This window comes from Aptenodytes patagonicus, chromosome 2, assembly GCF_965638725.1.
Source record: "Aptenodytes patagonicus chromosome 2, bAptPat1.pri.cur, whole genome shotgun sequence".
Classification (NCBI taxonomy): Eukaryota; Metazoa; Chordata; class Aves; order Sphenisciformes; family Spheniscidae; genus Aptenodytes; species Aptenodytes patagonicus.
Window position 1 is genome coordinate 165,355,574 of NC_134950.1, and position 288,358 is coordinate 165,643,931.

Below are 288,358 nucleotides of genomic sequence, written 5' to 3' on the forward strand. Positions count from 1 at the left end.
TCAAAGTCTGTTGTTATCTGATTTCTTGTAGGGTTTTTCATAGGTGGGTGGGAAAGGCATATCTCTCCATCATGTTAGCTCCATCGTGTTCACTTAACAGGTTTGACAAAGTCCTGTTAAAATCCAGCAGTGTTGTGGGGAAGAGCCTAGATTATATCATCTAACTCCAGATTTTATCGTGGCTTTTCAGCCCTCATCAATTACTGCAATTCAGACGAATGTCTTTTTTGCTAATTCAAACCAAATTATCCTAGAAGACACTCAGCTGGCATCCTAAATAACACATGTCGTCTGTCCATTACTCAGGCACAATGTGGCTGTAGTTCCCCAAAATCGATGTGCCTCTGCCCCAGTGGTACTACTAAAAGGCTCAATTCTACCTCCACGCATTTCCGAGTCTCCTTACTAAAATCACTGTGATAGAACTCTGGAGACAACAGTGAAGGTTATATTAATGAAGATAAAAAGGTTTAAGCGGGGTTGCCCAACGCTTTTGGGATCCAACCCTATCTCCCTTCGACACATTACTGTCTGTTTTGCAAGTAGGAGTTCAGAAAGCAGTTAAACAAATTAAACAAAGCAACAGGTTAAACAAAGCAGCAGGTTCCCAGCTTGAGTAAAGAGTGTGCTGTGACCTGCAAAGTCCTTTTATGCAACTGGAACTGGAAACTTCTGCGAAAAATGGAGGTCCTTAATGAAGAAAATGAGGACTGCCAGCAATCTAGTGAATAGTTGGGCCACTATTTTCTTTCAGAACAGATTATAGATAAGAACCAACAGACACCAAGCAAAATTGATTTCTGTAACAATTAAACCTACTCACCTTTGAGGAGTTTGTTACAAACTCAGAAAAGAGGAGATAAATGCTTAGAAGAGCTGCAGAAGATGTAACAGAGTATTGTGCACCACAGCCAAGCAATTTTGTCGGCTTCTTTGAGTTTCATAGTAGGATGAGGAGATGATGTAGCTGAATATGTGACAGAGCTGGAGGGGCTAATTGAATGTTGTTTGATTAGCAACCTCCTGAGGGATCTGCTGTGAGACAGATGGAATTTCATCATTACGAGTGCCATAAACCATCACTGATTGCTGGTGGAGGAGAACTTCACCTGGCCCAGAACAGCGCTGTCAGCAGCAGCAAAGGAGGAAACTGTGAAAGGCTGAAAAGACGGGTATTTAAAAATACCTGAAACAACTGAGCTGACCAACCATAAAATGGAAAACCTTGATGAGATTTTTTTCTACTGTGAAAGAACAGCTTGTTTTGTAGCAAAATACACATATGAAGTAGCCCAGGGTCATGTATGCCTCAGGATGGGATGTGCAGACAAAAAAAGCAATGGCAGCTCTCAGAAACAACCTCTCAAATCCACTATTTCATCCAGAGGTAAAGGAAGGTTGCAGGGGGCTTTTGATTTTGATGAGGCAGAAGATGTAAGCAATATATGCTTTCTAAAAGGCAATGACAGACTTTATGGCATAAACGTAGAGTTAAACTGCCTGTCAGCTTGCACAGAAGCACATACAACGCCCATCAATGAATATATATCCTGAAGGGCAAAAGAGGACTGAATCCACTGCTGAGTGCCACATTGATATGTGGGCTTGCTTTGGAGGACTCCTTCTGGTGACAGTCTCTTGGTTTGCTTCTCTAAAACACAAATGCAGAGATAAAATATGTATTAGTCTCAGATACCTGGGCCAAAACCAAAACTTGTCAAGTAGAGATTGTTTGCAAGTATTAGAAGGGAAATGTCAAACTAGACCCCATAGATATACTACTTCTCTGTGAAAATACATGCAGGCATTTATAAAGGTTTAGGGCATTTAGAAGGGAGAATAACAGGGATTTATGCAGAGGATGGGCTTGCACCGAAATAGCTGCAAGCAGGGTTAGCTCCCCACTCCCTCGGAGGAAGGACTGAGGAGGGGTGGGGAAGGAGGGTATCTTGTCTGCCTGGATTGCACTTCAAGTCCCTGTATTTGAATGAGAAAAAACCAGTTTCCTCTGCAGCAATTGTTCACAAAGCTGCAGTGAATCAAGTCACCAGAGCAGGCAAGCATCCCATCCCTTGGACACAGACCGCCGGGGCAGGGCGAGGTGGGGGGTGAAAGCTTAGTGGAGTGAGTGCATAGCAGCGATCTCAGCAGGCAGGGCTGGGTGAGCACAGTGAGGAATCTGATTACCAGGAGAGTAAAACAGGCAATGAGAAGACTTGGAGATCCTCAAAGAGCGAATGAAACATCACTGAAAGAGACCCTGTGTTTTACAGTGAGAATAGGTGATGCCCTCAAGTGCAAGAGAAGATATTTCAGTCACTGGGGGCAGCAGGACTTCATAACCAAATATCTGCTCTCTTGTAAAACCAGAAGTGTTGTAAAATCAGAAGTGTAGAACCTGGGGTACCCAGTAGGCAGGGAAAGGTTTTACCCTATGGCTGTTCACTTGTGGCCTTTAAATAGGCCAGTCACCTGGGAGGCAACTAATTTATGAAACATACTTAAGTTGGTTAAAAATTATCAGAGTGGCTATCAAATATTTAAATTCCTTTAGAGTCGTTACGTGAAAACCTGAGGTGACTTGGTACCAGCGGAAAAAGGCAAAAAGAGGATTATGAGAAATCTCAAAAGCTATGAGGTCATGGGAAGTGCTTTCCATTTTGACCTTCGCAAAGATCATCAGTGTCACGTCCCGTGACATTTTGGCTATTAGAGGGTGGACAGATGGCTTCATCTTCAGGTCAGTGACTAAGGTAGAAAAGACTAAATTAGCTGATGAAAGAGGCACGTTGTTGTTCTGGGAATAAAACATCTCCATCACTGCCTAGATGGGAAGTACTTTATTCTTCTGTCAGATCATAGCCTACTTACAAGATTCTTCCATGGAAACAAAGGCGGGCTGACCAATGCCCCCAGCCAGCTGCTCTGCCGGGTGTTATCCTTTCCCATGTAGGAAATAGTCTGTAAAGTGAAGGCTAATGTAGACGTCCTCCCTCTGGCAATAGCTGGTACTGCAGAGATTGAGTCACTCAAAAAAGAGAGGACATATCCTTCCCCAGCAAAGGGAAGGGGTAGCTTGGACGCGACACAAGCTGTATGCACAATACACACTATTGTACACTCAGAGGCCAAGAATTACATCAAATGCACAGGGCATTTTTTGCCTAAAATCTTTGTGGAGGTGACGGGGACCTGAGAACTCCATCAGCACGGTTTCTTGCAAGGAGCTGTCTCCTCCTGCCCCTCCCCAGGATCACTGGGATGCTCAGCATGTAGGATTGACCTCTCCTGATTTAAAAATTCATACTATGGTACATATACTTCCAAAACAGCAGGGATGTCCATGGTGACCTCAGCGACCTCCATGGCTATCCCCAGAAAGAGTAAACCAGCTGTGGCTACAGAAACAACCCCTAGGGATTGGGGAGGTTGAAAAATAATGACTGTGGACATACTGAAGGCTTTCTGAGCAAGAATGGACTTAAATGTTCTCAAGCATTTTAATACAATCCAGCTTCAAATGGCGTATCGGAGAGCTGCTAGAAAGGGGGTGTGAAGGAGGTGATTAATGTGAGCTTGGAAAAAGATCCAGATAGATTTCTTTTGAACTATGCCTCAAATTACAATGGATGTGAGCCTAGCCTAGCTGTTGATGAGCAGGAAGATAACACTCATTTGGCCTTAATCTATCCCGTCCTGGGAGAAGAAATAAAGCTAGCCTCTTAAATACAAACCTCTCGCTTTCATGCAAAGAATGAGCACTGTGTAAAGACCATCCACATAAAAATGCCAGTAGTTGACAGTCTGTATTATCTCTGGGTATTGCCTCAAAGTAATTGGACTCTTTCTATTTAACTAGTGGCTGAGGCTTAAGATTGTATCAGGACAGTGTGTCTACCGGGTGATGTTTAAATATTAGAGCTTGAGCCCGCCTTGTGTGAAGGGGCTGAGGCCAGAAGATGTGTGTGTGTGCGCTGCTTGGGCCCAAGATAGAGGCACATCCTCAATTCCTTGGCTCGACAAGGAGGGTACCTCTGCCATGCAAAGGAGAGGACGTGAGTGCTATGGACAACAGGTACGAAATAGGTGACATGAAAGAGCCGCCGGTTTTTAACGTAATGCACGTGAGCTCTAGTTAACAATCTTGGTTGTTAATGGCAAGGGAAGGATAGAATAAAGGTGTCACAGAAGTGTTAATATCTTATCCGGGGCATTACGGGATGCAACACCCTCATCTTCTGTTTTTTGCAGCTCTGTGATAAACAAGGCAGCAGGCTCCCACCTGCAGTGCTGTGAGCAGAGTGCTTGGTTTTCTTTAACCAAACAGTTTCTTTACTCAAGGACTTGTTTTTTCCCCCACGTTGATCGAAGCCCTGAGGAGTCTGATCCTTCTTGGGTAAACTCATTCCTTGGATGTATGAAGTTATTTCCTTTTACTCCCTTTTCTTTGTTTCAAGGACAGCAAATGAGAAAGGCTGGCCCAAAAGCTGGGCTAGTCTGGAAGACTTTTATCTGCTCCCTGGAGGCGCATCAGTTGGTGCAGTAGCCCTGGGGAAATGTTTGTGATTGTGTGGGTGCCAGATACATGCCATAACGCGATCAGCCCTGGTTTTGAGCCTGCAAGTGGTGTTCAGGGAAGATATAAGGACCTGTGCAGGGAAGCTCAGCTGATCTGCTGATGGAGACGGGGAGCTAAGTGGAGTGGCCTCTTACCTCCAACCCCACGTCCACACCAGCTCCTACCACTGGGCAGGAAGAAGACCATGCAACAGAAAAGCTTGAGAGCAAACTCACATTGAGCTTGTTCATGTTTTCAGCAGCAATAAAGAAACCCCCAGCCCAGTTAGTTGTTCAGCTGTGAGCGTGCAGCAAGGTGTGTGCTTGTGCGTGGACAGGGGCAGCACAGGACCGCAACCTCCCTGCTAGCACCTTTTAAACGTGAGCGCGAAAGAGCATGGTTTGTCTTCGCAGCTGCTTTTTGGAGTTGTCTCTGGCTGTCATTTTTGGGGAGGGATGGGGGCAGGGAAATTGGGTTGGGTGGCAGATGGTGTTAAACAGGAAGGGAGGCAGTGTTTGTTTGCAAACACGGCGAGGTGTCGTTCCATTATTGCCCGGCACTCTTGACAAAAATCAGTGTGGGAGCTTTCTGCCAGCTACCGCAGCCCCGCAACACTGCGTGGCAGATGAATCAACGCCAACCAGGGAGCAGGTCCCTGCCCCAAAAGTCGTCCCTGGGAGTGCGACAAGCAGGAGCAAACGTGGCAGAGATTCACTGCCAGGCACGAACGAGGACGGTGGTGCCCCGTATTTCAAGGCTAGTGCGGGATGCCGGCTGCGTGCCTTCAGCCAGTCTGCGTCTCTAACTGCTTGTTTCTCCCCCTCGCCTTCCTCGGAGATGGAGTGATATCTGCAGGGAGAGAGAAATGCCGCCCGCCGACGTGCTGGGAGGTGGCGAGCTTGTGTCTCGCTGCGCCCACACGGCAGGTTTCAGGCGTTTGGGACCAGCACTCAGCTCCTGCATTTTGCCCCGTCCCCATCACAGGCAGCAGGACTGCGGTGGCTCACCCCAGGGGATGTCACAGCCCTTCAGTGGTGGCACGAAAGGGACAGCGCTCATGTCCACAGCTGTGGCAGGTCCCTGCCAGGAGGGAGCCCTGCTGTGGATGCCGATAGAGACCCCGCCTGCATGGGGAGCAGCCTGCACCCTTAGCACCCGTCTGGGCTGAAACCTCTACACCCTTTACACATAAGGTATAGCTATTGACAGCTCCTACAGACCAAGGCTGGAGTCTCAGGAGTTTAGCATGTTTAGGAAAGTCAGCTTTGCCATGATCACAAGTTTACTGACGGTGGGGTTGGGAAGGATGCCAGGGGTTTCAGCCTCCCCTATAAGCCCCTGGGTCGCACTCACCCGGGCGCAGTGTCGATGGGTTTCGAGCCACCATCTCCAGTGCCAGATGTGGGCAATGCGAGGGACCCAGCAGTGCTGTGCTGAGCCCGGGGCAGTTGGCATCTCCCTGCCTGCAGCCCCACAACATGGTGGGTGCTGGGGAGTTAACACCCCACTAAACCTGGGGCTGCAGCCAAGGCTGCCTCCACGGGGACTGAGTGGGTTAAGGATGAAAGAAGAGATGGCAGCCTTTATGACCATCCTCCTAAGACATCCCAGACCCTCCTCTTTTTTTTTTTTTTCTTCCCTGAAAACATGGTGTTTTGGGACATTGCTGCTTCTGCTTCTTTCTTCTCCTGCCGGGAGAGCCAGGATTGATGACTCAGAAATTGCTAAAAACATCATGCTCAGCACTGCCACAATCAGGAGACTGGCTTAAAAATCATGAGATTTCTACCAAACAGAGATCAATTCTTTTCCCTTGTCCTCTGGTGTTTTTGACTCGGAGGTAATTCTTCAGTCGTCAGCTCTGAGGAATGCGTTATTTTATTTTATTTTTAATGGAAAACGGGGTTCTCATCTTGTCTCCAGAAAGGAGGGCTTGAGCACAGTACCAAGTCTTGTGCCTCTCCCATGGAAAATGTGAGCGCTGCCCACATCCAAGTGTAGGAAATACCAAGAAGGACGAATGCAAACACCCAACTCTGCACCATTAGCTCTTATATGAATATTAATGACCAAGGTACCACTGCAGTGAGTCAAGATCCGGGGAGCCAGGTTGTCTCCAGATCCTGTGACCACTTCCCAACAGGAAAAATGAGTGAACTTTCACTGGCTGTTTTTCAGGGCTGGATATTGTACTTTAATGAACAATCAGAAGGCAACTAGCTGGAAAATAACTGGACCTTTAACAGCCTTGGTGCTTAATTTACCATGTACTTTTTCTTACGTTCTCTCTCTCATTGCTGACATTATATCAGCATGGCCGCCTCTCTGACACCAGTTGTATTCAAATATTGCTGTTTCATCTCACCTCTGCTCCTCACCCTGCTTCCCTGGGCTATTTCGCCGGGTCTGCCTCACCTGTCAGAGCGGCCCATCACTGCCTCCTCAATCACAGCCCATTAGGAAAGGCTGCACGCCGGACACCTCCATCTCTGTGCTCACGCCACGGTCCAAACACCAGCTCCTCCGTCGGATTCGGGGCTGGTTACAATGCTGCCGAGCCCACCCTGCCTCGGCGGAGGGGGCTGTGCATGGTGGCTGTTTGGATGGAGTCATTTAAATCCATGATTTATGTGTTCTTCACACTTTAATTGCATCGAGGAATCTCTCACTCTGGCAGTGTCTAATCTCTCGACATTTCACATGCTCTGCCTGCGCAGTGTCAGAAGATGAATAGCCCATTCATATGGGGAGTGCTTCACATCCAGATATGCTGACTTACAATGCTGATAGACTGGAGCAAGAGATGAAGGATAGCAGCAGGGACTAGGTAACTTGTTGTGCCTACCAAACCTCATTGGTTCGAAAATAAAATGCGCTCTGTGTTTATCTGTAAATGATGGCATTTTTACTCGCATGGCTTTTTCCCTGCATCTTCCAGCAGATTTCTTCCCTATTTGCTAGTCTCTAAATGAACTGCAAAGCATATCTTTGCCTTTAGGGTTTGCAGGGTGGTTATCCCAGAGCCAGCTTTGGCAAAACAGGCTATTGAGGAAACCTGAAAGCTCTCTTTAGAATATGTATGTGAGTATTGTTACTACTTGGCACTGAATCTGTCACCTGAAATGCCTGAGATTTTCTTAATGGTGCATTCACATTTTGCTGGCTCCTTTTCCTTGCTCTCCTTAAAATAGGTTTGTTCTTGAATACTGTACGGCTGAGGTCCTAGATTTATTTTTTTTGGCATTGTAATGAATAGGACGAGACCACACCATACCATCAGACAGAGTGGGAGGAGAGAGGTGACTATCCTCACCTGAGGAATTAACAGATTAAATAATTTGCCCAAGGTCATACAGGAAGTCTGTATCATCACACCAGGGAACTGAAACCAGGTCTTTTTTCAGAGTTTTGGTCATAGACAAGTTTTACCATCCTGATTTGTTATATTTTCACACTGAAATATATTACTTACCTCTAGAACAGGTAAAACTTCCTTACAAAGAATATTTGTAAGGAACGTGTCCCCATCCAGTCAGCAGATCCACTGTGGCTGACTCCCGATTTTCTTCTGTATTTTGTGTATTTGCACTGAAGAGTTTGGAATAAATGAAGGAGTTCATCTGTATTGAGATGTGATACAGCGCTGGCAAGAATGGTCATATCAGACAAGTTTAACTTAATAGATAGATAAATAGAAGCACAAATGAGAAGTTGGCTGATCTGAAGTCCCGATGCTTGTAAATCAACAAATGTGAACATTCAGCTGAGGAAGGAGTAGAAGGGAATGTGTCTCTTTCACTGAAATTGTAATGTCCTGTTTATTCTGACCACCCAAATGATAGCTAGTAAATCTTATTTGATTGCCTAATAAATGCTAAGTTACTCGTACAAAAGAGGAGCAGCTCTGGCAGAGTTTGAGGCTTAGCCTAGAGCAGTCCCCGGTCTGGCTGGGACTGGTTAAATGAGTCTCCTGCATGACTACTCCTTGCTGATTGTCTCCATAATTTTCAGTCCAGAGTCTTTCTGTCATGCTCATATGAAAATCTGAGGAATTTTGGAAACATTCCTGAGAGAGGAAAATCAGTTTTGGCTCACATCGATTCTTGAAGTCTGAGGTCAGGAAACAGAGCACAGCGATGGGATCAGAAAGCAGGAGGGGTTCTTCCATTTCAGTTGCAGTCTCATGAAGCACTTAGAGCATGAAAAAGTGATATAATTACATATGTTTGAGCAGTCATATAAGTGAAAGGCAGGAAAAGAGGCCTGTCTGCCATAACCCAGGCATGGACCAGGGGAAGATGCGTGTATTCAGCTGTTAGAGATGTAAAGGACTCTTCACTCTAACCCCCCAGCTGCAATTATGTTCCCGATATTCATTTTCTGGGTTGAAGTTTCCTGGCAGTATCTCTGCTACTACATGAACTGTCTTGGAAATGTTGACCAAATGTAGCTTAAATGATATGTTTTTCTTCTTCTGAGAACATGTGAAGATATGGAAAACTGGATTTATGTTTTTTAACATAGAAATCACAGTTGGCTTGTGTTTGAATAGACCAGCAAATAACTGCCATTAAAAGGGGGGATGGGGCTTGGAAATGGATCTAACACTAAGATTGCTTGTTTATCATTGCAACTAGTAACATGATGAGATGCTGTCTACTTTAATTTCCTCTAATTTGACAAGTTACTGGAGTAACTCTAGGTGCAGATTTTCAGAAGATCTTGGAGGCTTTTGAGCGTGTCTGAAAATCTGGCTCTTATTTTAGGTGTCTAAATGGGAATCAAACACTTGTAAAATAATCTAGCCCAGTTGTGGGTGCTGAGCACTTAGAAATCTGGCCTTCAGTTCTTGACAAAATCTGGCTGCTAACATGTTTTAAGACTGAGAAAAGCATGGCTAGAACATCAAGCCAAAGGAAACAATTTGTCTTGTAATGACAGGGTTGAGAGGTAGATGATACTCTTTTAAATAAGTACAGTACCTAGGTCTGGATGAGCTCTGCTTCCAACTAGATGAGGATATAAAGACACTGGTAATGAGATTCATTACAGCAGCTTTCTAATCTCTTTTGCTACAAAATACATTACATTTGGAATTTAACTGTGTGTGCAGCACACCAGGTGGCCAAGCTGCTTTTACTGGGAGAAAATAAAGCAGCTGAAATGCACTGCTATATAGTGCTCTTAATGCCTAATAATGTCATAGAAGAAGAAGTATGTTCTTGCTCTCTGTTGCTGATGACTGCCGAGCGAAGCACATGTTATACAAAGTCACATATGCTGGAGAATAACGTTGCTGCGGGAGCCCTTAGCTCACTGGTATGTGACACTGCAATGTGATTAGGAAAGAAATTACATACTGGCAAAGAGCTTTCCCCCATTTTGGGAGTGAGAGAGAAGAATTACCCCCTTGGAAATGTTGTATCTGAGTGAATTTACTTTTCCATGGGCTGATATTCTTCTAAGGAAGAAGGATGTTCTAGCTGTTGCTCAGCAGAAAGGGCATTTTTTTACTTTATTGGCCCGAGGTGGTCACGGGGTCGTGGGCCAAATTCCGCCTTGGGTCAAGCGGGGAGGGTTTCACCAGTTTTAGGGGAATTGGAGTCTGAGGTTTGTGTTGCACTGAATTTGAATATGGAGACTTAAAAATAGGGCTTCTAGTTCACATCCCAGTCTCTGAGGTGTTCTTGCTAACGGTGGAGGTGTGTTGACATGGCAACTCCCTAAATCTAGCCCTGAATGCTGTAAGCTTAGCTCCTGGCCTACCAGGACTCGAAACTCTTCTGAATCAGAGACTAAGTCAAGGCTTTCTGTCCACTGAGAGTGACACTATCATACAGGTGAAGTTGGTCTATGTCGGTTTTTCTCCTAATCTCATAAAAACCCTTAGAAATTTTGCATTTTAATTTAATAAGAACAGAGCTGGGCTGCTCACCTGTAGTATTTGGTCATAATAAAACTGTGGCAAACACCATTTCTCCCCTTCTAGTACCTAAGCTTGCTGTGATACAGAATTACTTTACCTTTTTCTTTCCCTCCTCCTCCTTTTTGGTGCTGAGCAGAAGTTCTGGTTGGTTTTGGTAGGAAACTGCAGACGGGCTGTGAAGCACAGTGTGAGTATTGAATGCTCTTCCCAGCTGTTTGTCGTGGATCAGATTTGCTCTTTGTCATGGGCTGGGATCCAGTTGCAGGACAGATGCTTTACAGTTTTGTTTATTGGATTTGCTACACAAAGGGTTGTGCTCTGCATTGACAGGGAGCAGGTGGCTTGTAGAAAGAAAAAAACCCCATGTTTTTGTATTTTTTTTTACTGTTTACAGATTCTTGTGACATACTGATTGCAGCTGGATGTGCAAAAAGGCAGGGCTGGAGGTTTCCATGCAGCCTGCCATCCCATATCACTCAGACACAAACACTGATGCACCAGGACTTGTGCTTTCTCCAGAGCTTGGGGATGCTCAAACCATGGCCCGTGGGCAAGCTTGGCTGGCTTATAACCTCCGTTCCCTTACCCTTCTCCCATGACTTCTTACTCCTCTTAAAGCTGTGGACCATGTGGGTGTCTCTGGCAGTCTACCATGTTAGGTCCCAGCAACCCTGGAGAGCCCCCCTAGGAATGACCAAAATGCACCCAACCCTCACCATGTACCTATGTACACACGAGTGTCAGGTCGTGTAACAGGTCTGCTTTCGCCTCTTGTCATGGACAGGATGCCTGCCTGTCATTGCATGGAGGAAACTGTCATTTTGGTGACATTTATGTTGGATGCCTCCTTAGTCTGTCTTCACTGATGTCATGGATGTTGCTTAGAACAGAACAAGAAATGAAGTTATCGAAATATGTAGGTAAATGGAGCATTGGTTCCTTTGAAAAGACAGCAGGAAACTGAATAGATGACTAAAGCCTGACTTTTGGTTTTGGCCCCAAATAGAGCTGAGCAGTGGCCATGTTCCCTTCATGACCTTCTGTTTTCTCCATCATGTGACCAGACATGAGCCCTTGTGTGGCCAAAATTTAGGTGTCTCCCAATCCTTGCTGGATCTTTGATGTGAGGTCCATGTGAAACCCCACATCCCTGGGGACTCCAAAGGAAAGAGAAACAGCAGCAAAAAATAGACAAGTTTGGAAAACAATCCATGGAATGCCTTCATCATACAATTTTAAGGCAAAATCCAGGGGGAATATGGAAGGCTATCAAAAAATAACCATATAAAAGACTGAGGAGTCATTGCTGTCAGGACATTTCCATGTCTGTGTGATTCCTCCACACTACATTGGTTGTGCAGAGCACAACTGGTGATCTCTCAATGCTTGGACAGTGGGACAGGCATTCAGACCCTTGCTCCTATAAACGTAAACTGAAAAACCACACTACCATGTATTATGACTGCCATTCTGGTGCGCTTAACCATGCAATTATTTCTGCATATCAAAGCATGGATAAGAGCACTTTCACTCATGTATTTATGCAAGAAGCACTGGTGAAGCTGTGTGAATGTCTCCATGCCCTGTTCTCGGCTGATGCAGTTGAAGGGTAGGATGAGACACGTGGTCCCGGCAGTGTGAAGAGCAGATGAGGAGCCAAGATCCTTTTATTCATAGCTGTGATGATCAGTGTGTGAGCAACCCTGATGTCAGCATAGGTTTGTATAAACTAGTCGAGCTAATTAAGTGTGAATAGGTGCGGATTTGGGAAAGATCAGCCTCTATTAGTGGCAAAATCACAAACAGGAAAAGGAGCTGACTTTGTGAGCCTGCTCACAGACAGCAGGTTGCCTGGCTCTGGGAATGAATGAAGAGCTTCTGTGGAGATTTAGGAACTAAGAAGAGGAATTGCTTTACTTTAATATACAGGGAGGTTAACAGGCGCCCACTGGAACCCTTTTAATTGGCAAGTAGCCCTGCGGAGGCTTGGACATGTTAAAAAATCATCCTGGTAATCCAAAGCACAGCTAGGCTGAAAGTGTTCACATCTATCTTGTGAATTCCTTAAATAATAAACACTGGACAAAGTTCAATAAACAACCAGATCAAATCTCGCTGAGGAGGCACTAGGAAAGCAGCTAGACAGAAATGTCTATGGGGCAATGCTCTGCAAACAGGGGAAAATCACACAGAGATGCAGACTGGAACTGATGTCTGCTCTGGAAGGATTTACTGGCAATGTGAGGTGAAGTGTTTTGGGCAGGGCAGGTGCTTTTTATACATGTTTTGAAGCAAGAGTCAGAAAACTTTTCCAAGGGCTGAATCAGCCTTTCAGACTCATTTGGTGGCCCAGAAATGAACATCAGTCTGTAATAATGCCAAAAAAAAATGTGTCCATGAGCTGTATGAAATGGAATTGCGGTTTGTGGAAGGGCCACAACTTCTCCATTCCCACCTCTAAAGTATGTAGGATTCGGTGCAAAAAATCTCTTTTCCACAGCCTTCCTCGCTCTCTATTACTTCTCTTTATTGGGGAAAAGTTTAGTGTCCCTAAATCACCATCAACTCAAAGCATGCCATCCCTGAAGCATCATTATAGTTCCTTGCTAATGAAAGTACTTTTCTGAACTCCTGGATGCCTTCAGGAAACCCCGTAGCTGGGATGACTGGACGAGTCAGCTTGGTCCCTGCTGAGTGGTAGGGATTAGATGCTGTGGCAGGATGAGCCCAAGCAGAGGCAGCTTGGGGGTACCCATGGGAAGCAGCTGTAACCCATCCCATCCCTCTCTCCTGGTGAATCCCAGTCCAGGCCTGGTGGATAGGGTTTATGGGGTGGCATGTAGGGCTGGGAGGAGGTAGGCTGTGGCGTTGTGCAGGAGGGTGTATGGGTGGGTGGGCGTTTTTGGGGATGTGAGGGACGTAGACCATGGTGGGATCTGTGGGGTCATACACAGGAGGGCAGTGGTGCCATGCATGGGGTTGAGGGAGGTGGGTAACGTGTAGGGGAGGGCTGTGGAGTTGTGTGGAGGGGTCAGGGTTCACTTACAGACATTGTATTGAGGTTGCTGATGTATCCTGGATAAATATTGCTATGACATTACTGTCCTTGAAAAGGAAAAGGTTTCAGTATCTCTTTTTTAGCCAAAATGGAGATTTCTGAGCCTTGTGGATATAACACCCTTGTCATGTTTAACGCGATATGTGTGAACTGCTGGCTTTCCTACAGCCTACCTGTGCTTTCGCCTAAGCCATTATGCCAGGCCCCTTATCATGCAACATTTTGCTGTTTGCACCTTGCTGATGGGTTGTCAAGACAGTGCATGGGAATGTCACTGTGCAGTTTGTCACCATGCCATCAGAGTGGAAGCAGGCTGTGGTGACATGCAGGTCTCCTTCCCTGCCCACCTCTTCCCTGCTCTGCTGCTCCTCGCAGCTCACGGCAACATCCCCACGACTCCTTCCAGCCCTTTCTCACCCCTCGCAGCAGGCAGATGTGACTGGGGGGTCTCCGAGTGCTCCGAGTCTCTCCTGTGGGTCAGAGGATGGAGTTCAGCCTTTCCCTGCCATGGCACCACGATTCCCAACCACAGGGCAGCGGCATGTGGAGGAGCGCCTGGTCCCTGCCGTGAGCACTGGAGGGGCAACAGCCCACCCAAACCCATTGCGGGTATGGGTATTGATTTCTGCAGTGAAAAACAAAGAAGAAAAGTATCCTCTCACAATCTCATTCTCTGCCATTGTGTCCAAGTGCAAAACCAGTTAAAAAAAGAAATAATACTGCTGCCCTTGTGACCAAGTGGCAGGTCAATATTTGGGCCTTGCAAGGTTGTTTCTGTTAGGATGACCAAGCAGTGACGTGAGCCAGGTACCGCACTGATATTATTTTGTTTATTCACCAAAAAATGCCAACAAAATCCTGTTTCCCTAAATGAAGTGGAGGCAATGAACAGGCAGCCTCCTTGACCTAATAAGCTCTGAGTGCAAGCAGCTTGCCTTTTGTCCCTTCTTAAGACCCTGCTGTCATAAGACACTGTGTCACCAGCATAAATCCTTAGCTAAGCATGGCCAAGAGCGGGGAATTACTCCTTTAGGAGGTTTCAGACCCAGCCAGGGGTAGCTGATGTGGGGTGAGCCTATGGAGTGAGCCTGCGGGCAGCACTGCACAGTGCTCATGGATCAGCACGGCTCGACAGAAGCTGACCCCTGGCAGAGTCCTTGGCTGTGATGGGATCAAGCTTGATATTTCATCTAAATCCCCCATATCTTGGCGAGTTGCTCCCCAGTGCCTGCTAATGTTGTTAGGGCAAATGGCAAGCAGGGAATGGACCCTGTGTGTCCTGCTACCGTTCATCCCCTCACCCAAAGCATTTGAGTATGAGCAAGGAGGACCTTGACTCTGCGGGTGAGCTCTGGAAGGTGAAACAGCAGTGAGCTGTAGGTATTTGCAGGTGGAGCCTTAATGGAGGAGCAGCACTCATCAAATCAGTCAGGTTGCTGGCGGGGCTGGTTGTAAACAAGCTAATGCTGAATTGCCATCAAGTCTCAAAAGGACAATAGCCTCAGTAAAACACCAGTTTATGGTTGTGGTGGGCTTTGAATGAAATGACCTCTACGCTGGGCCTCCAGGAAATGAGACAGGGGAAGCTAGATGGGGGCTGGAACAGGCAGGTTTCAGTTATGCCTTTTGAACATAGAGAGCACACCAAAATATTACACTTAGAAAGGTGAAAGGGAATACCTGACGTGGTTTGAAACACTCTCTTGCCTGCCTCTTAAGTATTTTTAAAAGTGAAGGAGAATGTCAGACCTTTGTCTTGCATTAAGAATGAGTTAATTTCCTATAGACATATGAACAATTTGCATGACCAGAAGAGACAGCCTGGAAAGCACAGAGCTATCTGTGCAACAGTGGATGACAGGTACACTCTGCTGTATGCAGTTTGTCCTCCAGAAATGTCGGCTCAGTCTTTAGCTGCTTCCCAAATCTTGGTCATACGAAAGTCACTGGGATCTCTCCTCCGGCATTCAAGTGGGTGAAGATTCAAGCTGAGGGGCTCTTCTGCCTGCGTCTAGCTCTGCTGAGCATGTTTGCTTATCCCATGGAGGTGGAAGAAGAGTGGTAACTTGTGAGAAAACATCCCGCTGCTGCCCCTCTGGGGCTGATGTTCCCAGAGAGGGGAGCAAGTTCTTACGTGAAACAGGGTGAAGGATTTACGTCTATACAGCTTCAGATGGGATTCATCTGGCCTAGTTTATGCATCTAAAAGACAGTTTTAGATGCAAACTTAGGCAGAGTCTGAGTTTGAAGCAGCCAGTTTAGGCATCTCTTATAGCCAAGGGAGGGAAAAGGGAATTCAGCTCCTCCGAGAGGTGCCTGCAGAGCCCCTGTACCATTTGAGCTCATGTCTGACCACCATAAAGAGAAAGCTCTGGTCCAGATGTCTAATTTACAGAAGCCTAAGCTATTTGTTATCAGACCCAAATCAGCCAAATTAGGTCTGTTCTCCTTTTGTCTTAATGGTACAAATCTGAGGAGGAAGCAATGTGTTGCTGCAAGAATAATGCCAGCAGGATTTCTTCATTTCCTGTGTTCCCTAGCTCCAGGGGGGACAACGAACTGCATGGGTGATGAGTCAAGGTTTCCAATGCTACCTTCCTCCCTGTGTCAGCACGGATCCAGTCAAGTGCAGATTTGGATCAACTTGCTGGGAGGGTGAGAGGGACCTGAAGCAGTCCTTGCTTAAACAAAACAGAATGACCCTGGGGGGAATCGGCACCTAGAAGCTTCTTCACTTTTTTTTAACCTAAATCTGACCATTTGGAAACATTGACTCATTGCATTACTGCAGGTAGAGCCTGTTTTTTTGTACAGTGTAGCTGGTCCTTCTCAGAGCTTGCAACACGTCTTGTAGGCACTGGTTGCTGGACCAGTGTATTCATGTAAAAGTTTTGCCCTCTGTGGGATTGTGTAAATATGTCTTTCTCAAGTTGGCCTTGAAAATTGGCCAGATCCCTGGATTCAATTTGCCTGGACCTAGCAGACAATGGGATGACAACGTGAAGGATATATGGGATGTGCCTTGCAACGTCTCTGAAGTCAGCATCCTCACAATACAGGGACAAAATTTGGTCCTGGTTGCAGTAACCTCAGACTTGTCACCGTATCTTGTAGCACCATCAGAGCCACACAATGTAAATGTTTATTGCCTTCTTTTCATGGGCCTGTGGTTTGTGTTTTGAGTTTCATGCAACGCAGTGAGGAGGGCCTCTGGAGAGCAGTGTTATAAAAGAGCCAGAAGCCAGATGTGTATGAGACTCCAGCCCAGAGAAAAGTTCCTGCAGTTTGACTCCGTCGGGGCAGCAGGGTATTGAGAACAAGGGAAAACTGAGTCGACTGTAGGATGCCATCCGGTCTTTAGGGCGGACAAATGCATGTAATCTTGGTCAGGGCTGTAAAAGCAGCATTGCTAGGCTGGAGGAGAGGAATGCGTGGCCGGGGAGCTGCGATAATGGAAGGAGGAGCTCGGAAGAAAGAGGCGAGGAGCGGCATTCGCTTTCCCTATCTGTGAACTTGATGCAGAGAGACATTCGTAGTTTCCAATAAGCAGTTCATTTATCTTAACTTAATACCTTTTTACTCCATCGCTAGAAGAGTGATCCCAATTAAGGCAGCACAGCAGGGCTTCCTGTATAAACCTCCTAACACCACCAGTTACGTTATTTGCTACAACCAGCCAGAGTTATGATCACCAGTGAAAAATAAGCTTCCTACCTGGCAGCTGGCCAGATTCATCCTAGCAAAGCGGCAGAGTAGAAGGACTGGGAGAGGGAATGCATTGAAATGTAAAACAGTTAACATTTCCACAATATATGTCAGCATCCACCAAGCAGTGTGGGCAATTAAGTAATGTTACATTGTACACTTCACCTTGGAAGAAAAGCTCATTTTGATGGAATAAAACACCCAAATGCCACAGACTCTACTGCCGATTTCACATCTAAAGCAGTGTTTTCCCTTCTATGCACAACGCTTAGCACAGAATTAAGAGAAAAAAAAAAGCAGCATGATTTTAGACTTAGAAGATAAGTAAAAGTGTGGGCCCTCTGCCAAGTTTCTCACCATTTAGCAGCACTGAGATGGGATAAAGAGCAGATTTCTGACTGCTTCCCACAGCCACTTTTCTAGTTTTGCAGAGCTGTTTTATATTAGAAAATTGTTGAAGATCTTTCATTGCGTCTTTTCTTTCCTCTGATTTAAGGGATCTTCGTGTCTCCTCCTCCCCCTGCTTTTCGGTGGAAGCAGCCTCTGTAGGGGCCCTGACCTCGCACTGCATGGGAGCAGTTTGCTTGCAGGAATGATAAAGCTCTTCAGCAGAGTGACCAGGGAAATTGGTTGTGGCTGCGTATGTCAGTCCTGCTGCACTACTTTTGTTTTTTTAAGGTAGGGGTGTCCCAAAATTAAGTGTGATAGCACTGCTGGAAATCTTCCACATCACCCTATGGACAGCCTCGAAACTGGGTGGTGACTCTGCTGAAAAATAAAACAGTGTATGTGCATCTGGGCTACTAGTCTGAATAGCTGAACTTGAGAGATGAATGGAAATTGCCTGTTGCTTGAGTTCACCAGAAGGCAAAACCTGTCTTTCAAAAAAAAAAAAAAAAAAAAAGACAGAGGAAAAAAAGGATATAAGCAAAACAATGTAGTCTCTAAATTCCTGTGGGTTCTATTAAAATTCTTCCTCTGCTGGCATGTTATTGGAGACCCTTTAGCTTTGAGAACTGATTGTCCAGTACTGCTGCTTGTCTTTTTTAAAACCTGGATGCTGACTGGAACCAGATGAAAAATTTTAACTGAAATGTCTATTAGGGAACTAATTCTGGGAGGAATTCAATAGACTTTCAGGCTCATTTCTGATACACCCAGATGCTGAATTGGTAAAGAGATACTACACATGCTGCAGAGTGATAGAAGGAGAGGAATGGGGAAGGAGAGAACAAAAATAAAGTGGCAAAAGTGTTTCGGGGGCTGAGAGGTGGAGCGGGAATGCTTTAACCAGGTCTTCTTTTGCCTTTGGTCCATGAATCTCACGAATGTTACTGTTAGATTAGTCATTAAACATCATAGGATCATGAGATTCAAGGAGGAAAGGTCCTATTTGCAGCTATGCCAAAGTTTCTAAGAGGTGTTTTGTGTACATAAACTGTTGTTATGCAAATGTAAAATGGCTTTTTCTTTCTTTTCTAAACCTCTCTGTTTGGGGCATTGGAGCCTGGTGCTGCGTCTTCCTTTGGTGTGGTATTTTGGAAATTTGTTGGGCTCAAATTCTGAATGCAGGCTCTGCTCTTAACACTTTGAGGGTGTAGGAGGCTAGCTTTGATATTTTGCATAGGTTCTGCTGAACCTATTTCAGGCTGCAGTTTGATGGTTTACACAAGAAAACAGCCTGAAGAAAGTGACATTTAAAACCTGATTGTTCATGAACTACCAAAGCCAGGAGAAATTGTGTGTAATGGGAGAGCTGGGAATCCCAGTTTTGTACAGATTCCCTTCTGGTCATCAATTTTATGCTTCCAAATAGTCACTGGTCATTCATACTAGGCAGGGAATCGGTTTTTCAGACCTCCCAGAATACCCAGAAAAGCGAAACTGGGTTTCTCAGGCAGCCAGGACCAAATTACTCCTAACAATGCCATGTCTAACAGTGGGACGCTTATTCAAATGGCAACAAAGTCCCCCTAGAAAGCGTCCGTGTGACATTAGGAACATCTGAGCCACAGGGACTCCACTGGATTCAATTGCCAAACACAAAACATCCTTCTGCCACCGCTTCACCATGAAGTATGTTGCCTCAACCTGCTGAACACTTTGCTGTTATGGACATGTGTGCAAATTGCTTTCTGGGCTTTGTCTTACCATTTATCTAGAGCTTTTGTGATAGCACAAAACCTGTTCTTTGTTTGAGGTACGGCTCTGACACAGACAAAATGTCCAGAAGATCTAAGGCACCGATCCTGCAAAGACTTAGCCTCCTGAACATAATTGACTTAATTGGGACTACCTGAGCTTATTGTTAAGCATACACCCAAGCCTTTCCTGGGCTGAAGCCTGGATTAGTAACCAGGACAATACACTGCTGGTGGTGGCTTAGAATGACAAGTAGAAGGTTTAAAATATTTAGAAGTCCAGGACCTGAATCCAAAGAAAACAGATTCTATATTTCCATATTCTGAACTGACTTGTATGACATGGGGTCTTTTTTAACGTTCCCACAGCACTCTGTTAATCCTTATTCCTTGTATTAACTGGAAAACGAATGTACTGCCTGGGGTAGCAGCTTGGTTCACTTTCATAGAACGGCTCTGGTTGTATGCCAGCTCGAGCAATAAGCCAGCAGGATCTATGTTTTTCCTGGGTTATTTTCTGTTGTGATCACTGTTACCTTACTTGTCTCTTTGGCCTTTTAATGATTGCAGTGGTCATGTTAGTTTGCAGCAACATTCAAAGACCATTATGTGTTTCCAAAAATCTTTGCATATAAATCACTGTTAATTGAATGCTGCAGTTGTCAGTGTGTCCTGTTACACCCAAATCATGAACATTATGACCCTTATATCCTTCTTCCAAACTTCTCTTTGTTCAGCTAATGCCCTTTTAATGCCTTTTTAACCATCAGAGACTATTAACGGTGGCAACTCCAAGCAACTTCTGCTGTTGTTTCTCATGTGGCTTCTGAAATAGGACCCAGGAGTCAATGGGAGTTGTTCTGTGGAGGAGAGTGGGTGATGGATCAGGCCAAATGAACTAGTCACTCATATTTATAAACACGGATGCGGCAGGTTGGGAGACACATGGTCAACTCCTGCAACTGTGCTTGTGAGGATTTAGTCCGCTCCCTTAAAAAACAACTCCCATGCTGTTCCTCAGTAAGATTCTTGGTCTATTTAATAGGACAAATTCATCCTCTGCCTGACCTCGGTGAGTTTTATAGCAGCACTGCATGTAGCTCCCTGTGCTCAGCCAAGATAGTTCTGGGTAAAGCCAGCAGTGGGAAGAGCCACCCTGTCATTTGCTTAAGGATCACTGCTACAGGCACAAAACACCATCAGCGGAATGTCTCTAAATATGAAACCCTGGTACATGTTTGGGAGAAGGAATACAGAAAGCACCCCTGCGTAAGCTGAGATATCAAATACCCCAGTACCAGTATCCTGATTTCCAGTTCCTTGTGTGGTGTCTTGGAGCTATTTTAGTCTGAAATAATCCACGATGACTTCTGTGAGCAAGGGGCTCTTCTGTGTACAAAAAGCCTGTCCTAATCTGTGATATGGAGAGCAAATTCAGCCCATGCCTCAAATGCACTGTGCAGTCTCTGGGTTTCCTGAGCCCCTGTGAAATTAGGTAAAGCAAAGCTCTGACAGCCCCAGCACACAGTGGTCACCCACCAACAAACTCAGATTGCCCTTGATAGGGCAGGGTTTTACCCAAGGTATGGAAAGTTCCCATTCCGTCTCGTCCCAGTTTCAGCAAGAGGGGAAATGAGGCTTAAAGCCTGTTGTTGTTCTTGCTAATTCTAGTTCTCGTGGCTAGATGGGTAAAATTCATCTCCACTATAAACATCTTCAAATATTTACATACAATAACAATTATGGACATTTTGATTTAAATGATTAAAACACCAGGCTTGACTAGACACTAATTGCTATTGATTGTTTAATGATATTGTGGAATGGTAATGCAGGCTTCATATTGACAGTCAAAAGCAATTGACCGAAAAGTCATTACCCATTTTTAGCCTTACAAGTAAACTGCCTGAATTTTGATTGAAAAATATTGTACTAAATGTAGAAAACCTCCTAAAGAAAAAGGATGAAAACTCTAACCTGCGTATTATTGAAAGCATTTAAATTACTCTTCTGACCACACAGCGGGAATACAAGAAGAAATTTAACCTTCATTTCCAGAAGGAAGCTTTGACTACAGTCAGTGGTTAGAGCACTAATCTTTTGGTTCTGGGACTGGGATTTAAGTTCCTTCTCTGATTTTTATGTGCAGTATGTTTACGGCCTCATCTCACTCCTATAATTGGCATTGCATTTCATCACAAAACCATTATACATAATTTAGCTGTGTTCTTCATAGGTCAGACCTGAGTAGAAGGTCACATTGGAGCTACCTAAACCATATGCATTCTGAAGATAAACACTGAATCTTGATTTTCATTTTGCTGCCAATTTTTTTTTTTTTTTAATGGGGAAGGGGGAAGGGAGGATGCAAGGAAAATCCTGAAAAATGCTATATTTTATCAGTAGCAGTATACTTTTAGTGTTCTCTGTGTATATTATTATGCATGCAGCTTGCAGCATAATACAGAAACCTACTGGGTAAGATCGAGTGTCCACAAACTCACTATCTTCTCTCTGATCATGACCAGTATGGGAATTGTGATGATATTACTGGAGCTAATGGTCCTCAAAGGGGTATGTGAATTAAGGCAGAATCGAAGCAGAATCATGGACCTACAGGACTCTGAGCCATTGGGAGGCTCAGAGCTGGACCAGGGCTTGCACAGAGCTAACCAGTTCCAAAATAATCACCCTGAAGTTGGCCAAGCCCAATGTCTGCATCTCATCTCTCCCACTCATGTTAGTGGTTGTCCAGGTTTCAATCCAGACCCAAATTCAGGAACCAGATTATTTGTTTCCAGAGAAGTGGCCTCAGTGGATTTCAGTTCAAAAGTTGAATTCTGCTCCTCCTAGAAGTAGGAAGACATAGTTAACATGTGAAACAGGAATGAACCTTGAATTAAAGGAAGGATTTGAGGAAGCGAGGATTTCATTTGACCTGGTAATTGTAGGGTGGGCATCAGCTAAGCGATCTGAACGTCCAGAAACCTCCAGCACTTTCCCACATAGACGATTTCCAGGACTTCTTTACGAAGGGGTTGAAACATGGCTGGGCGAATTGCAGTGGTAAGACCAGCGGACAGAGCCATGAGAAAATCCAGCCATGCATACAACGTGGAGCCTGGCACCCAGAGGGGTATGTCCTGAGTATGTCTTGGTCTTTTAGCTGTTTGCACCGGGGTGAGGCTGTCTCCCATGCCTAGGCTGACTTGATCCCCGTCAATGGGGAAAACAGAACAGCTCCACCAATAAACTCAGGAGAGAGTAGCACAATTTATGCGCTTAAATCAATTAAGAAAAACATACCTTTTCTGTATCATTTATTGTGAAACTCAGGAATCTTTTCTAAGAAACCAAAACCAGTCAGTATTCTAATTAGTACACTGAAATCTCATCTTCTCTCCTCGTTCGAAGTACGAAGCTATTTCGTTACAACTCCAAGAGGACAGACTGCTAAATAGGATGCCTCAATCAATAGTAAATCACAACTGCTTTTCAGGGCTTTAAGAATATAAAAATATACACTTTGATAATTGCACTGTGACCCCATTATATGACAGGTATAAACCATTGCTGCTAATGAGTTGTCATAAAATAATATGAAAGCAACCAAATCAATTTATAAATAGTAGTTTTGTTTTGAAATAATTCTGAATGTATTTTCCTAAATGGAATATCCAAAAATTACTTTTAAATACTTTTCTGCAGGAAATGTGGAAAATATTTGCATATGCTACAATTAAGAAGGAAAATTAATATTAAAAGGTTTTACCAGCCCACCAAGCATAAATCGTGACCTTCCAGCCTAGGAATGCTACGAGGTTTGCTTCAAGGTAAAACCAACGTTTTCAAATATCTGTTTTCACTGGCAGACCCCTAAAATCTAAACATAATCAACTAAAAGTAGCCTGATTTTTATATGACTATTGAACCTTCAGAGGCTATAGAAGCTGAGAACAATTTTTATTCATTTTTAAGGCCAGAAAACCTTCAGAACAGCTCAGGGAAAAAAAAAAAAAATCACATAGTTACCATACCAGTGCTAGTGGTATATCCAGCTAAAAATTCCTTCCAGAAAGAAATCTAGTTTTGGCTGGGATAACTCAATCTATGGAGAATCTTTCTTTATCCTTGGTATTCTGCTAAATTTCTGCATTAGTTGGCTTTTAGGAAAGGAAAGGAGCAGGGGCATTTTTCTATTTAAATGAATTGAACTTCCAGGTACCGACTCTAGCTGATAAAGTTTCTCTGATAAAAAGCCCTTTAAGACCTGGTGTTCTCTCACTATGGAGATGCTTGATGATGCATAATTATCATCAAGATTGCTCAGTTTTAGGCTCAGTTCTGAGAACTTTGATCCTTTCTTGCAACCTTGCAGAGACTATCGCCCTGTTTGGGAAATGAGGGGAAAAACAATTTCCTCTAGTGCTCAGTGGCACTGAGAAGCTGGGAGTCAGGGACTCTGCTCCCTGTTTTTGAACGATGAAAGAGATGAGCCTAATATGGGATGACAGTTTCTCTGATGTGTGCAGTTCTTCTATAACACCGTGTTCATTCCCTGTGCTGCTGTTCTTACGTGAAGAACACACATGAAGCAGACGGGCTTCTCGTCTCTGTGAGCATTTCACAGTAGGGTGGAAAGTCACTGGCCAAGCGTGGCTGCTTGATTTGTATGCTATTTCACTGGAATTTTAGGCGCCTTACCCTGAGGAAGAAGGGAGGTGATATAGTCCAGGTTGCCTAATGCACCTAAGTACCTTTTCTTATAATAGAGTCTGACCCTTCTGAACAACTGCAGACTAGAGTCCAGCCTGCCTAATTGTGATGCTTTCTTCTTCCACACTTAGAACTTTTCTGGACCACACATAGGTCCAGAGGACAATTCAACCTGCTTTTGCCTCTTTGCCTGACAACACTGGGAGGCAGTGGGAAGCCCTGGATGCCACCACTCAGCAGGGAATCTGGTCTGCCAGGCTAAAAAAAAGGGTGTGTGCTGGTGACAGTAGCAATGCTGCTATTTTGTACAGTAGCGTATCCAGCCAGGAAGAGGACCCTGGTCTCTAAGCTGTGCTCAGCAGGAGGGGGACGGCACCCCTTTTGTCCACCCCAGTCTGTGCCAATGGTGTTGGGACTGTCTCTGTCTCCATCACTCTCCTAGGGCTGCAGAGCAGACAGGACTGGCAGAGTCACAGGGCTGGCCAGAGAGGAAAAGAGGAGAAATCTAACTTTAGCCTAACTGTAAGGGCTTTTAGCCGGACGAAATAAAATCTGGGATCCAGGCCCAGCTTCCTGGCAATCCTGTGCAATTTTCTTTAATTCATCAGTGGGGTAACAGTGAAGAAGTCTGTAGCAGGGACCTGAAGCCTAGGTCTTTTCCCTGGACTACCAGCCACTCCTTTCCCCAGTTTTTACCTAATCCTTGGGAAACATCTTTCACCCTCTTTTCTCTCCTGGAAATTTTCGCATTCCTGCCTACAGAAATAGCCCAGCTGCAAAAGAAGAGTGCAAGAGCAGAGCACTTCTAGACTATCTTATATCCTAGTGGTTAAGAACCTCTCAGGAGATAAGAAACAGGGAGATTAGTTTCCCCTAGACTGAGCAGACATAAACTACAGCATCCTGCTGTGGGTGAGCATTTAATTGCCAGAGAAATGGGCGAGAGGCTGGTGACACCTCCACCACCATGTACTGCTGTTTTCACTGCAGTCCTAATGACATATAAGGTCTCAAGTACCACCTACCTGCACCTCTATCAAAATATGAGACAGCATCCATCTTCCAGGTTAAGGACGTCTGGTGATGGATAGGTGACCACAGCTATGCAGCCAGTGGTCTGTCAGGCTCAGTGTATTTAGACATCTCCAGGGCAAGGCAGACTTGGTGTATACACAGGCTGTTTGGGACTTTTGATGAATTTCAAGTGTTTAGGTCTCATTTGAAGCAGGATTTGAGCTAGCTAGATCCTTTCATAAATGACTAAAATTAGTTTATAGGTTTGTGCCTTAATATGTGATATTTTGATAGGGTTCACAAGTATTGGGCTGGGAAATGAAATACTTTTGAAATGTCTGGCTAGGAAAATGCAATGGCTTTAATTCAAGTCACAAAGACTTTCTCTGTTTATTTTAGGACACTCAGTCACCATTTCTGGTATAATCCTATGCACACTGGAATTAGAGATGGAGATAAGAGCATTATGTGTTTCTTTCCAAGATCTCTTTTCTTAAGTGATTGGTCCTCTCCCCTTAAATGGAAAAGTTTCTATTCGAAGTGTGAAACTTCAATTATGGGTAGTGGTGTCTTCTGTATACACATTCCATCTACCTTTATATCTGACCTTTCTGGTGTTAACAAGAGACTTACTAAGCATCTAATAGGTAAAGCGCTCTGAAAAAAAGCATGTAGGCACTTTTACTACAGCTTTGTTTTTACTGTAGATTGAATAAGCTGGAATGCAATGCAGATATTAATTACAATCCCTTTTGCTGTGTAATCAGAATAATATAGAAAATACTTTCCACTTTCCTGGCAGTGGCCCTGATCCAGCAAAGCACTTAGATGTAGGAATAGTCCCATTCAAAGAGGCAGGAATTTTATAGGATCAGAGTCGAAGCATATATGAAAGGGAATTTTTTGTATGTGTGTGAAAGCACATATATACACACATATATTATCCAGATGAATTTTTTTTGTTGTTAAATTCTTAAAAGGCAATTCTCTAATTTCTGGATATTAGGGACAGATTTAACAGGAGGCAAATATTATTGTTCACTTCACAGCAGTTACTCTGAGGCCTCTGTCTGTTCGATAGTACTCCTACTAACCCACATGCAACACCATGCCAAGGTGGCCATATGACCCCTGGAAAAAAAATGGCTGGTGGGATGAGTAGGAAGAAGTTGTTTATCCATCCATGTAGACATGCCCTTAGTCATGCTCAGTGAATCACATTTTAAAGAAAAAAATGAATTCCTGGATGAGAGTGTCCAGTTCTTTTGGATTTATGATAGCACAGTCTGAAGTTAAATCCAGAATTCATGGCTGACTCTTCCTTCCAATGATCCAAGCCAAATTTCTGGACAGGAATAAATATCCTGGAACTCTTGGAGAGTTTGAGATCCAGACCAAACTGCTGCAACTCACATTCCTCTCCAAGGGTTTGCAAGGTATTTTTTAATTGAATGGTTGTTTTCTTCAAATAACGTAAGGCTTCATAATTTGTCCTTTAGCCTCCAACTCCGTTTTGTCACTCGTGAGCAATATATACTAACACTTCCAGGCCAGGCATCCAAGGTTTACAAATCCAGCTTTGCATACCTCTCTCTCCTTCCTTGTCTCATCCTGAAATAGGAATAAAAGCTCTGCTTGCTAGTAAAGTGCAGGGAGCTGGTGCTTGCAGTGGAGCTCATAGCACATGGGATTTGTTGTTTTTTTGTTTTTTTTTCAACTAAGAATGAAAAAGAAGAAGGTCCTAGGACTTGTATCTGTTAAGGTCTGATTGGACACCACCACCAAGACAGGGAGCAAGCACGGGTGATTAGGGGGCCAGCACTTTGGCTTCCTCCCTAGACCTCTTCTGATTAACTATGTAGACATCCCCTTGCAGTCTTAAGGCCTCGATCCTCCAAAAATATACAGCTTTGCTTAATTTTGCACATGGAAACTTGATATATGAAGAAATCTGTGCAGGGTCAGGGCCTCAGTGAACAAGGCATAGACTGAGAGAAGTGCAACGATGGAGCAGCTTGCTCATGGTTAAAATCAATTGGGAATAACAGCAGGAATAAAATTCTGTTCTCTTTAGCATCAGTACACCAAACCCTCCCAAGTGACTCCTTCAATAAAGAAGTGTTGTCGTCCTCTCTGATGGACACTGTGTAGTACTGCTACAGGTGGTTCTTTACACCTGGAAATGTGCAAAGACAAGCTCTGGAGTGGGACAGGCAGATAACTCAAAGAACATCTCGAGATCAAGAGAGACTGCAGCTGATTAGACCAGAAAGCAGGAAAGTTGCCTTCTTGCTTCTCCAGAAGAAAATCCTACAGGACCCGCTGGAGTCCCCTAATTCTGTAACACCTGGCAAAGGGTTAAGCACTACAGAGGTTCCAGCCTAACAGCCACACTCCCTGTGAGTAGTTAGGAGCTCTTTGGCCCATTCTTCACACTTTAGGAGGCCCCTCTCAAAGCAAACATACGTCAATAGTTTAGAGGCAGAAACTATCAAGTCATGCTGTGTTACTCAGAAACAGAGAGAAGAAACTGGTATAATGGAAAAAAGAAATGATCTCACCTGCCTGGTGGTACAGAGACATTTCTCACAACATTTAATCTAAGAACTAGTCTTAGCTGCTGGCCATATCTATCATTCATCATGACTTAATGAGGGAGGAATTGTCTCGCATTGGGTGCAGAGCTGTGCAACGGCAACAACAATAAACATTTTTGCACTTATAGTGGAATTCTCTTATCTTTCTTTTTTCTTTCTTTTGACATATTCAGCACCACGCAGCAGGCAATAGTTTGGCTTTATGTAGAGCTGTACACTCACTGTGTGCTTTGCAAAGTAATGGATTGGTATAGTAGCAACGATACAGTTGTGCTGCTTGGACTGCCAGCTCAGCCAGGGCTCACTGGTGGATGTGGAACCTATGGAGATGAGGAGTGCTGGTCAGGGCATCAGAGATATCCTTCTCCTTCAAGCTTTTCAGTGGTAATTTACCAGCAGGATAAAAATATGAGTTGCAAAAATCCCACTGAACCTTTGTGGTGCAATGAACAGACGACTGGTTTTCAAACAAGCTAGTTCAGATACTGGATTCATTTTAGCTAGCGTAGCATCAAGGTCCATGCAACCCATAACTATCTGCGTCTCCATCATAGTCCTATGGCACTGTATGTGTCTGTGAAGGGTCCCAGGTTTTCTGCTGCCCTACTTGGGAAATGAGGTGAAATGTCATCCTTTGGTCACTTCTTGTTTTCCCTATGCCTCCTGCTCATATCAGGTGAACATGGAGGTGTCACCTAGTGTCTGAGTGTGCTTGCAGCAAGCAATATGCCTTCCAAAATTCTCTCTCTGTCCAGCTACCATATGGTATAGGACAACATGCGGTCATGGCTAAACCTACCAATGTGAAGATCTGATACAGGAAAGGCAATGTTAGCCGAGTTACCATGAAAGTATACGGAAAAAAGTACCCTGTTGATGTCCAGACCACAACCAAAGAGGTAGCAAAATATGTTGTTAGTTTTTCAGTGATGTCAAACCTAAGCTCTCTAGAGATTTTGCTTTCTGGCAGACAAGTGGAGTCAGAGGAGTGACAGCCTCGGGTTTTGGTAGAAAAACACACGGCAAAATAACAGAAAGGTGAGTGCTTCTTAAAACATACAGCCCACCCCGGGAAGGGAAGGGGATTCAGAGCACTCACAGGCCCTTTAGGAAGATGGCCTTATCTGCCACGTAGCCTGTGCTGTCCCTCCAGGGCACGAGGATCACAGTGTTCGCCAGATTTGGGATCCACCTAGACCAAAATACAAAATGGCAGTTAAATGAACAAAGTGTGAAGTAAAAAAGGATTCTTTCTCTTCCAAAATCTGCACTTCTCCAGACAGAGATTGGAACAGGGGATCAAGAAACATGAGCACATCTAAAAATCACAAGCAATTATGGAGTGGAAAAGATGCTATCAAAAACGCCACCCTTCCTCCCAAATGTGAAGTCTCTCAAACTAAGGAAAGGGGTGATGGGGAGTCTTGGAAGAAAAGGTTACCAATATTTAATATTAGCAAACTGGAATTTCCCCCCCCTCTTTTTCCCCAGGAGCATTCTCAGAAAAGTCTGGACTGCTTTTGATTATATTGAAAAGAATCAACTTGAGGCAAACACTCAGTGTGGAAAACCTTTTCTTATACCACCAAAAGTTTGCAGAGTTATAAGAAATGGAAAGCAGAGCATTTTAATGAAAAGCATTGGCTTAGACTAGTAGTAGGCAGTGTTAGCTTTCCTGACAATGATATTGTTTATCCATGGATAAGATTACAAATAACCACATTTCTAAGTACAAATTATGGCATGTGCATAGGAGCTGCTCCAAACCCCCTTGAAGTCCATGAAAGTCTTTTCACTGATTTCACTGGATTTTCACTTGGATCAAGCCCAAGGGGCTGAATTTGTTAAAACAGCTTAAGACAGGAGAGTGTTACTTTGAGCTAAAATTTGCAAGGTAATTATAAAAATAGTTGGCCGTTGAAGTAATGTACAGGGAAACCACTGTTTGTTAATGAGAATAGCAATGGGCTTAATATGTCTAACTGGAGGTAATAAATAAATCAGTCTCAGATTGAGAGTCTGGGTAGTTACCTGAAGGCAGGGTAAAAGAAGCTCTAATGTTCTTACATATTTTGTATAATAGGGACTGAATTTGATGAGGATTTTTGAGATTTGTCTAGAGACAATGGAGCTTTAATAGTCAAATGTTTTTTTATAAACCTTCTCAAACTCATGTTACTTGAATATATGACTGGATTACATGCACCAGCTATAGATACATTTGTGAACAAAATATTGGATTTAAAAAAAGAAATTCTGTCAAGACTCCAGTCTCACATTGTTTGGCACAGAGCATCAAAACTCAGATCTTTGTATGTCCTGTTCCTATACATCTTGTATGCACAACCCTTTTGAACTTTCAGGTGATTTTGATCCAATTCAAATAGCTTGCTTCCTTCATCCTATAAATTTCAATCTGTTTTGATCATACTAGTGTAATAGTACAGGTTTCTTCCAGCAGATAAAACAACTCCTTTAAATTCTTGTGGGTGTTAAATGTCTACTACCCCAGTGTTAGTTGTTATAAAAACTAGTTCTAAGCTATGTTCCACCTCGAAATGCTTTCATCTGAAATTTCTTCAAGTCTTTTTACAGTGAGCAGGTTATTTGGAAGTTTTTCCTTTTCATTGCCTGTATAAATTCATAGACTGTGCGTCTAATTCCTGTCTGAAGGCAGGTACAGGTCTCACCCTGATGGTGTCTGGAACTGATTCTTTAGAGCATCAGCTAAGGCTTGGTTTGCTTGTACTGGGGTTACCAGAGGGAGTTCTTCACCATAACCAATGCAGTGTCTGATTCCTCCTGTACATTTTTCTATAGCTTGGCAAAAATAGAGTTAAGTAGTGGCCAAAATATTGAGCAGGTCTGGGTAACAGTTCAGTGCACTCTGTGGTCACAGACACTGGTGAGGACCCGCTCTGCAGGTGTGGGTTAAGCTTGATGAATATTGGGGTGTAGAACTCAGGTCCATACTACGTGCACGTGCACATGTATCTGGTGTGGTCAGTCAGCTGGCTGGATGCAGCACCCATGGCATCCCCTATCTACCTCTTTACTTGCCAGACATAGATGAAGAGAGTCTTTCTGGAACATCCCAACATTGCAAGCTTGGGTGGGATTTATAGACCACTGGTGCTTGTTCTGTCCTTTGTGAGGACAAGCAAGACTATGGAAGCTTGGAGCTAAGGCAGGGGACAGCAGGGACTGGGGACAATCTGTCTTTCTGGAGAGCCAGGAGAAGCTCTGTATATCCAACAGATGCTGCAGCCCTTGTCATGAACAGGAGATAAATTCAGCCCTGCCTGCCCCCAGCTGAACCTGAAACCAACCCTCCTTCCTTCTCCTCTGGCAGTCTTGGCCCAAAAACAGAGGAGAGGATGTATGAGTACTCGTGTCCTGGAGTTGTCCTTTCCATTTGTAAGCCCTACACACACTCCCACAGGCAGAAACACAGAGATTACTAAATCAGAAATGTTCTCTCTTTGTAGGTGGGAGAAAGAAATAGGAAGGAAGAAGATGTACCTGGAGACAGGGTGGGGAAAAGCTACAGAGCTAATTTGGGAAAGATGACTTACTTAGCACAGCATACAAACACTCAAAGGGACAGCATGCGGAAACACTTACCGTCTTGGGGTGGAAGAGAGAGCTCATTCAAAAGAGCATTTCCAGAACAGGGCTGCGAGTGAGGACATAGAGATGTCCTTCTTCCTCTGTACCTAGAGTAGTTCCCTCTAAGCCATCTCCCACCTTCTTCCCCAACTGGGGTTTTTTAAGGGTAATAATTAATGTGGGTGAGGGAGAAAAAAACCTAGTAGTTAGGATGGGTCAGGGAGGTAAAAGATACGCTTCTCCCATTCTTCTCTTCAGAGCAATGAGTTGATGTTGAGAGGGGTTGAGGTTGGTGGTGGAAAGGGATGACCTTTCTGCATCTGCCCCAAGCCAGGGAGGTGGGATGTGAGGCTCCTTGGGAGGAAGGGATCTTGAGGTAGTTTGGGGCGTAACTGATGGGAGATGAAATAGGATATACTAGTGGGAGGTGAGGACTCAGGGTTAAGGTGAGGGATGGCAGCAGATCTAGCTGCTGGGCAAGGAGACAGGCAGAACTGTGGGTGAGCAGAGCCATGGAAATAGTGGGCTTTTCAGGGCTTTCCAGATGACTCTAAAGGCACATGTAATAAAAAGAGTTGCTTATTAGAGGTGGCAGACTGACCTTTGCGACTTGGCCAGTCTTTTTCATGCACACTGGCCCATCCTACTGCATATATAGGATGTTTGAAAGGAAATAGGTAACATCCACAGCTGTTGAGGGGCACTTGGCACAGCATGGTGAGCAGCACAGCCACAGCAAGGGCAGCCTTGAAGCTTGCTGTGATCCTCCTTCCAAAAGAGCACGCTGCTACCAAAAGATCTGCAGCCTCTCAGATGGGCAGGGTTGTTGGGAAAACAGCAAGGAAGTGGTTGAGCCAAAGATTTGAAGCGATAGGAGTCAGAAGGACATCCTATGAAGATGGGTCTGGTTTGAATATCACTGAGCAGCTGAAGTGCAGAGGCACCAGCATAAACAGAGCATCTCTGAACACCCAGCTTTCTCCTTTCTCCTCCAAGCTACATGAGCACGGTTCACATGTAGACCGGAGAGAAAGCCCTTCCAGCTGTCTGCCTGGCATGTTCACAGCAACACAGAAATCGTTTTGGCTTTCAGTTTCCAGAAAACCCTCATACTTCTTAAAAAAATAAAAAAAGACCCTTTTGTAGCTGAGCAATGTGGGAACAAACTCCAAGTCTTTCTGTTGTTTCAGTTATCTTTATTAATAAGTAAAAATACTAATGGCCTAAATGCATGCATCATGGCGATCACTAGTGTCATTCTGCTCCATCATCCTGCTGATGCTAAAAGGACGCAGTAAGGGACAGTGTTGCAATACTGCATCAGCATACTCTGGTATTATTAATATTGCATTGTGAAAGGCCTTTATCAGCTAGATTAAAGCAGCAGTGGCGGTAACACTAGGAAATGCCTGTGCATTATCAGTACAATAATAATTATATAATTGTGCCCCAGAACTACGCTGTCATTAAAGAGGGCTCTGAGATATAGAAAAATCCAGCAGCTGAAATCTAAAGAAACTCATTTGGACAAGTCCCTCTCATCAGTAACCTATTTTTTTGACTATTGAGGAAAGAGGCTGATGATTTTTCTGCTCTGCTCATTTAAGGATCACCTCCAAAATAATGCCCTTTATGAAAAATTTCAATCAGGTTTCAGACCTTACCATAATGCGGAGGCAGCTCTTCTCAGGGTCAGCAATGATTTACATATGTATAGTGTGCTGATCGCAACTTACTGTCAGCTGTTTTATTTTTGGATTTCTCATCTACTTTTCACAGGACAGACCACACAGTCTTGAGCTCAGCTTGGGGAAAAGCGACTGTACGATTTCCAACATGGTTTTCGGTGAGTTCAGCCCTTACATTACCACCTCCACCAACTGATTTAGCAAACAAGATGGGATTTTTTTTTTTTTTATTCCTCCCACAGCTTTGCCTACCAATTTCCTGAAAATCAAAGCTTTGGGTTCATGCTTTAGTAGAGATAATATCTTTTGTATTGGCAATTAAGCAGCAGTAGGACTGAGCTGTGTGTGAAGTTCAGCTGTGTGTCTCAGACCGTTGACAGCAAGGCTAATGTATCGTTGAAATCCTCTCCTACCAACCCAAAGCAACATACTCCTTGAATCTTCCACATAAATGGCATAGAAACGGGACTGAATTTTCCTTTTGCTTCATCACTTTTATATTGCTTCTCTCCTTTTCCTCCTTTTGCACGATTCAGCTGGAAAAATAGGATCATACCACTGAAGCTTGGGTTCCTGTTCATAAAATCATTGTGTGTATTTATGAAATACCATTTAATATCAAGTGCATAACCAGGACTGAAAGCAGGATAGGACCCCAAAACAACTCACCTCTGCCTGAGTATCCTAACCAACAGACTGCAGAACAAGCATCTCTTTTTGACTCCTGAAACTTGCATTCCTGAAAAGTGGCCAATTTCAAGCCATTTACCTGGGGCGAGTGGACTCATATCCCAGCACCTGAAGTAAGGAGGGAATGTGGCTCCCATTTAGGGCGTTAACCCCACTGCTGTCACTGTCTCTGAGAGAAAATAGTTATAAACTGCCTTATTTTTGAGGGTCTGGGTCCTGTTAATGTGAATTAGGAATACTCAGACCTATGAACCAGGGCCAGGTAGGTATCCAGCGGTATGCATAGAACAGTGCTTGTTGGCATGAGTGGGGTTGGGACAGGCATCAGCTATTAAGATGTCTTTTCTGGGTCTGGGTCTCTGCTTTTCTTTGCCTCATTTACACTTCTGTAAAAGGGAGGTGATGACTGTGAAAGGCACTTCAGGGTCTGAGCAAGTCAAAGGCAATTGCTTTTGCTCTTTGCTGCAACAAAAAGAAACCTGATGGAGAATGGAAATGTTTTTCCTCAGAAAGCCTCATCTTTGCGACACTTTACAGTGATATCAAGCAAGACATGACTTGCATTTCCCAGTGTACACAACCTCTGATTAATCCCATTAATTTCAGGATCCTGCTCACAGGCTTAAATCTAAACACGTGTCTAAGTATTGTGCTAAACTGGGATCGTGGTGCTCTGCTTCTCTACTCATAAAGCCAGATTGGTTTTATGGTAAGTTCACTTGATCCTCTTGAATCCATTTGGAAAACAGCAGCCTAACCTGGAGTGTCTTTTTTTTTTTGTTTCCTATACCTATTTGAGCTGGGTAAAGATACAGGCAGCAGAGAGTTTGTGACCACGCAGCATCCAAACGCAACATGTCAGAGGCTTTAACATTGTAATTCAACAAAAATACCACAAAACCAGTTTGTCTGATTTTTACTTTCCCTTGTTAAACCTCACTCCTCCTCCATCTTTTTATTCTGTCTCATGATAGCACCTCAGGGCTTCGGTCATGACAGAGGTCTGTCCTGCTTATACAAATACTAAGAAAGGATTCCTGCTTTGAAGAGATTATGTTCTAATGGAAGATGATGTAGCAAAGATGCTGCAATGAAAGAAGGAAAGGGAAAGAAGCAACACTGCGAGGATGAGGAGAACACACGGTGGCTTAGCTGGACAGTTAGATATTTTAAAAAAGCTATAACAAAAAAGTATAAATAATGTAAGAGCTGATGGATCTGTTATGGGTTTTTCTTTTCTTTCAATATTTGTCCCCTTACTTTAAAAGGTGTTGAAGCTAGGTTTGGAGGATGTAATAGGCTGAGTTTTGTCCTTTTTTGAAGAGCAGAATGTTGTTGTTCTTTTTTTTTTTTTACCCTTTCATCTTTTTAACACCTCTCCAGGTGTCTAGAATTTCTAAAAAAATAAGTCAGTAGGACAGTAAATTCATCAGTAAAGTTCCCTTTGATCTCCTCAGAATGGATGTCTGCAGCTATTCCCTCAAGTCCCCTGTCCACTTCTTACTGACAGATTTGACTGCAACTAAACCGTAGGAGGCCAGAAATAATCTGTCAAAACTCCTTCTTTTTTTCATGTTTCAGTAAACACAGCTCTTTAGGGATAACATCTGCTTCCTGAAGAAGACTTCCACTTCGGAAGAAAAGCACGGGCATTTACAGGCAAATTCCCTTTCCCTTCCCTTTTCCTCCCTTGCCCTGCTTTGCCTTGTCCTCCCTTTATGAATTTTTCTTTGATATCCTCATGAAGTTGATGTTGTTGCCCATTACCCATAACTCCATCCTTACACAAGATTTGGTTGCCAAGTGAAGCAATTCAGAGGAGGGTACAGCTCCAGCTGCTCTGACCTTACAGTGGAATAAAAGGCAGCAGGAGGATGAAATTGACTGTGATACAGTCTCCCAAATGGATAAATAAGCAAAGTTTGGGGTCTATGACTCTTCCCTTCTTTTAAAATTGGTAACACTTACTTTCTGTGCATTTATTCTAAAAAGTATGTTTTTAAGGTAGGCTATTATACCTTGTGTTCATCTGACTAACCGTTTGAATCTCAGCTAGTCACCCTCAGCTCCCTCTGCAGTCAGTGGAGATCTAGTCCAGGGAGCCAATGATTCATTTCATCCTAAATTAGATACTTAAAATGGATGAGAGAATCGTGCCTTAGGTGCCTGTTTGTGTCCATTGACTATGAGGGAATGACTGGCTGAGTGACTAACTCACCTGCAGCCATCTACTTATAGGCACCCGAAGGTTGATAAGGCAGACCCTGCCTTGTCTAACTGATTTCTGAGATTTAATTTCATTATATCTGGTTTTGTGCCACTTTGCTCATTCTTTGTTAGCTAATGAACCTAAATTCTGTGTTTGGATGCTGCGAGATGGGCCTTGGAGGATTGGATTTAATTATTGCAAAAGTTGCAAATATTTACATTTCTACTAGTGTATACTGGCAGGTGTGCCTTTTCTTGTGGAAATACATCATTGCGTTTGTGATATAGACATCAAAAAATCTGTTTCATATCCAAGTGGTTTTATTTATACCAGCTATTGAGAAAATAATCATTTACCAGAGAAATGGTTTCTATTAATATTCATTATCATATGCCTTGAAAACCCATACACAAAATGTAATCACAGCCTGTATTAGTTCTGTAATTTGTGCACCTGACATGCAGTTATTTGAGAACCACACTGGTAGCAGTTATTGACAGAAACTCTCCGCTTGCAATGTTTCACAGTATCTGGATGGGAAAGGAAAAAATGGTGGAAAGATGTGGGATATTTCCATCGCAGTCTGAGAGAGACAGCCAGGTCGAGCTGTCTGCAATAACGAAGAGTTTAAAAAGCTTTATACGGAAATTGGAGGAGGAAGAATGTCCTAATGCACTGCTGAGGTACATATATACCGAAGGGCTTGACTGAAACTGAGGAAGGGTTGGAAGATTTTGAGTTTGACTCATTTGGAAATGGAATTTGGAAAACAAACATCAAAATGTATTAGTTAATGATGGTTCAGTTGGAGGTGGAGGAAAAGTGAAGTAATAGCTAACTCAAGCAACTGATTTAGTGTTATAGCACACTGGAAACTTAGCAGCAGATACCAAAAGGAGGAAAAAGACTTAGGGGTGAGATTCATCTCTCCTAACTTCAGGGATAGGATCCATCTCACTGAAATGTGGGCGTATAGAGAGTGATTCACTGACCAAACGTAGGAGTCTGCTTTACAGTGAGACAAATCTCTTCCTAGGCTCCGCCGACCACGTTGACTAGATCCCCAGTGCCGGCAGTGGGAGTGCAGACTTCCAGCTCACATGTAGACTCTTGCATTGCACCATCCTACACTACATCCCACCCAGGCTGGCTTTAGGGATGGGATTCACTTCGTCTAATTTCAGACATCTCCACAGCACACATCTACATCAAGCTGGTCACCCTGGGCTCCCTGTACAGTCAATGGAGAGACACAGGTATTTTTGGGGAATGAGTCATGACGATGCAGATCTGTCCCTCCCAACTGTTGGGCTACAAAGCCAAAGCACCTCTTGCTTGGTCCTGTGATTCCTGTACACTTGTCTGTATTTAAAGGAAGGAAAAGGAGAGGCCATCACCCTTGTCTTGCTGTAGGGAGCTGCAGGCTCAATTTTGCAAGGCTCGGAAGCCGGGTTTTCTCCCAGCTCCCTTTCCCAAGCTGCAGGTCCTCCTCAGCTCAGTCTCTGTGTCTACAGCCAGCTCCAGATATACAGTCCAGAGGGTGGCATTGTTGTCGCCTTGTCCTCAGCCCTGATTCAGGCACCAACATCTGCAGCCCAGTGGAATTCCAGACCTCCTTTCATGGTGCCCCACTCCATCTGTTCAGAGCTTCAAGTACCTCCGTGCTCGACCTGAGCAATGCTGGAGCCCAGCTCTGTGCTGTGGCTTCCACACCACGCCAGGTACCCTTTAGTGTGTCTCCATGCACCTCAGCTGGGCATGCACGTCCTTTCTGGGACTCAGCTCATCTGGGTCCCAGTCTTGCTGAAACTATTATTTCAGCAAAGTATTTGCCAGGGGGAATGGGTTATGGGAAAGTTCATTGTGATTTTGGCTTTATTTTCATAGAGTTACTAGTTTGAGGAAACGTTGCTTTACCTGTTCTCGGCTTCTAAGATCTTGTGCCAACAGTGCTCCCAGTTGCAAGACCAATAAAAAAGCAAACAAAACCCATCACTTTCATATTGCTTCTCTCCTTTCCCCAATTCATATGGTCCCACGGTGCCTTGCAAACTGCATATACATATGCATGGTGGAGACATTTAACCATCGTTCAAAGGACGGTGACTATTCAGCAGCCAGCTGGACCGTTAAACTGCTGTTTTGGACAGGAAGGGAAGAAAATTGCTAAATGCCGGGGAAAACTGAGGAAGAAATTTACATAGGTGGGACATAACTACCTGAGCTGGGACTGAGCCAGGACACTGGAGCAAAATATCTTCATTGTTTGGGCTCATCAGTGCCATCAAATCTCCCTGGATCAGGACTTTGGTCTTTTACTATGCACAAAAGGGGTCGGTTCTCCCTGAGCAATGGCACTGTTGGTGGGCTACAGTCTGAGCCAAGAGCCCCAAAGTGTTTCCTTGTAGGACTTTATCCCAGCCCAAATTTGCTTAGCTCGAATAGATGTTTGGAATCACTTCTTTTGAACAAGCAACTGTTGATTTAGTACCAAGCCACAGTTTTTCCCAGTGCAAACTACAAAATATAACAAGCTACACATCTGTCTGCATGGAGAGATGCAGTCCAAATTCACTGGAGACAGGAAGAGCTAATTCAGCACTCTTGCTGAGCTCCATTAATCCACATATTTAATACAAACACAACATTAGAACTAATTCTGGCTCTGATGTAGAAAGCAGATGTAAAGGGTGTATGTGTGTCAGAAAATCCAGCTTTTCAGATTACCCATCATTTGTGGTTTGGATGTTAATGTGGTAGTCAAACCTCTTAGGATTATCTACCTGTCAAGAAGAGAAAAGTAGTAGTATTTTCTGTCAGGCAAATGTTAAACCACATAAATGAAGTTAGTCCATTGCCAGCTGCCTTAGAGGATTGTCTAAAGATCCACTGTGGTTATCCTGTTTCAGAAGTAAAACTTGTTTATCTAGCTAAGTGAATTTAATCATTTGGATTATGTATGGAGGACAAGATCATCAAAGATGACTTCATTTTCTGTGCTTCAATGTCTGGGTGCTCAGTGAGGTTATACCGGAGGAGGCCAAACTTTGGAGGCTGGCAGCATACCCAGGAGCTCTACCCTGCCGAGTGCTCTACAGGCTCAAATTCTCATGCAGATATCTGAAAAAAATCTTCAGTTCCTGAGTCAAAGGCATGCAGAAATGTGTAGGGCAGAGAACGAGCAGTGAACACCTATAAATTTCTTCCCCATCCTTTAGGACCTGACCTCTTGAATTCCCTTTGTGTCTCAGCTGGCAGGTCCTCACTGCAACAGAGTTCAGTTTGCCCTTGAAGCACCGTATGTGACAGCGAGAGGGGAAGGAGTTGTCTGCTGGGGGCAAAGCTGGGACTGGTACAAGTAGCAGATGAGAGGACATGGGATGAAAAATACAGCTGGAGTATTCAAAGGTGGCCAGTGCACAGTTTCCTGAAAAGTCAGTGGAAAATGTTTTCCTTTCCCCTAGCCAAAATCTATGAACCCCTCCTTGTGCAAAGGCAACCGCCACCGTGCAGACTAGCTGGGGCAATAGATTAGTCCCTGTGCTCTGCAACGCGCGCCTCTGCTCCTGGGAAAGACAGGGAAAACAAAGAGCAACATTACCATAAGGTAAAAACTCTTCGGTGGGGGAGGGATATTTAGTGCTGGTTCTTGCGATCTTTACCATCTGTAGAACAGATGGAGCTTCATTATGAGGAAGGGAACACCTTGAGAAGCATTATAATCTCACACCAGCCCGGAGAGAAGCAAAACCTGACTGTAGTCAAGATCTCTCTCAGGGAGGATTTCGGCTTGCGTTTATGAAGGTTTAGGGAGCAGGGAAAAGAGGTTAATGAATGCTTGGCCAAAAAAAAAATGCTGCCATTAATTTCGTTAGCATCTGAGATGAGAAGAGCAGGAGTGGCTTTATTTAGTTCTCTGTCTGAAATAGCAGAGTGTATATTTTTTAATCCTGGGAAGCAAGCCTCATGCTCGCACCTCAGAGCTCAACTTAGCTGGGTGGTTTTTGTTTGCAGGGTTTGGTGCAAACGCTTTTATTTTTGTTTGTTTAACCTTTGTGCCTTCACCCTCTGTCTGCCCTTCGGAGCGTCTCTGAATCTGGTATTCTTGCAAATCCCAAACTTGCAGCAAATCTCATCTCTACCCTCTGTGTTTTTCCTGCATTGGCATGCAAATACCAGGAAACTGCGAGATTCATCCAGCTCATGAGTGGTGGATGCAGCACAAATCTGCAAGGAGGCTGTGCAGGCATTCCTGCCTCACGTGGCTGGGACAGAGCCGGCTGCAGCAAGCCCTATAATGGGGGGCAGGCAGACCCTTAACCCCCTGGCAAGTCTGCACCTGGCTTCTGCACTGCAAAGCCATAAATCAGCCACAGGACGCACCAGCGGCCCTTGGGTTCCACCACCCTCCTGACAAAACACAGCTGAGCTTCAAGTGTGAAATGAAATCCAGGTGAACTGGAGGGCTGCAGAAACAGCACCATGAAGCTCCAAATCCTTAAGGGTGAAGAAATGCAGCTTTGGGAGAGCAGCCGTTGCTCTTGATGATTTCCTAAAAATTCCCCTCTGCTAGTTCCCATGGTCAGATATTCCCGAACCTGAAAACTGTAGCCGCTCAGATAACTTGGCATATTCTTTTCACCTTTGCAATGACTGCTGTGTTTGCCTACTAGAGGTCCGAGAACCTCTTTTATCAAACAGCCTGGTCCACTGTATACAGAGCACGGGACTGGGCAGCGGGAGCCCAGCTACAGCCTTTCTCCAGCTTCTCCATACAGCTGTTTGCCTTATCACTCTTCAGCTGTCTTGTCTCTTCCTCCGTGTTTATGCAACGCCTAGCTCTACAGGGCTGGGGTCTCAGCCGAGCCTCTAGCAAGCAGCACCATAATACAATAAAGACATGCTCCTTTAGAAACTCTACCACCTCCGTGAATAGCTGCAAGTTTGGTTCTGATCCAAGGAACCTTATCCACAAAGTACAGAGAGAACCTGTCATGGTGTGAAATACTGAACTCTGCCTCTATTTGGAGGAAAGCCACAATTTATCAAGCTGAACACCACTAGGAGCGGATCTGTCTGCCTACCTAAATCTTCCTTGCTAGTTAATAGCTAGGCAGGGAGTTTTGTCTTATGTATTTTTTTATTTTTTAAAACTCAGAAGATCATTTATTCAAACTGTAATGACTGCAGTAGACGGGACTCGTAACAGATTCAAAATTAACATAATGATATTTGATAATAATCATAACATTTCATAATATTGATTGCCGGAGAGAACTGACAGCAAAAGAATGTACCAGCTGTCTGTACGTGTAACATCTCCCAGCTTTTTAACTTTTTGTCTCCTGACGAAAAGTATCAGATGCAAGCTTTATTTATTTATTTATTGAGGTTTGTTCATTCATAGGGAGGGAAAAGAGGGATGGCAGAAATGTGAACATTAAAGTACCGTCCCAGGAAAGTAAAGACCTTAAAACCATGATCTTGGCCCAAATGTATTTTCTGACCTCTCCACCTCTTGCCTGGTCACACATGAGCTCTCTGAAGAGAAAAACCTGATCCAGCCCCTCTTAGATGTCCGTTGGGACCCCATGGGCTCCAGGAAACTGTGCCAAAGCCTCATGGATGGCAGCTGCGGCTGAAGTGGGTTTCAAGAAGGGACTGCTCCCTCACCCTGAAGACAAGAGGGGTGGCCTACATTATACCTGTATTGATAAACTCTTTTTTCCCTCTTTTCTCCCACCAGCCTCAGGGTGGTTGTGTCCAAACTGCCTCCTACCCATAGCCGCGTGCACAAACCCCTGAGCCACGCCAGGGACAGAGCCAGAGAGCACGAGCCAAAAACCACTCCAGGGACACTGCAGCTGCATGGGTCACTGCAGGCCAGCCCAGTGCATGAAGCCATGATTTTATTTATGGGTACACGTGGAGCCTGGATGCTTCACAGGTCCTAATTCAACAGCACATTTAATCCTTTGCTGGACAGAGCTGCTGTGGTGGTGGTGTGGCTTTTCCAGTAGGTAGATGTTTTGAACTTCTTAATTTTTACCGTAGTAGATCCCTGCAGATGCCAGGCAGGGATTTAACTTTCCAGGTGCTTAGCAGTTTCTGAAAACCTACGTATGTCAAGAGGAACATTCAAAATCACTAGTCATATCAGCTAGCATTGTCTGGAAAAAGTGAAGTGTTTCCCGAGACTATGCAAGTTTGAAGAAGAGAAATCAGCCTACCTCTCTCAAATCTTATTCCAGCTCTTTAATTATAAAATCTTACAGTTGGTGAGCTTCTTTTGACCACTCGAAAGAGAATGAATTGCTAAATTTGTACTGCAGGGAATTTGTATTGTGGGAAATTATTGCCACTCCTACCACAACTTAGAGGTACGAGTGCTTCTCCATGCTAGGAAACAATTCAGAGGGTCTGTGCACAGGGGTGTATGTGTATCGGAGAGCTTGCTTGAGCTGGCAGCCCCCTGCTTTAACTCTTTACCTACGCTCTGTGATAAGTTACATTGCAACCCTGGAAATTTTTGGTGAGGAATTTCTTATGCTCATGCAATGTAATGACGTTGTGGCAACATCTGCGGCTGGCATTTTCTGTCATGCGACGGAGTTTAACAGCAATGTGAAATCAGGACTGAGAGGCATTATCTGAGAGAGAGGGGGAAAGAAGGAGGGAGAGAGAGTCTGTTGACTTAAGAATCCCTCCAAAGAGCATGGGATAAGAAAATAAGAAGACTGGTGGAATAGTCAGTCCTTGTTTGGCTGGCTGGCAGCAGATTGAAAAGATCAAATATTTACCGGTGCTCCCAGCACAGAATAATCTCTGCAGCTGGATCTCTGGCTGGTTGGAAGCAAAGTGATACTGAGCACTGTTAAACTAACATAATGCTTAATGCATAATGCAGTTTTTTAGCCAGTACTCGCGTTCAGCTATACCTGTGCTTGGGAAAACTGTTCATCACTGTAATAATTTTCTCCTTGGAGAAAGGTGAGTTGGGGAAGATGAGTGATTTTGTAAGGAAAAAAAAAAGCCACTGATGTGAAGGGAAAGGAACCCTCCCAGGGAAGAGTTCTTCTGTTGCTGGCAATGCAATCCTCCTCTGTAGCAGCTGGCTATACAATGGTCAGGAGACGATGGACAGACTCACTCAGCATCCGTCCTCTGCCTGGTCCCAGCTGCAATGCCTGCAGCTCCGGTGCTGCTGTCTTCCTCCTGCGCTGAGACCCAGGCAGCAGGCACAGGCGACTAGCCTGCATGAAAACCTGCTTTTTGTGGAGGATATTGGAGAGCTTTGACTGGCATTCATTGCTGAACTATCCAAACCCATGAAAATGAAAGGTTCATGAATGAGTATGTGCCCCAAGCAATTGCACTTGTTTTAGGGACACCTGGGTTAGGAGATGGCAGCAGTGCCAAGGTACCAGCCTGCGAGTTGTGAGCGGTGCATAATGCAGGAGATGTATCTGAAGATCCCCTTTCTACTAAGCAGGGAAGCAAAAGGAAGTAATAAAAAGCACACCCTGAATTTCAGAATTGCTAAGATCCTCTGCTCTAATGACTTCAGCTGGATTCGCAAACACTTGGCGCCTCTACAGATTCAAGCTTTGCTTCTTGGGATGGTAGATATAAAACCAGGAGGACTGCATTAAGCATGGTAGGTGAAAGGAGAATGAGGCTCAAACGACACGTGCTTTAGCTTGGTACTCTCCAGCCTTTTAAAGCCTCGGCAAAATCCTGAAGCTTTTACCTAACACTGATTCATCCTTGCTCAAGGAAAACATTCTCTTGTTGCAGTGGATAAGTTGCCAGAGGAAATTCTTAAGGATTTGTCTGATAATGAAAAGATGATCGGAATGGCTGTGTAAAAAGCCTAAAATGGTGAGAAAGTAGCAGCAGAGTGGTTTGAGAATAATACATTCACTTCTGTGTGTGTATAGCTCCACTGCATCTTTTGTATAAATTCTCAGCATTCCTGGAAAAGAAGAATATCAACCAAAGGTGGCATTTTCCAGGAAACTCTTTGAAAAGAATCATCCTCATATTCATTCACTGGAGACCGCCAATATACTTGTGTGTGAAATTGTAAAGCCTTTTGAGAGAGCAGTTGAATTAAAGTTTGCAGTTGTTGGTCTGCGAGACAGAGAATTTTCCCAAATACATTGTGCTATAATCCCCTCCTCCCCTTTTTCCTGTTGGTCCAAAAGTTGGTCATTTTAAGTAATTGATAAAATTGATGATTTTAAGTAATTAGTCTGCCCAACACAGTTTCTTCTAGGAACTAGAGTTCAACAGATTTCTAAACATAAAAAATGGAAAATATTGGAGCAGAAGTGCTTAAAATGTTGTTCAGAGATCATATACCACTGTTAAATGCAGTGATTCTTTCAGGTGCTGAAAAGTGAAAATTAGTATATTAAACATTTCCTATGGTTATTTCTCTGTGGATCAAATAAACCAATAATTGGCTTGGGGGTGGCAGAACGTGAAAATGAAGGATTCATGAATGAGAATGAGGAGAGTGGTCCGCTCTGCAATAAACTGCTCTATGCTTAAGTTCCTATAGCAGCTCATCAGGTCATAGTCCCTGCTAGTGCACTACAGCCTACAGTTTTTCATCCAACAGGCTTTTAATTCCCCGGTGTTTCATCTCTCTTGAGGGACTATGGAAGAGCCAGGTGAGAAGATCTGCTGCCATTCAACTTGCATGCAGCTGCAGACTTCAGTCTGAATCAGCCCATCCAGGAGACACTGATTTATTGAAGAAGATTGAACACATTAGAGATGGTCTGCTGAAGAGGAAAGGATATATTAAAACACTGAGAGAAAATCCAGGGTCAAACAGATTCAAAATGGAAATCACAGCTGATCTTAGTTAATAAACTATTGAGAGAATGGCAGGAGAAAAGGTGGTTTTTGACCTTGCCAAGCATGTAGACTTGTTGGTAGGATGGCCAAAGTGCCTTAGATGCTCTCAATAAATGTCAGAGAGAAAAATGCACCTGCTGGGGAAAACTTTGGTGTACGTGAGATCTGACTGCCTTGCTGGACAGTCCTGTCTCCCTCAGTTACAGAAGCAGCCTGAGGTGATTAAGTTTCCAACTTAAATGCCCTAATGAGATACCCAGTGAGGCATCCTGAAATTGCCACGTCCAGAGCTGGTTCCTGGGAAGGGTGAGTTTAGATCATTGCTTTTCCATGCAGCGAAGGTTGGCTCCCCGGGAGAGGGAGGAGGAAGGCTAAAGCAATGTAAAGGAAAGGGAGGTGTAGAGAGCTGCTGAATGCACCCTGGTCTCTGCTTCTCATGCTAAGAAGCAATTGAAATATTAAAGGTAATAAAACATGATTTAGTTCATGGTGCGAACTTCAGTTATTTACTTCAGTTCACACTTTGCATTTTATCTGCTGGGCCTCAGACTGTCTATGTTGATAAATCACATGTTCCAAGTACAGAAGGGGGGGAAGAACACTTTATTTCATAACTATTCAATTATGAAAGCAGGGGAGGGGAGGGAAAAATGCATGAATCGATATCACTTTTTCCAGAGTTATCAATATCTCTAGTGTCATCCTTATTTTACCCTTTCTCAGGCAGGGATCCTCATCCCCATTCTAAGGACAGGAATAGTGACTTGTCCAAGAAGCCAGGGATAAAAATGAGGTTTCCAACTATGGTTAACTCTTTCCACTCTACAAAACTGTGCAGTAACACTGTGCTATGATTAAAAAACATCCCCTCCACCCCTCCCTGCTTAAAACCCCAAGCTGCACTCACAACTTGTAGCATGAGGAGGTTGTCAACAGCAGCACAGCGATGCTCAGAGAGGAACTGTTGTTGCAGCTTTAGGGGCCTACCCTTAAAATGACAAATTGTGACACTAATTGACAGAGTCCCCGATAATAAAATGGAAGATTGAAAGTGATTTCCTTTTTTTCTTGCATTTCTATCCTTTTGCCACCCCCAACAAAGGACAAAATGTCAGTCATAACTTCAACTCAGCAAAGCTTTGTCACTTTATCTCTGTTTTAAATGTTATTTGAATGTTAGCTCTTTATTTTTGCTTTTTTTTTTAAATAAAAAAGGCAAACCTATCATAATAGGCATAAAACCATCATGAGAAGGTCATAAAATGCATATTGCTTACTGAAATGAAGGGGTCATCTCCCACCCTGTCTGGTAAATAAATATGAAGAAAGTTTCTCTATCTTGCTGTTGTTTATACAGTTTTAAGTGTACTCCAAACTGGTATAAAGTGCCAGATTGACAACTCTGCTTGTTGCCAGAATAGTGACAGCATAGACTGCAGGCAGGGTGAGACACTGTCATGCTAATATGTTTCAAGCCTTTTTTGGACCAGACTGGGATGAAAGAAAATATGTGGAGTGAAAGATCCAGTGTGTGGCCCATGTAATCTTTTGTCTCTATAGTCTAATGTAAATGGTGGTTGTACGTGCCAGATTACAGAAGAAGGAAAAAAAAAAAAAAAGCCTGTATTAAAATAATTAATAAGCAAAGACTTGGCCAAGATTTACAAATACAATGATTTCAGTGTGGTTGGATGCCATAATTTCTGGGTGTCCAAATTAAAACACCTTAGAGAGCTGATTTTTGCAAAGTATGGAGCATTCCTCCTCTGTGAAAACTCTGCTTCTTAAACAGCATGCCTCTCCCTCAAAACATAAATAATACTTCTGAGTATCCAGCTTACACACAAACAGGACATGAAAATGCCAATAACTTGTGGCAAGTAGGGAGTTTCTCTCTGTAAATTGCCTTTGGATTCTACCCAACCAACCATTCATTAAAAAGAAAAGAAATCCCTAGACCCACAGGTTGCTAGGAAGTCCTTTTGAAACCTGAACAATTACTTGGGACCTGATAATATTCCCATCCCATGAGTCAAATAGGTAGCTTGGGTGCTTTTCCTGCTGCTCCTGGTTTTGTCACAGTGGGGGCAGATTTAAAACCATCCAGAACCTCATCAGTTCTCACTGATCCAGTGTGTAACACTGAGCCAAAAGTCAGGTCAAGTCCATTCTGCCGCTGCTGAAGGTTGCACAGCAAAGTGTATGTATGCCTTTATCATATATATGTACCTATACATTATAGCTACCTGTGGGAACAGGGGAAAGGGAAAATTGCCTTCACCTCCACCCTCAATTTGGGAAGAAAAAGGACGAAAAATACTTTTTTAAACAGAGATGTTACATGACTTGTGGGAAAATTGTTATTTAGAGGTTTGATGAGGATATCCTCTTTAAATACAAGATGTGGTAAGCTAAACCAATACTTTCACTTCTTAAACCTGCAGGTGGCACATCTGATAGACAAAGCGGTAACATGGGTGTTTTTCACCTTGCCTGGGCAGCAGTTCACAGGCCAGGAGATGTCAGGTCAGCTTTTGGGAGCCCAGTTTCATAATAAACTACAATCTGTGGCTAGAAAACCTGTAAGGCCTCCGTTTATCGCCTCCACAAGAGTTGCTGTCAGGGCAGAAACATCTCAGCAGAGGTGGGTGTATGCAGAGGCTGGTGCTGGTGTGTTCCTGCGAGGTCTGTACCGACAGACACAGCTGCAGGAAGGGAAACCCAACTGTGTTGTTTCATCAGGTCTTGCAATTAGTTGCATCTAATCACAGGACCAAACAATAGCAATTGATGAATTAATGAGTTGGCAAGAGATGATCAAGAGAACATAATGTGGCTTTCAGAGCCTTATGACTGACATTGCAATGTGAAAGAGAAGGAAAGAAAAGAAGGAAAGAACAAATGTTCCCACCCACCCCGCTTACCTTCCTGTCCTCAGGAACTGGAAAGGTTAGTGGGCAAAGAGGAGAGCTCCTACAAGAGCTAAGACACACCACAGGAAACAAACCTTACACTGAAGAACCTGCAGTAGATAAAGGAGCAGAGAGGGATGGGATGGGAGAAGCGCAGTATCGTTTTCCCCGTAGCTCACTGAAGCCCCAGCTGGATGCATTAACTTGCGTTAATGCATAACAATTCTTTGTGCAGGAGACGCATGGCAGAGCCTTGAACTGAACCCGCAGCTCCACATTTAGGACAACTTGTAGACAAGTGTTTAACTTTAACGCATGTGCTGAAGTTCCCTTCAAATGCTTAAGAGCTACCCTAAGAACTCAGAAACAGCAAATGCAGTTCCCTGCCTTTTTAAGTGACCACACCTCTTTCAGAAACTGGTTTCAAGCCATCTTCGTCCCACTGGATATTTTGCTTAATCCCATTCTTGGCCACCACCGACCGGCTGTTTTTATATCAGGAATGCTCTCCAGCTTACCCTGGACAATGATACTGCCCTGACTTGGGACTATGTGATCTTTATCATAAAATCTTCTCTCTGATTCATTTTTGTCCTTTTCTTTTACATATTATTCTTATTCCCGTTATTGCTAATCTTACACTGCCGGGAAGCACTCTGGGCTAGGACACCAAACACATTCATATGGTGTTATACACCTCCTTCCTTCTTTGTGATGGAAGGACTCAGGGAAACTTGTGTCCATGAGTGAGCCTGAAATGAAAGGCAATCCATTGCCACTTCAGTTTGAAAGAGGAGCTGTAGACAAAATGCTACCCTTTGAAAAGCCGTGAGCTTTAGAGACCCCACAAGGCTTCCCATCTTACAAACCGCATGGTCTTTGGGGAAGGCAAAGTTTTGGTGCCTTTCCTGGCACATATCTGAGTGATTCCAGTTCAGATGTTGCATTCGTACCCGCTGGACACTTAGCCAGGTTCCAGCGAGCCAAGGAAGTGCTTGGCTGAGCAAAAGAGTTATTTGGGGCTTGAGTCACGGTGAAAATGAACCTCCCTGAACCCCAGGGATTGTGAAATCCCCCCAGCCAGGATTGTGAAATCGCTCTGTGTCTGGAGATCTCTCCTCTTCCATGAATAACAGCTTTGCTCAGTTGACTTTTGGAATCCATCTTTTTTGTCCTAATAATTCTACAACAACATCTTGGGGGAATTTATCTTAATCCACAACATGCTCATGTTTCTGTTCATCGTAATCTAAATTTAGGCAAAGAGAAAACTACAGTCCACTTATTCTCCCTACTGAAAGAGAGGCTAAGAGGGAGCTTTTACCATTTGCGCAAGCTAAGGCAGATATATCTCCTAATTCCCTCTTTGCCTCACAGACTTGAAGCTGCTTCTTGCTTGCTGTTAAAGTTAGCAACTGATAATAAAGGTAGCAATTATTTTCACATTGCAGGATGCCCAGTACAGAGGCTATGCAGGAGCCTCATTGCTAAACAGTATTCAATATTTATTCATGTATGTAAATTCCACTGGTCAAAATCTTGACACATTCACAGCATCACATATTTCATCCAGTTTATCCTCTGTAATTGTTCCCAACTGCTCAACAGCTCTGAACGATGAGTCCCACTGAGAGCAGGAGGTGCAATGAGTGTAGTGGCTGTTGCTTCATAAATAATCTCAGAAGCTTGAGGACTGCAAACAACCTTGTTGCATTTGAGCTTGGAGCAAGGACCGCACTGCTGAAAAGCTGTTACGAGGTTTTGACTCTTACACTCTGTGTTTACGTATGTGTTTCGTTACTTTGCCTTCTTGAGGAGAAGATGGATGGCACAAAGGGGTATAGAGAACACGAGGTGCAAGAGGTGTGTAAGAGTCATCACTGTAAATAACAAATTTGATATTTTGACTCTGGTTTGGATTTGTTTTGAGTATTTATTATACAGAATCACATTGTGCAGTTGGCAGGAGCTGATCTAGTACCTTACATGCATATATATTTTAGGAACAAAAACTTTAAAGGGGATGCACACAAGAAAGGGTGGAGATTGAAGAGCAACAGGTTAATATATTTTATGGCTTTTATTTCAAATTTATCTCCTGATTCTTCATCTCTGTCTGGAAACCATTTTGGCATGACTCTGACTACATTCAGAAGGACTAGTTCAGTGCAACTTCAAGATCTTGTTAATTCAGAGCCTGAAATGGTGGGCATAGCAACACCCAGATTTTTTCTTAAAACTGTGCTCGCATTGATGGCCCTGGCATCATTGGAAATGCTTGGTAACTATTCCCGAAATGCCTGGCATTTGTGCTGCAGAGCTAGTAGTGCTTTGCAGTGGTGCAGTCAAAGATAAGCCCAAGAAAATGGAGTTCTCACATGTTATTTGGGCAACATGTTGTTTACTTACTTCTTAGATACATCAATGCTGAAATTTCACTCTGTCCTCACTGCTATGGCCCAGAGTGCTGCCTGCCTCTTAAAGCATCAGCTAGTTCAGCTGAGGGAGAGAGACCCCTCTGAGAGATCTGAGCATTAATAAGACACAGATTATGCCTTCCACCTTCACACAGGGCAGTTTGGAAGACACTACCAAACATGTCAAAAGACAAAATCAAGAGACGAATATTTTCACAAGGCAAATCAACACCAGCACAAGGAAAGGAGGAGAACAAAACACCCAAGGTTTTTTAACATATCTGCAACTTGTTTGTTGCTTTAAGCAAGACTTGAGCATTGAAATGAAGCCCAGAGAGGAGGTGGAAGAATACAAACATTATTATTACTACGTGTAAATGTGGATGTTTTGGAAGGAAGACTTGCCACAAGTAATCACAGACTAGAAACTTGCACTGGGGAAGCAAAAAGTGAATGGCTGGAGTCCCAAGCCCAGACAAGTGAAGGGTAATCAGCAGGCTTGATCTTGCAGAAGAAAAATAGTGAGGAGACTTGCACTCCCATTTAAAAACAAGCAAAACTGATCTTGGCACAAAACTGATCTTGGCCTTATTATTACTGCCTAAAGTTTACGAACTGCATGGTAGTGATTATCATTTCATCATGGAAGGAGAGAGAGACTGCTCCAGGCTCTGGCTGAAATTACAGCATCTTGTCTTCCACGTACCACTCCTCTGCATCTCCAAGATCACCGCCTATGTGGCAAGCGGCTGTCATTGAAACCTTGGCACGGCCAATGCCTGCTACAGACAAGACACACTTGCTGAGCTGATGTTCATGGTCCTTTGACATTTGTCCTTTTTTTATTTTTTTCTTTGAACTAGGTGATGTTAGACTGAAAGCATATGTTGGCTGTTTGTATAAAGAAAATCATGACCAACCAGCGCATATAAATTACAGATGGTCTTGTTATTTCTTATTAGCAAGAACAAATTTGAGAGGATGTGGTTTGCGCTCACCCTGACAAGGTTCTTACATCGTGTCTGTCTCCAGAGCAGGCTTCAGAGCTGAAGAGTTTTGTATTTCTGCTCTTCCATGATGTAACCTGGCCCATCTGCTGAGTTCAGGCTGCGTCACAAGCTTAGCAGGAATTACTGTGAAGAGAGGAGAATATCAATGATTAAAAGGAGCCTTGACCAGCTAAGCTGCGAAGGCATTTGACAAAAAAAGTCTGTGTCGCTGTCACAGTAATTAATGCTGAAGAGCATTTTGGTGCCATGAATATTGTACTTAAAGAATTATATCAGCGTGTTAAAAATGCATCATGAGAGGGCACATTTCATCTGACTTCGTTTCAAAAAGGAACAACTAATAATACAAAGACATAAAACCATGCCGGCAGGGAAAATCATCCTTTCTTCTCTTAGGTTGCTGTAACCAGACTCTTTCAATTACAGAGATCCCAAGAATGTGCCCAGTTGTTAAATTTAAGCTTATCAAGATTCCAGCAATACTGTCCGGTGTTGCCAACAACTCAGATTGTCTCAGACAACTCAGAGTGTCTCAGAGGGGCGCTTTCGACAGAAAAATGAAAGCTTTCCAAAAATTGCCTGCTGAAACAAAGGTGTTTGACTACATCTTTTACACAGTGTGCAGCTCTGGTCCTCCAACCCCTCCATCTTGAGAAGAATCCATTAGAACTACAAATAAACAGTGCTAAAAAGGTGAGAAGGTTGGTCCCAAATATGAAAAGACTTTATTACAAGGAGGCTACATCTGTGCTAGTAAATGAAATGGTCTGGGGCCCTGAGGACAGATAGCCCAGCACAGCTTTCATGTGTATAGCTAAACTCTTCTTCTGCAACAAAACAGGTGGGTCTGCTCCCTGCTGCCTCTTGGCAATCCCTGTCTTGATCTGTCCTGGGGAAGGTGTAGCATCTTATTACTGGAGAGTTTAGAGAACAGGTTAAAAACCATCAGGAATAGTTAAGCTCTACCTGAACCTGCCTTGGGACTCGGACTCGGTATCTTCCTTCCAGCCCCAGTGCTTTCAGTTCTGTTAGTTTATAAATATAGCACTTCTTGCCCTAAGACGTGCTACAATTTTTATAGGCATTTTTCAAGTCTTACCTTTAACTCACTTCTGAAGTGGCTGCAGGAGGTGGTGAAGTAATCCTTGTTCATAACAATCTTTGTATTGTATGTCAGCACACAATGTCCCTTGGGATCCAGCCCCGGTACTGGATGTGTACTAGACATGACTATTTTAGCCATCACTTTTCTATTCAAGCTGTAGGATGCTGCTCTGCTCTTCCTTTCATTTGATGGCGTCACCTGTCCTATTCTTCTTCCAGTTTTTTGCTTGTTTTGTGTTTGAGGAATGTTCCTTGATTCTGAACTGAATAGAGAGGTCACTAATAGAAACCCTGCATCCGAAACACTGGGAAGTGAGAGAAAGACTCTGCCCAGCTTTGAGGGACAACTTCTGGATGTTAGAATATGTTACGAAATTGGCCTTCATTTTTGTGCCTGTGGCAAGGAAGACCACCTTGGAAGCACAGGGACAGAGACTAGTCTACTCTGTGTACATCAGCTTTCTGGCTTAATTTCCCAATGACCTGTACCTTGAGCAGTTATTTGCACCAGGGTGTACCAGCATTTTACATCCACTCCGTGTGGCTATCGATCTTCATAGGGCAAAGAGCAGCAGCCCTCTGCTCTTATATTATAAAGGGAGAGAGGCGGAGAGTGACACCAGGGGACAAAGCTGCCATCTGAGGACTGAGGTCCCGAGAGAATGAATGTTCCAGCTGAGCTTTGTGCTCTTCCCCATTAAGTGTTAGATGCTAAGCCTGATTAATACAGCCTTCTCTCGCTTTGTCATCGAAACCTTTGGTGTTGTCTAAATTCATGAAAAACATGTTTCTTTTACCAACAAATTGATTTGATTTTCTTTGATAAATTATGAGTTATCATAAAAGAAGAAGCACTTTGTGTGCCTGGTGACAACTTCCTTTGAGGCAGAGCATATTAATCTACATACCGCATTTGCTTTGAAGTCAGAACAAAATCCTGAATCGTGATGTGTGTGCATGAAAAAGAGACAGACGGCAAGCTCGGTTCTGCTCTGTTACATCCGTGTAAATCCGGATCAATGCCAAGGCTGCAACAGAGATAAGGATTGGGCCCAGTATGTTATCTCCATGCATATCCCATGCTTGGTAGGAAGCAAGAGACAGGAAAGAGAGAAGTGAAAATTCTCCATTTTAGCTGTATGTCATCTCCCCGGTGAAAGACACGCTGACCAGAGGATGATCTTGCACATTAAAGGTAATATTGTGTATCTGTATAGAACAGCTTAAAGTGAACTAGAAATAAAAAAAAGTCAAAGGAAGCAGTTATGGTGGTAAATATCAGTGTGACACAGACGAAATAACTCAAAATTCTTTTTACTGACACAGCGTCAGCAAGATGTAGAGCCTGTTTCTCCACTCGTACCAGTTTTACAGCCATGTAACTCACCAGATGGCAACAGAATAATCCTTGATTTGTGCTGGTTCAAGAGGGTCAAGCAGTACCCAGATTTTTTAGTCCAGCCCTCTCGTTTCCTTTTGCCATAATCTAACCTCTTCCCTCCCAAAGCTGCCATTGCTGAAGCCTGTGGGCCTCCTGCTCTGACAGCTCCAGTGCTGCGGGACTGGCTGTCTGCGGAAAGGTCCTCCTGCACTATGTTAGCATGCCTGAGAAAGGAGTCAGACCCCACGTGTGGTTGTCAGCATCCCATTTGCAAAAATCTTGTTCAAAGACAATGTGTATAATGCTGCGGTCCATGGAAACCTAAGTGAAGGAAGCGTTACAGTGGAAGGGAGATGTCTTACCTGTTGTTCACCATTTATCACTTTTCTTGCTCTGATCTCCTCTCACTCTTATTCCTGTGGCCAAAGTATGGACCTAAATATCACCCTTGAATTTGAATATATTGTAATTTGGCTTATGATTTTAACTTCCCGGGTGTCTCCAAGCACACCTTGGTAAAGGAAAGCTGCTGGGTGGGAGGAGGTTAACACAGAGAGGATAATGGAGCAGGAAAAGCAATCACAGGCATCTGTGCTTGGATAACATGGGAAAACCACAGAATAAAATAAAGAGGTGGTGAAATCATTGGAAAGGACTGGTTTTATTATCATCATTGTTGGAGTCTGTACCACAGCCTGTAACGCCCAAAACCACAAAAGCAGCTGGTCCTCTTCTAGTGAGAGAGCTCCCTGCGTTCAGTGTGGTGGAGTTGTGCTCTGCAATGGATGGAGGCATTGTACCCCCACGCAGCACAGAATCACTGAGGCGCTGAGGCTGGAAGGTGCCTCTGGAGACCACCTAGTCCAACCTCCCTGCTCAGAGCAGGATCAGCAAGAGCAGGCTGCCCAGGACCTATTCTAGCTGGGTTTTTAATAATTCTGAAGGAGATGCCACAAACTCTCTGGGCAACCTGTTTCAGTGTTTGACTACCTTCACTGTAAAAAAGATTTTTTTGAGTTTAAATGGACTTACCTGTATTTCAGTTTCTGCCTATTGCCTCTTGTCCTGTCACTGGATAGCTCTGAGAAGAATGTGGCTCCATCTTCTTTACACCCACCATCAGGTATTTATGCACATTGATAAGATCCCCCCAAGTCTTCTCTTCTTCAATCTGAACAGTCCAAGCTCTCACAGCCTCTCCTTTTTTGTCGTATGCTCCAATCCCTTAATTATCTTTGTGTCCCTTCAGTGGTCTCAGTCCAGTATGTCCACGTCCTTTTGTACTGGAGAGCCCAGAACTGGAGTCAGCACTCCAGATGTGTCTCAGTGGTGCTAAGCAGAGAGGAAGGATCAGCTCCCTTGATGTGTTGGTGATGCTCCTCCTAACGCAGCTCAGGAGGCTGTTGGCTTTCTTTGCTGTAATGGCACGTTGCTGGCTCATGTTTGACTTGGACACCCAGGCCTTTTCTGCAAAGACGCTTTCCAGACGGTTGGCCCCCAGTATGTACTGGTGCATGGGGTTGTCCCTCCCTAGGCACAGGAACTGGCATTTCCCCCTGTTGAACTTCATGAGATTCCTGTTGGGCTACTGCTTCAGCCTGTTGAGGTCCCTCTAAATGGCAGCACGACTGTCAGCTAACCCCTCCCAGTTTTCCATCATCTGCAAACTTGCTGAGAATGTCACTCTGCCTAGGCGATTAATATAGATGTTGAAGACTATCAGCCCCAGTATTGACCCCTGGGGTACACTGCTAGTGACTGTCCTCCAGCTGCATTTTGTGCTGCTGCTCACCCTTTGAGTTCAGCAGCTCAGCCAGTTTTCAGTCCACCTCACTGTCCACTTATCTAGCCTGTACTTCATCACTTTGTCAATGAGGATGTTATGACAGACACTGTCATAAGCCTTGTTAAAATGAAGATAAACAACATCCACTGCTCTCCCCTCATCCACCAAACTGGTCACCTCATCGCAAAAGGCTATCAGGTTGGTCAGGCATGATTTCCGCTTCAGAATTCCATGCTGACTACTCCCAATCACCTTCTTGTCCTTCATATGTTTGGAAAAGGCTTCCAGGAGGATTTGCTCTATCATCATCCCAGGGATCAAGGTAAGGCTGACTGGCCTGTAGTTCCCAGATCCTCCTTCTTGCCCTTCTTGAAGACCGTAGAGACATTTGCTTTCTTCCAGTTCTTAGGAACCACTCCCAGTTGCCATGACCTTTCAAAAATAATTGAGAGTGGCTTCACAGTGCCATCGGCCAGGTTCTTCAGCACTCATGGGTGCATCCCATGAGGTGCCATGGACTCCTGTATAGTCAGCTTTTTTAAATGTTCCCTAACCTGATCCTACTGTACTGATGGCAAGTCTCCTTGCTCCATACTTTGATACAGGTCTCAGGGTCCTGGGATTCCTGAAGGCAAGACTTTTCAGTAAAGACAAGTAAAAACGAGCACAACATCCAGCAACAAATAACAAGGCAGCCTCCCATCTTTTTTTCCTGGTCCATAATTACAAGAAATGGTGTATAAACTGAGATGAAACTAGGTAGCATGTAGAGGCTAATCTGAAGAAGACACTAATGCAGCTCAGTCCTTCCTAGTGTTCATGTGATTGCCAAATAAATTTTTTTTTACTAGAATAGCAGCCTCTTTGACCTATCAAGAATGTTACAACCACAGTTTGGTCTTGTGCATTTTCCTTACAAGCCTATAAATACTGTAGAGTCTTACACAGAAGGCAATTGGGGTCTTCAAATGGCTTACCTTTAAACATACCTCACTGTAGTATTTGGGGTGCTTCTCAGCGTGTGATAGTAAGTGAAACAACCAGAAAGGAAAAGATGCAATCTGGATGGTGTTGGATCTATTTCAACTTTTTGTGTGTGTGTGTGTTATATGTAAGAGATCATTTGCATCTGCTCCATCTTTGGCTTTTCTTTAAAAAAAAGGTGCTTTTTTTTGTGGAGGGAGGGTGAGAGGGGAAGGAATTGTTTCTGAATCTTATCAAGAAATAAAATAACACAAAGTACATCTTACGAAAGAAGAGGCATACTGTGCCTTTTTTTCCACTGGCCTACTGCCTAAGGGAAACATTCACTGGCAAATCTAAAACTTGTTCAAAACCCTTTGGAGAAGCAGACTATTATTAAATTATTTATTTTATCTTTGAAGTGTTTCCATTTTTATACTGTTAAGGATTTCTCTGTAAAAGCCAGGGTGCCTGAGAATATTTGGCCTGTAGTGATCTTTGAAACATAAGCCTCTTTTTTTCCTCTCTGTATTTTCTTCTCCCCCACTCTCTCCCTCCTAGTTTCTTCCCAAAATGAATGAGGATCTGTCTGATGCGCAGAGGCTGTACTCATTGGGGAAATTTAAGGAGATCTTTAGTAGCTGGAAACAACTAGAGCCTGGTTTGCACTGTTTGCTTAATTATTTTTTTTTTAAGAGAAACAAATCTGGCAGAATCAGAAAGGGTGGGAGACATTCAAATGCTCTCAAGCGCTTATTAAAATGTTATGTAATTAAATGTTAAGATCACGCCTGTAGCAGTGTCTTTTGAAATAACTCTACTAGCTGGGCCTTCTGAAACCAGCACAGGAAAGTAATTCATTTGCAAGGTTATCAGCCATTGAGGCATATGCATTGGGGACTTAATTTAATGGGAGAACTCCCGTTGACTTGCGTGGGCTTGGACAGGGCTTGAGGAGAGCCCTGCTGTTGTTTCCCAACATGGTCCTTGCAGACTCGGAGGATAAAAAATTGCGTAGCCATATGATGAGCTCAGTGCTTCGCATTGGGGTGAGTTGTTGGTGTGATCCTGAGGGGGGTAGCAGCGGAGCTAGCGGGGCTGAGCCCTCCACGGGTGGTGGGTACAGGGCTCAGGAAGGATGCTCTGCTGGATGCTGGATGCAGTAGTGCTGCCAGCGGGAGCTGCACTACTTGAAGACACAGGGACGTTCACTCTCTGCATGATTTCTTACTGGATAGCAGAAAGAGGGGACACAATATACAAGCTAGCGTGTGAGCCTGGTAGAAATGTGCCTTTTAAAACAGCCTTATGGTGCTTCCCTTTTCAGTGCTGGCTCCCCAGTTGCCATGAGGAGGGTACCTCTATTAATGTGGCTTCAGGCTCAGGGAGCAGAAAGGGTCTGAGTGTCGGGTGAAATGGATGTGAAGGTGCAGCCTGAAAGCTGCGAGCATCCATGTGTCAGCAGATCCATCCTTCGGTGTGGGAGGTCCCAGGCTAAGAGCGTGAGCTGTGCGGAGTTGCATGTGTGAAGGAGTTAGATAGCAAAAAGGATGGGTCCTCCCATCACTGGGATTAGGACCATGTGTGTAAGGCAGCATTTCTGTGCAGCTGGGCTAAAGCTGAGCTCAGCAGTGAGGAGTTAGCACAGTGGCAACGGGAGGGATAGGGCGGGTTCCAGTGCAAAGGGGCTGATGAGGCTGTTGGTGCTGCTTCCTGCAGTGGCTAACGTGCCAGCTAGTACTAACCCATAATGCTCGATGATCATCGTGGGGAATTCCTAGCTCCCAAGATTACTGGTAGTGAGATGTTTTCCCTTTTAGCTAGCTCGCTGATTGAAGGGCATAGCTAAAATGCACTGAAAGCCTGTCCACAATGCTCCATTTACATTGCTGGACTTTATTCCACAAGGGAGAGCTTCTGTGTTGGTCTGTTTTGTCTTGTGCAGCCTCCTTCTTGCTGTCTTAACTGCATATGATGATTAGGTAAATGAGTCTGTTCTTTCCGGTAAATAATGGGCATCTTCACTCTTTAGAGCAGTCTGGGCCGCAGTGGATCACCTCACACTTTTTCACTCAGCACATTGCCTGTCATTAGAAATCTGCTCATCTTTCCTTCATTTCAAAGGCCAGTTAAGTGCACATGGCTGCAAATGCCTTCAGGTGCTGCCTCTGCTCCCACACCTCTCCTTTTACAAAATATTTGAAACTTAACATGCTGAAAGTGCCTCTTGTGAAGGGGGACTCTGCTGCCACAAATTTAAAACCACACTTCCTTGATCGCCAGCGTCAGGTCTCTGCAATGCCAGATCAGCCACCTCTACAGACCTGAGTCTGAGCAGCCGCATAGCTGCACTTTCATGAACTGGCACAAATGGGACAGGATAGAAATTATGTTCCCAGTTGTGGGAAAACTAAACATTTGATCTGTATGCCAGGTGGTCTTTTAGATGCAGCACTTTGACCCCAAAGCCAGAAATGGTGTGTCATCAAACCACGGCTTAAGCTTGCTGCAGGATCCATATTACGATGGGAAAGCGTAAGTCTGTAATGCCAGGCTGTCCACTTTATATTTTTTGCAAAATAACTTAAGTGAGTGCAAATCATGATTGTGGGACCCAAAAGCAACATCAAAATGTTAATAATTGAGAGGTTTGTGTTATTCTGGGTAGCCAGGACAACAGGCCAGCTTGTGGTTCTACAGAAATCAGTGGAAGCCAGTGAAGCCACATTTCAGCCCTCAAAAAGGCCAAGTTTGGAAGGGCCACACTAAAATCAAAGGAATTGTGTGTGCCTGGGAGTGTCCCTTGGGCAACTGCTTCTGCTAGACTGAAGGATTTGCAGAACAGGTACAAGGAGAGAAGGAGAGCCATTTTCCTTGGGTACAACATAAAAATCAGATCCAATAAACAACATTATTTTTATGTCCCCTGAATAACATTGGGGTTTTTTTCAGGCTTTTAACATTTTCATCTACTACTTGCAAAGCCCTACACTCTAGCTCCCTCTTAGCAGATGGAAATTGGAGGAAAAAAAAAAAAAGACTGTATGTGCTGGCATATCCATATGGCATTCAAGTGAGAAATCACTTGGAACATGGGGCCTCGTGTGGGGTCACAGCCTCCATACGTTCTTTGATGGGTGCAAAGGGTCCGGAAACTTGTTGCTGCTGTAACAGTGGGGGAATGGGGTTGGTATAGCACAGGCTGCAAATCCGTGACAGAGAAGGAGGGGAAGACAAGAGATGTGAACAACCCCCAAGGTGTTTAGTTACCTATCTGCCCCTGAAATCTCAGGCACCGTTGAGAAGCCAGGCCTGAGTGCTTTTGAATGATTTGCAGCCTCTTGCTGTAAAACGATAATTACATCAGAGCAAATATATGCTGGCTTTATCATGCATAATAAACTCCATCTGAGTGAAACCCTCTCCAGCACGGAGGATCTGCAGAGGATGCTGCACACCGTGTGAGGAGGGTTTAAGTGATGCAGGAGCCTCGTGTGGGCTTTCTGCCTTACTAGAAGGACATGTGAGGATTGCACGTGCTGAGGCAGGAGCACGAGCAGATAAAAGAGACATTCGTGCATTGTTCTGAGTGGCTCAGTAGTCCGCTTGAGTTGTCCGAGCAGTTACTTGAACGCCAAAAACTGACTTTGAGCAGGGTCTTTTCTCTTATCCCCTTGCATTATCTAAACCTGTTCTGGAGTCATCTGGTACATCCATCTTTGGCTTTTCACTGACTTCAGCAGGTTTGGCATCAGCCCTGTGTATGCGTATATCTGTCTCTGTAATTCTCCTAGCTGTTTACATATCTGTCTTATGTATTTATTTTCCCTAGTACCCACCACTGCAATATATAAGGCAGAAATCATCCTCCACAATGCCAATTTCTTTTGGCTTCTTTCCTGTGTGTGTTTGGCTTTGCACTTTTCCTCTAAAGTTACGGCTGGGATTCTCAGTTATTCTGCAATGTTGTTCTAACTCTCTTCAGATGAAGGGTCTACCGCCAGCTTGAATGGGAGTAGACTCAGAGCAGGGCTGAGTTTTTCTGGGTATCCTGCCCTACGTGTACAGCAGAAATAGCCTGGAGTTGCAGTGTATCCTCCGACAAACAAAAGGTAGGGGACCATGAAAATCAGAAGGGCGTCAGAGACGCTGCAGATCCTTTCCCACTTGGGCAGGCTGAAATGTCAGTTGTTGCATCTCTAGTTAGGAGTTAAAATAGCTGTGAAGGATATATTTTTTGAGAACAGAATATCATGTACAAAGGAAACTAGCTGTATTCAAAACTTTATTCAGAATTGTACCCACAGCCCCAAACTCCCATGTATATAAGTCAAGGAAACAATCCATTTGTTCATATTCAGAGTACCAAGAGGAGGCTGCGGAGAAGTCACAGGACTGAGACATTGGTGAAACACTGGAAGAGGTTGCCCAGAGAGGTGGTGGATGCCCCATACCTGGAAAAATTCAAGGTTAGGCTGGAGGAGGCTCTGAGCAACCTGATCCAGTTGAGGATGTCCTTGCTCACTGCAGGGGGGTTGGACTAGATGACCTTTAGAGGTCCCTTCCAACCAAAACTATTCTATGATTCTATGATTCTATGACTGCAGCACTTGCAGACCTCAGGACCCTGTGAGGCCAGCTCTGGTTTAGCCTGTGTTCAGCTTCTTGCCAGCCGGTTGCTGTGATCCTTCTCAAGCTCCTTCACAGGGAAAACCACACAGCCGATGCTCTGAAATCCACTGAAGCGATGGGGAGTCTTGGGCTAAAGTCCAACTCTGTGCAAGACTTTCATCTAACCAGTGCTAGCTATTCAGCTCCAGGATGACAGATAGACGTTAGCTTTGTGCCCCTCAGAGCTTTTTCCTGAAAAGCTGCTAGTTTACGTGCCCTTATATTAAAGACTAATCTTAGTTACAAGCTCTGACACGGACTTCTCATTAGTAACCACCCATGAACTTGAGCTGCTTCAGGTCAAGTCAGTTCGTACTTCTAATTTTTCCAAAGGAAAAATTAGAAGTGGAATATCACCCTTCTCTTCATTTCTTTGCTTGTGCCCAACCAGCCCTCGGAGAGCCTTATAAGAGGTGCGCACCTGTAAGGATGTATTCTTGTAGCAATGAAACAAAAGACAACAAAATCCAAATGCAGCTAACACTTGTTAATCTATTGGAAGTCCGAAGAGCCAGTCATTATGTATGGACAGCTTTATACCAGACATAAGTATTGCTTGGCATGGGTCCTTCTTTAATTGCATTATACAAACATAACAGAAAATTGACCCAAAGGGGGAAAACAATTTTATCCTTAGAACACTCTTCTGACTAAGTACAGAGCTTTTAATTAAATTCCCTATACAAAGTGACTGCCTGTCTCTCATGTTGAGCCTAATTGATATCAAAGCCATCCTTAAAATCAATATTTTTTTTCTGGAAAAAAGAGCAAATACCCTCTCCACCCCACCAGAATTCAATAAATAATTTGATAGTACTTGACTCCTAACTGTAATCTTTGTCTCATTTGAGCAGAATATAAAGTGAAAATTTGTCCCCACTGCCCCCCAACATTCCCATTGCATCACAAATCAGGCACCACAAAATGTCAGTATTCCTCCTCAGCAGGTCTGCTGTTTCCATTTATTTCAGTGAACCACACTGAGCAAGGGAGGAATTAGAAATCTTCAAGTGGCAACACATTTATGGTGCTTTTGTTACCTATTTTATATTTTTCACTTACTTATGATTACAGTTGCAATTGGATCCCATTAGAAGTCTCAGTAAGATCAAAGACTTGTTAGAGCAGGCAGTAGACAAACCCATACTCTTTCAAGCCTGCTCGGGAGGGTTTGCAGTGTACCGGACCCCTGCTGCAAACCCGTAAGCAGACGCTTAACTCTACTCCTAGGAAAAAAGGCATGCAGGTCCCTGCAAGACAGGGCCTCGCTTTGATAAGACAAACACACAAATCAAAGGAGCACGCCTTGTTCGTTACCTTTGCTTTCTAAACAGTCTCCTTCATCTGTCCTTCTTGCTTTGTGCAGGAACCCTGTCAATCTATGCCGTCAGAGCTGGCAAGGGAGTTGGTCCTCTTTGCCAGGAGCAGCTTAGAAAACCGAAGGAAAAGAGTAAGAACAAAAATGAAGCTAAACGTTAGTGTGGTTGGGTTTGGGTTTTTTTTTCAATTATTCAGCCAGATTTAGTGAAGTGGGGAGCTGAAAATCTGGCATTGGTTACTGCCCCACCAAAAAGACGGTCTAACCGTAAGTCAAAGCAGAGTTAGCATGTGCAGTCCTTTTGCATCGCCTGTTCCTGATAAAAGCAGGAATAATCCCTGCAGAGACCACTGCCTAGTGAGAGAGCACGGACTTGAAAGCTCAGCCCTGATCTTCAGTTTCTGCTCTGTAATGTCTCTCTGTTGATATTGGCCCTTGGGGACTCTTGCTACAAGCACAATTTTCTTTCAAGAGCGTATGCTAATTGTGGCATTAGGGGTGTATTTATGATCTCTAGCTGATTGTGGCAGGTAAGATTGGAAGGGAAGTGATACTGAATCTGCAGACAGATCATACTCATAAAGCGTGATTTTGTGCTTCCCGTGCACTGTGACACCCTGAAGCATGAGGGATTAGTATAAAGAGAAACCTGCCTCAATGTCACTGGAATAAAAATTTGTCCACGATTCAGGTAGCTGAGCCAGCTCCATGGGCCCCGCAGCGTGTTTGTGCACTGGGATAACGACCCGAGACCTGGTTTTCATAGGCAACCACCAAAGCAGTCTGCTGTCCTGGGCTTTGGGAAAGAAGAGAGGCTGGGGGAAGGTTGGAGTCATGGAAAGATGATGTTATTTTACCACATCATGCCTGGTCCTTTATTCCAAAAAGTATCATTCACTTAGTCCTGAAAATTATTTAGCTTCCAAAGTGGTCCTGCGCCTTCACACCTTCCTGCGGTCCGCCCCAGAGGCAAAAACCTGATGGCTGCAGTAGGAGATAGCAGCCAACTAGCCCTCCTAAAATGTCGCCTTCTGGGGGGTTTCTCATTTGGGGTCTGCATCCCATGGTCCTTTTAATGTCTTGTTGCTAGCTTCGGCAGATGGATGTGATGGGATCGCCGTGCAAGTGCGCTTGTGCACACCTAAGTCTCATCCTCAGTTGGGATTGCAGCTGGTGGCGGGGAGCCGAGCCAGCGCCCGCTGCGGAGCACAGAAGGCCCTTGTAGATGGCGTGCGTTCAAATATGCTACTATTTCTCACCTAACATAAACTTGTTTCAGCTACATGCAATGCAAATAAAATATTTAGCAGAGGCTGGCCGTACATCTGAATGCCAGCGGAAAGTGAGAAGGGCTGGAAATAAATATTGACGTGAAGGTGCCAAGGCTCATGGTAAGTCAGGTGTATGTGTCGCTATTTTATAGGCTCTGCTAAATGATCAGAGCCTGACTCTGCTCCCAGCTGCAGTGGTGTAAATCTGGAATAACTGCCGATGTCAGAGTTACGCCACCCCAAAGCTGGTGCATATAAGCTTCTGTCCAGTGGGGCTGCGCATTTCAATGCAGTCAGGAAGACCCAGACGTCCCTTCCTATTAATATTTATGCAGGACTCCTTAGGCGTCTTCGGAAGAGTCACCATAAAATTTCTGTTGTTGTAGGGAGGGCCCTGAAAGAACAATTTGCAGGCATTTATCATCATTATTAGAGATGGTAATTGAATTAGTAGTTATTTTATTATTATTATTAGTGTAATAAATAGTTCTTGTCCTCCTTGGTCCTGCAAAATGCAGCCTGAGGAAATCCCAGTAAGAGGAAAGAGCACCATTTGGAGACAGCTATTAGAAAAACACTGCAGTGAAGGAGGAACCAGAGGAAATATCCATACCCACCCAGAAGGCAACTTCTGCACATTCTAAAATATTGCAGAAGATGCCTCTTCCAGAGGTGTATTTTGGTTCAGGGAGGAGTTACACTGGGAGCTGAAATTGTTGATTTATATGTATGTATATATATTGGGTTTTGTTTTGTCAAATGTATGGCACAGAGGCCCCCGGTGTAACTGGCTAACTTTACTATGGACAGGTTGCTTTGAGTTATGAGGAACATTTATTTACTGATGGAGGCTGTGTGGTGACAACACAGCCTGTGAGGCAAAGCAGGTGGAAGGAAGGGTCCGTCTTGGCCAGCCTTTAACACGAGCCCAAGAGATAAGTGTTTCCAATACAGCATGCCAAAGCGATGCGGGGAGATTTGTCTCCTACCCAAGCTAACGATGGAGCCATGTCACCATATGTGTGGTTAGTTTCCAGCAGCTCCTCACTTTTGCAGCATGGATAGAGGATGACAGACTGGATATTAGACAAATTACCCTTCTCTTGAAAGCAGCAGTCACAGTGATATCCAAGAGCCTTCTTCACTCTCTCTTCACTGAACAATTTCTGCACCATCATTCAAAGCTCTTTGCAATAAAAAGGTGGTCGGTAAGCAAGAATTACAGCTCAGCTCCTTAGCTCCCAGCCAGCACTTCCTGAGGCTATGCCTGTACCAGCAACCGCGGCAGGCTGCTGTCCATCCTCTGATCTTCCTGTCAACTGGCACAGCCATGTTGGCACCCACATGGACAAACCCTCTTCTCCTAAAAGAACAGGGTGGCCACATCCCAGCTGCTCACTGAGAGCAGCCCTGTCAGCTCCAGCCAAATCCCCGCTGGGGAGGATGCTCGTGGGGACAGTGCCGACATCGCACGGCTGGGGCTCGAGCCAGGCTGTGGACCTGTTTTCACCCCGGCATGGGTGGCAGGGGGGTCTCCAGGCGTAGCAGGGTGGATTGATTCCCTGACCTCGGGGCTGCTCCCAGGAAAGTCTCCAAAGAAGCAGATGCATCAGCACTGTGGGAAGGAGATGGGGAATTGATGTCCTCAGGGGAAGCCGTAAGGGTTGCCTCAGACAACAAATTCAGTAGTTGCCTTGGGGGCAAAAGCTGGAAGGCAAACATGCCCTTAAAAACTTCATGTCCCTGGGCGTGCTTTGGTAGAAATGAACTTTTTTTCATCATGTTTGCAGCTTTCAGAGACAGATGGTGATTCCCCTTGCAAGCTCAAATTTTTAAGGCATTTCTGATATTAAAGACTCATCTCGGTTATCAGTTGAACCCCGAGTTCCCACTGGTCATCGCCTAAGGATACTGCATGTAGGGTCACCCAGCTGGTGATGACAACTGGTCTGTAAAGAAGTACCCTCTTGGCCTACCCTCCTTTGAGGACAAACCCGTAGATCCTGTCAGCTGCATGGTGCCAGGGGTCCAGTGCTCCACATTACCCTCCGTTCATCTGCGTTCGCTTTTGCCTCGCATCATCCACCTTCTGGCATATCTTCCAGGCACCACCCGAATCACAGACCTGATTCTTGGGTTTACTCTTCAGCTATCACTTCTGTCCTTCTCTTTGCCCCCTCCTCAAACTCCTGCTGCTGCTCTCTGCCTCCAGGACATCACTATGGATAGTGCATTGCCCTCTAATGGATAGATTTCAGACTGAGCTCCTTGACCGACCAGAACTGTTGGTAGGATCCTTTGACCCACTAATGAGGCAGGAGATTTGATATCCACATCCAGGCCACTTTCTAACCCCTGCTTCCCTTGAATCAAAATAAAATACTTTTTTTTTTAATAGCACAGACATTGGACTGAATGTTGCAGCTATTTTTAAGAAGAGGCAGACGAAATCTGTGCCAGTATGAACCCCGGTTCCTTCATGTCCATGAATGCTTTAATTGGCTCCAGAGTTAGAAAAGCATTAACAAAGCTGATTTCTGTGATTCCACGCATCTGGATTTCAGGGTGGTTTTCTTTTAGCTTGCCTAATCCTGCTTAAAGTCTTAAGATTTATTTGTATGTTTATAAGATGTTGCTTTTCTCATTACATGTACATTATAGTCACCAATAAATTAAAATAATACAAACAAAAGGGAAAACAGAATGGACTTGCAAGCAGCTGATAATTAATTATGGAGAACTTTTGAAAGGGTGGCTTAGCATCTTAAGCAATTCCTTTTGCTGCCAGATACATGGGCTTGTTTTATAAACTACAATCAATCTGCCGTTGGGGGGAAAACTGCAAAATGAACTTAGTCATCTGAGCTCATTTTCAGTTTCAAAAACTGAAAGCTTTGGAATATAAAGTACCCTCTTCTTTTAATGTCAGTAAATAAGTTGATCTGTTTATATGGTTTTCAATACAAGTAAACTGCTTGCCATTTAAGCAAGTTCAATCAGCTGTGAAAATTGACATTTTTAACCATAAAATCAGACTTCATCCTACCATGATATTAAATATTAAGGAATCACTTAAAGGACAGTATACATTTCAGAAACCTGCCTGGAGAGATGAATGCCAATTTCTGCCAATCACAAATAATGTACCAAAAAATGGCCCCTTGGCTTGGGGCCTGCTGCTCTGTAAAAGCCACTTTACAGACTTATTCCAACATGGTAAATCATTGTTGCTCTGAGAAGACATTCAGGCTTCACATTCAGTCCTTGAGTGGCAAAAACACATCCTCGAAGAGGACTGCCAGCAAGAACGGATGGGAAAAGGGCATCGTATGCTGATGCTCTCCCTGGTGACAGCATGTCCGGGTCTGTGGGAGGCTGTGGCAGGGCTCGGCATCCTCCGGTCCCTGGAGCCTGGGGCTTTGTGAGCCTGGGAGGCATCTTCCCGGCCATACACTGCCCAGGGAGGCGAGCAGTGGGTTTTCCAGCTCCCCTTGCTCATACGCATGGCTGTGCTCGCAAGTGGCGCTTGGGAATGGGACATTCCTACCATCATCGAGACTTCAAGAGGTCTGCACATACTCCTCTGGCCCCTTCCTTCTTTTTTTTTCTTTCCCTTCCTTTTTTCCCCTGCTTCTATCCCGTTTTGGGGACAAAAAACCCCCGCACTGTTGCTGACCAGGCTTACAACTGACACAGCTCTTCACAGCTCAACACCCCTGACGTTTTGCCTGTGCCAAAGGGGTCTCATTGTGTAAGGGGTTTCCTTCTGAATAGGACAAAGCAAAACAGCGAAGCAGTGGGATTACTGGGCTGCTGAAGGGAGACAATGGGGAAACAAAACTCAGGCCGGAGAGACATTTATTTTTCGGAGGGGCATGGCTGCCTTTACACAATCCCTTTTAAAGCGCTGTGAAGTTTCTCTAACACAATCCAGTCCTGCAGCCAGGCAGAAATCCAGCGTGTTCGAAACCTTTTCATTCCATCTTTAATTTAAAAAATGTGCACCCATTTACTACCACAAACTGCCAGGGTATTAAGGTATAGGAAGATCTAACAACAGGCTTTGGGGTTTCTCTGTTTGATCACCTCTGGACGTTTCAAGCACTGAATGATGACAGCGGTCAGTCCTTTCTGTGCTGACTAGTTGATGTGGAAATCCGAGTGGGTGCAGGTTTCGGTGATCCACTGCCTGCTGACCAAGCACATCTCTGCCGTTCCTTGTCCTGTACTGGTTCTTTTTTGGCTTCCAGCCTGAATTTTAGCTCTAAGTCCCCCCAGATGGCCCGAGGCTTTTCTGCTTGGGGGCAAGGAGAAGGGGCAGCCCTCTCTTTGTGGCTGTGGTAGAGATCTGCATCTGCGGTGGGGTGTGACTGAAAAAAGAGGGGTTAATTCTGGGGGTGCTGGTAGGGTCCGGTTTTGCTCCTTGTTGGGGATTCAGGCTGTGACTGTGGTTCTTTCCCTTGTAGAAATTTTCTCCAGAGCCCGTCCAATGCTGGAAGTTGACCTTACCCATACAGGACCATTCAATGCTGTCTCACTTGTCACAGGTGCTGGGTATGAGCCCCCCAGATCAGCCCAAGGAATTAATTTCTTCTTAGCTTCCTACATGCCAAGCTACAACTCTCTCCCTGCCCTGGGCATAATGGGAAAAATGCTGGAGAGAGAGCACTAACGCATCCCACAGGGCCGCTTGCTATAGGGATAGCTCTGGGCACTCCTTTGTTCCCCTACAAAGGCATGTGGGATGGGGAGAAGCCAGTCCCATCATAAGTAAACAAATGCGCTGAGTTAAATTTTTTAAATGGAGTCATAAATAAAGAACTATCATTGGAGAAGTCCCTAAAGACACTGTTTTTGCTAGGTTTTTTTTTTTAATGTTGGCAGCTTCAGCAACTTTTACAGAGATGTCAGATGTGCCTGCGATCCTACAGCATCTTATAAAAGTCTTTAACAACAAGAAGATTTTTATGCTTTCATATTAGACGGGTTCCTAATAGACATTCTGTTCATGTCTCCTTATTTTATGTAGTGTAGAAAAAAATAATAATCCCTGTCTGCAGCATATCTTAAAATGTACATCTTTAGCAATTTCTGACTTAAGGAAGAAAGAACTAGATGCCTTTTGGACAGAAGACGATCAGAGTTTTCTGGGATTTGGAACATCCCGTAGCTTCTGCACCAGCCATAAAGGGGGAGAGAGGGGAAGAAATGTTTATTCTGTTTAACTTAACAAACAGAAATTTAAGTGAGACTTAATCACACTGTGCAGGTAAATTTCCTGATACGCTATTAGAAGACTCTTTCATCTTGCAGATTAAAGGCTACCTGGGGAAGCTGTTGCACAGTGAGGTAAAGGGTGCATTAACTCTCCTGGCTCAGTAAGTACAAGGTGGGCCTTTTCACTTTCAAAGTGGAGTAAATTTTCTCTCATGAGGAGGGTTACTACAAGAAGCATTAGTACAGCGTGCTATATGTTTACAACTTGTATTTGGGATAGGGTTGATTTCCCCCCATAGAAGACGTAAAAAATATGATGAGGTACAGTAGCTGAAAGCTGAATCTCTCAAAATTCGACCTAAAAATAAGCACACACTCTTAACCATAGGCATTTTAAGCTCCTGGAGCAATTTACCTAAATTCCCCATCATCTGACAGCTTTAAATCGGTCTGGATGTGTTCCTAGAAAATATACTCTAAATCAGCTGAAAGTCAAGAGCCTGATGCGTGATTTCCACAGGGAGGATCTACAACTTACATTGTGAGGGAGGTGAGACCAAGTGAGAAGAATGGTCTTAGAGTTGTTGAAGCCAATGAACAACATGTCCCACACCACTCTCAACCAACTGCGTCTGCCTGCAGAGTGAGTACCTTTAATAAATCATGTTTTTTTCCTTTCTGTATCAATCACCTGTTTCAACTCTGGAGCTTTCTCAAAGGAAATGTTATAGGGGCCAAAAACCTACACCCATGGCTGAAGTGCAAACACAATAACGGGGGTTTAAAACATGGAGCTGGTTTTATTAAAGCCCCCTTTCTTCCTCATGCCTAAAACTCATCCCTAAAAACTTCAGACTCCATCCTTTTCTAAAGCTACCTCCAAGGTGACAGATAAGGTGAAGCCCACCCAAACTACCTTCGGAGCTGTCTACATTGCTGATGTAGACCTGACTCAGTCACTGTGTATAGTGGAAGGAGAGAAAAAAGCCCTTGTAAAGAGTGACTCTTCTGATCAACATTAGGGTGAGGTGAAGAGTGCCCTGGGCTCCCTTGGTGCTACCAACTGGACTGGCACTGAGCATAGGAGGACCTGAGCGTGATGAGCTCAGATAGATTTAGAGCCAAGATGGTATTGCTTGTGTCTTGAAACAATCTCCAAAGGAGAATTTGGTGCAGCCAAGTTGGAATAGGGAGGTGGTGGTGACAATTTTTTATTAGACCTACTGATATCCCTAGGGGAAACCCCAGATAAGCTTCTCAGAGTTGTGTTCCTTCACCAGGCCTGGCAAGAAACAGTAGGCTTCTAGGCAAATACAGGTTAGCTGCAACTGCTAGTCCAATTCGCTACACAGATCCAACGTGAGGGCTAGGTGCTGAGGGCTGTCAAGAAGTGCCCACTTCCTAGGAGCACAGTTTGCTGCGATTGCAGGAGCTGTGCTGGTTGTGTATATGGGCAACTCAAGCCTTGCCTGTAGTACCAGCTACCTCCAGTCCTCTCTGAAAACTGGCTTTCTCTTTTCTTTTCCCTATGTGTAAACTGTCATCAGAAGCTCAGTGTTTCCTTTAATGCTGTAAGTAGACAGCCTGCTAGTTCCATGACTGTGTTTGGCCTATACACTTTTTAAACATTGCTCTCATGGATTTCTATTCTCTTTATTTCAAGCTATTATCAAATCAGTGTGAACTCACAATGGAGATACACACAACACTTTACAATAAGGTAGGAATCATTCAAGCTACAACTGCATCTAGTTTTGCTGCAAAGGTATGTCCTTTGTACTGTCTCTATGCTTACAACCTTGGGGACTTCGTTAAGGCAGAGTGGAAGTTTGGAAGGATAAAGAGTGTCTATACCAAATCTGGAGATGTGACTGCAACTGAGATGGAGGCCCAATTAGCTTGGGCGGACCGCCATGCTCCTGTGGGTACTGTAAGCTCGATTCAAGCTAGTGCACCAATGTGGTGTTGCATAGTGCTATATAGTCAAGCCACACTGTTCAGAAGTAGATCGGACATCTCACATGACATGAAATGTCTTTCTGTAGTGTTTATAAGACTCTCTAAAAAGGGCTGAGGCTGGGCCAAAGGAATGGCATCCTAGAAATCAGGTTAATTTCTTAACAAGCAAATCTCTTACACTAGGGAATGATTTCCAGTGGCAGCTCTATTGCTTGGGATGTTTAAATCTAGATCTGGAAACAATAAACAATAGGATATGACCATCCAAAAGGCATCCTCCAGCTACACTTCCACTGAAACCATGAACAGAAAAATGCTGATGGATTTACCATCCTGAGCAGTTCTGAGGCCATTCCTGGCAGATGGCATTGGACCTGATCTGCAAGACTCTACCCAGACCCCACCCTCCCTACTCCACTACAGGACATTAGCTTATGACTGCTACCAGCTAGTAGGTGAGCCACATTTCTTAAGCAAGGTGAACAAAGTTGTTCAAATCTTCTGCTGAGCCATGAGGAAGTCATTGTTCCACCAGGATGTAACAAGGGATGCTTTAGATTATTCTGTGCATGCCTGTGTTGGCCCTGCTACTAAGACATCCAAGGGCGCTTCAGCATTAAGAGAGTTTTTTAGGCAAACAGCAGGGTAATAGACAGGTTTTATTAAGTGCTGCTAAAATCTCTGCAGACAAATATAATTCTTCAGTGCACAGAGCTTCAAGAATTGCTCTGGTGGTTATTGTGTCTTTGAAGCGCAGAACAGCCTGGATACCAAACGCAAAAGGCAAGTACCAACTGGAAGTAGATGGAATTAGGGTTTCTTAGTTGTGCGGAGATGAGAAGTGAGGCTGAGTTCAGACAAGGGCCTTCTTGTTGTCGGATTGTGGTTTTCATGTTTACGCTGTTCTGCATTACCTCTTTCTGATCCAGCAAATCTGTTGTAGCTAAGCCACATGTGCGCCTGCTTATAATAATTGGTAAAAAAGGAATTGAGAGAGTTCAGCAGTAACTGAGGGCACCAATATCCCTTGACCACTGCTAGAACTGCTATGTCTGAGGAATATGCAGCTGGAGCAACACACTGGGGACCCATCTTACGTCCCCTGGACAAAGCAATTTTAATATATCTTAAGCCTAGAAGTTACAGTCTGCAGATCATGGCAACTCCAATGGGTCTATAAAATCATAGATCTTCTTAAAACAGAGGAGGGCCTTTGAAGAAAGCAGAAACAAATAGGCTGAATATGGGTTGACTTCCTGATTTGTCTCCCTCCTGTTTATCAGGGCCCACACCCTGTCTCATTCTGTGCATGCTCTTTATACATCAAATAGCTGAATAGCTACTGTGAGTAAATCTGTCATTACGGCCTTATTTAGCATTCAGACCAACTTTCCTGTTGGATGCAACTTGTGGGATCCTAACTTTGCAGACCTAAGACAACTTGCGTAATTTGTGTTCATATGAACAGAAGCTTGTGCATTTTGAAATGTTACAATCAAATAATCCCATCTGTACTTGGGAGTCTGTAGCAGGCTGACTTACAGTTGCCTTTTTGCAGTAATTATGGAACTTCCTTGGTAGGAAGCATTTCGGCTGAGCTAAACCTCAGTCCTCTTGGCTTTTGGCTTCCTCACAAGATAAGATTTGTAAACCCAGTGGAAAATTCTGCATTTTGCATTTTAACGATCTCTAGGAAGACTGACCACTTAGTGACAGCATCTCCTACCTTCTTCAAAACATCTCCAATCTCCTATACTTCAAAATCCCTGTGAGCTTCCCAGGTGACAGGAAGGTATTTTTATCTCTAGTCTTTCCCTGACTTTCAGGCATTTCAATTTTTTCATTAAGTACAGTGAAGACCCAGAGAAGATTGCTCTCATCTTCCAGTTCGAGCTTTGCCCGTCCTCCTGATAATGAAATACACTGTTGTCTGGTTTCTCCCTGTACAGCATTTTTGGCTGTAGGTGGGATACAATGAAGTCTGCATCAACATGAACAGTTAAAATTTCCCCGCTGCTTATTTGTACTGTATTTTGAAAGTATAGGCAAAGATTTTTTTGCAAACTGGATTTTCAAGGATCTGTCTTTGACGTCTGAATACACATTAATAAGGGTTTCCTAAATGCCAGTCTCCTCCTCCTGTCACTGGTGAGGGCTGCTTAGTATTTCTGAAAAATCAGATCCATTGCTAAAATGTGCTGCCAGACAGAATTTGATATCTATTGTTAAAGTTCATTAGACTGAAGCCAAAAAAAAAAATCCCCGTCTGGTTTGGTGCAAAGCTCTTTTTCCCCTGAGTGCCTTTGGCTACGAATTCTGCATATTCTAATTTTAAATTATCATTCATTTTCTATTTGGTGATAAATGCTTTCCTGCGTAAGAGTCTTTTGATTGCTCTGCTAATTAAAGTGGATAGTTTCCTTTTATGTTAGGTGACTGGGCTTCTGGGTAACTGCAGTTTGCAGGGAACAGCCAAGGTTATGTGGCAGTGTTTATTACCTTCATTCTCATCACCAACGGGTACATGTTCTGGAGCTCCAAATTCTCAGTAAGAAAATGAATATAAGAAAATGAGGAATTTGTCATTTTGGATGCTTTTTGGTCCCCCTTTCCTAGGAATGGCTTTTTATCCATTTGCTCTCCTAGATTCATTACACTGTGAGAAAGTTCTGGTGACTTAAAGGGCACAGAGTCAGAAGTAGGAATAGAACTTCCACGTTGTCTCTTTTTCCCCCCTCTGAGCCTATTTTGGTCAGCATAGATATTAGTGATTGTGGCACATGAACATGTGCTGGGAAACTCACTCTTTTTGTGAATGCTATTTTAATTACCAAACAACACTGTGCCTTCACTTCTGCAAAAATTCCTCTCTCTTGATGTGAACCGCTCTGGCAAGTGCAGGGGACTTGATCTGAAATATTAGAGCAGGAGAATACCCTGAACAGAACAGAAAGTGAATAACCATGGCCACTCAGGGCAATCTATTCAGAGGAAAGCCTCTGCAGGTGGAGATGTAGCTACTACCCAGGTGACCGTTGTTCTTCCAGGCTGGAATTCTCCTGTGATGGATATCAGCAACAAGCTATCAAAGAAGGGCCTTGAAATATCTCAAGTGAGTATCTGATAAAGGGCACTACTATAAGCAAAGAGAACTACTATATAAGCAAAACTCTTTCCAGTGAATGGGACTCACAGAATGCATAACAAAAGATCAGAGGAAGGTGTGGAAGTTTTGGGGTCTCTCTGGAAGGATGTTACTTACATCTTCAGGATGCTCCCGCCTGTAGGTGTGTGTTCCTGCAGGTCTGTAACTATCATGGTGTGTCTGTGTCAAGTGTGCACATGGCTTAGGAGTGCTGTTAAAACATGACATTAGGATCTTTAGCTGTTTTCACAATGTCAAGGTGACCAGGAGCTCTGTTGATGGTATGCAAGTGTTTTTGGTGAGGGGGAAGGTTCCTGTTGTTTCTGAAGTCTATGGAAGCTGGTCTTCAGTGCCCACATGGAGCAAGAAGAGGTACAAGCCTTAAAGGCCACCTTCAGAGCTATGTCTAAAAGGATCTTAAACTCAACAGGATCAAAACTCATGAACCAAAGTTTGGGTTTAATATAATATAATGATGACAGTTCTCAGGGAAGCTCTGCCAACTGTCTTACTTCACGTAAAATTTGGAGATATCTGGAGACCTAGTCTGCTCTTCTCTGAATGCTAAATATCCATTTCAGACCACAGTTACCCCTGTCCTGAGTAGCGGCAGAAATCATGAGCCTTGCAAGTCACATCAGCGAGGGATAGCAACCACGGATGCAGCATCCGCGTATAGGGTCATTTGTTTTAGTCAGACCTCTGAAGCAGCAGGACCCATAAACTGACAACCTTATAACGGCACCATTTTCAGGCTCCACAGGAATAGAGGGAACCCAAACTGAATCTCTTTAGGCTCGAATGCTTTGATCCTCGCAGGACTCCACATAACCTGAGCTGGGAGCATTTAAATCATCCTCCCAAACAGAACAGACCTTTGAGGTTAAGGAGAGCTTGGAAGGCAACGTGTGCTGATACCCCCATAACCATGTCTGCTGGGTATCATGCGAGGGGGGGAAAAAAAAAGAAAAAAAAATTTGAGATCAGTCCTACCCCACATGCAACCTTCCCCTTTGCACCTACAACAGCAGACTGCATGGCACGCTGCATTATTTATAAAGTTACACTGTGTACACTACTTTGACTCATCTATAGTAACCAGGATTTTCCTTTTATAACCCAGACAGTACATATTGTCTATATGATTTCCCCAGAACCGTCTCTCCTGTTGTCTCTGAGGCAGAGCCACTGGGTGAATCACCAGCAAGATTAAAGAAGCTGCTATATATGCTGCTTCTTCATTTCCACAGATGTCCCCCTTCCTTATAAGCATTAACAGAAACAAAGAGCCCAGACCTCAGGAAGCTGCACAACACAGCCTCCCGGGTCTTGTTTACACAGCATTTCCCATTTCTAGGAGCTGGTGACCTGCAAGAAAGCCATCACCTCCACCCGCAGAGATGCTCCTGTCTGGAAAGCAGAGCACGCTTAAACAGGGGGAATCATGGCTTTCTTAGTCCATGCTTTGTATTTGCATTTGCAGTGACAGATGAGCATTGCCACATCTTCAAAGCCAGGGCAGTCTCAGGCGGGTGCCTTTGAAACTCCCCTCCTTACACTTTGGGGGTCGGATCCCAGGATTTTGACTTTGGGCCATCCCTACCCAGCAGCTGCATTGCCATTGCTGAACAGTGACTCTGACTTTCGCTACCCTGTTCTGAAACCTCCCTTAAAACATGGAGGGAACCAGCGGAAAAAAAGACACCACAACAGACAGGTGAGTCTAACACTCGGCTACTCCGGCTGTAATGGCTGTAACAAGTTGTCATTCATTACCAGGCAGTCTTACATGTGAAACAAATGTTGTTCATCTTCCAGGTGTCCTCTTGTGGGCATGATGCTGACTGCCCTGTGGAGGTTAATTGGCTATTCAGAAGTGCCACTTTAGGGTAGTACACTGCTAATAGGTAGCCAGCAGGTCCTGACAAAGAAATATTCAGCCAAATAATTCTAGAAAGCAGAATTTCTCTGGATGTTATGGAGTCACCACGAACCCTCCTAATAATGCATTTTAAGCCTGGCTGCCTTGGTTCACTGCAATTGTAATTCCAGGGCACCCGTAGAGCTGATGTTGAACTGGGGAGTTGTTTAACAGATGGTTTCTTTCGGAAGCTGGATAAGAAGAGCTGCCTGTTAGGTACAGGACAAGCAGCTGTGTGAGGATTTTTTGAGTGTTCAGGTAGCCTTCCAGCTCAGCACTTCCTTGGATTTAGTCGCTAAGTCTGACTGAGTGAAGGTAATGGTTAATGTAGAATTATATAGGTCCAAGAATAGTACAACTTGTGTTCAGGCAGAAGATCTCTGACTTTAGGAAGAGGATAGGCTACAGTAGCAGTGTGCAGAGGGCTCCTTTAAGTCTGAGGCAGCAAGGTCAGGCATGGGAGAAAAGACTAGGGCCAAAACTCTGCCACCAAGATGTAGATTAGAGGCAGTTGCAGACTCTGGAAAGAGTGCTGTTCTTCGAGTCCTCAGTCAGGATTAGAAGTTCTTTTCTGTGATTCCCTGATCTTATCGTGGGATAATTATTGTAAAGTCTAGGAGAAACACTGTACCATTCCCTATTGCTTTTTAGTATAGCCAAGTTCTGCATCCTGATATGTTTATTCTGAATGATTGAGTCCCGAGGTCATGGGGGAGAGCCATTACAATCATTTCCAGTTCTGCTAAAGCCAGAGAAGTTGGACTTACTCAAACCAGGTTCAAGATTTCTTGGTCTTGTAATGACTGAGAGGATGTGGGTCCCCATGGGAATTGTACCATCCATCACTGAGACTTTCAACAGAGGCTGCGTGAAGACTTTTGGTCTAGTCCTGCCTTGTGAAGTCCCAGAGTTGAACTTACCTTCATACAGCTGTGCCCTTATCTCCTTCCGTTCTTGTAACCACATCTCATTGGCAATGAAAGCCTTGTGCCATGGTGGGCTTTTTGCCTTCTCTGTGAGAAGATAGATAAACTCATGGCAAGACCCACAGCTGTGTGTTTGTGATTAAGGGGAAAGAGTTCTCATCGGCTTTGATGGACATTGGTTTCTGTTTCATATCATGCAGCCCCAGAAGGGAAAAGATAGTTCTGGAAGAAATGGTGTTTGCTGTTCATATCACATCAGTCATTTCTCATTATGGCATTTCCTTGATGTGGATACTTTTCCTATAGGATGCTTTGTGACACCCTAGTCAAAGATCAGACCCCTTCAATCCATTGCTAGCACTATGAACGACATCATGATGAGCAGGTAAGTTTGCTGTACTAGGAGTGTAATCGTAAAGAAATTCAAATCAATATAGGTCTAATCTAAGTTAAACTGAGCTTTAGGGATTAATCAAATCTTAATTACAGACCAAACCACACAGCCACAGTTACTTCTAAATTCACTGGATGAGCATTCACGCGGGTGCTAGAAACTAAATATCCCCTTTTTGCATTACTGTTATTAAACATTACACATTCATAACCTTTTCTGTTGTAAATTATTAATCTGTGTAGCTATACTTTTAATTAAGACAAACTCTTAGGGACAGATTCTACTACTGTTATTTATCTGGGGTCTTTTCCCACCAGGAGTTCTCTTAACTTCAGCGGGATGGTTCATGTGAGAAGATACTATTAATTTGTATTTATTTTTGGAAGAGCGCATAGCGTTAGACCACGTATTCAAGGAGGGAACATTCATGTCCAAAACAACTTGAAATCTAAGACCAACAGGCAAGAAGACACAAACCAAAAGAGAAGAAAGAGCGATACAGAAAAAGAATGGACAAGCAAAGTGGTAAAATTTATAGCTAACATCACTCCTGTGTCCAGAATAGGTGATAAAGAATTTCTGAAGGTCATAACTGAATTAGGTGAGTGGACAGCGTGAAGGTACATGACAAGTTAGTATTAGCAGTAGTATTATTTTGTGGGCTTAGCTGTGGATTAAGGTCTTACTTTGTTAGGCACCATATAAACCCAGATCAAGGTGAGAGTCCTTGTCCTGTTATCCTTCAGTTAAACCATTGCTGGTGAATGTAAAACAATCCATATAAAAAGAGTGGAAAGGAATTTGAGTACACTTATTAGTTGCAGATGCAGCACTATCGTAAGACTGCTGCAATGATAGATGGCAGGGGATCTCAGGATAATTTAAAGGGACTTCAAAAGGTGTACAAAAATCTTCTATTAATTACAAAAATATTAATTAGGGCAAGACAAACTGAGCTATGTTGACTTACACTGGCTCAATACAATTCCTCTGTGGGGGCTAGTGAGTGTTTATCTCTGCAGCCACTAATTACAGGTGCCTCTTCCACCCTGGAGGACCCGAGCTGCTGTCAGCAGTGAAAGGTAGTTAGCAGCTCCCTCTTTGGAGTATTGCGCAAGGAAAGACGAGCTCAAAAGGGGAATGCACTTGCAGAAAGCTTGAGAAACAATGAAGCACCTTAGAAACAGCACTGACCAGCAGAAAATATCTCCGAATCATTATTGCACCCTTCTCACTTAAGTTTTCAGCTCAGGGTACAGCTTCTGTCAAACAGGCAAACAAAAGGTTAGGATGTGTAAGAAATGGGATGGAGTAAATTTCAGCATGGTATAAAACCAAGGCTTCTCTCTCATCTGGAATGTTATATGTCACTGCCAAGGGAATTAAAGGATGTTCAGATAAGGATGACAAGAATTATTTGAGACCTGGGGAAAAAAAATCTTATATGGAGAGAGATTGAAAAGATAAGTGGTGTTTATGGTGGAAGGGAGCTAAATAAGAAGGGCTGTGATAAAAGCTCGTGCTGTCAGGGCTGTGGCAAGGGAAAGAGGAGGAATGGTGAAAAGGAACCCAGGAGGTGTGAGCCCGCTCGGGGAGACATCGGGCAGGGTGGTGGGAGAGCCGGCGGCATTGGGAAGGAGCCAGAAATCCTGCTAGGGCTGAGGACGTGACTTGGGCTCCAAAGGGAAGGGACACACACTGGTTGCCAAAACTTCCCGCCCTAACTCTATGCACTATCAGAAACAGTGAAAAGGAGGCTGGGTCAACATTTTTTTTTCATGTCTCCCAACACAGGGTATAAAATAAAAGAGTAGAAGGCAGGAAATTCAAGATGAGTAAGAATTGCCACTGTGGAAAACATGATGGGTTTGTGGAGCTCAGTTCCACTGGATGTTGTAGTGGCCGAGGACTTGAAGAGATTCAAAGAGGGACTGAACAATCTTGTGAGGAATTAAAACCCAGTGCTTCCATAATGGACATGAACAGACTATTTGGAGCAAACAGGCATTCTCCGGCTCCAGGGGTTACACCATCTCCTAACTATCAGGAGGTGAGATAAGGCCTTCATGCAGAACGTGGTCTCCAGAGGGTTTCCTTGCACACAGCCTGACATAGCCCGAGACAAGGTCCAGGGCAGGATGGAGGCAGGTTGGTTTCACTGTTGCCAGGTGCTTGTTCCTGAGATACAGTGTGTGTGAGAGGGGCTGTCCTCCAAGAAGGTCAGATGCCATGCAATTATAGTTTTCCCCATGGCTTGGGGAAAGTAGGGTGGCGTGGCACCGCAGCTCTGAATGAAGAAGAGCCCTGGGCTGTGCTCACAGCTTCACCACTGGTTCCTTAGGTGCCCTTCACACCACAGTTTCCTCACACGTAAAATGGCATGTTACACTGACCACCCTTGAAAGTTTGATGATCTACTACTAAAAACTGGCACACAAGTGCTAATAACCTATATTTTTTGGTCACATAGTGCGTGCTTAGCTCCACGGGAGGAATTTGTTCCCAGCAAGAAGCTCCAGCTCCATCTGTCACCATCCTTGCTCCAGACAGGACCTTAGCATTTCCTCTCCCTCACCTCATTCAGGAAACCGTTCCAGCAAGAGGCTAAATTAAGTTTGCCCAAAAGCATTTAATTTAGCTTCACTAAGACAGCTATCCTATATTAGATAAATACCCACTGGGTTTTAAGAGCATATTTATTTGAAGATTAACTACGAGGCAGAGTTGTTTATCCAGCGGGGCAACTGGATTAACGAGGTGAAATCTGAAGCACCTATTCTATTATACTACAACCGATGACCTAGTTTTGATACTTTGGTGTCTCAATTTATTCTAAGTCACTTTACCTTGTGCTTCTCCTACTCCTCCTGTCTCAGCAAAGCTACTGACCTCAGTCCGTCCAGCTTCAGAATGGGGAACTCAGTTAAAAATGGGTCAGTGGGGTCAATGATATTAAAGGAGTCTTTGGGATGCAATCTGGGGTCTTTCTCACTCTTTCTCCTTCTTGCCCTGGTCCCAGGACCCCATCCTCCCCCCATCTTTCTGCATTACAGGCTCTCTGCAGATCTCAGATCTCTACTCTTCAGCTTCTTCTGAAACTTCAGTCTTTCTTTTGCGGTAGGTTTGTATTCATTTGTCCAATAATGTTCCTCCAAAACAAATTCTTTCCATTAGCCAGAGGAAGCGATTCATGGCTGCGCTGAGCGTGCTTCAGTTGCCTGAAGATAGGCGTCTAGTGCCATCTGAGATGGTCTAGCATCTCCCACTTGCTGCTGCAGAGGAGCACAAGTAGATTTTCTATCGCACCTACCTGCCCCAGATGTCCTGGATATCCCTACAACCATTTTCCATTTACCTGTTTTTTGGCAACTGAGTCCTGTATTTTTGTGCCTAATTGGATGCACTTTGGGATATGAGAAAAAGAAATGGGGATGTGAAAGCATTATGGCTGTAAATTTAGACTTTCAAAGCAAAGGAGCTAAGTGTCAGCTCCTGTTGACTTCCAGCATATCCTCTGAGTTTGAAAATACCAGTCATGTTCCTTATAAGGCCACAGGTAGCAGCGCTACACATAGCATCAACAGCACGGCATCCCAAATTAGTCATGATAGTCTTGCGTGAGTGAGTCTTGAAGAGCTGCTTTAATCACAGATCCAGCAAAAAAGTTCACCTCTCCAGTGATAAGGAAATCAAAATCTCTAATCTTCCTCTAATCAGGGAAATGTGGGGGGGTTTGTTTTTTTCACAGAAAAGACAACTGATGTTCTAGACCAAGGACGTGCAGCAGACTAGTCCTTATGAGCATTAGTAAAACGGAACTAACTCTGAATTTGGTGCCAGTTTGAGTGGGGCCTCGATCAGAGGGCTTCCAGCGTTCCCCATCAGCCTAAACAGTCCTTTCATTTTGTTTTTCATGCAATGACACATGGGAAATGATGAATTAGTTGGAGAAGACAAGAACGAGCAGTAGACTGTAAGGCGGGCAAGGAACTAGCTTGAGGAGAAACAACCATCAGTTGTGCTGAGCAGTGACCTCTTCCATGGGACAAAAGATACAGATAGAGCTTGGCACCAAAGGTAGAAGGCGGAAAAGAAAATGCGCTGGTGACATAAAGTTGAGAAGCATTGTCAGTACTGAAGGAGCTCCAGATATCCTACAGGAAAGCCTGGATGACCTCACAGATTGAAATAGCAGAAACGGGATGAAATTGTAAAAACCTGAATGCATGACCGTGCACTTTGCATTAATTCCTGCCATAATCAGAAATTCTGGGGATTCGCTGAGATTGCGGAGGAGAAAGACCCAGATGTATTGTTTAATCATGAGATGTCTGAACTACCAACGTCATGCCACGTCATGTCAGACTAATGCAATCCTGAGATGCATCAAGAGACACATTTCTAGCAAAGATACAGCTGTATTAATGCCATCGTACAGGCGGCTGATGAGGCCTCTTCTGGAACAGCATGTACAATTCCCGTCACTGGTGTTCAAAACTGATGAATTCAGATTGAAACAGGAAGGACCACTGATCAGGGAAACAAACAAACTGCTTTGCAAGAGGAGATTACAAATTCGACTCCTTCAGCCTAGGAAAGACAAATGTATATAATAGCTGCTTATAAACGTATCAGGGAGGTAAATGTCAAGGAGGGGATAGACCTATTAGCCTGAAGGACAGCGTTGGCACAAGAATAAACAGGAATGAATTGGCCATAAATTTAAGCTACTAAATAGGAAGAAGTGTGCAAGTGACGGGAGAAGTGAGTATGTAGCAGCCTCTCCTCTGAAACATGGAGGGGAAAAACCTGGTTAGGTTTAAGTTGGAGCATGATCATTTCTGAAAAGAGAAATATGGAATCTGCCGCTGCAGGGACTTGTTTTAAAAAAAAACCAAAACAGACAAAAACGACGACAGCGGCACCTTTTAACCTGGAATAACCTTTTTTTTAATTTTTTGCAAGTCCACTGCCCACAATAATGTTGCACGGATATGAAAGGGGGAGATGTCAGCTGCAGTATGCCTTCTAGGTAGAACTCCAGCATCCATACTGAGGTAAGGTCCTCACTGACACGTAGTGTTGCTGCTGCTTAACTATTCTTCAAAGGCTGAACACAAGAGCCCCATTTCTCAGGCATTCTGCAAATGCATAAGCGCAGTCCCTGCCCCAAAAGCTTACAAACTAAGGTAGGACTTCTTGTTTCGTTAAAAATGTTTTATGGTGTCTCAGGGTACTTTCCAAATGGGGTCAAACCACTGAAATAAAGTCACAATACGCTTTTAGTGTTCGACTGATATATTAAACTGGATTATAGACTTGTATCATAGGAAATTATACTTGCGCTTTAGTTCCATTAGCCTACTTTAAACATTGGTATTAAAAGCGGATACTTACTTAAATACCAAACTGTGCCTGGGTTATAATCTGTTTCTCTGATATCATAGATCATTTGCAAACCACAAAGCCCCTTTGATCTTGCAGAATGCTCAACTGAACTTAAAAGGAAATTAAATGCAGAGCTCAATTTTTCATTAAATTGTCACCCACTGTTTTAGAGTTATGACTCTTCAGATCTGTTTCTCCTAACAGGTGGACAAACAGAATGTTAATACCATGGTATCTGTGGAGTTATAAAATCTGCACTGAGCAAGAGATTTTCTAATTATTACTGCTTCTTTATTAGCAAGACTAAAATCTCATTTTTCGAAAAAGTCTCAGGACGCTCTAAAACATGACTGAAAAATCAGGACTTTAAAAAACTGGGGACAATTCTGTAGCCTCGGATGGTTTAAGGCAATAAGAGCTAAACAGATTTTATGAAATTGGAGCTGCAAAAGTCAGGGCTTATGTGCAGTTAGAGAAGTCCTTGATGGGTGTTTTGCCTTTATAAAATCTGCAATACAGATGCAGACTTTGATTATGAAACTAAAACTGCAGCATTAAATCTTGCAGGTGCTTTTGCCAGGGACATCAGTGGGTGCAGAATCCACCTCTGTGAGAAATTCCCAACTCGCTGTATCTCACTGAGCAGGATCGCAGCAATTGTTTTGCACCCTAGAACTGCTTCTCCAGCTCCAGCTCCCCAGAGCACCGGCTGTGCAATGCCTCTAAGAGGCTGAATCAGGAAGCTGGGTGATATAAGCCATAGGTGTGTGTTGCATGACTGTCTTGCTATCTCATTCTCAGAGAAAAGATCTATTTCAGCTCCATCCAGACAGCCTTTAGTGTCTAATCCAAACTGTGACAGCTCACCATTTTAGGCTTGAAAGCCTCCAGGTTTGGCAAAGTTTGTGGTCGTAATAGATAGACTTATCAAGCTACCTATTATGGTCACAGTCTGATGCTGCACATATGGCAAAGACTGGTTGGGAGGAAAGAAGGAGATTAGGAAGCTGCCTGTTCAATGCATCCAGCAGTAACACCCATTCTTTTGGATCAGGGTTAGGGTGGAGTTGTGCTAAGAGCTAAGCAGAATTAAAAGCTGACTTGGATCTGTGAATTACCTGTGCTCCAAACTCCACTTTTTTCCTACCAGAAAGCTGCTGGTGAAGGGGAATGACTGCGGTAAGTGAGGCTGCTCTGTGTTTGTAGAGCTTTGTCTGAATCGAGCACATTTCTCTGCATCTCACTTCTTTGTTGTGTAGCCAGACTTTGCTTACAATTGGGATTTTTTTTTTTTTTTTTTTTACTTTTTAATTACATCATTTTTCAAATGGAGGAATTTTGGGTGGGTTCTGTCAGGTCCAACAAGTCCTGTTCTTGGAAATCTGTTTTTTTTTTTTTGGCAGGGTTTTGGATAAATCTCACTCTGGTTTCAGAAAACTTTCTCTTTTGAGAAGCTGGCTGAGCTTTTGTTTGTTCGCACAGTCATCCCTCTCTCCCAGGAAATGCATTCAGATCTAGCATCTTCTTCTGTGAACAGCCTGGTTGGCTCACCGGGCTGTTAGGAACAGCGTGCTGGCTGTGTTTACTGCTTTTTTACCAGATCCTTAATGCTCTGACAAGTTGAGAAATGAAGAGCAGAAGATGTTTTCGAACTGTGGAAGGAAAGAAATAGTGAGGGTGTCTGAGCCTAGGTGGGGAGACAGACACCCCTTTTCATCTTGAATTTCAATGAGACTGTGAAAGCACAGTTATTATTTCCCAAAAGAGGAGTTTGGAAATACTAGGCAGATGCTTTTATTATAGTAATACAGTCAATGCTAGTACAATAAAAATTAAAGGCAACCGTTTCCTCTGAGCGAGGGAGAGAGAGAAGACACTCTTTGTGTGCCCTCTTTCCACAAACACTGGTGGAAGAAGCAGTACTTTAGGATGCTTTGAAGAGCAATGGATTAAAACAAGAGTGTATGAATTTCCGTGTTCAAGACCTATTGCAAAGCACTGTTAGTGAGTATTACAAAAGATTGCAGTTGAAGTCTGTCAGCCCAGCCTTGTTTTAGCTGAGCCCTGCAGAAACTAGGGGGTTTAACTGTAGCAGTGGAAAAAAGCCCAGAGTTGCCTTTTTCAGGTATATCTCTTCAAGATCATAGCTGTCCTGAAAAAATTTTCCAAACCAAAGAGCTGTAAGTGGATCATCTCGGAGAAATGTCCTCTCTACACCCTCAACACCTGAGTGAGAGCAATTCTACTGACATAGGCTTAGTTGATCCTGAACGATTTCTCTGTCTGATTGGTTTGAAAATCTTTCCTTAATTAGTAAATCAGTGCATAACGGAATAGCTCCAAACTCCTTTTGAGATTGCTATGGCTTGGGTCAGGCTCCCATTGACATTCTTCTCCAGTAGCGGTAAAGATGCGGAAAGACTAGGAGTTTCTGTTGAGGTCTTGCTCATCAACCACCCATTGAGCCTCGTCATGCCATGCACATGCGTACATACAAAGAGAACATCCCTGGCTAGAAGGCAACTATAGGAGGAGGCTAAAAAAACCAGATGGGTGCAAGCATAGCAGGGAAGCATGAGGCAACAGCAAGATAGTTAAAACTAGCTTGAAAATACCTTGGACCTCTTGACCCATACCACATCCCCACTGTGGTGTTTTAGCTATTGTGTGCAAACAAAGAGCAGGGAGGAGAAGCTTTAAAAATGGCACTGCAGCCAAAGAACTTTTTAAAAATTCTTTACGCTTAGCCTCCATTAGTCTTGTAATGTTAATTAGGTCTCCTGGGAAGTAAATGTTCTTCCAGGACAGCCTTTTGCTGGGAGGCAGAGTATGGATTGGAGGGAAGATTATAATTCTTTGGGAACAGAAGGCTCAGAAATCCCCTTTGATAATTGGCAGGTCTGGCTTACTTGCAGATTCCCTGTGATAATACCTGTCTATCTGGGTGGCAGAACCAAAATCCAGGAAATCCAATAGAGAGGGTTAAGTCTTCCTTTGTGTGGTCATAATTTTTTAACTTCAGAAAATGATAGGCCATTACAAACCAACCTTTAGCCTCTAGCAGTTTGTTGCTGAGGGCTCTTTAGGGCTCTGACTGTCATCGATGATGTGTTTGATAAATGCTTAGATTCAATTAGCTAACTACCAATAGTTAGCCCTTAACCAGCAATACTCGGCCTTTGAAAGTGAGGCAAGAGGAGATACATAGTACGCAGGGATGCTGCAAGCTTCCCAGTGTGTTTCTGCCTAGGTACTTCAAAACCTGTGATAGCAGGAAAGGCTCCATCCAAGGGGATGGCCATTTGCATCATGGTGCTTAGAGGGTCTTGATCCATTTAAGCATTTCCAAGGAGCAGATTACCGAGAAGTAAAAAACTTTACACCATCTTCCAGGCTCAGGAGAGCAAGGCTACCAGTATATTATATGACTACATCACACAACCTCCAGACAGAATATGTTATTAGGATTTATTAGGTTATAATCCTTTTTTGATTAAAAATTATAAATCAGCTCATGTTTGATGTTAACCCATAAATGCATAGCACATGTCAAGCAAAGCATAGTATACATGGCCCCTGGGCATGCATGGAGGAGCCCACCCTGCTGCTTCCACCGCTTTGCAGAAAATAATGGACCCGATCAAAGGAGTGTGGCCCGCGCTGTGTCGGGGACACGGCTTTCAAGAGGTTAACTCCCAGAGATGGAGCATGCTAAGCTGTTGCGTTTGATTTATTGTCCCTCCTTTCTTCTTATTTCTCCTTGAAACATAAAAGCTTGCAGCCCACAGACTCTTGACATTTCTTTTAAATGCTCTTGTCATTCAGAAATTGCCACAGTCATCTCCCGTAACTTTGCACTTAGTGTTCCCAGCCTGTTTGGGGTTACTTGCAGAAGTTGAAAAGGAAATACAAATAGATTACAGGGCTCAATCCTGCAAGGTGAAGAGTCTTCTAGCTCTGAACCAATAAAACACTTAACCATTTACTTAACTTCAAGGGTGGGAGTAGTCTGACAGAACTGTGTTACCACTAACTGAATTATAATCTTGAGAATGAAATTGTGAAGATGTCTGCAAAATAAACAGCCACTCCAGCTACCAAGGGCAGGTGACACTGTGTGGGATTTTTAAAGGATCTTGTTGATTTATGAGCACAATTACGGCTTGCACTGGAACCTGCCACTTAAATGCTTTTCTAAAAATCTGCCTCCCTATGATTTGGGGTTAGGTCCCTGGGCTCCTTGAATTCTCTTTTGCACAGCAGGACTGTTTTTCTGCTCATCCTGACCGTACCACGCAGGTCTCCCTCTCTCTAATGCATGCTAATGAAGGATGGAGTGTAAGACAGTTCAAGAGGTTTGCAACTTATTATCCCAGACCCAAACAGCTCCGTGGGAAACTCAGTCTCTGGCCTTTGTAGCCATCTAGGGTTAAGAATAAAAGTTGAGGCTTAAGAATAAAAGTTAAGAAAATCCTGGGCTTTTGGGAAAGCACCTTTATTTACTTCAACACAATGCAGGAATGCCAGGTGGAGCTTTCATCCATTTATGAGGCATTGAACTAACAGCACATTTTTTAGCTCTATTAGCTATGAATATGAGCCGGGATAGAGATAATCAGCTTGTAAATGGCACGACATGCAATATGAAAACAAGCATAATACCACCTTCAATATTGCCTTCTGAAAGACAGCCAAAGAGAGTGAAGACACCTTTCAGGACCATTACCGATCTCTGATTGATAGGAAAGCTCCTATGGTTCTGACCTGGGTGGTGCTGTTGATCACAGATAGTGCTTGGGTTTGGTTTCTTACCTGTTGTGAACCCTATCCTCCATCCAGTGCTCATCTCCACGAAACTTCCCCCATGATCTAGTCCCTGTATACAATTTTTTTTTTCTTTTGTTGGAAATTTTCTTGATTTATCCTTTTTGGTGGAATTTATTTTTTTGTGACTAATGCTTCCAAAATCCTCTCTTTTCAGCCCTGAGCACTAGGGAACCTGAATACTAGCCAGCTCTTCCAAGGACACGTGGAACTCGTATTTCCTAGCTGAATCCTGACAGTTCACTGGGCAAGGAATCTTTTTTTTTTTTGTCTCACACACGCTGTAAATTGGAATGCAAATCTTAACTTTTTCAAGTCGCTTGTGGCTGAATGTAGCAGTTGTTTCAATGAAAAGGTCATGCGAGAAAAGGTGGTGGCAGATCAGGGTTTCAGACCTCCTCAGACAGAGGAGGGGAATGGACCCAAATTTTCAACTTCTTGGGTAAGTGCTTGAAGATGAGGTTACTATGGAAAATGTAGTCCCTTCTCTTTTCACTGTACCCCTTCAAATGCAGTGCTGCTGGAGTCGAGAGCACCTTGCCTTCTGGCTAGGGCATCCCAGGCATTTCAGGCAAGCAGCAGTGCTTGCGGACACCAGGGTGTGGGTATGGGACCTGGATGGGCTTAGTGAAGACAGGGACATCCCCAGGCATGGGGAACAGCAAAACTTCAAAGAGTCTCCTCGGAAGCTTTTGCCAGGGAAATGGAGACACTTACAACTTTGCAGGCACCCAAGTGGGAGGGCATTATTTTTTTCACAGATCTCTCAGTTCAGCTGAGGTGTCTATATTCTGTGCAACTGCTGTTTTAAATGTTGCCCTTTGTGATTTGCAAGATGCGGCCTTGGGTGGCTTCAGGAAGCCGTGCTGCACTGAAAAGGCAGAGCTTTCAGTAATCCTGGGTAAGATAGCAGCGACAAGTGACATGAAAGGTGCGTTTTGCATGACGTACGTGGAAAAGCCAATTACATGTAATTAATGTTGGTTAAATGCTTTGAAGATGAAAAGCTTTTATATAAGTGTGATTAACATCTATTCTGTCAAAATGATTGTCTTTCTAATGTTTTAAGAAGCTTAATAGCATGCTTCAGCTTTTCAGTGTTTACCTCTGAGATGTGATGACCCTATGTAAAGCATTCACTGGAAAACTATACAAGAAAGGCCTTCAGTGGGAGTTGATGTTGGCCACAAACCAAGAGTAAAGACTGAGATACTGTGGGACAGAGATGATTCACCTGTCAACAGCTCAATCTCTTACAAAGGTTCCTAATCAGCAAACCAGTTGAGCGATGCTGAAGTATTGTCCTGATACATGGTGTTAAATTGTGAGCGCTCACTGCAGGATGGCTTACGGAGCCTATGAAAAGATAGTCTGTGCATGCTGGATCCAGTTTTAGAAGATGCATGGTAAGGCGTACCAGCTTATGCTTAGCAGGAGCCCAGGATCTGGCACAGGACCGAACAGACACCTCCAAATGGGAATTTTGCCACCAATTTCAATAAATGCAAGAAATAACTACATTTTAGCATGCACAAAAATGAGCTGTTATTGACTGAAGGCTTATAGTCGATTGTCTTGCTCCGACATATTTTGCCTTCCACTGTAAATAAAGTGGATTTCATTGTAAACCACTCACAGGAGATGAGAAACAATAAGGGTCAGACACTGAACAATAGGCGTTCTGAGAAAATAGTGAGTTTATACATTGGCAGTTGTTATTTTCTGAAAATGAGTGCAGATGTTTTAGTATGCTGAAATCACTCAAGACTTTTATGGCAGAAAGAGGCCATGGAGTAAATAAACTGGTGACAGGTATAATGAAAGGCATTCAGTTTATTTGCTTGTTCAGAGTTATTTTATTCAAGGGAACCCTGTTTTGCCTACCACAGGCAAATCCTTGAGACCGTCTTGAAGAAGTATCTCCCTGGAAAAAAGAATTGTGCAAGATCATATAGCAAGCCCAGGGCTTCTGGATGACAATCAAATGGGTTACTTAATTCTTTGTAAGAAATTCCTAGAAAGCATCGGTTCCCAGAAGAGACATATAGGAAGGCTCCGGTCTTTATTTGCTGGTGGGGAAACACAACGGCTGTACCTCCAGTAGTGAGGGGAATGCCATTTGAATTGTTCGTGGTGCTGTTGCCAAGATTCCAGAGATCACTGAACATCATGCCGCTATTAAATCAGCCAGATAAAGGTCAGGGAGGTTTGCAGGGATATAGGCATGGGCAGAGATCATGTTCTTTCCCTCCACCAGTTAGCTCCCCGGATGAGCTTATCGCCTGGTGGGTTAGGACCAGTCCCTGCAGGTTTTCCCTGTATGGTGGAGGTTGCAAGAGAGCTCTGAGAGAGGGGTTGCTGGGATCACCTTTTTCTCAGCCAACCTGTAAAACCCTTTCCTGCACTGCCCTCCTGGCAGTGGTGGGGGAGCGGGTGCTGGGGTCAGTATTAGCATCAATTGCAGCGGTGTTTGCTATCGAACACTGGGGCAGTGTCACTCTGAGCTGTCGTCCTTCAGGACACCTCTCTTGAGGTTCAACACGTCCCTCAGAAGTACCAGTGATGTGGTGGTGGGGGGCATTCAGGACTCAGGAGGTGCCCCCTTTAACCAGCCGCAAGGTCTGTGCTTACCTTCTCAGTCTACACATGGCAAACCAGGTGAGACAACCCGAGCTTCACTTGGACCTGCTAACGCACACGGAAGATGGATGAGGTCCTCAGGGCTTATCTCTGTCAATTTGCATGTATTAATATTTTGGCTGCTTTGCCTGCACTGGGATTTTTCCTCAGGTTAATTACTCTGTATTTGCTAAGGCCATTTTTTGCTGCTGGTGAAGAGGAGCTGGATCCAGAGAAGCGCTCACCTTTAGTGCAGCTCGCTGGAGCATTGGCAGCTTTGTCTTCCAAAAATGCAATTGGTAAAAACGTCAAAACTGTTTCCATGAGGCTGTTGCCGCAGGTGAGGATTCACACGCTCTCCCACCAGGCACCGAGGTGTGCTGCTGCAAAATGGGCATTGCTCAGGCTGTACCTCTCCCTGGCATTTACCGTGCATCAGGTTTTCAAGTTCACCACCTTTCATAAACGCTAAATGCCCTGAAAAAGAGTTTTAGAGGAGAGAGCTGCAAGACGACCAACCTTTCCCTCAAAGGGAGGCATATGATAACTTCAGCTTTTGTTCCTGTGACCTGCCCTTGCAGGACTGAAAAGAGCTTTGAGCACACACCCAGGAGAGCAGGAAATCTCTCCTACGGATCACTTGTAAAAAGGCCCGGTTTGAAAAACACACTGCAGAAAGAATGAAGCCTGACTGCAAAGGAGAGTGGGTGTTTTTGCCCGTGAATAGGATTTCAAACTAGCAGCCAAAGTGAATCATTATACATCCTTGCCATATGCCACTTTCAATCAATAAGGCCTTATGCTCTGCTAACAATCATCCTAAACTATACCTATTAACAAGAATGCACATTTTCATAGTAATATTCCATGCACGTCACCGCACACAGACTGCAAACAGCCAAGAGTGATTGCAGCCGAAGGGAGACGGAGTTTTTGAAACAACGGGCTAACTGTGTGGACGTATACCACACTGTAGAGGCTGCCGCTCTTACACGTGTAGGCTGGTTTTTGCTTTTAATGGCATACGCTCCTACAGACTGATGTGTTTTTTCTCTCTTTCAAGCGTACGCTTTCTTGATGACCCAGCCAGTGTCTCTCCTGATGACCCAAGACTTTCTCAGAAGTGGCTGATGCACCGAGGATAAAGTGCAGCAACAGCCACAGAGGGATGAGATACGGCTTCATGACCCCTTCAGTTTGGAGGGAGAGAGATGACAGCAATCATCATGAACTAATCATCAGTATGAATAGTTCATACCTGAACTAATCTCTGTGTGAAGACGTGGAAACCTGCTATAAAAGAGACACAGGGTTTGAGGGATGTCGTGCAGGAGCAGGAGGCACAGACTATTTCCTACTGATCACGGGGCACCTCCGTTTCCTACCTGCTATTCCTTTTGTCTACTTACATTGCAAACTCCTCCTGATGGGTGTTGCTTCTCCAAAAATACTGTGCTTGCCACAGAAGTTATTGACTAAAATGCCACAGTCTGAGCTGCTCAGAGCAGCCAAGTCTCACTTACACTATGGGCACAAAGCACTCGGTAGATTTACCCGGCTAAAGCAGAAATCTGCACTTGAGCTAGTCACCCATGGCTCCCTCGCTAGTCAATGAAGAGCCAGTCAATACAGTCGATGGAGTCTATGGTGATTCATCTCTTCCTAAAGTAGATGGTTAAAACAGAGCAGATGAATTGCATAATAAAAACACTTATTTCTTCTTGCTGCCTGGGAAGCCTAGTGTGACAGCTTGCATTTAGAAGTCTACTCTGTAAATATCTGAAATGAGGCGAGTCTAATCCCACCACTGCCCTCATGACTCTCCCTTGCCCTGATGCTCTCTGTGCATCTCAGGCATTTGCTGGTGCAGCTCGCTCTGTAGCCTGTAGTGCAAAGAGGTTGGGTTGAGGGATGACAGAGCAGAGTGGCAGCCCCACACTCAGGTAGCTAAAACGTACCACCTCTGACCAACAGCTCACAGCCCCAGGCCCTCCCATATGTCCCCAGACCCCAAACCCCCAGTCCCACTCATGAGTCATGGCCACATGACTCAAAATGCAGTGTGTGAGCTGTGCATTGGGACTGCATCAGCCCTGGGTGTCTGGTTGTGCAGGAGCTCAGGCTAGACTATACAAAGTTCTTATGTCTATGGATCCTGGACTAGTAGAGCCTGTACAGTATGGCATGTCCCAGTACAATTGTCTTCAGATGCTACCACACAAAACCCCCTTCTGTCTTTCTCTCAAAGGGTGAGTTTAATCTTTGCTTATTTCTATGTTTTATAACTAAAGGCTGCTTCTGCAACGCTTGTGTAGATACTTACACATGGTCTATGTGATCCTTTTCATGAGTAATCCTTGTATGTTTTGCAAGGTTCAACATAAAAATTCTTTGCTAATCAAAAGGCATTACTGCTTGGATGTTTCTGTGCTGCAAAATAACCCCCGGTCAGTCAAAGCCCCTTCCAACAATCCCTGCCTATGCTTATTGCTTTGCAACCTTGTTTTCTGTGGGTGAAGGTGGGAAAGGAGAACATGCTTACCTTTGAGCAAAGAGCTGTGCAACTCTGGGTGTCAGTAACACCACCAAAATATAGCTGAGGTGGTGCAGTGCCCGCTTGCTGGCTTTCTGTGCAAGCACATATCCATAATAGCATCATTTGTTGCAAAGATTTCACTTAGTTTCTTCCTCTCTGGCACAGAATGCATTCATTGAATCTTGAGTCCTTATTCCTCAGATAATTCCTCTTGCCTTTGATGAAGATTTGTAATCCTGGAAGGGCTGTTCAAAATTTATACTACTAATTTTTCATATTTGGAGATATTAATGATGTACAAGTTACTGGATTCAGTACGAGATAACTGGCCAAATTGCTGTAGCCTATTTTATATGTGAAGTAAATATAAGTGATCAAAGGATAACTTCTGGCTTGAAAATGCATTAGTACTACCAATAGCAGCTGAAGTCATTAAACTGCATGTATTTGTTTAAACACTTAGTGTAGCTGTTGACCTCTCCCTTCTTTTTAACATCCATAGACATTTTGACGTCGGCGGGATCTTTAGGAATGAAGGCAGTAAAGCTGGACAGAAAATAGTTTTCCCGTCACAAAAATGCTCAAGATCATGAAATAAACACACCCTTATTCCAAATTGGGATGAAAGCTGAGAATCACCGCCCCAGAATTCAGACCCGGCAATGACAAAACTACACACAGTCTCATCTAGTTTCACATCTGGAAAAAATGGTCAAACACCTCCTAACATTTTTGGCTGTCGTTTCTGGCCATACAAGATGTACCTGCTCCTAAAGCAGCCCTGCATCCCTGGGGATCCCGTGAAGGCACGCAATGGGGGTGCAGGAACTCCCTTACGGCGGCTACATGGGGATAAAGTCAAAAGATGGCCTTAGCTGGGGCTGAGCAAACAAGGTCATGGATATTTCACACAGAAAGGTTCCTTTTACGTTACTTTAAAGGGCTGTGGCTCGTTGAAAGGGAGATTTGCATCTGCCCATGGCGATTCATCCCCATGGTATCCCCAGGCATGACGTATTGCATGGTTTGGGACACAGGGCTGCTCTCTTACACGTGTCCTCTGCGACTTCTTAGGAAGGACGGCAACTATCGAGCTAATTATTTTGTTACCCGTACTATATCCAGAAATGCAGTGCAATCTCGTGCTCTTCGTCTGTTGTTTCAGACACAGCCAGTGGGGCCGGCTCTGCATGGACATGTTGAGCCGAGTTTAGAGCAAACTCAACTCCCTGTGCTGCAGCTAATTAGAAGGTGCTTCCAGTGAGATACTGGAGAAGAGCTTTAGCCACGGCAAACCGTGACCTCCAGCCAGATTCAAAACCACACCCCCAGCAACTGCAGAAGTGTTTTCTACCCTGCGCAGAGCACATTTATTAATATTTGTACGTCTTCAGTTTTTTCATCCTTCATTTCCCTTTACATAGTTTTATTTTTCCCAGTCAATAAGAATGATTTTATTCTTCTTAATTAGGTTTTTTTTTAGGTTTCCCATAGTAATTAATGTACTTTTCTTCAGCAGTATAACCTATTACCGTAGTTAAAATATTAAATCATGACTGCTGCCAGATCTAAGGGACCAAGAAGCATAGGTTTTTCAATAGCCACTTTGTCTTCATCTTTTGAATTAGTTTGCAGCCTGCTTTACATTTTTGGGTAAGTAATAAGATTTGTTGATTTGAATGAAGAATGATATAAAAATAAATTGCATTGTACTTTTAATTACATAGTCTTAATTTTTGTGGTGACACTCCAGGCTCTCATATAATGTTGTTTAATGTTTACTTCTCTTTATTGATTTGATAATTTAAATACAAAAATGTCGTTTAATTTGCAGATTTCTATATTCATCGTTGGGGTTGCTGTGCTCATTAAGGAATCGGGGGAATTCTGTCTTTACCCCATCTCTTTCATGCACACACAAGCATGTATGTTCCATATTTGCTTTCTCTTAGGCACCAAATCTCAACTACAGAGATGCTTTTCTTCTCCACCACTGTGAGACCACGATCCTCCCTATGCTCTACATTTTGAACCAGGGGACTTGGTGTGAAATGGGCTGCTGCTCCAGGGAGCCCTTTTTTTGGGACCCCTTGGAGGTGGTTGAAGAGAGTGGGTGGGTAGGTCAGCGGATAGCAGTGGGTAGGTCAAGAGCAACCGTTGGACACGCTAGCCTTGGTGGCCTCTTTCTTCACCTGGGAAGTCAAACACCCTCACAGCACTGAGAGTGGTTTGAGTGCACCCATCCCCTGCAGAGGACATGGTGGAAGCAGATCTTGCAAAAGCCCAGAGAAACCGTAAGAGAGCCCAGTTTGGTCTCCTTTGGTTTAGGGTAAGGATGGTGTCTTTACTGCTCTCCAGATGCCATTCAGAAATAGCTATGAGAATGCAGCAACCAACAGCAAACCTTCAAACCTTCCTCCCTCCATCAAAAACAACATCTCTAACCTACCTCTTCCCACTCACCTCAGCTCTCCCGGAGAGGAGCCACAGACACCGCTCCATCCTACCCCAGGCAGCGTTAGCCACTCGGCTAAACCCCAGCGTTGTGGGCTGGTTTTGAGGTGTTTGTCTTTTAGTTTTGGAGCTGCAGGCACATTTCAGAGTTTCTAGAAGTTAAGCAAAATTAAACTTTTCTTTCAAAAATCCATCACCATAAAACTGTTTTCCCCCCCCTCTTCATTAATGATTTACTTTCTGTGGAATAAATGCACCAACTGAGGAAAGAATCATTATTAAAATCTCAGTTAACAACACAATATTACTTTGGTCCTTTCATTTCCTCCACTATTATAAAATTCAAGATTCATTTCATCTATTAATATTAGCAATCTATTTTTTTTTAATTTTGACCAGGCACAAATTAAAGGGGGAATGATATTATGGAAGCGGCACTAGAACTTATTCCTTTTTTTGTAAAATCTATTTTTTCCCTTCCATCAGTTCTTTCTTTGCAACTGATATTGGCTTCTTTTGCATTGATATTCCCAGTGACTTCATTTAATACCTGGCATTACTCCCACGGAAGACAACTGGAAGAGGCCAACAGACTTCCTTGGAAGGTGATTAAAATTAAGGGTCAGTGAGGAGCTTAAGGCTGGCACACGGGTTTGGGAGCAAGGGAGCTGGGTTCTGGTCCTAGCCCTGCTACAATATTGCTCTGTGACCCTGTGCAAGCCATTTTATTTCTCTGCACTGCAGTTTCCATGCGTTTAAAACAGGAACAAGAGTGTTCGCTGCTCATCGTTCAAGTCTCCTAGCAAATAAAACGTGATGTATAAGAGCTAACTGAGCAAGAAGGCACAGATCCTTCTCTCAAGAAATCTGTGTCCTAGAGTAGCAGCAGACAGTGAGGACAGGGGCAGAACAAAGATGCACTCTATTTTTCCGAGAGCTCACGAACTTCTCCTGTTCCCTTTATAACAGATCATTGTCGGTGCGTTCTAATGAGATTTCCTTTGCGCCTCTCTAACGCTAAACATAACTGAGATTTCTTTACAATATTTCACACGGAAAAGCTCCGCTCATGTGCAGCATTTCCTTGCCAAAGAAAGGCTGGATTTTTAATGCTTCAGAATAACCAACTTCTACAGTTACAGCACGCTTATTTCTTAGCTTGTTTTTGTACCCCTACAACTCTAGGAGCTGCACACCAGGTAAATATGCATGGGATTGCTCTTGCAATCTCCTTGATTGCAAACAGGGGATTGCTATTGTGTCTTCCCAAACGCTGAAGTGCTGAATTCCAATGGTTTCAACAGCAACTGGAAGAAATAGGAAAAGAAAGTTGGATAAAGCCCTGCAAGAGGCCCCAGGTACAATCAACAATACCTCAACTATCCCTTTGTCTAGTATCTTCCTGCAGTGACAATTCCACAACAGCCCAGGGGAATATATCCCTGTGCTGAACCACCCATAGCACTGGAAAGCGTCTCCTGATCCCATGCCTTCTGCAGTGTGCTCCTCTGAACAGGCATCCCGGGAGGGCTGCCGGATTTTTGCAGTGCTGCATTTCTGATGTGCTCCCAAGCATCGCAGCCCCGGATGTTTTTCCGCACGGCAGCAGCCTGGCCAATTGCTCCTCATCTTGTATTTGAGAAATTGATTTTAACTCCCCTGCCAGGGAGTGCAACATTTTAATTACTTCTGTGGATAAAGCCTGTTGTTCCCATTCTGATCAGGACTTAAGAGATAAGTAAAGCAAAGCCTATCAGAGATCCTGCAGAAGCTTGAGCTGGAACCCAGGCCACCGGAATACCCCCAACCAGTACCTCTGCCATATGTCCTTCACCCTTCTCATCCTTGTCCCATGCCATCCTTGGTTTTTTTAAAATCTTTCTTCTCCCTCCATTATTATTGAATTCTTTTCAAATCTGGTGTTAGTAGCCACTTGCAACCATTTAAACTATTGTAGGTGAATAATTAAGGGTCTGTGCACTATCCCACAGCATGGACAGGCCACAAAAAATGGGAAACAGATCAGGTGCTTGCTGGATTATTGATAATTTCCCTGCTGCCAGTTCCTGCTTCTCAACACAGATGAGTGGCATTTGGTGGCAAAAATAAAGGACAAGATCAGTGGCCTTTGGGAGCAAGAGAGTCTGAGTGGATACGGGGCCAGGAAAGTCAAGACATGAAGTGCAGCCTTCTTTCCAAAGGACCTAATCCCAATTTAGGGGACACAGACACCTACAAATAGATAAAAAGTTGAGGCTTTTACAACAAATATTTCTGTCTCATTCTTCTGAAATCCACGGAGAGGCACTGCCCGTGGCAGGAACCCACAATACCCTGACATCACAGCCTGCAAGGCTGGCTGCTCTCACTTGTGAATACATTTATCACTGATAATACGCCAAAATGTCCAAGAGTTGAACACCAAGGAGTGCTGGGAAAGAAAGCAGGTTCTTCTCACAGGCATGACCAAGTGCAGCAGGACTTTACCTGCATCTGTATTGGCAATGTGTCACTCCTGTCTCTCTACAAAATTGATGGACCAGTGGTTGGATTCTTAACAGAATAGTTTTTATACTTTGTACTTTTTATGACATGTGGTATGTCCCATGCTATGAAGCTAAGGAAATAGTCTGAGAAACGGCATTAGGGCAGCTGGGCAAGAAGTAGTTGATAGGAGGGTAAAGAGGCAAGACCAAGGTAGAAGCCCATGAAACCCAGAAATTGCTTGGATGAACCCATAAGGGAGCCCTTCAGCATCCCAAAGACCTGCAGTGTAACTGGGAGGGCTGAGCCGAGAAAGTCCCCAGAGCTGAGGAGAGCATGCCAGAGATGGCGGCATGGGGAGTCTAGGACTACATCAACCATGTCAGCTATGGTGAATGTCATGAGGCCCAAGGGCCTGTAGCGATAGGACAAGGGGTCATGGTTTTAAAGTAAAAGAGGGTAGATTCAGACTAGATATAAGGAAGAAATTTTTTACACTGAGGGTGGTGAAACACTGGCAGAGGTTGCCCAGGGAGGTGGTGGATGCCCCATCCCTGGAAACCTTCAAGGTCAGGTTGGACGGGGCTCTGAGCAACCTGATCTAGTTGAAGATGTCCCTGCTCATTGCAGGGGGCTTGGACTAGATGACCTTTAAAGGTCCCTTCCAACCCAAACTATTCTATGATGCTATGATACTCAGGGGAGTTCAGCCCCTGAGATATGGCTAAGCAGCCCAAGGGTTGGAGCAAGGGTCGTGCTGCACAGCCAGAAATACGAGGAAGGGACAAATGAATTGGCCTGTTTTGGCTTTGGTAGACTGAAGAGAGACAATCTTCCAATGTGTAAAAGCTGGAGCAGAGAGAAAAGGAGCAATCCGTCCCCCATGTGCTCAGTAAGGACCAAACTGCAGCAAGGAAGGCTGAGGTTATGCAGGAGGGAAAATGTTCTGCAGGCAAAGCTTGTGAAGCCCTGGGAGCCTGGAGCACCATGCAGTGCCCAGCACTGCAGGAAGAGGTCGGATGAGCATTTCTCAGGAATGACACAGGTCGAATAAACACTGCCAAAGGGAGGAGGAAGGACTGGATGACACCTGAAGATCCCCTCCAACATTAGCTCCCCGCTTGCATATTGCCAGCTGCCAGCCTGTGGAAACAAGTTTCCTCCAGGCAATTTGTACCAGCATTCCCCCACGACGACCAGCAGAAACAGACACTTTATGGTGTAAAAACAACCTCTGGTCCCAATAAAGACAAAAGGAAAACTACCTTGCTGGTGATGCCCAATTCATTACTCAATACCATGTAACACAATAATGCTGCACTTTAAAGCTTAGTGCGTCTGCCTTGCTCTATTTATACTGTGGTCTTGAGTGTTTATCACCTCCTGCTAATGGCAATAGAGTATTTGCCACAAAACCTTAATTATTTGCCTTCTTTGAGAGGGTATTTTTCCTGATTAAAGCCTTCCTGAGAGCAATGCAGGAAGCACTCAGCCCCACTGGGCATTCTTATACCCTAACCACCGAAATCTGGGACAAAGGCCAATAATCTGGGACAAACTCTAAAAATACACCAAACACTCCAGGACATATTTTATTGGTCCTTCCATACCTGCCTTGAGTGTGTTGGGAGGCACAAGGCCACAGGTAGGAGTAGTGAAATAAACCCTCCAGCGCAGTCCAGCTGGCTGCAGGAGGGATACAGATGCTTTTCTAAGGCAGAGCCATTTCAAAGAGAGACACAGCACCTCCGTATGAACCTTCCTGTTGTTAAAGCTTAATTGCAACCAGTTTAAAACCCCCGAGTCTAGCTTTTTAAATAAAAAATTGGAATTTGAAAGATGTTCTTCTGCCACCTAAACACCTGGGGAGGGAGGAAGGCACGGGAGCTGGAGAGATGACAGGCCTTGGCTCCAGGCTGCTGTAGCCACCATATAGACTTTAAAACACCTGCACTGCATTTTCAGGTGAAACATCAACAGCTGAAGACAACATGGGTAAATACCTACTATCTTCTTTTACAGATAACCCTAAACAGATAGGGTTAGGGAAGTCTAAGGGCAGTGACTGAACGTGCTGTTCTCACTCTGAAGATTCAAGGGTTGTTGTATTCCCAGGCTCAGGCTCTTTCTTAGGTGTTGCAAAACCCCGTGGGATCTGCTGGCAGCCACCCAAAAGAGTGCAGCACTTAAGGCTGCCCTAACCTGGTCCAAACACACTCCAAGCACAGAGGAGATTTAACACCTTGCCCTCCGCCTGCCACCCCCACCTGGTGTCAGCAATGTCAGCTGCTGTGCAAAGCAAAGCGGAATGACCAGGGTGACTCGGCAGCTCCCGAGCCCCAAACTCACAGCGTTGCACTCCGGCTAGCCTTACACTGAGGACAGGAAGATTTTCTTTTGCCCTTCTGCTTGTCTATCTCACATAGAGGCTTTGTAGATAACCTCCGTGCAGGCAAAATGATCTGATGATGGGACCTGTATTTATTTGCCTTCAGCTTTTAATGGAAGGAGGACAGAGTGTCTTATGGGCACAGAGCAAGAGATTAATAGATTCCCATTACTGGAGGCTGTCACAGTCACCAGGATTGTCACCAAACAGTGATTCCGGTGTTGCTACCACCAGTTTGGGAGCACATTTTCATGACAGGCATCCAGGCAGTCTTAAACATTTCAAGCGGAAGGGATTTTGCTGCCGTGGCATTTGGTAACCTGTTTGAATGGTTAAGTACCATCAGCGTGTAGAAACATCTTCCTACCACCAAATTTAAGATGCATTGACTTCAACTCGCTGCAACATGCAGTCTTGGAAGTTAGAGAGATACTTTTTTTATGAGCTAAGCATCACCCATGCTGTATTTGTATTTTACAGGGAAACCAAGGCAGAGAGCTCGAAAGCAGGACATCAAAATGAATATCTAAAGTTCGGTACCGCAGTCCGCTTGCTTACAGAAATACTCCGCTTTTCCTGACTCCTGGCCAGCAGCTTTTGCAACAGCCAGAGCTTTTGTACCTGAGGTTCAGGGAAGTCCCTCTGCGAGCTGTGAGACCAGCACAGCCTGGAGTTTCAGGGCAATTTGAATGCTGGTTTCTCATCACTAAAAAGCGTAGTAGTGCTCAAGGGCATAAGACAAAGCTGGCAGCCACAGTAACCTTAAGTACAGTGAATCTCAATGAAGAAAATACCTGAAAGGAACCTCAAACATCAGGCAGACCTTTGATGCTATGTCCTGGGTTAAAAAAAGATAGAAAACGCAGTCCTTTACCAATTAAGCATATACCGTCATTGCAGAATTAGTCATATGATGTCCGTAATCCTCCTTGTCTGAGCACAGAAGTCTCCAACTCAAGCGTGGGCGTGCTTTGGTTCCCAGCGAGCTGACGTGACTTGAGGGTATGGATTAGAACCTGGATTCTCCTTTTTGGGGAGGGGTAACATGCTAACGGTACAGCTACCATCCAGCGCTGACCGTCCTCCGGAGCCTTCTTGCAATTAAGTTCCCCGCCCAATAGGTCAGACAAGTTCTCCCGGATTTAAAGGGAAATAATTATACAACTCTGGTGGTTACAGTGGTAAAAATAATGACCTATGCCCCAGAATTTCTAACAAAATTCACGGACGAGTAAAGCGATGCTAGATATCCAACCTCAACAAAGCTTTGGCATGCAGCTCTGACACCGGCTGACACATGCCAGTTGCTGGTATTTACACTTTAATCAAAATACAACTGAAAACCAAGGGAAAAGTTCAAATTCTGGAGGACGGCAAAACTGCCGGTTTATGGGCATCTTGGTAACAGATCCCTTTGCTTGGTATATTCCCCCCTAATCTGTCAACATCTGATGCCTTGCTCTTTAGTCTGGAGCTAAGAAAAGCTATCAAAAAATACCTTCATGTAGTTTAGGGCCCATTCTGTCTGCCGTATCACCTGCTATTTTTACCGGACGCACTGAAGCCAGACCGCAAAGGGCAAATTTGTCAACGTGGGTGGGCTTTTTTAGTGCGAAAACCAAGGGCTCGTACAGACAGTAGCAAAGACCATCTGCATACACGTCTGGAAGTTCAGGCTCTAATTTAAAGCTGCTTCAAATATAGAAATTCCAGCAAAGTTAATTGTAGCTGCATTATGGAGAGGTGACAGCAGCGAGTCCTTAGAAAGCTGGGGAAGGTTTAAATCCGCCTCAGCTCTGCTCCCTTTAGAGTTAGGCTAACACTGGGTATAAATCCTATTGGAAAATTCTGCAGGTGAGATACCGACCGCACAGCAACGGCATCTCTTGAAAATAAGGATAAAGCTCTTTAGCAAAACCACCTTTTCTCCACACGTTGAGAATCGTGCAACACTGCCCCGCTGTATTAATCGGTCTGTACTTTTAAAAGCTTCCTAATTCTGCTCACAACCGAGAACTTAGCTTACCGTTATATTAAGAAACCGCTTCATAGTGTGGGTTGATTATTACTGGGAAGCGCTTAATTACAATACAATGTGAGTTAAAGTGACAATTTATTTACTCAAGCTTATGAATATAAATTGTTTTTTCTTACCCATGCATTTTGAAATGGGAAGGTAGAGGCTGAGATCCCAGGAGTTTCTTCAGGCTGAGTGATTTCCTACAAGCGGCTTTAGGAACTGATACGGAAACTGCAGCCTGTGAACCAGTTTTCTCCCTGGGTGCCTCAGCACACATTTCTCACCTGTTGCAAGTAATGCAAGTTTTGCTTAAGACAACTGGAAACGGGTCCCTTTAATTGCATCAGAGCTCTGTAACCTGCAATGCACCGACGGCGAGCTGAAAAATAAATCCCCATTAGTGAATACATGAAGAGATAAAGGAAACGTTGGGTCCCCTTCCCCCAGTATCTTCCATGTTTTATAACACCTCTGTCAGTATAAATTTCCATTCACTGAAGAAATTACATTTCACGAGAGCTACAATAGGATTTTAAGATAAATGACATGCGAGCACTGCAGTTTTGTACAGGCTTAAGCGATCCAAGTGTCTTTATCACGTGCAGAGTATCAAAATACATGAATTTGACTTGTTACAACAGTCACACGAGAAAGACTGAGTGTCATATGAGGCTGCAAAGCATAAAACCATCTTAGCTAAAATTTATTTTAGCGCGGGAGGGTTTTTTAACTGTTAAGTATAATTATTTAAAAATGGTCTGAGCTGTGCAGCTCTAATGATAACTGGAAACAGAAAAAAGCTCTTGAAAACGCCGGTTGTAAGGGCACTTCTTGCAAGCACTGCCTGCTCTTAACACTCGCTACCTTCGTTCATCGCTATTTCCGAAATTCTTGGAGGCTGACGAAGTTTTTAAGTGTCATCTTGCTGAGGCTGTAACATTATCTCCAGTGACAATACTCACTCCTGGGCTTTTATGTTGCAAGTGGAGAAAACATTTTAGCTTTTCAGGAGGGTAAACATCTCCCTGTGAAACAATGTAAGCAAGACGGACTGCAACCCTGGTATTTAATAAATGAAAATTCAGGGTATCATTTATCCCCGGGCAAAAATCGCCGCGGGTGTGTCTCTCTGTCGGTTCGCTCTCCGCAGCATCGCCGGCGCCACGAAGCAGCGCGCTGTCCCAGTGCAAAAGGCCACGCTACGCCCGCCTTACTGGGCGGCTTCAGGACAACAGCCGAAGCGCCCTGGGCCCGTCTCCTCAAAAGCGACGGCAGCCGCGTGGTGAACGTGCTCCCAGGTCTCTGCCTGCAAAGCACAAGTTCAGGTACTGAGAAACGGGGCTCGTCATAGCGTAGCGATTAAAAATAGGAGCGGCGTTTGCCAGGGAGCGTTTCGGCTCGGGCAGGGACGCGGCCCAAGTGATCGCCACGTTAGCCACGCTGCCTGCTCCCGAGGAGCAGTATTTTCTTGGCACGAACTAAATGTCTTGTTTTAGCTAATCATGGGGATGCTGGTACGGTGAAACACTGGGTCGTATTTTATCGCCCCACACACTTCTCCATACTTCAGCCACTCGGTAGCTGTTTAAGAACTTATTCCTCGAATAAAATAAACAGAAATACTGACCCGTTATTTGCTTTCAAACGAAATAAGCAGCCTTATAGGAAATATTGACCCATTATTTGCCTCTTCTCTTGAGGCTCCGAATGCACCCCGAGCTGCTGCAGCCCACGGCCAGGACATTTACTTCTCCTGCGGCCCCTATTTTGCATTCCCTTTTGCACCCTGTGTGGCCTCTTCAGCGGTTTGTCCCACAAGTGTTCAGTGACAAAAATCAGTCCTCGCTGCCTCCAGATTAAAAAAAAAACAAACCCTACTTGTGAGTGCTTTTTTCTGAATAAACAGGGATCGATCCCTGACCCATCCCTTTGACAGACACGTCTCCTTCTTATCTTCCGTCCGTGATTTGACTAGCTGGGTGACGTTACCCACCTTGCTTTTTCCATGCCACAGACCTGCCCAGCAGCAGCTCTTTGTGACCTTGTTTTTGCTGCTTTTTGCTCCATAAATTATTTTCTTAAGCGTTTTCTGTGGCTTTACCGATTGCATTGCCCGTCGGTGCACGCGTTAGCTGTAACTTTCCCCCAAGAGTCTCGTGTTTAAAGTCGCAACCACTATATGCCTGGCGATGTATTGCTCTTTACTTATAGCAAACATATGAAGGGGGTACAATACCATGAATGATACTATTAATCAGTTTATTCCAACTCCACCTAGGAATCCCATTCACAGTTAAGACCCTGTTACGCAAGTGCTATACATATATAAAAAAAGTTTCCAGCTTCAGAAAGGTTGCAAGCTCTTATAAAAGCCGCCTGAAGTTTCCCGTGAGCTTCTTACTGTAAAAAAAAAATACATATTTCTTCTTGGAACAAAACGCTTCTCAAACTTTTAAAAGAATGATTCATATTTACTCTTATCTCCCTCCAGAGGAAAAAGCAAATGGTTTTAGAAATATTTTCAGCCTTACTCCCCATCGGACAAATTAGCGAGAGCTGACCTGCAATTCACCACCGTGCGCATGAGCTCTGCCGGCGCGCAGCGTCCGTGCCGCAGCCCTTTCTCCCGATGAGTCAGTGGACCTTGCAGACCCAAAGTCTTGGGAACGACCCAACTTCAGCATCTTCCCTTCCTCTTCCTTCCCCTTAAGATTCCTTTGGTGCTCCCTAATGCCGGTTTTTTTTTAGTTATAATTAAAATAAATCGCGGAGAGAGTTCAATTCCCGTAACCCTGGCAATAGAGAAAACCTTATTAACCCTGAAACGGCCTGGAAATTGATTCTGCTGAGGTGCCTCTTCAGCCCTGGCACCCCGGGCACTTTCCCTGAGCTACCGCTCGCTCCTGCAAGATCTTGGGATCAAGGGTCTGTTTTTGGGTGCAGGGGGCTCCGGGGCAGGCGGGACACGAGCAGGGGGAACTCTCACCGGCCTGGAAGAGGAGGAATTTTTTTTTTTTTCCCCGCAATTTATTCCTACCCCCGGGGGGTGGTGGGGGGTTGTGTCGCGCTGCTCTCTCCCCTGGGAAGCCGGCGGGCGCGGGGGGCTTCCCGGCGGCCACCCCCTTTCCCCGAGAGGCCGCGGTGGCTTCGCCCCGCGCCCCTCCATCCTCCTCCTCCTCCTCCTCCTCTCCCCCCTCGCCACCCCCCGCCCTCACCCCGGGCCTCCCCGCGGGGGGCGGCGCGGGGCGCTCCGCGGGGCGCGGCCGTGACGGGCAGCGCCGCTCCCCACTCAGCGGCCGCGGAGCCCCCGCGCCGCTCCGCCCCCCTCCAGCCTCTTTGTATCAAACATCCGGGTTTCCCCCGCTGGCTCCGCTTCGGCTTCTCCCTTTTTTTAGAAGCCATTTTGGACGCGGTTCAGGTTTTTTTTTTAATTATTAAAAAAAAGAAAAAAAAACCCAAAAAACAACAAACCTCCCCTTCTCCCCCCCCCCCCGCTTTTCTTTTTTCCGCCTCTCCCCCCCCCCCCTTCCCCTCCCCTGTACATGGCAACTCCCGACCCAGCCTCTGCTCCCGCCGCCCCCTCGCTCCGCGCAGCCCGCGATGCCGCGGCCCGCCGCCGCCGCCAGCCCCCCGCCGCCGCTCCGCGCCCGCTCCGCGCCTCCTCCGCGGGCTCTTGCCTGCCGTTCAGCAGCCGCCCTGGATGCGGGGTCGGTAACCTCGCAAAGTTTCGCTGCCGCCGCCCCGCTCGCTGCCGGCGCTGGGGACGCGCGTGCGTTGCACGGGGGAGTGTGTCCGTCCGTCCGTCTGTGTGCGGGGGGGGGTGTGGGGGGGGGTGTTGCGCGCCTTGCACGCGGCTACGCGTGCATTGCACGGGGCTGCGCGTGCATTGCGCGGGGAGGGGAGGGGAGGGGGGGGTGTGCGCGCACGCGGGCGTGTGCGTGTGCGCTCGCCCCTGCTGCTGGGGGAGCCGGAGGGGCTGGGTTGGGAGGAGGAGGAGGAGGAGGAGGAGGAGGGGGAGTCGGTGTGTGGTGCACGCCGCGCTCCCAGCACAAAAGCCCAGGGAAAGAAACTCTTGGAAAGCTCGGAGCAAACGCCGGGGCCAGGCGGGAGCAGGTCGAACCGTCCGGGCGCTGCGGGGCTGTTCCTCTCCACTGGATACATTTTGCAACTGCGAAGGAATTAAATCCGATTTTTTTTTCCAGGATTTTTTTCTTCTTTTTAAGAGCGAGAGAGAGAGGGCAGAGCCTCGCTTCTCCCCCCTTCTTTCACTCTCTCGATCTTTTTATTTTTATTTTTGTTTCCCTTGGGGATAGAGGGGCACACGAGGAGAAAAAAGTAAAGGAATATGATTGCTTCGTGGCTGACTTTCGCCTTGCTTTGTGGAACTTTCTGTGCAGGTAAGTGCATTTCTGCGTGTTTACCTCCCGCTCGGGCTTACGGTCGCTTCTCCAAATGCAGAATTGAATGGGCCGTGCAATTATTTGCAGCCACCCTCCGAAACAGAGCAGAGCAACCAGCGAGCCTGCAAACTGGGGAATAACCCCACCGCTGCGACCTGCTTAATTTTCTTCATTATTTTCTTTTTTTCTTTTTTTGCTTTTTACCCCCTCACCACCCCCGTTTTCTCCCAGCTCGCAGGACGAGCTTTCCCGTGCTGCTTTTTGTTCCCTCCAGGCAGCCTGTGGGAATTAATGGCAATGTAAACACGGCGCGATATCAAGGAAACTTTACAAAAATGGGCATTTACTTCTGGGCGGGTGCTGCCGGAGTGGGGGGGGGGAGGGGGGAGACGCCGGGGAGGTTGCGGGGGGTGGTGGGGGGGGAGAAGTTGAGAGCAGCGGGAGGAGACCTGGGGGTTGCTCCGAAATGGTGCGGAGCCGCTCAGGTAGTGGCCATGCGTGCGCCCCGCTCCTGCCGGGCTGCGGTTGTGTAAGCCGGGGAGGTGGAGGGGAACCCCCCTCCGCCCCGAGGGGGACCCCCCCCGGTTCCCCCTCAGCCCCCCGGGACGCCGCGGTCCCGTCGGGGTTTACCTATTAGCACGAAACGAGGCTTTTGGGGCTGGCTGGCGCTGCGGGGAGCTGGGAGAAAGTTGCGAAAAAGGGGGGTGTGCGGGGCGGGGGGGGCGCCTGGGGGAGCATCCCCCGGGAGGAGGCTTTCGCGGCGGGGGGTGTGTGTGTGTTTATTTTGTATGTTCTTCATCCCGTTTATTTTATGGAACTGGGCTGGCCCCCAAACTTCAGCTCCAAGCCGCGGGGTGCGCGTTTTGCCGAGGGACGCGGGGTGGAAGTTAGCCGAAAGCCCGGGCACGGCCGGGGGAGCAGGAGGGGGCACCCGGGCAGCGCTCCGCGGGGCGGGAGGGCGTCCACAGGGTGCCCCATCCCGTAGCCGTCGGGGGGCGGGAGGGGTCAGACCCCCTGTGCTCCAGCACTGAAAACGCGGGCACGCTTGAAGTCCCCACGCTCCCCACTTCCCCTCCTTGTTTTTATTTTTTTTAATTATTATTTTTTTCCCCTTCCCTTTTTATTATTGCTGCATGTTCCCCAGGAGAAACCGGGGCGGCAGCAATTTTGGGGGCCCCCCCCCAGGGCCTGAGTCACCACAGCCCCTCGACCCCCCCCCCCCCCCCCCCCGGGGCTGAGCCTGCAGCCCCCCCGCCCCGGCACTGGGCAGTAACTTGGCACGTTACCTCCATTCCCCGGCCCGGGGTGGGGGGGGTGGGTGTCGGGGGGGGGGGGGGGGGGGCTGTTTGTGGCCGAGGGCTTCCCGGGGGCAGGGTGTGGGAGGCAGCGATGCTGCAGCCGTGCCCTTTCCCCGCTCCGCGATGGGCAGCGGGGGAGTTCCCGTCGGCTTTGCCATCGCGGCTTCATTGTATTGCAAAGCGGGTGGGAGCGCGCGCGCGCGCGTGTGTGTTGGGGGGGGGGGGGGGGGGTCCGCGTGTGCTCCCCCCCCCCCCCCCCCCCCCCCGGGGAAGGGGCTGCCCGGCGGGGCCGGGGCGCGGGGGGGAGCGGGCGGCGGAGCCGGCCCCGGGGCGCTCCTGCAGCCGGGCTTCCTTTGTTCCGAGTGCCCATTAAATATGCGCTGCCACCGCCTGCCTTTGGCATTATAAACAGTGCCATCGCTTAATTATTTTTTAAGTCACACCGAAAGTGTGAGGCCGGGGGGGAGGGGGGAAGAAGGCAATAAAAAGGGAGCGGGCAATAAAAAATAAAAAATAAAAAAATCAAATAAATTAATTTGATGGTGAGCAAAGCCAGCTTGGGCTTTTTTATCTGATCGCTGGGACACTTGTGCGCAGCTTTGTTTCCATGTGTTAGGAAGGGGGCTGTGCGGGCTTGTATTTACATAGCAGCGCTGAGGGAGAGCAGGTATTTTGGAAGAAGCAGGCGGGGGGTGTGTGTGTGTGTGTGTGTGCCATCAGTATTCGTGGTGCTCGGCGTTGCTATCATCACAACAGCTCTCTTGGCTGGAAAATTTTATTATCTGCATAAAGGAGATTTATGGTCAATGTATTTTCTTTCCATATATCTTGGAATCCTTTTATCTCGGGTGATTCAATAAAAGAGATGGCTTACGGGGTTGGGGTTTTTTTTGTTTTGTTTTTGTTTTGGGTACGGGGCTGGGTTTTTGTTTGGCTTGGTTTTGTTTTTTAACCTGATCCTATGGCTGTGTGCATACAGTGGTAGAAATCTAAGTTGGAGAAAAAAAGGAATTGCTTTAAAAAAAAATTAACCCTGCAAGCTTCTTATATGTATCATGTTATGAAAAGGATAACCTGGTAGGGCATACCTACGCTGACTTTTTCTCCCCCCTTGACAATACAATAAAGAAACCCCCCAAAATGAATATAATTCTGTTTATTTGGAAAGGTCCTCCTGGATCATTAAATCGGTGCATTAGCAATTCTGTAAATCCCTCCCTCTCTTTTAAAGCCTTTTTTGCCTTTCTTGTGATATTTACGAGTATTTATCAATGTGATCTTTATTGTCCAGTTTTTCCTAAAGCTGTTCAGTCAAAAAAAAAAAAAAAAAAAAAGAAATCAACCTCAAATACCCAAAGTTGCAATGTGTTGCTGGGATTCATAGCACTGGGCTTTGCTTGAAGTACGTCTTTTGTGTGTGTACATGTTAGGACTGTGCGAAAGTGGTGGGCTTTTCGAAAATCGCTTGACCTCCATTGTTGATGCTTCTCATCGCTACCTTGGCTGGCTGTAACAAAGCAAGCACGGGCTGCTATTCTTTTAAAAAAAACCCCAAAAAACAAAAAAACCCAAACCAAACTGTTATGCTTAATTTTTGGAATACTGAGGATTCATTGAGGAAAACATTATGTTCATTTTTAGCCCTTTGTTTGCAAATTTTCTGCAGTCCAAATGTTCAGAAATCATGTTTTAATCTATGAGCTTTAGAAAATACGGAAGGTGTAAAAGGATTTGTCTTGCAGAATGCATTGCTAACACATTTTTCCCAGCCGTTACTTTTATTTTGGTGCAAGTCTAAGTAATGCCATGCAGCAATGAACTGTGCTGCAAATGGATCTGGTCTCCTCATTCACTGTCTTGTGTTTATCCTCTTGTGCTTGAGAAAGGGAATAAAACTGGCTTCATTAGCTTGCTAATTAAACACAATGAAGTGCGTGGCCCAAGGTTAATGGCAATGGCCTTTAAAAACACAAAACTCTTGAACAGGTGTTTAGGATATATATATTTTTTTTAATCTGTCATCAAATCTAGATAATGGTACCACCGAGATAACCATTGTCACAGTTCTGTGGAGAAGAAAATGCTATGTTAGAGATGCGAGTGTGCAGTGTGTTATTTTTAATGGCATTATTTATAAACACCTCTCCAGGTCCTGCAGAGCCTGTGGTTTAACTCCCCCCTTCCCCCTCCTTCTGCACCTTCCCTTTGGTGGAGGTTTTTGTGGATCAGGCAGGGTTAAAAATTCAGTATCCCTGGACCGGAGTGAGAGTCTAACCTGGGTAGTTAGCTAAAGTATTTACGTGCTGAAATTTCTGCCATTTCTTGTGTCTTTGAGCAGCCCATCCAGGCTGTAATGTTCCTGCTGGCTTGATGAGATAGTAAGAAACAGCCACTTAAAGTGGGGGTCTCTTACTCCCCGCGTTTGAGCTGTCACCAGTCTCCTGTCCACTCTGGTCTCCATCAGCTAAAACACGCTTGTCAGGTTTTTTTGTGCTTTACGTGACGCAACAGTTGTAGACCTCCCCTGCTGCCACTGAATAGATGGTAGAGAAGAAAGAAACAGGCCAGCCCCACTTTTTTCCTCCCCCCCCCCTTTTTTTTTTGTTGTTTTTGTTCTCTTCTCTCCCTCCCATCATTTTCCCCCCTTCCCCACCACGCGCACACTCCCTGCTTTGCAGATCAACCTGGAGGGGTTTCCTGGTCTCACCAGTTCTGGGAAGCAGGACACGGGTTCAGATGGAAGAGGAGCAGCTTTTGGAGCGTTGGTAATGGGATTGCCGTTAGGACCCGCCCAGGAACCCCGCTGCTGTGATTTGCATCGTGCCTGTCACGGGGTGGGTTCCTCTTTATCTTAATTTATCAAGAGCGAAGGAGGTGGATGGAGGAGATGGTTTGAGGCTGGGTGTACTTGTGTGCTCTGTCCACGTGGTGCTTGTTTCTAGAAAGCCAGGACAGCTATAAAATAAAAAGAAGTCAAAGTTGCTCCACTTTTGGGCCTCGTAGTGGAAGGTGTTATGGCTGTCATGTTTCAGGGCCTACTTTTAGGAGCATTTCTAAAATTTAATGTTAATAGTAGTTGACTATGTGGAACTGCACTAGAGTAGTCAGAATTAAATGGGGTTTTAGTAGCACTGCATCTTTCAAGCCCCATAAAATATAGCACCTTTCTACCAAACACACCCAGGACAGTTATTTCGAGCTTGACGTGGTAGCTGTAGTCTAAAAGTTGCGGAAGCGACGTGATAACCCCCCTTGCTTCTGGCTGTGCGGGGCCAAGGCAAGGTAATTTGTTGGATGCCCCATCTCCAGGGAGTACCAGACCCAGCGCCGGGGGCATGGCCTCTCCTTACGGTGCCTCCCATCCCTCGCCTGGAAATGCGTGTATCCGACCCCATCAGCCGGCACCGAAGAAGCGTTGCTGTATTTTTGGGAAGGGTGAAGGCAGGGGAGAGAACCCGGTTGAGTCCAGTGTTAATCTAGACCCAAGTGAAAGCCTTGATGGGGTCTTACCCTCAGCTTCGGCAACTAAAGAACTGCTTATGTGCTGAAAAAATCTTGCGAAGGCAACTTTTAGGAAGTCGGGGTTGGTCAGTACCTGCTTCAGAGTTGGCTGTCTCTTGCTGTTGGACTGAAGGAGTGGTGTCAAAAAGGCGTCAGCGTTTTCCAGGTTCCTTGGTCAGCTGCGGGCAGCGATGCGGGCAGTGTGGTGCCATGCCTTGGCACCACCGCAGTACCCCGGCTCCAGTACCCCGGCTCCAGCGCTCTCGCTGTAACAAAACATTGTGGGAAGTTGGGAAATGGGAACCGCAGAGCGTAATCTCTGCTTTAAAGAGGTGTTGTCTTTCCCTTTTATCCCTCCTTGGCCTTTGATTTTAAAACTAGCAGGGGGGTGTGATTTTCTTGCCTGGCCAATAGCGCTGCCTGGATCTGAATTATTCATTGTAGCACTTGGCATTCTGCACCCTGTTCCCACTTAAGCTCTTTTTCGCCTGTTCCTTCATGTGGAGATTTTCACATCAGTGAAATTGGATGTGTTTAAGAGAGGTGTTTGTGGCCGCAGCATTCACCAGTGTAAGCTCTCCTCTCTCCTGCCTTTCCCCTCCATTAACCATTGAGGATCAACTAATGTCTAATCTCTTCATTATTACTTCATTCTGAAATAATTTTGTATCTCTCTAGTCATTTGTTCCTTTAAGGTATATTAAAAAAATATACATCACCCTCCCCCCCCCCCCCCCCCAGTCGTCTTTGTAAGTTTTCTTGGAGCCACTGATGTCGGAGGGGCGGAGAAGTAAATTAAAGATGAAACACTCTGCCTGCATTCTGCAGACCCAGCACATTTTGTGCTTAGATTTGAATATAGCTGTTGGTCTTTTTCACCAATTTCACGTTCTTTTCTCTGTGTCATCTTCCTCCTTTACTATGGTATAGCTTCAATTCAAACGAAAAGTTAAGAGCAGCAATTATCAGTGTACGCTGTAAAATAATGATATGCTTCCCTCCAGCACACAAGTGCCTCTTATTTTGCCAGTATTTGAGTCTTGTCGCTCTGATTATGTTATTGCACGTGGCATTGGTCCGTCTTGGTACTTAACAAATATGTTACTGATGTCTAGGTGCATTGGGAAAATACGGCTCCTCTTTTGCAAAGTACTGTTTGTGTAGAGAGAAGGTCCCTGCCCCAAAAACACTGAGCAGAGGGGCCAAGCATGAGAAAATGTTACTGTCTGCAAGTGCTCCCTGCTGCATCGTGAAGTGGCTCACCCAAGGTCACACGAAATATTTTGTACCTATGTTAAAAAAATAAGCTGCATGAGGAAGTGTTTCTGTATCGGGTAAAATCAGGCTTTAACCTGGTAGCGTGCTCTGGCCACCTTCTGTGATTCCCCAACCCCCCTTCTTTTGGTGACTTGTTGGAGATGGTTGGTGTGTTTTTGCTCTTAGAGAAGATCCTTTCCTCTTGGGTTGGGTTGCCCGCAAGCAGGGACTGGCTCATGCATACAGGTTTGTAAATTTAAATATAAAAGAAACACAGCGGAAGGAGTGAGCCTGTTTGTGCTCGGCTGGAGGAAGATGCGAATTACCCGTTTCTCATTAATAATTCTGCAATTTCCAGCTTGGTGTGCCATTTCATTGCAGATTCAGTTTCGGATCTTAGGGGAGCTCTGCGGACAGGAGGTTGCTCGGAGGAGGGCGCGGGGCTGGGTGCCGGCAGGGCTGCCTCGCAGGCGCTGGGCAGGAGGCAGCCTGGACCTGAAGCACCATTTTCTGGCTCACTGATGGGTTTGGGAAGCAGGGGTGTATTAAGGAGCTGAAATGAGCCTGTTAAAATGTTTGCACAGGAGCTGTTAGAAGTAAAACTGGTATCTGTGGATGTTTGCATCCTATTCTTATAGTGCATAATGTGTGGGACGTAACAAAAGTTTACGAGGTGTTCCCACCTCTTCTGTGGCGGGAGTGACTTCTCTGAGATCTTGGGAGTCAGTGGCAGGGCAAGAGTGTTGCTCCCCATCGTCTTGGGTCCGCGGCTGGTGCTCTGACCATCCTGTTATCCTTTTTTGTCTGCCTGGAATTAAATTTGCTGAGAAAAATGTAATGTTCTGTTAATTTTACGAAACCAGAGGTATCATTTTGTTTTCTTTCTCCTGTCTCAGTCTCATGCTAATAGATCCATATATGAGTTCCTCCTCTTTATTTAAAGAGAATAAAGCATGTTCACGAAAAGATGCAGCGCTTTACAGTCTGAGCTACGTTAATTTTCCATCTAAGTGGATACTCGTGCAAATTAAGATGTGGATTTTGAACTCGACTCTTCATGTCTAGTATCTACCCTTGTGAGACGACGGAAGAAGAAAAAGGGGGTCACGGGAGCAGAGGGGGTGCGTTAATCCTCCTCCAGTAAAGCTGGAAATGGAATGTATTGCTATCACTTTTATAGAGAAAGAAACCAAAACTAGGAGAGACGAGTGTGTCTCTGGCACTTTCCAGACCAATACAAAATCCCAGGCCTGTGCTGAATGATCCCCAACCCACAGCGGCAAAGGTTGTCAGTTTAAAAAGTCCACGGTAGCTGACAGTGCCCTGTGGTGTCTTAGGTGCTGTGACTGTCTCTACCTTTTCTTATTTAAAGCTTTTCCCATTATAGAACTTGTTCTCTAACTGGTAGCAGAAGTTTAAATTTTCTGTGTGGTGCCTGTAATGCTAATGTAATGCTTCTTCCTAATTTATTGCTCCAAGGTGTGAGTTTATAAGCCTTTGAGTGGATGAGAGGCATAAAGTTAGCTCCATTTGTGCCTGATCTATCAAATTGTCAATCTAGGTGGCTAACCCTTCTTTCCTCCAACATTATCTATTTAAAATGCCTTGTGTGATGTGTGCAACTTTTAAAATTTGGCTTTTAGGACTATTTTGCTTATACATAATTTACCTCTGCAGACAGTTTTGAATTCCTGGGGAGGGAGGAAGGCAACTATGGATCTGAAGTGAAAAAATGTTCAATCAAGCTCTGTCTCCTTTTTGTGACTTTTTAAAAGCATTTCATAAAATGAGGGTATTTTAGGCTTTTTAAGCCCTTTTAGTGCTGTTCTCATGTTTTGCAGTCTCTGGCTTGCTTGTGCGGACTGGTGGCTGTTGCTGCAATTTGGCTGAGCTGTCTGCAAACTCCCCTCTCCGGTGGCTCTATTTGCCATTGATACTTCCTTTTTTTTGGGAAACGAGGGCTTTTAAGCTTTGCACACTTGATGTCCAGGCCTTTCTCTGAGGCAGCAAGCTGAGCTTTACACTATTAAAGTTGTAAGGAGAGTATGGTACCGGTCTTGGAAGAACCTGTGAGCTTTGTAAGCGCTCAAGTGCGAGGAGGCATTTGCTTTGTCTGAGACCCGTACGCTGCCGCCTGGATTTGCAGAAGTCCCTGTGCTCAGCAGAGGGAAACTACAGTTGACTTTAGATGTGGCGGCTCAGCAAAGTGAGGTTGGCGGTTACCTTGGTGGTAGCCTTGTCCTGGCAAGTTCACTCCTGGGACAACTGAGACATGGCAACGCAACCTGCGGGCGCGCAGCTCACTTGTTTCTCCAAGTCTTTATTTTTCTTTCCCCAGTATGACAACAGAAACACAGCGGGCTTTTGTATTCCTGCTTTAGTTCCTGACAGTAATTAATGGGTTAAGAATGCTAATTCCCTTATATATGTGCAGGCTGAGAAATTCAGTTGTCCTTGGGTTTTCCTGGTGGGAGTATCCAGTTACAGCTCGGCAGCTATTGGGTAGCTCTCGGGTGCACGAAAGTTTGAACTCGGAATCCCTTGCTTTCACATGCACCCACAACTTAACAGGCACTTTTATTTTTATAGGAAGGTCTCTGCTGAAGCACATTCTTATGCCTGGGGCAAGGCATTTTCCCAAATACCTATTCCAGTTGCACTGGATAACACCCACCTGCTTGGCTCCTAAAAAGCAAGTTTAGGGTGGTGGCAATAGGCACCGCTGCTGACATACCTGAAGCAGTTCCCTGCCATGAAATTCCCGTTTGAGTAAGGTGCCTGGGATGCACGGGAGATAAAGCTTAGCACAACCCGAAGGAGAAGAGGAAGACGGTGCATTTGATGCTTGGCTCTGGCTGCCGGCAGGCGTGGTGTGGTGTTGTGAGTGCCCGACTCGGTGATGATACCGGAGCCATAGCATCTCTGGCTGAAATGCTGCGTGTGGACTGGAAATGCTGGGTGGGGATGCTCTCGCGCAGTGTGCCCTGCCACGGAGCTGCCTCATCCACACTCCCTTGGCTTCCTGCAAAATATTCCAAAGACACATACTTTTTTTTTTTTTTTTAAACAAAAAAAACGCTAACGGAGACAAACATTTTTATCTGATCACTGCTGTTTTACTGCCTCGCTGTTACAACAGACCTTAGTCCCTTCCTCAGGCTCCTGGAGCATCTTTTTTAAAGTGAAAGCATGAAGCAGGGGCCTGCAGAAAGGGCAGGCTCGGCATGCTTAGTTATAGCAAGAAATTACCGTGTAGATTTTAATCGCCTTTTAGTGTCTTGGAAGCAACACGGTGGCCCTTCGTTCTTGATTTCCAGGCTTCTTTGCGCAGGCGATAAAGAAAAGCAAAGCCTGATGGAACATTTCTGATAAGCACACTTGCTGTTGCTGGGCAGTTCCCCTCATGGGTGCAGCTTGGTGGCACAAAGCTCATTCAGCCCGAATTTTGAAGGTGATGGATGCAAAAAAAAAAAAAAAAAAAAAAGAGGAAACAACAGGGGAAAAAAAAAAACCAACCCACTGAACGTACCGTCCCTGCAAGTGCGTGTCCCTGCGGCTGTCGCCTGGCTGAAGTCCTGGCACCGTGCCTGTTTGCATCGGCAGGGAGTTTGGCCCGATGCATCCGTTCCTAGGGGGGTATTTTAACATTCATATTGTACCTGAGATAACTGGGGAAGTCTTTTACAGATAATTTTTATGGCTAGAGATAATTTTCCGTAGATAGCTTCTGCTATCGTGTAATGGGACGGAGTTAGTGCTGCTAAAAGCAAACATGAGAAACCTTTTTTTTTTTTTATTGGTAATAGAATTTCCTTTCCCATGCAATCCTGTACAGATTGCCTATTTATTATGTAAATAACAGCTAAAAGAAGTCCTTCCACGGTAACTAAGCCCCAAAGGTATATGAGATCACTCCTACCCTGTTAGGTAAGTGAGATGCAAGTGTTATCTGGTTGTGTAACTGTGTCTATAGGCTCCTTCTCAATGAATTGCTGATGAAAGAAGAAACCCTGAGCGAGGGACGCGCCGTTCTTGCAGCCTGTGCTCGAGAATCGCCCCGTTGATGTCCCCGATGCTTTTTGTGCGTGGAAATGGTTTCGAACCAGCTAACGTGCAAAACTTTGAAGTGCGGTACAACAAGATAAAGTCGGCTAAAAATAGGTCTGAATATGAAAGCCAGGCAAAAACTCGGAGAGGGGAGAGCTGAGGGTCGTTTTACAGGCATTGTTGATAGAGTTTCAGGGTCCCGAGAAGGGAAGATGAATGTCTTTCTGTTATAGTAACAGCTGCTCTCTGTCCATCGGGATCTAGTGTTTGCCCATCCAACTCATAATAATTAAACAAAAGAGTTATTTCATAGCAGCCTCGGTGGAGGATTTATGTTGGAATTTTGTCTTTCTCCATTTAGACTTTTCTTCGTCTATTAAAGAAAAATACAAAGTTAACCTCTCACCTGAACTGGGTCTTGCCTCTTGTCAGATCCAGCTAATTACTACTGGGCGGAAGCTAGCCGTTAACTGGGCATTCAGAGTTATATTTAAAAAAAATAAATCTCGAAGTTTCACTAATGCACTTGTCCTTAAAGAGCTCTTCAGGGTTTTTGTGTCCTGAATCCCTGAGCGGTCGGGTGACTCTGCAGGGTTGTTAGTAGCTCCCTAGTACGGCTGTGTAATGCGACGCGCAGATTTCTTTTCTTCTTTTCTCTTATTTTTTAGGGATTTCTCCCCCCCCCATTTTGAGAGCTAACAGCTAGTGCGAACAAGCAAACAACCGCAAAGGAGTCCCAGATGCGAAGTGTAGCAGCATTTTGGGAATGGATCTACACTGTGGGCCTTTATTCCGATGTAGTTAACTCTGCAAACCCTCTTGGTACGGGTCAGCCTTAGAGGAGTCACAGAGGTCCAGAGCAAGGCAAAGCTTAGTTACTTGGTACCTTCTTGTGTATTCAGCCACAAGTTTTAAGACAATTTCGGGTTACGTCTGTACTCCAGAATAAAACAGTTGCTGGCCAAGCGGCGTGGCATGGTGTGGCACGACTGGTGCCACGTGCTTCAATTCTCCTCCCACCTGAGCAGGATGGCCACACTCGAGCCCTGTCCCTGTCCTGTCCCATCCCCTGGGCCTGGGCTGGGAGAGGCACTGGCCAGAGCAGTGTCACTCGTTCCTCCTCTTTGCAAATCTCTCCCACCGTTTTCTGTCATCTGCCTCTGTCCCTGCAGAGGGTTTCCAGAAGATTGCACTTAGAAATAGCTGCTTTGTAACTGTTGTTCATCGCAGTGGCACAGCTTTTTTTTAAAATATGCTGAAGCTACCATTCCTTGAAAATCACAGCCTTGAATTTATCCAGTGCTGAAGCACCACGAGAAGCTACCTGAAGCCCAGGGCTCCCATCGCAGGATCCTTTCCCAGGTCTTGATGGGATACATGCCTCCGTGTAGCTGCCTTTTGAACCTTGTTAATTTAATACCATTTACCCTTCTCCAAAGGAGAATAAGCCCAGTTGGATGGTAAGGTTAAAACCTGAGCTGCACTATGTTTATATTAATAATTTCCACTGGTGAAATATGGATCTGAGACTTTCCTCATTCATTTAAACCTCATAGTTAATAGGCAATAGTGGAAATGTACCATGTACATGATTATTGCAGTGACCTGATTTCACATGCATTTGTAATCTAACTTCTGTTTCAAAAAAAAAAAAAAGAATTATATATAAAATTGATTTTGGGAGCCCTGGGAAGGAGAAGGAAACCATTTATTTCAACCCCCAAATTCCTTTGAGCTGTAGAAACATTGTCAAAGTAATTGTAGCCTTTTCAATTTTTTCTGTGTAGATTTCTTTCTGTGTAGTCTCAGAAAAACTGTGCTCTGTTGATGGATGTCACTGTTTTTTTTACTTGTGACAAATATCTCCCAAGGTATTGTTTGAGTGATGTAAAATTGGTTCATGTGTAAAATTCTAGCTTTTCATGAATACTTTATCATGGATATGTGTATGCCAGCTTCTTCTGGATTAAGGTGTTGTACCTTTAGTGGTTTGCTGCGGGATATCATCTTAATCATTTTTGCTGTAATTTAATCATCTTAATTAAAACTGCATTGAATTGTGGAGAGTAATTTGGGTCTGGAGAGCAGTGGGTTTTGTATTTGGTTTTTTTTTTTTGGTCTTGTTAGAAGATGGTAATGGTCTTGGCAAGATTCTGCTAAAAATTAGCACAGTGTACAAAAACTCATGTTGCCAAGTTAGTACACTATTTCTCCAGCTAATTGTGGCCTTGAAGGGTATAATATAAAAGGTCATCTTTGTTAGTGAACTGCAGGTTTCTCCTGCGAGACAGAAATCCATGTCCTTATCAAGGATGAAATCTTGGCTCCTTGGTTACACAATTGAGCTTTGCTATAATTTGGACATCATTAGGCTCTTTATTAAAGCAGTGGAACACTCTAATCAATCTTGGTGCTTTGCTTTCTTAAACGTACTTCTGTATGCGAATTTGTGTTACGGCTTCCCTTTCTTTTCCTGCTCCACGAACCCCATGAAGGGGAAGGGTCTGAAGATGAGGTGGGATGAAAGGTTGCTGGTTTCCCCTTTTCGGGGTGTTCTTTGCCCAGAAGGTTCCCATTTGTGACAGTGGTTTTGAGAGCTGGCATGTTCGACCTCCTCTTCTCATCTTGTGTTGAGAAGAACCAGGAGGAGACCATTCTGGAAAGAGCAGCAACTTGTTTTGGTTTGTGCTGTTAAACTTTAAAACAAAACAAAACCAAAAACCAAAAAACACAAAACTTCATGAAACCAAAATTTAATTTAAAAAGTGGATGGCATTACTTTTCTCCTTCTTTAAACCCAAACAAAAGGATTTAAGTTGGGTTTTTTTTTTTGGGGGGGGGAAACCAACCCAAAACAGATTTCTGTTTCTGTGGCACACGGTCATGGGGCAGAATTGTGGGGGAAAGAAAGGTGGGGTTTTTTGTGCTTTTGCCCCTTTTTCGTGTTCTGGGTTTTGTTTTCATTAGGATGTTGGCACTCCCAGGAATGTATTTTTGTGGCTCTGACTTGTGCATTGTAAAACATAGCCGGTGCTTACCATTTCTTTGTTTGATTGCTGTTTCTTTAACTAGCAGATACTTTTCTAGTTGGATAGATAAATGGATCTTCCCCACTTACTGGACAGTTAGATCTGATTTTGCACAGCTATAAAAGTTGTGCTTTGGCAGAGCTTCATTCACAAGGTTTTGGAGACTCTAAATTTTGGTGCCTTCCATCACCTATATTTGGGTGGATGATGTGCTGAAAGTGCCTGTGTCCTTGAGACACTCGCCGGTGTTAGAAACGCTTGCAGAGGCAGGAACAGCAGTATTGGATCATCTCTGTAAAGGACTGTCTTCTGCAATATCCCTGCCAACTTCACTTTCATACATCTTGAAGATGATAATCTGAGAGTACCACCCCAGTGGGATGTGGAAGCGCTGTTATTCACACGCACAGATGAGGACCGGAGCAGAGAGACGTGCTCTACGGGAGCGATGCTTGGACCCTTGGTGGTGTTTGGGCAAGTTAAAGTCTGTGGTCCCTGATCCCCAAAGACAGGGGTTTGTATGTGGACCTCTAGATCCTTTCAACGTTCCCGTGCTGGGAGGTAGATACCTACAGTTGTCATTGTTTTAATAATGTACCATATAGATGGCTTCACCTCAAGCACAGGTGCTGTGACAAATGCCTAGTTTTGCAGTCAGCTGGTGAACGTGCCGTGGCTCTCCCGAGAGTAACATGTTATGCCTTTAAAAATAATTAAAAACTGGAAAAGAGACGGTGTTGTGCTTGCGGGTGAAGAAAGGCCTGTCCAGGGACTTTTGGCATCCAGCAACTTCTTTTCAGGAATGCTGCTTTTCCTTGAAGGCTTACCGAGGGCTCCCGACCTCACGCTGGTACCACTGTTAGCGGCTCCTTGCTGCGTGGATGCACGCCTAAGTGCTCAATGGTATTTGAAACGGGTTGTGCACCACCTCATTTGCAACCCCCTGGTTGGTACTTCCCCGGTTTCTGCCTAACAGATACGTGTGATCTTCAGGAGCTCTCCCCAGGTTTTGCTGGTTCGTGCAAAAATTTGCTCTTTGAGTAATGGTGAGAACCGAATGTTTCTGCTCTGAAGGGGTGAGCTTTCTTGGGCTGCAAGTTTTTAATGAAAGCTTTAGGTTATGAATGTGTCATCGTCTCATTACTGTTCCTTATCGCTTGGCATCCTGTTGGTCTAAGCTAGTTTAACTGTCTCCAGCCTAAATTGAGTGCTGCTTTCAGTATTTATAAACTCTACAACTATTAAAATAAACCAAGCCTCCAGTTGCAGCAATGGCAGCGGGGTTGAAGACAAGGAGTTGTCTCTAAGGAATATAGTCTATTATATGTTGGGTATAAATCAACCTTTGACTTGTGGGTGTTGGGAGGAAAATTTCCTTGGGGACTTGTAATCCAGAATCAGCCTCCTATAAATCTGCTTGGATCTTCTGAAGCGTGTGGGGTGATACTGGAGAGCTGATTATGGATGTAGACCGTGGACCTGGGAGTGTGAAATACTACTGCTCCTTCCCTTCCATCACTATGCTGGACGGACAGGTCCGAGGAGCAGATTATTTTCAATATGTTAGAAGTGATGAGTTCATTGTCCTGTTCTCTCCCTCCCTCCCAGTAAAACCTGCAGACTTGGCTTTAGATATTGGGAATTCAAAGCATACGGCAACAAATAGAACTGGGTTGGTTTTATTTACTTTCCAGGGTTTCAGGTGTGAGAATGTGCGTTGGTTGCGTTTTTGTGCTTTTTATATTTCTTTTTCTGTTCCTTGAGGGCTGGAAAATATTTTTCTTTAAATGGAAAGTGATGTTTTACATCTGCTAAATGTCTCTGAGAGATGAGTTTGTAGCAGACAAAAATCCAGCTCCGCACTGGGTAGCGAGAAATCCTGGGAAGGAAGAACAGGGCAGGAACTGATGCCACTATTATCTGCAGGGACAGGTTGGCTCATGCCAGCTGGACATGACGGTGTGTGAAGTTTGTCACTGCACGCTTTCTTCAAACAAAGGTTTTTCTATCTTTTTGTGGTGCAACCTGGTTGCTAGCAGCAATCTTAGTGCTGCAGGTTAAGGTACCACTCAAAGGATGGGTTATGTGAGCAGCTCTGGTCCTTCGGGAGTTTCCGTGAAGAGCAGAATATGATTGATATCCTCTTTGTAGGTGGTGAAATTTTCCCCAGAAAGGTAAACCATTCCTACAGCAGCTCTAAAATGTCATCCCTATTCTGTGCTAGAAAAACACCAGCAATTAGGGCAGCTTTATTCTCTTCAGTTGCCTGGTGGGTTCATTGGCCTCCAGGTCCAGGAGGCTGCAGGATCAGGCACCTCCTACAAGATGTAGGACTTGCCCATTCGTCATGTTGGTCACCTCATCATCCCTGTGTCCATCCTGGTTTGCGCACTGCTCAGATGTGGTGTTTACAGGAGGTTTCTCCTAATGGAAAACATGGCCAGCAGCAAGTGATATATGGGCTTGGGTTGTGGTTTTTTATTAACCTTTTTCTTTTATCACTTCTCCTGCAACTTGCCTACTTCTCTTCTTGCCTTTTGTTTTTTTGGTTTTTGGTTTTGTTTTTTTTTTTTGGTTGTGCGCTCTCCACCTTTCTTTCTCTTTAGAAGAAATTGTCTGTTCCGACTTCAGTAGATGTTTTCTCACTTGTCAGAACGAAAACAGCTGAGCCTGGTGGGTTTTCTGTTTGTGTGCGTGTGTGCAGGGAACGTGTCAGGGTGTTTTTACGGGCACTGCTGCCGAGCTTGTCAGCAGTGGCTGGGCCAGGAAACCCAGGCTCCTTTACAGATTGCATATCTTTACAGATTTTTATCTGCAGTTTGCAGGAAAGGGTAGCCTGAAGTCAGTCTTGACAGTTCAGTAGAGGAGAAGGCTGTAAGCACACCACTCATGCAGTGCCTTTGCCAACCAACCCATCCTCCTGCCTGCTAGCAGAGGAGAGGGGCGATGGGTGCTGTGGACAGGGACCCTTTCACAGCCTCTCCATCACCGGAGAGAAGTCGTCCTGCGGTGATGGTCATATTGATCCTTCAGCTTTTGCAATGAACTCTGCTCCCTTCCCCTCCCCTCGTGCTTGTTGCTCCTCGCAGCTGGAGGAGCCTGACTGGAAATCGAGAAACCGGTCCCTGCCCTTTCCCCATCCAGGGGAAGGTCCTCTCCGACTCGCTCTTTGGAGTCCTAGTGACAAATGATTTGCCATTAGTCAGGAGTCCTTAAAACCATGCCCGATAAAGGCTTTTTATTTATCTTTCTCCCAAGTGGCTGTTTGGGGGTGGATGCTTGCAATTCTTTATGCATATTTCTTCTCCTGCCCCGTATGTTCAAAGGGCCCTGAGAGGAGCCAAATCAAACCCTCCGGGCTGGAGCATCCCCCACCCCGGGGTGAGCTCCCGTTCCCAGCATGACCACGCTTGTCCCGGTTTTTGCAAAGTCTGGGCAGTGCCTGTTGTGATCCGATGCGTTTTGGCTGCAATTTAAAGATGTTACAGGGTCCTCTTGCATGTACGGGCATTGACACTCATCCCTCCCCCTCCTCCCCGGTGGTATCTGGGACGCCGTTATCTACAGCAGTTCTGTTGTTTGGTGGAGGATGAGCTGTCAGGAGTTAAATCGCAAGCAGGCAGCAGGTAACTGGACTGAATTAAACTGGTAATTCCCTACTAACCCCCTTCTCCCTCCCCTCGCATCTTTGGAAGTGCCTTTTATCTGGACTGTAAATTCAATTATTGTTGTTGATGTTGCTTCAAAGAAGCTGCAAGAATGAGTTCATGGGAGCTACTGAGAGAGGTCTCCTAAGAAAGTCTCCTCTTAGTAAAATGTTAAGGCATTTTTTTTCCTCTCTTCCCTAATTTTTAGTTGGAATAAAAAGAATAATTCTGTCTTTTCCACTTCAACTTTCATGATACATTTACAAAGAAAAAAAAAGCCCTTTAAATGTCTTAAGTATTATCTTTTCTTGCAGGGTTCATCATAAAAATATTTATTGAGACCTCACTGGCTTAAAGTGTTGTGGTCAGCATCGTGAAAGTAATGTTTTTGTTTCTTTTTTTAATGGTACTTTAAAAAAAAAAATAACCACTCAAGAAAACCCTCATAGCCTGGAAATGCTTGTTTCCCTGGCTTTTTGGTATTTCTTTACCAGATATGAACCTGAAAAGGAAAAGGAGCAGTTCCTTTCTGTTGTCAAAGCTGAGCTAGCAGCAGAAAAGGAATGTTTAAAATAACGCTACAGTTTAGCAATATACAAAGTTTTTTCTAAAAAAGATAAGGCATAAAAGGTGTACTTTTTTGTGTGGCTTGGTTTTTTTTGTTCTTTTTTGGGGGGGGGAGTGGTGGTGGTGGGCGGTTTGTTTGGTTTGTTTGTTTTTTTGTTTTGTTTTGTTTAATTATCCTGGTTTCGGAGCCGTGGAGGGCCCAGTTCCCAGGGAAGAGAAGGAAGGGGAACATCAACCATTCATGCGATTTGGAGAGGAAGGACTTGGGGTAATGGGCAGATTTGCAGGAAGGGAGACAAGGCGGCCTGTCGGCGCTTCCTTTCACCACTTCCTTTGCTTTTTTCTTTCTGCACCTCTCCTGCCTCCGGATCTTGGTATCACGCCACTTAATGGTTTTGGTATCGGCAGCTCCTACGCATCTGTTTGTCCCTCTGCTAAACCCCTTCTGTCGAAAGCGTGCTGGCTTTCGTCCGTCGGGGCTGGACAAGCGGCACTTGGGCATATGGTGGTGCAGGAAGGCGGTGGCAGGCGCTGGGGTGCGAGCGTACCTGGGGGGGGGGTCGGCTTGCACGGTGGTTATTGCAGGTTCCCTGGCATGTGAATTAGTGATTATAAAGTAACGGGGAGATGGTCCTGAGCTTTCTCAGCACTGATGCCCCCTTTGAATTTCTCACGGAGACGTTGATGTTTGTTGTCAGACACGTAGTTGAAAACACAAACCGGCAGTGGGGCACTTGTGGGTCGCAGAGCACCGCTTGGAAATCCCTGGTGTCAGGAAAATATGGGGGGGGGGAAATAGCTTAGAAGGTATTTAAGAGTCTCAGGCTGGTATCTTTTTATGAGATGTGTAGCTACCTAAATTTTTCTTACTATTTCCACCTCTGTAAAGGCATGGGGCTCATCCCTGTCATAAGCTGTGGTGGCATTTAGCCAGGGCTGGAAGCTGGGGCTGACGGTAACGAAGATCAGATTTTGGTGCAAGAGATGGACTTTCTGGAAGTGACTGACGAACTAATTCCCCTCATTTGTCAGTGAAAGTACAAACTTTGGAAACCCTGCCCCTGCACCAGCCAAAAAAAGACAAAAAGCAGTCAGGGAGAGTTTCTGTAACAGGGATATCACTCCAAAACCCAGCAGCGGTTTCTTGTTTCTTGCCTGCCAGAGCACACTGCAACCTCTCCTCCTCGAGCGGTCCTGGTGGCTGACACAAACCGTATTTTTCAAGTAAGAAATCATCTTTTCTGCAAAACACAAAGGTCGCCGTGTGTATGTGCAAACCTTCGGTCTGTGAAGGGAATAATGTAACCTCTGTCCTTTTGGGCTTCACCTCAGTTGATCTGTACCACATGTCCTTCAAGGTAAGCTGGGTAAGTGGCTAGCAGTCAAGGCAGGGAAAGAGAAATCCCATTTGAGACTGACCTGATGCCATCTGACATTTTGCTTATTTGAAAAGAGGAGGTTTGGTATGGAAATGGTAGGGCTAGTTCTGAGTTGCCGCAGCCCCTTATGATGTATTACTCTTCAGGGTGAATTACAGCCTTATAAAACAAGGGTTTTTACTCTATGGCAAAGACTTTTTCTTCCACAGGCCACCTAAGTCTGCTTGGATCCTTGACGTGTTTGTGTGCCTCACCTGAAGCATGTTGAGAAGCCGTTGTATACCTAGTAAAACATGCGCATTAATTCTGTAAAATTAAAGCCTCATTACTTATCCTTCTACTTAGGTATTATGGATGATGTGGTCCATGTTCTCTACTTGTAAGTGGGGCCAATATATTCTTGCTCTTTCTTTAGCTCTCCTTCTTGGAGAAGCTGAAAGTTTGCAGCGTGCTTCGAAGGCGGAGGAGTTACCACTGCAGCCTGTCTGCTCTCCGGCAGATGCGATCCCCTCCCTTAGGAAGCATTCAGCTAGAGGTTATAGAAAATAAAACACCTCTCCGTACTGTAATATTTTTGTTTTAAATGGGGTCTAGAATTTATAAGCATGGGTAGGAAATTTAGACTGCTGCTCTGCTTGCTTTTTCGGTCTTTGTGAAACGGTGTTATCTTTGAGGCATCTTGATACTTTCTGTTGACTTTGTGCCAGGGTGAGGGTTTCTCGAGCCTGCCGTCCAGCTTTCCGTCACCATACAGTTTGGAGCGTGCCATCGGCACACAGCGGATACGAGTGGTCCCGCCTTGGCGCAGGAGCCCTTACGTGCCCTGCCCTTACTCCAGCTACTGGTACTTGGACTGGCAGAACAGGTGCAGCCGCTGCGGAGGAGTTTAAGGCAGTGAAAAGCCTGTCGTTGGGAATAGAAGTTACTGAAAGTTTGTCTTTTTCTCGCTTTTGATTGGTACATACGATGTCTCCAGGAAGAAAGGCAGCATCTTTGCTGTTCGTCCCCTCTCTCCCAACATCCAGCAGCTGGCTCGCGAGGTGGCTGCTCCTCTGTCCCGTCCACATCCTGCTTGGTGCCCCAGCGTGCTGGGCTGGGGTTGCATTTCTCATCATGCTCTCCTCTGGGTGCAACCAAAGAGTGGGAAGAGCCAGAAGAATGATCTGACGGTTCCTGTCCCGCGAGGATGTAGGGAGGGGAGCGCTGCGGCCGCGAGTGAGCCGGGTGCTCTGCTGGTACGCTTTCTGCCCACGTCCCCTTCTACAGTTGCATCTCGTCCAACATTCCTGATTTTCCTTGGCCCAGCATTCGTCTCTGAGATACCCCGCTGGGTGCTCTTTAAAACGTACTGTAACTCAGACATTGGCTCCGTGTGGTGTACGGGCCACCGGCCAGGCTGTGGGATGGGAGCTGCCCTCCAAGGAGAGGTCCAGCCTGGCTGCTGTGGGAGCAGGTGGGCCACTGCCATGGCCTTGGGGACATGCACACGGCCATCCTGCCCCAGATGGATGTGGCGATGGGCCAAGGGGTGATGAGGACATGCAGTTGGTGGGATGTGGGGTGCAGCGGCAAGGTAAAGGACATCTGGGGATCCTCAGTGGAGCCATGCCCCGAGAGCAAGGGTCATTAGCTTCCACCCACTTGAAGGGTGCATGTGGCAGCTCTCCGATACCCCTTGTTTCCAGGCAGCAGTGTGTATTTCAGAGAGCTATTCAGGATTTTCCTTCCTAGAAGGACTTGCATTGGGTGAAAATCCCTGCACGGAAAAGCTGCTGCTGTCCTGGTAGGATCACGTTTGAGAGTGCCCTCTAATTCGAAATCACAGCTGAACCAAGACATGCTTCTTTTTTTGTTGTTGTTGTTTTGTTTGCATTCCTAAAAATCATCTAGACTTTTTCGCCTCTTTAAAAGTAGCAGGGCTGCAAATCTCTCCAGCTGCTGTTACGAAATGAGTGAGTTATTCTAGCTAAATTGAGTAGATTGGACTGGAAGCACTTCTGGAAATACTGTGCAGGTTGTGGACCAGCTGTTGGCAAAACTAGCCAGGGTTTCATACACACTGGGCCCCAAAAAAGAAACGGTATTTTACCGTAGTGATTTTTTTCCCCCTCTTTATTCTGCTACAAGCACAATCCTGCACTTTATAATTAAAAAATTTGAGCTGTCTCAGCACTGGGAGAGGGCTGTAAGTCTGCGGCACGAAAGGGCAGTCGTTTCCTTCATGGTAGCTGGTTTCTCTGCCTCCGTCGGGCGGTTGGTGACCTGAGACAACAGCACGTGTGAGGGGACAGAGTGGAGGGACCTTCCCCCCCCCCCCCCCTCTGATAGAAGAGTTTTCCTTGCCTTTCCAACCCCCTTCATGAGCTGACTGCACTCAACGGGTGGCCCAGCGGCAGAGGAAGTAAAGGAAGAGTTTGCAATAATTGAGATAACTCAGCAGGGCATCCAGTGGGGAGCAGGAGGGGTCCGTCAGGGACAGGTAGACCCACGCTGATCTTAATCCAGGCTGGCACCTGTGAACGTCTCTGTTTCCTCTAGTGGTCTCTCCATGTCTGCCTCAATCTAATGCTCTCGGGCCCAATCCACTTTCTCGGAAATTTTCTGCCTTCCCAAGAGTGTATCCTAACGCTTTAATTTAGGGCTATGGTTGTGCGTGAAGGCTTGTGAGCCTCCTTCCCTGCCCGAGCAGCTGGGGCAGGTGCAGCGGGCTGGATGGGGACCGAGCACAGAGCAGCCCCAGTGGCTTTTGAGTTATTTTTCTTTTGGATGCATAGTCAAAAATTCTCCCAGCGGCATCTCCCCTCTTTCACGGGGAGGAATATTATCATCAAGCAAAACGGAGAGTGCCAAATTCTTCAGCCTGCTGCTCTTCTTGTTTGTGAAGCATATGTCCTTTTTGACTCCCTTCTTAAATGTTTCCCCTTTCCAGTTTGAGTCACCTCTTAATCCATCAGATTTTCAATCAGGCACACACAGATAGGAATTTTGTTCTTGTTTTCTTGCTGCACTTGCTTGTTGTCCGCTGTCGGGTATCTGGCCAGGTCAGCCAGAGCCAGCTATTCCATCCTGCCTGTGCAGGAGCAGCAAAGTCCAGACACAGCCTTGCCACTGCTGGCAAGGGTAAGCTACCATTAGTTTGTGAATGAATCCAGCTTCAATGCCTTGCTGTCAGGGATATTTGAACACAGGAGGGACCTTTTCCCCAACCTCCAAGAGGAAAAAACCCTAAACGCTTTAGTGTTGCGTTCAACAGTCTGCAACTTTCTCCAACCAGTTGACCAAGAGGTTGACAGAACTGGTGAGATGCTGCTGGTTACGTCCCATCTGCTGCTGAGATACTAAAGAAGTTTTGACTCCCTTAGAACACCTTGAATTAGTCTTTGCAGATTGAGGTGTTCCTGCTCTGCACTGAACATAGCAGTTAAAAACAAAAGAGAAAGTGGATGCTAGCCCCTCTGTCGCTCTTTCTACAGAAAACCTTGGAAGTGCTACAGGAGAAACTGCTTCTTCCAGTTCCTTGCAGTCTACCTTGGCTAAAGACTTGCTTCCATTTTGATGCATTTGAGCAAAAGCATGATACTTGGGAGCGTTGGTGATTCATTTCTTGTTGCAGAGTAGCAGCTGTACGGTGCAAATTCCCGCAGCTAACTTTGTAGCACCAGACTAAGGCTTTGAAATGTTGCTTCTGGTCCAACAACACATGGCTTTAAACAACGGCTTTAAATTAGGCCACACTGATTTTGGGGAAGACAAGGTGTACCACGACACAAGGCAATGGGGAGCTGTGACTCTGTGGCTGAGTAGGTGTGTTCTATCAGGGAGATAAGCTACCGTGTCCTCCCTCCTCGGCTGTAAATTTTACTGGAGATGAGACACAAGTAGCGTTCATGGTGACATGGTTAGGTGACCTCCCAGGACCTTGCTTAACTGTGGGTGAGAACTTCCCTGCTTTGCCTTTGTGACGATTTTAGTGTGGTATAACTATCATGCAATTGTTACCTTATGGTAAAAAAAAACAATTTTTGGGGGAATTTTACTCTTTAGCTGTTTTATCTTAACTTGCATCGTAGCTTGAATGAGAACACCCGTTTCATCCTGCTGTGCACAGGGTCAGAGACCCTGCATACCTCGTCTGAAACCCAAAAGCACTCGGCGAACTCCGTGGATAGCTTTACTAGGTGTACTTGAGATTGCGGTATGCTGATACACTGCTTTAAAATGCTATGTGAGCTATTTGGCTGGGACTTTTGGTTGTGGACTCCACGTGCTTTGAAAAGCACTGTTCTCCCTAGGCAGGAAAAAGGAGGATCTGAGGGGGCTCAAATTGCTGCGATTGGCCTCAAAAATCCTCTGCTGGACTGTGCTGGGCAAAAGCCTCGCTTCTGGTGTTGGTGGGGAGAGATATCGCCCTTTGGAAACGTTTCAGTAGCGTGAAATGCTGTCCCTCCCAGCGTGCCGACACTGCAAGGCTGAACTTTTCCCCTGCCCCGCTCTCGACAGTGTAATTTTTATACGTGCAAAAATTTTGCTTTGAATTTTTCAAATTTGCATTATCAGCACAAATTACTTTCTATTCTCTCTTAAGTGTAAAAAAGCATTTTGAATGGCCGATCTGCTTTCTGAGGAGTTATTTAAGCGCAGTAGGTCATCAATGTATTGCACATATTACGGCCATGCCTTGGCATTTGTTTTGCATTTGTAATCCAACACCCAGCTGCTTCAGCCTCAAACTCCAGGCAGCTATTTAGTGGTTCAGCTAGTGGTGAGGAATGTATTGTGGTGCTGTTTACTTCATTATGTGCAAGGCTTATATGGAGTACAGTGAGGTTCAATTAAAAAAAACAAACAAACAAACCCAAAAGCTGAAAACCCAGGCTAGGAAATGAAAGCTTAAGATAGATGTTAATTCAAGTCAGGGTAGAGGGACCCCAACAGAGAAAATTTGGGTTATATTCTGCAGTCATTGCAAGCATTCTTGATGAGGAGAGCAGAGATTACTTACACTGTGATAGGGAACTGGACCAAGAAAAAAAAAAAAGTATCCATCTACTCCTCTGCTGCAGCTGTTCTGTTGCTTCTCCATCTCTGGCTGGGCAAAAAGCACTGAAAAACCCCACCCAGAGCAGTAAATGGGGCTTTCCTCTGGGTATACGCAGTTTTTGCTGGTCCTGATCTAGGTTAATGTTTCAATTGTAGACTTGGCGGATGGTTTCACCCAGCGTTTCTACATCCCCAAACTCTCTAGTTTTACTGCAGTGCTATGGGGTGAGTTGCCCTGTGCCTTAATTTATGTCTAGTGTGGTAGCGAAAGTGCGTGACGTCAAGGTGAATTGAATTCATTACGTTTAGCTGGATAATTAGGATGCTGCTAGCTGGTTACGTAAAGGGTGGTAGTAAGCAAAGCTTTTGATCAGCTGATGAGGATTTTGTGTGTATTCCTGCTGAGGGTCTCTACGTCTCCCAGGGGGTGAGGAGCAGTGGTGGCTCTTAAGAAGATAGAAGGTACTGAAATCATGCTGCTCTGGGAGAAGGGGGAGAGGGCAGAGCTCTTCCCGCTCCTTAGCAGGTGGAGATTGTCATGACGGTGTCTTCTCGGTTGCAGAATAGCTTCTCGTGACAGATTAATATGTTGTCTCCGAAATGAGGAGTGATTAATGGGGGGCTATTCCCGTCCCCATGTTGCAACAGCTGGTGTTGGAGAAGGGATCTGAGGATACAGAAAAATTCAGGGAGCTCAGCCCTTGTCCCTGACCTTCCCTCTCGTGGATGAATTTGGTAGGGTCAGGGTGAGGGTGGTTAGCTGGACTCCCAGTTTGGGCTGACCACAGCAGGGGACGCATACTGGGTGTTGCCAAAAAAAAAAAAAAAGTGAAAAATGTGCTTTTCTGAACGGGAAGTTCAGCATATGCATGTGTAGTCTCTTGGAAGAGCCACTGCACTGCAGTGGTACCTGCAGATGCTCCAGCAAACAGGGTGTGATGCTCAGTCATAGGGCTTTGCTGGTCCAAAGTGTTAGAACCTGGCCAGGTCACTGCATGGTTTTGCTGGAAGAAGAGAGCGATAACCTTCTTCTCGTGCTTTATAAAGCGTGGGCCCGTTGAACTCGGATTTCTTTAAAAAATAATGTCTGGCCTAAAAAGAATAAAGGTGGGATTAGGATATAAATCTCAAGGCAGCTTGGCTGTGTGACCTGGGCACCCTGCACAGCAGGTTTTTGGGTTTTTTTTGGTTTGTTTTTCTTTTTTTTTAAATATCAGGCTAGAGAGCAGTCATTCTAGTTTTAGGCTTGGGTTTGGGTGATTTTCTTTCAGTTTACCCATTTGTCATTGGGCTTTCTAAAGATGATTATCATCCTTTTTAGCTTCTCGCTGTTCTTCTGTGGAAGAAAGAGGTGACATTCCCTGTCATGGTACAAGAATACATCCAGGTAGGCAGTGAGGAGGTCTGGAGTGCTGGGTGGACACAGTTATCCAACATAGCAGGTTTAAAATGCATTTGGGTGTATTTGAGCAAAAAGTCCCTTGGCATATGTAGCTGCATCTGACTTGGCATTTATTTTTTGGGTTCAGGGATCTGCTTTAAAGCTCGTGTATCACTGACACGTTTTTGGGGGATGCCGTTATATCCAGCAAGCAAACTATGCTGGGCTCTAGGAGGGGTTTGATGAGTAAAGGTTGGGACACTGACCTTTTCCACCTGTATTGTTTTGGATGTGATCCTGCCGTAGAGCCTGGTGTCTGACTGCCCTGCATTTGTGGCTGGAGTCAGGGCTTTATCAGCCTAACTCAGCATTGCTTATCGAATGCCGGGACAGGAGTTCAGTTTCAGTGCCAAAAGGAGACACTCTTCTCCCCCCGCCCCCCCCAGAGGAATGAAATTTGAGGGGAATGAGAGAGGCTGTGGTCTTCTCCCGCTGCCCTTCCCAGGGCGTTGAACTGGTGGAGGCTGGGGAGCGAGGTGGGACTCCTCCCCACGGGTCTCCTAAAAACGAGTACAGAGGCAGCATCCTTTAGAAACAGATCTCTGCACCATGCTCCCGTGTTGAAAAGAGAAAGAAATCTAAGCCTATTTGTAACAAAGCAAATAAGAAGATCTAGTGTTTTATTGAGAAGGGACTGAGACATCCCTTAATTCCAATAAGCTCTTTGTCCTTTACAGCGGCAGTAGAGAAGGATCTTCCTGCCTCAAAGCTGATGCTTCCAGAAGGGTTTCCTCCGTGTGCAGCAGCAGCCTTTAGATTCAGAGAGGTGTTGGATCCTGCAAACGTCTTCAGCTGCGAAATGGTTATTATCCAGCTATTTTTGTAGCAGAGGGCATGTAAAAGTGGCTGTGTGGATTTGATTTGCCTGTTTTCCCTGTCAGCGCAGGTTAGGTATCTTGTCATACTCTGCGGTGGCTTTCATTAAAGTGGTTTCCAAGCAATAGCACTTCAGTGGTTTTGTTTTCTTTCTTTCTCTCCCTACTTTTCTGTCGGCACGTTTCAGGTTTGAGAAGAGTTGAAGAAAGCCGGGCACGTCTTCGGTGCTTTCTCACCTAGCCTGCAAATCCTTCCCTGCAACCTGGGACCAACTCCTACCTGTGCCCCATTTTTCCAGACTCTCAAACCTTTGCAGTACCAGGCTTAAAACAAACTAGCTGATCCTTTCTTATATGTTATGGGATAGTCTAAAAATAGTGCTTTTTAACAGAAGCATGTATTATTAAAGAAAGAATGAATAGGTGATGGAACCAGAATAAAATTCCCCTTCTTCTCGCTGGAGACAAGCTTTAAAAACCTCTAAGCCAAAATATTTGACCCTCTTGAAAATGGGAGCAACTCCTCGGGAGCTGCAGTGTAAACTTTGAATTTCTCAGCTTGTGGCAAGCTGGTTGTTTGCCTTCGCAAATTTAGTTCCCAGGTGATGGGTGTGGGTTTGGTTTTTTTTTTTTTTTTTCCTCCAAGAGGAGCAGCAGCAAGGATGGAGCTGGAACCAGCATTTTCCTAACCACTCTGTGCCCTTGCATTTCTGCCAGGTGCTCGTAGGTGGTTTATATATAGTGATATCGGGGCCGATTGTATTTACCTTGCCTGGGACATAGCGGTATGAAATACTCCTAAATTGGGCTGGTAGCATCTGACACTGCACAGTCATTCACGTGGGTGCTGGGGTGTGTAAAACGATACCGCGCTGCTGCGGTAGCATCTTATATTCGCTGCTGGCGCAAATGAAGCGAACAAGATGCCCTGTGTCTTTTCTTGTCTGAATGGCCGGTTGGGACAAATTATTGCAGGGTGTTTATAAGCAGCAGGCTCTTCTCTTTGGCTCAGTTTTCTGTGTGTTGCTGGTTGAATAACAGTGTGTATAATAAGCAATTAATGTCTATACATTTAATTTTAAAGGACACTGTAAATAACAGGTTTTACTTCCCTCCCTCCCCCAACTGTTGCATTGAATTTCATTCCCTTTAATTATACTAACAAATGTGGAAAAAATTATAAATATTTATAGTGGACTGGGTGGCTTTATTCCATGAGTGAGTGAATGTCCCAAGGTTGATTATAGTCTTCCATTCAATCACAAATCAAAAGTATCTATTATACAACTTCAAGAATGAAACTCCAAACTTCTGCCAAAGGCAGAATGAAGCAACATCGGATGTTGGGAATGTTGTTAGTACGAACCGTGGTGTGACGGGCCAATACATTTTTGTTATCCCTGTTTCTGAGCAGCTAAAAAGTGAATTATATGGCTGTAATTCTGATGTGACAGTGCATTTTAGATGCTGCCAATAACTAATTTTTGGAAAATAAATGTCGAGCATTGTGCTTTGACATTGACTTTGATTCAGCGTGTCTTTCAGAGTTTTAATTTGTTAAAGGATATTTAGCCAGGCATATGAAATGATGGGTACACAAGTATTTTTCCCACTTTTTTTACGTTTAGTGTAAAACATCTATTCTCAATATTGCATTCATATCCCAGATTTCTCTCTGACAATGTTTCTTTTCACGTGCTTTCCATGTGTGCTGGTCACAGGAGATGCCATCCTCCTGGCAGACCAGGGTGTTACTGGAAATGCTGTATATCTATTCATCATGAAGAGTATTAGCAGCATAACCCTTTGTATGTCCTAAAAAATTTTTTTTACTTAGTTTTCTGCCTTTTTTCCGCACTTGAGAAGTGCTGTGCCATTACAGAGATGGGTCTTTTCTTGCTGCAATAAGAATATATAGTTTCAAGTGGAGCTGTGGATCGCTTGGTAGAAAATAAGAGCTAAAAGTTTGATATTGTTTAAAACTGGTTAGTTTGCATCAGCATATGCCCGCTCTTGCTTTATGACTGTATGGCTGAGAAGAAAGGAAAAAATATCTCAGCTTTCACCACTGAACATTTGTTTGTCACTTTAGTGTTAGTCCTGTGAGCAGCTCTCGGCGGGTGAATTCCTCCTCAGTCCATGTGCTTCATCTCTGCTAAACTGCTGGGGCTGCTTCTGTGGGCTCTGGTTTTGTATCTACACCAAGCTGCTCCAAAGAGGACCTGCCTGAGCTTTTTAGAAATGAGGGGAAAATTTTTTATATATATATATATATATATATATATATATAAAAATACAAAAATAATATAAATATATATAAAAAAGCATTGCAGCTGTAACCACTGAGTAATGGTCTGTTTGATTAAAATTTTCTTTAAAAGCAAATAAAGAGAAGACTTTCGAACTTTATTTCAGTTCTGTATTAGCTATTCTTCTTTGTATCATCCAACTCCTATAAGCCAGCCAGGTAGACTTTTAATGGTATGGATTGTATTTTATAAAGAGTCCACCATAATAGAGTCCTAACTGGAGCCCATAATAGAATCATAGAATCGTTTAGGTTGGAAAAGACCTTTAAGATCATCAACTGTTACCCTAACACTGCCAAGTCCACCGCTAAACCATGTCCCTAAGCACCACATCTACACGTCTTTTAAATACCTCCAGGGATGGGGACTCAACCCCTTCCCTGGGCAGCCTGGTCCAATGTTTAACCACTCTTTCAGTAAAGACATTTTTCCTCACGTCCAACCTAAACCTCCCCTGGCACAACTTGAGGCCATTTCCTCTTGTCCTATCGCTTGTTACTTGGGAGAAGAGACCGACCCCACCTCGCTACAACCTCCTTCCAGGGAGTTGTAGAGAGCGATGAGGTCTCCCCTCAGCCTCCTTTTCTCCAGGCTAAACAACCCCAGTTCCCTCAGCCGCTCCTCATCAGACTTGTTCTCCAGACCCCTCACCAGCCTCGTTGCCCTTCTCTGGACACGCTCCAGCACCTCAACGTCCTTCTTGTAGTGAGGGGCCCAAAACTGAACACAGTATTGGAGGTGCAGCCTCACCAGTGCTGAGTACAGGGGCACGATCACTTCCCTCCTCCTGCTGGCCACACTAGTTCTGATACAGGCCAGGATGCCATTGGCCACCTTGGCCGCCTGGGCACACTGCCGGCTCATGTTCAGCCGGCTGTCGACCAGCACCCCCAGGTCCTTTTCCGCCAGGCAGCTTTCCAGCCACTCTTCCCCAAGCCTGTAGCGCTGCATGGGGTTGTTGTGGCCGAAGTGCAGGACCCGGCACTTGGCCTTGTTGAACCTCATACAGTTGGCCTGGGCCCATCGATCCAGCCTGTCCAGGTCCCTCTGCAGAGCCTTCCTACCCTCGAGCAGATCAACGCTCCCACCCAACTTGGTGTTGTCTGCAAACTTACTGAGGGTGCACTCGATCCCCTCGTCCAGATCATTGATAAAGATATTAAAAAGAACTGGCCCCAGTACTGAGCCCTGGGGAACACCGCTTGTGATGGCTGCCAACTGGGTTTAACGCCATTCACCACGACATAATAGAGACAGTGATCATTATTGGCAATAAAAACTGGTAAATTTGCTGGAAGTGTCTTGTGATTTTATAAGTTCCGATGTCTATCTTATATTATGCTTAAATAAATGGGTCTCAAATTAGGAATTTAAGGCTTAAATTAGACTAATATTCCCACAAGTTTCATGATTTTTGTTTTGACTTTGAAGAGCTGAAATAAAATCACTTTGGTTTATCACTTATCCTCCCTCCCTTTTTATTATTGGACTGAAATGACAGTATTTTAAATGTGGTCAGAGGAAATGTTAGTTATGTAACTTTTCAATAGGTGCTTTCAACTGCAAATAGCAGGTTTGAGTTGAGGCTTGAGTAGAAGATATGTCAGACATAGGTTTCTATGCTTTTTGTTGTTTTTTTATTTTTTAGTTTTTAAAGTAAGTTGCAGTGATGGGCAAATGCTATATACTCTCCCATGTCTAGGCTCCTGGCATTTGCTCCTTTGGCCTCTCCTCTCCAGCCGTCCCCACTGTCCCCACTGCATCATCTCTTTGAACATCCCCCAGCCTTTCCTTCTCCCTTTCAACTTTCCTCCGTCCCCAGTATCACACGATCTTTTTTAAGCTCCTTTTCCTCATCTTTAAAGATTCTTTGGGGCTTCCTCTCTGGTCGCTTAGGTGATGTGGTGCTTTGCCGCGTCATTTGGATAATGCCAGCCTTAATCATCCGTTTGTCTGGCTCTCCTGCGGGTGTCCTTGCTGCTCTTTCATGTGCTCCTTAAATGGGTCCATGAAGAGCTTCTTTTTCCTCCAAATTGTTCTTTAAGACTCCAGGGTTCCTACAGAAAGTTGGTATTCACACATGCTAGGAGAAAGGCCCTTTTGATTTGCTCAGATAGAGAATTCAGGGAATCCTGGAGATACAGTTCCATAGGAGGCTGAGGGTTTTAACTTTCCAAACCCCATGAATTTTAGATGGTGCCTGTGTAAAATCACATTATCTGTGTGTCTTGTGGATCTCTGTTCTTATCTCTATTGCTCTCCCTTTCCCTTATTTCTTCTCAAATTAAATTGCAAATGACGGGGTGGCAGAGAGGGAGCAAGGGCAGGAACCTTCCCTTATGTGCGTGAATGGTTCCTACCACAGTGAGAGCTTGGTCATGTTTCATACCTTTCAACGCTACTTTAATGTAGACCTTTTCATTGAGTGACATGCATAATTCCCCAACAGCATCATCCTCTGGCACCTTCCTGGGGCTAGCTTGCCCCCTGCGTGGGCAGGCAGCTTTCACATGTCTTCTATATAGACCACAGTGACCTTGAGATACTCAACGACAACCCATTTTATTTTCTTCTGACCCCTTCCCAAAGTTGGAGTAAATTACTTATGTGGTGTGGTTGCTGGTAAGGCTCCTGGTAGTCCAGCTCCGTAAGTCAAATGAAATTGGTTGTGAAATGCTTTCCCTGTATTTTAACCTCAAGTCGTGCCACACTGGGTCTCAACGGCCACGCGGTGGGAAAGAGGACTTGTGCTCACCATGTCGGCAAGACTCGGCGCGCTCTGCTGCTGGCATTTGCTATGTAGCTTTTGTTGTGTGTAATAAAAGTCATATTTACGGATCGGTAGCGGACACTGTCCCGTTCCTGAATAGCGCTGATTTGTACTTCACAGCCCAGGAGGCACCCAAGTGGGCGCTGAGGGTGAGAGCGGTTGAAGCTAACCGGGAGCCAAGTGCAAGAAGGAGGGGGAGAAAGCAAGGTCCTAATTTTTCTAAAGGAAAGCATGGCTGAACACCTGCTGTTCCCCAACAGAATAATATGAATTTGCATCAAAAAGGACTCCCAATCAGTTGTGCTGGCTGCTTTTGAGGAGAGCAGTTGTGTCTGGAGGCATTCTGTTGGGGGAGATGTCTTCCAGTGAAAGCATTTTCCACACAACGGCTGTGGGGCCCACCCCGCGGCTGGCATTTAGAGAGGGGTGGAAATGCTATTTAAATTTCAAATGGACTCAAGTTTTCACAGTTGCCATGTCAATAGATCAAGTTCCTTGAAATACATTTTAAGCGGAGTTTACACAGAGCCGCAGGAGCCCGCATTGACTCCAAGGCCTGCCTTTATTGTGCCTCCAGCAGCGGTAAGTCAATATGGCATATTGAAAGCAGCTCTGCTCCGCCGCCGAGTGAAAGTTAGCAAATTCCCCCAACTCCTTCCAGCTCTTTTCTTGGGTAGCAGCATGTTTAACTAACTGAAATGGTCTTTTTTTTTTTCTTCTTTCTTCTTCTTTTTGACTTGTTTTGGGAAGGCAGTAATTAGATCAGGCTGTCAAACTCATCACACCTTCCAAAACGCCCATCTAGGCCAGGCTGAAAAACCGGCGTGATACAAGGGAAGGTAACAGGAAAACAAGCGGGACCAGGGCGGTGCTGATAAGGGCCGACAGTTGCTTAGTACAGAACAATAGAAAATAAAACTCGGAAGACAAGACCAGCCAGAAGAGTGGTCGTATTTCATTGCGGGAGCTGATAAAGGTTGCAAACCGTAACTCCGGCGGTTCCAGGAACAACATCCTCTGTGAGTGACCTGATCTGACCCTCCCTCCAACTGTTACCCTTGCCTAACAGTGGTTCTCACTTATTTAGCTTCTCTCCCTACCCAAAATATCTCCAAATCCCATAGTCTAGGTCTTGCAGCAGGTGTGGTTTGTGGGCAGAGACTGCTGGAGATGGGGTTGTCTCCAAATAGAGGTGGGATGGGAGCTCCCAGCGTGGCTGGAGGTGACTGCTCCTGGTAAAGGCTCCGGATCTTGTCATTAACTTCCCCAACTGATCCATCAGGGTCTGAATGTATCTGACATAAATATCATGGCTTAAAACGGCTTGATTTTTTCTTCCCCTTCTTTTTTCCCGGGGGAATGGTACGTGGAGCAACGCGTTGTGCTTCTGCGTGCTGTTGTTCGTGCCTGATGCTGGAATCAAATGTTGTCTCTGGTCTTCTGGCATGCATCTGCATTTCATGTGTGGGTGCGTGCAGTGAGTCTGCAGCGCTGGAAACTGTCGTCTTTGATTTCTACAAGACATGTTTGAAATGCTTCTGGAGATGTTGTGTGCACTTCCTTCTCCATCATCCGCTCAGGCATGAAAAATAGTCATTTCTCCTTGGTGTGACTACCGTACAGGTTGTCCCTATTAAAGGTGCTCGTTAACTATTTCTTGCTGGGCATTCCTAACGGATATGTGAATCTGAACGTCCCCATCCATGGTGAGTGGATGCCAGCAGGTACTTCTGATTTTGAGTTTGACCTGCTTTGATATTTCAAGATGTGGCACGTTGCTAGCTATCTGCGGTCCTCCTCTTTGCGCTGGTGTAGCATGTGAGGAAGCTGGAGCAGTATGCAAGCTGGAGTCTAGCCTTTGAATTTTAAATGGTCTGGTATGAGTTGTTTTGTTTCTGTTTGGATTGCGCCTACCATTTTTATACCCTAGTGTTACCCTGCCAGGATAAATCACTCTTGAGGTGACCACGCATTTCCTGAGACATACTGTTAACTTAAGCAAGTAAACGAATGACCTGGCAAATCACCGTGTGATGTTGGGCATTGATGATGGAGCCTTGATTCTGCAACCCAGTGAATGTTCCTCTCCCTTTTCCAGGGCCCTGGTAAAGCTCTGTGGTTGTGGTACCCAAAAAAGGATGGCTAGATTTACATTCTACCAGAAATAGAGGCTGGCATAGGAGAAACATATGCCTTGATTCCTAAATGGGGAAAAAGAAAACATTCAGGAAGGAAAAACAGTTCTGTGACTAATTATTTGTAATTGTTTTCTTTATAAAAAAAAGATCAAGATTGTTAGAGTGCTTCTTCCCCTCCAAAACATCTACAAGTGATCAGGCTACCAAACAGACTAATTAGATGTCAAATAGACTTCAGTTCTTAAATTGGTTTAGTTACACAATGCAAAACATCACATTGGGAAGCAGATGGCGTGTCATTTTTAATATGTCTTGTAACTTGCCTGAAACCACTTCAAAGTTTCCTTAAAGAAAATGTTGCTACCACTGACCAAAAGAGATGCTACTGAGTATCTCTCAGCATAACAGCAAGATGTTGGGCCAGTGTCTTGCAAGTATTGTCGGTGCCTTCAGAGGCTTAGAAGTAGAGGTGCCTTTTTAATGGGGTTTGTGTTCAGCGGGTAAAGAGCTGGTGCTGTCTTAGAAAATTGGGACCCTTTAAGGTTGGGCAAATTGGACACCAAAAAAACCCTAACTCAAGGCTATAATATAATTAGTTTTGAAAAATCTTTCTCTCTGCCCAGACTACATAGTTCAATTGGCAAGCCTTTTGGGCTATGCCTTCCTTAGAAATGCCTGTGTTGCACTGGAATCTAAAAGATACGTTGAAGAGGAATATGGAGAACCAGAAACCCCGCAGCAGCGGGGGGAACCCTTAGCCTCGTTTGCAAAAACATGAAAATGGCTCAATATCTTGTAACTCGAGTCATTACAGCATTAATGAAAACAGCATTAAGTGCTGCCAGGCTGTTCCACTGCAAGCTTAATTACTGAAAGAGTAGGAAATGAGTGTTTGGGTGAAAAACAGGTTTAGGATTGTGGTGGAGATTAAGTAATACCAAAGTGGAGAGAGTGCTGTGCTTGAGTGATGAAAACTAGGAGATAACCTCAGTTGTATTTTGAATCCATACCCAAATATGCTTCGGGGGCTTTGGAGGGTGTATTTATTGCATAGGTGGAAAAGTCCGTGAGATACTGACAATAGCAATGAAAACAAAGTCGGAAGTAGGTGAAGAGATGAGGTTCTTTTGATAGGCTCTAGTATATATAAGAGGTCAGTTTAAGTATCCTCAGATGATTTAATGCTTGAAGAACACGTCTTCCCATTATAGGTTTCATTAAATATTATTAGAAGAGTATCAGTTTGGGTTGGGGTGAAAATTAGAAAATAAATCAGTATAGGCAAAATAAGGCAGAGGGTTTAATTTCTCTCTAATATTCTTCATTCATACGCAGCATTAGTTTCGTTACTTAAAATTCATATTTCTAAAGGAAAGTCATAAATGCAAAGGATTAGTTCTAAATTAGTATTTTAACCTGTTGTGCAAACTTTCTAAATGTCTTATTTTATCACAAAATAACCTGAAATAGTGGAGTCTCCTCCCTCCCTTCCATCACTCCCTTCCTGAGCTCATAAGCATCAGGAGGAGCAGGGTAAGCTTTGCCACGGGGCATCCTCTTGTCAAAGATGCTTAATCGCCTCCGAGTCTACTAATCTAAGATATGAACAAATACCGAAGCAATTAATTGTGTTGATTTAAAACCCATTTCCCCTCTTTTCTTTCCGCTTCCCCCTCCCCAAATCTCTTTCCGTATTCAACCTGTTGGCGACAGACCATCGGTTGTGAAATTGGGTAATGTATTGACCTTTTTGGGTCGGAAAGCTGTGGCTTGCAGGGTGAGCGCTATTTTAGGAGGGAAGGAGGAGACGGAGGAGTTGGTTTGGACGCGTTGGTAGCAGGGCATGCTTTCTGCTGGGATGAGGTGTGATCCAAAACCGCTGTTGGATGTGGGACCTTTGGTCATCCCCATGGGGAAAGAGGAAAACCAAGCTGGATTACACCTTCCCTGGGCAGGGAAGAGGGGAGCTGGCCCTTCTGAGTTTTTTGCGCACCCTTTAGTCCCCCTGCTGGTAACAGAGTTTATAATTAACCTCATTAATACGGTATACAGGGCCTCAATCAATCTCTGGGCGATTGCTCCCAAGGATACCTTGCTAAAGGACTCTACGATAAGCGCGTTTGGCACCAGAACGTGCTGAAGATCTTTGTCCGTGGCGTTAATTGCTTGTGTCATCCTTCTCTCCGCTGCCAGGTACACACGGTTCTGGAGATTTTCCTGAACGGCAAAGAGTTTCCTTGGAACGAAAACAACCTTGCCTGTATTTTTGATCATTTTAGATGGCAGCGGTCATTTTTTGGTGCTGCTCAGGGGGAATTGAGGAGGTGGAGGCAGTTTGGAGGGGAACCCCCTGTGAACCCAGTGGAGAGCTGGGTGGTTTTGAAAGGTGCTTCTCACCTTTGGGTGCTTTAGAAAAGTCTGTTTCTAAAAGAAAAAAAACCCAAACAAACTGAAGGTGCAAAACAAAAGAAGCAAGCAGCAGGATCACTTGTCCTTATTTTTTTTCTTGCTTCTCCAAAACGGGAGTGCACGACAGCGTGGAGCTGCATCAAGGTCACAAAGTTCGCAGAATAGCAAGCAGGTGGAGGAGAAAGAAGAAATGAAGACAAAAAGACTGGGATTAGTTTGGGGGTTTGTGGGAAAATGGTTGTCCGGGGTGTTTCTGTGGTAGGCTGCTTTCTGTTGGGTGCAAATCGAGTCATCTCATTTTATTCAGCTCTTGTCATGACTTTGTTTTTTGGTACCTGGTGGGTTTCATCCTATGTGGCTTTGCAGACCCTTCCACATTTTTACTAAGGATTTACAGATCTCGGGAAGTGCCTTTTAATAATATTGACAATCGAGTTGCTTTTATTTGCTGCTTTCCTAGACCCTTCACAAGTAGTCCTGGGATCCTTAAGGGTCTGTGCATCAGTAGCTTAAAACTCCTAATCCCTTGAATTATGGTAGTGTTTCAGCTGATGGACTGGGACCTGTTCAACTCTTTTTTTTCTTTCCTAAAAGGCAGAGCAAGACTGGAAGCCTTGTTTTGTTGCGAAGGAGTTATGGAAACTTTCAGCATGGCCACACTTTTTATCTCTCAGTGGGAGTAAAGATGCTGTAGCATTTAAGAGAAATCGGGGGGGGGGGGGAGGTGGGTTCTGGGGTGCCTTTGCTGATGGGTGGTTGTGGGTGTTTGCTCACCTTCCTGGCGGCGCTGAATTATTGGCTTCCTGCGATCCTGGTGTGGGAAATGTGTTGGAGGAGGAAGGGAGGAGCAGCTCTTTTGCCCATCTCGCACATTGAATCCTGCCTTGCTTGTTATTTCAATTACAAATGTTTTACTCACCCTTTTGTTTGCACGGGGGCTGGACTTTAGCAGTAGCCCCTTGACCATACAAGAATGACCCAGGAAATCTGACCTACCATTCTTTCATTCTCAGAGCTATTTTTGGTAACTGTAGGTTTTTGTTTGTGCTACTTTAAAAAAAAAAACCCTTTTAGCAGCCTCAATTGGTGGGCTGCAGGAGGATGGGAAGGCCCTGTAACCATTTCCCCCATTTTATTTTCCATAAAGTGCGAGCATTTTAAACAGAAAACCTGACAAGTCATTTCCTATCATGCATTGTAATTATCTATTATAATAGGGAATAAAGGATTAATTAGTTTTCAAGCTGCAGATATGATTTAATTAGTTTTCAAGCTGTATCTGAAACACCTGTCTCGGCAAAATCAAAGTGCTTTCATTTAGGGGGAAAAAAATAGGGGAGAGGGAGAGAAGGAGAGAGTGAGTTCAGGGTCGCTGATGTTTGCCGACCCACGGGGTCGCTCGCCAATTTTACACCCTCAGCGAGGTGTGATGCTTTTTTTCTTTTTAACTGCCCAGTTTATGACAAGTGTTCAATTGCACTGATGCGTGCACGGTGCTCAAGGCATGTCATTGCCAGTTCATGCCACTACTCCCCAAAATTTAAGGAATTTCGAGTGTCTATAAGATGCATGTGCTGACCCCAGGGAGGTCACGGCAGAGAGGAAAGGACCAAAACCCACTGTTTTTTGTGAAAATCTCAGCTCCAGTCACTTTGCTGGGGGAGGGCAAAGTGGCGGCTCTGAAACATGAGCATGTCTCCTCTGGGCATCGATTTGGGGACAGTTCAGTGCTGAGTGGTCAATTTAGGTGAAATGATGTTTTTGCTGTATGTGAGCGGCAGCTGACGTCTCCGTCACGGGCAGCAGCATCTTTCCATTGGGATTAAACGTGGTTTGGGAGGAAAACGGCTGTAAGCCAGGAGGATTGAGGGGTGGGTTTTACCGTGGCATCACCGCTAGCACCAGGAACTCCGGGGTGGCGTGGGAAGATGAACCCCCAGGCTGCAGCTTCGCCTGGGGACCAGCTCTGCCTATGAGTGAAACTGCATCCTCTCTACTATCTTTTTCTTCCAAAATAATAGTAAATAATAATAATAATAATAATAATCATAATCATCATCATCATCATCATCATCATCTGCAAGAAACCAAGCTGCTTCTTCCTCTCCCCCCCTCCAAACCATATTTCAGGGTCACTCCCTGGGAAGAGGTTTCCAAAGGAATGAGAGTTTTGCATCTTAAAGGTGGGAAAAATGGACCGTTCCTGAAAAAGGCATTATTTTTTTTTGTGGTATCTAAAGATTTTCTTGGCACATTTTTTTTCCCCTCCATCTCCCTTTCTCCCCACCACTTTTATTTTGAATTCTGCCTTACAAAGCAGCGCTACCTACCCAGCCAGAGGCAGGGTGCAGCGTGCTTTCTTCCTGTAGTAGTAGTAAAGGTCACGCTTCCCTGCGGTGGCTTTTTTGGCTGGGTTATTTTTAACTCAGAACAGCCCATCTGCGCTTCTCCTCTCCCTTGCCATCGCGTTCGCACGCGACGGGGTCTGCGGGAGCAGAACAACAAACCGATTGCACTTGAGTTTATTTTCTTGTTGTTATTATTTTGTTGGGGTTTTTGTTTTTGGTGGTTTTTTTTTCTTTTTTTTTTTTGAACCGCTGGGGCTCTGCGGTTGGGTTGCGCCTGGTTGCTCGCCAGCAGCTATAAATAGTGTTGTGTACAAGCAAGAAGTGCCTGAATGAGGTTGAGCGGCAGGAAAGGAAAAGCCCCTTTTGGCTTCCAGCTGGCTGCCGGCCAAGCAGCTCATTGCTTCAGCAGATGAGTGTTTTGAGGTAGCGTGGGAAGGAGAGAGCAGTGAGTAAGATGGTCTTTCTCCGGTTAGAGGTGTGTGTGGATGTCTGTGTGTGTGTCTTTTGTTGGGATTTTATTTTATGAATGGCTGCCTGCGGGCAGGGCGGTGCTGCCGGCGGGGATGCTGCGGGGCTGCGAGCGGCTTCCTACCGAGGTTTGATCTCTCAAGGTGTTAAATGAGCGAGCCTTGGGATGGACATAGCGGTGAGGATGCTCTGGAGGATCCCTGGCGAGGTGGTGCCGGGTTGGGAATCAGGTAGGTTTTGGTTGTGAGTTTGCCCCTGCCGCTGATGGGTTTAACGTCGGTCAAGTTTTTTCTCCCTTTTTTCTGGTCTGGAAATGTGCCATCGCATTCGAACTGGGGTGTTGCATGTGTTTATGGGTGTCCCATCTCCAGCGCTTCTCATGACAGGGTTTCGGACTTTCTGGCTCGGAAAGTGGGAATGCTCTCCCTGCAACGGGAGGGATGGGACCGTTGTGCATCGCTCCCTTCGCCCCCATCATCTCGGGGGCTGAGCCGCCGGTTGGGCACCCCTGAGGCCACCCATAACCCCAAAGCTGCTTCCTTGCACCCAGGCTCTTCTTTCCTGGGGGGTGGTGATGATTTCTTGCATTATTCTAGCACTGAGCGGACCCCGGTGCAATCGGGGCTGTGCAAATAGACTAGAAGGAAAAACTCAAAATCGACCCTTGATATATATTTTTTCCCTTCAATGCATAGATAACTTAATTTTAACCAAGGACTTTGCTTGAGAAGTCTTTTCTCTATACATGTATTTAAAAAAAAAAGTACCTTTAAGTGCTATATATAGAAGCACAGATTAAATGGCACTGTTACTACTGAATTAAATGAATTTTTATCAGAACACTTAGAGACACTTTTTCAATAAAACCTGAATTGGACTGGGGAAAATCTGACCTCTCTGTCCAGTTATTTCAGCTCCACTGAAAGGCTTTCTAGGAAGAGCCGCAGCTCAGCCTGGAAAGCCTGCCAGGTTTGTGGGAAGCAAAGAGGATGAGGGGAGAGTTTGCTGTCTTTGGCTTTCAGTTTTAAAAGGAAAAGCAGTAAAAACCCCACCAAATTTCCGTTTGAGTATAGTCTGAATTTGCTAAATTTTAGTCTGAAACTTGAGTATTTCAATGAGTTATGAGATACTAAAAACAGGGGTGAGAAGTAGAAATATTTAGGGAATTTATTTTCTCATCCCTCTCCCTATTATAATTTGTTTGCAAGCTCAGTGAGAAACATTTATGCTAAAAAACCCACATTATATTCTTTAAGAGGTACAATTAATGATTTACTTAACCAGGTAAGATTTCTTAAAACTTCAAAACTGATGAATTAGCTCTACAAGAAAGTAAGCAGGACATTAGGGTTCAGCTGATACGCTGATGAAGGCAGCATTAGTTTTTAACAGCGATGGTAATGAGTTAATGATCGCTTATATGGCAGAACAATATATTCAAATGTTTATGGTCGTCTATGCTGTGTCGTGCTATGAGTTAGCAGTTACTGTAACCATCGCTGCTCAGAGTAACCTCAGGTCCTGCACAGTCTGCTTCAGAAGAGCCATATACTGTGGGGTTTGCTCTCTTAAATGTTTTGGGGACTTTCCCTTTTTTTGAAGCTTCCTGCTAATCGTGTTGATCATCCTGCAATACAGATAATGCAGCATTAATTTAGTAAATAAATCAATCTCCCTCTTTTTGGTTTCATAGCTATTCAAATGCTATAGCTGCATTATGTTGCTGGATATTTTTTTTTTCTTTCTGTAATTGAGTAGTCTCAAAATGCAGAAACGGCACTCTATTTATTTGAACTGTTTAGAGGAAAATTAATTGGGCTATTTTTACGATTGGGCTTTTGTGTCACGGTCTTATTTTTCACTATCTGATTTATGTAGCTAGAGTAAAAGGACCAAAAAAAAAAAAAGTCTGCCTCATTTGAATTGCTGATATTTCTTTTATAGAGGTTTAGGTTGGGATTTTGTAATTTCTGCTTTCGGAGCAGGAGACAGAGAGCTCGTGCAGGAGAACGCGAAATACGAAGTTTCTTTTGTGCTGTCGGGATATTGGGGCTGCTTTGATCTCCCATGATGAAATGTAAGATGCTGCAAAATGAAGGGTTGCTCGAGAGACCGAGGGGGGCTTTTTTCACCCCTTAAATTCTTCAGGCGGCTGGATCAGAGAGGGACCCTCTGGAGGGAGCGGGACGGGGTGGGGGACACAGGCTGGAAATACTATTATGGGAATTTGAGCAACAAAGGTTGGCAGAGCCCGTCCCTAAACCCAAGCGAAGGTTGCGACCCCCAGGTCCTGGCGGGGCACCGTCCCCTTTGAGGCTGCAGGATCGCTCCTGGGTGAAACTGAGACACGGAGGGCTGGCTTTTCTCTTTTCCAAACCAGACAATTTGTTCTGCACAGTGGTGTTTGCTAACCCAGGTCAGAGATCAAATGCCAGGCTGAGCAGGGAGGTTGCAAGCGATAGTTTGGGAAGTCTGTAAAGAAGTGGATATGGGAGCACCCCCTTCAATGCCAGGTTTGAAGCCTTACCCCGAGCTGTGCTTTCTCCCTTTGGTGCTGGCACTGTGCGTGGATGTGGGAGGTTTCTAGTGGTGCTGCTCCGGTTACTCGAGCAAACCCAAGTTTAGGGTGGGGGTTTGGTAGGTGGCAATTAGTGACTGCCCGGCCATGTGTGTCTGTCCCCAGTTACTTGCAATGCCAAGAAAACAAGGTGGCTTGAAGCCCTGGAAGGAGACACGGGGCTGATGTCTCTGCCCGCACTAAAGAGTGGGCGACTCCTCAAACCCAGCCTTTGTGCAGCCGGGGAGGGGAGGGGGCTCCCGGCCGTGCTGCCTGCGCAGGCAACACTAGAGGAGAAATGGGTGCTGCCTGCACCCTGCCCTGCCAGCGCAGCCGGGAGGAGCAAGCCCGTGGCGGCCGGACCCTGCTGTAATTGCTGCCGTGGGTGTATGGTGTTCCGTGCTGCCAAGTAAGTCACGTCTCCGGTGATTTTCCTTCCTGTTGTGCCATGATTTTAAGAAACCGACTCTTGGCTGATTCCCCCAGAAGGTTTGCTGAAATATATATAAATCTGTGGTCTGCCATCCAGCAAAGTGAGCTTTGCTGAGTGCTGGGGCTGGATCAGAGACTGTGGCCCCAAACCAGCTCTGGTTTGATATAATCCATTTAAAATGTTGAAAGTTTCTTCCCCCCCCCCCCCCCCCCCCTTTGCGGTTGTCATGTAGATTATTTGAAGCAGATAATTATTACCAACTTGTGGTTCTGTCCCTTTCCTCCCCTCTCCTTGCGTGAAGGTCTGTAAGGACTTGAGCTGGGGTGCAAAGGGACTGGCCGCCCTCCAGCCATTCCCCGGCATCACCACGATGCTGAGCCGCATCGGGAGGTCACTGGAGGAGCCTTTTCTGACAGCCAGACCTTGCTATCCAGGGAGACGCTGTTATCTCTGCGATAAAATGCTGTTTATGTTTTTTTTGGCGAACAGCCTTCTCCCTTTACAGTCACAACTACTGGAGGAGTTGAATCATCCTGCACGGGATGGATGCTTTAAGGAGACTGAGCCAAGCGAGGCACTTGGAGCGCTGCTGCCCGGTCCCTGTGAACTCCCTCTCCTTAGTGGCCTTTGCTCGTTTGTGGCAGCGTAGCTTGTTGATAGGGAAGTGTTGTCCTCTAATAAATGAGAGATAGCCGATAAGGACATGTTAATGGTGGAAGGTGCCGCATGAGAAACAAACACCAAAAGCACTTTGGGGGCTGTTGGCGGTGTTTCCCTTCCCATGCGGACTTTGGTGTGCTCCTGGGCTGCACAGTTCATGGACAGCGTAAGGGTTGCTAGGAAGTCACTGTTAGCTCTGAGGCTAAAATCTGCTTTGGCTGATTATGCTACAATACCTCTCCATTTTAAACTGATTTTTTTTTTTTAAACTGTATTAAGTGTATCTCCTAGTTAAAATGATGACACAGTTTTTAGTACTCTAAGCACCTAATGCTCATAGTAGCAAAGGGAGCCAGGAGGCCTTCTGCTTGGGGTGATGCCACGTACCGAAGTTTCACTGCTCCAGAAGGGATTCGCATCTCCCGGTGCTGCTGAGAAGATCAAGCATCAATGGAGAGCGACCGATGGAAACCACGCTGCTTGTTTGAACTGTGGGCAAAACAAAGTACGAGACTTCATGCTTTAACTCCTCTGCTAAGTCAGAAAAAAAAGGGGATGAGAAGATAAGCTTGTTCCCATTAAAAAAACCTATAGCTATATTGGTTTTATAGCCATTATAGCCATAGTTGAGGGCCACCTCTGCTTCATCCTGTTGATGAGAGGAAGGGTGAAGCAGTCGTCAGAGCTCTGGGCATGTGGGAAATCCCGGGTTGATCCCCTGCTCTCTCGCAGGCGTTCCCCTGTGGTCCTTGGTAAGTCGCTTTGCCTTTCGGCGTCCCAGCCCCCGGTCTGTAAGCACAGGAAATGCTGGGAGGCTGAAAATAATGTATCAGGGTTTGCAGGGTACTCAAACTATCAAGTGGAGGTTATGTATGCACCCAGCATGTGCATGCTGAAGTTGCCTCCTGGTTATGTGTACAAGAAATTGCCGTTGTGATAAAACCACATGTGTATAAGGTACTCATTTTCCTGGGTGATCAGGTTGCATCGGTTTGGGTTGGATTGAAGGACTACCAGGTCATGACAAGCGCGTGCAGTATGCGAAGAACAAGATGCGTCATCCACGACCAGCAAATCTCTTCTTTGTTGCTACTGTTATGTACTTCTTGTATGTACTTATACATATGTGCATTGAAATTACGGAGAGGGTTTTGCAGGGTTATTTCAGGAGCAAAATACCGTAAGTGATCTGGATGCCTGTAGTCACTAGAGAGAGTGGGTTGCAAGCATTGCTAGGTCATGTTTTCTTTCTCCATTTGAAACTTTGGAGTATGAGATGACACGGAGTTGTGTTTTTGAGGCATGCAAAGCAGTGTATTTGAGTGTACACTGTAATTAGCAGTGTAATTAGCCTTCTAATTAATGAAAGCCTTGATTTCGACATCCAAAATAGTGGTGGTTGGGAAGAATACATATCGATGTGATGGGGTTGCACGGTGTCCCTAATGACTGCACTGAGAACTGCTGGTCCAGGGCACTCTGGCAGAGCTGCCATAGGGATCCCAATGAAATATGTAGGGCAGGAATGTGTGCTATTAGGAGAATGATGTAGGCACACTGCCACGGAGATAGAGGTTAAATCACTGTGGCCTAATGCAGATTGGCACTAAACCTTGCCAAATTAAATGTTCAACCTTTTCTCTGTCAGAGGTTGCATTAACCAATGGTGTAATTAAGAAAAAACCAGTAATTTTACTCCGAGAGAGAGTTGAGAGGGGTCTTGTACCTTGAGTTGCAAGAGTGAATAATGCGAATGTCTGTCGAATTCGAGTGTTCGTACTAACAGGTTTTTACCAAAAATGAGTCAGTAGGGAGAATTAATTCTAGTTCCTGCTGCAAAATACCGTGGCCTAAAGAAGTGGAGAAGATAGAGTATGGTTAAAAGGAAAGGTAAAAATGCTCTTTTTGTTAGTGAGGTGTCGATGATAATTGGCTGTTCAGTGGTTGCTTTAGCTGTATCTAATGGGCATAGGTTCAGACTATGCCTTCTTGTTATTTGTTTTTATAAACTATAACAAAAAACCCACTGATTTTAAGCAGTTGAGCAATTTAAACTAGATTTTGGTTTTGCTTGTTTCTTTGACTCTGCATCGTTCATTCACACCAGTGAAGTCTGCTGGTCTGGAGAGGGCAGGAGCTCCACAGGAGCAATCATGCTGATGTGGTGGCCCAGACCTTCACTGGATTTTATGTTCCTCCTGGTGATGCTATTTTTATTTTTTTTGAAAGCTCCTTTCTGCTGTAGCTATTTGGTGTCACCTCGGCAAGCTGTGCAAAACCGAGCACCTTGGTTACAGTGGCTTTGCAACGCTGGAAGGAAACGGTTTGGTTTTCGTGTTGGGATGACCTGTTGAGTACCTGATCCTTTTCTCTGCCTGGTGAGAAAACAGAGCTGTCCCATTGCAACTGATACTTTCCATGGTGGAAAGAGCACAAGTGTGTGCATGGGGATACGGAGGAGAACACCCATTTTCTTGGGCTGGAGGAGCAATGCAGGAGGAGAAAACCTATTTTCTTGGGCTGGAGGAGCAGTGTGAGGCGGAGAGAACCTTTTTTCTTGGGCTGGAGGAGCGGTGTAGACTCAACGGAGGTGGCATTCTGCTAGTGGGGTTACGCAGCTGCTCTGCAAGAAATCCTCAAGTAGAGTGAGACTCCCGGGAGCCGCATAGTTGCTGATAATCAAGCCCAGGCTCCGTGAAAGATGGTCTCAACAGCTGTGTTGGTCCTTTCATCTTTCCAAGATGACCGGAGCGCTGTCACGGTTGTTCAGGTATCACGAAAAATCCCCATTTTAACGGCATGGTCCTGACGGCTGCAGCATCAACCCTAGCTCTGCCAGGAACAGCCCCTGTGGGTGTTGTTTGACTTGACAGATTGAAGGTGCTCGTTCAATTAATGCTGCATCATGGTTCGCTTTCAGTAACGCAGGAGGTGTCAGCAGTTTTGTTTACGAGCCTCTGTGCTCTCCCGGTTTAAGTCATTCCTGACAAAAGGAAGTTTAAATGCTTGCATTGATTCCTGGCTCCGCACTGCAAAATATCCGCACGTGGCAAAGACGCGGAGATTTTTCAAAGCAGCCTAAAGGATTTAAAGTGCTTTTAACATCTCGGGCACTGAGCTTCCAGGCCTTGGACCACTGCTTTTAAGCATCCGTAAGTCACAAATAGATTTAGAAGATAAAATGCTGGAGGCTATTAGTTCTCTCAGCGCATACTTTAGTTATTATTTCTTTTGAGGAGGGCACGCTTGCTAAATTTACCCTTTGTAATGTTTAGAGATTGATATTCACAGATTTGGCCTTTCTAAAAAGCATGTTGGGTTTTGTAAAGAATACTATGGCTTCTTGTAAAGAATATTATGGCTTAGAAGCAAGATTTCTGGAGACTTTTTCATAGGTCTCCTCCCTGTCACTGAATAAAGTACTCAAAAATGTAGTCCTTTTTTTAGGAAACCCACGTTTTTAACAAAAGTAGTTAATTTTTTCCACTTTTTTACAGACTTAAAATGTTCCATACTTGAATGCTTCCTTTGAAAATTTTTGAAAAGGCTAATTCTGTGTTTGCTGAAAAAAATTAGAATATAATTTAATAAGAAATCCCAGCATTTGGGGAAAACTGTGAAAGAAAAAAAAAAAGAATTTCAATTTGAAACTATTTTACATGTCAGATATTTTGGAGTTAATTGGCTTTTGTATCTTGTTCGTCTGCAGTGGATCTACCAAAATAGCCTAGATGATTGCTCTGCTCCATCTGGTTATTATCTTGCTTCTTGTAATATCCTTGTGCCATGCTGTTGTGGCCGGCCGTGGCTGAGAAAGAGCTTGCTGGAGATTCCCGAAGATCTGCTCTGTTATACGTTACCAACTTGTCAGGGACTCACTTGACAAATTGAAAATTAGCCAAATGCTTTTCCAAGCCAAAAGTAGCCTGAGATGATGTCTATGCATCATACCAAAGAGCTCTTTTTAGTTCCTTAAGGTGACTGACTCCAGATACTCCTCAGATTATTAATAGTGCCCTAATAAACCTGGAGAGCAAGCCTATAAATTTCTACATGTTCGGGGGTCAAGCAGTGAAGTCAATATTAATTAATAGTCAAATGCAGTGTTTTATTTCATGTAATCAGCCTCCTGACAGTCTGAGCAGTCTTGGAGGTTAGTTACGCTCGGAGAGTGGGAGCGATGCCAGAGCATCCCATGCTCCGTTGTTATAAAATAGCAAATAGTCTCGAGCTGTTGCGTGTAATAGCTGCAGATTTAACACATCGCCTGAAATGCTCCGTGCCCTTTCATAAGGGGCAGTAGGAGCAATGTTCTGCTGGACCTCGTGGTGGTTTCTCCACCAGCTCTCGGCGCAGGAGCATTGCAAAGCAACAGAAAAAGTTGGCTTTATCATGAGGGCAGAAGAGGGGTGCAAAGACCCGGGTGTCGGGGCGGCCTAGGGTGGTTGGTAGCTTCAGTGGCTTCATGGTGGCAGCTCCAAGGCAGAAGGTTGCAGGGAGAACGGAAGGACACGTGGAGAAGCTCCGCACTCATAGCACAGATGGAAAAGGAGGGAGGCTCCAGAGAGAGGGAAGAGGATGCCCCTGAGGATGCCCCTGATGTCAGGTCTAGTATAAACGAAATGACTTAAAAACTGTTTAATGTGCACTATGGTGAATATTCAAAGGATTAAAATTCTTTTTTGAGGGGGAGTTGTGTTTGTGTACCTGGACTGTCAGATTACTGTGCTCAAAAGCAAATCCATTTATTTGAAGGAGTGATTTATAGATTATTCTGCCTTTCAATAGCTGATCTGCAGCTCCTGGAAATTCCTCATAAACTCTTCTCCTTTGCCTGGCCGGCAGTTGGCATCTCACCGGGATTTGGCTGCGGGTTAGAGACACCCTTGGTGGACAAGGGTGGGCGATACCTAAAACTCATTGCAGGACGTTTGATAATAGAAAGCCCATCTTATCCAGAAGTTCTGCCTTCACTCATTTTCACGCTAGCTTGAAACTGTAACACGCCCCAAATGCCACCTTTCCCCCCAAAAAAGGGCTGAGGGGGAAGAAAGGAAAAAACAGAATATTTTCCAGGCAGATGCACAGATTCCTCTCATCCGAGGATATTTGACAGTGCAAAGATGGATGCTTCATCCAGGTATTTGTATTTTCTCTCCAATCTGTTATTACAGTGAATTAGGATACCTTTTGGCTATCATCTCTTCTCCAAGCAGCAGGCTTCTCATAAGTTATTTATGTGGGATATGTCACCTTATTAATTATATTCCTATATAACCTTACGGGGCTGATGCAAAGTGTTCCCCAGCGTGAGGAGCATTCACGTGTGATGGAGCCGGGCTGGATCCACGGCGCTCATCTCCGAACCCGCACCATACTACGTTCTTGGGGAAGAAAAATAAAAACTTTTGCAGAGATTTGTGGCCAGTTAACCCAGGCAATACTTCATTTTTGTGGACCAAAAAAAGAGATTTGTAGACAGTGAAAGGTTTACTATTGAATTTTTAAAATACCACATATATACACATGCACGCATAAGCACAATACGTGAATATAAAATAAACATATATTCACTGCCAGTGCTACTGATGGTACATTAGTGTTGTAATTTGATTTAAATACATTTTACCTGCCATCCCGTTGCAGCTGGAGTTGCAGTCTCCAGGTTGCAGTGTCCTCAGTGAAGTCCCTCACCATAGGGCAGCCGGGTGGTGGCCCTGCAGGGTAGAGCCGAGCGTGTTGATGTTTCCAAAGCAAAACTTCTCTCTCTCCATTTTTTTTCCAGTGTTGAAGCTGATCAATTCCCTCAAAGAACATGAAATTTTGACTGAAGTCTTCCTGTGTCCCAGTTTTGGCCCCTGTTCAGTGGAGCACATCTTGCGATTCTAGTTTAGACCCATCGTATATTTATATATATTGTCTTAACGTCGTGGTTAAGGCCTTTGCTGAAAGATATGGACTAAGGCATGTTGTCTGAATGCTCTCTGAATCGGGGTTTTTAATAACATTAACCAGATGTTAGGCAGCCTATTTTTGGGGGGACGTATGTAGGTGGAGGGTAGGAGTGGCAGCTCTTTCTATCATGCTCTGCTTTTCTGACACTTAAGGGCACAGTTGTTCATCGTCCACATTTCTATATCCAGATGCAGATGAAAATAAATGTTCCTGATTTTAACCGTTTTTCAACAAAATTGTTTAAATCCTTTCTCAAAGCTCGGACTTTCCTTCCATGAGCTCTTCTTATCCCAAGTGTTTCCTAAAGGAGATGTTAGACGATAGTGTTACGTGTCTGCCCGTCTGCTCCCGCTCAGCCTTTTGACGTTGTTGCCATCTCGATGGATGAAGTTTTCAAAGGCGACGTGTGTTTCTACAGCTATCCCGAGAAAAGGCTGCTGGGTTGAAAGAGTTGTGCTTCTGCCATCTTCTTGGCCAGCCTTTTTCTCCCATGTGGACTGTTTTGGGGTGCAAACCCCAGCTGCCAGATGGAGCTGCAGAAGGGATTGCCCCATGGGTCAGCCCTCTAGCGACCTGTTCAGCAAACCTCTGGCCGATGGGGCATCCCAGCGCTGGTGCAGTACTGCATGCTTTTACAGTCGCTGCCTTTTTCCGTGGTTTTTTTTTAATAGTGTTTTGACTTCATCTCTGGCTGTAATGGATTTTGTGCAGTCGAGGGGATAAACTGAGAAGCTCCGCTCAAAGGTACCTCGTTGACAGCCTCTCCTCTGCCGCAGAAGTGTTTTCTCGTTCTGGCCATGTGTGGTTTTTAGCTGTAGCGGCCGAGTTTTGAGTGCATATTGTCGAGCACGTCGCAAGGCTTTTCGGTCGGCAAAGCGCGTGTGCATGCAGCACCGAATTGCCCAGCATTACACCGGGTTTTTTTTTAATGACAGCTACATCAAAACAATTTCTCTTCTTTCTACATTGGTGCAAAAGCAGGATAAATAACCGGAGATTGATTAATTTGGGAGACAGGCTTTTTGGGGGAGTTTTTTTTCTTCTAATCCATGGGGCTGAAAATTGGTCTTGGCTTCAGTGGGGATGAAGATGTGTTCCTGTGGTGTGGATTTATATTTAGCTGCAATCTGGTATGTCTTCTCCTAATGAGAAAGCTGGCTGCCTCCTCTCCCCTGTAGCATTTCTTGCTCCATTTCTTGTCTTTTTTTGTTCAAGTGTGCACCTTCCATAAAGCCCAGCAGCTTGAGCATCCTTTAGTCTCAGTTTAAGCACATGCTTATGCACTGCCTTGGATAGGGGAATATTTAAGTCCTGAACTGCCACTTCCTACATTGCCTGTTCCCCGAGAATCCGTCTAAAAAATTAACACAAACCTCCAGCTTTTTTCAGATATGCTTGTGACATAATAAATAAATAAATGAGTAAATAAACAGCTCAGTGATATCCTAAAGGACCAAATATATACCCAAAGGACCATAAATATACCCAATAACTCTCGTTGTGCAGACAGAGGTATTTTGTATGAGACCATCCAACTAGCTGGTATTTTTTTCACTGATATCGCTGCGCCTAAACTCGAGCTTTTATTGCCGTAGCTACATCAGCCAGGGATCGGGTGGCCGCAATGCCAGGGGAAGCGCCACATCAGATGTTTAAATAGCTGCTTTTTGAACTAAATCCTCTGCCATGGGGTAGGTCTGAGTAGATGGAGGCTGAGTAATTCCTGCCGTTGAGTTTGGGCATTTGTGCCTGAACTCCAAGTATCATTTTTATGATGGGGGGGGCAGAAAAGCAGCTACGTGAGCTGGTTTAACTGGTGAAGTGTTGGTGGTGTGTGGGAGTAAGGGGCATGATGGCCGGGAGACTGGGGTGCCGGCCTTGGCTGCACTTTGTTCTCCAGGATGGGAAGGAAGTTGCAGACAACAGCCATAAAAAAAAAAATAAAATACTTAAGCATCTCAGTATCTTGGCAGGTCTGAGCCTTAGAACTGGTTTTCCAAAGGGTATCGGACCCCTTGCGTGGTTGTTGGGTTTAGGTGATACCTGCCCAGGCACGTCCAAGTTTGCAAGCAGGTGTTGGAGTTCGGTCCTCCGTCTTCATGCCTGGTTTTGTACCCAGTGCTAAGAGGCTTTGGGTGGGATGCTGAGACACCCTTTCTCCAAATGGGTCCCTGCTGTATTTGCAGGGGAGCTTGAGGGCACATGCAGAGACAGGACTTAATGCGAATGCATCCTCCGTCAAAATCTGTATTAAATGGAAATAGGGCTCGTCGGACTCCCCTAATCTCTGGTTTGTGTGGCTGAGCGATGGAGAGAGTCTTGGCCTACTTTGAAGCGAGAGAAAGGGAATGTGTAAGGGGAAGCAGGAGCTGGAGTTGCTAGGGAAACACGAGCGGGGATGCTTGCACGGCTCTCACCTGATCCCTGCCGCAGCAGCTCCGCGGCGCAGGTTCCCTTTCATATAAGTGTCATGTAGCCTCCTGGGTGAATTCAGGGTCACAAAAATCTGCTTAAATTGTCCACTACGGGAGCATTTCTCTCCTGAGGCTCAAGGGGCAGCAGCGGTGCCCAGCAGGACCCCAAGGAGATGGGGGACACACGGTCAGCCCCTGGGCTGCTCCAGGGATGCACTGCTCATTGGCATCGTGGCCAGTCCCCAAGGGTTGCACCGAGGAATGAGGCAAACAGGGATTTTCTCCTTCTGGGATCACTTTTGGGGAATTGCCAGCTCTCCCTCGCTAGGAAGAAATGCAGCAGGTTCGGTGTTTCTCCACTCGTGCCCGTATTGTGGGACATGGGGACGATGCTGGACCCACCTGAGTAGTCCCCATTTTCATTGCTCTTACAGTTGTCATTCCCATTTGTCCCTCTGGACTACGAGTCCCAGAGTACTTTGCTTTTTGAATAATTTGTGCCAGGCTGTGTACCTAGTGCTTAGCACACCCCATACCAGGAAAGATGACTTTCATCGAATTTATGATTATGCAGGTATTTCCTTTCCTGCAAATGTTTTATTTATTGCAGTGGTTATTGATAGCTGCACTTACCAATTCTGTTGAGGCAAAACAACCTTCTACAGCTGCTTTTTTTTGTGTGTGTGTGTGTGTGATAAAAATCAATCCTGGCAAAAATTTGAATATCTGGATTCCTCTTGGCTTCCCCCCCGCCTTGTAAGATATAATAATACCTTGTAAATGTTTTCATCAGCTGCTCCTGTGTTCTTTAATTGAGCGCAGATGAATGAAAGGGTTTTGTATGACTTTTTTTTCATGTTTAAGCAGCGATCCGTTCAGTGAGCACTTTTGGGGGATGGATGCAGGACTGTTTGTAGTGTGATTATTTTCTTAAATTTAGAATTAAACAGTTGAGGAGGAAAGCCATTGAAACTTTCCTGTGCCAGCTGGTTCCTTGGGAAGCAGCCTGTAGGATGCAGGAATTGGAAGCAGCTGGCTTTGCTTTATAATTAATCAAGGCAGCGATTATCTTGTGATAATCTTGCCCCCTTCATCTCCTATTGCATAGGTAAACACAACTTCAGCTTGTATAAATTGAGTTTTGGCCTTCCACCTGTTGCTACCAGAGGTGAAAATTCAGGCATGCTATGATGAGCTGCCCCTCCAGCAGCTCTGCCCGGCTCGTCATCCCTGTCGCCCTGGGACGGTGCAAGAAGGGGCCGAGCTGGGCTGGCTCTGCCAAGAGCGGTGATGGAGCCCGGTGCCAGCTCACGCTGGCCATGACCGAGCTGTCCCTGACTCGGTCAAGCGGGGACCACATTTCACAGCCAAACAGCCCCACGAGGAGAAGGTGTGCGTGGGTGCTGCAGGGCTTCGGCTGTGCTCCGGTAACAGGTTGTTTTTTTTTTTTTTGGTAAATGAAGTATTTCTGGCCAGAGGCTGCTGCTTTGAGCTTCAAACAGAAGAAAGGGACCAATTAAAAAATGAAAGGCACCTGCTAAGGGGTGAACATGGGGCTTGTGCTGCGGTGCTGCAGAGTCAGCATCTCGAGTTCAGTAGGGTGGTGCTGGGTGAGATGAGCTCAGATTAGCTGAACTCGTGTCCTTAAGGGACTTGGTTACATCCGAACTTGCAATGGACTTGAGAGGTGGTTGGCACGCACACGGCCGGCTTTGGGGCAAAGCCTCAAATCCCTTTTGGCCGGCTCGCCCGAGTGCTGCCAGGGGGTCAGCATTGCCACGTTTGCAAATCTCAGCACCCCAGGCTGGGCTTTGCCTTTCTATGCTGCTTTCAGGTCCTGTTTAAAAGGAAGGAGAAAGCATGTCTGAATAGCAGACTCTGCATTCTTCTCTGATTTTACCTTACCATTCCCCTGCAATATCTTCCCGCCTGGAAGGTGAAACCGTGAGCTGGAAGGAACCGGCTCCTTGCTTGTCAGCGGCGCCAGCATGGCCCGTTTGCTCCCCCGGAGGCAGAGGACGCTCAGTGCCAGCTCCTGGTCAAAATACATTTGGTTTCTAAATTAAGACGGGGATTCTGCAGAAACACTTGGCACAGGTGAGTTGGTGGTAAGCATAGGTGGTTTTAAGGGTAAGCAGGTTATTTATACTCCGCCTTGCGTGTCCAGCCTGTGTTCGTACTGCTAAGTCGTTTATGTTTATTTTCTGGAGGAAGACCTCTGCCATAAATACTCCTCTAACCATCAGTCAGCAGCAAGCGCAGGGTGGCCATAGGGCACAGTGTCCAGCTTGGATGGAGGAGTCTGGCTGGGGTGGGGGTTTAAATGGGATACAAGCCCTTCCCAAGGACTGTATCCTACACTGTATGGCAACTAAGAGGGAGCAGTGGGCTGGGTGGTGCGGAGACGAGTGGTCCTGCCCCGAGTTAGAGGTTAGGACATCCACGTGCACACGTGTACGGGTGTCCCCAGCCTCCTTCCTCCATCCCTGGGCAACTTATTTTTAAACACTGGAAACATTTTCAGGCTCCTTGGGCAGGGAGCAATCACAGGTTCATGCATATGATAATTTTTTAGCAGGGATTGGTGTGTTTATATGAGCCCTGCTGTGCTATGGCAATGATCCCACTTGTGAAGTCCCTGGAAAGTACTGTTTAATATACATTTTCCTCCTCGGAACATAGGTATGAACTGGCCATTGGGCACTCAGACTAGTAAAAGGGGTTTGGAGGTGTCTCTTGGCTCAGAGGTGGAGGGAAAGGGTTTGGCACGATCTGAAGCCTGCGGGATATTAAAGAAAATCCCCGTCTTCCCATAAAATGTCTGCAGGGACATTTATCCTCACATTTGTCTTACGGACTCTTCAGTAGGAAAGATATGTGTGTTGATTGCCACAGCCTTGAGGAGGTTTCTCTTCTTCAACAAATAAACGTAGCACATGTTCAGCTAAAAATATTGCAGGAGGAATCCTTCCTTGGCCACAGCCCCGATATGGGAGAGCAGCTGTGAGTCGCGGGGATTTTGTTTGTTTTTAAACTTTATCTGTCTTCAAAGTGATGCTGTGGCGGTCGTGGGGCATTAGAGGAGCCAAAGTCCCCGTTGACCTTCTTTTGCATTCGAGGGTGGACGTGGACTAGGACTTCTTGGCAGCGATTTACAGCGTGGGTTGGAGGAGGCTGTTGGTTTTGTTTGCAGTTACCCGCAAAAGCAGAACACCTGGAGCTTACTGGGATGAGTTGCACTCGGGGTGGTTGCAGGATGGGGCATCTTTGAGGTTGCTCGCCAATGTGACGATCTGCTGCTGCACAGAGGTGGAGGGCAAGGAGAGGTGTCTCAGCTTAACTTTTCCTGGGAATCAATCCATGACACGGAACCTTCCTCATCGAGCAAGGCACCCGGTTTGCTGTGTTAACAGGTAAAATGTATATTGACCCCGTGAATTGACTGTCTTCCTCAGCTGTGCGTGCCTTTGATCAGTTCACTGCTTTCGAAAAGTCAAACTGCTCCCGTGCGTCTCTCAGTGGGGTGGGATTTCTTATGTTTGGCTTAACCTTCTACTTCAGGGCCTTTTACCCCTGCAGGTAATTTCAGCTTAGTGTTTCCATTCTTAAACCCATAGTGTGGGGTTATTGCTGCCTCAATAGATTCACGGTGTGGGATGGGACTTCCTTGCCGGCTGTATTAACACCGCAGGTGGATGCTGCTGCTCATCATCATGAAGGTGCTGGGAAGCTGCACTCAAGGACTGGCATGCCCTGTGCTAGCTGCTCCCACTCCCAGACAGATCACTTTAAATTGTGCCTTATTGCATTGTAAAAGCAACCCTCCCCTCTTTTTTTTTCTTTTTTTTCTTTTTTTTTCCTTTTTTTTCCTTGCATTGCTGGCCAGTCATTCGCCCACCACCCCAAATCCCAACTGAGACCTGATGCTGAGGGGTAGATGAGGCAGCGAATGTATTCAGCCCGATGATTTCCACATGAGCAGGGCTCTGTGCTGGTGAAAGACGTGAACTCATTGCAGAAACCTCCCAAGAACAAAGCATTGGAGAAAGGATCAACCTTATTAGCACATTTAAGGAGAAAGGGGGTTTGTCACTGTTTCAGTTTATGCTTCAGCACATTAGCGTTGTAAATCTCTTTGTGGAAGGATTGATTAAAAAACTATATTTACTTTCCCCCCTAAAAACCCGGAAAGAAAAAATTAAATCCCCAGCACACTAGTTTACTGTAAATCTTTTAAACAAAGTTTATGGGGTTTGATGGTTTGAAGCCTCCTGCAGTTAAAATGATTCTTTTTTTTCAAGCGATCTCTTGGTTTCCCAAGTATTCTTCTGGCCTTTTCACTTGAAAAGGAAAGGCAAACTTTCATGAATTGAGCAGGGGCACTCTTTGAATGAAGCGAGGGTCAGTGCTTCTCCAGGCTTTTCTTCCCATTGTTTGAAGAATACACAGAGGATGGTAGGAGCAGATGTGCTGCTTCAATCCGGGCTTATTCTGCCCCTAGTACGGATATGAGCTGCCTTTGCATTAATTCCTCCGATGGTTACTGCAGTTCAGTCTACGTTACCTAAGGTATTGAGGCTGTTCGTAAGCATAGGACAAGGCTCTTGGGATGAAGAGTTGGTGCTTTACATTGACACCGTCCCATTTAAAAACAACAACAACAAAAAGATGAAAAATATCAGTAGAAGGAAAAATCAGCGGCAATCTTTCGGTTCTGTGATTTGTTGCGGGATGTATACGCTGCACTTGCGACCCCTCGTAGAGGTGCATCTGCCATGCAGTCCCGCCGCAGCTGGGAGCGGCAAACTTAGCCAGCTGTGTTAGTGATGGAGGGTGAACTGATGCAGCGTCCAGCCATTGATTGCTGAATATGAAATGTTGTCTGTAATAGTACCTGCTGCTGGGATTTAATTCCAGGAAAAAAAAAATGTGGAAGGTGAAGGAGATACACTTATTTTAAATGCAATGTGAACGATTTATCTCTATTTCATAATATATGGAAAGATTAGCCATGCTTTGAGCACTAGACTACTAATAGCTTTTGTTTGGCCAGTGACTCTCAATTTAACAATGCTATAAATGAAATGGAGAATGGGCGCTCATGGTCACGAATGTTTTAATGTTAACGGTAGAAAAGTATGTTTTTTATGAGGGTAGAGGTTAAGCAGTCTGGCTTTGGAGCAGAGATGCTGCATTAATTAAAGGCAGCCAGAAACCTGGCAGATCTTTTGCTTTTGGGGGGGAAATCCTGCAAACAGGGGCTTGCTTCTGACTATTCAAATTGACATGAAAATCTCTGCCTTGTGTTAGTGACAGACGTGGCATTCTCAGTGGGGCTCTGTCCCGTCATGGAAATACTGTTATGTTACTGCATGTTACTAGCTGGGTTCCTGCTGTTACGGTATCTTTTAGGGTAGGATTTGTCTCGTGGGCACACATCGCTGCAACCACTGCTTCAAGGACAGTATCTCTTTCACGAGGACCGTATCTCTTTCACCTTCTGAATCTCTCATCCTCTTGAAACAGAGCAATTGTTCAGTGGAGAATGTAAAGTACATCCTCATCCCTACTCGCCACTAATGATGGAGGCGGTTTGTTTTGGTTGGGGAAAAAAAAAATATAAAATACATATAATTACTCATCTATTCATCTCCCTTTCTGTCCCATTCTCTTACCTTGTTCATGCATGCGTGTGGGATGCGGTTTACCCAGGGGAGAGGGCAGAGCTGGGCTCAGGTCTGTGCAACGTGAGGCAGCTGTGGGAGATCGTGCTTGTGTGAGCGATGGCTCCAAAGAAGCAGGTCGTGGCCCGCTTGTCCCCTTGTAGCGGGCAAGGAGCGATCTTCACCCCATGAAATGCCCATGTGGAAAATCTGTGACACGTGTCCCTCTTCTCCAGAGGGGGATATACTGGGAAGAAATCCTGGTCTGCTCTGCTGGAGCTGTCTTTGCTGCAGCCCCCTCCTAATTCAGCCTCATCTGGAGGAAATTACTGGTTTGCACCTGATTCATTATCAAAAAATATCCACTCGTGATGAGGCTGGATTAACCATGACATTTTACAAGGCCAGCTGGGAGAAATGCTTTGTGATAAAGTGAAGCTAGTTTGTACCTGAGCCATGTGCTTTACTCTCTAAAATGTCTCATTTTTGGAGGGCAGGATACGTATTTCTCACTTTCTTTCTGAGAAGTAAATTTTAAAAACAGGGCTAAACTGCAACCAGTCAAACTTACTCCATCCCCTGGTCAAACAGAGTTGGAGAGATGCTATCTTCAGCAGGATTTATGATGCACTTGTGTGCTTGAAAGATGCTATGTGATACCCAGCCATGGGTTGACCATTCAGGGAAGCAGTCGGATGACAAAAGGAGTCACCCAGCAGAAGCTTAGTGCGATGGGCTTGAGATTTTGTAGACGTTAAGGTTGTTGAAGAGGACTGTGATGCACTAATTTAACCTTCTACGTAGCACGGACAGAGGAACTCTATCTTCTGATACCCACTGCCTGTCTCTTTTTTACTGGGTACTCTTCAGGCTTAAAATCCATTCCAAGAGAAGAGTCTACTTAAGCCTCTAAGATTGCTTAGCAGTCAGTAGAGCTGGAAACAGCACAGTCGGCTGAGGAGCAAAATGATACTGGGTATATCGGTTCCAAATCCTGTGGGGATACCCATGATGTGGCAGAGGCTGTTGCTACCGACGGAAAGCTCTGCCGAAGGAATGGGACCAAGAAATCTGACTGTAACGAAACCTAATATCCACGCTGGTGTTTGAGTTGAAAACCATCTGCTTGAACTCTCGTGCTAGTCATAGAATCATAGAATAGTTTGGGTTGGAAGGGACCTCTAAAGGTCAGCTAGTCCAACCCCCCCTGCTGTGAGCAGGGACATCTTCAACTAGATCAGGTTGCTCACAGCCCTGTCCAACTTGACCTGGAATGTTTCCAGGGATGGGGCATCCACCACCTCTCTGGGCAACCTCTTCCACTGCTTCACCACCCTCAGCGTAAAAAATGTCTTCCTTATATCTAGTCTAAATCTCCCCCCTTTAGTTTAAAGCCATTCCCCCTTGTCCTGTCGCAACAGGCCCTGCTAAAAAGTTTGCCGCCATCTTTTTTAGAAGCCCCCTTGAAGTACTGATAGGCTGCACTAAGGTCTCCCCGAAGCCTTCTCTTCTCCAGGCTGAACAACCCCAACTCTCTCAGCCTTTCTTCAGAGGAGAGGTGTTCCATCCCCCTGATCATTTTCGTGGCCCTCTTCTGGACCCGCTCCAACAGGTCCGTGTCTGTCTTATGCTGAGGGCTCCAGAGCTGGACGCAGTGCTGCAGGTGGGGTCTCAGCAGAGCAGAGGGGTGGAATCCCCTCTCTCGACCTGCTGGCCACGCTGCTTTTGATGCAGCCCAGGACACGATTGGCCTTCTGGGCTGTGAGCGCACATTGCTGGCTCATGTCCAGCTTTTCACCCACCAGTACCCCCAAGTCCTCCTCGGCAGGGCTGCTCTCAATCCCTTCATCCCCCAGCCTGTATTGATACCGGGGGTTGCCCTGACCCAGGTGCAGTCCAGCATGAGAAGTTTGTGTGCTTCCAAGAGGAACTGTGGAGAAGTTGTGTCCTTCATCTGTAAGTGGAAGACAGAAATAAGAATCGGGAGATAGAAATCTTCCATCCTAGGATAATGAGATGAGAGAATGTAGCATCAGGAGCAAATACCTGGAAGGCACATCTGGCTGATGCAGATGACTCCTCTGAAAAAAAATTTGTCAATCCTTAATCTCCTACTGAGGATGCCCTGAGTCTGGGATTCTTGTTGTGCCCCAGAAAACATCTTGCGGATTCATCAGGCTTCCCTGTGCGTTGAAATGCATGAGAAAGTCACTTGCTTTCTAGCAGTGCTGCAGCATGCTCTGTTCTTGCCATCCCTCAGGCGGATGGTTTGCAAGGCGGGATTTCCCAAAAGCACTTGGTATTGACTCAGCCCTACTTCCAGAAGCCAAGGGAAATATCTGCTGAGGCACTTGGAAGCCCCTCCTGGAGTTGCTCAGGTCTGTGGGGACTCTCACACGTGCTTTGATCTTGCTGTCTGCTGCTCTTTGAAACAAAGATTTTGTGGAGAGCAGATAGTTGGGATTCCTGAAGACTTTGAACTCCTGTTCTGCAGCAGCTTTTGGTACGTCTTGCTTTTACGGTGATGATCCCCCATCCAATGCACCTTTGGCACTGTCTTTGGTGTGTGCCAGGAAGACACGGAGGGTGTCCCTGGAGCTGTGAGTGGGGGTTTCGGTACAGACAAACTCAGGGCAGCAGCTTTCTGGTTTGCAAACTCTCTTACTTGATGAGCAAGAGGACACCCCGCAGAAGGGGACGAGACAGGAATTTGGGGGGAGTTGGATGCATCCAGGAAGTCTTGGCACCAAAACACTGGGTGCGGTGGGAAAGATGTCCTCGTCTGAGTGCTGTGCTCTTCGAGTCCTCGAGTGACTTTGAGTCTCTGCAGGGAAGGTGGGTTCCTCTGTCCTTCAGCAGTGAAATCGCATCCACGTGAGGCTTTTCTCCAGTGGCACAAACCTGCCTCGTGCTGCTGCCAACAGCTCCTTGGATGCTGCGTTGGGAAGAGCTCTTTGGACTGCTGTTGTAATGCTCTCGCTCAACATACCCCATGTTTGCCTACCCGGTTTAAAGTGTTACTAATTCCCGAATACAGAAAGTATTTGCAGGAACTCATTAGCTTTCCTGCTCTTGAGCACTACAGCTTCTAAGAAGTGTCTGCTAAAGATGTGGTCAGATGTGCTATTGAAATTAAAACGCAATATGAATTTAATGTGAAATAGCTGCTCCTAAATGGCTGCATGCATGTAAATATTCCTAATCTGGAGCGGAGATTAATTTTTAATCTGTTATATTTCATTGCAATATATACACGAGGCTAAATTGAAACAAAACAATATTATTCCAGGATAAACATGCTCGCCTGTGGGTATTCAGGAGGAACGGGAGCCTGAACAGCTCTGCTGGAACAGCTCCGTGTATGCACAAGCCACAAACCGATTGCAGGCAGCAATCTTCTGCTGCGATTTTAAGAGGGAACCCATGATGTGGAAAATCCTTTGCCGCTGATATGTCAGTCATACCTGAGGATCAGCCAGGAGGGAGGGATAACAGCACTTTCGCTTCCCAGTTGAGGACGAGCAGCTTGCAAAAAAAAACTCGAGTAAAGCTGGAAATAAGCTGCTGGGACTTAGTGGGGAATTGCAGCGCGGCGTACAAGCAGTTAGAATGTTGGAGAATAAGAAGTAAACACACTTTAAAAAACGAAATGGAGCCCGTGCTCCTGATCTTACTGCTTTTAAGACACTGATCAAGGTTGATCAAAATTTCTTGCAAACCACCATTTTCTGGGGCATTCGCACGAGGCCCGCTCTGAGTTAGCTGGCTCTGCAGGAGGTGTCTCTGTGGGAGCCGTTTGCACCAAGGGTTGTGCGAGGGAATGGGGAAATTTTCAAGGTGGTTCTGGGAACTCATTAGGCTAAAAAAAATCTATGGTGGGTATAAGTGGTCACTGTATTTTCCCCTTTTAACATGCCTGAGGCGGGCTCTCCCACCACTCCATCACCCTCTCCTCTCTCGGTGCTCGCTTGCGTGTACAGCTCCGGACGTGCCAAACCAGAAATGCTCCTCCCTGACCCCTTCGGCCAGATTTTGGGGTAGGGAGAGAAGCTCCTGGCTCGCAGGGGTTGAGATGTGTTTGGGATGCCTTTGCTCCGGCAGAGGTTTCCACGCCGGGCTGCCTCCTCATCCTCTCCCTGCCTGTGCCGCTGGCGTTGTGCCGGTGGTCCCAGGTGGGTTGGCTGGCCCCAGCGCCGGTGTCCCCGCACCCAGCGCGGTTGTTGCTGGGCAGGGCGGAGGGATGACAGGCGCTGGTGGCACACGGGGTGTGCAGCCATGAGGCTCCTCCAGCCACTGCGCTCCCCTGGGTCTGCCAGTTGGAAGCAGTGCAGGATGCCACATTTTCCTTGAGTTAAATAATGCTTTTTTTTGTCTTCCTTTTCTTTTTTTTCTTCTCTTTTCATGGGGGATTGTGATGCTTTTCTGCTTCAGCTATTTATACATCCAGACAACCCTGCCTGCTAGTGCCGGGTCCTTATTTTAGCACAGGCTAAAAACCTTCCTTTGAGGTTGCCCTCACCTGGTTTATTTTGTGATAAAATGAGCCCATCTTCACCCTGGCTTCACCTTCAGGGCTGTGAGTTATCCGAGTTAAGAGCTCTGGTATTTTTCTCTTAGTCGTATAGAAGTGCTCAAAGCCCTGGTGCTAAACGGCATCGATCCAAGGACCAGCTGCCCAGGGTCGTGGGTGCCTGTGGGAATGGGGTGAAACATCTCTTTGCTTTTTTGGGCTTTTTTATAAATTGGTTTTGCAAATTGGAAGAAGCTCTAAGAACTTATTTCCCTGTTTTGTTGCTTAAAAACCCACAAACCCATCGCTTCAAAAGGGTGAAGAGGACAGGTACAGGGCCGCAGCTGGGATTGCGGGTGGTGGTAGCAAAGAAGTGAAATCCTGTGGGATCCTGGACTGTCGAGAGTCGTCACACCTCTGTGGCATCTTCTTCTTGTAGAGAAACATTTGATTTCATCTTAGCAAAACCCACCGGGTGGTTTGTGCTGGGACGGCGGCGGTGCACATCAGGTGTATTCCTTGTATTTGATACTGTGCTGTTTCACCTCCGGTAGAAATTGGATGCTTTTCATCTAGCCCCAACATCATCTGTGCTAAAATGGTTGATGATTAATGTGATTTCCCCCCCCCCCCCCCCCCCCCCTAAATTCAGGGAAATCTCAGCAGAAGGTTGGAGCAGAGCAGGAAGCAGCAGCAAACACCGTCTCTCCCTCATGGGGAAAGATCCCCCTCCTTCCCTATTGAAAAATTAACAGTAATGAAATAATTCCTTTATACTCATAGCTGGTCAGAAATAACTTGCCCATCTCAGGGGTCTCCTTATGTGTTTGCTGAAAATCTTTTTCAGGATGCGGGGCTTACTTTTTTCTAGTTAAAGAAAATTGCATCCTTGCTGGGAGCGATGCTTTAATAGCGTGTTGGTGAGAAAGTGATCCGGGCACTTTGGGTTCCTCTCGTATTAAACCTTACAGGGGGTTTACCTGCTGGAATCAAGAGGATTTCAAATGAAAGCGGAGATGTTCAAATGAAGATAGTGTGCTGGGTCTGACGGTGATGGGAAACAGCTGTAAAACATCAGGGAGGGTAGCCTCAAATCTCAGGCAGTCAGAAGGCAAATGAAAAGCAAAGATAAAAAGTTCCTCAGAGGTGTTTGCTTAAAAAAAAAAAAACACAACCACCTTGTGGAAGCAGTTTGGTGCTAATGCGCACCCAAAAGACTTGGCGATTCAAAGAAAGAAAATGCTAAAAAAAAGAAATTAAAATTCCGTATATTGTTTGAAAGGCAAGAGCCTGCTGCCTTAGAAGAAGCGCCATTGGCATGTGTGGTATGTTCTGAAATTGCCTGGGAGAGAATATTGAACTGGGGGGGGGGGGGGGATAGAGGGAGAGACTAATTATATATAATCTTAAAATGAATTAGGTGATATAAATGTAATGAAAGCAAATCCTGTTCCTGGAGAGACTTTTCAGTTTGCATTTTGATATCCTAGGGCAATGGCATCTTGCTCTCTGACAGACAACCATTTGATTTGGAAATATGTGAATAATTGGGAAGTGGAACCTCTTTGAATTTGTTACTTTCCCCTCTAGCATTTGAAGGACTAATTATAGGAAGAGCTGCAGAATGCCCTACGCGGGCATGCATGCAGCCAATTTTGTACTTTGCCGGTTGCATGAGTCACTGCACTGCATCCTGTGCTCTTTGATATGTGTCCTTGCTTAAAACATTATATATTTATTTTATGGATGGAGAGATAAGTATGTTCTACTCCGTGTCACTGAGCCCTTGCTAAAGATACCTATAGTAAAAAAAAAAAAAAAAAAAAAACAAAAACTGCGCAGCAGCTCTGTGGTCGAGGCTGGGGATGGGCTGGGACGTGCAGGTGCTTGGGTAGGAATAAACACACAGGCAGCCGATGGGAAAAGTGAGCGGCTGAAAGCTTAAGCATCTTGGCAAGGCTTGCGCTGCCTGCTGGATTGAGAGGCATCGCCCTCGTCCTGGTTTTCGGCTGTGTGGTGCTTAGTTGCCGACTGGGGTTAAACCACGACAGCCCTGTTTTAAGTTGATTTTAAAATGGGTCTGAGGATCCTCCTGTCTGCAGCTCTCTGCTTACCAGCAGCCGGAGGCTGACCCTGCGCGGGGCAGGAGAGACCATCTCCCCGTGCCCAACGTGGTCACTGCCAATCCCCCGGACGGCACGAGCAAAATCGATGTGACCGACCCAAGCTCTCCGAGGAAGAGAGAGGGTTAATCAGCTGCATGGCTGGTCCGAGGCACTTGGTCACATTTATCATCTCTGCCTGTGCTCAGCCCCAGGGTGGTGGGTTTGAAAGGGGGGTTAGGGCCAGCATCGGGGTGGGAGACACTGAGTGTGTGAATAAAAGTACTTCTCAGTCTGGAAAAAAAACAGTAATTCCCTACTTGGAAGAGCTCACAAATCCTAAATCATAATACTGTATAAGTGTATGAATGTCTTAAAAATATATGAAGTCCTTCTCTCCCACTGAAGGCAACATTCGTGGTGGGAGCAAAACCACTGCTGGGTTGGGCTGTGCAGGGGGAGGAGAGAGGGGCACTTACAGCAAGGTGATGGATATAAAGCCACAAGCCTGCGTGTGAGATCTGTAGTTCCCAAGCTGTGCTCAGCAGACCCGTTATAGTGTCTCACATTAAGCTTTTGTTGTTTAGGTAACATGGAAAGTTTGGGATCTTCTGATGTTAATAAGTCAAATATTCCTAGTGGCTTGTTCCTGACCCGATGTGTAACCTTGGGCTTGGAGCTGTGCCTCCTCCTCCGGCTCTCCCCACCTGCAATAACCAGGATAACGACATTTGCTGCTGTTTGTAAAGCAGCGCTGGCATGGAGAGCTGCAAAGTAAACCGGGATGCTTCACCGGGCTAGGATGCAGGAGGCTCTGCTCACGGTTTTGGCCGAGAGCCGATGTGTGAGGTTACACGAAACTCAGTGCATCCTTTGTCTCACCTTCTTTAGGCAATATCCTCTTCGGGAAGAGACTAGCGCAGTGAGGACCAGCTGTATGTTAAGGCCTCAGGGCCATATTGAAATGCAAATGGAAATGAGGTAGTGTATTACTTCCAAGAGCAGTAATGGTGGTATAAAGATGAAAATGCTGCGTTGGTAGGCTGCGCGTCAGAGGGGGATAGCTGGGTATCAGCCCTGACAATGCTTTATCCTGTTGGGAAACCTGCATGCAATGCAATGTTGTATTTGGGGTTTTGAGGTCATTGTTACACAGATTATTTAAGCCTGGATGCATTTTTAGCTGGACTTTGTCTAAAGGATAAACATAACCAGGGCTGTTTTCCAGTCATCAGCTAAACAGCCAGATCGAGGGCTTGAGTCAGCGATCCTTGCAAAACGTTACTGGCTGTCTTCAAAAAAAATTCCCTAACACATTTTGCTTTTGAAAATGTAATCATGCATAAAGTGATGCATGTTATTTTTACTTCACAAACGATTCTGATGCCTGGACCTTGTGTGTGTGTGTGTCTTGGCTCTGCTTCTCACTTGTGTGTATGGTGCTCTGCTTCCTACGTGCATCCATGTATGCCTGAGATGGCAATGTAAGATGGGACTAGTCTTCTTCCAAGAATAAAAGAGCTTAATTATTTCCTTCTGAAAAAGCAGTGGCACAGGGACAGGAGTTATATTTTTGCTACGCTAGGGACGTGTGGCTTGTATCAGCATAACTAACATGTAGTCCCTATCCCACTAGAAAAGCCTGCTGTAAACAAGGGACTCCAGCTCTTGCTGCGAGGCTTGTAGTTCTGCCCTTGCTTTTGATTCAATCCGTAGAACTGCTTTTCAGTAGAAACACCAGTATCATTCAGATTTCGCTGTGAAATAGCTAATCCCCATTAGTTATCCCATGCTAGAAATGCACCTTTTATGGCAAGGAAGACAATATGTTAGTTCATTGCTATGCAGAGATCAAAGGTGGTTGTGAGACACCAGCTTGGACTGACCACTATGGTGGCTTCTCCTCTCTGCTTAGATTTTTCAAAACTGTGTAGTGGCTTGTGGATACTTAATTTGAGACATTTTAAACATTTTTTTTTTTTCTCCCCTCAAGAATCAGGCACCTTTTCAAGGTAGCTTAGGCTGGCTACCCTGCATGAAAATCTTTACTCCCTTTGAAACTCTTGGCCCACATCTTCTTCCAGAATACAGCCGGGCAGGCACGGCGGCTTCCTCTGCTTCAGTGTAAAGGTCACTTATGATGTGTTGTTAATGAATAATTACTACTGCATGCTTCCCTCTTTAAATGGCAGGGGCATCCTTGCTACGTAAAACATTAAAAAGTTGTTAAGATGGAAAATACCAATGAACAGATGAAAACCCCGTGCAAAATCTCGGCCCGTTGTGAAACAGTTGCAAGGGTTGATCTGAAGGGGAGCAGGGATGGGCTCTGGCAGGGAAGAGCTTGTGGAGGCATTGTGTCCTTCTCCCAGCAGCTGTTGGCTCCAAATGGCACTTCTGGGCTCGGGGCAGTTGTTCGAAGGGATTGGGTTCCTCGAATCCCAACATGAAAAGAAATGCAGACTGTCTGGATAGGTCAAATGGAAATGAAGAGCGAAGTCGCAGCCAGTAACATACTGCATTAGGTTTAGCAGTAGCTGCTTGGGTCTTGCAAAATTTGAAGTATTTTTAAATGATGTTTTTCCAGTTTGGAGACATTTAGTATAGGAAGTGGACAATGGCCGGACTGGGCCGGAACAAAAGCCCACCCAGCCCGGTGGCCTGTCCCCATCTATGGCCAAAAGATGCCTGGGGAGGAATGGCAGAACAAGCAAGCGCAAGTGGTTCTTCTTAAAACATTACAGGGCATCTTCTGAGAAGGGGTTCCCCACATCGCCTGCCCTTCGCGTGAGGAACCGCCTTCTCCAGATTTGTTTTGAACCTGAATCCCACCAGCTGTGACTGTAGCTTCATCAGCTGTCTCGCCCTTCATCAGTTGTCTCACCCTTGCAAAGTAGGGGCCATCTTTGAGATGGAGGAGATCGATCAGCAATATTATTCTCCAGTCTTAATTCAGCATTAGGAAGAGTGCATCTCTTAGTGCTCACCAGAGGTCCCAGGATAGCTAGAATGATAGGTTATGTTTTGCTGGGGTTATTATATTAAAGAAAGTAAATCCTGTACTAGAGTATTTATATTGAAAAGCTTGAACCGTGGCGTGATACCCAGGGGAAATGTGGACATGTAGTGGTGGGCTAAAACCCTCCTGTAGTCTTATTTTTTGCTCCGACCCTAAAAAGAAAGATAGAGAAGGTGGGGAGTTTCCTGTCCTTGTTGCTGCCTTGCCTGGGGCAGGTGCATTCACCTGCTTGTCCATGTGGAAGCACGTGGACGGTCCTGCGCTTTCCGAAAAGTTGTCGAAAGCTTTGTTTGCTCTTCTGGGATAGCTGCAACGCCTTACCAAAGTTCAGGAAAATTGGCTGAAGAGCACTGAGACCCGTGTGTTCAAACCTAGTGGATAGCTTAGTGGTTTTGTTGCTCAACTGGCTGCTGTCTCAGTGAAACTTTTCACGTTGCCTTGGAATTTTTTATTACTTTATTTAGAGAAAAATGGAATTTATTGGTGGTATGTTTTCCATTTCTGTTCCTGCTGATTAACAGGAGTGTATGGTAATGTCTCATACTGCACCTTTTATTAGAGAGGTGGGAGTAGTTTGCACACCTGTGTCCCCGGGTATATCTGAGCAGGGGGAGGCAGTGAGAAGATGTGTTCAGGGTTGCAGTTTGCTCATCTCTGTGTAGCTGCCAGACCTCTGTGTGTATGTTCCTGCAGGCACCTCTCATCTTACGACTCATGCACATGGAGGTAAACAAGTAATTATTGCATCTCGCTGATGAAGCTCTTGAGGAGAAAGGAAAGGGGTTGACTGCAGCCTAAGATGATCATGTTGCAGGTTATGGAGGGAGTATTTGAAAGATTTTTTGCAAGGTGGTTTAGTTGCCCTCTTACTGGAATCTGGAGGAGAAGGAAGGGAAAGAAATGTAAAGTATCTTCACGTTTTGAAATGGTTTGCTCTGTCAAGGTCAAGGTCTGACCTACTTTCTGATATCGGGAAATGTCTCTCCACTGAGTGTTCAGGTTGGTAGAGGGAGGATTATATAAAATGATCGCTTAGAAATTCAGCTAGGTCTTACATAGCGCTTCAGACGTCAATGCCTGTTGATAGTCCTTTTCATCTACAGGGGAAACCAAGGCATGGCAAGTCAGGGGGTGACTTGAGGCAGTTAGTGGCCTTGTAGCGGAATCAGGATGGTAACTTTGGCAGCAGAGCAGTGCTGTGTGCACTGGGTCACAGCTGGTAACACTCAACATGATGAGAATCACCAGGGATCAAATGTCCTCTTGTCACCACAACAGTTGTGTAATCGAGGCTGACAACCACATACTGCTGTTTTTCTTTCAGAGACCCAACTGTCTCCATTATAGAATCACAGAATGGTTTGGATTGGAAGGGACCTTTAAAGATCATCTAGGCAACCCCCCTGCCATGGGCAGGGCCATCTCTCGCTAGATCAGGTTGCTCAAAGCCCCATCCAACCTGACCTTGAACACTTGCAATGATGCGGCATCCACAACTTGTGTGAGCAACCTGTTCCAGTGTTTCACCACCCTCATCATAAAAAACTTCTTCCTTATGCCCAATCTAAACCTACCCTCTTTCAGTTTAAAACCATTGCTCCTTGTCCTGTCACTACAGGCCTTGGTAAAAAGTCTCTCTCCGTCTTTCTGGTAAGCCTCCTTTATACATTGAAAGGCTGCAATAAGGTCTCCCCGCAGCCTTCTCTGCTCTTGAGTTCTCATTGCATTTCCAGCGATAAATCCCTCTAAATACTTGTGGCATCCCTGAAAGTGCCCAGGCAAGGGCACCTCCGTCTCCTTATTCTCATACATCAGCATCTGAATACGGGAGCAGCCTCAGAGATGGGGCTTGTGGAGATTCCCACCTATCTGAGGTTAGGAAATTGTCTAGGAGTACAGTACTGAATCTTAGAATATTACTTTATGTTGTTTTACGTAATATTGGAGCCTGGTCACCATGGGAACGGGCATCTAAATAGGAAGTTGAACTGGAAGGGGATGTATGCAGTTTCTGAGGTGGAGCTGTTGAGCTCATGTCATCCAGAAAGCTCGGACACGGGTGGAGAGTAAGCGCTTCTCCTTCCGTGCCATGTGCGCACTGTGGTGCAAAGTGTTTTAGTCTTCCTTATGGCTTGAGAAAACTGTAAAACACCAGGAAGGAGAAGACCTGTCCAAGAGCACACAATTATTTTACTGTTTTCCGCCTGTGTAACAGGCAGAGTTTCAACACTCTGGGACAAACTGCTCAGAAACATTTTTATTTCAAAGTGGAATCCGGACGCTGGTGAGTGCATGTAATTAAGATGAAAGCTAATAGGTGACTTTATTCCACCACCCCCACCACCCCCCCTTACATAATATCTCTTCAGCATCTCTTTTATAACTTGTCTTTAGAGAATCACTGTAGTTATCCAGCCATTTCTTCCGTGCCTTTCATTATTGTAACAGAAACAATCACTGGAAATTGCATGATGGTATTGGATTGTGCTACATTCCTTCCTCAGGTCATTTGACGGTAGCTTTTTTCAATAGACCCAAAGGAGAAAGGTACATTTCTGTAAACACAAGACAAGTCCTAGATACGCTGTAGCCACCTGGGAGAAAACTCCATTGTAAAAGAGGCTTTTAAAATTGCTCATGTGGGATTTGCCATTAAGAGCGTAAAGACGGGAGAAATGGACTTCTGATTCAGCTGACAACTTGCTTCTCATCCTCCAAAGAATTTTAGGAATGTCTTTACTTCCTTTTGGAGGGCTTAAGGCTAGTGTGTGATTGCAAGGGCTAGAGAGTTGCTTTTCTTCCTGCCTCTCTTCTCTTTCAGGCTAGGTTCAGCCACCTTCTCATGCTTTGACTGAAGCTTGTTAACTCTTGAAATACCAGTGTACACTGGCAAAGAGGCTTTTAAGTCAGTGGTTTCTTCTTTTGCAAAACTTGTATGATTTGAAGATCTAGGATGTAATGTAAAAGATGTAGCTTGCTTCAAGGAGTTGTCAAGTGTTTTCATACATACTGCTGTGGGCTGAACTGAGGAAGCTCTAATTGGGATGTGGTAATGCATGCTTGTCCTTCGTCAGTGTAACACTGGCTGTAAATTCTGCTAGCGCTTGTTTGTGCAATGTACTTCGACCGTATTCTTACTCTTTGAGCTGAAATGCACCAGGGCGTCGGAGCATCGGCAGTTGCTCCCACACTGGCGAATGCGGGTCGGACTGGCAGCTAAAATTTGCGCATTTTATTCTCCAGAACATGGGGAAATATGGGAATTTTGTCATATTGTGTTTTGATGAGAACGGTCTTTGCCCGAAAGGACTTAATTACCCATCAAAACATTGAACCCTCAAGCATGCTGTAGGGAGCCATGGGCTTTGCTGCAACTCAGGGCTCTACGTAAAGAGCTGGGCAAGCATCCCCCACATAGTCCTGCAGTGTTTCTTCTTGCTGAAGCCCTTGGTTCCTCTGAAGCAGAAGTTTGGCTTTCTCAGGTGAATAAAGTAGAGACCCCAGTTGGGATCAGCTAGCAAACGTCCATCGTCACACTAGAACTGAGGGTTGAACTTACACGTCTGGTAAGATTTTCTCTCGGCCACTGCCACCCCTTCAGCTGGCTGGCAAGAAGCAGCTCAATGCCTGTAAAGCCATGGAGTAGCAGAAAGGTAATCTTAGAAACCTGATTTCTAGATAGGGAGAATCTTCTTCTACTGACAGAGTTATCAGATTAATTCTTCTCTGGGTTTCCCACTTGCTCCTGTAATCTGCTGGTTAAGTGACTCATCTCTGTGGTGTATTTGAATTTTGGTCAATGATGGAGTTTAAAACAGTGATTTTGAGCCCTGTCCCACAGTTCAGAGTGATTGTGCTTTTTAATTTCCTTTCTTCTTCCATCCTGCTGAGAAAACTGCCCAACTCTGAGCTTTGATTGTTCAAGTGGAAGAGGGTGACAAGAAGACAAACAAACATCATTTAGTTCTTGGGGGCACGCTTTCCTGATGCTTGACCTTTTGGACTTCCAACATCTTCTTGTCCATTTACATGCATTACAGTTTTTCCAATTACCAGTGAATTAAATTTGGAATTGTGGTATTTGGAAATGTCAAGCAGAATCAATAGAAAAGCACTTGGGGCCCAATCTTAGTAGACTCAGCACATTTTAAAGCATATTTGAAATGTCCCTGCTGATAAATCTCAGAGGACCACATGTAGATTATGAATTGAGGTGCTGCTGTTTGGGTACTGAAGCTCTCTGTGGCTTGCCAGGTGGGCTGTGATGTGTTAGACACATCAGTCTCTCCCTGGAGAAGACCTTAGAAATCAGGAGCTCTGAAAGACATTTCCGCTGGTGGCAGCGGCATGGGAGGATGAGGACGGTGGGATGGAGCAGGCACACGTGAAAGAGCTGGGAAAGGTATTGCTGTTCCTTAAATCTCTGCACTCCGCAAGGAGATGCTCCCGTGTCCTCATCTCTTTGCCTGGAAGGAAATTTCTTTTGTAGGCTTGCTTTGAAAGCTTTTCAAAACTTCGCTCTGTGTGTGTGGGAATATTTACGAACATACGTGATTTCACTTCCTCCTCCCATGCTCTTTGGAGACCTCATGCTGGCTCCCGAGGAGAACGGGAGAGAACAAGTGATTATGCTTTAAATGTTATTTCAGAATTTGCTGCATATTTTACTTAGTGATTTGTGGCATCTGGTCAAAATCTGCCCTCCATTTGATTTTTAGGAATGTAGTTAGAAATATCTTAATCTTGTCATTAAACTCTAATATTTTCTGTCACTGAGGCCGCAAAGTTTGCGGGCTGAGACAACCTTCTCGGCAGCTTATTTGCACAGTGCTTAGCCCATGAGGGTCCATTTTTCATGCCAGAGGGTAGTCATTGCTGTTACAAGCCAAATAAATGGTCTGCTTAATGCTTTTATAAATGCACACCTCAAATTTGGGGGGGGGGGGGGATCTAAATAACTATATGCTTGTTCGAAAACACGTGGTCTGAGGGAAAACACAACCTCTCTTCTGTGGAAGTCCTGTATGGAGCAAGGCACGTTCTCGGTGGTGTGGCGGAAAGGAAGTGAGGAGGTGCCTCCTAATGAGCAAGGGTGGATGGAGGAGCAAGGGTGGATGGAGGAGCGGTTGGCATTCGCCTGCTATGCTTGTGGCAGAGGTCCTGCAGGAGGTGGCACCCTTGGGGACAGTCACACGTGGATAGACAGCATCTCAGCATCTCGGGAAGTTTGGCTGGGCAGTCTGCAGCTTCACGTTTTCTCCTCCACCCCACACCGCGTGCAGGCAGGCGGTCGATGGCGGGGCCTTTTTTTGGATGCGTAACTTTCTGTTCGTCAAGGCTGACTTGATTTTGTTTTTATCCTCTTGGGTGTAGCGGAGGAGTGTGTATCCGTATTAAAAAAAAAAAAGAAAAAGAAATTGGGCCTTTTTTGTGTGTTATTACTAATCTGGTTTGAGCTCTGCTGTCCAAATTGCCTCGTTTGTGACCCAAAGTGCATTTAAACATGAACTGCAGAAGCACCATGGCATTAAATGCTTTTGATTGATCTCCCTGATGGTTTTATTAAAGAACTAAAACCTTTTTTTGGGGAGACAGATACAGTTAGCGATGCAAAGGGAGAAGTCTAATTATGTTTTGGCTTTGTCCTTAACCGAAATGCTACAAAATAGGGTTTTTCTAATGGATAACTAAAATGATCTCTTCTTTAAATAAAATATAGAAATGACCAGCTGAGTTCAAGTCAAAAATGCACTGCTTCCAAAAATTGATTAACTGCTGGCAACATTTCTGTCCTGCTGCACACCAGTCCAGCCGGTGACCTGGCCAAACCTCCTTGGATCGCTCTGCCTGGCCAGAGGAATGATTTACTAAACCTTTTCCTGAGTGATCCTCCCCTTTGGGCCAAGAGATTAATCTCATCAGCTGTGTGTGTGTGTGTGTACACTCAGTATTTCACTAAATCGAATAACGCTGTCATCTCACTCAGCTCCGTCTTCCCTAAACAGGAATCTGCCTGGTTTTATGGATTTGTAAGGAGCTGGGATGCTGCATGTCCTTCTCTGGATCCTTCTTCTATCCACCCTATTCCACTTAAAATACCAGGGAAATTATTCAGAAGAATTAAACCTTTATTGCATCCTTTCCCCGAGCTGGTAGTAATGACTTTTAAAACATGCTCCCTATATTTTACAAAACAGGTTTTACTAGCAGTTTGGGGGAAAATTGTAATGAAGCTCTAATTCTTTTGAATAATTTCCTTGTTATCTTTTACTGAGTTAAGCCCAAGTTAAAAAAGAGATATATGGGGGGGGGGGTGCTACACAGATGTCCGTGGAAGCTGTGAAGCGTGAGTCATGGTGTGAATATAGAAGCCCTGAGTTGTCATCCCTGGTGAGCAGGGAGGATGTATTTCTTAATATTAAAGTTCCTTTTTTAATTTTAAAAGAAAATGACTTAAAGCCTCCTGTCCTTTTGAGACTGGTTGTCAATGGCATCATTGCAGGTTACCATGGCAATATATGCTGAGATAATAGATTAACAGCCATTGATTGACTAGAAAACTTAGAGCTCTTTTATCGTGGGATATGCTGAATGTATTGACAGAAAACAAAATTCAAAGTAATATCCTCCCTTGGCGTTACACCCTTGCTGTTCTCGGTGCTGCATGGGCCCGGTTTTACCTGATCTGGCTTAAGAACCAAAACATTTTGAAATAGTCAATCCTTTACCAGGTTTTTTAATAAGCCAGGGCACTGCCCATCCCTGCATCCAGCTGGCTGGAAGGGGCAAGCCCTGGGTATTTGATGGCTCCGTGCCTGGGTGTACGCTGGCCATGGGGGTCCCCAAAGGTGGGGTGAAGTTTTGGCTTGAGAAGGGGGGTCATTTCTGTTACATGGGGCTCGTTTCTGTTATGTGGGGCTCTGCCGTTTCAAGGCTTTTGTGAAAGAACGGGGGATACAAGCAACGAGTCTTTAAATCATGTACAGTTACATACTTAACCACAGATGTCATTGCTAGTTTGATGCTTTGCCTAAAAACGTATTTAGACCCTATTATTTAAGTACAGCAGGAATGAAATCACTCCGCTTGGGGAATAAGTGCTGGAGCAACACTTACTAATTGCGGATTCATTATCGGCTCTGTAGAGATGCAGATGGGTGGTCTCTCTAGAGCAACATTTTCCAAACTTTCCCAGTTGCAAGCCTTCCTCTGGCTTGATTTTGGGAGCCAAAATGCTAGCAATAACTATTTTAATGTCTTAATTTGCGGTCCTGCACATAACTTCTGGGCAGGTTTCTGGGAGAGGGAGAGCTGGGGGGCAGCAGCCCTCTTTCCCTGCCTTTCCCTCCCCACCAATGCCTCCCAGTGTGCTCTACACATGCTTAGATCGTGGTCCCCCCACTGAAGGATGTGCTAAAATTCAGCCCTGGGTTCGTAGGTGGCTGATTTAGCATCCCTGCAGGTGCTGAGCAATGGGAAGGGGCAGGCACGAGCTGATGCTGAAGTGGCTGATCCCAGCAGATGCTGCGCTGCAAGGTGAGTGCCCAGCAGCCTCTTATTTCCCAGCTCTGCTGAACCATGCCGTGGTTTGAGGGATAGCTCTTGAAAACAAACCCAAACCTCAAACAAAGGGCCCGACTTTCATAATCACACATGCAAGAATGCATCCGCAGTTGCTTAATTGCTACATGCAATTACCCTCCAAATTAGAGGGCAATTACCCCAATTCAGTGTACAATCTGTCATTTTATATTATAAAATTACATGTACAAATAGCTATATAGGGACATAACTAAGTGTTTGCAAATAACTTCAGCTGCATACACAGTTTCATGTATAAAGCCCGGTGGTTTTGACAGTTAGGCAAACAGACTGTCTGGTAAATCACTCAGTGTTTATGCAGACTATTTTGACACATCCCATCTTTTCATATATATACTTTCATTTTAGGTTTTAAAAAGGGGACAGGCAGAGATAAAGAGCTGAGATTTATAGCAGCCTTCAGCCTTGGGGAAGATATTCCCTACATATCTAATTATGAGTAAGGAGCCCAGCGACTGCTAACACCTAGACCTGGAGTTGCTACACTGGATCTTGGTTATAATTTAGCAGCTGTTGGATAATGACACAGCCTCAGTGATCTGTCGGCAGCTCCAAATCAGAAGAGCAGAGTTTAGTCTCAGATCAGCAGCAAGGTCCCATGCCTCAGCAGCCTGAAGTCCTTCAGTTCAAGAGGACCCTTTTTAATGAGCTCCCTCTGTGCCTCGCAACTCCCAAGTAGAGGAGAGAGGTCTTCCCGTGTCGCACGGTGTTTCGACTGCTCTTCCCATCATTACGTGCCTCGGATAGGTGCTGGGGGTCTTGCTTGGCAAAATCCTAGTGATGCTTCAGTCATCTGGAGCAGAAAATTGACCCAAAGGAATTGACATAATGATAGTTTCTCAGGACTAAGGTCAAAAAGTTGACTTTCACCCCAAAAATGGGTGGTGGTGGGTAGCCTCCCTCTGCCTTCATGATGTGTTGGGAGTTATTTGGGCTTGGTGGTGTTTTGTGTAAAGGTATTTGTGTGCGGCTTTTGTTTGAGGAAGGTGTTGAGAGAAGCCACTCTGCGTCATCCCCAAAGTGCTGGGTGGATGCGGTGGGATGCCAGAAACCCATCTGCTCCTGCAAAGCCTAATTCTTCCTTAGTCTTTGATTTCAAACAGGACTTCAGGCTTTATTCCTTAAATGACTGTTTGTGGATCGTGGTATTAAAACGTTTATCGTTTTTGCCCGGCTGCTGACACGAGGCTCTCTTCCATGGAGAGAACTGAGGCTGATAGCAGGCTGCGCTGCTGGAGATGCCATGCTCCGGCCCGATGTGCGTGCTCCTGGTTTGCTTTCTCAGCGTTTTCTGCAAAGCGCTGCCTATGCAACGAGGCAGTTCTGCCTGTGGTAGTTTCTGCAGCCATGGTTGAAACATCTCCTCTGTAAAACGCATACATGTGGCAGGGGCCAGCAGATCCCACCTGCGTTTGTACCTCTTGCCTGTACGTAATGGGAGTCCCTGCTGGGTAGGAAACAGCTTTTTTTCCAACTTTTGCTTTGTGGCTGGCAGAGTTGGGTTAGGTGGGAGGGGAATGAGGGCCCAATGAATTAAAGCAAGTTCCGACAGCAATCTCCCAACACTTGCTTAGCTGATGTTTTAGATCTCATTACACCCAAGCCCTGTTGACTTTCTGCCAGAAGCTAAGCATGGGTGTCCTTACCAGGCAATGCCACCAAATGAAGGAGGTCAGGAGCTTTCCTACCGCATGCCAATGCTGGCATGAGGGAGATGGCAAGAGCATCGCAGGGAGAGAAGGGCACGACCAGGGACACACGCACAGCCCCTTTAGTCCATCTCAAGCTGTGGCTTGTGACTGAACGCAAACACTTTTATTTCAGGAAAAGCTTTTTGTTGCCAAAATTAATCCTGTCCCTTCCCTCAGCTGCTCAGGTTTGGTTCAACACCTCCCTTGAGCCAGGTCGTGCTGCTGTGGGTTGAGGGAAGCCCACTCAAGTCCAACCCAGCCCTCGTTGCGCTAATGCATCAGCTGTGTCTGGTGGAAGGAGACGAGCGCTTCCTGCACCCATTTTGGGGCAATACCCTCCGATTTTTCTTGCAACTTGAAATGAGAAGCAGGACATGCCTTGATCTGTGCCTCTCCCACCTGTGTTGCTCTGCAGAAGTGTCCAGCTCGGTGTTTCTTACAGACCTCCAGTGGCCTTGGGGGAACGGGCACTTCCATACCCATTGCCCAAGGGGGAAACAAGAGGCAGGAAAAACTACATGGCTTCCCGGAGATGCAGGAGCAGAGCTCAGATTTCTTCCACTTAGTCACCATCACCCCACCATTCTCCCTCAAAGGGACAAAACCTAGTTTCAGTTCCCGCTCCCTCCATTCAGTTGAGGGTTTTAACACAGCGAGTGCAGATAAAGCAGTTAGCTACAAACTTTGGTCTCTGCGTGATCCATTACAGAGCAAGGTGTGAGTGTTTCTTGATGAGCTAAAGCAGCAGGTGAATTAACACCCAGTCCTGGAGCCGTGCCCCTTCCTGCTGAGACCATCTTGGGCACAAAAAAAAGGGTTTCTTGCAGTCCTGAGCACCCAGCAGGATCAGGATCCTTACCAAATGGCTTTTTAAAAAGATCTGAAAGCAGGTAGCAAACGTGCAGGTTTTTAAAGTGTCTCCTTAATGCAAGCATCCTTAGGAGGTGTTTTAAGGAAAACATACATGTATTTAGTCATCCAAAACTTTATACATGCTTTTATTCAATTCATCTAAACTTTGACAGCAGGGGAAAAACTGCGAAAGGCCTTTTTTCTGGCGCAGTTGCTGTTTGCTGAGTTGGGTTTGCATGTTTGCAAGCAGATCTTAGTCTTCAGCTGAAACTTGTTCCAGAAAAGACAACTGTCTTGGGGGAAGGGAGCCTGGGCTCAGCACAGGATTTAGCAGGCTCGGTTTGCTGGTCCCAGAGCCGATACAGCTCCTGCTTCACATCTTTTTAACATTCCTTTTTCAAAGCACAGTGGAAACATCAAATCTCACTGCAGCTTTGTGCATTGCATTGGCCCTCGTTGCAGGTGGAGAAAACAGAGGCTACACAATATTGCTCGAGGTTACAGACAGAGGTGGCTGAGCCAGGATTAGATTTTGGGGCTGTTTCCCAGGCAAATGGTTCATTAAACCTTCCTGCTTTCTGGGAGATGGGGTTGGGGAGGGAGGGGAAATTTCCATCTAGAGCAGAAGTGAGATTCGGTTTGGGATGATGGAAATGATATTACAAAATGTATTTCAAGGACTGAACCAGAAGATGACAGTGAGTATTAGCTGTTAGGTATCAGCTGGAAGCCATGTGAAGTATTACAATGAAGCTAAGATATTTACTCATTCCTTTATAAATAAAAAGATATTGCCTTCCCCGCACACAAGACAATGCTCCTTCACTTTCCTGCTGATTTAACCAGTATTTAGCAAAAATGCTTAGTCTGCCCTAACAAAGCGTGGTGTAAGTATCAAGAGAACAAATATCAAGGCTTTAACAAGGAGTGTCAATATTGACACTGTTCTGTGTTGAGGGATATTGGTAGGTTGTTTTTATTATAGTAAGCAACTTGTCAGAGGAAGACTCAGATGGAGCTTTGCAAGTGCCGATAAAACCTGCAGGTGCTATTGAAATTGAGCTCTTGTTTGTGTGTGCTTTGAATATAATTTCCAGTTTCAGAAGTCAGCTTTATGACTTTCTCATACCCCTCCTCCCTTTCAGTCTCTCCCACGATGCAGATTAAACATTGTTCCCAAAAAAGAGTTATTGAAGGATTGAACACCTCTTCAACTTGCGAAGAGATCTTCCTAGTCTGATGTGTTTGCTCCGTACCATGAAGATTACCCATCGCTGAGTCCAGGTGTCAGTATCAGGAGCAGGCTGGACACATCACCCCTAGCTTGTGCAGAAACTATGGTTTCTCCTGCAACCTTCTTGCAGTTCCACTTCTGCTCCATACCAGGTCATGTGCACCCCTTGCTTGAGTTGGTAGCAGAAGGTTGATTCCCTACAGCAGATCAGGCTACATGCAATAGCTTGAATGCAAACTCTATCTCAAGCGCCGTCTCTAAAGTGCTCTCCATGCACTGCGAAATTGGAGGTGAATCCTGCCACCGGGTAACAGCTTGGAGACTTGGCAACTTGAGGAGCTGCAGGCTGTGGAAAGGCAGGTCAGGCTTCCCCCGGCATCCTGCTCACTTGGGACAAGTCGTTTAATCTTGGCGTGTTGGATCTTCAGTTGGGAGTAATACTCCCTTCTCTGGCTGGGTGTTGCGAGGGTACTTACATCAGTAGTGGATGGGTGTTCAGGTATGGAAACGATGAAGCTACAGAAGGTATCCTGGGCCTGGAGCTGGTGCCTGTGCCCAGGCTGGGTGTTTCCTCTGCCGACTGTAAGCCACTCGCTGTTCAGTGTCTTAAGAAGACTGAATTGCATCACCTTGTAGAGACCTTTCAGAAGTGGCTGGTTTGCCATGTTGAGTGGGAATCACAGGCTGGGTTGCATTTAGATTGTCCAGACGTGGCCCTGACTGCCTTAATCTCAACATTAAAGGTTGCACAGCCTTTGGAGAAGATAGGCATGAAAGCACTGCAAAATTTTCCAGCCAGAAACTTAGTTCTGCGTTTTGCAAAGGTCTGGCTATTCTGGGAGCGCAGCACTTTCATTTCGCCATCCTGCGGGACACATTCATGTTTTCTACCCAGTTGTCAACACATTTTATTGGGATACCTACATTTTCCATGATTGCAATCCATCAAAATAACAGCCAGGTCTGACCTTGCCTTGGGTTGGGTAATCCCAAAGAGAGATGGCTGCAGGGCATCTAGGATTTACAAAATCACGAGCTTCATGGTACCTTTTCTGGGTGTCTGCTTATATGTCGTATGTTTGTTTCATTCTTCTTCTCATTTTAAACTAATCGTCAAAATGCCACAAAGCAGAATATTTCCAAATGAAGAGAGGATTTCTAAGGCTTAGGACAAAACAGGTCACCTGCAGATATCAGTGTTCCCTTACTTGACTCTGTTTTTAATGGATGTGTCTGTAATCATGTTTCGGTTCTGTGCCATGGTGGCCATGTGGGAACTGTTTCACTTGGGGCAGTAGGAACCCCTCGGTCCTTTGGTACAAGGCTCTAATGGAGGAAAGACCCACAGGCTATGGAGACTCCTTGGTTTGTGGTGGCCAAACGTCTGTTTGGGGTGGCCAGAGTTGTTCAGGGAATGGAGTTGCTTTTTGCTGAAGGTCTTGCTTGGGTGGAGAAGCAACATGAGCCATGTCAACCACAGCTAAAAACATGACATTTATTGTATGGAGACTTACCCAAATAAGCCTGAACTGGGATCTAAGTGAGGAATAGGCACTGGTCTGGCCCTCCTCTGCAGGATGAATATTATCTATTCTCAGTTACATCCTACCCACGTAAGAAACCATTTATTTTTTGGTGGTGTTTCCCAAAATAGTGGTGGAGAGGGAGGGTAACTCCGTTGTATGACATCCCAACAAGCGGCACGTAGCACCCCAGGAGGTCGCCTTTCCTAAACAGGGTTTCTGTGGTTAGAAAATACTGTTTATGGGTTGCCTTGAACATCCCCCTGTTAGGGTCCTGTGGCTGAAGCACTGGCCAGAGGAGACCTGGGGGGGGTCTCAGCTGGGCTCTTGACCTCACCATGAGCTCCTGTTGTGAGCCTAGACAAACCTGACCTCTCTGTTCCCCACCTCACACCAGCAAAGGAGATTAACCCTCCACACCATGCTGAAGCTCACGTCGATGAGCTGCTTAGCTCCCAGGGAGGCAAACATATACATCACCTAAAGCAAAGCCACGTGGAGATGCGTCTCCCGGGATCTGTTTCTGATTTTGCCTGAACGTACTTGGGGTTTGAATTTTGCTTCAGGACCAGGCCATGGGGAGGCTGAGACAAGGGAATGCATTTACTACAATGCCAACTGGGAGTTGGAGAAGACCAACCAGAGCGGCGTGGAGCGTTGCGAGGGGGAGAAGGACAAGCGGCTCCACTGCTACGCCTCCTGGAGAAACAACTCAGGCTCCATTGAGCTGGTGAAGAAAGGCTGCTGGTTAGACGACTTCAACTGTTATGACAGGTAATAGCCTAACTGTTTCTTCTGAATGCAGATTTAATTGTTCCTCTAAATGCAAAGGCTCATGATTTTTGCATCGAGGAAAAGAAAGCAAGTCCAAGTCAATTGGCCCATTCATCCCCTGTAATTACTTCTGTTGCTAATGCAGCTCTCAGAATTGTCACTTACCTGCTTTGACTTTCTAAATAGAAGCTGCAAAAGGCACTTTTAGGGTTTTTTTGTTGTGTGTGGTTTTTTTTTTTTCCCCGTTAGCAAAGCTTTGATAATTCTGGCATGCGTTGGAAAAACGTGTCCTGTACCATCAAATGAAGAGCAATATGTTCTTCCAAGAGCATTTGGCGATACAAAGGAAAACTTGGAATCATTTGGAGCTCTCTAGAAAAGCACAGATATCTGGGGGTGGTTAGAGGTTGAGATATTTTGGCGTTGGTGATGCTGCAAAAAGTTTCACTGTTCTTCGGCTGAATTAAGAGATGGGCCAGGAGAAAGAGTGGGGCAGCAAAAGCAATACGCGTGTTTGTGTGTCGCTGCCTGTAGCGAGCTGAAAAGGAAAGAGGTTTTGTAGTACGAAGGCTCCAGCCTCATTAAGTAGCTGGGAAAATAAACTAGTCTTTTCTCATTCCCCTTGATGCAATTCTACAGAGGGGAAAAGAATTACAGCTACAGAAAATAGCCCTCTGAAGTTTCACAGTTTAAAAGGACAATGCTCAGTAGCTCAGGACTCAGTGTTTCTGTTAAAAAAACCCCAGTGACCAACCAACCAACCTAAACCCAACCCTTTCAATAAGGATTAATAGTACATAAAATTCAAGGATTTGCCTTGGTATAACACCAATGTCGGTTGATCTCACCTTTGTGCAATTCCCAGCCGTGCATCTTCGTAGCCTCTCATTCCAAAAGTTTCAGGACATCAGGTCCTAAACCGTAGGGCTTAAGCTGGGACTAGATTTGTCCCATGGCTGGAGAGTTTTATCCCTTCAGCGCTGTACGCTATCCCTGCTTTTGTGCCCGTTGTCTTAGCTTATCCTGACTGTGAGTCGTTCCTCATCTTCCTTCTATTATTAGCGCTGGGGTTACTTTCCCACCACACCTATTCCCTTGCCAGTTGCATAGCCAAGCTCTATATATAGTTAAATTTTTATTCTTTCCCGATAAATCAATCCTCCTTGGCCCATTAGTCATCTTAATGCCGATCCTTCTGAGAACAGAAGGTCACTCTAGTTTCCTACTTCCAAGCAGAAGTGTTTACTGTAAACAGATTTCTCCTTTCAGTGCCTGCTTTTGTATACAGTGACACTTGTATTGTCACTGAGTGTCTCTGTGCAGGGATGTAGTGGTTCTTAAACTTTGTCATAATGTGTTGCTCTGCTACAACAGTAAAAAGTTTCCAGGGCTCCTCACAAGCCTTTTTGCAGCCCTGGGGTTGAGCATCCATTATCCTGCAGCCTGGTTCTTCAAAGCTGCGGTTCCAGGTCAAAGCTAAAAGATCTTCTGAGAATTAACAAACAGTGCAAGTGTTGAAAGCAACATTTGAAAGAAAGGTTGGCTTTAATTAAATAATGGCTGTTTAAATTGAGTCTTTTTTTTTTTTCTTCCTTTGAGTGCCCTCGTCAGTCTTTCATACAGCAAAAATGGCTAAAAAGATGATTTTTCGATTGACAGTGCTGTGCTGATGCCCTTTCTGTCTCTGCCTTCAGCACCTTTGGATGCTGAGCTCCTGGGTGCAGCCTCGGGAGATGCACCTGTACCTGTATCTGCAACAGTGTCCCCTGCGTGCAGGGCATGGTCCTATTCTGCCAGGCTGCAGCTCCTCTCCTAGCGCAGGCAGCACGTGCTGGTCCATGCCGAGCGCTGCCTCCTTGTCGCGGGAAGGTGAAAAATTCAGGAGTGCAAGGGTTGGGACGTTGAGGGTGATGGCTCCTTACTCTCTTCTTTATCGTAAGGAAACAAGAACGTGGCATATGTACATTTAAGGCTGTAGGAAAAAGGTAGTGTTTAAAAATCGACTTGTGTGCTCTTCGTTTATTTACACGGCCCCACCGGAGAGGTCGTGTTCACGTTCCCTTGAAGAGCACGTGAACCACTACGAAACGTGCCCTCGCTGCCATAGAAAAATGTGTCATTCTCTCCCGCTGTCTCATTTGTAATATTTGCTAAGTATAACATGTCATATGTACCTGGACGGCTGCCCTGAGTGCACACCAACTCAAAGACAGGGATAATGAATTGCAGATGTGGAGCAGGCTGTTTTCACTCATTAGCTTGATTTCTTAACCAACAGACTTAGCAAAGGATGTGTTTTCTATTGAAGACTCCAATACTGATGCTGTTAAATCCAAACGGCTTGTTATCTGATTTCACGAAAAAGCATCTGGAAACATTGCTTAACTTGTTGAAACATCTTTGTTCATTTGAATAAGTCAAATAGCTGCTTTTTTTCTTTGAAGTTTAAAAAAATAAAAGCCTGAGAAACAAACCAAGTGCTTCCCAGCTGAGACCTTGCAGGAGACATTTCGGCTGTAGCCGCTTTTTTTTCCCCAGAAGGAATAAAGCACTGAAAACTACCCTGTCTTATGATTGAAGAGAGCCCTTTCCATGCTTCTCATGGCAGTATGTCAGTGATATCACAGAAAGGGAGGCTTGGCATGGGTTCATAAATGAGTAATAATGTCAAACACATATGATTGTTTTGCTACTTCCTCCGAGTGGTCGAAGGAAGGAAGTTATGCATATAATTTAGCTGGGCTTCAGGAAATAGTTTGATACAGTTCTCTGCGGAGAGCAGCTCTGCAACCCTAATAGCTAAAAGCAGAGGGTAACGTAGCAAAAGGTGGCAGGGAAGGGAAGCAGGCATTTAAGAAAGAGAAAGAAATGGCTGCTAGAGCACTGCAAAAATCACTGCATGTCTCTTTTGGCATTGATCTGTGGGAGAGGGAGGATGTGTGGAAGTGGAGTTGGTCTGATCCATGGAAGTCCCCTAACGCCTTGCACAGTGTGGAAGGAAACCTCAGTGCTGAGAAGGCTGTAGCGCTACCTGGATAAGAGGCGAATATGAAAAATGAGAGCTGCAACCTGATTTTCTTAAAGGCTTTTGTGGAGGAATAAGTTTTTTAAAGGAGAAAGAGATGGCACTTGAAAATTAAACTTAAAAAAAAACAAAACAAAACCTGCAGCCTTCCTCCTGCCTGCAGCAGGAACTGTTGTTGCTGCTGGTGTCTGGTGCCCTTCTAGTGCGTATAGTGATGCTCAAGGCTGTGAGAGCAGTCTTAGCTCAGCCCTCATCATACATGCTTTATGGCACAATCTTTAATTGCGTGATCAAATACTCCTCTCCCCTGGTGGCATACATACAGGCTGTGGGAAAGACGCTGCTCAGGGAAGGAGGCATCTCTCCATCGTTTTTCTACTTCTCGTTCAGTTAGCGGCAGCGGCTGTTATTTATTACTCGCCATCTAATGCCTTTGGTACATATGGAAGCATTTGTTTCCTTTACGGTCTTTTCAAGGACCTTTGCTATCCACTGGGGTATTTGAGTGCCAAGTTGTTTTCTGTAAGTGGAGACTGCCGATCTGTGCAGCGCAGCAGCAGGAGAAGGCGCGTGAAGACGACGATTCGGGGCAGGTCGGCTCCCAAAGACAAGAGGCAGGAGCTGGCTGACGTTGTTTTTTCTCTTCCCTTCATTGCCGTGTCTGTCCCTCCCTGACGCAGGCAGGAGTGCGTAGCCACAGAAGAAAACCCTCAAGTGTTTTTCTGCTGCTGCGAGGGCAACTATTGCAATGAGAAATTTACCCATTTGCCTGAAGTCACCGGCCCAGAAGGTGAGTGACTGGGTGGATGGGGAGTTGGGGTCTCTTCCTCTAGACCTAGTTTGTGATGACTTTGAGTTGTTGGATGTTGAGCAAAAAAATACATCCGACAGGACACAAAGTACCGTTTTGGTTACAAAGTCCAGAAATCCTTCTGCTGGGATTCTTCAAGAATAGTTTTTTAATGTTGTTTCACTCTGTGGGTAAAGTGTGTTGGACCAACACCTCGTATACCATCAGTAAGGATTAGGTTTTCTTTATGGTGGATGTTCACAGTGGGTTCTTACAAAACAAAATCCCACACAAGGGGAAGAGGGTGGCGTGATTTATACAATATGGGTCAACTCAAACTCTTAAAAGGTATTTGACACCTTCGTTAATTTTCATAGGTCATAGGTCTCCAAATATCTTGGGCATCAAGGATTCTTGCATTTGATTGGTCTTGCCTTGGTCTGGGGATTGAAAGGGAATGGGAATGTGCGTCAGCTTTCAGAGTTTGTAGATATATTTCAAGGAAGAAAAGTAATAGCAGGTCCTTCTTCAGAGGCTAATAGAATAATTATGATTCTTTTAGTTGTAGGCTTGCTAAAGTGTCATTCAATAAAAATTATTAAAGCAGGTGGATCTTTTCCTTAGGATGGTTTCTTTTGCTATCAACTACCTGCATTTACTGAGATGTTCCAGTAGACCATTATCAGATTTTCCTGGGCTTTCCTGTTAGGTTTTAAATTGTTTACATGGGTTTTATTATCTCCTGTTATTAATGTACCCGTAGCAACCTAGTAGCAAATATTCTTTCTCTCACAGTTTTTTGTTTAATTTGGCAAGTCTTGCTATTTTTTCCTTCCCTGTCTCCAACATAGCAACATGGCTCCATTTAGTATTCCCATTGTTTGTGTCTCAACTGCGCTGATGTAATTTGGAACAAGAACTACTGTGGGAGTAGTGCATTTGATTGTGGCTCCGGCAGCATTTTACTAAAAACTGACATCTTGTCAATCACCGTAAAAGGCAAAGCAACGCTGTGAGGGATTTCGTGCTCGCTTAATACATTCGGAAGGGTTAAGAGGAGGAAATTTTCTGCTTTTACGTATCCCAGCAAGAAATACCCATCTTAAATAAAGGTCAGATGGAGGCTCGGCTTGCAAAGTGTGGTTTGGACCATTGTAACTCCATTACTAATAGCCATATGGAAAAGAGTAAACCGCAGAGCCTTATGAATACTGTTGGATGTGACAGGACATGCCACTAAGCAGTGTCAACTTTGGAGTAAAAGGAAGGATGGGGTTTGGTTGTATCTGGATGTACAGCTGACAGCGCTGTTGCGTGCCTGAAGAGTCCTTTCCCTCATTTACCCTGCTCTTTTCTCGCAGTCATCTATGAGCCGCCGCCTCCAACACCCTCCCTGCTCAACATCCTGGTGTACTCGCTGCTCCCCATCGCTGTCCTCTCCATGGCCATCCTCTTGGCCTTCTGGATGTACCGTCACCGCAAGCCTCCCTACGGGCACGTAGACATTAATGAGGTGAGGGAGTCGCTCCTCTTTATTTGGACCTTACAAAAGGCACAGAGGCTGCTCAGTATACGTTCACATCCACTTTTGCTTCACTCTTTTCAGGAGGCCTAACTTTTCTTCTCTATCTTTTTGAAGTTGGTGGTACTGTTGGCCTCCATGGTGGTGTTAGCATACCCTGTGAGGCTGATGAGTTTAGACGGGGTTATCACCATGTCCGAGATTCCTAAGGGATGGAGTTACACAGCCCTGCTTGGTGGCTACCCTTCCCCCCAAACTCTCAAACCCATTGCCTGATTTCAGCCAACTTTGCAGAGGAGCAGAGATCAGAAAGATGATAAAGTTCCTACCAGCTTTATGGGGTGAGGAGAGATGCTTTCCCTGTTGAAGCTCAGTTTTTATGAGCCATCAGAGAATGCATGCAGGAGGTCATCCTCATGGCCCAAAGCCATTGGGAACTGGTCCTTGCTGGCTCCGCTGTGCCCTGAGCCTTCTGGTTTCTTCTGAAGGGCCGAGCAGCTACCTCTCCCTCCCTCCTCTGCCCATTACAGCCCATACTGTGAACCTTTCCCATCTGAAAGCAGATAGGACAGAGCTCCAACCCCACGCGTCCTGCGGGGTTGCGTTGTTCTCCTGGACAAATGCAGAGTTTAAACAGATACGATCTTTATGATGCTGACAGACCTGTTTACTGCCCATTGCTAGGGTTATGTGAAACACGCCTAATGAAGTGCAAAGCAGTGGGAGGTTTTAGGTGTAGTTGGCTGTTGGGTCACAAAGATCAAAAAGTTCCTACTTTTGGCAGGAGGTAGCCTTGAGGTCATCGGTGTTTTACAGCCCAAAATAGCTCTTGCTTTGAAAACATAGGAGAATTCAGGTTTTGACAGAGGATGGCAGGCAGTAGTTCGACACACAGAGTGACACTTGGAGGCGTAGATTGTTATATACAAATACCCTACAAGGCAAGACAGGGAATTTCGGGCTGCTCTTGCTGCAAACAGTACATCTAAATAATTTGTATTAAATAAAATGTCACTTCTTTACGCCTCTTTCCCCATATGCAATCTCTCCATTCCTCCCCTCCCTTTGTTTTACAGTCCAGCTTCAGCTGGTGACAATGTTTTTCTCTCGTGCAGGACCCCGGCCCGCCACCCCCTTCTCCCCTCGTTGGCCTAAAGCCTCTGCAGCTCTTGGAGATCAAGGCGAGGGGACGCTTTGGCTGCGTGTGGAAGGCTCAGCTGATGAATGACTACGTAGCAGTGAAAATCTTCCCTATTCAGGTGAGAAGGGCATTGCATTAGGTTCTCACTCGCTGGGCTTCCTCACTGCTGCTGAGAAGCTCTAAGTGCCTATGGAGGTGTTTTTAAGACCATAACAAAGATGCATTTGGACTCTTCTGCTGGAGGAAAAAGTTCAAGGACCTTCCCTTCCTACACTTTTCTCCGTGTTCTCTCATTAACAAATGCTTTCTGTAGTAGTAGTTGTTGCAAGAAGGGCAAAAACAAGCACATTTTGAAATCTACAGGGTATTTTAACTTCGCTGCAAATGTCCGTGTTGTTAAAGTCCAGTGAGGCAGCAGCTGCAATGCCCAAAGTACACACAAAGGACCAAAGCCCTGGCTTTGTGTGTCCTGCCTGGGTAGATTATAAATCCAGACCCGAACCCAGCGAACAGTTTACAGCTTACAGAGGCAGAGCCCCGGTGCTGTGAAAGCTAATTGCATTGCAGCATTTCTGTCAGCTCACGTCTTCTGCTCTAGGAAACCTCTGAACACTCCTGACTTGACTCTAGGAATTGCAGATGGAAAGAGAAAAGCAGTCAAAAGTCAAATGAAAGAAGAATGACTGAAACATCTTTGTGCTTCTCTGCTATCTCTTTCTTCGTTAATTTTTCGCCCCGTATTTGTTGTCATAGCGTTGCTAAAGGAGATTTGCACATCTTCTGTCCAAGCCAGCTGTGACCTACTAGTAAATATTAAATAGAGCCTAGATTAGATTTTGCAATTGTAACAATTACAGCTACAGTGCAGATCTGGGTGCTGCATGCACAGGCTTTTTTCTTGCAAGCTTCCTTAGGAAATCTTGACAAATCTTATTTCTCAGTGAGGTTGGGTTTGGATTCCTCCTCCCTCCCCACACATGTGCTTTAGGAATAGCTGAGGATAATTTTGGAGAAGGGAGACTGAGAACAGCAACTTCCAGTCTTTCTCCAGCATCTACCCTTTAGGAAAACATCCTCATTTTGAAGGGATTCATCACATCCGAACTCCAGAGGATGATATTAAGAGGAACGTGAGCAGCTCTGACTGAGCTGAAGGAGCTGTTTGCTTTAAAGGGAAGCGTGATCTTTGATGGTGCATTTCTCCCTGCTTTAGGATAAGCAATCTTGGCAGAGCGAGAGGGAGATTTTCAATACTCCTGGCATGAAGCATGAAAACCTTTTGCAATTTATCGCAGCAGAGAAAAGAGGGACAAACCTAGAGACAGAGCTCTGGCTGATCACAGCTTTCCACGACAAGGTAATGTATTATTGCACGTACATTTTGGGAAGGCAGAGAGGCAGCTGGTGGTGAAGCAGCAGGATTTGGTGTCTGATGTTCTCCCAGAAGCTCCCCTATAATCTATCCAGTCTGTCCCTGGTGAGCCATGGCTTAGTGGTAGTGGAGGACTGCTCCTGCTCCTCTCATTCAAAGGCTCTTCCTTTAGCTTTCAAGGCTTTCTTACACAAACATAGGATTAATAAAGGTGGGACTTGGGGGGGGAGAGAGGCACAAAAGGCCACAGCTCATGTATGTGGTGGTCACCATCTCTTAATGTGCGTAGATGAGCACGTGGGAGCCAGGGGTCGCAGACCATCGCAGTTCCAACTCACCCCTTGCAGACGGGCTCCGTGTTTGCTTTTGAAGCTTGGGGCATATCTCCCGTTTCATGGATTGCTTTAGTTATCAAACATGACTAACACTTAAAATAAAACAAACACGCACAAATCCAGGGTTGAGCCAGCAGCGTTATCCCTCTGTTTAATCCAAGGTCTACTGAGTCAATCATTGCCACAACCAGCTGATATGATGCATCATCTTCTTGCATGGAAGGCTTTCCCCTTTGTTAGGTTAGATGAATTGCTCTATTTTGAGATGGTTTTGTCCCTTCCTTACCTCCCTCCCCTTCCCTGGCAGATTAGTAGACTCCTTTTAGACATTCAGATATTTTCTGTGCTGTCAAGGGCTGAGGACTCATGAATGCTTCTGGATTTTATTTCTTCTTCTTTTTTACTTTTGCTAGTGATTTTTCCCCCCCTATTAAATCAAGGTTCAAATTTCTCAGGCACTCATTAAAATCATTTTCTAAACTGATGAGTTGGCACATCTGTCACGTAGCAGAGTCTGCGATTAAGAACATACGATGTCCTGTTTCGCAGGGCTCTCTGACGGATTACCTGAAGGGCAATATTATCAGCTGGAATGAGCTCTGCCATGTTGCAGAAACAATGGCCCGTGGCTTGTCCTACCTTCATGAAGATGTCCCTTGGTGCAAAGGTGAAGGACACAAACCTGCCATAGCACACAGGTACGGCCTCTTTCGTTAACGCCATTCAAGTGCTGTGTTCAAATGTTCACAACCTCTTTGAAATGATGCTGTTGAATGGAGGAGGAGATTGTGCTTTTAGGAAGTAAATGCCTTTTAACCGAACAAATCCTGTGCTAAGACAAGAATTTTTTCCAACCACATATGAAATGTGAAGGGAAAGTAAGTGTCTTGTCCGTGAAACAGTCAGTATGGTTGGTAGTTGTTTATGGCAAATGTCTGAAGGGTAGGTGCTTCCCTCTTCTATCAACTCTTCTCTTGACATGTAGTGGGAAGGGAAATCTGGTTGCTGCAGAACCGCTCTTTGAAAGGACTGTGCTTGATAAATCACATTATAATCCGTGTATTTCTATGGCCGTACCAAGATTTGGACCCTATTTTTCCCTAAGTGTTTTAGACTGGTAACTCCACTGCCTGTCTTCCCACAGAGCTTTTGATCATTAGGCAAGAAATGGAGAAACTGTAGAAATGCAGAAAATGGCTGCTATTTATTTTTCACTGTAGTTTTATAGTGCCCAAATCGTGCCAGGATGCTTATGAGAGACACCAGAGCAGGCACTACGGTGCCTCTGAGACCTCTTGGCACACGCTTCAACCCATCTGGGTGGCAGCACCGTGGGGACAGCGGGAATCCAGAAAGCAGAGGGTTAAACCGTCCTTATCACTACAATACTTGTTTTAGCCCTTCTCTGCAGTCCCACATTGCTTGCCCTGGACTAAAGCATCGCTACGGAGCAGTTTGCTAGTGGCACGGCAGGAGGGGGGAGTTTTCCAGAAGGGATTTACGTGGGCTACACGCCGTAATCCGCGGCCGTACTCCCCCGCCACCCACCGCATTTCATCTAGGAGGGACTTAAACCCCACGTCCAGCTGCAGCAATTTGTACCCGCTCTAGTGGGGCCGTCTTCATGTACGGCAAGATAATCCCTGTTTTTGTAAGGGTGTCCCTGCCCCCAAAACAACCCCCCTCCCTGAACCTGAAAGTTTCTGAGAGCTGGGGGCTGTTGAAAGAGCCTGCAGCTGCCTTTGTGCTGCTCCTGGAGCTGACCCCTGTGTCCCTGACATTTGTCCCTGTGGAATAAAGGCAGTGGTTTATACATGAAAATTCCTGAGGGTGGGGAACAGAGAAAGGCTATAGAAAGGCTTTAAAGCAACAGATCGTGCTCATTAGCGTCCCCATCCATTTAGCAAATGATAAAAGATGGAGAATGCACCATTTGTGTGAATCTAGCACATACCTACGGAAGAGGGATTTCAGGACACGGGGGATTTCCCTTGCATTGCCCCACTCCTTTTAGTTTTATTTTTGTTTTAAAAGAAAACACCAAATAAATCTTAAATCTGGGAGGGGGGGTATTTTTGAATGGCTTCACACATGTTCGAAGATGCTGGAGTTGCCAGGTGGGATTCCCCGAGTCACTGCTGGGCAGGGGTTCAGCTAACTCCTTACTGGCCCTTGGCGCTACAAGGAGGATTAAGGTTATGGGATCGCTTGTTGGTGCGAAAGTGCCCCCACGTGGAAGCTGAAAATAAAATCTCTGGTGTCTGAATTGAGTTAACGCACCCGTCGTTCATTGTCCGCTCGCTCTCTTATTCCCTAGTTTGAAGCATTACACAGAAAAAGACATTTTCTTCTTTTCAGGCCACTTTCCTTTATCAGTGACCATTTTAGGATGGTCTAATGCATACAGCGTTAGTGGGAATTCTACTTGGCATGGATACGTTTGCATTGCAGCTCACACTTGCCAGTTCAAGGTGGTTTGTGGAAGGAAGAAAAGCATGGAAAAATGGGGAAATGTACGGAAATAGGAGAAAAAAAGGAAGCACAAAGGGAAATCCCTGCGTCACGTATCAAGATGTAGTAGTTAACTGTTGCATGCCCAAAGGGCAGTGTAGGTGAACAACAGCAGCAAATGCTTACAGTAATACTGGTTTACACCTCGCTTCACTTTGGAAACATATCGTTCAGGCAGACTCTCTAATAATTTCTGTGTGGTCCTCGCTGTGCACTGTTTTGCAAAAATCTCGTGCGCAATCTGTACCATCCTGGAGGGCATAATCCCCTAACGCTGACTGAGCAAAGGAGTTTATCTACGTCATTAGATGATGGCTGTTTTCTAAGCCTGTGGAGAAACTGCTATAGCATGGAAACAGTCAGTCTCTAAGACGACAGGTATTAGGTAAATGGAGTTTTTCTGTGTAACGGAGGGGTACAAATGTTTTGCAGGCTCTGCAAAACTGTACTGTGTCCCTAGAAACCCCGTGTGTCCCCTTGAGGTGATGGAGGCTGGTTTCTGTTGGGGTTTCCTGGCTGTATGATGCTCTCCAACTTCACACCCGCTTCCCCTGTCTTAATCCTCGAGCCAGAAATGCCCATCATGCTGTGTTTAGCTTAGAAAGGAAAAATCCTTTCTTCTGATTTTTTAAGCTCAGAATCAGGGGCTGGGTGGTACAGGATGATTTTTGCTTGTGGTGCTTTGAGCTGGTGCTCTGGCATCCGAGGCCGCAGCAAGCAGCCCTTCTCTATGGTCCAGCAGTTTCTCTCTTCCCAAAGAATTTTGACAGGTCTCTCTAGTGCGGAACAATTGTATCTGCCCTCATTAATTATTTTGTGCAGGCCTGCAATGTCCTGCAATCAGCAGGGTCACCGAGTGAATTGATGATAGGGAAATTATAATGCTGAGCATACAGGACAATTGCCATCTGCTGTCTAAGGTCTGTAATTTAATTGCATTGCCAAACATTCCTTTTCAGATGAAAATGCGGGAAACCAGGGGAACAGGGCTCAACTGGTTAGGCATCTCAACCCTCCTCCACCCCGCCTTTCCAGCCCCTGCAGATTTACCTGAGCTGCCCTGAAACAATCCTGCTGCAGCACAGGACTGACACAAACGTCCCCTTAAAGCCACCTTCAAGCACAGACCCACCATCCCTACTGCAAATGCTTACACCTGCCCGTCAGCTGCCCGGTCCCATCCTGACAGCTCGTCTGAGTGTGGGCTTACCCCCTCCCCTGCTTGCTTTCCAACCCTCCAAATTCTCCGGGGAAGATCGGTCCAGCAATTAAAACCTAAGTGTAATAGATGACTATGGCAAAAGTCTGTTGAAGTGTGTAGTCAGGGTGAACAGAGTCCCACCGGCATCTGCTCATTTCCAGAAAGATCTAATTTTGTAGGTAGCAGCAAACATCCTTACTAGGATAAAGAGTAAATTCACCTCCTTAACCTGTCTTGCATTTGTTGTTGGGAGTGAGAAATGTAAGAAGTGCCCAGAGGTGGGGGTCCACAGCTGGTGCTCAGAGCAAGAAATGGTGCCTTATAGTGCCTGCTCTAATTAAAACACCCCCTTCATATCACTCCTTGCTTTTCTTTTGAGGTTAATTCACCGTAGACTTCAGCTGACTCTGTGCTGGGCAGCACAGGGCTGCTTGGTTGTGTTTTAGGGATGCGGGCAGTGAGGAGCAGCCGAATTTGCCAGCACTGGCTGTGCCGGGGAAGGAAAGGAGCTGATTTACTGGGGGCTGCTGAGCCTATAGACTTACAACGTGTTGCAATGTGATTTAGATGTGTGCCATAATAAACCCTTCCCAAACTTGCTTCTTGGCTTGTCCGTAGGGACTTCAAGAGTAAAAATGTCTTGCTGAAGAACGACTTGACGGCAGTGCTAGCCGATTTTGGACTAGCTGTACGGTTTGAACCTGGAAAACCTCCAGGGGACACTCATGGACAGGTAATCATTATCTTTAAAATAACATTTTAAAAAGTAGGGCTTGCCATAGCTCCTTGGAAGTGGGGGGTAGTTTGTATAGATGCATTTAATTCTCTTTGAGATACGTATTTTCCATAAAAGCTTGTGCTCAGACATAAATTCCAGGAGCTGCTTTGATCTGGGTGAGCAGGGAGAGTGCTCGGACCCTCCCGACGGCTGTGCAGGTGGAATGCCTCTGGCCCTGGGGGCAGGCGGCTTCTTCCTTCAAACACGGGACTTGCTGACTCTTTATTGTCTTGTTATTAAATATTAATACTCCTAAAATTATTTATTTATTTTTAAGAATTCAGCCAGGCTGGCTGCTTGGGTGACCTTTAGCAACGGCAGGTCTTGCGAGCTGGCTGTGCGCTGCGTAAACAATTTACTACGTTTTTATGGGTTCGTAATTTTCTGCCTTTGCGTTGCGGCGAGTGGCCCCTCATTCTGCTCTCGTGCTGGGGCACAGCAAGGCCAGCATCCCCGCCGTGTGCCTCCGGGCTTTTTTGAATGCCCGTCTCCAGTGCAGGCTCCCTTTTTACCTTTATCTCCGAAGGAGTGAATACTTTTCTGGGTTAGCACCCCCCGCTTTCCTCATTTTTGCCCTCTTTTTGGGGGCTTTTCCAGTATTTTCCATGCCTTTTCATGTCCTGGCTTCCCCCTGTCCCCACTGCCTCAGGTAACAGCAAGAACAGATGAGAGTTTCCTAAAGAAAAATATTAAAAGCATTTCGATTCCCATGTTAAAAAGGTGGGTTTTTCCTTGCTCTGCTCTCCACCCTCCTACATTATGGGCTATAATTCTGCCACGTATATAACCACAGCCACATGAGGAGCTCAGTATGGCTCTGCCTGGACTAAAGACAATAAGATAGGCACTATAATGAGGACTGAATCCCCTCAAAGCGAGAGGGGATCTTTTCCGAACAGATCACAGCAAGCCAGGGCAGGGTAGACTTTGTAGGCTTCATGCTTTACTACTCCTGTGGATGCAGGAGTAAAAGATAAAGATAAAAACAAGGCGACTTGTTTTATCCAGGGCTGTCAAACCAACACCTTTTCCTACCATTTCAGGATTTATCAATTTTACTCTTCTCTTTTTTTTAATATATTTAGTTTTTTGGTGAAAGGGGATTGAACTTTCAACGACTATGATAACCAAGTCTGAATTGACTTCAGAGTGTTTTGTGCGTCTCCGAAGACAGCATTTTCTCATGCAGTGTGTGCTGCTGGAGCAAGATGCGGCGGGACTCGGAGAAGGCAGGATTTCATCTGTGCTCACCGTGCCGCGCTGCATTTAAATTAGACCTGTAGCGAACGCTAAATGAATATCACACACGTAGCCGTGCACTTTGGCTTTTTCGTTCAGGTAGTTTACCTAGACTCAAGTGATCTTAATGAGAATCGGTGTCAGAAAAAACAGCCCCCTTTTGCTTGTTTTTCAAGTGAGGTGCAACTTTAGCAGGAGTAGCCTTAAGGCTAATGAAACCAGCTGTCATTCATCTCCAACCAGCGGAGGCTCACGGGCCCAACTGGAATGTAACTTGAGTTGTGTTTTTTCTCTGTAGGTGGGAACAAGGAGGTATATGGCTCCCGAAGTGTTAGAGGGAGCAATCAACTTCCAACGAGACGCCTTCCTGAGAATAGACATGTATGCAATGGGACTGGTGTTGTGGGAGCTAGTCTCCAGATGTAGAGCAGTTGATGGTAAGAATAAAGATCGTGTCTTCCCTGGGGAGGGCTCTGTTTCAGCGTGGTTTAATGGTTCAGAGAATGGGCCTGGCTTTGTTTAAAAAAAAAATAATAATCAATGGCATATTTTTATTAAGCAGCTAACCTGTTTTTCACTTGCTTGTTTTTTAACATAAGCTGTCATTCTCTGTAGATAATAACCTTTGTAGTGTTCAAGTCTCAACTTTTAACTACTTTTAACTGCGCTGGTTACATTGCAAATTGGCTGAGAAGTCAGAGGGAGAAGGGGTAGGTGATTCCTCCATCAGTGGTGGGTGTTCTTTAGTCCTGAGCCTGCTCTGTGCTGCCCTCCGTGGCACTCTGCATTCCTGCCTGTGACCAAGGCAGGCTTTGAGCTCCGGAGAAGAGCCGCGCTCAGCTCCGGCTTGGCTGTCACACCTCACTTCTGCAGAGCAGTGTGGTAGCCCGAATGGAAAGCTCAGAAGTGAAGCACCTCGGTGAAATAGCAGGAACACGGGGCTGGAAGGATCTTCTTGGGTCAGCAAGCCCATTTCCCTGCTATCATAAGTCGTTAGGTATTAATCTTTGACTTTTGCTGATCAAGCCCTCTCTCAGCAGTGGGCTGAGTTTGTTGTTCCGTCTACAGCTTTGGAGGACCTCACTTTCTCCTGAATGATCCAAAAGAATGAACTTTCATGGTGTCTCCTTTCTCAGGTTTTTTATCCTGAAATGATGCTGCAAAATGGGGCATCTTTTCTGTCCAAATAGCACATCTGCCCTTTGGTGACACCCTCGCCATTTGCAGGACCTTGCCCCTGGTCGTGGAAGCAATCATTTCATTGTAGTAGCTCCAAGGCTGGTTGCTCCAACTTCTTTTTTCTTGTATAGATGTGGGTGCTCTGGACTGAATATCAAGTTCATCAATTAACAGTACCTCACCTGGACTTCAAATGTTTTTGTTAGTATTACAGTAGGACCGAGGAGCTTGATTATAATTAGGATGTCTGCATAGGGGTGTGGTAAGAGAAGCTCTTTTCTTCAAAAATTTACTGTCTAACCAGATAAAATGCCGGAGGATTTTTTTTCACCCCATCGCAGTGGGGTGAAACAGTGGTACCCAGATCACTCATGTAGGAATAACCCTTCTCTGCTGAGGCCCCCCAAATATCTACTTGGATTTTTGCCTGTCATGTTTGTGATCTCTTTCCAACTCTTCTCAGGCAGCAGCTGGCCAAGATACTCCAGGTGCCATACACAGCACTTAAATCAGAGGGAAGGCTTCCTTTGGGGTGGTGGGGAGTTACGCTGAACCTCATCTGCACGTCTAGCTCAGAAGTGATGTCGTGTAAACAGCAGATTGGGCTTGGAGATCACCAGTGCAGCTCTTCATAGCCTTGATTCCTCTTGGAGGAAGAGCAAGGGAAGGTCGCAAATGTTATTGTGCCATCTGTTGGAACGAGTGTTTCAGTTTTGGTTTAGTGACTGGCATTGTGTCAACAAGAATAATGATAAGCTGTTTTAGTGATTTCATTGTTTTTAGAGTACCTCAACATCATGTTGGTGGTGCCACAGTTCATGCCCAGCTAAAGTGGTCAGCTCTTTTATTTTAGTCTGGAAAGGCCCCCTTGAAATACCTCCACTCTTGAAAGAGGTCACTCTTTGCTACCGAGAAACCGTAAGTGATGCCGCGGAGCACCTTAAGAAAGCCCATCAGTTAAGCTGGGCTGCCGTTTGTGAGAGAGCATCTACGCATTGCCAAAAGCCAAATGACGTTTCAATAAGCAGAAGTTATTGCTGCTGTCCGGCGTCTGCACTGATACTCATAACAATTGTCTCATTCCCGTGGCCCAGGGCAGTTCACAGCCATAACTGGTATAACTAAAGCGTTCAGAAATCATTTTGCACTTAGGAGCCGGTACTTGGGACAAGTGCATCTGGCTCCAGCGTGTCAGGGCTGACTGAAACCTATGAACAAGCCAGATCACAAAGCAAGAAATTATAAATGTTGTCTCTGCTTGACCTTGCTAGTCGGTGCCTAAAATGAAATTATGCTCATGCTGAAACCTTTCTCTAGGTTACTGTGTGTTGAATTGCTATGCTAACATGTGAGGAGGACGGGCTGATTTGCTCTTGCTATTGAAATAAATCACGGACTACCCGGCAAGCCTCCTCAAGGAGAGCGGTGGGATCGGGAGGCCCGGCTGAGGGTTCGGATTCGTAACTCGACGGTGGAAAATGCGTGGCCAGACAAGCAGCGGGGACAGCAAAGTCCATTGTGCAGGAGGAATGTAAATCACATTTGTCTGCAATGACATGTGAACTTCAGGCTTTGCTGCAGTGGGTTGAGGTTGCTCTGGAGCCGCAGCTCACTCATGCATGGGGAAGACGTGGCTCTGCGGAGGACATTTCTGTACTAACCCAGTTCTCCGTGTGCACCTTAGGTCCAGTGGATGAATACATGCTGCCTTTCGAAGAAGAAATAGGTCAGCACCCATCCCTTGAGGACCTGCAAGAAGTGGTGGTTCACAAGAAGATGCGCCCTGTGTTCAAGGATCACTGGCTGAAACACCCCGTACGTCCCTCCTGGTTAATGGTGGAAAATGTTTTCCTCTGTGATGGGAACGAGGGATGCGGTTGTGCATCGCTCGTTAGCTTCAGAGGGAAGCTAACCAGTCCACCCCGGTGCACGGACCTGCTCCCTGGTGCTAGAGAGAGTCAGCGCCAGGGAATGAGGGGCTGCTCAACACCTTCGTGCTCCCCTTTCCATTTGTCCCTTGTTTTTAGAGAGTAAACCAGCTGATCAAAGTCAGCCAGTGCTGAATGTGGAGCGTGTGGTGGTTTAGTAGGACTCCTTTAATATGGTGAAAGAATGGAAAATAAAGTCCCTTTCATTAAGAAAATGATCCATACCATCGGAGACACATTCCTCACAAGTTAGATAGCATGCAAGACTTGAACAATTTTTTGAGGAAAAATTAATTAGACGTGAAGGCAAGCAGACAATGAAGCAAAATGCAGCGTGGGTTTCCCAGAGGTAGATCATTTCAGGCTCGTGTTTTTAATAAAAGAGGTGATTTTTTTCAGACTGGGAAACTGAGCAGATGATGAAATCTCACAGGGCTTCAGTAAGAAGCTAAATGCCTCTGTTCTGGCCAAACTGCCACGGTTTTGGCTAGACTCAGGTGTACTAACTCATTGCCTAGAAGTCAAGGAGAGCTGCGGGTTGTAGGTGAAGATAAGTGTTCCAGTTCAAATGAGGGTTCAAATCAGAGCTGCGCTCTTCCAGCAGTGTTGAATTCAGTTATTTTGGGAATATCTACAGAAGTGATTGCAAACAAAGCAACGGTTTCATAGTAACTGGTACAGTGCTGCCAGCTCTCATGGCTTTGTCACGGGAATTGTAATAGTTGATGTCTTGTCTTTTAAAGTTTTAACTGCTGAATCTCGGGATGTATTTTGATGTTAAAAAAAGTACTTTGGGGGCTATGAAAAAAAGCTGGATGTGACTAAGCCCTACAGCCTTAGAAAGCAGAAGCTTAAAAAAACCCGAAAACAGACATTTAAAGTAATTTTTAAAGCTAATCTCATAATAATTTGCATGCTGGGGAGAAAATAATCTTAATTTTTCTTTACAGCATTAAGCTGTGTTAAGTGGACCTCCCCGTCCGCTGCAAAGACGGTCCCCAGAGCAGACTTTGTTGCTGAAGGTGCTTTCTCCCCCTTGTTGTCCGCAGGGCTTGGCGCAGCTCTGCGTGACCATCGAAGAGTGCTGGGACCACGATGCGGAGGCTCGGCTCTCGGCGGGCTGTGTCGAGGAGCGCATTGCGCAGATCCGCAAATCCGTAAACGGCACTACCTCGGACTGCCTCATCTCCATCGTGACGTCCGTCACCAACGTGGACTTGCCGCCCAAAGAGTCTAGTATCTAAGTCCTGGTTCACTTTTGTCTTTCCAGACTCAGTGGATTTAAAAAAAAAAAAAGAAAAAAGTTTAAAAAAAAAAACCACACACACAAAAAAAAAAACAAAAACAAAAACACAAAAATCCAACAAACACATGAATGCAGCTGCTATTTTATCTTGACTTTTTATTATTATTGTTATTATTATTATTATTATTATTTTTTTGGATTGGATCAATTTTACCAGCACATTGCTCTACTGTATTAAAAAAAATGGACATTTCAGCAAGCATTCAGGTGCCGACTAATGAATGCAGAAAAGGTGCAGGTACCTCAGAACCTCAACAAACTCACTTCAGTTGTTTTTATTTTATTCAGTTTTCTCGGTTTCTCTTTATCGGTCTGTCTTCTGAGCGGAGCATCTGTGACATAAAGGAAAACCACCTACCATCTTAGAAAACGCAATGCTGCAAACTGTGGAGGAAACTTAAGACTGTTATATAAAGAATACACCTTCCTCAAAAGGATTTTTTTTTCCCCATTTTGTTTTGGTTTCGGGTTCAGTTCCTTTTTTTTTTTTTTTTTTTTTGGAAGTGAGCTTCAAAAAAAACAGCAGATGTGTCTTTTACGGATCTAACGGGTGTCATTGTAACATGGAGAAAAAAGTAACTGGGCGGAGAATGTTAATTCTTGATGGTAGAATTGAAGGGGGGAGCGTAGAATAGGGGTGGGGAGAGTGACGTTGGACTTGGCAGCATTTGGGGAAACATCATTTGCTATGGAGCTACTTCTCAGGTAACCATTAGAGGAGGGGAAGGACATTTCTGGGCAGAGTATTAACGGCTGCAGCGTGTGGAGAAAGCTGAGTTAAAGAGCCAGTGGTTGTAAGCAAGGCGCTAGTTCTTTCTTCCGCCAGTATCTCGGGCTTGCATGGTAAAAGAACAAGGCAGAACTGTAATCACCTTTTATTTTTCGACTTCAGATAGTAATGGGAAGGACGCTTTTAAGCAGTGTAATTGGAAGAGGTGGGAAAGTGTGTTCTCAGAAACACTTCGCTAAAATCCTGGAAGATGGGAAAATCTTTGCATCTTGTTTTAAGGGCGAGTCAGTTCAGGAAATTTGGCCTTGGGGTTGATTATCTGTCACCCAAGCTACCGGTGCAGATGGTGAAAAGAGGAAAAGTGTGGAAACTGGCTCTATGTTTTTTTTTTTTTTTCCCCTCCTTATTAATTTGGGGTTGGGGGGAGGTGGAAATACCTGAGCTGATGGCAGATGGCTCCTGTAGCATCCGAGAAGCCTATGAACTGCCCAGTTGCAGGATGGAGATGCAGCTGAGCAGCAGCAGTGATTATCGCAGCATCTCTCCGACTGGTTTCTTTGACACTGCTTTCTCCTTACTCTGTGACGAAACTCTTTTGTCTTAAAGTGGTGCATATTCTAAAATACCATTACTCTTATTATGCCATAAACTCGCTCTAGTCAGTGAATGTTCCTAATGCTGCTGATTCAACATTGAAATATTTTTTTAATTTGCAAAACATGCAATGTTAAAAAAAAAAACTAAAAAAAAAAAAAAAATACCACAAAACACACACACACACACACGTTACGTGGCTTCCGAGGTTTAAACTGAAAAAAAAAATTAAAAACTTCATGACCACAGACCACCTCAAACCAGAAATACCTCAGAATTTTCTACTTGTATGAGTTTTATTATATATTTTGTTAGTTGTGTTGTCTTGTAGTAAGTATATTTTAATGTAAGTTGGCTTTTATGACAAGGGAGTTTTAAAAAAAGAAAAAAAAGAAAAAAGTTCCAAAATCTTTTAGGAAGTGCTACCATTTTTTTTTTTGTTTTATAAAGCACCATTGTAAATAACTGTATACAGTTGTAGAATAACTGCCTATATAAGGTACCTGGGCATTATTCACTCTTATTTGTGAAGGCTGTTTTCCATTCTGTGTTATTTTTTTGGTCTGTTTTAGTGAAAGGACAGTACATCTTTTTTTTTCTTTTTTTTTCTTCTTATTATTTTTATTTTTTTTACTTTGAATATAACATGAATTCTGTGTCTTGCTAGACTGACAAAGTTATATCCATTGGATGGCCAGAACTTCTAAATTTTTCTGCGTGTTAAGCCAAAATGCAGTCCTAAACTAATCACCCTGTAACGCAAATGTAAAAAGTCTGTATTATATGAACTAATTGGACTTCTTGCCACTGCCAAATTGTCAGCGTGCACCTTTGCACAGATATAATTTATTAAGCAAACAAAATTGCTAATTGGAGAAAATATAAAGAAAATTGAAATATATTTCTTGAAAAATATAGCTTTAAAACCCAGAGGTCACGGTCCTTTATCTTGAAGAGACATTAAGATAATTGCCTTAATTTGTCTATCTGAATAAAGTCTTAACCTATTCTTTCAAGTTCCTGAATGTATATTGCATATTAGTATGTACACACATGTAACTGTATTTCCGTGTGTAGGTTTGGAAGTTTCTGTTTCTTGATGTGCTTCTGTTGAGAACACCTTGACAAAACCAGACAGAACGATACCATTTTGACCCAGCCAGTGTCCCCGGTGGTGGTTGGCATCTTTGGGCCTGATGCTGCGACGTACCTATGCTTAGCATTAAGCGTGTAGGTAGCTCTCCTGGTCTCATGACATTAGGCACTCACTTAATGTTAAGCATAGTCGTAAAGGTTTGCAGGATCAGTATTTTTCATGTTTAATATATTTCTGCACTGAGATTTATATAAAAATGTGACTATGTTTTAGAAGTGAAGTGATGTAAGGGTTGGGGTGGAGCGTAGAGCAGTTAAGATGGAGCGAATACTTGTTCCGAGGTGGGCTTGCTCCCATTTCCCCGGGAACGGGAGCCAGTTCATATTGCTGCAGAAAGAAAAAAGCTGTACTGTCTTTTAACTGTTAATATCTGTTTGCTGTTCTGGTTTTTTTTTCCTTCAGCATTATGTATTATGGCTAAAACAGGCTTATTACAGCAGTTGCTTTTTTATCCTGATTTCTTTAAGAAGCTTTAAAGTATTTATTGAAAGTGCCATATGATTTTAATAGCCTATTAGACAGTCTCTGAAATCTTCTCTTTTGAGAAAGTATAAACGAAAATTCTCACGTGTAGCTTATCTTACTGCGGGGAACTGCACGACCGTACAAACTTTGACCAAATGTTGACTGTAAAGTATTACATCTTCCCTGGTGTAATGGTTCCTTATAGATCATCTTGTCAACAGGATTCAGAAACTGATTTTTTAAAAGAATCTCCAAATTGCGTGTGTGCTCAGTTACAAATCGTAAATGTATGTAGGTTTGTGTGTCTTGCTATCGCAGCAGAGAAGGAAATCCTGAACTTTTGCTTATTTACAAATTTGTACCAGTTTAGCTAAAGCTGTTCTTTTAAACTGGTATTTATTTATTTTATTAATGAAGACAAGCTCTGATTAACTTACTGGTCTTTCAACACTTGAGCTGTCAAGCAAGTAGTTTCCTCGCCGCTAATCTAGCATTTGAACTCTCATTGACAACGTGATTTTGGTTCTCTTCAGTACTGCAGAGGCTTTTTCCAAGTCAGCAATCGGGCACATCCATAGGTGTAGCTGTAATAAGCAATTGTGGCTCTTTTCCTCTTAACACTCCCTTGAATATGATGGGTACAACACCTCTTACGTTACTTCCCGAGCACTAAATTTCACGGAAGTACTTGCTGCAGAATTTTATTGTTGACCTTCCTCTCTTGTACGGCAGTTCTTAGGTGAATATTAACCTTGAATATCCTGGGTAAAAATTCTCCTTGACTTTAGGAGCCAGGATTCCCCTCTCCCCGGTGTAACTCCCTTTATGAATTTATTGCACTGGCTGGGCTGGTTTCCTAGGTGGAGGAAGTTTGAGCTCACGTTTTGAAACTGGAAATGCCACAGGAACTAAGATTGCTTTTTTTGAGATGATAGAGCTGTGACTTGCTAATGAAATTGCATTAGTACAGCAAGGCTGGAAATTGTATGTGGCTCATGTTGAAATACATGTGCATGTTATAAGAGATGGCTATAAGCCAGTCTAACCATCAGTTAAGTAGCACCAGGCTTATTCATTATGATTAAGGATTTTAGCTAGTCCTGATCATAAAGTCTTCTCTGCTTAAGGCAAAAGAAAACTACTTTTTATTCTGCCTCTTTCTTCAGCTGAAATTCTCTTACAGAATACACTATGCTAGATAAGGTTACACCTATGGAAATGCCGAGATCTTTGTGTGTGTTCGTTTCAAAGAGAAGGTCTGTGAGTGCCCCCCAGTAATTCCACTGCATTTTCCTTGGGTCTCCGGACTCACTGCTGTTCCCGCTTGAAGCTGTTGGTTTCAGTAGAAGCAGCGGAAGCCTCGGGTCCACTCAGTGCAACGTTGCTGGGGGGTATTTCCAGGTTGGCTGGGCCAGGCCTCGCCAGTAGGAACCCTGATCCCCCTTAATATCACAGCACAGAAACGGGAGAGCACACGTTTTATTCCTCTTGTGCTGCTTTCTAGGCAGACTGTCAGAACTTGCCCTGTTTTGCAGGGGAAAGGTCTGTTTTCACTTAGTATGGAAGAAACTCGTACTGCAGAGGAAGGTGCCGGTTGATAACGCTGTGACAGTGCTGTTGTTGCAGTCCTCTTCAAGCCACACTCCGCTTGAGAAGTTGCTAAGCAGGAAGCGTCCCGCAAACTATTATCACTTTTACATACAGAATATTGTTTGCTAACATTGTAAATAAAATAGACTATATAATAGAGGAAAATAAGGACATTTTGACTTTTTTACTTTTGGAAAAAAATATATATATATTTTAGTTACATATACAAACAAAAATTCTACATTGTGTGAGAATTCTTTTATACCACAAATTATTTTTGTAATGTCTAATATGTTTCTGCAGGGAAAAGGGAGAAAGGTCTGTGTTACGCACAGCAAATAAATAAATAAATATATATAATGTTTAAATGAAGTGTGCACTACATCAAAGTCTAGAGGATAGAACAAGTTTAGCCTGAAACCAGTTTGAGGAGCAAGTCTGGATGTACTTGGACATGCTTTGAGGACGGCACTGAGTATATGTTTAGGTTATCTTGCATGTCACATCCCTTCTGCTAAAGATGCTTATTGCTTTTCTATGACCATCTTCAGTTTAACCAGGAAGAGTTTTTTCATGTACCCGTGCGAGTATCCATGCGTGAGCAGTGTGTCTTTTGGCATACGCCGTGATGCCGCAGTGAGTTGTGAAGTCAGGGTGTTAGGAAGGTACCGAGACCAAATAGCCGGGCTGATCTCGCTCGCTGCCATATCCGTTTATAGCAGCTGCGTCTGCTGCATTGACAATATGATCTGTAAGGAGCTGTTGCCAGTAGAGTCCTGATAAAACCAATTCCTAGAAGTTCCTTCTCTCTGAAGTGACACAACTAATCAGGCTTCACCAGAACACGCAGATATGTGCTCTGTGTTCCCAACGTCAGATTTTACGGTCTGGGTCGGAGGTGCTAAAGAAAAGGAGCACTGTCATGTCCAAAGTCCTACTTAGAAAAAGAGCATTCCAAATTTGTGTAACCAATCCAAGGTATTCTAGAAGTATTAAAGAAAAAAAAGTAATACGTATTCTTTTCACTTAATCGAACTTTACCCATTGGACCGAAAATTCACTCCGGTCTTTTTGGTTCCCGTAACCTCGACAGCAGAGTGTCAGTGGGGTAAGAGTTACTGAAAAAAGCTTTAAACCAAACTCTACATTGCGCTGCCTTGAAGCTGGTTTGACAGTGTGCCTTTTGAAATTAGTGCTTCAACGACTTCGAGCAGGCTCCTGCAGTTGCTGAGTCCTACATCTGTGTTCTTGGTGAAGTCCTGGCCCTGTGGAAGCCGGGGGGAGACTTGCCATCTAATTCAGTGGGACCATGAGTGTGCGTGTGTTCCTGGAGCACTTTCTAAACACCCCTGGTCCCTTACTTACATGGGACTTCTTTTTTAAAACTCTAGTTTTAGGGTGACGCTCGGTTCCCTGACTGAAGTAGTAACCTATCGAGTAAGCAGTAATCCTTTTTGTCGGGACGCTTCCACAAAAAGAGATCATACTTGTGTTATGTCCATCCAGCTGTTCTGAAATGTAATGCTATTCTGTTGTGCCTTTATTTTTCCATGTAAAAGCAACTGCTGTAAGCTTTTTTTTTTCTTTTACTCGTTTTTTCTGTCTGAAAAAACACTTTTCATTGCCCAGCTGTTATTTCTGGATGCAGTCTGTGATCCAGGTATTTCAAGAACCAATTACCTCAAACCTCATGTTAAACAGTGTTGCTATCTGGATTCTCCTTGATACTACAATATTGTAACATACACAAACAGGAACCTTGCTATATATGGGTGTTTATATATATGTATCATATACATATATACACGTATATATATGATATATATATGTAAATGGAAAGTGATCCCCAAGGACTGAAGGAAAAAAGCAAAACCTTTTTGTTTTCCAACATTGAAACCAAAAGGGCTTCTCTGAAGCTCTATAATGGCATTGTGCTGGATATATATCAAGAAAGTGTTTTCTGAAAAGTGCTTCCTTTGTTAGCCTTTTATTTCAGTATTTTAATGGGGCAGATGATGTGATTAAAACACTATTTCTACATTTTTTGGCCCATTTTGAAGCAGAGGCCTCTTAATCTTTCCAGTTGTTAAAAAAACAAAAAAAAACCAACTCAGTGTACAACATTCCAGTAAGGTTAGTATTGCAAAACTAAAGCATGTTCTGGGAAGGCTTCATAGCTTCTGTTTTTGTGAAAAGGAAGGCATTGGCCATACTTCATTCAGCTTTTCCACTGTTTTGAGGAACTGAAGTTTAACCAGTAACCATCCTAGTCAATTAAAATCCTAATTCAATAGTCACTGGCATCTCTGCATTGCTGCCCCTGTTAAAAACAGAACACCCCAAACCTCCCCAAAACACAACCCAAACCAAAAATCCAACCACGACGGGGGAGGAGGAGGTCGGAGCATTTCATAGCTCCTGAAGGTGGACTTGGTAGCAGAGCAACTTTGTGGATAGCAAAAAACGTGTTGGCAAGACCTAGAACCTGTCTAGCCCTTTCCTTTTTCCAACTACCTTCTCCCAAGAACCTTCTCATAAAAGCAGACCTTCAACCACAGTGACTTCTTAATGGTACTTTGCTGAAGAGAATTCTGTTCAGGATATATTTTCTGGGGAAAAACAGAAAGTTAGACCATTCTTTTCATTAACATTTTACTGTACGTGTTCCCCTCCCAAATGTCTGTTTTTAAAAAATGTATCCATGTAGCTGATGCAACATTACAGTCTGTATTTTACTTGGACAAAGTAGTAGCTTTCCAATCCAAATAGTAATGAATTTACTAATGCTAGTAATTCATTTAATTAATTAATTACTGGTAATTAATGGCTAGTAATTAATTTACTATTACTAAAGGAAGAAAAGGAGATGTTTCTCTTTCCCCATTTTTTGCTAGACTGTCTAGTGTTTCTATGGCTATTGATGGTTTATGATTATCTTTGGTCAATCATTTACAAAAGTACTAAAATCTCCCAGAAGGAGGCATTTTGCAATGCTGCTGGCCTTCCAGTGGAATAACTGTGATGCAAAAGTCGATCTGTTGGTGGATGAGAATTGAAGGAGGTGGTTACTGCAAACTAAGTAACATTCTTGACCTCAATTCTATGCCATAAGTCCGCACAATGCCATTGTCAATCTGCTCAAACTATCTGCTTATGAATTCTGCATGATCCTCATGATAGAGTTGAAAGCCTGATCTTTCACCTGTTAATATTTTCACATTCGTCCTTAAGTTTGACAAATTTTATACTGTAAAGTTGACTTAAGTACAGTTTGATGTCAATTCTTGTGGAAAGAGCTTTCTGCATGTAACATTAGACACATACAGTTAAACAACACAGCATAGTAGAAAACTCACAAGAAAATGTTTTGGCACCAGCAGAAAGAAATCTCGCCCTAACCATTTGTCATTTTAAACCATCTTATTGTAAGTTTTACCAGCTACTTCTAAATTTGTGCTTTATTTAAAGAAATAAAATAAAAATCCTAAGACTTGTCTAGCGTAGTGAAATATGTGTATATCAGTTTTAGGATAAATAGCTAAGTCTTATTACGCTGTGTTACTTAACTTGTATATATAGAGTATACATAAGAGTTTGCAGTAACCTGTTTCTCCAGGATTTCCAGTTTGAATGGATTTAAACTCAAACTATGAGATTAAGTAAATGATTTAGAAGATTGCAGAATAAACTGAGTGTAAATTACAGGAAGCTCTATCAGATGGTGAAATAATTTTTAACGAGTCTTTTGGTCCTTGGCTCAAATTCACTAAGTACTGTTTGTATACCAAGATATGTGAAATGTAAATGTTGTAGGTTATATTTCACTCTTGTAGCTATAAAAATGTAGAACAGAGATAGCTTGTACTACTGAGTTAACAAAAGTTATACTAAAGTATCCTGTTAAAGAAAAAAGTATACAGAGAGTTAAGCTCGTTGCTGTAACCCCTTTTGGATTGAAGTGTGCTGATTTTTTATATATGTGTATTTTATATATATATTCTGCAAAAGTATATATATATAAAATGTATATATAAAATGGCCTATTGCAGACATCCATTGTATTGCAGTTATGAAATGAAGACATTTTGGAAAGAACATTGTATCATAGTTCATGAATTTGCAGTGGATCTTTGTTCCTTTTTACTGTGGTATTTTAGAAATGAGTCTCAAGTTTGAAATTAGACCTGCCAAGTTGGAGTTTTGCTGCTTCAGCTTTGCACTGGGTGTCCGAATAAACCAGTATGAATGTAGTATTTGCCCTGTGTGAAGCAGCTACACCCCAACAGATAGGAGGAAAAAAACTAGAAAGAACTATTTCAAGTTTATCTTTTTGTATATGAAAATAAACAGTAAATTACAAATAATTGCTTCTCTTGTTGGTGCGACGTTAAAAATCATTGTTACTTTATTGTCTTTGGCATCTAGCTGGAGTATTTCCTTTTTTATAGAAGAATGTTTTGGTGTTTTAATGGCATCTCTGCTATCCAAAATCCCTACCAAAATCCCTGCAGAGGCATCGCTGAGGCCTCTACTACCCATCATTTGCTAACTCCTCCAAAGGGAAGGGGGAATTGGCTCGAGTCGCTGCGTCCTTTTAAGTGCGTTGCCTCTTGCAGCGCTGTGGTAACACTGCTTATCATTCCCAGCGAAGAACTGTTCGCACAGAGCATTACGTGCCTGTTAAGCTGTATCAATACAAAGTCCAGCAACACAGCTGCAACTGCCAGTGATGGGGGGGGTTTAAGCTGAATCCCAGGACCCTGCAGTAAAGTGTCTGCCCTCCCCTTCCACCAGCTCTCGCAGAAGAGCAGAGCAGACAGCAAGGGACAGTCACTGCCTAAATGGTTCCAACCGGATTTACAAAAGCTTGCCCGCTAATACCCTAACAGTTGCAGGGAGTCACAGTTACGCTGAACGTACAGCTGCTATTAGAGCCATGAACAGTATGAAGCAGCACGCCCCTGTTCATGGTGTGCCCGCTGCAACCGCACAGCCAAGTCCTTGGCGAGGACGGCTGGGTATTTCTTCGGGCAAGGGAGGCTGTTAGCAAACACGTGGCGCGCACAAGTGCTGCGGGGTTCCCAGTCAGGGAAATAGCTTCAGCGTGAGGTACCAGCCGTCAGGGCGAGCATCGGACCCGGGACTGAGGTGCAGCTTCCAGACATCGTGGGTTTTGGTTTCTTTTTTCCCCGCTTCAGCTGAGTACCCAACAAGGTTCAGTAAGGCAGAGGGAGTGGACCTGGAAAAAAAATTTTAAAAAAAGCTTGAGCTCCCTGTACTTGTAGCAACATAGTGAGCTCCGTAATCCCCACAACATGAGGCAAGAAGATGCCCTCGGCCACAAACTGAAGCATGGCCGGGCAAGCTGCCTGCAGTGAAGCGATGGCGCGGCGACACAGCCCTCATGTTTTGGTGTATTCCATTGCTAAACCGGTCCTTTTTTTCAGCAAAAATGCCTCTCACTTGGTGCTGGGTTGGAAATGCTTGCAGAGGACCCCCAGGAGGCCAGTATGAAGATTAACAGGCACCTGTGAGGGAAAAACAGTAATAATGGGGCTGGCGGTTTTCCTGACAAAAAGCCTGATGTCAAATCACTAAATGGTGACAAAACCCAACCCCGCACCTTCCTCTGGGGCTGGGGCCCAGGGCCATCGCCCCCGGCCTCACGGTCTGGGGACTACTTTAGCCACCCCTCTGCGGGCGGCTCCTGTAGTCCCCGTGGGGCCGAGCCCCACGCCTTCGCTCTCCCTTTGCCACAGCGCTCGGGCACATCCCGCTTCGCTCGTTCCCCGCGCGTCGTTTCCCCGCGGCGACACCGCCGCGCTGAGGCCACGCCGCCATGGCAGCCAGGCGCCCGCGCCGCCGCGGGCGGGCCGGCAGGGGGCGCCGTGGCGCAGCGCGGCGCCGCGCTTGCCCCCCGCCCGCCCGCCCGCCCGCTCGCCGCCATGGCGGCCTTCCCTCGCCACCGCCGCTTTCTGGGCGGCTTCGTCTGCGGGGCCGCGGCGGGCGCCGCCGCGTCGTGCTGGGCTGCGTGGCGGCTCCTCCGCAGCCAGAGCCAGCCGGAGCTGGTGCCTGGGCGAGCCCTGCCGGAGGGTAAGAGCCGCGGGCAGCGGGGAGGCCGGGCGCGGCGGCCCCGTGGCTCCGCGGGGCGGGAGCGGCGGCGCCTTAACGAGGCGGGAACGGCGGCGCCTCAGCGCGGTCCCGGTCCCCCCAGACCGCCACCCCCAGGCCCTAGACCCGCTCCCTTCCCTCAGAGCGGCCTTCTCTCCGCTGCCTCCATAGTGGGGTGCCCAAAGCGGGCCGGGAGGGCGGGGAGTTCCCCGAGTACCTGCGCCGGGCTGAGGGACGAGGAGGTTATTTGGGGATGCTGGGCTGTAACTTGCATTAAAAACGCAGCTTCCCTTGCTGCACCTGCTCAGACCGAAATGTTGGTGACACGCGAGGAAACTGGTTTCATGCGGCTGCCACGATGGTTCCAAATGTCCCGTGTTGCAGTGGGGAGCGGAGAGCAGTTGCCCTGTGTGACCTGGTAAAGTCCGCATAATATATACATATATGTATGTATATATGTTTACTTTTAAACACACAGCTCAGATCAGGCCGTAACTAAATTTCAGCTATTGCTTCCCCTGTGCTTCCCTGGGGAGATGAGGCCAGCACGCGTGGTGGCTGTTCGCTTGGGAAGGCCCCGGCCCGCTGGCCGTGCGGGCTGGCGGGGGTGCGAGGCGTGGGGAGGGGGCCTGGTGGGAGTGAACGGTTTTCTCTGCAGCCTGAAGGCTTTAAAAGCATCGAAGTGTTGGGAAGCACAGGAGGAGCGTCTCTAAAAACGTGAGTTGCTGTCGAACAGATGGCTGGAGGACGAGGAAGTCAGTAAGACGGATGTAAATATTCCTCCATGAGAGAAAAATGTTCCTTGCAAAAAAAAAAATAATCTCGAAGTGAAGCTTTCATTCATTCAGCAGAGTGTAAGTGTTCCCAGTGAGGGCAAGACTCGCACTTGTGCTCAACTCGTACATCTCAGTTTGTGAGGAGGAGTGCGATTTCCAGCTCTGAAGGGCGAAACGTGTGTGTTGATCTCCTGTGTCCGTAACTCCTTGTTGCCTGATTTGTCCCTAAATACCTGATAGGTTTTCTTCTGAAGGCCAGCCCAGAGCGATTGCTAGGCAGATGTGTGTAGGCATTAGAGTGGATGAGTTGGTCCTAGAGCTGAGATCCTCATGTGAGGACACGATGAAAAGCGCAGCTTTTTTGGTAGAAGGAAGTTTCACTGGATAGCTTTCTTAAGATTTTTTTTAAGTCTCAGTTGTGGCCCTAACCTCAAGTAGCTCCCTATACAGTATGTTTACATCCGCTGAGATGCTTTTCTTACTGTCTTGTTTCTGATCACATTTCATCTTTGGATGGCTTTCTGTTTATTTTTCTCCTTAGAACCAGTAGAAGAGTCTCTGCTGGAAAAATACGGATTCCCTGAAGCTGGAACAGAGACCAGATATTACACAAATCATGCACTGTCTTATGACCAGGCAAAACGGGTGCCTAGATGGGTGATTGAACATATTTCAAAACAGAAGACACTGGGTATGTAGGTACTTACTTTCTTACATTTATGGCACCCAGAATGGGCTTTGCAGTTCACAGAAGGTGGACGCAGGAGCAGGCAGGGAGAAAAATCCTGTAGTGATCTCTAGGTATGGATTTTTCCACCCATTGACAATCCCACTGGAGGCAGCAGGCCTCTGGGTGGATGTCAGTTCCATGACAGTATTAAGGCTGATGTTGCCAGTGATTTGAAAGAGATCTGTCACTGCAGGTTGGCAGGCCTCTTCAGTATTTTTTCTCTTGTTGGGACTAGTCTGGTACTGAATGTACAACATCCTGAGGCCTGCAAGACACACTTGGCCCAAGGGCTGAATATGAAAGGGAGGAATGAAGAAGAACTAGAGCTACCTTTCATGAGAAATTTCTGTTATGAATTTATGAAACAGTCTGTAAACACCAGATCAGTGTAGCTGTGTCAGTGTAAACACTGTAAGTCCTGTTGCAGGAGGGAAGCTTAACTTACCTCTTTTAAACATGAATGGAGAGAAGATGAAAAACTGAAAATTAAACTTTTCTTAACCTGATTCAGACCTGCAAAGTTCAGTGTTATTGCTCAAGCGCCTAAAAATTGCTCTTGCTTCCTTAGCTTGTGTAGTTAGTTCTGTGGGCCAATTTATGTCAGTTTAGGTGCGGCTCCATATGTGTGAATGCTTGTGGAGTCAGCACCTTTAGTGGCCAAGACTGTTCCATCTACAGATCTTAAAGAGATTTGCTCAGAATGGGGAGAAAAGATGGATGTCCATTTCTGAGATAAAAATGGAGCAAAGGGCATCAACAGTTGTAATTGTTCAAAGCTACATAGGGCATACCTACTCACTGCAGCCATTATTTCCTTTGATGCAGTTCTGTTGTATTTTCTGATGTGCGTTATCTAATACTCTCTCCCCTGTTCTTTATGCAAGAGAGAGGCTCAGTGATTTTTTGCTGTCAGTGGTGAATGAAATATAAGTGGTATATAGTCATTGTAAATTAAGTTTATAGCATTAGTTCAGCTTTTATAAGGCAAATTATTAGTAATGGAGGTAACTGTAAAGTGTTTTATGAATGCAGTAGGCCTCTAAATATATCTTAATCGCTGTCTTCAAATTACCTTTCAAAATTAAAAGCGTGATCCTGAAAATATTTATAACCAACCTCTAAGTAGCATCGTTGATTCCTCTTCTTTCTGAGAAGAAAGCAGTAATTCCGGGCTTGCTTTCAAGTGGGCCTTAACAGCTGAATTGTTAAAATGTTTTCCGAATGATCAGATACAACTAACCTGCAAGTTGAAATTAAGCATCTTGAGGCATTCAGCTCTGGTTTATGTCTGATAGCTACTCTAATTGAGATTTGAGGTGGAACTGTGTTGTTCAGGGAAGGTCACAAAAACCTTTCACGTACTGGAGTTTTGAAACCACGTGATGTAAAAAAAAAATATTGATAAGTAAGAACTTGAGTGTTTAAAAAACATGGTGGAAAGAAATTAGCTTTACATGTAAATGAGATGTACAAATCTGATTACAGAAGAAATTACTCGTTTTTATCAAAGCAGTGAACAGAGAATAAATTAGGATATATTTTCCATTTTTCAAGTTTAATTGATAAATTACCCTTTGTCTTAAATACTGAGATTAAATATGATTTTTAAAAAATAAGAATCCTGTTGTTTTGCACACTGATAAACTTGTCAGTGTTGCTTCCTAAGCATCAATCCTGTGTTAAAGTATCATGTCACATGCTTTACCAAAAAAGAAAATAAAAATGAAGCTCCTTCCTTCTACCTGCATTGCGTAAGATGCTCTGACTACCTCTCTGTTTTGACGTCATCTCCATGGACCCATGCACAGATGGTCAGCAAAGAAGAGGAAATTGCTTACAGGCACTGGTTTCCAAGAGATGCATTATCCATATGCGTGCTCATTTTCCGTCCCCCGTCCCTTCTTCCTTGTGGTCCTTGCATATTCTTGGGTTCTTCAGAGAGCTGCCAAGTGGAGAGTGTGTACCACACTTTGTTCTCAGTACGGAGCACAAGGAAGCGCAGGGTGCATACGTGCTCAGTGATAATATTGACATGACAAAAAAGCCAGAGTGCATGCAGTTTGTGTGTCTATGCACAGTCAGCTGTAGAAGAAAGAACAATTTTAACAGTGATCACTATTGAAAATTGCCCCTTGCGTTGTATTGCAACAGGAAGTGCTTTATAAAGCGCCAAGTTTGAGGAAAATTCTCTCTGGTGTGTACAGGCCCTGCTTCATGCTTAAATGAAAAGAGACTATGTAATGGTCCTGTATATTGCATCTGTGAAATTATGCCTAAGATGACACCCTGAATTTTATAAAGAAAAAAATCAGTATGCTGTAGATACTTTGAATTATATTGGCATTTGGGAAAAAAAAATTGTGGCCAACAGTGATGGTGCGCTAAGCCGGTTATTTTCCAGCTGCACGCTGTGCCGCTGCCTGGATGGAGCCGTTGCACAGGCACAGCTGAGTCAGCCCTTGTGCGTGCCTCTGCTGCTTCTCTGGAGCACCTTCCTTAACTATGGATGTTCTTGGGTCCCAGGCCATTCCCTAAGAAAGATGGTGTCTTACTGGAGGTTGTCAGTGCCAGAATAATTCATACAAGTCTCTTCTGGCCATCGCTTTTCCAAGGAAGCAGTCAGTGTTTGGGATGAAGTGGTCTCAAAGTTGCAGCTCACTCAGAGTAATTTCTTTTCCAAGGAGTTGTCTGGGACTCGACCCAGTGCAAGGACACAAATATAGGTGTATGGCCAGTAAACCTGGGAAGAAGGCACAGGCTCCCCAGCAAAGACAGCAGCTTAGAATGGGCTGCCATCTCTGCAACAGTTAAGTTAGCTCCCCCCACAACCCTCCCCCTAAAATGGTTTTGTCTACCAGAAGGCTTTATGCCTAGTCATTTTTGTGCACAATTCCCAAATGTCTGGAAAGGCAGAAGGGGAATCTTGGAAAGGAACAGGAAAGCTCTACACTTATTTCTGTGCCCATGAAGAACAAATGACTTAAGACTTTCTCTGGAATGGGTTTATTATTTTAGCGAGTGTAACTTTATCAAGATACACTCATTCTACTTCCAGGCTAGACTTGGAAAAAGAAGAAATACTTGGAGTGGCTCAAACATAAAAATGGAATTGCAGCTGGTGAAGATCTGTATATCTTCACTGTCCTAAAAAGTGAATCTAGACTGGTTTATAACTAGTAATCTTGCCTTTAATATTAATCTGCATTTATGATAAGGCAAAAGTATTTTGGTTTTGTTTTTTCTCTATAAAACAGCAAGCGTGTTAGAATTTCTAGTGTGTAGTGGAGAAGAATTTAGAACTGGAACACAGATATTTAAGCAGAATTATTCTTTTTTATGGTTGAGGAGAAAAATACCCAATTGAGATTAATGTGTTGAATCCTGAAGCATGGGTCATTTGGCGAGATATGGCAGAACCAGTTCTTTTTGTCTTGTTATGGTGGTTTAATGATAACCTAACAATTTAGTGTGTTATTCCTCAGGCAATGCAGACCGAAGGCACTGTAAATTCAGACCAGATCCTAACATCCCCCTAATGTTTAGTGCTGTCAATGAAGACTACCTTGGGAGCGGATGGTCACGAGGACACATGGCACCAGCGGGAGATAACAAATTTTCAACAGTAGGATTTTTTTTCTTTCTTTTTAATTTGTGTTTATTAGTCAGAACGGGTCAAAAGACCCTTAAAAGTAATGTGTAATGTTCCTTTTGCAGTTTGTTTTGAGATGGAACATGATCTTATTATTGATGCACAGACCAGGACTTGGAGTTACAAGGTCTGTTCCTGACTGAGCACTGTAGGATGCTCTCACAGTCTGCTTCAGGCATCTAAATCGGGTGCATCCTCTGGTGACATACCTCTCTTCATTAAATCACACCTAAATTAGCTTGTTTGGCAGAGATGACGTGAGTATATCTTGCACAGTATAGTGTTAAGCAAGTCTTCTCAACCTCTTGTATGTCACATTGTCTACCTGTAAAATGATGATAACCTTCACCAAACAAACCTCGAAAGTGTCTTCCGAAGCTCAGTTAAAGGGAGACAGGGAACGATGACTTCATTCTGGCCAACAGGTGCTGAGATGTTTAAGGCTAGATTGGGCAAAGCAAAGATGCTGCTAAGTACTGTTCTGTATTGGCAAGGGGTTTGCCTAGATGATTTAAAAGGCTTTTTCCTTTCTGGCAATGTGTATGAGGTAAATTAGAACCTTCTTTTGCCATAGTTCTTTCAGTCTATAAAATGTCTTCACCTGCCATTTATTTGAGCCGTAAGAAAAGCATGCCCTAATGCCTTGGCTGACTAACAAAGCAGCCTTGGATTTATTGGATCCTCTTGTGAAATGTGCCTAATGCAGCAATTTGTCAATTAAGAAGCAGTTTGAATTTGTATTTCTGCCAGGCAGAATAGTATGCAGTGGGGCAGAGTGACAGCGCAGTGGCATGTGGTGGATGAAAGAACCAGTCATTTTATTTCGACTGGAAGTGTCTTTGTGGTTATTTATTTGTGATATCTGGGGGTTTTTTGCTGGTGAGCTACCTGTGCAGAGAGATCCTGGACCTGGCTTGAAATGCAGTGAGATGATACAGTCTTTCAAATACAGGACTGTAAGAATTTAATTTCACAGTTTAATTAGTGCAGGTAGTGTTTGCTCATTATCCTAAGGAGTTCTGTCAGCCCCTTCGCTTTGAAGAAGTAGTATGTGAAAAATACTGACAAGTGCAGGACTTATAGAAGATTCTGGGTTAAGATCTTGGAAATTTTTAGCACCAGGTCCTTCGCATCTGGACATATGTGGGTTTCAGTTCAGAGAGGTTTATGACACTTTTTAAAGATAAAATTAAGCAGATATGTAGATGTTTGACCATTATGGTCTCACAAATAATTTAATCACCTGCATGTTATGTATTTGTAAAATAGTGATGAATATTTTTAATAAAATCTTTTTTTGTAAAGGAAAGAAAAAGCTAGCCATTAGGCAGTCAAATAAATGAAAAGCATAGGTGAAAGCATCCTTCCCATTCAAAAAGAAGAGTAGCTAGTTGCTTCCAAAGACATTACAAAACTGACACTGGGTAACGCAGTAATTCCTGCGCCGCTAGAATTGGACATTCTTGTGCTGTGCTATGTTTCTGTCAAAAAAAAAAAAGTAGATACATTTTGCAAGGTTTGCACCCCAGTTATGCGACTCTTAATCCAAAATAATTTTGTAGATGTTCTTAGGTTTTGTCTGACCTTTTATGTTGATAATGTTAAGACTAAACTAGAAATGGATTCTGATCCAAAAACTTCCAAAATGTGTTTTCAGCTTGTAAATATTGCAGTGAAATTATATTATTTTCTTTCTCTATGCAGAGAGCTATGGACGAAACGTTTTATCTGTCTAACATTGTGCCTCAGAATTATGAAAATAATGCTGGATTTTGGAACAGGTGAGAAATTACTTCTAAGTAAACGAAGTGAAAAATACCTGACAGTGGCATAAATCAGAAAAGCTGTATTTATAAAACTTCTTCACATCAGAGCATTCTAGAGCACTTTATAGGCTATCTGTAGAGATCATAGCAACTTTCTGAAATGAAAAGCACCTCAGTCCTCACAGTGCAAGAACAGTATAACGACTACTTTAGTTCTTTATTCGGTCAAACTGTAGAGGACGTTTATTTAGACTAGCTAAAATTACTTCTTCTGGCTGATGTGGGTAAAGGAACAAGGCTTAATATCTCTGTCCTAATGGAAAATTCAGTAGAAGCAAGGAAAGGGTTTAGATCTTGCTTTAACATCTCTTCTTCAAAAAAGTGCTTCCCATGTGAGAGTATTCACATCTCTGTATGTGGACATTGGTTCTCTTTGAATTGGAGAACTGAGTGCTCCCCACTGAGTCATGACTACTTCAGGTCTTAGGTGTTTCTTCAAGTGCTGGCTTCCAAGTAGCAGTCAGGCAGGTTCTCTGTCACTTGCGAACGCTGGCTGGATCGGCTTTGAGGTGAAGTGAGTGGTTGATAAATTTAAACTTTCTTCACATAGGATTTTTATTCTTTCCTTCTTTTGAGCAGAGAAAAACATTTCATCCAGCACTTCTTGCATAGGACTTACAGAATGTTAAGACTCAGAAACAGGAGGGGAAAATGATGAATTTCACCAGGTTCGCTCAAGGGAAGGTTAGCAAAATTATGTACAGTATTGTACTAAAATTCTATTAAAAATGCATCATCATTCAACTACACACTGCTTTCCAGTTTTACAAGAATGCATATAAAATCATATGAGGCATTCAATAAGGTTATACTGGTTTATAGACAAATAAAATGCTATAACATTTTAAGAGATTTTTTTTTATTGTTTTAATACCTCAAGTATTTGAGCATAAAATTTCCTTATACCAAAGCTAAGCATTTGTACCAGTTCAACGTGGGAAACCCTCTTTATTTCCCTTGAGCAGGATCTCTGCCTAATCAGGAAATCATGGGGAGTGTTTGAAAATTTCCCCTGGCACTATCAGCCCCACAATTTAAGCAGCTATTAGCACTTTCTCCTAACCTCAGCACCCTATCCCCACAGTTTAAATACATGAACAAGCTATTTGTGCCACTTGTTTCATCAGTCACTTGTTTAATGATCAATAGGTTTAAGGTTACCATGTTTCACATGTGTCGTATCCCTTCCTGGCTTCAGTACTCTCTTCCTTTCTCTTTTTTTAGTTGCTTGCTTCTTGAATTGTCTTCTGAGGTGCAGGTAGACAATACAGCTTGGTCAGTTTAACAATCTTTTGCTTTTTAAAGTGGTATTCACCCTCCAGCCATGTGTTTTTGCTGCTTTCCCAGTTCCAGCTCTGGTACTAGCCTGACTGTGGCAAGTCAATTCCATTTGCTAACTGATTCGCATTTTGTTTTGCTTGGTTATGTTTCTGCCAGATTAGAAAATTGGATCAACTGGTGAGATGAGTGCCAGAGCCAACATGGAAGATGGAGTAGGACTGTTCAGCTGGGGCAGACAAGGGGAGCAGTAGGAAAGGGGAGAGCAGGACTGCGTCTTTCAGCAAGCTGTTAGATAGTAAGCTATTAGATTGGTTCAGTGGTGTGGTCTAACTGCACCTTACTATTTATTCCTCATTCTCTTCCCACCAACATGCATGCTGCTTTCTTTCCGGATGTTTAACTGAGTGCAATTTCGTGGTCACTATAATTTGATCTCTGTCCCTGCCACCACCAAAAGCAGTTTGCTCCTTAGCTGCATTTATTCCCATTCTCTCCTTGTGCCAGGTGGTGTTTGTATTGTCATGCCATGAGACAGCCTGAGGAGCTGAGCTGCTTGGAAGCAAAGCTGACGACAGCAGGAAAAAAATTAGCTTGTGGTCAATGCTTTGGTGTATCACATGGCAGTTCACTATTACCAAAGAAGAAAGGTCTCATTCCTGCTAATTCTGATTTGTGTGAGCTGATTTAACTCACTAACCCAGCACAAAAAAAAGACTGGTTTTGTTCAGGATTATTGACAGATGAAGAGTGTTAAAGGTGGCCCAAGGGAGAGGTATGAGGAACAGGGATGAGAAAGAGAAGGGCGTGAAACCTCCCCCTTTCAGAGGCAGCCAGATTAGCTGGGCTCATCTGTCTCATGTTCTGGTCTGTTTGTCCATTTGAGTGAAGTGCAACTCTGTCTTTAGTAGAGGACCAATGGGTGCTCACTGTATGTGATTTCTGTAACACTTGGGGTGTTAGATCAGCACTGGGGCTACAATATTTTGTTTTATGTAAAATAGGCATGATCCAGAAACCTTCTTATTTTATGCTGTAAACTGAATCAATTAGTTTAAAAAGCAAAAACAATGTTGGTATTTCTGGAGTTGCTACTTTATTTTTAAACGGTTTTATATAAAAAACCAGTAAGTAGACTTTGTGGGAATGGCACGTAGAAACTTTCCTAAGTACTCTGAGCTACGGAAAGAGTCGTCTGTTGCAGGACATTGATTCCTTGGGGAGGAACATACAAATCCAGTAACGTGGTAAAACCTTTTAAAGTAAGAATGCCACAACCTGCTGTTTAAAACAAGTTTTACTAATCCCAAGTGACCATCAACAGTATCTTTTCTAGTGTCAGGTGTGGGAGTAAGTAGAGAACTCGGATTTTCAGGACAGGTGGTAAGGCTACAAAAACCATTTTCAAATGTGTGCGATAACACATCCCTCTCTGTAAAGAAGTGAACCTTGGACAAGTGGGAAGTATGAGTTGGGCCTGCGTTTTACCTTCTTTGGCTTGTAAGTCAGTCACATGAGTTTGGAAAAATGCTCCCAAACTGTCAGTAGTTCACCTTGCCCTTCACAGTATGTTTCAAAGACTCTTACGTTAAGTTTTCCCAGCTAACTCTACCCTATCTGACAAATATGTTGCAGAATGGAAATGTATTGTCGGGAATTGACCGAGAGATTTGAGGATGTTTGGGTAGTTTCTGGACCTCTGACCTTGCCTCAAACAAATGATGATGGAAAGAAGAGAGTTACTTATCAGGTATGTATATATGTTGCTGGGTTAACAGTGCAGTAGTAATTATTTATTTATTTAAAATTGATATTGTAGCTTGATAAAACAAAGTTAAACAGCCTAGTACATGCAAAATGTACGAAATGTCCAATACTAGTTGGGACAAGTTCAGTGGAGATGTTATATTTTGCCTACATGTCAAAAAGTGTAATTTTAAAATAATTTGTTTTATTTACAAAGAGAGGTCTACTAAATGTCTGTTCACAGTCTGCAGTAAAACTGTTTTCTGACTTCTGTAATACTTGGCAGTATCTAAGCAGAGAGTTAGTGGGTTTTGCTGATGTGAAGGCATCTATTCAGTTATTTATTGATATATTTTAGAAACAGTGCAATACAAAGGTACTGTGGGTTTCTCAAAACTATGTAGGGTATTGGAATGCTGCTTCTCCATTAATTTCAAAAGCAGTTTGCTGATATCCCATATGCATCAGCTAGATGAGGTCTTGCAACTGGGATTCTGAGTATACCAAAGTCAATTGACAGGCTTCATTCAAGTTCAGTAGGTTTTAGGTGAATGCAGTGTAATCACTGGTCCATGGTACTGGTATCCCCCCTTCTTCTTTTGATCCCCCATTTTTATTACCTGCTTAAAATACTCTGAAGATTTAGGATTGATCATGCGCAGTCTCTAGACACCGTCACTGATAGACAGAAAGATAGGAATGGCTATCAAGTTGAGAGGTGAATTTCTTACTGCTTATCCTGGCTTACTCTTTGTAAGCACATGTTTAGACATCTGTAGGATCTGAGCATGGTAAGGTATTCAAGGGAGGGAGTATTACCTTCTGCCCTCACTGTAATGAGATATTATTGCTGGTTTCAGTTTCTAGATGATAGCTAACGTAATGCAAATAATAAATGCTGTATTTTGCACCTCTTGAAAAAACACTTTTCCTTGAAAATAAGTACTTGGATCAACTGCAGCTTCAGCTCGTGAGTGATTCAGCTGTCCAGCTAGTTCTCTGAGGAGCAGTGAATGAGCTTGCTGTAAACAAGCCCCTGTTTCAGAGGGATATGAGAGACACGAAAGGGAGAGATGTTCAGCTTTCAACGCTGGCTTGTTTAGCGGTAAGATTTAGGCACTATTTCTCCATTATAAATACACAACTGATTTCCATTTGATTGAACTTGGAACTCAGTCATAATAGAATGTAATTTTTCCTGTTTGCTTTTACCTTTTTACTTCTTTAAAAACTGTCCCTTGCGTCACCACCCGCACATGTCTATAACCTTGACTGTGACAAAATCACAGCTTTGGTTTTGGGTTTGTTGTTATTTTTTTTCCAGACAGTCATATGTTATGCATATGAAAATGCAGTAATAATAATTTATCTTTTTCATGTTCAGCGGCAGTTCCAAACTTCAGCTCTCACCACATCTTTGTGAGGAAGGTGACAACTGTGCTCATTTTCAAGTGGATAAGTAAGCTGTGGTTAAGGGATATGACCGATGCCACATGATAAGTTAGTGGCAAAGCTAGCTTTAGACTGGCAATGGTTCCTTGCCACCCAAAGAGAGAGTGCTGACTTCGCTATTGCCCATTATACTTTCCAGTCCTTTCCCTTGTCTGCCAGTGCTGATGACTGTCAGATCCTTCCACAAGATGCTTAATTACCCAATGCAATAGAAAACCATCCGTACTGGACTCTTCATTTGCTTACTGGGCTTGTTTTCTACTGCTGTAGAAAGACAGAGCAGCGCACAGAGGAGTCCAACGCTTACTGGTGACAGCATGAGATATGTCCAAAAGCACACAGCTGGGACCAGGAGGGAAATGTTCCCTTTCAACAGTGTCGAGCTGAGCATTCGGCTTACTGTCATGCAGAATGGTACCGTAAGAGTTCTCCAGGCTTGCACATAGCTTGCTGGAATTTGCCTCCTTGTAGCTGTCAGGATATTGCATTTATTTTTCATCCCTAAAATATATATATTCGTCTTATATTGCAAAGAATTAAAAATCCTGAGCTGACTTGAACATTTTATAACTGAAAATGATTTTCCAGGAAGCAGTTGAATCATCTATCAACTGCTTCACTTTAATCTTGGTCATCTTTGTCTAGTTTTTCTCTAGAGAAAGTGTTTACTTAGAAGAGAAAGATTACATTTTTCTGAAAAATTATTCTGGCTCTCCCATTTTGGTTTTGAAATGTAAATTTTAGTCTTCCACAGGTAAAAATAAGAGCAGGCACTGCATCTTACTGCTTTTATTCAAAGTAACTTGATACCAGGATGCAGCGATGGAATAGTAGTGGCACAAAATGTCCACGCTGCTTTGATTATCATATCGTTCTGTTCTTGTCTGTTGCCAAGATGTCTTCATCATCTTTGGGTTTGATGACAACTCTGGTCTTTTATGAATGGTTTATCAGTTTTGGTCTTAATATAAACTATGAAATGAAGTTCAGTGTGAGACTGAAAACGGTGGAATGATGGTATTCATGTTTTCATTTCACCATTTGGCCACATTCATAAATCCTTTACTTAGCTTCCTAGGGTGAGATTCATTATGTAAATTGATTTGTATTTAAGCCGTAAAGTACAGATAATGCTGTCTACAGGTGGAAAAAGTAAAATGTTGATTTTGTGTTTTTTGTTTTGTTTTAAATATTAAATTACTTGATTTGGGTCCTCTTTGGGTACACTCCTAAGTGTAAATAAATACAGGCTGAGAATTGTTTTGTTATTTTGAAATCTGTTTATGACATAAGTTCTTGTGCTTGCTATTGAAGTTGTCCTCTGCGGAGAGAGACTTCAAGGTGGAGTAGTATGTTGTTTTGGTTTTTTTCTTCTTACATCAACACGTACACTTAGAAGAGGGAACACAACCTGTCAAAGCACTGGAGAGAAGTTCTTTTCAAACTGATACCTTGGATGTAATTGCAGTCGTTGCCATTGATTTTGGCAGTCTGGGATTCTGCCCCTAAACCGAGAACACTAAGAGTTGGCAGCTGAACGAGAAGGGAAGGTACCTCTTAGCTGTCTTTCGGAGTGAACTTTGCTAGGTTCAAACAAGTGACTTAGAAATGAAAGGCTCTTAGTCCTCATTGCTTGGGCTTATGAAGCTGATGTGAAAAGGTGTCCTTTTTCTTTGTATGTGCTGTTTAAGGAGAAGTGCTGTAGTATACACAATAGTGCTGAAACTCAACCTATAATCTGGCAATGTGACTGTTTAAGGCTGAGCTCCTTTCTAATGTTTTTCTTCTCCTCTGAGACTAGAACTGGAAAAAAGAAAACACAGAAGTACTACAGTGAATATGTCTGCATTGATTTGTTTCAGATCCTCTCTTCAATCTTATTTTCCTTGTTTTTGGCTGAAGGAGTGGTGAAATATGTATCCATGGCTTTACAGGCTGGTGTTTTTCTCATCAGACATCCAAAAAGGTTATTTTTAGATCACTATAGAGGAAAAACAGAGCATCGGTCATGGCATTGTTCCCAGTTCCTGCTTGGACTCTGGTACCATTTGCTGTTTAATTCCAGAAAGGGAATTAACCTTGAACTCCTTAGATGCCAGCATTGTTCTGTCTATTGGCTGAACTTGTTGTATCCTCAGATATGTTCTGTCATCTCATCTGTCTCCAGCAGGGGATTTTATTGCAAAGAGTAGATTGATGACTGTGCTTGGTATCTGAAAAACATATTTTGAGAATATATGTAAAATAGAATGCCAACAGGAAACATCTGTTCTGTGTCATTGGAGAGGCAGATGCAGGTTTTTCATCTTTGTCCAGATCAAATCAAAATGACATTGTCTTGTTTTATACATTACTGTTCTCCAGTGACTGTCACTTTAGTGATTTTCCTCTGTCAGCAGATTTGGAGTTTGAAATACAAATTTTGCAATAATTCTACTGCGTCATGCTCAATGCTCCACCCTTCTTATTCCCAATGGCATCATAGTAAATGCTAATTTAAGAAGAATTGGCTATGGTTGGCGAACGAAAGTACAGTTTAGGTAACATTTTGGTTTTTTGAAGAAGTTATTTTTCTGTACTTTTTAGTGGTACACTGGGTTCATCCTGGAATCATGTCTGCCGTTTTAATTTTCAAAACTGAATGACAAGGCTGGGCCAGGCACGCACAATAACTGTACCAGAAGGTATACTTACTCGTCATCTAGTTCTGTGGCAAATAAGTCCTTGGGAAACAAATTGCACCTCTCAAATATAAGATGGTGCTTTATGGTTTTCCCCAGTCAACTTTCAGAAGTAGTAGAGGTTTTATCCTAGCCAAGATACTATAGGGGAAGGAATCCTTGTTAGAGGAGGAAATAAACCTGGGGACTGTTACTATTTGTTGGCTGCTCCACACGGTCTCAAGGCTACACAGGCAACTAATGGATCTAGGTCCATTATACATGTCCCATAAAACTTATGTTCAAAGGGCTAGATCTTAGATCAGCTGGTGTAAACAACTAGAGTTCTGTCAGCCCTAAATTTAGACATGATGTACAAATGAAAATAATAGGCACTCGTTTAAGATTGGAGGAGAAGAGACACCAAAGGTGCAGGATAGATTTATGGGGTTGCTTTTATTTAGCACTGTACCCATCCCAAAGGTTCTTTTGTTATAGGAAGAGCGGTGATAGGGACTGTAGTGGATTCAGTGTTAAGTAACCTAAATGGAGTCTGTGGAAGTAGTAGTCTGTCATCATGTAAATACAGTATCATAATGCATATACACACCCTCTTTATTAAAAAAAAAAAAGGAGGGGTTGGGGTGTCTGTCTTTTCATGCCATAACTAGGTATTTAGGCACAGCTTTTTTTTTTTTTTTACCACTCTTCTTTTTTTTCTTTTTTCTTTCTTTCTTTTCTAGGATTGCCAAATGATTTGGCAATAGCAATCAGACCAGCCATAACAAATTAAATTTTCCTGAAGTACATACATTTGCATTTTGGAGTGCTTGGCTGTGCCGTGTTGTTGCAGATTGTTACTATGATTTTTATCCGTCATATTTTCTATTTTCTGTATTGCTAGGTCTGCCTTCACACCCCTCGGTTCTTCTCAATGCCATCTGACAAGAGTTCTCTCAAATACTGGGGAGAAAACACTATCAACAGAATCAATGCTGCCTAACACAAATCGGAAAGGAACTGGAGTGAAGGCAGTTAATGCTGTCACAATGATAAGTAAATAAAATTATACTGATAGCAAAGGGAATTTTTTATACTGCCAGAAAGTCTGTTTCTATGCAGAATTTAGTATCAAATTATAATAAAGCTCTGGATTGTCAAACCTGGGGTCATATCAGAAGGAATGATATTATCTACAGTAAAACATCTGATGGGGCCTGGTCAGTATCGTGCCTCAGGTTACAGCTAAAACAGAACAAATGCCTATTCAGAGAAAGCTACAGTCTTATTTTGGGTGACAGGAATGATGTTCTTGAATTCTGTCCATCAAGAAATGTGACAGAAGTCTTAATTTTGTTAGTGCCAGGTGTAGGTGGAAGTACCGTTACATAGAGAATTGTGTGTATGCTTGTTTTCAGTCAGTTCTGGTTTGCAGTATGGCTTAGTTCTAAACTCTGGTTGTTATACAGAGAGAGGTGAAAAACGGTTACTGGAGTGTAGAGGGAATTTCTGGAGCTATCATTTTAATGTATTTGATGATGGTACCCTCTGATGCAAGGACTCTTCAGTGTGTGCTGGCAGTTAAGGCATGATTGAATGTGATTTCTGTTTACCAGGTTCTAAGAGAGTCTCAGATAATTGCCAATCCAGAGCTGGCTCTCGCTGATGAAGGGCTAGTCCCTTCTGCTAATTCTCTTCATGGTTGATTTTCATTTTCTAGTCACTAGATGGCAAAATACTGCTTTTAGATTCATGAGTCCTTTCTTTTAAAAATTATTCCTACCCTTTCAGAAGAAAATAATTTTCATACCACTCTGGGAAGCTGCAACAAGTCCAGTATAAAATACAAATATGATAATATTTGTGTATGTTTTAAAATTTCTAGTAAGAGCAACACTGTTTTTTTCTAATATAATCTCAAGTGTTCTGCCATTATACCTTATATATTCCTTTTCTCCTGTTTATGTAAGAATGGAATTTTCTTTCTCATAAACTGCAAACTGTCATTTTTAGGGACTGCTTTGCCCCCGTATTTATCTGACTACCACCATGAAGGTGACATTAGTTAATGCCATATGCTTAAACTTACCCTAGATGCCATTAGCAAATGACTTCATTATTTATTGTGATACTTAAGCACTCCACAGATACTGTCAAATTTGTTCTTCCTCCAATTTTAAAAACTACTACCAAGAACAGTTTAATGATTTGGCCAAAATCGTGAGGAAAGCCAAGCTTAAGACAAATCCCCATCCAGTGACTTAGCTATGAGACCGAATTTATCAAAGCTCCCTGAGCTCTCTCTGTTTTAAGAAATCGTGTTGCTTCTGCCCTTATCTTTATCTGTCCCTGTGAGCTCTTCAAGTTTGTATAACTGCTTACCAACACGTTTGTTGTTTTAGCAATATGTAAACATCTCTAAATGTCAGGAATTGCACACATTTTAATGGCCCGTCCTCATGACAGCTGTCCAGGTTTAATTGGGCATGGAGGAGTATAACAAATTTGTACACACTTGTGGAATGTCAATAACAATGTCAATAATAATAAAAACCAGTAAACACTATGCTGAAAATGACATTATCATAATGTTGCATTATTAGTCAACACCGGTTCAGTCATAGGGCTTCAGCCAGCATCAGATCACCAAAGAAAACGAGAGCAAAGCAAAAGTGAAAGGAATAAGCAGCTCCAAAAAGTTAGGGCAATGAACGTTTTTATGTTGAACTGATACAGACAGCACAGAGAAATAGTATCTGAAATTTCACATTGGTTTCCCAAATGATGATGGGAAAGGAATATTTTTAATGCTATAAAAAGAAGGCTTTTAGCTTGAGTGCTTTTTTTTTTCTGTTATGAGGCTGTTGAAAATTTGAAAAATTAAGCAAAATTTTATAGGAATAGCAAAATGGAAATTTTCAAAGGATGACACAAAAATTTACCTTGTGGTCTTGTTATCAACATGGTGTGAAAGCATGTGGGACAGCAGTGATTTTCAGCAGACCATTGCTGTATTTTCTTGCTTGTATTAGCGCATGAGATTTTTTTTTTTTGAATCACAGATACTATTAAAAACTGTTGCTCTTTTCCATCTGGGACAGATAGCTGTTTCAGGCATTGATTGGTGAAAGGTCATCTGCTGCCTGTGGATAGCCTAGCACAAACCAAAGTCAACATCTGTGCACGGATAATCTTAACCCATTTTCTGTTCTGTTACAGTAGGAGCGTATGCTCTCTGCCTCTGTTAGGCATGCATTGAGATAAATGGGATGGTGCAGATCAGGGTAGCTGTAGTTAGGTAGGAAAATCCTCTAGGTGGCAATAGGAAATGAATTGTTGAGTTTGTTTTTCCTACCTATTGCTCTGTTGCAAACTTCAGTTCTGCAGAATCACGCCTTACTTCTTTCCCTGGCTGTTGAGCTGTGTGGGGGGGGCAACTCTGTGGAAACACTCATCTGCAGCTTCTGTATCTACTCCCATAAAAAAGCAAATTGTGGTATATTACAGAGCATAATGATGCAAATATTACGGCGTGCTCCAGAACTGCATTTTCTTTTTTAACAGAAATCATTGGGTCACACTGGCTGCATAAATTATTAGTGATACGTCCTGTGCATGGTTCACATAAGTGTTAAACTGCAGAAAAAAACATACATATTCTTTGTCATGCATATTTACTCTGTCAGAGAGATCAGGCACCCTCCTTTGATGGTATTCTCCTCTAGCAGGATGAGCTGGGGATGGAACTTCTATGCCACATTTTGTGTAAGGAAAGGACACTTGTGGACTCTGGCTGTTCGGCAGGCTGAAGTTTGTTTTAATCACTTTAACAATATTAGAACTCAGTGAAGTAATTACAGAAGTAGTTTACTGCTATTCAGAGGACTAGTATAAAGCCTGAGCACTACTTAAATTTTATTTAAATCCTCAAAAGAGAGCTTACATGGAACTGAAGTGGTACATAAATTACATGTATGGCCGTTGCCTGTATAGAGCCGAGTTGTATTTAGAACAACATTTCTCAAAAGGCCAACCCTTCCTTAATTTTGAACTAGTCCTCTTTTTCCATCTTTCCTTCCCCCCTTCATAGGGGCATATACTATGCATAAATGTGCATTATTTTGCATAGAATATATATATTTGCATAATATTACATAAACACAGGGTCCGTTTTCCTTAACACCCACTCCAGGCATTCAGCATTTCCATTTCATACCTAACTATTGTATGTGCAGCTCTATTCATTCCCCAGCCTTTCTATCCACCCACTCGGTGCTCAGACTCAGTCCCCTGTTCCCTCTGCTAGCTCACTCAGCACGCATTCACCTGTTTGTTTTACATATGCCATATACCCCCTAATTGGAGATACTTGTAGCAGCTCCATCTGCGTGTTCACCCTTCCTCTAGTCTTTTATACAACAGACAGAGGATGCTGGTATGTGTATGTGTGTGGGAGGTGTTGAGAAGGGGAGGGAGCCGAGCTAAGGAGGACCTAGTACGTATACATGTGGAAAAAAGTCTGTGAAGAGTCCTGGAAAAGGCAGTGCAGGCCACAGCGCACAGGAATGCTGCAGGTCAGGAGATTGTTGGCCCAGGGAGAATCTGGGGAGCAGGGTTTAGTCTCGCTACTGCCTTCTCTCAGGAGGCTACAGCAGCTCCAGGGTGCAGTGCAGCTGTGCACAGCCTCTTCCTTCTCTTCCGCCCGGCCCTAGGAGTGTGCAGGAGGTGGGATTGCAGTGCAGGCTCTGCAAGCTCCCTGCTCCAGGGGGGAAAAGGGACTCCAGCCTTCTGCCTTCAACAGTGTCAGTCACTGCCTGCGCTTGCGTGAATACGGAATTGTGAACCCTCTCCTCTCCCCCTCAGGGCTTTTCATGCTTCTTGGCTTCCTCCCTCTCGCCACCGATACACTGCATGTACCCCCCAGTTTAAGTGCCACCTATCTCAGTTAGGTTAAACTCCCAACACCATTCATTTTGTAATTCAGTTTTAACCCACCAGGTATAACGGTGTGTTGATGCGTAGTTTTTAGTGTATTTTAAAATTACCTGTGCATCAGTCAGTTTTGATTATTTATGCAGTTGATCCTGAGGAGCTGTAACTCTGGTTTTACCCACACTGAATGCTAAATGCAAAGTGCTTTGACGCTCAGGAGCTCTAATTTCCCTATCAAGACATCTGTCGTCATCGAAAGGGAAAATAGATTTGGCATAAGGCATTTATTTATTGCTTACCAGTTTCAATGACTGTTAGATGTCTAGGCAGAGCTTTATTTAGGAGAAGGTTGGTGGCATAAACAAGATCATTTTTGTAAAAAAAACCCCAAAAACCCACAACAAAAAAAGTTTAAACTGCAGGAAAGCCGTTGAATAGCCTAGTATAGGGAAGGGGAGGAAAATATTCCGTAACAAAGAAATCGTAAGAGCATATGTTTACCAGAGACAGTAGTAATGTTACTACTACATTATTGTACAAAACATGAAAAAACTTTCTTTATCAGAGGTTTCCCTTTCTCCTAAAGGTACTTTCTCTGGTTTTGGTCTAACCAGTAAGACTTTAAGACTGGTCACTTAAAAAACTGGCAACAGAGGTAGAAGGCACACTTCAAGCACTGAAAGAATTCATAACTGAAATTAGTTGACTGACTCACGTGAACCTTGGTTCAGTAGCCACAGGCAGAGTTTAGTTTTAAAAATGTGTTTTCTTTTGCAGAAGTGCTGAATACTCTCAGAATACAGCATACATAGGAAGTGTTTCTTTTGTGGTTGAATTATACTGAATATATGAGTGGATAAAGCATGTCTGAACTGATATATTGGATTAGTTTGTAAAATACTTCCAATTAATGTGATCGGTTTTGGCAGTGAAATAAACACCTGCTTTCTCTGAAATTGTATTTTAACTGTATCTAACAAAAGCTGTCAAAAAATCAAAATAAGCAGTCTTTGCTTTTGCAGGTATTGCAAATAATGGAAATAGTACCTGGATTTTATGTATAAAACAAGATGCCTTTGTAGTTTCTGCAGGGCGTCTGCGTCTTTTTTATTCTGTTGCCATTCGAATGAAAGTACAAATTTTAGAAAGGTAGTTATACAGAAGGGTTATGCAAAACATAGATTTTCCATGTGTGAGCTTGTTATACTTTGTTGGAATGGCAGGTTCAGTTCAGCAATATTGAAGGAAAAAAAGCCTAATACAGCGCATGCATGCATGAGCATCACTTTTTGAATACTGGAGAGATTACATTTATCATCAATAGGTATATTCCCTTGGACTTATTTCTGACAGAGAGTGGGGTCTCTACTGTAGACATGTATGGGTGAGCTTTTAACAGATTTCATGTTAATTCAGAGTCCTGATCCTCCCCTCCTGGTGTTTCAGTTAAATTCCTCGATCCTGGTCTGAGTGACACAGCAGGAAACCCAACATGTACAAGCTCTTAAGTTGAATCATAGTGAATTTATGGAAGAAATAGGTGCATTTTTTTTGATAGAGTTCTCTTCCAAGATATTGAGACATTGAATGTACTTCTTCATATCCAGGTCTCCTCAAAAAAATGCTTACTTAGATAATGTAGCTTTTAAATACAGCCTGTGTATTGGTAATAGAGATACGAAAAATAACTGACAGAAGGTAAGTTAAAGTTGATTTGAAATGCATATTAAAAAACACGTGATTTGGAACTGTCGGGTCAGGAACTTAGTGTAGAGCTACTGATATTGAAAACAGCTTTCCAAGCGTTAACAATGTGATGCAGTATGAGAAAGGAGCTTGACCATCCCTTCAAGTCAGCTACGCTTACAGATCTGCACCTGGATTAGGGAGCTGGGGTCTTGGCTGACTCCCTGATTCCAAATGTGTGTTTCAAATTTGGTTCCAGTTCAGTTTCAGCCATAACTAAAGTTGCATCTGCTTGGCAGATTTAAGTTGAGTTTGTTCTTCTACCAGAGCTCCTTGTCGCAGATCTTTACAAATATTTAGGCAATTACTGGCTAATCTTTTGACCTTTTGTCTGCATCATTGTTCTTAACAGTATAATATAAAGTCAGTGGTGTTGTAAGAGAAAGGCAGAGAACCTTCTGGGAAAGTCACCTACCAACCGTGGCCAAACAACCCTGCAGTGAAGTGTTCTTTGCCCTGCTTTTCCTGTTTGAGACAGAGATTCAGGCATCAAATAGCTAGCTCATTCCTGACCAGCTATATAAGGAGCTGCAATGAAATGGTGCTGTGGTGGGTTGACCTTGGCTGGACGCCAGGCGCCCACCCAGCCGCTCTATCACTCCCCTTCTTGGGGAGAGGGGTGGGAAAGAAGATGGAAAAAACTCATGGGTCAAGATAAAGGCAGTTTAATAAAGCAAAAGCAAAGGCCGCACATGGAAGCAAAGGAAAACAAAAGATTTATTCTCCATTTGCCATCAGCAGGCAACGTCCCGCCACTTCCCTGGAAGTAGGGCTTCAGTACGTGTAGCAGTTGCTCCGAAAGACAAACGTCGTAATAACGAATGCCCCCCCTCCTCCTCCTTCCTCTTAGCTTTTACTGCTGAGCAGACGTCATATGGTATGGAATATCCCTTTGGTCAGTTTGGGTCAGCTGTCCTGGCTGTGTCCCCTCCCAAGATCTTGCCCACCCCCAGCCTGCTGGTGAGGGGGGAATGTTGGAGAGACAGCCTTGATGCTGTGGGAGCGCTGCTCAGCAGTAGCCAAAACACTGGTGTGTTAGCAACACCTTTCTAGCTACCCATAGAAAGCACAGTGCTATGAGGGCTGCTGTGGGGAAAGTTAACTCCATCTCAGCCAGAGCCAATACAGGTGCTTTCCACCTCAGCTTCTGGTCTGATAACATTGCACGTGATTTTGATGTGTAGTTAAGTGCTGTGGCTCCTTTTTAGAGGTAGTAGGATTAGTCTCGCATCTTTTTTTCTACACCCCACCCCCCCCCCCAACTGATAAGATCCGTATCTGTAACATAACTTTCCTTTTGACAGGTAATCGGAAAGGATGATGTAGCTGTGCCATCCCACCTATACAAGGTCATCCTTGCCAGACGGAGCAGAACGTCTACAGAGCCCTTGGTACTGGGGGCTTTTGTGGTGCCAAATGATCCCATAGGCTTCAGTCACCAGCTGACTGAGTTCCAAGTAAATATTGAAGATCTGGAAAAAATGTCAGGTTTAGTTTTCTTCCCCCCGGTGGACAAAACCAAAGATGTTAAAAATATCTGTGAGGTGGATACCTGTAAACTGATGGGCTTCAAGGAATTTACATTGTACATCACTGCTCGAAAAGTGCAGAGTGCCCGTACGTTGCACCGGTTGGAGAAAGCTATGTCGGAGTTAAGGGAGGCAGGAATTGAGCCTGATGAATATCTTCTAAAGCTTCACAAGAAGAAGGAAGAAGAACTACTGCAGGAAAAACAAGTAGCAGCTAGAGAGGGGAAAGCTGGCTGAGTACTTGTTCGGGAAGATGTTTGGGGTTTTGTACTTTGAAAGGGGAGCCGAAGGCAAACGCAAAGACAAGGGCTCTATGAATTATCCTTTTTTGAATTGTGAAAACAATAAAGAAACATTTGGAAGCTGACGGGTTTGGAATAACGTTCATTCTCGTGTAACACGATGCACACACGTGGTTTGCTGCAGTACTTAGATGTGGGAAATGAAAATGACCCCTTTCTGGCATGAATAGATTACTGGACCTCCAGAAAAGGCTTTGTGCTATTTTCCAAGCGAGACGTCAGACTTGGGGTTTGTATGGAATCCCTTCTAGGAATATTATAAAAATAGACAGTAGACACCTTGGGAGTATAACTGGAACGTGTTTAAATGTAATTCCGCCTGCAAATGTCTTTCAGTATGATGCTGTAGAAGCAACGGTGCTTTCTGGGATTTTTTAAAAATTAAATTAATTTAGAAATATTTAATTTAACACTCTCTTATTAGAGACTTGTGAGACATAATCTGAATCCCTTACAGTCTTTACTTGGTTGTGTTAACCAAACCAGATTGTCTCTTACCTCTCCTGACCTGGTGTGCTTTGGGTACTTCAGCATGTCAGTAACTGTCAACCGTTGTCATTTGCAGCGGACTTCTTCCATTCACGTATAGTTCTGCAATTTTTTTTTAAAAAAGCAATAGAAGCAGAGTTTACACAAGGTGCTACCAGTGTAGATTGGGTCTTCATAAATTAACGTAAGCTTAATATTTCATTTTCACCACTGAGTTTGGATAAACGTGTTTTCTTGCATATTGTTTGATTTGAGAGGTGAGCACTGCTTTCTTTTTGTTTGTGGTAGTCATTCACTGGGTTTTTTTCCCAGCATCAGTCTTTGGTCTATAAACTTCGCAACAAAACTTCTACGTGAAAGCAGAAGATGGACTAAAAATGTATTTCCAGTTCTGTTTCAGCAGGAACTGAAGTTGCTCAGATTTGCGTCTGCTTGAGAGACTTAATGAAATTTTTTTTCATTAGTTTTGTACTTTATTTGTGTCTACATCTTGAATTTCAGACATAAATTAGCGTGACTTGTATCCTCTGACATTTTTCATCTGGAAAGAAAGAGTAAAAACTGGAAGTACTTAGATTTTTTTTTTTAATGCTAAGAATCTATATAAATTTGGAGTTGTGCCATAAAAACACCTTCATTAGTTTTAATGTGAGAGTTAATAGTTTCTGAGAAGGGTCACGTAGTGCCAGGCTGAATTGGGCTGTTTTCATAAAGGATGAATCGGGAGCATTGTTTGGATGTTGTGAATCATCGGCTGGATGTTCTAAAAACTGTAGTTTCCTTCGTCTCAGTTCAGTTGCAGTATCCAAAAGTAGATCACTTTATAAAGCAGTTATGGTTCCCCTGACACCTTTGTGTTTGCCAAGAACATACTTACAAAATCCAGACATTTAAAACCAGAGAAATGTGACTAGCTAAGGACATCATAAAAGTTTACTGCCCACATAAATTAGAGAGAAATTGGGTGAAATTCTGACAAAACGTTTGCTCATTTCAATTTTAGCCCAGAATTTTGGTTGTTAATCCTATCAGATGTAACAAAACCAGTAAATCGCAAAACAGCAAGCCACCTCTCCCTTTGCAGAACGTGGGAGATGTCGGTGTGCGTTGCCTGGAATAACAAAGTGCCAGATACTTCATGGGCCTCTTGATGGTCTTGTGTGTGCTTCACTGGAGTCCAAGCAGCCTTTTGGCACTGCGATGGTGTCACCCTTTGGAAAAGGTACCTGGTCATTGCTCTTTGCATTGTCTTTCTCTTTTCCCCATTATTTGAATTATTTCTGGTTTTTTAATTCAGCCTTCCGCCTTCCTTTTCCCCCTGGTCCTTTCAGCTGAGAGGTTACGGATGTCTCCTGCCGTGCTCACACACACCTTCTGCGGACAGCTGAAGCAGATCTCAGTGCTACAGATGCGTGTCCATCCGTAGCGAAAAACCTCTTTTGGGACAGCACCAGTTGTATGCGAGGAACTCCAGGTATCTTCCCTTTCTGCTGACAGCTTGCCATTACGACAACAGCAGAAGTGCCGAGCGTGACACTCCCGCAGGGGCCTGCTATGGAGACCAGCAGCTCCCTAACTCAGTACCTCCCCTTGAATTCCTGCAAGCCCCAGTTACCATAATCTTCATGCCTCGTGGCTTACCGCATAGACTAGACTCCCTATATAATTTTCAGCTCTGTTTGAGCGTGGTCGGTGTTCCTCAGCTCCCCTTGGGGGGTGGCAGAAGGTAGTGAATGGTGAAACCACTTCCAGCGCTGGTCTGTGCCAGAGTACGTTCACCTGCTCGTCTTCTGCTGGTTTCCTCATCTGAAGTAACTGTGGAGTCCAGCATACAGCAAAACAAACAAATGTGCTTTCTTTACAATAGGAAATATAAAACAAGTAATAGCAAGGGGGTCAGGCTTTACACACTTGTTTGAGCCACCTCCGTTAAGTAATTGCCTCAAGATCCTTCATGAGAACTGTGCTCGTGTCCGTGTCCGTCTGTCATTCCCGTTGCACACTTTATCACTTCCCTGCGTGCATCTGTAGTGACAATACAAGCCTCTGTGATGCAGCTAAGCAGCAGGAGTCCTGGAAATGGAGAAGTGTATCCACCAGTTCCTCCACTGGTTTGATGCTTGTTTTTAAAGCTAAATAACCGAATCGCGAGAGCAAATTGACGACCAGGCTGTCTGCAGCCTTATACAGTGATTTTCTGACTGTCTACTCTTGATTGTTACTGCTAGTCTTGAATCAGGGTGCAAGTGATGGTAAATAGGAGGCAGACGGGAACGCAGGGCGAGAGCTGCCGCTGTGCTCGAGGGCTCTCAGCAGCTGCCTTCACCCCGCTTCGGGCCGGGTGCTGCTTCTGGCTGCAGCCCACCAGCTCAGCTCGGTGCACTTTCCGTATTTGGCCTTTTGAGGGCAGACTGTTTCCGCAGTGTAGGCTTTGGTGGCCAAAAATGATGGGGGATATGAATCAAATGTCTCTGGCCCGTAATAACTGTCTTTCTGCTTGTGATACTAAGATACCCATTTAAAATGAATTGTTGTTTCGAGCGTTATATTGACAGCAGTGCAGAATGAAGCTAATGATTTTTCCTAGATAAGGGTTTTGACACTAATGTTTGGAAGTGCCTTTAGATTGACCACCCAAGTTGTGTATCTTCTCCGAAGACAGTTTTGACTCCAGCTTCTTCATGAATCTCATTCTAGGTGAGGATTTAACCCTGTACTGACATCTTGCAATGCTGCTGTTTCCATCTGTAAACACAACTTGGGGAGGGAGGGGGGGGGAGGAGAGATATAAAGTTCTTCTTTTTATTTTTGTGTGGTTGGTTCACTTTAGAGCACCGTTTTGCAATTTTCAGTTTGTCCTGTAGTAGTAAAGATGGGTCTCATTAGCTAGTTGCGCTAAGTGCTGCACTAATCTGTGGAGAAACGGTCCCAGTCCTGAAAAAGTAACACGTATTAGATATGGCAGGTGACAACTGGAAGGGGAGAAGCTCCACACCCAGAAATTTGAAGATTTCTTTCATCAAAGGGCTTCAGAGGTGCTGCAACACCCAACTTTGAGTGTCCTTTCTGTCACTGGAATCATCTCCCTGACAGAGACACTCAGGTGTCCTGTAAAATAAATAGAGGCAAGTAGGTAACAAAAACAAGGGTTTGCAGAAGCTGCTAATCTGGCCAGTGGTGATTGCTGGAGGAGATGGGCATAGGGTTTCTCTGGGGGTTTTCAGTCACGAGCCTTTTTTTTGGAATTGGCTAGACCTCTGTCATGGAAAACCATTAAATAGAGATCCTTCTGCCAGTACACCACCTGGTTTAGCGAGGTGTCCAAGCAGACATGCTTTCACAGCCTGCTTTGATTTGGTTCATGGACTTGAAGCCACTGGTCTTTCTAGTGGAAACTCCCAGTTTGTAGAAACCCTACCAAACTGGCCAGCTAGTGCCGTGCTGTCCCCAGGGCTGCTCACCAGAGAAGCAGCCATGTCAGCCCTGGAGGATTTGAAGAAGGTCTCCTGCCTGCCAGGCACCCTTGTCATCTGTGCCGCTGGGTGGAATGGGCTGTAGAAATAGGGCAGCCTTGCTTCGGCTGTTTTTGGTGGGAGGTCTCCACGGTGAAGGAGCTCCAAAGATGTATCCCAGGTAGGGCCAGGCAGGTGGGTAAACCAGAGCTGCTTAAAGATGCGATGGCAGAGGAAGAGGGAGGGGTTTTTTTGGTGGCAGCTTGCAGACAAGTGGGGACCTCTGGTACTGTAATGCCTGGGTCTCTTTACGTGTTTAACCCATGCCAGCCTGTGTGAAGAAAACCCCGAACCCTCCTGTGCCCATCCTGGTCCTGTGTGTTTGTTGCCCGGCAGTGAAGCTGTGGAGGAATTATATATAAACCCCAAAGTGCTCTTGCTAGTAATCTGGCTCAGTGGGGAAGTGAGGAGCAATTTTGCTGTTATTTTTGAATTGTCTTCTCCAGCAGTCACACGGGAAAAGCTTTTCTCACCATGCAGCAAAGGAAATGTAGGAAATGTTCTTTTTTCTTTTTTTTTCTTGATTCAGGTCCATCTAATCGGCTCCACCTACACAGTGGTGGTGTAGCCAGTTCTCACACGCTTCCTAATAGCCATCTGCCTGTGCAGTTAATGGCTTGTCTGCTTTTGCCATAGCTTGGAGGAAAAGACCGAACAAGAGCTTTGAGTGTTTGCTTAAAATATCTGAAGTGTCTGTGTGGATGCTCTGGGATGGATACTCAGCGCTGGCTACGAACAACCCTCACTTTCTGGTGTTGTAAAGTATTACAGAGCAACTGGCCTTTTCCATTGTGCCCTTCAAACAGGGCAGGTTTCCCACCTGCCATGTGAAAAATTACAGCTGTGGCAACATAATATTCCCAAAATACTCGCTTCCAAGAGCTGAACGTGAGGCTTTGATGTTGGTTTGAGAGGCACGATGGCTGGCATCCCGGCCTCCCTGCCGGTGCGTTCAGCGGGTGGGGAGAGATTGCAGAAAACAGGTCTGGAACGAAGTGCTTCCAACTCTGCTTAAGAAACAGCGTGGAGGTATTTAGCAGATCACGGAAGTAAATTTGGTTTGTGTCAAGAATAAATATTTCCCAAGACAACAAATAAAGGCCCGTGCAAGTTTTCCCTAGCAGCTCTCAGCAGCTGATGGGGCAGGGCTGGGCATCGAGCAGGCTGGAGCCGGGGAGGGAATGGGAGCACCCGCCAAGCTGCCGGTGCTCAACAGCCTTAAGTCCTGTCCCATCTCCGCATTGATGTGTCCATCTGGAGGAAGACCAGCCTGCCTCCCTGCCAGCCTCCTTCTACTCCCATGCATTAAGAAAAATACGTGTTCCTCCCCCCACGGCTGTTTTGTGACCCAGCTGATGCCCTTCGGTGCTGCAGTGCCTCTAAAAGCAGGGTGGCCATGCCTGAGCCCCTGGGGAGCCACAGCGGGACACAAAGCGTGGTGAAATGAAACCATAGCTGGATTAGACAGCCTGGCTGTAAAAGTGGGCTTGAGCTTGGATCTGATTACCAGAGTGTTGTGAGATGCAAGGTAAGCTAAAACTAGCTGTGTGAAAGCTGACCTAACCGATGGCGGTGCTGGAGGGGAGGGTGCCAAATCGTGTCCCTCAGCCATCGGCGCGTCCCTTGGGTTGGACCTGAGCTGCTTCAGTGGCAGCTGAAGGACTTCTGCAGAACATCAGCCCTGTGGTACTGCTCTGCTAGGTGGACGGATAGGGTTATCACCCTATGCCTGTGCTTGTATACATATAAATATATATATGTACACCTATGCTGGTCCCAAAAGGAGATGGGCAAGAAATGTAGGGCTTGCTGCAAGCACTGCATCTGTGACACACGCAGTCTGTTTCCTTTCGTCACATGTGACTTCATTTTTCAGTCTCCTCCAGCTCTGGGTACTGAGGCTTCAGCCTTTGCCTGTCTTTATCTTTGCCTACACCTTCACAGGCTGAATTTCATCATCTGCAAAGAGACACCACTCCTCTCCCATTCCTGCAAAGGAGGGAAGGGGAGAGAACATAACCACTATCCTGCTTATTTATTTGGGACATAACGTTGCACCTAACTGAGCTCACCTCAAGCTGTGATGTGGAGCAGCTGGAGCTCCAGAAAAAGGTGCTGGGATTCACCTAACTTGATTTAGCTGCATCTTGAAGACAACTGTATTACTCTTCCCATTGCTATACTATTACTAACTGTATTGTTATGTTATTAGTGTATCAGACTGACTGTCCTTTTCAGTTGAGGGAAATCTAATCAGAGGATCGAGTAGTGCTCACTTAGAGCTCAGGACCGCACAGCAAGAGACGTGCTGGCGACAGGGCTGCATTTCCCCACTGCCACTGCCTGCCCGGGGGGATTTTGGAGCCCTGCAAATACCTGCCAGGGTTAAAGAACAAATAGGGTGATTGCTTAGTGTGCTTAGCCTGGGTGGCAACATCTTAACCTTTCCTTTTTATCTTTGTCGCAGGCATCCTGTAATGTCAAGCAAGTGTAACAGGGAAAAGCTGCGCAGGGAGAAGCTGTGCAGGAGCAGCGAAAGGTTGTGGTGAAATTTCCTCATCCTCCCTTGTCCCAGCTCCAGTCTTCAGGTGTTTTAATGTGTGGGGAGATTCCATGTGTGGGGGAATGAGTGGGAATGCAAAATGTATGTTCACGTGGAGTTAGGATCGGCACGTGGCTGTGCGGGAGAGGAGTTTTGGCTCCAGGGTTATGTTTTCATTACATGAGATTTGTGCTGTAGCGAGTAGGAGATTTCAGGAAAGAAAGCGATGTTCCTGCTGTCAGGATAAGTCCCATCAGTAGCAGAGCAGCACACTCGCCATCTCTGGGCTTGCCTGGCCTGAGCCCTTGCCAGGAGTTAGGTATCCAAGGCAGGCCACGTCCTTCTTGCAAAAGCCATGTATATGAAAAGCAGAGACACGTATTGGAGGTGCTGGAGGCCAATATTCGAACACCCCTGCACCCGATTTGCACCGGGGTTTTGAACTCCAGGTTCCCACTCCCAGGGGACACATTCACCATGGGGTTGTAGGAAGAAGTGGGATGTGAAGTCTCCTGCTAAAGCGTTTCTACTGTCCCTAAATTGCTCAGAAGCTTTGGCTGTCATTGCGCCGATGAGGAAGGATGCAGTCCTCACTGCAGAGCTTATCGGTGGTGCAAGGTGTGAGTCTCTGCCCCGCAGAGGCTGTAAGTGCTGTGAAGAAGTGGGTGAGTGTGCAGGAGTGTGTTTGGGGGCTCCCACAGAGCAACACCCCCGGGGCTGCAAGCATGAACGGGAGCACTGGGGAGGTCTGGGGTTTCCCATGGGCTTAGGAGTCCTGAATTAAAACCAGAGACACTGCTGTTACATGTGATAAGATTTCAGGGACTCGAAGATTAAGCCAGGTGATTTTTTTTTGTTAATGCAAGATGTGCTAAGCACGTAAAATATTGAGTCCAGCCATTCCCATGCTCTTTTGCATGCCAAAGTCTCCCCTGAGCATGACCTTCCTCACCCCCACGGTCCTCCTCACCCCCACAGCCCTCCTCATCCCCACGTACTCTTTCAAAGCAGCAACTTCGCTTTGTTCTCATCCCTTTGTACTCCTCCTCTGTCGGAAGCTGCCATCACCAAAGTGAGCACGTTGCTCTTACTAATAGCAAAGTAATCAATTTGAGTCACTGTATACATTAGTAATGGCCATGTAATTCTAGTGCAAATTAGGTTTGGGCAGGCTGCGAAGCCCGAGACATCTTGTCTTCCTGAGCAGAGCTTGGATTTACTGTCCTCTGGGGAAGGCCACAGCGAAACGCCCCCCCTACCCCCCTCGCAAATCCTCCCTTGATTGGATACAGTATGGTTGTCTGATTAAAATTGTGCAGTGGTTCAGAAAATGATTTTCAGCCAGTGCTTCACAGTAAATTACTTTTTTTTTTTTTCCCCCAAGACAACAAATTTTTACCTCAAGTACAGCTGGACACTGAAATGAGAAGCCTAAGAAAAGCAAGATGCCAGCAAGGCGAAGATGGAGAGGGGTCAGGGGAGCACCCGGCAGCAGTGACACCCTGCCATGAGCCATCCCTGGTGCGCAGACGTGCATCTCCTACGAGCCCAAAGCCTGGCACCCACTCCCACGGTGATACTGCCCACTTAACACCCAGATCCCTTTTCCCACCGAGTCAGGCCCCTGGCAAGGTTTGCCGGTGCCATGGGTAGGCAAGGAGCATCTCCTGTGGGCAAATATCCCAGCACCCACCTCTGTATCCCTGCGTGGGATGTCCCCTTCCCAACGTGCCTTGTCTGTGCCTGTCACCAAACTGCCTGGGGAGGTGGGTGGGGAGAGGAGAGCGTGCTCTCCTGCCACCCTCCCCTCCGCCCCCATGGCCACTGTTGCCTCTGGGGCGAGGAAAGCCCCAGAGCTACGTGCCCGCCGGTGCCAGCCATGCAGCATTTTCTAGTCCCGGGTGTTAAAACCACTTCACACTGAACGGTCACTGAAGGAAATGCACAGTTTTTCCTCAATCCATGGAACAGGGTCTCCTGTTTTCCACATGAGCATCCCAATGACACTTGGGAGACCCATCTGTCCCTAATGCCTGATCCTGCACTAGCTCGCTTATCCAAAACACTGCTGATGCTCTTCTGCACGGGGAGAGCTGCCCTCTCCCTTCCATCCTGCGGCGAGGGCTTGGCAGGGAAGGATGCATGTTCCAAGATGAATCTCCCATTTCTTGGGTTGCCCAGAGGAGGCTCAGGAGGTGCACCACCCCGCCAGAGTTTCTAAAACAACATCTTAAGCATCTGCCTGCAGGAAGGTGTCTTTGGTCGTGACTCCAGTGATGGCAATACTGTCCCAATTTCAGCGTGTTCAAGCCTCAGGGAGGAGTGAGATTTAAGCACACAGCAATCAGCCCTTCCTGGTGGCCTTTCATGCACCTTGTGCCCACCTAATTGGTGCCCATCTTGCGCACCGGGTGCTGGGCTGGGTCTCCAGCCATTGGGCACCCGGCAGTGGGCACATCTGGACTGAGCCTTGCTCTGAGAAGCTCCCACCCCATGGCAGGGGGCTGTGTCTGTGTAAGGAGGTAGGATAAGGAATAATAATAATATAAAAAATAATCCATGTAAATGCAGCAAATGTGTGCCTGAGAAGGAGTGGTTGGTGGTGGGGAAAAGGGAGATGGGATTTTTTTAATTAGAGCTGGATAATTTATTGACTGTGTGCTCACATGTCAATGCGTCAACGCGTCTATGTGTCATTTGAAGTGTCTTTCAATGAGTGGTGTGGCATTGCTTATAGGTCGTCATACACTGAGTTGAAGGACTGAATTTACCATCTTTTTTTTTTTGTTTTCCTGGAGGGACTGTGACAGCCTGGGGGAGTGGACAACAACAGGCGGTAAAGCAGCTTTATGTACGCTATATTTAAGATGTACGCTTGCGTTCAAAGAAATATAAACCTGATTTCCTCTCTTTTGAGAAAAAAAATTAAAAGCTAACTAGAAGCCCATCAATGGCAATGAACCACCTGACTCTTTAACAATCCTGGAAGTAGAAGAAAATTTGCACGTGGTGCAAACAAGTGGAGAATCTTTGTCAAAACCGATACCAACTTCCCACCTTTGCTGTGACACAGGCTCTCTCCACCTTCTATTTGCTCCATGCGAAGTGGGTAGTGTAGGGGAGGGAAGGGCTGTTTATTAAATTAAAAAAATATGTTTCACAGCATATTGGCACTGAGCTGGAAAGGAGCAGCTTGGTTGCCCGCTCCCTCTCCCAGTCCCCGCAGGATCGTTCCTCACGGGGGATGATTAGTGCCTTCGTCTGTCCAGTTTGAAATGTCACATTTCCTGCTGCAATTAGAAGGAGCTTTTATCCACGGGAAGTATGTGTGTGTGTCTGAGGGGTGTTTTCATTCCCTCCAGGTGAATGTTTTAGTAAGCAACGTCCAACACAGAACACAAATACTTGAAAAGAAACATTTTACTATTACTAAAGACTGTTATTGCAGCTTTCACGACCTTTCAGAGATCCCTGGGAACCTGAAAGAAGGAGTGGGCTTACAAAAGGAAGCGTGATCTTGTTTTTAAGCTGGGGCACAGAAGAGAGGTGGTTTCAGTGTGCTCTGCTCCCCAGAGGAGCTGCTCTTGCCCTTGCAGGGCTTGCCAACGCCAGCTGGCTGGGGCCCAGCAGCAGCGGTTGCTCAGCCCCTCCTGAGACCACCTCCAGGCAGCTGGCAGCAAAGGTCCACCACTTTTTGGTGGAGACAGGGCAAGAGATGCCAAAGGGCACATGCCACAGATGAAATACTCCATGGTAATACACCAGCTCTGTGCCCTGCTCTGAGGGTGCTGAGCATCCCTTTGCCGGAGGGGGTTGAGCCCAGGCAGTGGGGCTGCCTGAGCTGGGCAGGGGGCTGGAGAACCTGCTTCTGGGGACTCCAAGGCAGCAGAAAGCATGCTAGGAAAATGCACGGTCCGAGGGTAAGGCTTGGGTATGGGGCTGGCAGCATCCAGGCTGTGCAACGTTTGGCACAGTTTCTATCACAGACTTGGCCCATGCCATCTAGCGCTCTTCTGTATGATGCCTGGACATGGGTAGGGTGATGACATGGGCCCAGGACATTTCTCCTTGAGAAATCTGGATAAAAGCAGCCAGTTCTGGGGGGGAAGAGACACATTACTGCAGGCCACTCTGAATTGTTTGTAGTAACCAGGCCTCACGCTATTTAATTTACTACTACAGACATATCTAAACATGCCTTGAAGGTCATGAAAGAACAGTCCTGCTCGAGGATTTCATCCTAAATATGAAGTCCCTCTGATTCTGATTTGACAATGTATCTGCAAACATAGGATGAAATTTTCAGTTCTATTAGCTATCGAGTAGACCGACTCTATAATGGAGCAGAGTGTAGCTCCAAATGAGCCAACACGGCAGAACAGGGGCCTTGACTATGACATGTAGTTTCACAGATTATGTGTTTGCTTCCTGCATCTTGTGTATGCATGAGAAGAACGAGGTTCCTACCCAAATGACTTAAGAGTTTTCAGGTATGATCCTGCAAACCCTTATTCACACGAGTAGTCTCAGTTACTTCAAAGGGGGCTCTTCATAAAAAGGAAATTTGCCTCTATAGAGTTGAGAAGGTAGGAAATGAAAACATTGAGTCAGTCATGGTGCACCACCTATATAATTTAGGGTATACATTTAACAATATAAGCACTAATATATTGGGCTTGGTGGCCAAGACTTTAAAAATTAGAGCCCTAATATTAGATCTCTTCAGCTATATTTGGGATGCAAAAAGCCCTGAGGCGTCAGGACACAGAAGAAGATACCTAACTTTAGGTATTTGAAGGGGTTGTTGACCTTCAGGACATTATTTGGGCTGAAAGTTCAGTATTCTGTGAAAGGGAGGTCTGAGAAAGTGCTCTTGTTTTTACAATTACTGTACTCCAGGCTGCAGTTGTTCTTTGGGCATTTGCACATTTAAGCACTTTTTACAGGGTAAAGTAGATCTGCACTCATGGTCAATTGTGGTGGCTCCTTGGCCCACCTTACCTCCTTCATGGTTTTTGTTTCCATCTCCGGCCAATGGTGCTACCTCTCTTCCAATTCAGCTGCTGGCACCATCCTGGTTTTGGCCCCTGGTGGTGCTGGCTTTAGCAGCGCTACAAAACAGGAGTGTAGGAACGGAGCAGGGTCAACACGCGGAGCCCCGGCTCGGGATGTTGTCTTGATGTTTGAGTCCCCAGAGCTCTCATCATCAAACATCTAATGTCAAAATGATGTCTTGCCAATAAAACATCTTCGTCTTCTGTTGTGTCATATGTCACAGGGTTGCCTAGACAGCCTGTTTCTTGGGAATAATTTGGCAATTACTCCTGCTCATCTGTGGCCTTTCTGTAGCATCAGCTGCATCATGAAGGTCAGGAACCGTGTACAGCGAAAACCTATTCTGTGTTCGGGTTAGGTGCTGTTGGGCAAGCGGGGAAGAGGTGCAGTTGCTGTAGGAGTGTCCGTGCTGCTGCTGCACGTGGCCTGCACGGTGCTGCATCCTCTGCTCGGTGATCCCCAGCTCAGTAAAAGCCAAAATTTAAAGCCTCACAAGAAGTCTTAAAAGCCACCTGGTACACTGAGATAAATATCCCACTTTATCTGACTTTCAGGGGGCATTCTGGGAGATCAGGTCCTCACTCTCCTACCTCAGACACAAAAGAATTAGAAGCCACTTTACGCGGACTGCATTAGTTTGTCATCGGTCTTAGTGATAATGGAGACTGAAGTGGTTCTTCTATTGACCTGATATTTATTTTGAAATGTGCTTATGGCCTAATTTTAAGCACTGACGTATGAAAATCCTGCTGTTGGTTTTCAAAAGAAAGTCAAAGAAAAAGAAGATGAGGAAGAACATAATGAGAAAGGAAATTCACGAGGAGGACTCATGACAAAGGGCACAGGTATCACCGGTCTACCAGCAATCGTAACTCTCTTGCCTTATAGCCACTTCACTTCAGAGCACAGAAAGGAAGCTCAAAACTCAAAAGAAAATACTTTGTGTACAGATCAGCATCTTTTCTAAATCACTGTTATTCCACGTTACCTGACACGTGTCCATGTGTCCTACTAGATGTGTTCTGTGTGTCCTACTACATGTTTCCTCGCGCTATGGGGGTGCGTGTTGCCTTTTGACTTTTGGGGTGACTTTTTGCACAAGTCTCAAACGAGGCACTGGGCAATAGCTCAGGATGCTTGGGGCTTGCAAGTAGTCCCCCTCCCACTTTTCTCTCTACCTTACCATTTTTCATGTACTTTTCCCTCTTTTGCTCTCATTTCACTTGTTCTTCCCTCATTCCTTGGTGTTCTGGCACGGCCTTTGCTGTGCAGCTCACAAGGTTTTGTCCAATTCAGACAGGGCTGATCTTCAGGGAAAAACAACTAGATCTTGAATATACAAAAGAAAAAGCATGAAGCCCAACATGTTAGTAAGGGGCAGGCTTTAATTACCTAACCATTATTGGATTACTCCGGAGTAGAGGAAATATGACTAATGCTATGTCTGTGCTTCTGGCATGCGACTGCTGTCAAATTCAATAAGGACTTATTAAATATCACAGAGGTGTGACTAAAGAAAATGATGAGCAGCATGTGGAAAATAGCAATCATGGTCCTATTGTGTGCGCTATGAATTTCTAATCTGGGAGGGTGGGGAATGTCTGTGGGGGAAGAGCAGGAAGAAATTGCTGTATTTTGCCATCAAAGAAAATCAAAGTTAGGTTTCAGGGAAAGCCATCCTAACTATGAAGTGATGGGTGATCCTCTGGCCCAGGTGACCCCGGGGTGCTGCTGGGTCTTCTCTCATGGCATTCCTGGATGATGATCCCTGCTTCAAACATGGCTTATTCCCTTTACAGTTGTTGGAGACAGTTGTTGACTGAAAAACTCAGGAATGGTCCTGAGAGGAGAGACCAGAGCGCAGGTCTGTCCTCCTCTGTGTGGCCAGCACTACAGGGTGATGGTCTCATTTTCCATCTCTCTGGCCTAGGTGTGGTGCATCTTGGGCACCCCAGCTCCAACTCCAGGGCTGGACACGGAGAAAGTCTGGCTCTTGGCGTACCCACAACCTGTAGGAGGGCTGGAATAGAGGAGCTGTTGGTTGGAGCCTTTTTTTGCTGCTTAGAAACTCAAGTCTCCCATCTGCAACCCCCCCAGGGTACCCAGTGCCAAAATATACCCATCCTGCACAGGCTGCATGGTGGCTTACTGGTAGTGTTTTGGAGAGCAGGAGCTCTACTTTGATGACATGAGAGAATGCAAAGTGTCTGAAGATGTCCGATGTGAGATCCAAGCTTCAGGAGAGGCAGGAATTTGGGTACACGTCTCTGCCTGGTGCCTCCTACCAGCTCATGATTCCTGCCGGCTCCCGCCTAGCTTTCTGGCTTCACCCTTCAGAGGTACATCTCCTCCCACTGAAGGCACAGGGAGATCCCCGATTTAGGCAGTCTGGATCATCCTAGCATAGCAAGGCACCTCGTATTTTCTCTGTCACTGTGCACGTGTTAATCACCTAAGCAGGTCATCCGAATTATGCCTGCAGCCTCCTGAATCAAACTCTTCCGAGATGCACTTTTATTGAGGAGTCAGCATCGAAGACTGCTCTGGAGAGTCAGGACTTGCTACGAAACACGCAATTATCTCCTCAGAAGAGATATAATTGTAGAGCCAGATTTGCTGCTAAAGTAAAAACTGCCAAAACTGTGGTGACCCCGTTGGGCCCGTGCCAGCCCATGCCAGCGGCGGTCGGCCCCATCTTCCCTGTGTCTCCCCTCGCATTACCGGCTCTGTCTTTAAAACAAAGACATAATCAACAAATGTTTGCCTGTTTTCATGCATTAAACAATGAGAACAGCAAACACAGATGATTTACATCACTTCTCCTTTCAATACCTAGCATCAGTATCTTCCTCCCAAATGAGTTTTTAATGGCTGTGTTGTTTGGAAATGTGGCACAGCACCATTAACCGCTTTCCAGAACAACTGTATTACTTTTAAAGTAGAGCATTACAGGGCTGAGTACCATTTCCTTCAGGGATGCAATTAGGTAGGTGATGGAGCATGATGCCTGGTCAGGTGATTGATCAAGTGCTGGTCAGCTACTGCCCCATATTAATAGAACAATCAATGGTGATGATACAAGTTTACTAAAAGAAAGGGAAATGAAGGAACAGTGGGGTCTGAACCGGGTGCTCGTGGGGTTTAACAGGCATTGCTGGGTGCTAATGAAGCCCTGCGAGAGAGAAAATCAAAGCTCAAGCTTAGCTTTCTGGTTACCTGCTTACCCCACCTCTGCTGCAGAGCTGCCTCACCTGAACCTGCTGGGTACAGGGACCACATGGGAGAGAGTGGGGTTGCATATCACAGCGTGAGGATGTTCTGGTGGGCTATCTAGCCTGGATCCTCTGCAAGATCTTCCAGGGAGGGAAGAAACCCTGACCTCTGCTGAGAGCGCCACACTGAACTCAATTTATAATCAATGGAGAGATATGTGTGCATCCAATCCTTTACGCACCCATTTTAGGGTGGGAACATTTTATGCTCCACTGTCTCTGGTGGCAAAATTTCCCTGTAAGCAATGCTACAAGATCTATTTGTCGTGCGCAGGGAGGTACCGCTCATCAGATGCTCTTTGTGGACTTCCTAGGCAGGACTGCAAGGTTGCAGCACACCTGTAATGCAGATTAAATTTTGAAGGCAAATGAACAGGTAGACGCAACTGTCTCAAGGTCAAATGTGGAGTCAATGAAACCCAGAAGTCCTGGCCCCATTGTGCAGGCTTAGCCACTTGATTGAATTATTGCACTGATTTTTTTTCCTTCTTTTCCTGTTATAATGCTATTATTGCCTGCTTAATAAACTGCACGTTTATTAATGATCCATGAACATCTTCTAGAGAAAGAGAATGAATTGGGAATTTCCATCTCTTGAAACTTTAACCAAAAACCTAAAAGCAAAACCTTAAAGACACAAATTTCAAAGTAACCAAAGTTCTCAAAGCCATAACTCAGCTGCTGTCTAATCCATAGGTACCCCAAGGGTCTAAGTTTCTTTTGATCTACATTTATCCCCTCTTTTTGAGTTTATATTGAACAAGATATATTTCTCTAGCCTATCAAAAAAAAAATCTATATAGCAAAATATTGTATTTTAGATGGTTTCATGCACAGCAACACAATTGATCTGGAACGGTCTTCATCAGCATATGGATGGTTGAGATGTGAAGAAGCCCATCAAGTCCCTCTTTCGCTGTATTATCAGTGCTGATCAGTGACAGTTCACAGCAAAAGAGCCTGGTGGTGGGCTGTAAAGCTGTTGTAAAAGATCCAAGAATCAGAAAAAAAAAAACCCAAATGTCTTTCAACTAAACCCAGGTAATGCATCACACCCTGCTGTAAGGATTAAGTGCGTTGGCCGAATCATTAACATCACAGTGTCCACAGTGGGACTCTTATTTAGCTATTAAACTTTTCCGCCAACCGTACGCCGTAAGTATGTCAGAGAAAGGGAGAACAAGAGCACAAACCTCACCTCCGGAAAGTATTTTCCTGTATGGCAGCAACTGTGTTTCTGTGATATTGCATGTATTTAGCTGAATTTTATGGGTGGAAAAGAGATGAATCAGGCACATGTAACATGAGGAAAAAGAGAGCTACGTTAAACCATCGCTGGAATTTGTGCTGAGTCATGGGAACAGTTTATAGATCAGCAAGACAAATTTCAGAGGTACAAGAGACATTCATCCAAATACACTGCTTCCCTCTAAAAGTGTCTTGCTTGCAACCATTATAAATGGAATTATTTCTTATCAGGAAAGAATGGGAGGACAACTTCCCATCTTAGAATCATAGAATCATTAAGGTTGGAAAAGACCTGTAAGATCATCGAGTCCAACCGTCAACCCAACACCACCATGCCCACTAAACCATCTCCCTAAGCGCCTCATCTACTCGTCTTTTAAATACCTCCAGGGGTGGGGACTCAACCCCTTCCCTGGGCAGCCTGTTCCAATGTTTAACCACTCTTTCAGTAAAGACATTTTTCCTCACATCCAATCTAAACCTCCCCTGCCGCAACTTGAGGCCATTTCCTCTCGTCCTATCACTTGTTACTTGGGAGAAGAGACCGACCCCCACCTCGCTACAACCTCCTTTCAGGTAGTTGTAGAGAGCGATGAGGTCTCCCCTCAGCCTCCTTTTCTCCAGGCTCAACAACCCCAGTTCCCTCAGCCGCTCCTCATCAGACTTGTTCTCCAGACCCCTCACCAGCCTCGTTGCCCTTCTCTGGACACGCTCCAGCACTTCAACGTCCTTCTTGTAGTGAGGGGCCCAAAACTGAACACAATTTTGTACAGTTTGTGAGAAATTTGAGCCTAACTCTTGCTTGTAGTTGTCCTGTGCTTGTTGTGGGGAACGAACACAACTTTATACCCCTTTTCTTGTTTCTAGGCCTGACCAATTTAAGGATTTTTAACATTGATGGAGTGTTAAGAAAGAGATCTTAGCAGCAAGCTAAATGATGAAGTCCCTCATATGGTGTCTGCTTAAGAGATTTTAAGGTTTCAGGATCGGATATGTTCAGGCAAACAGTGAAGCAGAGTAGTTTCAACATTCATGTTATAAATCAAGAGCCATTAACGGAGATGGGTACATTAGGAAGCTAATACATTAGCAGAGAGTCACAAAGCTTGAAGTATTCAGGGCTTCAGCCATGGACACTTCACCGCGGTCTCTTCCCACAAAGCTGTCCAGGGGAAGCGGTGGGATGGAGAGGTTTCCTCCAGCTCTGTGAGAGTCTCACACGGCTCCGGTCCAAACCAAAGCAGATAACCTCGATTTTGGTGGAGAGGACATCTCTGGAGGAGAAGAAAGGGAACATCTTTATCTGCTGTTACCCATGGCTTCTAGGAAATTCTGGCAATGTGTTTGGAGCAATGTGCCACAACAAAGACTCACTGGGCTTTTCCAGCTTGGGTCTGCATGTGCTGCTGATGGCTGGCTCAACACTTTAGCATGGAGGCAGCCTGGTACTCTTTTTCTTTCTCCTGCTTTTCCTATCTGTTTCCCAACATTTTTCATGCTTATCTATATGCTTTTGAATACAGTTCTGTGGTTTCACAAGCAAGGGGACTCTTACAGCTTGCTATGAGGTTTTTAGCAATTGGGACTTTTCTTGGCAGCCCTCTTGATGGTGCACTGGAAACTTAACAGTTCAAATGCCTCACAATGAAATGTGAGATGAAAGGGTCAGCGCCCTGTGTCTTTCCGTCTTATAAATACCCCCTGACTTCCAGCTTTGTGGAGAGAGACAAAACAAGTTACTTGCTGGGCTGACCCCCCTTCAGACATCAGTTGACAGTCTTTCTCCTGACTTGAGGAGTAGCCTGAGAAGGGAAGAGAGATTTCTGAAGTGAAAAGTGCCCTGTGATGAGATACTGGAGCCAAAGACACACAAACTGCTCCTGGACTCCCAGTCTGTGGATAAGAAACTCTAACTGACACTTATGAGTGAGTGGGGAAAAAATGCCTTAAACCCACGTGACACTTATATAACTTCAGGTCCGGGATGTTTTTCTTACAAAGGAAGGACAAGTATTGCCAGGGGCAGCTTTCATGATAAGAGCAAGCCAATAACCTCTGAAAATGGAGAGTTACTAAAAAAACAAGCCTTCAGGAGAAGCCAGGATATTCCACATCAGGCTTGTGCCCCTTTTGACTGTAGCAGGGCAGGGAGCTTGGGCAGCTGCTGGTGGCTCCCAAAACTGGCGTAAGCCAAAGACCTGAGATGAACAAGCGTCTTGAGTGATACAAGAGACAAGCAAGCAGGATTTCTTGGTGGGGGGAGATGCTGAAGAGTGGGGGTACACAAAAAGAAGGGGAAGAAGGTGCTGTGTTGAAAATGGGGACTGACACCCCACCTTTGGAGCAAAGGAGACCTCACTTTGCTTGGTGAGGTGGGCCCAAGGTAGTAATTTTTTCCGGGAGGTTCCTAAAACCAGCAGGTCCTCCTTACTCCTTGCAAGCCTTTCAGTCCCCTCCAAGAAGCAGAGAGGGAGAGCACAGGAGGACCGGAGCAGATGACCTCCTGAGGTCCCTTCCCACCTGAGTTTTCCTCTGAACCTATAGGCATGATATAAAGAAGTAGGTGCTTAGGAGCAACCATTAATACTGCACCTTTGTAGATACAGAATATACGACGAGGACAGGGAAGTGAGATGGGGAGGATGATCACCATGGGCCACCTTTGAATGTAGACCTGCACGCAGGTCTTTTGCCGGGTGATCCTTAAGAAGCTGCCGTTTGGTGGCCCATTAGCTGATGCTGGTGGGGTAAGTCTGACACACTGCACTCGGGAGGTAACTGCCAGACTGAGCCCAACCTTGTCCAGCCAAATTTAGGCACTTTAGGACAGATATTGACAACGGAGGGAGTTCAGACCAACCACCTTCTTTAGACGTTTGCTCCCTTCCAAGTTTTGGAAGAACAGTAGATGCCTCCAGAGGGGTGGCTTGGCACTTCTTACCCAGGTGTAGGCAGATTCCTGCTCTGGAGTTTGTCTCCCTTCAGAGCTTTGCCTTCCCCCTCTATCAAAGCACTAATATTAGCACCACGTTTGGCTTCTGCGTTCCTCATCAAACCATGTGCTGCAGCCCCTCGTGCTTCCCTTGGAATGGTGGGTGCACAGTGCTTTTACAAGCAACCTTAACAGGGACCGGTCTTCAAACTCACCTGCCTGACTGCTCGGGTGATTGCTAAATCGCTATTTATGTGCACTAGAGAGGTGTCCGGAGGCAAAACATGTAGCTGCAGAAGCTAACAGACAGGCTGAAAAGGGATGGGCCTTTATGCTTTCAGAAAAGTAAGTGTGTCCCCCACAAATACTTGCCCGAGGTCTCATCTACTGATATTTAACACTAGTGAGTCCCAACTTGCTCCAGGCGAAAAAGACACCCCAGAGCAAAGCAACTATACAGGACTCGGGTGAGTCTCGCACAACTCATAGGTCTTACTTCAAAGATACATTTCAACCTCAGCATTAGGGTCCTATGTACATGCTTTTTGCTGTCTTGCAATTGCTTTCCTGCCCTATCGCTATGCGGGCAGTCCTTTTTGCAAACCGATACAAGGCGGCAGGAAAGCATGTATCGTCAGCGTCTCCTGTGCAGTGACATCTTTCTTCCTTTGTGAGCTGCACCCTGAAAAGCCGAAGCTGCCTGACCCTGGCATCTGCATTTGAATCACTCTCCTGTTCCTCCTCTAAATCCCCACCTGAGGTCAAGCTTTGAAAGAAAGGTCAGTTCTATTTGAAGGCTGTTCAGAGAGAGACTGAATCACTTAATGATGAGTCATGTGAAAATTAAATTGATGCAAATGTTAATTTGACAACCTGAAAGTCTGGAGAGAGTTCCAGCCAGACCACAGGCTTTGTGCTAATGCAGCTGTGCTTCTGCTGGCTTGGAGGAGGTTTTGCAGCAGGTAAACACGGGGTGGGAGAGACGTCGCTACGCCAGAATTATCTTTCCTTCCCAGAATCTGACTCATCGCAGGTATCTTGCAGGAGGGGGATCTCTGCAAAGAGCCTGTATCATCACCGTGTCACCGTCTGGCAGCACTCCTGATTAGTGGCCCTGATTCTGGGCTGTTGAATTTTTTGTTATCAGCATCAAAGGTGCTGGACACAGCACTGCTGGCTGACTTGCAGAGCGGCCGAACACTTCCAGCTCTCCTAATAAATCATTAACTACTCCAGAACGATCACTGAAGCGTACAAGGAAATAAGCAATTACCTCCTGCCCTAGAGGAGTAGATCCTGTCAAAAACGAGAAAGTGTCTGGGGATAACAATATAGCTAGAATAATTAAATGCTCTTTTGTATTTGTTAAATTCAGGATTATACGAATAATTTTACCCTCCCCCCCTCAAAGTAGGGGGTAATTAACTTTCCGGCATCATTACTGGCATTGACTGACCTTCGCATCATTTACGTGAGCACAGTCATGACGTTTTGCACCTGCTTTGCATCTACGTGAATGACTAGAGCAAATGTAAGGAAAAGGAGAAATAGGATCTGTGTTTGCCACATACAGACAAAGGTCTTAAGGTTACGCAGCCAAGCTCACACACGTGTGGAAATGCCAGAATTAAGGTTGTCTCTGTGGTGCTTGCAGCAGAACCTCAAATGGCTGCTGAGTCCTGTACAAACTTTTAAGAGAAATCTAGCTAAAGATAGGTTTCTTACCAAAATATAGCCATGTCAGAGCACTACATCAAGTGACATTTGAAATGCCCTTTATTTTCAGCTTATGATTTAATGCAGAAATAGGATGACTTGCTTTGTCAAAAGTAGAGTCCACTTGGAAAGCCTGAATTCTTTCTCTCTTTAGAAGTGACCGCTAAACCTTGGGAGCTTTGTTTGCCCTTTGTCAAAAGAAAAGTTCTGGCCTGCCACGTTTTGGGTGGATTTTTCATTCTTTTTTTATTTTTTTAATTGTCTCACAGCTCAGGAAGCAGTCAGAAAATACTTTCAAATAAGATTTATTATATTACTTATATACCTAATTAGGCAATTGCTATACTTTTCTTAATCATGTATATTACTTCATTAATTTCAGCACCGGTTCACTTTGAATACCATTTCTGGGCATCGTGGTAGGCCTCCAATTAGTAAACAAGAGTTTAGAAGAACTTTAATGGGTAACATTTGTAATTAAATATTAAATGAAACACAACCCCAGCTTCCTTAAAGACGATAAAACCATATCTCCTTTATATAGAATCATAGAATCATAGAATCATTGAGGTTGGAAAAGACCTCTAAGATCATCGAGTCCAACCGTCAACCCAACACCACCATGCCCACTAAACCATGTCCCTAAGCGCCTCATCTACACATATAAAGTTTGTCTTTATACATATAAATGACAACAGAGGGCTTCATCAAAGCTCTATAGATTTCTTACCTCCTCGTTTTCTGCCTTTCCTGACTGATCTGGACTATATCTAACTGTGTTATTATTTCATTTGGGAATGATAAACTGGTGCAGGTTAAACACAAGCAGTTCTAAACTTTGGCCCAGGAGGTGAACAATATTTCTGGAGTCTCTGCTGCCTGTTTTCCTTGTGGAAGCTGATTTATTTGCTCTGGAGCAGGCTGCGCTCACAGTATTTTCTGGCTGGAGTAGAAGTCTGGGGATTCCCATGGGGGGGACCGAACTCAACATACTTTCAAGCCAAGAAATGTTCAAGACAAATAATTTGGACAAAGCTGGAAGGAAGTACTAAGATAAAACTGAAATCTTTGATAATCAGCCAAGGGTAGGGGAAGTGTAAAATACCGAGGGATGAGTTCTGCTCTTTTATTCAGCATCATCTCGCTGCAAATAGCACCAGTAACATTCCTGCAGGGCAGGCATGCTGGAGACAACTAAAATTTAAAATGTTTAATTTGCTTAAGCAGAAAAACAGGAAGGAACAAAGTTTCTCAGCGTAAACAGAGATTTCATGTTTGTCAGGCTGATTTTGTCCCAGAGAAAAAAAACAATCAAACAGAACCTGTGGGATAAAATACCAAAACCAGAGAAGTAAAATTTTCCAGGCTCAACCGGTCTATTGATTTCCTTTCAGCAACGTGTAGCTCATTTGCCACATCGCCAGCTACTACGGATTTACTCTCCATTGCAAAATAACTTGATGTTTGACTTGGTGTTCCCAGTACCAGCGACAAGACAGAGCAGAGTTTGACTTTCATTACAAGGTCTCACCCCAGATAAAGCCCAGCTGCTGTGGCTGAGGTAAAAGTATGAGAAAGTCCAGCTCTCCTGAAACCTAAATTCTCATCAGCTAGGGAACAAAGAACTAAAAATGAATTAGAAAAGGAAAAAATGAAATGCATGCAGTCTCAGCAACGAGATCTTGGTTCTTCAGGGTCTTCCTCGGTGAGGTTTGGAGGGGTGGGATGGGGAGGCTGGTGCTGGCAGTGGGGTTGGGAGCATCAGCCCTGGGAAGAGCATCAGGGGAATGCAAGAGTGCTAGGTGCAGTATGCATCATCCCAAATTTATCTGGCAGCGGGCGTACCTCCCCCCCGGGACTCCGATTTATTTACACAGATGAAGGCTTAGCTGGCTTGTGCAGGCTGAGGCTGAGTGAAAGGTCAACGGCAGCGGGCAACACCGCCGTCCTCACAACACCCACATGGCCCACGAGTGGGGGGGCCCCACCACTGCCCCCCCAGGGATGCAGCACAGCCTGAGTCACGTAGCAACATGCAAAGCATCCGGCATCCGGCACCGTGGTTTGTTTGTTTGTTATTGTCGTTGCCACTTTCTTCTTTTTAACTGAAGCGGGGTTTATTTATTTATTTATTTTATTTTATTGGATCTTGCTGAGCCTTTTTAAGAGAAGGGAAATGTATGTGGGAGGAGCAAGGGGGAGGTTATGGCATGGCTGTTGTTAGAGATGGGGCTAATGGCCCAGAGATTTGATAAATAATTCTGTTTAATTTAAGCTTCAGGAGCTTCTAATTGAATTGCATCACCTGTGGTTCTGCTGCTTTCTTCCAGGCCAGAGAGAGGGAGTAAAAAAGCCCGACAGAAAACCCCGACCTTTGCTACAACCAACTGTGAATGGAGGCTTTCCAAGCCTGAGCGAGCCGGGTGAAGTTGAAGGGAAGCATGTTCTCCCTAATAGCCCTTTCCCCTGGAGAGCTGAGGGGATGGATGCTGCAGCCAAGGCGCCGTTTGAAGAAGCCTGGGCAGCTGGTGAGGTTGTCACAGGTACCAACTCAGCCAAATACACCAGAGGGGATGTAGAGCGGCAGCTTTGCCTTGCTCACTGGCAAAGCAGATAGTACGTGGTCCCCCAAAAAGCTCACCCCAAAGTCAAACACCAGCTTTTGCATTTACTTCCATCGGCTCATGAATAAAGGAAGCCTGGGGGTGGAAAGGAGAGAATATGCCTTGATGCTGCTGACATCGATGTGTTGTAACATGGATAGGGCAATAATAGCCCATCCTAGAGCGAAGAGGGCTACAGAATATCTGATTTTAATAGTTACTGCTCTTCTAAAGGGAAAAGCAGAGTTTTCAACCAAAACACTGACTTTTTAAAGGTTTTCTTCTTTACATAGGTTAAAACTGGGATCTGTGTCCCAGAAGTTGCATTCGTCTTGCTGCAATATTTTGAAAATACTTGGGGCCTCAGGCTTGGAAAGCAAAGCTCGGAAAGCAAAGCTTGGAGAAGGCTGCTAATGACCTGGAAGATGACTGACGTTTATCCTCACTGAATTGGCTATAATCTGAAAGGGATAATTACAACTTGATTTTAGTACAAATTCTTGAGATTTCAAGCTCCACAACCGCAGGGTTAGATTCCTGCTGTGCAGACTGTACTGGGCACACATCTTTTTTTTCTCTCAGTCACCCACGCACAGCTCCGCTCAGGTGAGAAGGGGCAAGAGAGACATGGAGTGGTCCCAGAAGCAGATGCTGCTGCACAGCAGCCTTTGTCTCTTCTGCTCATGCCACTCAACATGCTTCTCTTTCTGTTACTACTGAGAAGTGGCTCAGATGTAGCCGGGAGCAAAGAAGGCTGCAAGCAGTATAAGCTTAACCAGAAAAAGGCATCCTTATTTTGGGTTTAAAAAAAAAAAAAGGAAAGAAAAGTCTGCAGAGGCATTTAACTCTAGAGGGATCATACAGCTAAAAAATGTCCCTGTTTGAGCCAGAGCTTCAAAATCTGGTAAAGGACACAGTGAAGTGAATGATGTGGGAAATGCAGAGGGGACGTCTAGGAAAGGGGACAGATTTGCAGAGACAAGAGTGCACGGTGGAGGGACAAGGAAACCTGGCAAAGGGCTGAGAGCATGCGTGGCAAAGCACATTCAGCGTGGCTGGGGGAACAACGCATGAGGTATGCCTTTTGGGGCGCAGGAAGGAAAACCAGCAGGAATTACAGCACGCAGCATGTTTTTCTGAGCTCGGCTTTTGGTGAGCATCAGTGGGCTCAGAATCAGCCCCGTGGCCCAAGGCAGCACACAGAGAATTACTGAGAGGGGCGGGTGGGGATGTGGGCACGAGAGGGGGCCCAAAGATGCAGCAGCAGAGACCCGTGGCTGCAGAAGCCTGCTGTGAAGCACCTGCAGAAGCTGAGCTGGAAATACCCGTCCCATCCATGGCGATAAGATGGAGCAGAAGTAATTCTGGTGGGTCATCCGAGTTGCCCCGGGAGCACATCGTCATGAAACTGCTGTTCAGGTCCCGATAACTAATGCTCTCCTGTTAGGGGAGGGCTGTCACTGGCAGAGAAATGGTGCCCGAAGCCAAGACTGAGGCACAGTTGTGTACATGCATGGGTGAAGCTTGCACCAAAACAGCCAAGGGCTTACAATGATTCCCACCCCCTCAGACTCATTTTGAGGGATTTTTTTTCTCTGTCTAGACCAAAGACAAGGCCAGCCCTTAAAAACAACCCTATCCCAGGCAGCTCCACAGACAGCTGTCTTCTGAAATCAGATCAGGACAGGCAAAAGCCCGCATCCAAACTGCCATGCATGGGCTTTTTAAGGTGCCATGTGAGAGCAGGCACTTGCCCTCGGGAACCAATCGCAGGGTGAGGAGCGGGGTGACTTTTATTTTAGCAAGGACAGCGACAAGAAGAGACCGCGGCGACCATCTGATTCACCTTTCTGCACATGAGAATGTGCCCAGCGATTCCTGCAGCCATCACAGGTTTTTGGGGTGAGGTGATGGGCACAAGCAACAACATTTATAATTATGTGCCCCCTCCCCGAGTGTGTGTCTACCCATAGCCCAAGGAAACAAGAGCTGAAAGCAGATTTCAGAAGAAGAATACTGTAACTACAATTATCACACTAGAGCTGTATTGTCTACATGGATGTGCTTGAGGGGGTGTGTGTCATCATTTGGGGGGATTGAGCACATGGTCATGCAATATTGACCCCATCGTTTTCCTGCCATTCATTTTTTAAAGGAAACATTCAATTAAAATCCCATTTAGTCTGGCTAAGAAGGAGCCTGCATTATTCAACTGATAAAAAGAAGATAAGACTTCAGAAGCTTCACACATGTTACGGGGCTAACTGCTGAAGTTTGTGCTAGGACACAAATCCTCCCGGAAATCTGGCTTACTTGGATTAAACACTACAATATTCAGCCTGACTCTTTATTTCCCTGACATCTCATGGACCCCGCAGCCTTGAGCCGGGCACTAGGGAGCTGCACGCAGAAACTGGAGAGGTTTGATGCCTTAGTGTGGAACCAAGAAAGCTGATGGGCAGGGAGCTCCCTAGGCTGGCTCGGAGGGAGCGGTGAAAAAAGGGCCACGTCTTCAATTCTGCCCTTTGCCAAGAATTACGGGTCTTTCAGCAGGTGTCCCCGCGCACTCAGGCTTTGTAAACTACAATTAAGGAACTCCCGAATAGCAATTTTAAATAACCACATTTTCAATGTAGCTCTCTGAAGTTGGAGTTAGCGGTAATTCTTGTGCAGATTTAACCATTTATAAAAACGTCATGCCCTCTGTGTAAGGAAGCCCTGGATCAGACTTTTTTCAAGTGTTTGGCCCTACGTTATAGGAGGATCTCCAGGCTGGACTTTCATAAGCACTGACCATTTATTTTGGTGCCTGTACAGAATCTCTTTAAAAAATGCAGTCCTAGTCATATCTGCTGAAGTTCCCCAAGAATAATCTGCTTATAAATATCCCCTGAAGTCAAATACGCCAACCATACGTAGCCTTCAATTTGAAGCTAAATTTGCTTTCCTTTCTTATATGTCAGACTATTTGAATTACTGAAACAATCATGGAGCTGGATGATTAGTGCAGCACATATGCCCATATTTTAGGTGCAGGTAAGCTGGTTTCATAAAGCAAGTCACTCTTTCTGAAGCAAAGTCCCTAGTTTATTTAATGAAACCAAACACTTTATTTCCAAAAAAATGAGACTGTGCAAATACGATCATTATAACCCAATTCCAGAAGAACTAAGACAAAGATCAATCCAGGAATTCATTAAATGCCTTATGTGTCAAGATGACCTTTAAGGTTTGCTAGCAATCTACATTTTCAAATTTTTAGGCCTTTTTTTACAGACTCTCGGAGTGAACAAAGAAGCACTGATCATACTTGTTGCTTAGAAAATGGGGAATTTTCTGACCATTTTATGTCTACATATTTCATTGTGCATGAAGTTAACAGTTATGGGCTGCAGATTACAAGAGAAACAAGGTGCACTGGAAATGCAAGTATTGTGAGCTCTTCTTCTTCCACAAAGGAGTAAGAGTTATTTCAAACAAAACATCAGGGATTGCATCTGCCATCCAAACCCCGCAAAAAAGCACGTACCACATCTTCTCCCCCTTCCACCCAAAGAGAGAGAATTTTTCTAACCAGAGAACGAACCTGCCCCAAATCTGGCATCATCCTTGGAGTTGCTCCTGAATGGAGTCTGGCCCCATGTCCTCTTTCCCCAAAAAGCTAAACCATTTTGAAAATTACTTGGGTTTTACTGAGAAGGACTGTGCTCAAGTCTTTATTACATTCTGTTGGCTTCCAGGAAAGTTAGTTATTGTAAAATTGAGTATTTTAGGTATCGGAATTCTAGGTTAAATACAGGAGCCCAAGTTAGGGGAGCAAACCAAGGACAGGATTTGCAGAAACAAGGCTGTTGCACAGGGCAACACCCTTGTTTTCTCTCACCCACCAGGAGAGAGAAAATCACCGTGCTCCCGCCTACTTTGTCTGAAACCTGCTGATACTAGTGACCAAAATGCTGGCTTAGGGCGTGGTAGCTCCTGTGATGTGGGAGACCCAGGCCAAAGTAGGAGTTGCTGCTGGATCTCATGGCTGCTGGAGACAGTGGAAGTTCAGTTCTTCAGGGCAAACCAACTCTACCCCGTAGCAGGTCCCAGCCCCGCATTTTTGGGGGTAAGAAAATTGGATTTTGCCCACACAGCTGACAAGTCATGAGACTTGTACGTTAAGTACGGTCCAGTGCTCCTCGGGTCCTCGGTAACCATCTCAGCTCATGATTCCCACGTGCCTCCCCAGGCCAACGCTTGGCCACCAGATAAGGAGAGACAATTATTGTTTGCTTATTGGGGATGGGAAATGGCAGGGCATGGGGTGGCTTTGCCCACAATTACACAGGAAGGTTGGGGCAGAGCAGGAAACCCGTCCAACCTACCCCTCTTATCCGCTCCCAATCACTTTTTCCTGCGACCAAGACTTTTGCTGTCGGAGAGAAAGGGTCTGATTGACAGCACCAAGGGGTGAGGGCTTGTCTTCCCCTACAAAACAGGTACGTCCCTCTTATGAAAGGACCACCTGCTAAGTCCTCAGCCACTCTGCTATGGCTATTAATAATCACTTCCCGTGATTTTCATAGCTTTCTGATGCGGACACTTGACCTCTTGTAATTGTGTTCAGATTCCCCACTCAGGTTACACAGGATATCCAGCAGCCGTGGTGCTGGGGACGGGCTGAACCTCTCCTCCTCGCCGCTCAGCCCCGGAGCCCCTGTGCCGGTATCCCCACTTTCATCTCAATCGGCATCCGACACGCCGTTTCTCTCGTCGCTGCGCTGGCAGCTCTCCATTATCCGTATTCAAATTTAAACACCAGGTTGCACCTGTTAGTTTAGCTGTTGATTGGGAGGAACCGAAGCGGAAAGTGACCCCGCGTGTCCGGCTAAGCAATCCCTCTCTGCTAATGGAAAAGAGCCGGCTGCACTAAAGCTGCCAGCGTGTTCCTCCAGGCTATTTGTATCACCGGTGTTTCTGCCCTATTGACTGCCTCCTTGGAAAATAATTCTGTTGCTTAATTGATTGTAACATTTATTCTTTTTTTTTTTTTCCCCCCTCTGCCAGTCCATCAGCCTGTCCATCAGCCTCAGGGCTTTATTTCTCACTTTTATTTGGTTGCTCTTGTACAGCAGGAGCTGACTTTAGGATGGCAGGCAGGACACACTTGTTCCTCCAGACCATGCATTAGGGAGTTGATATTGTCCCAGCGCAATGTCTTTCTTCAATGAGAAACAAGTGGGTTTTACGCAGCTCTGGCTTTCCAGGCCAGCTCCATTCACCTCTGTCCTCTGCTTTGCACAAAGACTTGCATCTTCCAAAGTTGTTTCCTGATTGCGTGGTTTCCTATGTGTCTATGGGTGGGCCCCAGAAATGGGGGCTTCAGAATGAAAGGATATGAAAGAAATGTGGGCTGGGGACCTTCACTCAAGCAGCACAAACCCTAAGAGTCCTTCAAAATGCCGTATCAACACAGCAAACTGGGTCCTCCCTGGTGGGAATAACCATCAACCAGGAGAACCGTCAACCTGGGCCCTTGTGGCAGCCCAGGACACACTCTGGGGGGAAGTAAAGACAACTCATTTACCTTTCCTTCCACTGTTAAAAACTTTGCAAGTCATATATTAAGCTATCCCTTGGATCATCCTGTTGCAGCCCATATCTGGATACTTCGCAACAGGCCATAAGGAGCTTTCAGAGATCCCTCAAGCAAGCCTCTTCCTATCTCCCATCAGCCAGCACCTTCTCAGGGTAGCTCAGCTCAGATAGGAGATGTTCTTATTTTCTTCGGGTTTGCAGTGTGACATGCGTATTCCTCCCCGTCCTGCTGACAAGGGATGGTATCGTGTATTAGGCAACGAGGAGAGTGGAGAGGGAGGGCAAAACAGCTTGACAGCTGCTTTTCAAGTAGACCATTGATGACTATCTGCTAGCAAATTTAAAATAAATCGGGGAAGAGTTCTCATTTACAACTTTCCCTTCTTTTTCCACTGGCTAGCAGGCAGGCTTTTGCATCCAACAAAATAACAAAATAAAGCATTTCCACGTGCTGTTTATTTGACAGGGCATTGGAGGAAGGTGAATGATTAGGTCTTGGGGGTGTTAATGGAGTCATTTCATGCTGTGGTTATTGGTGGACTGATAGAATGGATTATGTGCCCATAATTACCAATTTTTGCTGCTGGGTGGTCACCATTTCCCATTGTAAATCTGCTTGTCAGGGCACCAAGACATTTTTCCGTGGGTGTTTCTTATTGTTATTTAAAAGTAAGGAAATAATTTCAAAAGCATAAATTAAGCTTGGTTGCCAACAGGAAGGAGATAAAGTTGACTGAAGGAAAAAAAAAAGAAGCCACTGGGAATCTGACAGTCCCTCCCACATGCAGCCACACTCCTGCAGGATGGGGGGATGTGTGGGCTGCCACCGGCCCCCACGTTCGGCTCTGACTTGGAGAGCCGGGAATCAATCACTTTGATGTCTTATCTTATCCCTGAAGATAGATAGCAATGGCTTGTTTGGTGACAGCCGCAGCAATACTTTAACAGACCCTTTTGAAGTACTAGAGCAGCACTTGAGTGGCTGTTGTGAGAGCGGAAAAGCTGACACCAACGCTGCTTTGGGAAATGGCCACCAGGGACGCGGGGAGGATGACAGGTTCGTGCTGAATGGCATCTTTCCTTGTCACCCATGGGTGTCATGGCTGCGACTGTCAGTGGGTGGCTTTGTGCATACATCTCCCATCCATGTGTGCCTCTGCCCTGGGCGCGTTTATGGCTCTGACAGCTTTTGCTCTAGCAGAGATGCACTTGCTGAGCGTGAAGGCAGCAGCAAAAGGCAGGGAGGTGTTCAAACACGTTCCTCTGTTTCATGGGGCTTAGATCTCTCACTGGCATTTTGGGTATCCAAACTGAGCTGCTGACTCCATCCCTGGTGAGTCTTTGTGGACAACATGAACTGGGTTCCTATCAATGCCCTTAATGAGAGTCGTCTTCTACCCCGCCAGCCTCTCCCCGCACAGGTTATTTCTTGCTCTGTCTGATTTTTTCTTCCTACCAACCACAAGATACAATCTTTCCTATGCTCCCACAAAGCTAAAAATCAAAAGTTTGCTCCAATTTTACATTACCCAAATTTGCAGCAACCTTTTCCCTAGCCTTGGCAAGCACAGTCCTACTGGGCACATACCTGTTCACAGCATTTCCCCATCCCTTTGCTCCGGCTGGCACACCTCTCTGCTTTTATCTTTCCACTGGTTTGCCTTGCCTTTTGCATCAGGCACAACAATCTGATTGTATTTTCAAGACCTCTGTGGCCTGTCGCTTATTACCTCTAATTCCCAGCTGTAACCTGCCCCACATCAGCCTCTGCTTCTCACTCATACAATTTTCGAACAAGCACCTTTGTGTTTTCCTGTGGACACCTAGAAACTACCTGCAAAGTGTCCTCATTGCCCTCCTTTGAACTTGCCTTTGCTGCAGGAGAGCCCTCGGTAGTGATTAAGTCGCTGATGGGCGAGTATCACGGCCATCATGCTGACAGATACCACTTCATCATTTCCCAGTAATCTATTGCCTCTGTTACTAAATGTTGTCTTTTCTTTACGTTGGAAACTCCTAGGAGGGCTTTTTATTCACCATTTTTACAGTCCCCAGAACAAAGATATCCTGGTCCACAGCTTGGACTCTGTCGAGCTGTAGGAACTCAGGTGATGAAGAGAAGAATAGTAATTTAGAGTTGATGACTTCTACCTAGTTCAGTGCTGAGGATAAAAATCGGTTGAGTTTCTTTCAAAACTCTCTGGTTTATGCATCAGATGAATGAAATCTGAAGACTCTTGTTCTTCATCACCAAAGACTGTTCTTCATCAGCTCAGCTAGTTTGTTTGCAGTGCCACTGTGAAATTTTCCTTTTTTTTTTTTCTTTCTTTTTTTTTCTTTTGGCAAAGAGTTGAAGCCTTGAGTTTTTAACCGAAAACATTTCCCTGCCCACACCCCAAAACACCTCTGTGGTGCGTCACAGTTTTCCCCCTCCCTGTGTTATCATGCAGCATAAAAGCAGATCCTGGAACCAGTATGTTGAGATGTGACTGAGCCCGATTCACAAGGTACCAACTCCTGCCATCCACCCCCAGAAAACTTCTGAATGACATTTTTTTCCTTGCTTTAAATAATCAGTCCAAACGGAAAGGATATAGCAATGGAAAGCAGACCCTCTTTGGTTTTAAAAAAAGAAGTGTTTGGTCAAAACCCCAACACTCAGCTGCTGAATGAATTTCACAGAAGGTACCTGATCAGCCTGACTCACAGGCAATATTCAAGCTGCTCTTTGCAGAACTGTCCCAACAGTGATTCCTAGTACTGACACAAACCCTTTGCACCAGGAGGAGGTCTTCCCAGGCCTCTGACCCATTTCAACGTCCTCCTTCCTCACACTGGGTTTTTTGGTACTCTTTCCATGGCACGCACTGCGCTCTCCTCCCAGCTTCTCCCCTAGCTCCCATGAGTTTTAGAGGAAAGACCCGCAAACCGCAGCGGTTTTCGCAGACCTTGGTGGATCACCATGCACGTTTATCCAGCCTGGGCCTCCTTTACGAGCATCTTCTCTGGTGATCACCAGTAACAACTGTACAAGTGGCATGCTGGATTAAAAGTCTGCTTCCAGTACCCATGCTTGCAGTATAAAATCTGAAGTATATTTAGGCAATGTCTGGGCAGTACCTCCACAAAGCTGTTCTGCATTGGGCCAGCTACACTTGATTGTTCTCTTCACCAGTTCAGGTCATTTTAAAGTGTCATATTTTCCTGACCTCACATGCAAGAGCTCATTACTTTTTATTCCTTATTTTTCTTTTTATCCTGTGGGTTCAGAAGTGAAATTGTTTCATATAAATGAGCCCAGTTCTACCTCAATTTATATAGCCAAATATTAAAATATAATGCTGTGAGACAAAGTCACTCAGATCCCAATTTTCATCTTGGAATAGTATTTGCTAGCGAATCATTGCTGAAAATGGTTGTTCTCAGTTATTTTACATTGCAGAGAAAAAGTGACTTGGTGGCAGGATCCCTTCAGATGCCTGAAAAAAACCGATTTTATTTTTTTCTAAATTACTGTTTAGAAATCCAAAGACGTTCCCTGCTATTTGCTGGCATGTGAAAAAGCACACTAAATGGCACTTGGGGGTTAATTTTCATGACCCTGACTCTACCTCTCAACAAGATAGATTACATTTTCAATTCTATTCCTTGGTGTATAAGAGAGAATCATTTTGTAGAAAATGAGAATTGATCCAAATCTTCACCCTAAAGTCAAACTGCAGCTTTATTGACCAGAAAGAAAAAAAAAAAAAAGGATGCATTTCTTTAGAATAGCGTTCCCCGTGATATCCTCTGTGCCAAACCAGCATGAAACAGGAGCAGAGCTGCCACCTCAAAGGGGAAACCAAAGTCTGGAGAAGGGCAGGCCATGCGTCCGAGACCCAGCTCGCTCCTACGGGCTCATTTGCAGTTTGCGTGCAACCTTCATGCCTTTTCTTCTCTTCCCGCAATTTGGCTCGCTGCCTCCCTGCCCTCCGTGCCTCTTCGATCCTGACACTGCAGCCATCAGGGACCATGTATGGCCCGATGCAGATAAAAGGCCAAGGGGATTTTCCAAGGTGTGAAGAGGAGCTAGGCGCCTCCCTCCTGTTGAAAGTCCCTGGGAGCCAGCGTCTGTGCTGCCCTTCGGGAGTCATGGGGCAAAGGGAAGCGCTGGTGTTTGGGTGATGGACACTCCGCAAGACAGTTGTCCAGGAGCTTCGGCATTTGGGCACAGCTCAGGTGTACCCTCCCGGGGCCAGGCTGGGGAGACCCCACCTACAAGGCAAGCGGGCTTTGGGACTTCATCCTGCTGTCCTGGCCGGGCAGAGGCCCAGATTTTGCTTCTGGCCATGCCCCGGGCTGGCTGTCACTTTGGTAAAAGTAATTTCATTGCTCTGCTCCTACATCTCCTCGCTCACCTTTGGCTTTGCTCTGCATATCTGCACTGCCAGCCCTCCAGGGACACGCTGGGAATCAGCCCTGCTGAAGCAGCCTGGCCAGGTGTCTCAGGTTGGCTGGAAAGTCTGATGCCATTTTTATCTTCCCCTTCCCTTGAGAAATTCAACATAGTTAAAAACAACAAAAATGTTCCTAACCTTTACCCTGGGACAAAAATGCTTGAAAATGTCAGCCTACAGGGTGAAACAGGCCCCAACTCCTCCCTTTCGTAAGACATATAAGAAAATCCCCAAGTTTTACTTATTGTAGGGCTGAAGACTTTTACAGCCCGCTCACCCCGTGGCTCTGAATATTTGGGCTGGTACTACCAGTGCTGAGCTGGTCGTGCCACTGTTTCGCTCTCAGCACCTTGTGTGCTGGCGTGCGGCCCGGCTGGAGAATGCTATTTTATCATCCTGCTTCATAGGAGAGGAAAACAAAAACCCCAACAGATCCCCAATGCAACGACAAAGCCTTTCTGCAGGAGGCAGAGGGCAGTGTTTGCACACACATAGTAACTATGAGCGCAAGCAGGTCAAGTTCGTCCCCGATGTTCTCCCTGCTGTCTTCTTTGGGGTGACGGCGGTGGCCAACTGGGTTTCGGTGAGATGAGAGACAGATTTATGCCTGGATGCGTTTGGGCTCAGATGCGTTTGGAGAGCCTCGTGGGAGTGGTTGCGGTGTTCACCTCTTCTGAAAAACTGCCACAAGTTCCCATGTGAGCCCCTTGAGACAGGGGGAGCACAGCTCCTCCCTGGGGGGAGACCTGCGGCAGGGAGCCGCATGTTTTTGTTTCCCCAGCTGGGGGAATTGCCCTGCACCAAGCAAGGTCAGAAGCCAGGTTACAAATGTTATAGCTTCACAGGAGGCAGCTGCTCACAGGTTCAGCTCCTTGGTCCTATCCCTGGGGCACCCATGGGTCTGGAGAGAGGGAGAAGGTGCCCACTACCCTATCCTGCTTGTTGCCCGTAGTATGGCTCTCTTAATATTAACGGTATGGGGGCAGCTGGTTTTACACCCCTCCCTGACAGGCAGGAGAGGGGCAATGTGCCCGTGTGCACCTCCTCCCTGTGTACGTGCCTAGGAGGCTAGTTTGATCTCCTCGCTGCCTCCCTCTGCACCACTTCAAAACAATGCAATGCACCTCGCGGATTAGCAAGGAAAGACGACGGGAGAGTCTCGCTTCTGGGAAAAGGCACGAGCTAATAGCACGACACAGGGGGCTCGCAGCCTTGGAGCCAGCCCTTTGGCAGGTGTCTGTAGGTCTGAAATCAATAACCCCTCTGCTTCCCTTGACCCCTGCTCCTGCTTGTCCCCTCCAGGGATGAGCTTCCCAGGGTCATAGCCCAGCTCGGAAAAGATCTGCCTCATCCGGATGCCCCCCATGGCAAAGCAGTCTCTAAAGGTAAAGACGTTGAAAAATGGAATGAAAACTTTTCCCAAGCCGAACACAGTTTGCGTTTACAAGTGGGGCTGCTTTAGAAAACTAATAAATTTCACACTTTCCTGCTGGTACCCTCAGGGGAAAAATATCGCAGCTCTGAAGCCCTGTTCCTACCTACAGAAACAGTGTGTGCCTATGGAGCCCATTATAGTTTGTATTCATTTGAACAGGGAGTACATAACATTTTCCTTAGCATCTCTTTGATGTCACCTGCAACCTGCACTGCAAGAGGCAGCTTCCACTCTCCAGCAGCAGCTGCATTTCACATCATGGTAAAGATGGCAAAGGGAGATTCTTCTGCCACTTGATACTAACCGCCCCGTGATTAAATTCTTCCTTACTTTAGCTTCATTGTGCCACTGGAGCTGAGTCAAGGATTAATTTATCCCACATAGTTTACGAGGTCCTCATGAGTTTATGGCAGAAGAAAAATACACTACGTGCCAGCGCTACACCCAAACAGCTATTAGAAAGTCCCAGCTCTGACCTGAGCAGGTTCTAGAAGGAGACTGCTGCAGCAGGTGGTATTTAAAAAGATGTATAACACAGCCGTGTCTAACTAGTTGTTAAACCGTATGCCTGAGAAATGCAAAGTTAGCTCTGAGATAGCATTTCGTACCCATCAGAGACATGGCAATGCTCTTGTTGAAGTGTGGGAATTACTGTTCCCCATTTAGAGCCAAGCAGTTATTGAATGCTGAGGGATCCCCAGGTTGTTTCCAGTAGGGATGGGAACTGGCTATAATCAGGTATTTCTTTGATGCAGTCTCTGATGCACGTTTGGTCCCTCAGTGCTGCAGGAACCAAAGAGCACATATCTCCTTTCCAGGCTCTCTCCTCCAGTCAGCACCTCAACCTTTCTCTGTTATTTTTTCTAAGGGTCATCCTGCAAATGCCTTCTCACTCTGCTTAGCAACCTGCTTGCTCCTTTTCTGCCAGCCTTATCGAGCCCAACACACACACACACAGCACTCTGCCAGCACCAGTGCACAGGTTTTTGCTCTGGCATCCAGTCCCAAGGCCAGGCTCTTCTTACACGGTTTAATTCTGATCAGCCTCACGTGTTCTTCTGATCAGTCTTGCAACTTCAGCTATTTTCATTGTGAAAAGCTTATTTACCACCTCCATCTATCCTGAATAAAGAATGACCATCCCATCTACATGGCACATATTTGGGACCAGGTCCCAAACCTATTAAACCCCCAGGGGTCTCCCCAGTGGGAGGGCACTGCACACTTAGATTCATCCCAAATGGGATTTGTTTTGTTAAAGATTTAAAAAATTATAGAAAAGCAATTATTTTTATAGTGTCTTTCTGTTGGGACATTTTGACAACACGGGCTGATTTTAATCCTATCCAAAGCTTCTCAGAGGTCCTGTGCCACTCCATGTCCATCCCAGCTGGTCAGGAGGCCTCTCTGCACAAGCCCACTGCTGCCTTCTGCAGGGTGATGGCTGCCTGGCGCTCTGGCCTTTTTGTTGGAGAGGAACCTCATTGCCCTCACACCTGCCCCAGCCTTTGCTATCATAATTGTATTCTCAGTCTTGGAGGTTTCCACTGTGAAATCCTGTCCAAAACCCTGTCCCCTTCACACCTCTTTGGGTGATCCATAGGGATAACTTGGAAGGCAGACCTCAGCCCAGCGACCCCCCATACAGAAATTAACTTTTCCAGGCAGCACTGGACAGTCTCTCCCCCACAGTTTATGCATCTTAGGATTTCTTCTTCCAGGGTTGTGGAATCAAAAGAAAGCAGTCTTGGATTTTAAACATTTCACAATTTAAACTAGCTCCCTATAGAAAATAAACTAGTATCTTCTACCTATAGAATTATTTTAGCAAAACTTCTAGCTTTTAAAATCCCTGGAGACCTCAGAAGGAATTCAGAGAGGAGTGGTGGCTGGGAGAGCCTTGGGGGGGCTTTGCTGCAGGTTGCTGAGGGGATCAGTGGTACATTCATGGGGTAAAAGCAGCATCTGGGAAAGCACCACACCAGTGGGAGGTTTGAGATTGGCATGGGAAGAAGGGAGGTGGGAATGGAGATTGGAGATCTTGGAGGCTTTGGGGACTTGAGAGCAGACAGGGACTGACTGGTCCCTCTCCACTGCTATTAGGGGTCTCCCCTGAAGAGAAGTAGGAGAGAAGAGGACAGAAGCTGATGGTGGTAAACAGGGCTGCCCATGCTGCCTTACACCCCTTTCCTGTCCCTTGACGGCAGTAGAGGACCGTCCAGGGAGAAGGCAAGCAAAGAACGAGACCACTCATCCCAGACTCCTCTGATATGCCCCAAACAAGCAGTTTACCTCCCTAGGGAAGTGCTTACTTAAAGTAGGTCAACATTTGTGGTCAGTCATACGCTTCATTTTAGGTTTTCTTCAAAACTTCAGCAAAGCTTCAGACAGGGTAATTCTGAGGGACTAAAGCCTTAAGCTTTGTAACACGACATCCTTGCGTAGTGTTGGTGGTGCTGGGGCTGCCACGGTTGCTTACAGCATCTCACCATGTTTGCAACAACTGGACATACCTGTTGGGAGAGGACCATGAATGCTCAAATCACCTAAGGGAAGTGCTTTGGGAAATGCGTTGTGTTAGGGGGCAAGATGGTTTTTGCTCCTATCTGCAGGTGAAAAAAAAAGGGAAAAGATCTTCACTAGAATGACTTCACCCAATCTGATATTCAGAGTTGGAGAGAAGCCCAAGGGAGTAATGGGCCCCTCTGCTGCCGAGTGCATGGGAGCTTGCAAGAGCTGCCTGCCCAGCAGTGCCTCAGCAGCACTTTGGGCATCAGCCTGGCAAGAGGGCTGGTTAGGCAATGCGTGGGTTTCAGAGAAGAGCTGGTTCCCCTTTGGTTCAAGGAGGATAATGTCCTCAAAGCTCCCAAATCTACTTTTTTAAAATTTATTTTTATTTTTCTTTTTTGTCCCCAAGAGAGGCTTCTGCTCCGCTGTCAGGGCTCCGATGCAAGCTCCGCATGGCTCTCCTTCATGGGACACTGGACAGTTAGAGGTCTTTGCAGCACTGCAAAGCAGCACACAGACCCGGTGAACACTGCTGATGTGACAGCTGGTTTCGAGCTGCAGTCGCCTGGTGGCAGCGCCTCAGGGTAGGACCAGACTAAACTTCCTACGTGGCAGGAGACACGTCTGCCTACGTGCTCCAGGACTCGGGCAACGTGCTGCCCTCAGGCACCGAACAGCAAACGCAGCAAGTGGGGCTGTGGTTGCTGCTGTAGGGTTCAAAATTATGCTGCATTTCTCTTCTCACATCAGAAGTCTCTTTAATACACATTCAGAGCTTGTATACAAAGAAGATTTTCTTCTTAGGAAGAAACTCCTGGTAGGAATCCACTTGTTCCCAAAAGTCACGATGGGGGACTATTTTTTGTTTAGGAGGTGTCCCGCTCTCCCTGAGCACTCTTCAGCTAGCAGAAGTGCTGCATAAGTTATCACAAAAAAGCCTACCGCTTCTAGCTTCATGGGAAGTCAGACCTGGGAAGAATATCATTCCCTACTTATTTTTGCACAAGTTTTTATCATCTGGCTCGGTGCTTAAACCAGGACACATCCGCTTTGAACCATTCTGTCTCCATAGATGGTGTTGGTGTGCCCTGGCGTGTCTGACCTCCGTGCCTCCAGGAATGCTCCATGCCAACATGTGCATTGTATATATTGGGATATGCTCAGTAAAGACAATAGATTTAATCCTCGGTGACACTGTGTAAATAAAACAGATTTTAACATCTGGTCTTCTGTCTTTAAAACACAATGGCACTTCATAAATAATATAGCATTATAGCTCCCAGAAGGCATTTACAAGTACTTTATTAGGTGTCACGTCAGTGCTCCATTTTGCAGCAACTGCCCAGAACTAGACGTCCTATAATTCAGTTACACCGTAAGTAGCCACTAATGAGGAATATTATTATAAAAAGCCAATGCTGTACAGCTACACTGCAGTAAATCTGGAGTAATTCCAGTGAAATCAGTGCTAAAGCATGGATTTGCCCCTATGAAATGAAAAGTAAAGTCTTACTCAAAAAAAAAAAAAAAAGTTTTGAAGAATGATTGTGAGACTTTGAGGAGAGGTTTGTGAAAACCTCCTAATTCTTATTTTCTGCCCTTCCCTATTCTCTTTTCCACTCCGTTCTCATCTGTCACTCACGTATTGAGTATCCTGACAAGTCTGCCTGACGATTAATGCTCCTATTTTGTGGGTTTGCGTAGTGCCTCCTGAGTACTTACTTAACAGGTCTTGGAGAGTTCAGTTCACTAAGCTCTCAGATTGTCTGGCAGTCCCCAATGGCTTAATAATGTAAAATCATAAACCAGACTGCAACTGATTCCTCTTTCCTGTCTATTCTTTTATCAGGGACTGCTATGTGGGATCTGGAAGACAGAAACATAATTAGATGTGTGCTGAGTGGGATTTCCCTTTAGCAAGCACAACTCTGACCTCCAGCTCCAGATATAACCAGGAATTTTGGGGAGATGGATTTTCTGGAGATAATAATGCTTCCTTTGCTATAGGATGGAGAAGTTCATAAAGCAGCTTTCTATGCATAGAAAGATTTCTAGCCTCTTTCCTGAGATTGCTTACTCAAATATGCTCTTGTAGCAAAGCTGAAATTGCTATATGCTCTCGTAGTGTATAAATTGGGATGCAACACGGCTGCATGATGTAATCTAAAAATGACCTCATCCTCCTTAAAATCAGTCTTATTCATCCAGTTTCCAGCTGATAGATTTATTCTTAGCCCAGAATGACATTATCTCCCATAGTAGACTAGGAGGCTTGTTTTTGATCTCTGCTAATTAATAGAAAGTATGTTTCCAGAGACAAACTCTGGTCTGTACGTAAGGATAGGTCATTCTGTGAGCATGTGCATGTATACGTGTGCATGTGTTTGCTGACAGCACGCCAATCCCGCTAGAAAGTCACAATCGAATTTACTGTTTCCTTTCGATCTGAACAACGTCATTACCTCCCGCTAATGTGGTTAGGAGGGAGCAGGAGATGCTCTGGGATGCTGGCTGGTGGTGGTGAAGCCAGCACCAGAGCACGTGTGCGAACCGTGGGCTTTGGGGGCAATTGCTACTTGCAAGGCAGAGGGATGCTATATCCCAATCATAAAACTGGAACAATGTTCGAATTGGATCACTGAAGCATAGAATGTCCTACGTTGAGACTGCTTTGAGCAGCGGTAGTCAGCAGCAGGACGCCCATCTAAACTTCCACAGTTTAAGACACGTCAACCCTGATTCAGCGAAATACATGTGAAACTTGAACTGGGCTTCCCTGGGGCTGCCCATGGGCTTGCGACGGGCAGATGCTTCCACGCACCCCCCCGGAGACAGGAGCGGTCGGCACTGTGCAGGTCAGCACCCAGCTGAGCTTGCAACGCTTCTGCTCTTCCACGCTGGAACACCCAACTGACAGCAAAGCTGGACAAAAGGGTTGAGGTGGAAGATCTGTGTATCTCTGGAGGCACTCGGAGAATAGCACAGAGCAAAGCCTTTTCTTTAATATTAAGCAGTAAAATACTAAGTGGACTGGAAACCAGCTGCCCCCCTCCTAGGGAAGCACCCCAACCATGAAACTATAGAGTCACACTTCTTTCTTTCCAGCCCAGCCCAATTACCATTTAATTGTTTCAAGAGACCAGAATAGCATCTACATCAGGGAATGGAGCACACATCACTGCTCCAGCATCCCCTATGCTTTTGTGGCCACAGTGCCCAGAAAATGGTTTCAACTCTCCATGGGTGGAGACAGAACCATATTTTGGTCTTCCACAAATGAACCAGCTTCCTCAGCTGTGGACCTACAGGAGAAGAGCAGGGAACCATTTAATTTTGGATGGGGCAAAGCCTGGTCTTGAAAGTGTGTTCGGGGCATGTGTGCAGCCCAAACTCCACCAGGTAGCTAATAATTGTGCAATGTGATAAGCCTGAGGAATGAGTTAGGTGCTGGGATACTTGGTCCTCCAAGCATCTGGGGCATGTTGGGGAGTGCTATTGGCAGACCTTTAACTACCTGGAAATGTTAATATAAAAAGACATTAGCAGCTCTGAACTTCAAGGGCATCCTGAGCCCTGCCTCTGCAGAACAAGAGCTTTTCACCTTGGAGCCCCAAGCAGTATTTAGGCAATCGGGACCCCTATGTGGAGGTAGGGCTGTGCCCTTCCATCTGCAAAACAGGTGTGATGAGGTGAAAAATGCTACGAGCGTGAAGTGCTTGGCCGTTGTGGCAGTAGGAGCAACCAAATAACGTAGACAAGCAGAAATAGGAGAAGAAACTTGTTTGCGCTGTGTTCCAGGGATGGAGAAAGAATAAGAAACCAAATATGTGGTGTCCCAGTTCCCTACTCTGGATATAAAACCAGACTCCTTTCCCTTTGGTGCAAAGATGTACTCAATTTCCACTCATTCTACAGAAGAGTTTGCCACACTTGTGTTTTAAAAGCACCACCCTGTTTTCACACAGCTCTTTGTCATGCAGCTGATCTTTAGTCTTTGCATAAAATAGCTTTTTTTTCTCAGATACCTCATACAAGGTCTATTTGCTACCCATATCCTCTTGCTTGGCATAGTGAATCACTGTTCACACCATGCTGAATGAAGCCACTAATTAAATATGTGATTTTTATTAGGCTCTAGACAGGCTATACTTGCAAGGCTGTGCAGTAAATGACTTGTTTGTACTATTCTTTAACTTATCTCCTGCCCCTATCCAAATGCTTCGAGTGCAAACAAGTCTACGCTCGCAAGGTATGATGGCCAATTCTCTCTGGATTCATGCTTTTGTACACAGATCCAAATTCATAAGTAAGGAAGCCTGGAAAAGTAATTACTTGGCTGCTTGTGACTCATTTGGTTACCCTGAAGTAGCTCCGAGGCTTGAAAGGGTTCTCTGTGCTCATGCTGAGCTGTTTGCTGACTTTGCAAGGAGTTAATTGAAGTGAACGGTGCATGCCCGCTCCCGTACTCACACAGACAGAAAAAATGTGGGGTGAAACCATGAGCAGAGTCTTATGCAGGTCTTCATCATGCAGATGAGGTGCTCAGTTCCCGTCTTTCCCTTAAGCAGGAGCAAGTTGGCAGATTTGTGGCAAAGCTCTAGTTAATAATGAATCATATTCCTCCGCTGGCCCTACTTATGTGTGAAGCAGCCCAGGTGGATTCAGCCACCTTTCCCAAATGCTCTGCACTGCAGATGTGCCATGTCCTGCACGGAGCTGAGCAGTAGCTGGGGGCACCCAAAGTTTTACCTCCCTATAAAACAAATCGGTTATCGTGATGCCCCACGGGGGTCTGTGCAGCAGATGAAAAATGGGCTGAAGTAGGCAAAGAAAAACATCACTTTGCAGTCACTCTTTCTGTGACTGAACAGATTAAAAGGAAACATGCAAGAAGACACAGCATCCCAAATCCCAGCATAAGATTTTTTTTGTTTTTACAAAAAACCATACAATCTTACAAAGATAAGAAAGACGATGTTTGTGGAAAAAAAAGAAGCTCACCTTCTGTTTCTCAGACAAATACTCTTTTACAGTGCACACGTGTGCTATTTTCTTATGGCTTTTAAATTGGTTCCTTGATTTGTTTCTTTATCTGCTCCCTGAGACTTTCCTGATTAGTTGAGATTTTTGCACTCACTAGTTGATTAAATAATGAATACATTTGTTTGATTTGCAGTTGCTTACTTAATTAAAATTTCTTTTCAGTGCCCCAATTTTCATTATGATTTCACTTTTGCATTTAATCACTGTGTTGTTCTTTGCTGCCACCTCTCTTAATAGAGGTCTACTCTCCTGTCAGCCTTATTGCAAAACTTGGCTCTGAGCTGCACATGGGCACATGGTAGAGAGAAGCCTCCATTTGTGCAGTTGATTTAGACAGGAACTAGAAACCGGGGCGGGGGGGGGGGGGGGGGGGGAGGATGGGAGCGGGTTGAATTTGCAGGAATACTCAAAGAGTATAGATGTATTTTAGGCTAGAAAACTAAGGTAAACTATTTCTAACGTTGTCTGGTCAAGGAGCATCATATTTGCCTGTGGAGGAAGAGCAGATTTTATATTTAACAGTCTGTAGACCAAGTGTAAAGGCAGGTCTCTGTCCCGCAGTGCAGAGAGAACGATCACCAGCACCACTAGGTGGTTTGTGGCAGTGGGACGATATTTCCCTCAGCAGAAGTTGTGCGATGAGACACGTGTTCAATGCTTTAATGCTGCTTCATTTTAGCATACTGCAATTTCTTCCCTTTTTTATTCTCCCTTCTCTTTCTTCTCACTTTTTTCCCTCATCTGATCCTGCTCTTTCGTCTATATTTGCTTTCCTGCAGTGGACCTCAAATTTCTATGTCCTGGACTTCTTTCTCAGTCTGAACCTTTTTCTATTCACCGGTGGGATCACGCATGAAATGGTTAATGTTGTCCCATCACCAGATTTTAATGCCAGTATCCCAATCTGATTAATAAGAGTGAGGGAAATCCCACTTTTGATGCTGGTGCAAGCTGCAGATGTGGGCACATGCCCCTGTGCTGGTTCACAGTCGAAGGGGACCCTGAGTCAGAAGTGTAGTATTGGTGTTTCAAAAGTAAAAGGTATCTGTCATCCCACGTGCAGCAAGTTCAGCAGTTTTTTTTTATTGCCAGGCAAGGCAGAAACACTGCATGACAAACCCGTCCCCAGGCACACAATAATACTCTTATGATGGGGTTCTTGGAGAATAAATTATTTATGATATATTTTGTCATCTGCACAAGTATTACAGTAAGAGTCATCAAAATAGCTAGCTGGAAAAACTGATCACCAGATCAGAGGTGAAGAGGGTGCAACACAGGCGGGTTCAAGGAGACAGGCACTGAGGACAACTGATACTTTGGGAAGCTGGGAGGAGGGAATGACCAGGGTTAATGGCTTAATTCCTTATCCATCCAGGAAATCCCTTTAACTCCGCTGAAGTGAATATGTGTCAGCTTAAAAATCACAAGAACATCTGGTTTATGTATTTGCAGAAGTAAGTTTTTTTAAGGACTCAAATTTTGCTGTGCTTCCATGTCTGCAGCTTTTAATTCAGGAAGAAATACAAAAGCATCCTTTAAAGCTGTCCACAAATAACAATGACTATTCTGGAGTTATGAATTATTTTTGCTAACACCAAAAGCAGTAGGAACAGATCTTGTAATCTTGACAACTCTGCGTGATAAGTCTATGACAAATGTGCCTTTTCATAGACATTAGAAATCACCTATTCATAAAAAAAAGGAGCTGAAAGAAACCTTGAAAATTCGTCTTTCCCAAGCATAGGGCTTCTGGGAGCCAGAATCAGAGCAAAAGCTTCCCTTCCCATAAAAGCTGTCTTGTTTTTAGAGTAAGAGACACAGAATAAACGAGTGAAAGAAAGTGCCTATCTCATCCATCCATCTATCCATCCGTCACGAATAGTGTTCGAGAAGTGTACTGACTCTGAAGCAATGTCATGAGGATGATTTCAGAAGGTGTGTACTGTAATGTGGACCTTTAAAATAGATGTGTGACATCAAGTGCATTAATCTAATGCAAACAGTTATACTTCCTCATTCTGGATATTTGAATAGCTCTCTTGCTCAAGGAGCAGCAGCCCAAAGCTTTCCTGCTCTGATCTGTGAATTGGATCTGTCCTAGTCACCAGTTGCAATGACTATAAAAGTGGGTTACACCTGATTCTTACACCACTGAAAACATCCATTTCTGAACTATTCACCTGCTTTTTTTATAGACCATGGTGTTTGGGAGTTGGAAGAATCCATGGTATTTGAGGCACAACTCACCCTGTCCTCTAAAACAGGTCAGATGAATCATGTCCTCAAAGTGCCTATTTCTCTGCACTGACTATAATGAGAGCTATGCCAGCTGAGATGCAGAAGCCTGCATGGCAGATGTCTGAAGTTGGAAGAATATTAATCTTGCACATCATGTGCCTCTGTATTTTTTCCACTATCTATATTGACGGACCAGGCAATACACACCCAGGTCTTACCACTAGGAGAAAGATATATGTATGCAGCGTGGAAGACAGGAGCAATGACCAGTCGCACAAACTGAACAAGTTAGTTGTTCAGTTAGTCTTTCCAGGTGGGATTTCCTTTAATATTATTTCTCGCGAAGTTAGGTGCTAAAAGGTCCATTTGCAGTCTGTGGTGAGAGACAGGTGCCTTGCAAAGGAAAATTCATCACCTCTTGAATTAGATGTCTCAGATAAGTGGGATGAATCAGACTCTAGAGGAATTCATCCCTTTCCACTGACTATTTATTAGGTTCAATTAATAATGCAGTTTGAAAATTTAGCCTTTGCTGAACAGTAATAATGGCAGCAAACTTACTATAAAAGAGCACTTGGCATCTAAGGTTTTGAGTTAAGTTGCTGGTAGGCACTTTGTTAAAACTGCCTCCATAAATCTGAGAGCTAAAATGTAAGGAAAGAAAATCATTCTGATGCAGGGTTTGATTTTTTCTTTAATTCTTTCAGCATTCAGCAATCTTCCCATTGTAACGTGTAGCAGCTCATACTGGTTTAACTTGTGGAATAACCATCCCTAAAAAAGATAAATCCCATTTTGCCAATAAAAGACTTGCCCCAACTATAAAGTATATGCCTATGGAGCAGTTGAGCATGTCTTGATGCCAGCGTCCCTGGGGAAGACTTTTTTGACTTTGTATTTATCACAATCCGAAGCACCGGCAGCCTTAACATCTCAAATTTAATTACCTCTTCTTCACACAGTTCATAATTCAAATAGTTTTGTTGTAAATCAACCACAACATAATAACCTAAGTCACTTTTAAGCACTCACCGGACAAGTATATGTTCTGTGCTTCAATAAGTATTGATAGCAGTTTCAAGTTATAGAACAAAGATTCATTTATATCTAGGACTAGCAAGGTTTCAAGTATTTCTGATCAGTGCATTCATTACGGAGCGAGTGCTGGAGAAGTTCATAAATAAATCATTTAAATGAAAAGGGGATGCTGCCATCCTCTAGTCTGATGAGTGAAAACAAAATGCAAAAACCCCATAATCCCCGTTGGAGATGTCTCATTTAGAAGGCAGCTGGAGATTTTGGTACAGCAACACCCCTGTCCCATATGGAAGGAGTGTAGTCCTAACCTCGCTGAATGTCTGGATGCACAACCCACCACTCAACTGAGTCAAGCTGGAATCGGTGGAAATATTTGTGGAATGAGGTGATCTCTCACAAATGCATGACTGACATAATTTGGACCTTTGGTAATATCGACTGCCCCAAAACCTGCTTGGTAAAGCCTGGGCTGTTCCTTGCACCGCATCGGCAGCACAGGGCCTGGCTGTACCACAGTGAAGACGGGCTCTGGGAGGAAACTGATGGCTTTTGGTGATGGTTCCTGAGGAGGCGGACTGAGAAACTGAAGTATGAAAGAGAGATACAGAGTCCCACAGGCTAAAACATGGAGAAATATGGAGGGAAAGCCCAAGTGCTGTGAAGGAAAGAAAGAACAGCTTTTGGCAAGAACAGACATCTAGAAAGTGCTTGAAAATTATGTGTCACTGAGCTTCGTAATCCTTCAAATAGACGTTTTGGCTTATGTTTACCCATGATGGTTAACAATGAAGGAAACAGAGACTAGCACTCTAATGAGCTTTCATTCCCTGAGGCACATGCTGCCTTTTTTTCAGGTGACAGCACCCTTTCCAGTGTTAATGATTTTCTTCTGTGTACCAAAGCAGAATTTTTTACCGTTTACCCTCCACCTATGCACAACAGATGGTGCGATGTGCAGTTTTGGGAGCTAGTCTAGGGTGCATGAACTAATATGCATTAGGCTCACAAGCTCAATTGTGTCTTACCTGTCTGCCTGAGGAATCCATCTACTAGAAGAAGTGAAGAGCCAGAGAAAGGCAGCAGCTTATTTTTGTTTATTGTATTTTTCTTTGAAAAAAAAAAAATAGTTTTGCCTTTCTGCCAGAGCTTTAAATCACATTTCAACAGAATATGTCGAGGGCCTAAGGTCATCCTCTTATGAAAGCACAGACAGAGGGTCTGGGAAACTTCAAGCTGAAATAAGGGTTTCTGGTCTAGATAAATTCAGGGAATGCGGCAAGATGCTTTGCTCTTATGGATTTAGGCCCAAAGCCTGCGAGCTCTGAAGTGCTTTACTACTACTCACGTGAGTAGATCAGCTGAAGTCTGTGCATCCATTTCTGGGAGATAGGCAAGGCATGTGCATAAATAGCAATAAATCAGGTAAAAATCAATGCTTTCCAACCTCTTCAGAGGGCTGTTCCTGCTCATTCAGTTACAATAATAACAATTCCAGTTGGTGCCCATCTTCCCCCAATTTTACCTCTGATAGAGGATGCATGGCTGAGGCTCGGGGCAATCTGTGTTGACCCAAACATGACCCACAACTGAACTAGAGACTGACTAAAGCAGCATTGTGGGGCTCAGCATAACATAATCATTGAAAAGGACAAATATGGTAAAATAGAGTGCTAATTGCAGGAACATTGCTAGTGCACATCCCTTGGCTTGCGAGGTGCAATTTTTTTTTTGCCATAGATTATACAGGGCTGTATTGACAACAAGATCACATTGTTCGTGCCCTAGACAAACCTCCGCTCCTGGGGGATTATTACTTTCCTCTTGCTGAATTAGAAGAAGAGTGGGTAGAGAGAGTGTCAAGATGTGGTGGGTCCCTAAAGAACAGACCGGGGTAACTTCACCCATGCTTGGTGCAGGGCTGAGCCGGACTATTTTGCCAAAGCAAGGAGCCAGACGAAGACAGTCTGACCTCTTATGCCAGCACAATATTGCACTACTTTTTGCACTGGGAGAAAAGGAGTTGCATTATTGCAGTATACTCCTACAATAATACTGCAAACAAGTTGTGGGATGTCAGACCTAGAGCATCTGTTGGCCAGCTCACAAATTAGCTTGCAGGACAAATTTCCCCTGTAAGCAAAAGTTTTAAAAACATCTCTGGCACAGCGGCCTGGGTGGAGGAAGGCTCATAAAATGACGTACATATAGTAAATACTTAACATTACTAACTGTTTTCAATGAGCAATGAGATCTGGCAAGGGAAAACAGGACAGCAACGTTGTTTTATTTATTTGTCTATTTAAGCTATAACTCTCACTATTTTTTGGCCCCACTCATCCCTTCCTAGCTGTCCAAACTTATGGCCTGTGGTGAGACTTGAGACAGCTCTAACTCAGATACCCATCTGCTCCCTCCTTCCTTCTCCCTTCAGCTGGATCCTTGCAATGTGTCATCTAGACCGGCATCGGCAGCTCTTGCTTTGTAAGTGTTTAACACCAGCAAATATCGGTTTGAAAGCACGCATGAAAAGTTCACCTGCAGAAGGAAGAGTGTTAAAAGGGAGCGCAATGGAAACATAAAAGGTAAAAATCCCTGAACCAAAGCCTTGCAATCTCAAGTTGCACTATTTCTAAGGTCACTTTTTTTACTTTGACCCAATGTGGAGGTAGTGATCAAGGTCTGGGGTGTTCTTTGCTGCAGTGCAAAATATAGAGCAAAAAAAAGTAAGCTTGTTCCTCCTGCTGCCGCCTCTCCCCTCTACCTTGCAACAGGTTTCTCAATGTGTCCTACCCAGAGACTCATTCCTCTATGGAGTGCAGGGCTGTAAGCAAGAGGACAGCAAAGGAAAAATTCTGGTAAGCACTTTTTAAGGAAAAAATGATAAAATACGTTAAAATACTATTGCTTTAGATGGAATTTGCAAATTAAACTGCCTGGTTAACTTTCATTGACAGCTAAACAAAAATGTGGATTTCTTTCTCCCAATCTCTCCCAGCCCAGAGAAGCACAGACACCATTCCAAAGGCACCTTTTTTTCCAGTTTTCAAAAAATGTGTTTTCCAGGATTTTGTAAAAAAAGAAATGTCAGCTAAATTAAAATTTCCTATGGCAAGTTTTGGCCAAAGGTCAGAGGGGAATTACCAGTTCATCCATTCAAATGGTTCTGTGCCAGAGCAACCAGCACAGGGGATGTGGACCAAGCCCTGGCTTTTGAGGACATTAAACAGTCCTGAAAATACAGGAGTGTGACCTCATTTAAAGCAGGCTGCCGTGGCATCAGTTCCACTGGTGATTAACGGGGTTCCTCGTGACTCAGACCCACCGTGATGTCAAGCTCCACTCATGTCCAACCCAGTTATCAGAAATGTAGTTTGAGTGCAGAGTTTAGCCCAGGATTTCCTGGGAAAGGGCTGAGTACAAGGTTTTAATGTTTTAGTCACTACAGTGTAAAGAACTGAGATTGTGTGCAACAGAAATTTATCATAAGATGGAGAAGCACAACAGTGATGTCTGGATGATTTCTTTTTCCTTGGCCTTCTGAGGGAGCCTCATGCCCTACTGTAGAGACCAGACCACATGTGTTAATTCTTTTTTGATCAACCCTTGTGTTGGGGTCATTCTGCATACAGCATTTCTTAAATTTCCTTCTCAATTCTGTGCCAAAAAGAATGGAAAGACTTGGTACACCCTGAAGCTTTGACCAGGAGTGAACCTGCATTTGGATCGTTCCTTTCTCAGTACTAGTGTAGGATGCAGCGTTCCCCCAAATCCTGATCTGTTTATCTAATGGCAGTGAAGAAGGTGACACTACCAAAAGTTCACCAGAGGAAATGCATTATTGAAATAATAAATATGCTGACCTTTCCTGCCTTCCCTGATCTGATGTGACAGCAGAGGTCTAAGACAGAAAAACTTTTTCATTTTCCCTCATCCTTTGCTATTTTGATGTTCTTATTCTCTTCTCTGCTTTGCGAGCATGAAGCTCGTTACTTGCTTTCTCCCACCAGCACCCACAGAAAAAAACACTTTGGAATTAAGAGCTGGCATTTGGGCTGGGGAGGTAAAACCTGGCCTTTCAGCACACATGGCTCCACAGTGCAGGATGATGGGGACCAGGAGCTGAACGTAGGTGCAGTCCTTTGTACCCACTTTGCATGGAGTTGTCCAGCAAGACTGGAGAGACCCTGGCTCACAGGGAGGGGGGTGAGCACAAGGAATCCAGGAGCAACGCCAGTCTTGAGAAGCTGGCCTCTCTACAGCATCTACTTTGCCTTATTGCACGTCTTAACCCATTTTCTTATCACATGGTCTTGTGGGAACAGGCCTGTAATTCAAGCCATATTCGTTTTAATTGCCTCTGTCTTTCCTCGCCATTTGGCATATGTACAAAAGGAGGATATAAGAGCTTTTATGGGAGTAAAATTCTATAATGAATCACTTATATCCAAAACAGGCCACGTACTAATGGGGGGGATGAGAAAGTTGCTTTGACCATGGGTTGTTTTGTGCCATTAACTTATTATTATGCATTCCAGAAAGGAGTGGAAAACTTTTGCTTCGCAAAGTCTCTCCTTTGCTGCGGTACAGCAATCTTACCTATAGTTACTGAATTGTAGTATGTACAAAGGAGATTAGACAGTGCATTTACCATATGTAAAATTTAATTGTAGCATTTCTGTGACAACAAAACTGACCATACCCTTTCCTGGATGCTGACACAAGGTTTGAGTGTTGACTTCTCCCAGTTATAACATAGTCCAGAGCTGATTTCATACCCTGTGTTCAGCCTTTTGGCATCACCTACCTGGCACAAAAGACCATTATCTGACCAAACTACCCGTTTTCTGAAGAGCTTGCATGGGGAAAGACTGGAGGATGGCAAATCACAGGGAGAATGAGCTCCCATGCCAACTGCTCCAGCCATCTCGGCATGGGGATGTTTTGGGGCTGGAGCCAACTCCTCGCAGGCACACGGTCCTTTCGCCACTCCAAGGCATGAGCCGATTGAGAAGCACAGCCCTTTCCCGGCCCCTTATATGGAGCAGATTTCAGTAAAGGAGATAATCCAGCCCGAAGGGGTTATATAGATAATACCCAACAGGCATGAAGGAGGCATGCTCTGCTGAAATCCCCTTATATGGCATAGCTGAATAGACTCAGATCTCCCAAATATCCGATGCATAAGACAACTCTGCATGAGGTCATACAGCAGACGGAAAGCCACGGTGCAGTGTCAGAGCGCATCTTCCAACCACTCTCTTTAAAGCCAGACCCCAGACCATTGTAGCCTCTCTCCCCCGCCGGTTCCCCGTGCCCCGAAGGCGGCTGCCCCTGCACCCCGCACGGGTGGTTGGATGACCGCT

General features: G+C 44.9%; 2 protein-coding genes and 1 long non-coding RNA gene across 3 annotated transcripts; 2 read left to right on the forward strand and 1 right to left on the reverse strand.

Moving 5' to 3' along the window:
* Positions 1-104,130: 104,130 nt before the first annotated feature.
* Positions 104,131-105,687, reverse strand: LOC143157223 (uncharacterized). Its single transcript, XR_012994746.1, has 3 exons — positions 105,566-105,687; positions 104,450-104,680; positions 104,131-104,288 (listed from the first exon to the last, which is right to left on the reverse strand). It is a non-coding gene; the product is annotated as an uncharacterized LOC143157223 (long non-coding RNA).
* Positions 105,688-105,923: 236 nt separating this feature from the next.
* Positions 105,924-204,183, forward strand: ACVR2B (activin A receptor type 2B). The gene is made up of 11 exons (XM_076332372.1): positions 105,924-106,285; positions 185,533-185,740; positions 189,446-189,555; positions 190,917-191,068; positions 192,193-192,336; positions 193,432-193,575; positions 194,475-194,623; positions 198,256-198,370; positions 199,953-200,091; positions 202,518-202,648; positions 203,811-204,183. Exons 1-11 carry the CDS (start codon positions 106,234-106,236, stop codon positions 204,003-204,005), a joined length of 1,539 nt encoding a protein of 512 aa, XP_076188487.1. The 5' UTR covers positions 105,924-106,233; the 3' UTR covers positions 204,006-204,183.
* Positions 204,184-214,547: 10,364 nt separating this feature from the next.
* EXOG (exo/endonuclease G) lies at positions 214,548-237,404 on the forward strand. The gene is made up of 6 exons (XM_076331976.1): positions 214,548-214,695; positions 216,031-216,180; positions 219,702-219,841; positions 221,573-221,649; positions 224,608-224,722; positions 236,813-237,404. The coding sequence occupies exons 1-6, from the start codon at positions 214,548-214,550 to the stop codon at positions 237,272-237,274; spliced, it is 1,092 nt and encodes a 363-aa protein (XP_076188091.1). The 3' UTR covers positions 237,275-237,404.
* Positions 237,405-288,358: the final 50,954 nt, after the last annotated feature.

Bases quoted from the DNA above. Each gene is read 5' to 3' on its own strand.
- ACVR2B (XM_076332372.1), top strand. From the start codon at position 106,234: ATGATTGCTTCGTGGCTGACTTTCGCCTTGCTTTGTGGAACTTTCTGT. The intron at 189,556-190,916 runs GTGAGTGACTGG...CTTTTCTCGCAG, and splicing joins TGAAGTCACCGGCCCAGAAG to TCATCTATGAGCCGCCGCCT. The intron at 194,624-198,255 runs GTACGGCCTCTT...GCTTGTCCGTAG, and splicing joins AAACCTGCCATAGCACACAG to GGACTTCAAGAGTAAAAATG.
- EXOG (XM_076331976.1), top strand. From the start codon at position 214,548: ATGGCGGCCTTCCCTCGCCACCGCCGCTTTCTGGGCGGCTTCGTCTGC. The intron at 214,696-216,030 runs GTAAGAGCCGCG...TTTTCTCCTTAG, and splicing joins TGGGCGAGCCCTGCCGGAGG to AACCAGTAGAAGAGTCTCTG. The intron at 224,723-236,812 runs GTATGTATATAT...TCCTTTTGACAG, and splicing joins AGAAGAGAGTTACTTATCAG to GTAATCGGAAAGGATGATGT.